Source organism: Tamandua tetradactyla, chromosome 18 (genome assembly GCF_023851605.1).
Source record: "Tamandua tetradactyla isolate mTamTet1 chromosome 18, mTamTet1.pri, whole genome shotgun sequence".
Classification (NCBI taxonomy): Eukaryota; Metazoa; Chordata; class Mammalia; order Pilosa; family Myrmecophagidae; genus Tamandua; species Tamandua tetradactyla.
In genome coordinates, this window is record NC_135344.1 from 24,460,413 (window position 1) to 24,748,770 (window position 288,358).

Sequence of the window (288,358 nt, forward strand, 5' to 3'; positions counted from 1 at the left end):
TCTCCAAGCTTGAGACCAAAAGATAAGATTGCCAGAGTCTAACCTGGCGGCTGAGGGCATTGACACGAGATGGGTATCAGTTCATGGATTGGAATCTTACTGTATTCATTCATAAGAGAGGAAATGAAAGAAAAGCATTTGTAACTTAAGGATCTTCTTTTATTGCTAATACGGACTATATAATTATTTATGGCATTTTCCCACATATTCAGAGTTGGTTTTCAGCCAGACTGTGAAGTGAGTAAAATTTCTCTTTTGTTCTTCTGTCCCTCATTCCCTACCATCACTTTTTTTTTTCTTTTGTTGGTTATAATCAGTTAGGTTACCAGGTCAGCTGCTATAACAGGGGTGGCCCCCCAAATATACTGGCTTCAGTAAGATGAAGGTTCAATTCTCCAAAACCTAAAAATCTAAGCTGGTATGGCATTTAAGATAATATTAGGGCCCCCAACTCCAATCTAGTTTTTCATCTCCTCATGATCCGACATGGCCAGTCCAGATCCTGCCAACTCATCTGTACTCTATCCTGCAGCAAGAATCAGAAAGGACAAGGAGCATGACTTGAAAGTCACACACACACACACACACACACACACACACACACATCCTTCTGCTCAAACGCCATTGGCCAGAGAGCAGTCACCCTGAATGGGAGGGTTGATTTAAAGCGCAAAACAGTGATTTGGGTTCTGAACAAAGACACCGAGTAATTTCGGAAAGGTTATATCTTGTTCACTATGTGGTAAGCTAGTGATGAACTCAAAGTTCTACTATGCAGGAGAACCAGAAGATGTGAATGCACCAGGAAGATGCTGAGAGACTCAGTGGAGACAGGAAATAACTCTCTGGCCTGGAAAAGAGAAGCCAAAAAATAAAGGAGAAAAATGCAGGAAGGACCAGGAAAAGAGGTTTGTGGTGTTGCTTTCCTCCCCCTTGACTCCAGTCATCCCTGAGCTATTGCAAGATTCACCATGTGCAGGACACTCCTGGGAGATACTGGGAAGCTTAAATTAGGAGTGAATTGTCTTGTCTAATCAGAGCCTGTCACTCCCCAGCTGAAAATCCACACTCTGGGCAAAAGCAAAGTTCTCACCTTTCTATAAAACTCAGTATTATCTGGCCCCTGCTTGCATCTCCCAGTTCCATCGCCTTTGACCTTGCCTCTCCTCGCTGTGCGCCAGCCCCACTGCGCTCCTTGCTGATTCTAAAGTGCACCAAACTTGTTTCTGCCTTGGGAACTTTGCACTCACTCTCCCCTCTGTCTGGATTTCTCTTCCCCCAAAGACGTGCGAGGCTGGCTCCCGTCATTCTTTTAAGTCTCTGTTCAGATGGCACCTCTTTAGAGAAGCAATCTGATCTCTGTTCAAAATGGTACAATGCCAAGTGAAGTAACAGACTGGTATGGATCTGTGAACTGCTGGTTAACATGTGCCATGAGTTGAGAACAAGTATTTTGAGGGTAGGACAATGGCATTGCTGCAACCTCCAAGACTGTCCTCAGAGGGGTTGTCTCATTGCCCAGGGTATAGGCGGGTTGGTGAACTTGAGAAGTGAGCTGCAGATGGTAGCTCACCAGATGGGGTGAGCTACCCGCCAGTCACACACAGTAGGGCCATGTTACATAGTGTGCACTTTAAGGCTAATTTGTCAACCAAAATATTAAAATAAGTTGTAGAAAATGTAAGCATATGTTTATTTTTATAATTTATTACCTTAAATCATTTAAATTCTTAATCCAGCTTGTTTTTTAACTCATGGCTTAGCATTATTAGGTGTATTAGGGGAGAAAATTTTGCATTGGTTTTTAACCCTAATTTATGATGGTGAAACAGCATCACTGGATTATTGTTTGTCAAGCAAAGACACTTTTTTTTTCCAAAAGGGCAACAGTAGGAAACTGAATGTTAGCAACAGAAGTTATTCCTGAAAAAATTGAAACCAAAATAATATATTCTAATTTTACTCAGACGTACGATCCCTCAAATATTGATCTTGGGTTTTTTATCCACCATTGATAACAGAGTGCTAAAACCATGATGTGTTATTTGTAGAGATGTACTGGCTAATGAAGCAATGAAACCACTAAAACTTTAGTAGCGTTTATATATCCTGAAAAAATTAAAACCAAAATAATATATTCTAATTTTACTCAGACATATGATCCCTCAAATATTGATCTTGGGCTTTTTATCCATTATTGATGACAGTGCTAAAACTATGATGTGTTACTGGCTAATGAAGCAATGAAACCACCAAAACTTTAGTAGCATTTATATAACCCAAACCAAAAGAATTCATTTAAAGGAACAGTACAGAATTAAAAAGCTGATGAAGCAGTTGTTCAATATTTCACTTATAATAAACATTATACTTTGATGGTATCTGTGCCAGTTTGAATCTGTCGTGTACCCCAGAAAAGCCAAGTTCTTTAATCTTCATTCAATATTGCTGGATGGGAGCTTTTTGATTGTTTCCATGGAGATGCGACCCACCCATTGTGGGTGGTGACTTTTGATTAGATGGTTCTCATGGAGATGCGTCTCCACCCCTTCAAAGTGGGATTGCTTACTGGAGTCCTTCAAGAGGGAATCATTTTGGAAAAACTTTAGAGCCACCAGAACCAACAGAGCCCACTCAGCCAGAGGTCATTGGATATGAAGAAAGAAAATACCCATGGGGGAGCCTTATGAAGTAAGAAGAGAAAGCTAGCAGACGTCATCATGTGGCCTCCCAGATGAGAGAGAAACCCCAAGCTTCATTGGCCTTTTCTTTGGAGTTAAGGTATCTTTCTCTGGATGCCTTAACTTGGACATTTTCACAACCTTAGAACTGTAAACTAGTAAATTCCCTTTTTAAAAGCTGTTCCATTTCTGATATACTGCATTCTGGCAGCTGAAAGCTAAAACGGTGTCTTATGAAGTAGCACTCTGAGTTGCTAAGATTAAAAAAGTAAAGTTGATGAGACAAGTAGAAGATGGAGTCAAAGATGTTTGGAAATGGGTGACTCTGTGGCTAAGAAGTTAGCTCAAGCACTACTTTTCTGTGACATCACAGCTCGATGTATTCAGGAACTGGCTAAAGATATGGAAGACCAAACAACTGAACAAATAAAGCTAATATTTTCATCGCAACTTGACAAATGTACAAATACTGCTAATGGCAATTTTTAAATTACATGTATGATTTGAATGTGATGTTACTATAAGGAAGAGTTATTTCCTTCACCTTCATTACCTACAAGCAACGGGCTCTGAACTGTTTACAACTCTAAGAGATCACATTGGCAATTAAATGTAGTTTGGAGTTTAAGTTTACGTAGAGGTGAATTCTGATGGAGTAGCTACAATGACAGGAAAACTTTTTCTAGTTACATGGATTGAGTGACGTATCCTAGAATATAAATCAATACACTGCTTTTCTCATTGAGCAAGTCTTTCTACAAAAAGCCTCTTTTGTTGCTCAGATGTGGCCTCTCTCTCCAGTCAACACAACAAGCAAACTCACCACCCTACCCCTGTCTATGTGGGACATGACTCCCAGGGGTGTGGACCTTCCTGGCAACATGGGACGGAAATCCTGAAATGAGCTGAGACTCAGCATCAAGGGTTTGAGAAAACCTTCTCAACCAAAATGGGGAAGAGTGAAATGAGACAAAGTGTCAATGGCTGAGCAATTCCAAAGAGTCTAGAGGTTATCCTGGAGGTTATTCTTATGCATTAAGTAGATATCACCTTGTTATTCAAGATGTAATGGAGAGGCTGGAGGGAACTGCCTGAAAATGTAGAGCTGTGTTCCAGTAGCCATGTTTCTTTTTTATTTTTTAATTTATTTATTAATTCAAAAAAAAATTAAGAGCAAACAAACAAAAACATTAAACATTAACATATAATTCTGTTCTACATATATATTCAGTAATTCTCAATATCATCACATAGTTGCATATTCATCAATTCAGAAAAAAAATAAAAAGACAACAGAAAAAGAAATAAAACAATAACAGAAAAAAAAGATTATACATACCATATCCCTTACCCCTCACTTTCATTTATCACTAGCATTTCAAACTAAATTTATTTTAACATTTGTTCCCTCTATTATTTATTTTTATTCCATATGTTCTACTCATTTCTTGACAAGGTAGATAAAAGGAGTAGCCATGTTTCTTGATGATGATTGAATAATGATATAGCTCTCACAATGTGACTGTGTGATTATGAAAACCTTGTGTCTGATGCTCCTTTTATCTACCTTGTCAATAGATGAGTAGAACATATGGAATAAAAATAAATAATAGGAACAAATGTTAAAATAAATTTAGTTTGAAATGCTAGTGATCAATGAAAGTGAGGGGTAAGGGGTAGGGTATGTATAATCTTTTTTTTTCTGTTATCATTTTATTTCTTTTTCTGTTGTCTTTTTATTTCTTTTTCTGAATTGATGCAAATGTTCTAAGAAATGATGAATATGCAACTATGTGATGATATTGAGAATTACTGATTATATATGTAGAATGGAATGATATGTTAATTTTTTGTTTGTTGTTAATTTTTTTAATGAATAAATACATAAATTTTTTAAAAATCAGCTGAACAAAACAGTGTGCCTAATGTCAGAGTAAAAAAAAAAGCAAATTAAATAAAAGCCAATGTGTTAAAATGGAGATTATTTGATAATATGAAAACCAATCATACACAACTGTTATTGCTTGCTCAAGTATGATGTTTGTCAACAGGAGTTGATAAACTCTGCCAAGAAAGTTTGAACTACAAAACAAACTCTATGCCTATACAAGGTAAGAAGTTAGGTGGTCCCAACTTTTAAAGATGGAATCTTTTTAAGGTTGGAAGGATAAACTTGTGTAATTGTCTGGTATCTTCAATGTTTTAAAAAATCTCAATATTTCCATGTAATGTCCTTTTCAACAGATTAAAGGGCAAAAGTGAAAGCTAGCAGCTTGCTGGAATAGAATTTCCACAAATGTTATGACCATACATTATCATGGCATGTTCCATAATTACCAATAAAACAGATCACGATCTTGCTATTGTACATCTATAAAAAATTATCACTAAATACCATACAAATTTGTAAAAAATAAAATAAAATAAAGTTCGTAAATTTTCTATCAAAAGAAGATACCCAGAAAGGAAATTCTTAGAACTAGAATCCATTTCTTTCATCAAAGATCATTAAATTGACCTATCACTTTGCAAGGTAAATTGTTGCAATGAATATTGACGAATGATCAAGGATAAATGTTGAAAATACAGCATCGCTTGCTTCCTTTTGGATGAAAGCTAAAATGTATATCTTAAGCTTGATGAAATTGATTTTTTTTTCTCATCAACATTCCATCTCTTTGACTGGAGTGTAGCTCGATGAAGAGAGAGGCTTTCTAATTCACCCTTCTTTGCCCAGATCCTCAATAGTGGGTTGGAACATGGTAGATGGTCCAGGTATTTTTTCCCTGGAGAAAGACTCACCTTGACAGGTAAGTCATGACAAGGGAAGCAAATGAATTTGGCAAAGTTGCCAGGATTTCTTCAATGAAGTCTCCTCATCTTACATCACACATCTGATCTCAAATATTTTCTAATTTGCACTATTAATACAGCTCTGTGAGGGCGGTACTTGTCCTGTTTTTCAAGTTCCAGGAGTCCTGACTATGGGAAAAACACCTCCCAGCAATACTGCATGAGACCTAAGCATACTCGCAAATAACGAACCATGGAACTACCATTTAAGAACTGGGGGACCATGAATGTGTTTTAGAAATATTTTCAACTGAATGATGACAATTTTAAATATTTTTTCTTGTCACTATTGGAGTAAGTTTCAGTTATCTAGGAAACTGAGCAATACAAAAATTTTCATACCCTGATGGTGGGTTTAACTAAATAAGAGGTCAAAAGTCTGTCTTGCATGAATTTAGGTTATGGCAAAAAAACCCCACAGCAAACAAACAAACCCCACCAACATTATGAGACTTTCAAAATAGAGCTTTGGAATATTCCATCCAGAACTATTTTCCCTGAAGACAAATGTGCAGCAAGATGAGAAAATCATGAAAATGCTGACGTGACACATTTTGCAAGAGAAGATACTGTTAATTGGTGGATCCCTACCTTGGCTGCAGATTCCAATCCCTGGCTAGCAGCTGAAACTCCTGCAGCTCTGGCTACACCCAACCAACAGGTGATTCCACTGTGTGTGCAAGGTTGCAGCTCATTGGTGTACAGTAGTGCTTCTCAAACTTTAACGTGCATATGCATCACCTGGGGCTCTTGTTAAATGCAAATTTCAATTCGGTGTGTTTGGATTGAGCCTGAGATTTTGCATTTTCTAACAAGCTTCCAGGTGAGGTGGTGATGATGGTGCAGAGACCACATTTTGAGTAACAGGGCACAGGCAGGTAAGTAAGTGGCATGCCACACAAAGCTACAATGAAAGCTATAATGACAGCAGGCAAGACATTAACACACACACACACACACACACACACACACACACACAAACACTGCAGGCATTATTTTTTTAGTACATTTTACCCCTGTAAAAGAAAATGGACTGGGAAGAAGTTTGGGGGAGGGGAGAAAAGCAGGTGCCAAAGCAGGGAAGGAAGCTCAAGTAAAGGGCATTTAAAAAGATATATGGACAGGGGACAGCAGTTTTGATTACTGAAGAACATTCCTAGAGTGTTTCAGAGCCAAAGGAATCTATCAAAAGTAGGGCAATAGTCACTCCTCCAGATGGCTGACTTTGCAATAGGAAAATGACCTACTGCCAGGGGGCTGAACTCGGATCATCCTTTCCCCACCTAGCATTAACTGAGAAATCCCGGGGTTAACAGTATTATTAATGCCATTATTCTATTAGCAAGTAGTCAGCCGCCCTCACTACGATGACGAAGCCCGAAACTGCTGGAGCGGGTCCAGGGGGTGAGGTCACCCGCGGGGGCGGGGCTGCTGTGCACGAGGCGGAAGGAGACGGCTTTATGCGGCAATGCCTGGGTGGCCACCATGCACAAGCTGCCAGCCCTTTGGTCACCGGTTTTTCCTGGTAAAAGTACTGCCGCCCTAAAAATAGAAAAATTCCCCAAAAGGAAATGAGCAGTGAGCTCTTTGCTGGAATGAAATGACAAGGTTGACACCTAAAAATAAAACAATGTAAGAAAATTCCAAAGGAAATACTCTGTCTTCATGCAGAAGCTTAAATAAGAACCACACTGAGAAACTTGTTTGAGCGTCTAATGTCGGGGAGCTTTCTCCCAAGGCCCAGATGGACCCAACCTGGCCCTGCTCTCTGCAACCCTCGGTTTATGCTTTCCCTGGAGTATCCATTGCTCTTTTCTGTGTCTAGTAGTCACTTGCAAGCAGGGGGCTTATCTAATAATTCTTGAATGGGAAGGATTTGTGTTCTCTATTCCACAAACTGGTGGTGTTAGTGGAAAGGTCTTATAACTGAGAATTCAGTAGGCCTGGGAAAGTCATCTTCCTCTGCCACTTACCCGTTTGGGGCAAGTTATTTATTTATACATTCTCAGCTTCATGGATCTCATGGGTAAAATGAAGGTAATAATACCTGCCACGTAGGATTATTGTGTATCTGGTTAGAGGAGATACTCCAAACCTTTCTCTATACATCCTTTGTGGACTGATAATCCAGGCACAGGAGAACCAATGGCCATTTCAGGCAGGTGAAATGAATGGCATGTGAACTGCGTCTCAATAACACTCTCACCAAAGAACCCAGCTCTGTAGGGAGAGGGGTGGAGGGAGAAGGCCCACAGTCATAGACACTGCTGCCTATGGCCAGAACAGTCCAAAGGGCATGGGCCCCAATTGGAGTTTCCTGGCCCAGGGTCTTTGGGGAAGGTGGGGAAGGTAAACCCTGGTCTCTGACTCCTTCCAGGTAATACTGTCTGCAGACTTCAAGGTATGGAAAAGAGAGGTTACTTTATGCTTCTAACCACATCGTCTCTACATATTTCACTCTGGATCTGAAATGAAAACTGTCACAATATGAGCATTCCAGGTGAGTAATGACTAAGGAGAGGACAGAAACACCTCCTCATCCTCCAGACCTCTATTTAGATATCATCTTGTCCAAGAAGCCCTCGGTGACTTGCCAAGAATGAGTCAGGGCCCCCTCCTCTGTCTTCCTCCAACAGCCATTGGGGGCGCTGATCATTCTCAGCTAATTTGCTGCTGAGCTGGCATCTCCTTCAGGGCAGAGGAGTGCTGTCCACCCGTTGCATCTACAACAGCTCTCCTACAGGGGTTTGTACACAGGATACGCTCAGTAAATCTTCGTTAAATAATGAAACAAACAGAAAAACAGCACAGATTCCATTCACAATGATGATGAAAATCCAGCTTTCCAAATGTGACTCACGAAGTCTTAGGCCAGAATATTTTAAAGCAGCTGAAACAGAGATGGATTAGTCTGAGAGTCAGATACTTTGAGAAGCAACGAAAACATGAATCAATGCCTTCAGATGACCTCATACTTCCCTATAGTAGGAATCACTTTTGCATTGCTCATGCTTTGGGAACCTCTCTTACTTCCAAAACAACTCCAGGTTTTATATAGAACTCTTGACTGACCAACTTCTCACCTTCTCGTTGGTAGAAGAATAACCCACCAATATTAACACAGAGGTGTTTTTATTTTTCCTTTTCCCTTTCAATACACAGTCTAAATTCATGAGATTTGCGGTTCAAATGAGTAGCTCTTTGAATGAGTCCCCATAAAACATTTATATATGATTTTATCTGGGAAAATGGATATAAACTGACATATTTTGGATTCCTTAAAGGGACAAATGTTTAAAATGCCCGCCATGTGCAACAAAGCACCTTCGGCATTATCAACAGCTAAAAGCATTTACACTTAATTGGGACAGGTTGCACTTATCTCTACTTTTAAAGAGCAAAGCAGCTGTGCTAGGGCCACTGGACCTGTTAGTTCTGCTCAGCTGTGCCACTCCCTCTTCTCGGGTACTCAGCTTCCTTCTGCACAAAATTGGGTGGTTGGTGAGAGTTTTCAGGTTGTTTCCATCTATCACAGACTATGATCTATTTTTATCTGCTAATTCCTTTCTTAAAAAGGTGGAAACTTACTCTTCTTACTTCAGTACCAACGAGGAATTGTATTAAGCGATGAGTGACAGGAAACCGAAAAATAGTGACTTAAACACACAAGATTTATTTGCTCACATAAAATAAGTCCAGAGGGAGGTGGTCTGGGATGATGGAATGGCACCAAGACGTCATCAAGGACACAGGTTTCTTTTTCTTTCTGCTCTGCCCTCTTCAGCCCAGGGCCTCCACCCTCAAGTTCCCTCAGGTCCGAGATGGTTCCCAGCTCCGCCCCCATCAGGACCACCAGCTACATTGCAGACCACAAGACAAGGGAAAGCAGAACGGACTGAAGAGCAACTTTCCTGACTTTCTGAGCCTTCCTGGAAGCCCCATCCAATATTCTCCCCATATCTCCTTGGCCAGAATTAATCACGTGACCACTTTTCCCTGGAGGAGACTGGGCTCTGTAAGCCCTTAGCTGGGCACACTGCACCCCAAAATAGGAACTGTGATGAGGGAGGAAGTAGAATAAGTTGGGAAACTCAGGACTCCACCACACTCTCCTACAACTGTGTTAATGCAAATGATAGTCCCAGGAGTTAATGTCCCCCCTGAGCCCAAGTTGGCAGCTCTCCTGTGCCCTTTGACCTGGCTCATTGCTTGCTTCTGGAATAACAGGCTGTGACCTCTTGTGACTTGACGGGTCCTGAAAGATGGTCTGCTCAAGAAGGGTCTCTTCTCTGCAGACTTGACCACAGCCACTGCCGAGAATTTCACCTCTGAAACTTATTCAACAAAGTTTATCAAAAAAAACAACAAATTTCTATTTAAAATGAAGGTGGCCTCGGAAGGGTGACTACATTTAGCTATACCCTGTCATTTCTTTTATTCCACTGACACGGAGGGGGAGGTTGTGGGGAGAGGAAAAGAGAACGCGGCCGTCACGGCCATCAGGTCAAGTCCTTGCTTTGACTGGCTGGGCCAGGGCAGAGCCAGGGCAGGGCCTGGGGTCAGAGGACAGTGCTAGGAGGTTCCAGCTCCTCGGTGAGGAAGAGCAAGCCTGGGTCTGGAAGCCATGGTAAGAGAATGTTGGAAGTGATCCCAGCGGACTTAGGGTCAAAGGCTTGTAGCTTCAAAAGGCCCCTTGGAGATCTTGGGACCACCCACCCCCATTTTACTGAGGCTGAAGAGAGTCCCACAAGGGTCAAGTGGCCTGACCCAGGCACAAGAGCAGCTCATAAGAGGCGTGGGCCTCAGGCCCCGATTCCTACTCCAGGAAATACCACTCTACATGGTTTTGCTTTTGTTCTTTAAACAGACTTTATTTTTTAGGGCAGTTGTAGGTTTAGGTTTCCTGAAAGTTATACTCTGTCAGTGGGTCCAGAGCCCTGACATGTGTCCTCCAGTACCTCACGGCATTTTTAGTGATATGGTTCTTCATTTGTAGCTTGTACTCCTCCTGCTACCCAGAACCCCAAAAAAGAATCCATAAGGAGAAGGATAGAGTTGATGAGAAGGAGAAGGACAGAGTTGATGAGAAGGTGAAGGATAGAGTTGATGAGAAGGTGAAGGATAGAGATGATGAGAAGGTGAAGGATAGAGTTGATGAGAAGGAGAAGGATAGAGTTGATGAGAAGGAGATGGATAGGGTTGATGAGAAGGTGAAGGATAGAGTTGATGAGAAGGAGAAGGATAGAGTTGATGAGAAGGAGATGGATAGGGTTGATGAGAAGGTGAAGGATAGAGTTGATGAGAAGGTGGAGGATAGAGTTGATGAGAAGATGAAGGATAGAGTTGATGAGAAGGAGAAGGATAGAGTTGATGAGAAGGTGGAGGATAGAGTTGATGAGAAGATGAAGGATGGAGTTGATGAGAAGGAGAAGGATAGAGTTGATGAGAAGGTGGAGGATAGAGTTGATGAGAAGATGAAGGATAGAGTTGATGAGAAGGTAAAGGATAGAGTTGATGAGAAGGTGGAGGATAGAGTCGATGAGAAGGTGGAGGATAGAGTCGATGAGAAGGAGAAGGATAGAGTCGATGAGAAGGTGAAGGATAGAGTTGATGAGAAGGAGAAGGATAGAGTCGATGAGAAGGAGAAGGATAGAGTTGATGAGAAGGAGAAGGATAGAGCTGATGAGAAGGAGAAGGATAGAGCTGATGAGAAGGAGAAGGATAGAGCTGATGAGAAGGTGAAGGATAGAGCTGATGAGAAGGATAGAGCTGATGAGAAGGAGAAGGATAGAGTTGATGAGAAGGAGAAGGATAGAGTTGATGAGAAGGAGAAGGATAGAGTTGATGAGAAGGAGAAGGATAGAGTTGATGAGAAGGAGAAGGATAGAGTTGATGAGAAGGAGATGGATAGAGTTGATGAGAAGGTGAAGGATAGAGTTGATGAGAAGGTGAAGGATAGCACTGATGAAACCCCACCCGGCACTCAGGCTGGCTGCACTTTCTGGATTATTCAGGATTCGATGATGGCCCACACTTGCTGCTCCAGTCTCCTTCTTTCCTTAGGATGAGCCCGTTCCCAAGAAGTTCCTCCTAGTCTCGTGCACGTTGCCTGTGAGCTGAACTTCTGTTCCCCATTCAAAACGGAAGTGAATTCCAGGATTTCAAATACACCCCCACCCCCACACAAATACTGACTTTATAATATATGCTTCATTTGAAAGCAAATTTAAAACCCACTTGTATTAAAATCTAAACAGTCTATGACATCTGATTGCAGAGCGCCCGAGCAAGAATTACTCAGATTCCATCTTGTAAGTCAAAGATTGCTGTGTTTCCCTGAGTCTTATACAAGTATATTTCCCATGACTCACATAAAATACTCTCATTTCTCAAAAATGTTGGCAATTAAATGCTGGCATGTGATTGTATCTGCTGCACTGGCCAGTCCTAGGGTATATTGAGTGACAATGAAATACAGAGCAGTGGAATTTTCAAACTATGAAAGTAGAATAAAGGCATTTTCAGATATGCAAGATGTCCAGACCAGCAGGTATTCCCTCAGTGTCTCCTTCTATCGCCAGAGCCCAGTTTCCACAGTCGATACTGAAAATGCCATATCTTCATTCTCCTAGCCTTCCCCGGAGCTGAGATCAATCAGATGACCTGGCATCTGGCTAATGAAATTACCAGTTCCTGCAGCCCACTGTGACCTTGAGGGGAAGCACCCCCAGCATCGTGATGAAGGGAGAGCCAATGTTAGAAAAGTGCCTGGGCCTCGATGACACCATTGAGTCATGGTGGTGATGAAAAAAATAATCATAATCCCTACAATTTAAGCCATTTGTATTCCAGATTCTGTTCTCTACAGTTGAAGGCGTCTTGACTGCCACAGCAGACCTGAAAAAATTGACTTCTCCTTTTTCTTGTTTCAGATGTACTCCACCGGAATCAGCAAGTACAACAAAAAATATATGGAGCAGAGAGTTAAAAGGAATTCAGGATGATGAAGGGAAGGCCTGGATATCAGCACTGTGTCCCTGCTGGAGTAAGAGGACAGAAAGCTACAGCAGGGAGTGTCTCAAGAAGCAAAAAATATAACAGATTTCCCAAGGTGTTTGACCATACTGAGAGGAAGTTTATGGTTATGTGAGAAGCTTGGGGACTGAATTAAGGATAAGAGTATGGAAAACAAAATAAATGGGGGTAGGGGAAGGCAATTGCTAATTGAAGAGAAAATAAAATACTTTATAGTAAGAGAAATGTAATCGTAGCATACTACATGGCTTCGTTAAGGACAGTATTTACACTGTGTACCCACTGAATACTGACATTGAAAAATTGAAATATAGTATGATAGGAAAAGGAGAGAGAGAGTGTGTATGTATGGGGGGGCCATCAGAAGTGGGGTGTATGAAGGAATTAAATCTTCCTCATCCATGATAGGAAGCCAATAGATAATGTCTAAACTTGAAAACCTCAAAAATTAGCAGAATCCATCCAGATGAATTGATAAACAAAATATCGTACATTCATACAGTAGAATATTATTCAGCTGTAAAAAAGGAATGAAATTCTGACATATTCTACAGTATGGATGAACCTGTAGAATTTGCCACATTTCATTATGCCAAGTGAAACAAGATAGACACAAAAAGACTAATATTATATGATTCCATTTATATGAAATATCTAGAAAAGCAAATTCATAGAGACAGAAAGTAAATTTGAGGTTACCAGGGGCTGGGAGGTAGGGGAAAATGGGGATATATTGCTTAGTGGATACAGAGTTTCTGTTTGGGGTGATGAAAATGTTTTGATGATAAATGGTGGAGATGATTGCACAATATTATAAATGTAATTAATGTCACTGAATGCACATTTAAAATTGGTTAAAATGTCAAGTTTTATGTTACATATATGTCACCACAATGATTTTTTGAAAAGCAATCTAAGCATATTAATAATATGAAAGTTAATATAAGAATCTACCAAAAGTTAAAAATGCTTGTCTCTGGGCAGCAGCATTTGAGCATGAGAAAGGATGTTTGGGGAATGGTTTCTCTCATTAGAAGCTTTGTAGTGCTACTTAGATTTTTAAGCTATATATATAGATATAGATCAAAAATAAAAATTAAGTTTAAAAATTATGCAAGAATATAGTAAAAAACTTTCAACTATACAAAGAATTAAGTGAAAAATTCATCTTCTTCCAAAGAGGTGAACAATGTTAGCAATTTCTTGTGTATTCTTCCAGTACATATTTATATATAAAATATATATGTCCCTATTTGTTACACAAAAGTCAACAACCTATACACACACACACACACACATACATACTTTATTTATATACTCTCTCTCTCTCTCTCTCTGGTTCCTGTACTTTGCATTTTCATATAACAATATATCTTTTGTTCCCGACATCACACAAGTAAATCACTTAATTCTTTTTAGTGGCTGGTTAGTATCTATTATATGTCTGTAACCTCTATTAAAGGATATTAAAACCACCTCTTGTCTTTGGCAGTGCTACAATGAATGTAGGTAAAATTTTATTTACTTTTGTATAAATGAGCAAGAAAGTCTCTAGGGTAAATTCCTAGACATGAATTCTTGGGTCACAAGGCATGTATATTTAACATTTTGATATATATTTCTGAATTTCTTTCCAAAGGAGTTGAATAATTTGCATGCCCATCAACTGTGTACAAGAATGTCATAAGTGAAAAATTGTTTCTCCTTGTTTTATTTTGCATTTAATTTGTTTTTCTTTAGTTGTGAAGGATAACCCCTCAAGAGAGCCAGTAGCCTAGGAAAATAAGGAAGGTATAATTTTAGGAAGAATTTGAATACCATTCTTTTTATTGCCCCAGTGGCAGCAACAAAGGCTTGCTCATGTCCCAGTTGTTCTAAGACAAAACTTTTCTCATACTGAAGGCACATTACTGTTTTTAGAATGAAGTAAAGAAGGGCAAATCACAACCTGCAAAGTAAGAGGAAGCAGAGAGAAAATGACTTTTAGAGCCCCTTAAAAAAGTGATGGGTTGTGATAGATCAGATATTTTGAGAAACTGCTATTTAACAATAGCAAATGATTAAATAAGCCATCTGCAGGAGAAAATACTGCAATTTATAATGATGAGTATGTAGTTGTTCATTCATTCTATAAGAATTAATAAGCACGGAGGGGGCCAGAGCAACACTTTGTACCAAGAAAGAAGACAAGAATAAGACTCAATCTGGGTCTCAAAGGCTCACAGTGCAGGGGGAGAACAAGACAGGTAAATGCTTAAAATACAATGGGATAAAGGCCTCCCTAGGTATTAAGTGCAGAATGTAATGTTAAGACAAGGCTTTCCCAGAAGTTGTTTTGGACCTAAGATGTGAAGGATAAAGAGGAGCTCAAGAAGATGAGGGAGGACATTCCAAGCAGTGGGAATAGCATATGCTACTCAGAAGTCAGTGAATTGCAAATAGCTTGGAATGGCAGGACATAAGGGTATGAGTTGGGGAGAATGAGGGATTAAATTTGAAAGAATAATATATTTTCATAAAACAATGAGCGTGAGATAATACACAAACTGTCTTACCTCTACAAAGGCATGACTGTATATATTAATTGGAAAATTGTTCATTAAATGTGTAAATTAATTATACTAACCAAGATTAACTACTGTTGTATTAATACCAATTCAAAGTAATGTTTATTTTATTTCCATGTAGATTAATACTTTATAAAAATCTCATCCTTGTAGAAAAGAAAATCTGTAGAAGAATCCTATAATTTACATACTCATGAATATGAAAGAAAGAGAAGTGAATTTTAATAGCATGCCCAGGAATAATACCTCCTCTAACATCTCTTGAATATCAAGGTGATTGTCAAAATTGCAGACACATGCTTAGTTACCTGATGTTTAATGTTCCTTTGTAATTCAATTTTGTTTTTGTTTTAAAAAGAAATCACTAAGTGGTAGAGGAGGTGGAAAGCCTAATAAATCAGAACAAATTCAGAAAATTATTTCTGCCAGAGAAAAAATAATTATCATCTGTATTGCCTATATTGTTTGAAGTACCATTTAAAAGTAAGTAGGGGAATACACATGGACTGACACTAGAAACAGGTGGAATTTGAAGGTCTGGGAAAGTATTTATATGACTATGAAATTAAGACTGTCTACAAAGGAATTAGTAGGAATTGTCAGGAATTACTCTGAGAGTAAGAACGCTTAGAGTTCTTTGACTCTAAGAGTCAAAGAGTTGATTGACTCATACCACCGACAAAGACACATTCAAATTCTAATCCTGGTCCTGTGGATCTGAACCCATTTGTAAATAGGATGTTTGAAGATGTTATTCATTAGGGAATGGATTAAAAGAACATGATAGGACTTCCAAGAAGATGGCAGAATGGAATAGGGAGAGTTCATCCCTACAACATGGAACAACTGGAAAAAAGACAGAAAATGACCGGGACAGCAGTTCCAGGATACAAGTGACCAGAAAGGGACTTCCTCATTACATAAGGAGGACCTGGATGAAAAAGCAGAGAGATTGTGATTGAGAATACAGACCTCTAACAGATCTTCAAATAGAATTGCATCTTCTGTATGAGGACATGGCTTTAGTTTGGCAGGGAATTACTGACAAACCAAGTGCAAAAGGAGACCCCCAATGCAAATCCAAGCAATACAAAATCATAGATGAATGAGGGAAGACTACCTTCAAAGTAACCTTATCAAAATAATCAAATGCTTAGAAATCAACAAAAAAATCACTAAGCATATGAAGATGCAAGAAGATATGGCCAAGACAAAAGACAAAATTAAAAAGCCAGAGGAGACACAGAATTTGGAACAACTAATCAAAGATGTTCAAACAAGTCTACTAAATAACTTTAATGGGTTGCTTAAGACATAAAGGATATCAAGAAGACACTAGAAGAGCATAAAGAAGATTTTGGAAGAATAAATAGAAAAACAGCAGATTTAACAAAAATGAAAGCTGCTGTAGACCAAATTAAAAATATACTAGAGACACACAACAGCAGATTTGAAGAGGCAGAAGAAAGAATATATGAATTAGTGGAGCAACTTAATTTGAATGCCCAAAAGAACAGATGGTGAAAAAGGTGGAGAAATTTAAATTGCATATCAGCAAAATGATGGACAACAGAAAATGCACAAACATAAGAATCACTGGTACCCAGAAGGAGAAGAGAAAAGTAAAGGGCTAGGAAGATTATTTGAGGAGATAATTGGGGAAAACTTCTCAACCCTGATAAAAGACATAAATATGCAAATCAAAGAAACCCAATGAACTACAAATAGAATAAATCAAAATAGACCCACTCCAAGACACATACTAATTAGACTTTCAAATGCTGAGGAGAAGGACAAAGTCCTAAAGCAGCAAGAGAAAAGTGATTAATCATAATCAAGGGAAGCCACATAGGACTAAGTTCTGACTACGCAACAGGTACATGGAAGTAAGAAGGCAGTGATATGATATATTTAAGATTCTGAAAGAAAAAAATTGCCAGCCAAGAATTCTTTATCCAGCAGAGTTGTCCTTCCAAAGTGAGGAAGAGTTTTAAATTTTCACAGAAAAAGAAATGTTTAGAGAATTTGTTAATAAGAGATGCGACCTGCAAGAAATACTAAAGGGAGTTCTATCAGCTGAAACAAAATACAAGAGAGAGAGGTTTGGAGGACAGCACAGAATTGAAGAGTATTAATAGGGGTAACTAAAAAGACAAAGAGAGAGGGAAAAAAAAATAGATCTGACAAATAAAAACCAAAGGATAAGATGGTAGATCCAAGAACTGCCTTTATAATAATAACCTTGAGTGTTAATTGACTAAACTCTCAAATTAAAAGATACAGATTGGCCGAATGGATTTAAAAATATGACTCATCTATCTTCTTTTTACGAGAGACTCATCTCAGATCCAAGGGTGCAAACAGACTGAAAATGAAAGGATGGAAAGAGATGTTCCACGTAATCTGTAACCAAAAGAAAGCAGGAATAGCTATACCAATACCAGACAAAAGAGACCAGGAAGGACACTACATATTAATAAAAGGGACAATTCACCAAGAAGAAGTAACAATCATAAATGTTTATGCACCCAATCAGAGTGCTCCAAAGTATATGAGGCAAACACTGGCAAAACTGCAGAGAGCAGTAGTTTTTCCACAGTAATAGTGAGAGACTTCAATACACCACTTTCTTTATAGATAGAACAACCTAAAGATAAATAAGGAAATAGAGAACCTAAACAATATGATAAATGGATTAGATCTAATAGACATATATAAATTGTTACACGCCAAAACATCAGGATACACATTCTTCTCTAGTGCTCATGGAATGTTTTCCAGGATAGATCATATGCTCAGGCACAAAACAGGTCTTAATACATTAAAAAAGATTGAAATTATTCAGAGAACTTTTTCTGATCACAATGGAATGAAGCTGGAAACCAAAGAACCAGAACTTTCACAAGTACATGGGGGTTAAATAACACACTCTTAAACAATAGCAGTAACAACTATAAAACATTAGCAACTAAAAGAATAAAAAACCAGGAATAAACTTAACCAAGAATGTAAAAGGCCTATATTCAGAAAACTACAAAACTTTGCTAAAGAAATCAAAGCAGACCTAAATGGGTGGAAAGACATTCCATTCTATCCATAGAAGATTCAACATGATACCAATAAAAATTCCAACAACCTACTTTGCAGACTTGGAAAAGCTAGTTATTAAATATATGTGGAAGGGAAAGGGCACTCAACCAAAAACATCCTAAAAAAAGAAGAATGATGTGGGAAGCCCTACACTTCCTGACTTTAAAGCTTATTATAAAGACACAGTGGTCAAAACAGCATGGCACTGGCACAAAGATAGACATACTGATCAATGGAATCAAATTGAGAAAACAGAAATAGTCTCCCCCAGATCTATGGTCAGCTGATTTTGACAAGACCCCCAAATCCATTGAATTTGAACAGAATAGTCTCTTCAGAAAATGGGGCTGGGAGAACTGGCTATCCATAGCAAAAGGAATGAGGGAGGACACCTACTTCACAACCTATACAAAAATTAACTCAAAGTGAACTAAACACCTAAATATAATAATCAGTACCATAATACTCCTAGAAGAAAATACAGGGAAAAAATCTTCCAGATTTTTCAACTCAGCAGCAAAGGGACAAACAACCTAACTATAAAATGGGCAAAAAAAATAAATAGACATTTTTCCAAAGAGGAAATACAGATGGCTAAAAGTACATGAAAAGATGCTCATCTTCATCAGCTTATATCTCACACCTATAAGAATGGCTGCTATTAAACAATTAGGAAACCATAAATGTTGGAGAGGATGTGGAGAAAATGGAACATTTATTCACTGCTGATGGGAATGTACAATTGTACAGATGCTATGGAATACAGTTTTGTAATTCCTTGAAAACTAAATATCCTGTGACCCAGCAATTCTGCTACTCGGTATATACCCAGAAGACCTGAAAGCAACGACATGAACAGACATTTGCACACTGGTGTTTATTGAGGCATTATGCACAATTGACAAAAGATGGGAACAATCCTAGTGTCCATCAACAGATAAGTGGACAAACAAAATGTTATATATGCACATAGTGCAATCTTACGCAGCAGTAAGAAGGAATGAGGTCCTGAAGTATATGACAACATTGGTGAACCTTAAAGACATAAATCTGAATGAAATAAGCCAGACACAAAAGGATAATATTGTATAATTTCACTAATATGAACCTCCTAGAAAATGTAAACAGTTTTAAAACTCAAGAATATAGGAGACCTAGAGATAGACAAAAGCTAGAAAAGGGGGAGCAGATACCTAAAATGTAAAGATTTGTTTATGAGGTTGATCTTAAATGTTTAGGAATGGAGATGATGGCAGTTCATTATTGAGATTATAAGTAATAATACCTATTGAAGATGAATATGATTGAAAGGGATTATCTGAAGTCAGGTAACTCACAGATTAACATGACAAATATAAATAAGTTATCGCATGAACTACTTCAGATGTTTGACAGTTGTACAAAGAGTTAATATAGAGGTGTATGGAGAAAATTATCTATTGCAAGCTATTGACTATATTTGACAGCAATACCTTACTAGTACTATACCAATACTAGGGAAAAATAATTGGGTAAATGGGGAGCGGATAAAAGATATGGGGTGTTTTATTTGTTTGTGTATATCTGTTATTTTTCTCTTTGGAGCAATGAAAATTGCCTTAAATTGAGAGTGAGGATCATTGTACAACCAAGTGAGGATGCTGTGAGACATTAATTGAATACTTTGGATAGGATATATGGTATGTGAATATATCTCAACAAAACTGAAGTTTCAATAAATAAACAAGTAAATAAATAAACAGAAGGAAACAAGAGTTAGAGAAGCTGTGGAGAGAGAGGTATACCTATTCAATGTTGGTAGGGGAGTAGAATGGTGCAGCCCCTCCAGAGGATAATGTAGCAGATCCAAGAGAGTCTAAATATAGGGCTGTCAAAGGATTAGGCAATCCTGTTACTAGGAATATACTCAGAAGAACTGAAAGCAGGGACATGAATAGACATTTTCACACTGATGTTTGTGGAGGCATTATTCATAATAGCCAATGGATGGAGGTAGCCCAAGGGCCCACCGACTGATGAGGGAAGGGTGAGCTGTGATGTATAGATACAATGGAATATTGTGCAGCTGCAGAAAGGAATGAAGTCACAGGCATGCAACAAGGTGAATGAACGTTAAGGACATTATGTTGTGCAAAATAAGCCATAAACAAGAGGACAAATATTTTACAGTCTCATTTAGAGAATGTTTATAAGAAAATTAGGACCTGGATTGTAAGCTCTTACAGGAGTCACATTTATTCTTGAGTTTTAAGAGTTATTTATAAATGCTGAGGTGCTCTTTATGTATAACTTGGTAGTTCCCTGGATTAGCCGGTACCTGTGTGACACCTAAGACTCAGAGTCAAAGTTCTACAGCTCTGAAAATCAGCATTACTCCATACAACAACTGTTAAAGAAGATGAAAAAGAGATCAGACTTTATATGAATGAAGCTTATCTGGTTAGGTCTACGGTAAATCAGAATACAGGGTAAAGGATGATATTGTCTGTATTTTAAAACTTCAACTTCTGTGTGAGACCAAAGGAAGAGATGTTTATTTTGTTCAAAATTTAGATTTTCTGTAGCATACTATCTAACTTAACCTGTCTTGCCAGTTTATTTAAACAACCTAAATACAAGAAGCCTAGAACAGAGAATAAGAGCTGATGATTCTGTATAGCTTAATGTAATACCATGTTATATTCCAAAATATTGGGGGCAGATGATAAAAAAAAAAGTATTTGCAAATTCCCTTGAGGGGTTGGAGAAAAAATATGAAACTATTAAACTTTCCCACCTGGGAAATTCCTGATATTCTCTGAAGCACTGTGGACTCCCAATTTAATAAGCCAAGCCCTCAATCTTGTGGCTGGTCCTTATAAAACTTATTTCTGTAATGGTGAGGCTAAGCCTACTTATAAACACACCTAAGAGTCACACCCAGAGAATCTCTTTTGTTGCTCAGATGTGGCCTCTCTCTCTCTAAAACCAACTTTGCAAGTAAATTCATTACCTTTCCCCGCTATGCATGACATGACGTTCAGGGTTGTAAGTCTCCCTGGCAATGTGGGACATGGCTCCCAGGGATGAGCCTGGCCCTGGCATTGTGGTATTGAGAATCCCTGCTGGACCAAAAGGGGAAAAAGAAATGTACCAAAATAAGGTCTCAGTGGCTAAGGGATTTCAAATAGAGTCAAGAGGTCATTCGAGGTTACTCTTATACAAGCTTCACCCAGATATTACAAATTGCCATGGTTTGTCAAGCCCCAGCCAACAGTGTTCCTCTAAACCCTAAAGAATACCCAGGGCTCTATCTCAGACACTATAAAAGTTTTACTTATTAAGTTTTATATTTCAGAAACTTAAAACCTGCAGATTGTTCCTATGCCAGATAATCCCTAAAACTTAGAGTTCCCAAAAGCTCCAAGAACATCAACCAGTTGCATTCTCTTATCCCATAATGTCAATACCCCTTTTTAACATGAAGAAGTGAGAATGGTCATTGTCCAAATATCCCTGAACACTGAGAGAATGATCAAATGAGAGGGAGGAGTTGTAACAGAGAAGTCAAGATTTAACAAATGATTATGACTACTGAATCATTATATAGATATTTATTTTTAGTTTCTAGTATATTAGACCAGCCAGAAGGAAGTAACTGAACCTGTAGAACCCATACTGTACTTTGAAATTTGCTCTATAACTACTTTCTAAACTATACTAAACTATGCTGAAATTAACACATTTTCGTACATATGTTATATTTCACAATAAAAAAAAATGTTTTAAAACAAGAAAATAGGTCAGGCCATTTGAAGCCCCTAAATTTCATTTATTGCAAAGACAGCTTCACATAAGAGCTCTTTTCTCATCATGTTTAAGATTCTGATGCTAGCCATTGGTCTAGACAATTGCTGTGAAGAATTTGCCTTCCAAATATTGCCAAACATGGTCACAAAAGGACCAAGCATCGCCTACACGCCTTCCAAGGACATTAAACCCTTTAGTTAAATAATCATTGGGCTTAGCAAAGAACTGAATACAGGCTCCCTTTAAGCATCTTTTATCCCTTAGCTCTTTTATCTTTTAGGGAAAAAAAAATTCTCAGAAATGAATTTTCAGTAAAACTGAGCTAATTCTCTTGGCAACCTCTCCGGCTCTTCTACACACATTATATAAATATGCATAGTAGTATTGCCAAGAACAGAAAAAAAAAAAAAAAAAAAAAAACAGTGCAGGAAATTACGAACTACAAAAGCTGCAAAATAGTTACCCTCTTTTAGAAACAGCTGTTTTCGCTTAAATTTAATTACTTTTTCCCAGCAGCTTTGAAGGTAAAGGTATTGGTTACTGGATGCAGGTGGTTCTAAATAAAACCAGAACGCTTATTCAATCCCATCTGGGAACACAGGGAAAGACTCGCCCAAGCTGGTGGTAGCAGGTCTGCTTTGAGACAAAGAAACCGTCTTTCAAGTGACTCATGTGAGACATATTTCGAAATCCTTGTTGCGTGCATGAGACACTTTCAGTGACCGACCTGACAAGGCACCCCGAAATTTGACACAGTCCTTTCAGGGAAGACAAGGGTCAAGACTCGCTGACACCTTCCAGGTGAGCCACGTCCTCTATCAGCAACACTCGATGACTTGCGAGAGTCTGCTTCCCAGGAGGGTGCAGAAAGCTTAGGGGAGGAGACCCACTGGAAAAGGTCTGAACATGTCCCAGTCTGGTGGGTTCCAGGCAAGATGAATAGCCAAAGGATTTTTCTCATCTAGGATGAAACTCCCTCTCCTTTTTCTAATGCAGCTTTTCATGAAGCCTACCCTGACCACACTATTTAAAATTGCAACTTATCCTCCTACTTCCCATCTCATAACCATGTTCTATTTTTATTATTTATTTTTTAATGTACAGATATTAAATGTACAAAGTCAATGAACTCTTACATATGCATATAGAATTTTTACAGCACCCCAGAAGGCTTCTTCAGTGGCCCTCACCCAGTCAGACCTAATCTAGTCTTTCCAAAGAATTATCACATTTTAACGTACAGTTTGCCTAACTGGTTCACTGATTTATCCCAAGCAACTAGGATGGTGCCTGGCACCTGGTAGGCACAGGATAAGTAATTGTTGAGTGAATGACTATAAAAAATACACACTGCACCCCTATTCTCCACCCCCACCCCCCACCCCCAGATGTGGTCTATAATCAGAGAAACCTAGGCTGGAATCCTTAGTGTCTACACAGGGAGGTTAAGTGCAGCCATAGGGATGGTGCTTCCCAAATCTGGATGTAGGTATGGATTAGGTAAGTCCTGGTGTCGTCTCTATCCATGCAACATTTTCTTGGACAGATTGAACACTTGATCATGGATCTGCAGGAAGGAGGGGATGCCTTCTTTCATCCAGAGTCATCTCTTGACTCCTAGGTTTTGCTGCCCTTTGCCCTGGTAGAGGCAGAGCCCTCTTAGAACAGCCTCCCTTCTTCTCACTTGGCTGTCGAGACTAATGCAATCGCCCAGTTTGGAGAACTTGGTTCCTCCTCTATACTCAGCTCTGCCAGTTGGTTGCCAGGTTCTGGCCACTTTGCACCCTGGCCATTTCTCCTCCATGCTGTTCCTTGAATCTCCTCCTTTTCCTTTCCTTTGGGCCCACCTTATGTTACTGCACTAGCCTCCTAAATGGTGCTTCCCCTCCACCCCATCTTCAAGCTTATCCTTTTCCATTATTTTTCCTAAAAATACAACTTTTGTTATGTCACTCCTGTAGTCACAGACTTTCAGTGGTTCTCCCATGCTACCAAAAACAAGTCCAAACTCCTTAGCCTTGCATGCCACGGCTTCCAGACCCATTTTCCTCACTGCTAGCAGATGGGTCTTCCCCATTGTCATTGTATTTTCTTGCCTCTATACCTTATCTCTGTTGTTGGGTTCAAAAAATAAGTGCTAGAAGGAACGATTTAAGATCAGCTGTTCAAACTCATTTTCCAAATGAGGAAACTGAGGCACAGACAGATGAAATGGCAGGTCAGCATTACACAAAGATCAAGTCTGACCAATGAGAAAGAAATGTGGGGCAGTCTTGGGTTTAACAATGTCAACTGGATCCTTTCATATGTGTGAAAACAGTGGACCACCTGCGCCTCTACTCTAATGCCTTCTCCAGACAACTCTACCTTACAAATGTGGACCTGAGTCCCACCTCAAGCACCACCTCCTCTATGCAGACTTCATGATCCTCCAGCTGAGAATCCGAATTCTCAGCGCACTGAATTTGTATATCAATCCTAGCTCCCAGGCTACATTTTGAAGAAACGGTTTGATCTCTCTTTGACTTCTCTCCATCCATATCCCTTGACTTGTCCACAATAGGAGCAACAAAAGTCCACTGCATGAAAAGTTATAGGTGTAAGGCATGGCAATGTACATACTGCCAGGGAGGCGCGGTTCACACTCCCTAATTCCAGCCAGCTACTATGCACCGAGTACAAAATTTCCAGCACACTGAGCGGTTCACATGCTGCACCTTAGTTCCTTTTGAACCCAAACCCATAAACGTGAGCAGAATGCCAGCTTGCTGCAATTACAGGATAAGTTTTCTCGACATCTTTTGGTACTGTCTCTGCCCCGGTCCTCCACGCCGCGAACCGCCACGCGCGCTCGGTGACCGGTCCGACACGTGACTTGGCACTGAGAGAGCACAGCTCCTCTTACAGAGGGAGCTGAGGTCCCCCGCGGGCGCGGGCCGTCAGCTTTCCGGGCCGGCGGGGTCACCGACCCCTCGAGGCAGCCAGTCCGGCCGAGGGCGGCGGGAAAGTGACGCGGGGCGGGTGGAGCAGAGAGGCGAGCGCGGCCCCGGGGGGAGGCGGGGAGGGCCAGGGAGCCGAGAGCCGCCGAAGCTGTCGGGCGCCGGGCCTGCAAATCAGGTGACACCCTCGGGGAACGCCGAGGGTGCCCACCTGCTGCCCGGGAGCGCCGAAAGCGCGGGGTTGGAGCTGGGCGCGCCTGCCCGCCCCGGGACTCCCGGCCCTGCCCCTCTCCGCCCCCAGGAGGGACCGAGGGAGGGCAGACGGCCGGGCCCGCCCTCAGCCCCAGCCCCAGCCCCAGCCCCAGCCGCGCGCAGCGGCCGCGGCCGCGGGAGGAAAACGGGAGGCACCACTTCGGAGCGGTGAAACCAGTTTGGCCGGTCCTGGGAAGCCCAGAGAAAAGGGCGGCCGCTGAGGAAGGGCGCGCGGACCCGGGGCGGAGGAAGGCGGGGAGCCACTGGCGGCAGAGCCGGAGGAGCTGCCTTAGCCGCGGTCAACCGGACACGCTTCCCGGGGCCCCGGGCCAGCCCCCGTGCGCCATGAAGCGCTAGCGCGGCGGCCGGGGCTGGGGCGGGCAGCGGCGGCCAGGTGCGCAGCGAGCGCTCGGACGGCGCGCACCCGGCGGATGCCCCAGCCGGGGCCCAGCGAGCGCCAGGTAAGAGAGGGGCGCGACACCCGAGCCCCCGGCCCCGCGGGCTTCCACAGGTCTCCCGGCCGCCCGCGGGCCGGCGAGCTCCGGGGATCCAGGATGCGGTGGCAGCAGCTGTCCGCGTCCTCAGGCTCGGGTGGATTTGCGTCGGGGCTCTGGGAGCCCCCACGGCCTGCCAGGGGTGAGGGAGGCAGAACTGGCCGGGGAGGCAGCGCTTGGTCAGGTTCTTGGGGGTTTTCATCTGCCGGGAGGAGAGGGGCCCGGGTGTGGGCGAGCGCGCGGGAGGCGTTTGCCTTCGCTGGTGGGCTGCGCACACGTCTAGGGCTAAGCTCCGAGGGTCCGGCCAGGCAGGGCGTGCGGCCCCTTGGGGAGTGCCCCGCGGTGGCCGATGCCCCTCTGGGAGTACCCCGTGGCCGGGCTCTGCCGGGAGCTCCCTTTGGGGATCGATGCCCTCGTGTCAGAAAGCGACCTGCGGATCGAATGCACCTGACGGTGGCCGCGCTGCGGGGAGGGGTGGGGTGAGACGCTTGCACCGCGCCAGCTGCGGGGCCAGGGCATCCGCCAGTCATTTCCCGTGCCCTTGTATGCGGATCCGGGGGGGGGGGGGGTGACGGGGAAAATGGACAGTGTTTTTCCGGTGATCGTAGGGTTGTGTGCCCAGCTTCCCACGGCCCTGGCACGGGCCATTTCGGTTCCCTCCCCAGTTTGATGCTCCGCGCTGTCACCTCGCTGTTTGCTTGCCGAGTGGCCTCTTGTTCCGGGTGGGGGTGGGGGGGGTGTTTGATGGAAAGGCGAGTGCTTTAACTCCCCACCTCTCTACCACCACCACCCCGCAAAGTGAAAGAGAAGCCTTTGTAGTGTAATCTCAACTTCTCCGCGGGGCTGTATAGGCGTGCCCGCCGGGGTTGGCCGGGAGCACAGACGGGTGACAGCTGTAGAGGGGCGAATTAGAGATGCAGAAGGGAAGCACAACAGGGGATGGGGGGAGAGCGGGCATGGGCAAGGACCGGGGATCTGGGCCTCCTTTTCGCCCAGTAAGTTCCCTCAACACCACCCGGACCCCATGGCTTGCCCGTGCCGCCTCTGGTTGGCCCCAAATGGGCTCTGGACGCTGAGTTCCCCTCCCGGAAGCTGCCCGCCCTGCTGGCTGGAGAAAAAGATTTGCTCCCATCTTCCTGGTTGTGTTGCAGCCAAAGTTCTGCCCCCCAACCCTTTAGGATTAAAGGAGACAGTACAGGCAGGTAGGTTATTGACAAGGATTAAGTGCTTTTAGGAACAGAAATTCAAAAAGATGTGTGCGACTTCAGCGATAAGTAGGTACAAACACATATAAAATGGGGAAACCACACAAGATGTAAAGTTGTAATTTTCACTTCTAAGGAGTTGTTTGGTATAACACCTAAAATGTCATTCATTAATTCTGGACCTATTGTTGAAGTCTTTATTAAAACTTTTATAGGTGCATATACTGTGCAAAAGAATAATGGTTATTAGCTGATTAATTTCAGAGGGAAAAATCATGCCTGCTTGCAGTTCGTCCTCCGAATTCTCTGAATGATTTTCGTTACATAGTGTAGAGTTCCTTGTTCTGATTTTAGGTAAGAAATCTTAACCACTTTCTTCATTTGCCATTTTCTAGTGCTTGTGCTTTGTTTTTAAATCGTTCGAGTAAACACTCAGCCTGGTCATTTTTAGCGATTCTTTGTGTACATAGTCGGGTGCCAAGAGTTCTGCCTGCAGCTGCCTGCTGGTGACGTGGTGCCGGCCAGGGCAGCGCCAGCCACTTTCCAGCTTTCCTTGTGGATTTTGTTTTAAGAAAAATAAAGTATACCTGTGTGCACTTTTTATTAATACATGTTAGTGGTAGAACTATAAGGTTGGTTGTTTGTTTTTAATGTTGACTCTGAAATAGCGACTAGATAAAGCAAATGGCTTAACAAAGGTAGGCCTTATGGTGTAAGGCAAGTTCAAGACCCTTTCCAGGACCAGGGAGGGATTTTGGTGTCTGGGACCTTAGCATTAGAACCTAGACCAGCTCCACCTGTAGCTTATTCCTTATTCTCTCTTTCAAAGCCGAAAGTAGTAGTAATACTTTATGGTGACAGAAACCTGTGGAAAGCCATGGTAGAATCAGGAACCTTTGGACCTTGGGGCTAAAACTCTGCCAACTGAGTTATTTTAGGTGCCTGGCAGCTTGAGGAGCCCATTGATTTTAGTTCTTTACCTTAGTAATTGTATCTTAGATGAGTTGTTATATTTTTTACACCTCAGTTTGTCCATCTGTTGAAAAAAAAAAGATGACTTGGGTTGTTGAGAGAATTAAATAAGAGAATATATGAAAGTTCTTTGTACATAGTAGGTGTTTTTTCCTTGTTAAACTTTTTTTTTTTTAAGAAATGAGGATGCCCAAGTATTTGGTGTAAAGTTTTAATATTTTGTTGCCTTACCAATTTAATTCCATTTTAGTTGTTCATAAGCTACATTCATGGAATACAATTCATTCTAGAGAGATTTTTATCTAGCTATCTTTGGTCTTTAGTTTCAATCATGTTTCTTATAAAAGAGAAATGCTGTTATGAATGCAGAGGAACTTGCTTTTTTAGGTACCAGAACAAGTTTTATGGGGTCCATCCATACCTCATATCTCTAAAGAGAGGTGACCAAAGTTTTTAAAGCATTCTATTTTAGGATTTGCTTCTAGATTAATCTTGGGCAGCTTTTCTTTGTGGTATCTTTAGGTATTCTGTGACTTTTTGGGTCCATTTGTGGGCATCGTTCAATTCGATTAATTGTGTTCATGCCTCTAGGACTTTTGTTACTTTTTAAGATAAGGAAAAAACTCATTTGCTGTCAAATGAGTTTTAAAAAAAGAAGAAAAGACCTTCTCTTTCTTCATTCTCTTAAATGAATCCCCATCCCTGTGCCCAGCTAAAAGCAATACCCATTCTGGAACCTTTTGAAGAGCTGGGATTTGGGAGGAAGATCTGGAAGTCTAATTAAATAGACAAAAAAACCCAGCCTTGTTTCTCATGCTTATTCCTGGAAAACAAAGGACTTTTTATCATCTGACCATTTAGGATGTGTTAGTGCTTTTACTGATACCTTTAGCATTGCATCGTCTAATAAATTGTTGCCCAAACCATCCACAACTCTGCTTGACAACTGGTACCAGTGAGCACTGAGCCCAGAGGCTGCGGCCAAGTCGAGGTTGGGAGCACTCACTTTGGAGTCTTCTGACCCAGGTTGGAGCCTGGGCTTCTCTGCCTCCTCGTTGTGTAACCTAGGGCAAGTGACTTGCTCTCTCCTAAGCTTCAGTCTCTTTGTCTGTAAAATGGAATAATAGTAGTACCGCCTCATAAAGTTGTGTGATGAGGGCCAAAGGAGATAATTTATGTAAAGTGCTTTGCACAGAGCTCAATGAAAGGTGGTCATTAATATTAGTGTGTTGTTGTTGATATCCTCATTAAATATTTATTGCTCCCCAGCAGTTGCCTTTCTCCCAGGTTCTGCAGGAAACAGGCACGACTCTGCATGTTAACGTTTGTTTGTTTTACGAACATTTAAGGAGTGCCTGTTTTGTGCCAGGCACTCGAAAGAAAGAGTCCCCCAGCTCAGGCCCCCCAGGCCCGGCGTTCAGGAGCATTGGCAGCTGGGGTGCATGATGCCCTCCTGTATTGCCCGAAGCCACAGCCATGGGGGCCCCACCCTCTCCCTCACCTGGCTGCTACTCTCCCTGCCCACACTGAACTCTGCTCTTGCCCCCTTTATTTCCCCCTCACCTCCTGTCCATCTCTCTACTCCCTCACCCTCCATATTCTTGTTTTCTTTTTTAATTATTACTTCCCATTCAGAACTCATTTAGGAGTTGCTGAACCTTGTGTCTATTTTTTAAAGGATCAGTGTTCTCTGCATGCTTTTCTTAGTTGTGGAGCCCAGGTAAGTGCTGCTAATGACAGACAGAGCATCTTGGTGCAATCCCATTTATCTGTTCATCGTTAAAAATGGTTTGAATCCCTACTCTAGGCTCTAGACTTGTGATTACCCCCTGTGTTCTAGTTGTATTTATTAGAAGGGAAAGAAAGTGGGGGGGGGGGGCCAGGGAGGGAAGGAGGGAGGGTGGGAAAGAAAGAAAGAGAAAAGGAAGTGAAAGCAAAGAGAATGGCCTGGAGGGAGGGGCGGGGAGGGAAGAGGAGGGGAGGGAGGAGACTCCTGGGGTGGGGTTCTCTTCCTTATTCTGGAGCAGCCCTTGGGCAGGGGTGGCAGCTCTCTGCATGGGTGACAGAGAAGCCTGGCTTCTGCTTTGAGTCGTGGAGCTTGACCTTTGGCTAGGAGCTCTGGTCTTTTTTTTTTTTTTTTTTTTTTTTTATAGGCCCTTTGTTTATGGCTTTGTCTCTTGGTTAAGTGGCTTTTGTTCCACTTGAGTTGAGGTTTGTTTGATTTAGGGCAGGCCATATTTGAAGTCAATTTTCTAACCTTTACTCAAAATGAGTTGAACCTGACAGTCCTCATGGGAACCACTCAGGCACCCAGCAGTGTCCTCACATGGTGTTTAATGCCCCAATTCTTGCTGTTTGGAAAAGTCCCAGGAGGTGGATACATTATTTTTTTTAAAGTGTGATGTGTCTTGCGGATGTACAAGAAACACGTAACATTTTCTTTAAGGAAATAGCCATTTGACATAGTCCCCATGTGGGGAGATGGGCCATGTTTTGCACAGTTCATGTTGGAAAACCTTGGCCGTACATTCACACTGGAAAATAAATGCATGGTTCCTATAGGTCGAGCATGAGCAGCTGCTACATAAACCTCCAGAATTTTTTATCAAACAAAGGAAGCTAAGGATGGTGGTTCACTAGACTACAGAGATTGTGAGTTATTTGAAAGGTTGTGCTCTGTTTTGGGGACTGAAACATCTCCTTTTTTGAGGTGGATGGCATTCCTTGTGATCTCACCTTCTTAACATGGAAATTTACTTCACTAGAGTATTCGAGATCTCATTCAGTTTGGTAAAGTTTTATCCATCATAGAGAGTGGTTTGTGGACAAGGATGTTTCACATTTAATATCACACTTTCCTCCAGAGCAGTTGAAGATAGGAGCACAGGGAACTCCTGCCATCGTGGAAGGAGGAGGGTTGTGGGGAAGCCTGGTGGCGCAGCCGCACACTTCCTTTCATCCCAGCAGCTCTCACTGACCTCCATTCGCTGTTCTATCACCCAGCTGGCCTGTGGTTGGTTAACACTGTACTCAGCACCAGGGCTGCTGTAAAAGTTCCTGAGTTATGACCCCCCAGACCCCCTGCTGGGCGGCTTCTGCAACCTTCCAGAGAGGACACTGGGTAGCAGAGAAAATAGTTCTTACTTCCCCCCAGAGCTTACATGGAGGAAGGGATGGGGAATGGACCAGGATAAAATGTGAGGAAAAACACACCTTGGGACCAAACCAAAATACCACCGTCCCTGAGCCTCATTCCACTTTCCTTTTCCAAGCCAATCATGGACCCCAAAAAGGATATTGGATCTTTCACTGCTAATCTCCAGAGGTTTGATATATTACTCGTACAGTTCAAATTGATTGAGAATATTTAGAATTTTCCCTTCGGTCACAAACACTCCCCTTCAATAAAGAAACACTGTGAAAATTCTCAAAGGTTCATGTGAACCCATCAGGCTGGGAGAGTGCCGACTTCATGGCATCTAAAGTGTTTTGGATCTTTGAGATATTCAAGGACTGGGATCAGTACTTAAAGATGGAGAAAACTCTGGCCTTGTACTCATTCCTGCATTCTAGCTCGAATGGCCAAAGCAGTCAACCAGGGGCTTCTCCTATAGTAGGATTTCCTGTCTGCTAAGTCATTCCCCAGAGGCCCCTCCATAACTGGCTACTTCCTAGAGCCTTACAAAGGCTGAATTTCACACCTAGGCCTCATCCATCCATCTGTCCAGCCAGGCTGGCCTTCGGCAGGTATTTATGGAGCACATCTTCTGTGCCAGCCACTCGGCCGATATCAGTGAACAAAGCAGAGCCTGCCCAAAAGGAACTTACATTCTAGAGATGGGAGACAGTGAATAGTAAATATAATAAATATGTACATTATGTAGTATGTTCGAGGGTGGTAAGTGCTACAGGGAATTAAAAAAGAAAGTTGAGGAGTGCACGGGTAGTTCAGTGGTTAGAATGCCCGCCTTTTCATGCGGGAGACCCGGATTCAATTCCCAGACTGTGTACACCCCCCCCCCCCCAAAAAAAAGAGAAAGTTGAGCAGGGTAAAGGAAAATGAGAGGGTAAGGGAGCGCTTACAGTTTTGCATAGAGTGGTCGATGTAGCCTTGTTGAGAGGTGACATTGTGAGTGATGAAGATGGGGTAGAATGTTCCAGTGAGGGCACAGGTCACTGGGTGCAAAGGCCTGAAGGCAGAGGCTGCTGTTCATCAGACATGGGAGGGGAGAGAGAGGGGAGGGAGGGGGAGGAGAGCGGAGAGGCAGATGAGGCCAGACGGCAGGTGCAGCCAGAGGGTCTCTTTGGCCTTGACTCTGGGAAGGGGTCACTAGCCCATGCAGCATGTTGCTAACTGCAGTGGGGTGATCCGATTTGGGTTTTAAAAGGAGCCTTCTGGTTGCCTTGTGGAGACTGGCCAGGAGTAAGGGCTCCTGGGCAGGGAGACCAGTTAGGAGGCTAAACACAGCAGATTCTGGAAGAGAAGGTGGGTTCGGAGTAGGAAAGGGTAAGGGAGGGAGAGAGAGGCATAGATGTAACAAAGTAATTTGATTGATTGTGGATATATTTGAAAGGCACAGCCAACAGGATTTCTGGGCAGATTGGATGTGGGGTGTGAGAGAATGGGAGGAGTCAAAGATAACCTTGCTAGTAGGGCTTGCAAAAAGAAATCCGAGTTTCTAAATGCTGTGAATTCAATGGACTGCACATTCTGATCAGTTATAAAAAGATTCTTGAGAATACGCATATGCAGTATTTAATCAGGTTGGCTAAAGGAATTTTAACTGTATTTATCATAAGAGCATTTCTTCCAACTTTGGTGTGGGATGAGGGCTGTTTGAAAAAGGAGGTGATTTGGAGGAAGCAGCACCCTCTCTTCCAACAGAGGTCTTTACGTCTACTGGAAGAGGTAGCTGGTCTGTAAGTACTCGGGGGTAGGCCGGGAGGCTTCTGCTGCAATAGAAGAATGGTGGCGGAGCTGCCGTTGGAGTCCATCTCCCTTCCATCCCTCACCCCACCCTCCACAGTCCTTTGTCTAACTGTGGTTGAGCTGTTTTAGGACTCTTCCCAACCTCTCTCAAATTCAGGCACCACCCTACCTCCATGTATACAGGTTATTAAAACAAAACAAAACAAAACAGCTTTATTGAGATGTAATCTTTGTACCTTACAATTCATTCTTTTAACAGTGGCTTTTAGTATATTCAGAGTTGTGTAAGCATCACCATAATCAATTTTAGAATTTTAGAAGCTTTTCATTACTCCAGAAAGAAGTCCTGAACCCTTTAACTGCCACTCTCCATTCCCTTCTCCTCCCGCCCCCTGGCAGCCTCTATTGTACTTTGTCTCTATGGATTTGTCTATTCTGGACAGTTCATATAAATGGAATCATACAATATGTGGTCTTTTGTATGTAGCATAAAGTTTTCATGGTTGATCCATGCTGTAGCTTGAATCAGTACTTCATTTTTCTTCATTGCTGAATATGCATGGTGCTTTTGCACTTGATGTATTCTTGAAAAAACACAAGATATCTAAATGTGTGTGGTAGTCAACAGTACACTGACTTGCTTGTTATAAAAAATTGTGCCCAGAGAGCTAAAAATTATCTATGTATTTGTCCTAATTTAATACATGCACATTAATTTCTTCCCTTTCACAACCGAATACAAAATCCTCGAAGTTTGTGAATGAATTGAAAGATTGATGGTTTTCTGATGACCTAATGATTTTCTTCCATTCAGTGATTCACCAATTACTTTTTAAATACCCACGACATTCCAGGCTCCGTGCCAGGCACGGGTAGTAAATACAGTGATGAATAAAACGAGCATGATCTTTCCCTAATGGCACTCACAGGGTTGCTGTTGGTGGGAGCAGATATTAAACAAAATATAAAATAAGATGTGAAATACATCCACATTAGAATTACACTCTGTGATGAGCGCCTGAAAGGAAAATAAGACATTACCAAGGACACAACAAGGGCCTCCTTTAAAGTGGTGGGTAGGTTCTCTTGAGGAGATTATACTTAAGCTGAGAACCTAAGGCTGAGAAGGCACCAGTCATAGGAAGAGCAGGTGAGGCAACGGGAGCAGCATGCGCAAAGACCCTGGGGTGGTGAGAGCTTGGTGCTGGGTTCTAGGAACTAAGGGAACTAGGTGAAGGCAGGGCATCTGGGGTGGAGTGATTGGGTAGCCGAGAGGCATGGGATGAGGTGCCAGTAGTCAAGCTGTAGGGAACCTGATAGGAAGATGTTGATGTAGTTTTTTTTAAATGTATTGTGCTTACCTATATGTAACATAAAATTTGCCATTTTAACCATTTTTAAGGGTACAATTGAGCAGCATTAATTGCATTTATAATGTTGTGCTGCCATCATGATCATCCATTCCCAAAACCTTTTCATTATACAACTAGAAACTCCATACCCATTAAGCAATAAGCCCCTATTTCTCCCTCTCCTCGGCCACAGGAAACCTCTAATCTAACCCCTGTGAATTTTCTTATTCTAGATATTTCATATATGTGAAGTCATACAATATTTATCCTTTTGCATCTGGTTTATTTCACTGACATAATGTCTTCAAGGTTCATCCATGTTGTAGCATGGATCAGAACTTCATTCCTTTTTATGGCTGAATACATCAACATATTAGTAGGCAGTTGGGCTGGTTTGGAGGTGTTGGGTACCCCAGAAAACCCATGTCTTTTAATCCTGATTCAGTATTGTAGGGTGGGAACCTTTGATTAGATTGTTTCCATGAAGGTTGACCCACTCAATTGTAGATCTGATCTTTTGATCAGATTACCTCCACGGAGATGTGACACACCCAACTGTGGGTTGTGGCCTTTTGAAGATGGAGATGTGACTCCACCCATTCAAGGTGGGTCTTGATTAGTTTACTGGAGTCTATAAAAGGGGAGACATTTTGGAGAAGACATAGTTGCTTCAGAGCCAAGAGAGATGCAGACATTTAGAGGTGCTTAGAGTGCCGACAGAGAGAGCAGATGCCTAGACAGGGATGTTTAGAGATGCAGAGTCCAGCAAATATCTCTATGTGCCTTTCAATGAGATGCTAAGCAAACCAAAACCCAGAGTTGTGACCCAGAGGAGTTAAGTGAAGGCCCACAGATGTTTAGAGAGGAAATCATTGGCATCAGAAGCCGGAAGCAACCAAACCAGGAACAATGACCAGTAGATGCCAATCATGTACCTTTTTATGTGACTGACTTCGGCCTTTCTTGAGTCAAGATATCTTTCCCTGGATGCCTTGGTTTGGACATTTTTATGGCCTTAGAACTGTAAACTTGTAGCTTAATAAATTCCCTTTTAAAAAGACATTCCACTTCTGGTATATTGCATTCCAATAGCATTAACAAACTGAAACAGCAGTGGAATGACAAGATTTGATTTCAGGTTTGAGTTAACTCAGGCTGCAATGTGGAGAATGGGTTTGGAAGGTGGGACAAAGACCAGTTGCAGGGAGGGCACCAGTTATGGGGCTACCATAGTGTCCATGAGAGACATGAGGTGGGCTTGGGCCAGGATGGTGTGCATGGAGATGAGCGGAAGTGGATGGTAGGAGCTACATTTCAGAACTGGAATCTTGATCTTGGTGATGGATTGGTTTTGAAGAGTAAAGAAGGAAAGTTTTGGGTGACCAAGGTTTCTAAAAGAAGTAACCAAAGATGATGGTATCACTTTCTGGGATAGAGAAGCAGGTTTGAAAGAGTAAGAATTTAGATTTGATCATGTTAAGTTTGAGATGCTGCAACACCCAGGAGTGAAGAGGTCAGCCTTTGGTAGATTAAGACATGTAGGCTAGAGACATAGGACTTTGAGAGTTTGGCAGTATAGAGTTGGCTTTAAGGAGATTCACAGGCTTCTCATCATTAGCATCAGCCTTTTCATTTTTGTGAAATGTATTTTTTGAGAGATAAAGCATTCAAATAATGGCATAAACCTGCTTTGGGACAAAGATGACAGTGGGCATCTATGGTACTATGACAGGGCTCAAAATGTTTATTAGCAAATGCAGGAAAGGGCTAGTTATAGTAAATGAAAACTCTCTAAAGTCAGGGAATTTCTCATTGAAAAAGGGATTTAAATTGGTTTGTGTGACCAAGCCTAAAAACGAAACCACTCTGCCAAATAATGTTGATATAACAAAATGGCATTGCCTCTGTTTATAAGGTACTTTACTTTCACATGTGGTACTTAGTCAGCCCTGTGATGGTGTATGTACTAGCTTATTTTGGCAAGCATAAGTATGACCCATATATTTGAATGTACGTATACTAAAAAGTATTTGTTGTTTATCTAATATTCAAATTTAACTGCGTGCCTAGTATATTATCTAGAACCACCCAGAAATGAACTTTTGGAACACAGAAGTGTTTGTAGTTTGGGGACTAGTTGTATATTCAAACTGTTTTTGCAACTCCTGTATCTTCAGTGCCTTGTAGTTTTTTGTTTTTATTTTGGTTTTTTGGTGGGAAGGTACAAGGAAGATTTTCCAAGGCTCTCAAAATGACTCTCTTGTGTTATTTTCACATGGCCAGCACCGAACGCCTGGTCTTTCTTCCAGACCTGCTGCTCCACCAGCCCTACCCTTTTCCAAGACAGGTCCTCTCAGGCTGGGCCTTGAGCCGCAATTCTGCATTCGGACCCTGACCCCCTTCACCTCCACGCTGCACCCCTCCCATCCCCATTTCCAGCCTGTCACCAAGATCTGCTGCTTCTGCCTTCAGAAGACCTTGAATCCACCTGATTTATCTCTGTTTCCACTGTCATTCCTCTCCTGGACTCTCCCTGTAGCCTCCTGACTGATGTCTCCATTTCCACCCTGCCCACTCCCAACTCAGAGCAGCAAATCACATACTGGACATGTTCACACCCAGCTGCAAAGCCTTGTGGTAGCTCCACGGTGACCGCCTGTCCTTCCCTTCCCGGGCTCACCAGGCCATCGATGTTCTCGCCCCCGCTTCCTCCCCACTAATTCCAGTCTTGTCCTCAGACCCTACTTCACCCATCTTTCTTCAGTTTCTGGAGCATGACAAGCTCTTTCCTGTCCTAGGACCTGTTTTTGTTGCTTTCCTTGCCTGAAAAGCTCTTCCCCTGAATGGCTTTTCCTTATCTTTTCCTTTTCCTCCTGTGTCATTTTTCAGAGTTTCTCTGACCACCCTTATTAAAATAGGTCCCTCCCAAGTTCTGCCTTCTGCTCCTTTGCTTGTAGCAGTTGTCAGAGTGTGACCTGTTATTTGCAAGGTTATTGGTGTGCCATCTCCACGAGTTTGGAAACTTGAGGACAGGGACCAAGTCCGTCTTCCCCGCTGCAGCTCAGTGGCTGACGCTGACTGAAACATGCTCTCTGATTAATGCTGGCGGATGTGGGGATGGGGGTAGTTGCCACATGGTTAGCTGAGTGGATGGATGGAGAGTAGCCTCAAGTGATGAGGGACAGAAATGTGAAATGCAAGGCTCCTGGTGCAGAGAGAAGGGAGTTACTCCTTTTAGAGGCATTCAGGAAGGTTCTCAAGAAGGGATTGCATTTGAGGGCAATCTTGAAGAATGATTTGAGGTTCCCTAGGGACAGGAAATAGTAACAAGTTGCAGTGGGGGTTGGTGGGGGGAATACTTGAAATTAAATGGATCCTAAAGAAAATCTGGTCTCAGGTGGTACCCACACATGGATGGGATGGAGCACCCAGAAAGAGTCCACTTCCACAGTATAGACCTAAGCCTTCCCAAACATCAGTGAGCATGTGAGTCTCCTGGGGATCTTGGTACAGTGCAGAGTCGGGATATACAGTCGGCGCTGAGATTCTGCATTTCTAACAAGCTCTAGCTGGTGCTAGACTCACTATTGGAAGCAAGGATGTAGGGCCGTAGACCAGTGATATTGCTGAAATGATAACAGTTCTGCCATCACGGGCTGCTTGATGTGGGACACAGGAACTGACTTCTGTGTTTTCTCCAATGCTTACTTTTCTTTTCAACATTTTTTCCCTGTGAATCATGTAAAGCGGTATCTTATGGCTTCATTGATCTACCAGGTGTTTTTGCTGTTGTAAAAGTTCTTACTCTCGACAGGCCTTTCCATATTATTAAAACAAATAGAAACACAAAAACCAATTGTTTGTTAAGCCAACCTGTTTCGTGCCTGCCTTGAGTTTCAGAGACCACACTAAGCATGTTGGTATTTCGGTTAAAGATCAATCCACCTAAATATTATCGTATCCATGGCTGCATTCCTTCAGGTGTAGTCTCTCCCGTGTTATCTACAGATTATCTATTTTATAGTCTCTTTGTAGGGCATTTTTTAGCCAGGACAGTCTGTTCTCTGTCACCTGTCATACTCCTGGGCACCCCCTACCCAATCCTATCCACTCCCCACCCCCTACCCTATCAACTGCTGTGTTATCATAAATACCCACAAGTATTAGCCCACACCAGTTATCGCTCAGAAGATAAATCTGTTTTCATAAAAGAACTATATTACAGATCAGAGTCAAACAAATGGTTTTGCATCATCTGGATCCTTCCTTATGATGCATAAACCAGAGGGGACTGAGGAATTTTCCGTATGCGTGAGTATGCAGCCCTTCCTGAGCTTTTCCATAAATGAGGCTGTCACACTTGGCTGCACATCTCGAGAGATTCTGATAAATCAACCTGGGGTGCGCCTGGGAAAATTCTAGTGCTCAGCCGAGGCAGAGGACTGTAGCTTGGAAGGCAAATGGTATAGGGTCTACTCTCTGTGGAATGTCATTCAGTGCATTAAAAATTCACTAGGGTTTATGGAAATGCCTAAGTAGAAACATATGGGAAAGCGATTGAGATATGAATGAATGGTGTAACTCCAGGACATTGGACTGGGTCAACTCAGTTAATCATTTCACAGCTCATATCTGTGTGTGGTGATTTGCTGGTTACAAAATACTTTCACATGCAATATCTTATTTTCGCAAGAATTCTAAACAGAGTGCAGGGTACCTTTACCCCTACCGACCGTTCTGCAGGACATACCACTTCTCATTTGTTAAGATTCAGCTTCAGCGTCCTTCTGGACTGAAGCCTCTCCCAAGCGCTTCCCAGGCTGGGGTAGGTACCACGTCTCCCAGCTCCGTGTCTTCTAGGTATCCGTATTCTCCTGGCACTTACCACACTGAACTGAAATGATCTGTGTTGTAGTTTCTCTCCCCTTGAGGGAGTGTGCCATACGGTGTTCTTCCCCATGTCTGCAGAAGCTGATGAGTAAAATGGACACAGTAACCCCTACTTTACAGAGAGGGACACTGAGGCACAGGGATACTAAAAGCAGGTCCAGCACTCCCACCTCCCATGACCTTCTGAGCCTGGAATACTCTTGTAAAAAAAAAGAAAAAGTACAGAGATTTTCTCTGTGGGCCCCTATAGCCCCAACATGGGAGGCTCTGGTTTTTTGTTTGTTTGTTTTTAATTTTGACTCCTGTGCAGGGCTGCAAAAATTCATCAAACCTCTCCAGACAGGTGTGAAGAAGTCTCGAGAATAAAGATGTGATCAAAGTAACCCATCCATAGGCAAGAACAGAAATTCAGATTTTTACTCAGCCTTGATCACTAATCCAATCCTGGCTGCTGTACATCAAAATTGCTTTGAGCCTTTTAAAAAGCAGACATCCTAGGTGCTAGACCCTCTTTTTCCGAAGTTTCCTAAGTGATTTTTAAGCAGACTGATCAGCATTCAAGGCCCCCTTTTGGCCCTGGAGATTACTCATGGTCTGACTGGCAGTTGTCGTGTGAATGTTTTATTTTTTTGCTGAGTTTTATGGCCCCTCGACAGCTGGCTGGTCCCATTTGAGCAAGAAGTATTGGACAGGCCAAGCACTTCATAGCTGCATAGCCGAGACCAGGAAGTTGTCATATGTACAAGGTGTGACCAATCTTAGGATTGAGACCACCGAAAACTCATCTGCTATTCAGTTAGGAAGAAACCGTCTCAGTTTGCCAGGGCTGCTATGACAAATACTGCACAAAACTGCTTGGTTGAAATAACAGGAATTTGTATCACTGTTTGGGGGGTTCCAAGTCCAATATCAAGGGGTTAGTAGGCCATGCTTGCTCCAAAATCTGTAGGATTCTGGTGCTGGCTTGCTGCCATCCTTGGGGTTCCTTGGCTTGGAGACGCATCTCTGCCTCTGTCACCTGGCCATCTGCCTTGCTGCCTGACTTCCTGGCGCATGGCCTCTACTTCCACCTCCAATTTCCTTTGCTTACATGACTTCACATTGGATTAAGGTTCACCCTCATTTAGTCTGGGCACACCGAAACTAATAGCATCTTCAAAGATCCTGTCTATGAATGGCCTCACAACCACAGGATCATGGGTTAAGACTTGAATATGTCTTTTGTGGGGGTATGATTCAACCCCAGCAGTTCAGGTGAGGAGGAGGGGCAGTTGTGCTGGAAAACAGGAGCAAGGGAAATGGGAAGCCACATCTATTAGGGCAAAACTGTTCATAGAAAAAAATAGTTTCTCATATATTGTGTGCATTATTATTTTCATTAGCCTATGGCTAAAATGAATTAAATTAAGCGATTCGAATGTATGTATTAGACAAGTGTTTATCTTGGAGTTTAAATAAAACCATCTCTCTGGCCTTGAGTAGAATTGGCAAACTCTTCAGAATCCTGATTCCCAAAGTAATTATGACTCTCTCACTCTCTTTTTTTCTTTTGGTCTTGAATCTAATGCCAGCCACCTTAGTTTAGCAGTATGATAAGATCTGACTTTTAATCTTTAAATTCCTGAAGTTGTTCATATATGTAAACACGCAACAGGATGTTCCTTACAGCTGCTTATAATGACTTGGGAGCCTGGCCAGAGGGCCTGTCTTCTCAAAATGCCTGAAGACTGCAAAACAGTTATATTTAAAGTAATTCATGAATTTATGCTTTTTCATTTTTGAAGGACTTAAAAAAATAGAAAAGTTGAATATTTTTAATCCTTCTAAGAATTTACTCAGATAAGTAAGAGATACGCATGTTTTCTTTACCTTTTCCAACTTTGGATTTTAAGAATTAGTTTTCAATTTTATTTGTGCCCCTCGTGGGAGCCTTCCAGCTTTGTGAGTGAGTGCTCAGTGTTCGTAGCATCTCCCCATGCTGGCAGGAGTGAAGCGATACCTACCCCTCTGGTGTTCCTAGACCACTCACGCTCAATCCATAAAAACCTTCTCAGACTATTTTTGGCCAAATCTTCTACCCTGTAAGTATGCTGCCTGCTGGGTGATCTTCTCCCCTTGAGTGTGGTCTGGGTCTAGGGGCTTGCTTCTAATGAGTAGAATAGAGCAAAAATAACATGGGAGTGTCATTTCTGAGTCTGGGTTACAAAATAGGCCCTCCTTTCCTGCTGCTTGCCCTCTCTCAAGCTCTCACCCATCCACCCTTAGGGAAGCTGACTGTCATGTTGTGAGGTGCCCTAGGAAGAGGCCCACAGAGCAGAAACCTGAGGGCCATCTTGACCAGCAACCAGCCACCTCACTCCACAGCCCACATGCATGGGCTTAAAAATGGCTCTTTCCTGGGGGGAAACCTGAACTTGCCAAAGCCCCCTTGCTGCCACCTTGGCTGCAGCCTTGAGAGAGACCCTGAGCTGGCCCAGATTCCTGAGCCACTGAAACTGAGATGATAAGTGCTTGTTTTAAGCTGCGAAATTTGGGGGTAATTTGTTAGGTAGCAATAGATAACTAACACAAGGACAAAGATTTAAGGTATAATTAAAGTGTCCCCTGTCTTTGGGGAGCTCACTGTGTATCTAAGGTCTTCAGTTATCCAGCATCCCTGGTAAATTAAGATGTGGAATCATTGTCCTTGTTATTTTCTGGTCAAGAGCTCCAACAAAAATAGCTTCCAAGCTTCAATTTTTGTCCCACATATTTTTTGTTTTTTAATTTAAGTGTTTGAATAGATAATACATGCAAATGGTACCCTCTTTAAAAGGCATGAAAGGGAATAGAATTAAAGTAATTCCTGCCTTCTTTCACCCCTATTCCCAGTTCCTTTCCTCAAAGGCAACTGCCATTACCAGTTTATTGGTCAACATTCTAGAGATAGTCTGTGTAATTACAAATGTGTACATACATATTTCTTATTTTCCCCCCAAGCAAATGGCAATGGAATTTGACTTATATCTACATGTTATGCATGTTACAGATACATAGCAGATTGTAAACTCACCTCATTTCTGCCATTGGATTCTGCTCTCAACTTGACAGATAAAAATAACTCGAGGAAACAGTTGAAAAACCTTTGAAAGAAAAAGGAAGGTAACTTGCTGAATGACGAAGATGAGCTCCTGTGGGATGAGGGGAACCATCTGGTCTACCCACGTGCCTTTGGGCAGGATGGTATTTCAAGCATCTAGATGGATATGACTTCAGCTTCTTTTGAAAGTCTTCCACAATGAAGTGTCTTGTTAAAAGGCTTCCACGATGAAGCATTTTGTTGACCTTTGGGGAGATGGGTTGGAAAATATTCCCCTTCTTACAAAATGTGCCAGACAGTTGTCCTAGCCTCCCCACACCCCCTTATTTTCTGGCCAACTTTTTCCTAAGAACCCATCATTTTCTGAAAAGCTAGATGTTTTTTTGCAGTTCGCTTCTAGTCACCTTTAAGAATCTAAGATGTGTCTGGGTTACATGTAGAATGAGTCCTGAGAACATGCATGGTGAGGAATGCGAAGGGCTCACTCCTACCAGTTTCAATCTCTATTTTTTTTTTGTCGCTCCAACAGTACAGACTCTGGGTGACTGTGTTGATTGTGTGGGCGGTACCCTAGGCGGCCAGACCAAGAGCTCACTCCTCCCCAGCTGGCTCTGTCCCTATCTGGGTTTCCTTTCTGAAGTAATTAAGCTATGACTTTCAAGAATGGTGGACGCATAATTAAATTGGAATATGAAGACTAATAAATGCCTTAGAAGAAAGGTGTCTTATGAATTTGAGGTAGCATTATTACAACCATAACCTTTAAAATTATGGGCAGCATGCCCAACAAGTGGTAATGGGAGGGAAGCATAATGGAAGGAACTCAGCTAACAGGTGTTTTTGTTTCCTTGATATGTAGTACATTGGCTCTACATTGAATTGAATCATGAAGTATTTAATGATTATTTGTATTCAAAGTATTCAATGAATATTTGTTATGCCAAATAACAAGATTGACCAGTGTTTTACGTTTATTATTCAGATGACCAGAGAAGAAAGCAATCTATGAATAATGAAGATGAATAGTATTCAATGGCCCATGTTCCTTTGATTGGAATCCACTGTCCTGCTACCCTTGTCCTACTACCATTACTAGATATTATTTTTTGTTTTCAGGGAGAGCAGTGAGGAGGCTACCCAGGTGCTGCTGGCAGAGGAGGTGATAGGAAGGTGTGGCCTCTGGAAATATTTAGAAGGTGGACTGAAGAGGGTTTGCAATAGATTGGGTCCAGGGTGTGAGGAAAGAGAAAAGTCAAGTATGACCCACATGTTTTTGGTGTGAGTAACTTTCAGAAGGGAAGAGTTGCCTTTTATGGAAATGAGGAAAGCTAGGAAGAGTGTGTTTTTAAAAAATTATATTGTATTAACATATAATTTGTCATTTTAATCATCTTTAAGTGTACAATTCCATGTCATTAATCACATTTACAGTGTTGTATGGCCTTCACCACTGTCCATTACAAAAACTTTTTCATCATCCCAAACAGAAACTCTTTTCCCATTAAGTAATAATTCCCCATTCTGCTCTCCCACCCGTAACCTCTTAATCTAATATCTATCTCTGAATTTGCCTAGTCTGAATATTTTGTGTCAGTGGGATCATACAATGTTTGTCCTCTTGTATCTGGGAAAGAGTGGTTTTAAGAAGGACCATCTGGGGTTTGTTGTTGGTCAAATTTAACTTTTTAGCTTCTATTTTCGTTTCCTGGCTGCTGATGCAATGCAATACATTGACTTAAACTACTGGAATTTATTGGCCCACGGTTTTGAGGCTAGGAGAAGTCCAAAATTAAGGTGACAGCAAGGCAATGCTTTCTCCCAGAAGTCTGTGGTGTTCTGTGGTTTTCTGTCACATGGCAGTGCACATGGCATCCTTGCCTCGCTTCTTGGTTCCATTGACTTCTGGCTTCTGTCTGCCCCCCATGTATCTTTCTCTTTGCCTGCTTTTTACTGTATTATAAAGGACTCCGGTAATCTAGATTAAAGCCCATTAAGTGAAGTAACATCTTGAAGAGATCTTATTTATACTAGGTCCACACCCACAGGAATGGATTAAGTTCAAGACCGTGTTTTTCTGGCGTACATAGCTCTAAGCCACCACGACTTCCTTTGAGACTGTAGAAACATTAGGGGAACCACCCTGTTCCCCACCAAATGCTAAGCCCATGGAAAATGCTGTTGCCAACATATATCTCCACAAGACAGTAACATTTCTACTTTTCTGAAATATCTTGGTCTTCTCCGTATTTTATTTTTCTTTTGGATCAAGTTATGGATAAAAATATTATTTGTGGGCAGTTCGACAGTGATGCAGAGGCAGAATTCTTGCCTGCCATGCTGGAGACCTGGATTTGATTCCTGGTGCCTGCCCATGCCAAAAAAAAAAAAGAAAAATATAGTTTGGCCTCATATTATGTGGTAAAGTATTCCTCAGAAATTACACTTAAATTTTTATTTTTTATCCATCGTGTTTCATGCTCAGTAAAGGAACAAAGAAAAGATGTAGTTAATATTTTTGCAGCCTGAACACTTTTGGTATTTGTTTTTGTAGATTGGACTTAATTTTTTTTTCATTCCAAAATTCATACATGTTAACAAGAGAGTGAAATTATAAAGGAGCAGAGAAAATGACCTATCTTCCCCATAACCAAATATCCGTGTTTGTTGTGTGTATCTTTCATGTAGAGTGTTTTAACTTAGTATTATACTATAAATAAAATTTTTGTTTTCTACTTTTTCTACGTAATGTCATCTTATTAATGTCCTTTACATAGGTTGGACTGTCATGATAGTGTTTTTTCTTTACATTAGAAATACCTGGAATTCTTTACTCAGAAACAGGCTTTTCTACTTAAGGATTGTGCAGTTTTGTCTTAAAAATTGAGTCTTTTGATATGTTCTTCCAGCTGTTTCTACTTGCAACCTCTTTCCCTAAGTGTCCTTTCAATTAAAAAGCCCTCGTCTCTTTGGGATAATAACGGCGGGTATGTCCTCTTGCAGTCAGCTTCCAGCATGGCTCACCAACCCCTGCTCTATGCATATATGGAAAGGTTCTTGTTTTGAACTATGACTGGATTTCCAAAGTATAATTATTACTTCTTAGGTTGAAAGCATGCTAGTTTGTGTTTTGAGCAGGTGCAGCATTATTCCTGTTGTGGAAATGACTTGCAAGGGCCTTACAAAAGAGTAGCCAGGCTTCTGGCTTGATCAAAGGGGCCCTTCGGGGTCATCACCTTTGGGGGAGGCCTCGGCTGCCCCTGGCAGAGCCTGTGGTGGTCTGAGGGGCCCCAGCAGTGCCTCACTCTTCCTCGCTGCCCTGGACAGCCCTGGCTTGGCCCACAGTCGTTGGAAAAGAGAACCTTTGGAGGTGCTGGATGGTCCCTTCTACTCCACCCAGCTGCGCCCAGCTGGACTTCCTCCTGAGTGCCGGGAAAGCCACTAGCCATCTTCTCCCCGCTGGTCACCACCCAGTCAGCCCCTTCCTGGCTCTCATTTTAACCCTTCCCTTGCTGAGTCCCTCTGACACTTTCTCCCATGTCCCTGGAGCTTCCATTCAGTTTCTTTAAAATGTCCCTCTCTTCGTTAACATTTTTCCTTCTTCTCCTTTAGTGGAATCTCAAAAACTTCTCAAGTAGACTTTACCTGTTTGTGCACCCATTCTGTTTCCTGGACATTCAAAATTCTCTGTCATCCTCGTTTCCTCTCCTTGCTTTTAGAATCCTGTTTTTCACAATGTATTTTTAAAAATACATTAACTTCATTGCCATATAATTTAATACAATAGAGTGTACCCATTTTGAATGTAGTTTGAATTTTGATGCATTACCACCCCGATCAAGATACAGAATATTTTAATCATCCTCAAAAGTTCCCTCGTGCCCCTTTCCAGTCAGTCCCTTCCTGCCCCAAGCAATCAATGATCTGACTTTTGTCACTTTGGTTCACATGTACCAGCTCTAGAATTTCATATAAATTGGTTTACCTGGTATGCATTATTTTGTATCTGTTTTTTTTCCCCTCTGTTTAATGTTTTCGAGATTCATCCATCCAGAAATTTGCTCCTTCTGTTGCTGAGTAGTATTCCACTGTATGAACCTACCACCATTTGTTTATCCACTTCACATACCCTTTTCAAGGGCAGCTCAAGGACCTCAAGAATAGCACACTTATTTCCAAAAAATCCCTGGTTGCCTTTTCCAATTAAACTTCCTGTTCTCACTGCCTTGGATAAGAGCAGGAGTTACCCAACCTAGAAACTGGGAATCTTTCTTGATATTTTTCCTTCTTGCCCCAACCAGATGAGTTGCAAATGCTCTTGATTTGACCTCTGAAATGTCTTTTCCAGCAGCCCCCCATCCCATCCTCTCTGTGAACCCCTCCTCCCATCCCTTTCTGCCCGTCTCTGCCCACAGTGTCTTAGTAGCCCATGCCTCATCTTTTCCAGGTCAGAGAACAGTAGGGACGGCCTGTGGTCTTGGCCACAGGTACACAGCATCTCTCCCTACAGTCTCCTACCAGGGTTGTCAGTGCACTCCCGCCCTCCTTCTACCCCACTTCTAACTCAGGGCCCACCTCACATGTTCTGGGATGGCCGCCTGCCCTTCTCCCTTGCCCCATGTCTTCGTTGCCCCTGTTTTTCTCCATCCAGCACTTCTAAAGTGTAAATACTCCCGTGGGCCAGATTTTTGTCTATCTGCCTTAGACTTAAGCTTCCTAAGGACAGGGATCATATTTTGCTCACCCACAGCTACCCTAGTATCAGTCAGATGGTCAGGAGACATTCATTAATGCAGGAGGAGTCTCTAAAGCCCTCTGTTTAGGGTCCCCTTAGCACACAAATTCCAAACGCCTCCAACATAAGAGGACACTTACAGCTTGTCTTTCCAGCTTTACCTTCTGATGTTCTTTGTTCATATCTGTGCCTTCCTACTCTTTAGTAAATCTGAATTGATCCTGTGTAACTTTTGTGCTTCTGAATGTTTGTTCCCTACGTTCCCTCTCCTAAAATGCTTTTCTCTTCTCACTTCCCTTCTCCCAAACTGGTGATGGCCCCACTTACTCATCGAGGCCCTACTCAAAGAACACTCTCTCCTCTACAACTTACCCTCCCCTGGCCATCCCTGCGTTGGGTGTAACTGACTATTTTCTCCTCTCTGCTTCTCCTCCAGAACACCTGTGCTGCTGAATTACGGATATTGGGTATCTGGCAGGATTCCTGCATAGACTGCAAGTGTGAGAGAATAGTGTCCCGATTTTATTTATATTGTTAGCATCTAGCACCTAATGAATACCTTGCCTATTGCATTGATTCTGGGGTTAGTAAAGGAGATAGTGGCATTTTATATTGTAAGAGGCTTGCTCCGTATGATCAAATCTAGCTCTTTGGTAAAGCCCTGAGGTAAGTAACAAAAGTATCTATCTGACCTCAGATAACGTAGGATTTTTTTTAAATGACCTTCAGCATCAATTTGGGGAGATTTTACAATATTTTGGAGGATCATTTGGGCCAATATAGCATACCTTTTAAAAACACAGTCTAGACATGATTACTGAATAATCACTATATTACTACTGTTTTTATCATGAAAATTGTGGTGGGACCAGAGCTCTTCTATTGGGCTTATTTGTCTCAGAGCTGAAAAATAGAGGCTGCTGCTTCCATGTCAGGTATTTAGCAGAGAGTTCCCTGGCCCTGGGCCTGCCTCCCTTAGTGTGTTTTTCCAGTTGTTCCAAGAGCAATGCTAAGTGTGTCCTTGTCTGACGTTACTGGAAAACTAACTTACCTTGCTTGGCACTACCTTTACCTTTGGAAACTGTGATCTGATCAGTTCACTGGTTCGAACATGAGAGATTACAGTAAAATTTAGACCGGAGGTCCCCCTCCGGCCCTGCTGTGGCTTGTTAGAATCAGGAGGCGGTGGACGGTGCGTCATTTATCACAAAGGAAACTCTGTGCTTGGCTTTTTAAAAATTTATTTATTTATTAGAGAAGTTGTGTGTTTATAGAAAAGTCATGTAAAAACTGCAGAGTGCAGATGGTTTTCCTTTAGGTACAAATGCCTTAAAAGCGCTCTCCCAGCCTTATTTTTGGACATTTGAGTACCTGGAACTGGATAATCTCAGCTCATTTAGGAATTAGATGAATTGCAGGATGAAAAATAAGGCATGGAAAGGAATTGTCTCCTATATGAAACACCAAGCCAAATGCTGAGAGATGAACTGTTTCATGCTTAATAAAACCACATGAATGTGTGAAGTTCTACTAACATATCCTCTAATGAAGGTATACCTCCACTAGAGATAAACTCTATTTTGATTTAGAAAGTAGTTGTGAAAAAAGACATATCTTAACTCTCCCATCAGTTGTAGCAGCACCAAACTCAAACTCCCTTCTGATAAAATCAAAGGTTATATCCCTGGTAGATAGGAGACACTAAATAGCCCTTGTCTGACTTTACCTTTTCTGTTCTTCTGTCTTTCCTTAACATTGGGGCATGCTTGATATCATGTTTTCGCTCACAGGTATATTGCCGTGAACTTGAATTAGCTCTGGGAGGCAGTCCTCAATATACCTGTCCCTTAGACAAGGGTTGCCCCTTGGATAAGCCACCTCATTAGCTAGCTTGCTATTGATCTTGAGGTCCCCATCTCAGCCTCGTACCACTGCTTTGGATCTGGGGGTGCTCTGCTTTCATGGTTTGACTGGCTGGAGGTAGTGGAAGGCACCTTGCACTTCATGCAGCTCTTGGAGATGGGAAGATGGGAAGGAGTGGAGAGTAGGCCCCTGGTATTCCAACCTGGACAAAAGCATTCTTGCACATGGTGACTGAGTTCTGGGCTTCCATTTTGTGCAGGATACAGGCCTTGCAAAGCAAAGGAACATTTTATGCACTGTTCTGGAAAGGTCCAGTCCGATTTTCAGACAACAAACTAAAATATGAATTTTTGGATTGCAATTCCTATCAGCCTCTTTGGGAAGAGAATCCCACCCAGGGAAGTCTGCTGGGCTGAGATGCTTTCACCTGGGCAGGTAAAGAGAGACTTGGCACGATGTCTGTATGAGCAGGATGTTAGAGCCAGACCGACTAGATTTGAATCAGTCTCCGCTGTGTACTGGTTGTGAAATCCTAGGCAAGTTTCTTTCGCTCAACATGATGCCTTCAGGGTTCATCCATATCATAGCACATATCAGAATTGCATTCCTTTTTATAGCTGCATAATATTCCATTGAGTATATGTACCACATTCTTTTTATCCATTCATCTTGTTGATGGGCACTGGTACCACATTGCTTTGATTATTATAGCTTTATAGTAAGTTTTGAAATCAGTAAATATGAGTCATCTAACATTGTTCTTTTTAAAATGTTTTTGGCTCTTCAGGACCCTTTGCCATTCCATATCAATTTTATTATAGCTAGGCAGGGCTCTTTATCTCAGTGTCTTCGTCTGTAAAATGGAAATAATAATCTGCCTCATTGGGTAATTGTGAGCTTTAAATGCATTAATATACATTATGTGTGCCTGGCATATAGTATTATCTCAATCAGAATTTAATTACAAATGAAAAGTGCCTGGATAACTTATGTCATTTGCTGTGCATATAAATGCGACAGGCTCTGATCAGTTATTCTTTTCCCTTTCCCATCTCCACTGTCTACTCTAGTACCCCTCTGTGACTTGAGATAATTTATGTACTCACTGCTTCTTGCTGAACACAAGAAGCCTTATACTGAGTTTCTTGCTGGCTTTTCCAGATTTTAACAATACCAGCAACTGGTAAATAAATCATCTTCCATTCATGGTTTTTTTGGGATAGAAGGGCCTACAGTCATCCATGGAAAAGATCTAGAGAAATTAGATTGATTTTAACCCAAGGAAAGGGAAGGCATAGATTTGATCTTGATTTCCATCTCCCAAGAGCAGACACAAGCTGGTCTGTACCACTGAGGAGTGAGGAGTTTCACTGCAGGCAAAATGCAGGGCTTAGAAAGGTGTGGCCAGCTCTCCAGGCAGGTCACTTGTTTTGACCCATGCAGACACCCTGGATCTAGTTTCTTTCTGAGATGCCCCTTGCCTGAACATGCCTGGACAAGAAGGCTTGTGGAACAAGGCGGCCACATCTGGCCTGCCTGAGAATGCCTCCAAAGCCACCTGACCCTGGGCACATGGGGGCGGGCCTGTCGCACTCCCTGGGAACCCCCACAGATTCCTGAGGGGAGTGGGCTCTTGGGGCTGCCTTTCTGCTTAGGTTGGTCAGATACTTCCTGAGCAGCTGGGAAAACAAGATCATTTCTGGACTTTCAGTTGTAGAAATTATCACCCACCTCTGGCTTCCTGGTTTTTTTTAACTGATTCAAAATAATTGCTAGTCCAAGGGTTAAATCTTTCTCCTGGGTGTGTATATTTAATTTGACAACATAATTCATTTCCTCCCTGCATCAGTTTCCACTTCTGTCCTTGGCTTGGCATGAAAGGGCTTATGCCTTATTTTTAGAACTTAGTGTAAGGATTTGCAGTATAATATGATGAATCCTGCACTTTGAATGAGGTAGGTAAAATACACAATAGAGAAAGCTTTAAAAGCTTAGATTTTTTTGGCACAAAAGTAGTAGATTTTAGAATTTTAATCTGGGGTGTATTTTTCTTCCTTGATTCCCTTGGTCAGTTATTTTTAGGATTTAGGGGTGGCTTTGGAGAATTAATGTGATTCTAGAATGCTTCTGGGTGGCTTGAAAAAAAGAAATGTTTACATCCTTTTAAAAGCAATATCTACGATATTTCTAGCCTGAGTATCTATTACAAGGAGTTGCTGGTGTCTAGCCTTATACTCTGTGGGTTTTTATCAATTTAGAGCTTACTATATCTTCTTTGCTTCATGAATGCAGGCCCAACCCGGTTGCTTTGCCTGGCACAGCTTAGATCCAATACTACTTGTATCCCCTGGACCAGTGCTGTACAATGGAACTTTCTGCAGTGATGAAAACTTTCATTATAGCCACATGTGACAGTTAAGCACTTGAAACGTGGCTACTGAGGAACTGGTTTTTAACTTAAGTTTTAATAAAGTTAAATTTGAGTAGTCCTCCAACGCCAGTGGCTACTGTGTTGGATGGGACAGTGGCCTGGGGTATTCTTACCTGAGACAGCTTGTCACACAGGCAGCAGAAGATTCTGTCTGCATCTGATGGGATGGACCTAGGATCAGATGGAGGTGTGCAGCCGCATCCTCACCCCCTCCTCAGGCAGTGACTCTAGTTCCTGGACCCTCCCTCGGAGGCCAAGTGGCTGGCCTTAGTTCCTAGAGCTTAAATCCCTTAATTCTGAAAACACTTCTGAGGCTTCCGTTTATCCTAAAGATGAAGTCTTGGCTCCTTAATGCCTTCACCTCTCAGCTTCCTTGTTCTTCATTTTCCCCGTCACCCTCCAACTTCCCATCTAATTGGAAGGATTTGCAATTCCAGGAACAGGTGTGTGCCTTCTCACCTCCACACCTTTACAAACACTGTGCCCGGTGCCCTCCATGCACTTTCCCCTCCCTTCACCTGGCTCACTCCTGATGTCCAGGTTTCACTTTAGAGGTCCATTCCTGTACCGCCTCCTCTGGGAAATGCTTTCTTGACCCCTCCTAAGACAGAGAGGTGCCCTTGCTGGTAGGTTTGCTAGATGGAGCCCCATTTTAGCACCTACCACTCTTTATTGAAATTGTTTTATTTAGATACAGGTCTCTTCTGCTACAGCACAGCTTTTCAAAGTATGATCCCTGGATCAGCGGTAGCACTTGGGAGTTTGCTAGAAGTGCAAATTCTCAGGTCCCAGACTGGACCTACTGAATGAGAAATTCTGAAGCAAAATGGTAAATGTTCATGTTTATGATATCTGGCCATATATACGAGTGTTCAGTGTAAATGTGTTTGATTTGTCCTTTCTTTAGGATCAGTGGGTATAAGCAATCTCTCTCTCTCCTAATGCCTTTCCCTGTGGATCCTATTCCTGAGAAGAAAATTTACTCAAGAGGATATTCTTTAAAACTAGAGACTAAAAAGTATAGAAAACAAGAAGAGAAAAGTTAAAAAAGAATCACTTAGACTTAGGAAATTTAGTGCCAGAAGAGACCTTGGACATCTTCTAGCAAAGCCCCAGGACAGTCTTGTCCCCTCCCCAGTCCAGTCCCAGTAGGTCTGCATCCAGTAGGAATCGTTCCTTGTTAGTATCCCATGGGATTCAGGGTTTAGGCTCTTGAACCTGGAGGAGGCTCTGAGCCCAGGTGTGAATAGAGACCATTACATTTTAACCTAAAAATTGCTTAAACTGGAGATGGCAAGATAGTTTCCTGGGAAATGCTAAAAACAAAAACCTAAAAAAACCCAACCCGGTCCTTTATGTTCTCTTGTTTGAAAACTGCTTTTTAGCAAGCTGCCCATCTGTGAAGGTGAAGATATTTTTATGACCTCTTCCACATCGAGTAATAAAGGTGTTCTAGGATTACTAATCCTAGAACGTGTTATTCCAGTTAGACACACTGATCCTTTTAAATGTGTTCTTTTGAACAAAGGCAAGTTTTAATTGTAGAGGAAAAATTAAATTAGAATCTATTAAGTACAGAATTTGATTGTGTGACTCCTATCTATTTCTGTTAGGTATACTTCCCTTGTTAGGACTGATGGGATTTTAAAAGCAAAAGCTGCAGGGGAGGAGAGACGGGAAACTTCTCTGGAGCTGGCTTCATCCAGGCCTGCCCTGTCTGTCCCCACGTCATGGGCTCTTGGGGCCAGACCTTCCCTCAGCTACACCTAAGACCCAGACTGAGGCAGGAGCTTCTCGATGTCTCATTAACCCGAGTTGGACCCCATGGCAATTGTATTTATGAAACAAATACAATTCCCTAAGGCTTTTTAAATATCATAATATTACTATAGTGACTTCATATGTGGCTTTCTTTCATTTGTATTTCCTTATGCAGTTCTTACCTTTTTCCCCTTAACGCTCACCCCTCAATTTATTAATTTACTTTTTTTCAATGACAGAACCTGTAGGTTTACAGAAAAATCATGCAGAAAATACAGACTTCCCATATGCCCCCCCACACACAGTTTTCTCGATTATTAACATTTTGCATTGTGTGATACCTTTGTTACAGTTGGTGAAACAATATAATACTATGAACTATAGTCTATAGTTCACATTAGAGTTCACTATATTTGTATATCCTATGTTTGTTTTTAAATTTTTCTTCTAGTAGCATGTATACCACCTAACATTTCTCCCGTTTAACCACATTCAAATATATAATTCACTGGTGTTAATTGCATTCACAGTGTTGTGCTGCCATCACCACTGTCCCTTACCAATACTTTTCCATCCCCCCCAACAGAAGTTCTGTGCTGATTAAACATTAACTCCCCATTCCCTACTGTCACCCCAGCACCTGGTAACCTGTATTCTAGTTTCTGACCCAATGAATTTGCTTATTTTAATTATTTGATATCAATGAGATCATAAAATATTTATTGTTGAATTTTATTCCATTGGTTTATATGTCTGTTCTTGTGCCAGTACCATGCTATTTTCATTACTATAGCTTTGCAATGAGTTTTTAAATTGGAAGTGTTAGTACTCCAAATTTGTTCTTTCTCAAGGTAGTTTTGGTTTTTTGTATCCCCTTACCCTTTCATATAATTTGATGATTGGCTTTTCCATTTCTGCAAAGAAAGTTTTGGGGCTTTTGATTGGGCTTGCATTGGATTTGTAAATCACTTTGGGTGGAATCACCATTTGAATGACATTCTTTGAATTCAAGAAAATGGAATATCTTTCCATTTATTTGGGTCTTCTTTGATTTCTTTTAGCAAAGTGTTGTAGCATTCCATGTATAAGTCCTTTACATCTTTGGTTAAATTTATTCCTAGAAAAAAAAAAAAGGAAACAATACAAAACAAACAAAAAATTTATTCCTAGATATTTGATTCTTTTAGTTGCTACTATAAGTGGAATTTTTTAGCTTGGTTTCCTCTTCATATTGTTCATTACTACTGTATACAAACAGTACTGATTTTTGCATGATGGTCTTGTAACCTGCCCCTTGCTGAATTCATTTATTAGTTGTAGTAGCTTTGTTGTGGATTTTCTATATATAGGGCCATGTCATCGGCTAATAGGAAGAGTTTTACTTCTTCCTTTCCAGTTTGAATGCCTTTTGTTTCTTTTTCTTGCCTAATTTGTTCCTGCTAGAACTGCCTATACAATGTTCAGTAAGAGTGGTAACGTTAGGCTTTGTTGTCTTATTCCTGATTTTAGAGGGAAAATATTGTCTTTCACTGTTGAGTGTGATGTTAGCTGTGGGTTTTTCATACATTATGTAATGTGGTGCATTACATTAATTGATTTTCTTATGTTGAACCATCCTTGCATACCTGAGATAAATCTCACTTGATCATGGTGTATAACTTTTAATGTGCTGTTGAATTGTTTGCTGGTATTTTACTGAGGATTTTTGTATCTATATGTATAAGGTATATTCGTATATAATTTTCTTTTCTTGTGGTATCATTATCTGGCTCTGGTATGAGGGTGATGGCCTCATAGAATGCATTAGGAAGTGTTCTTTCCTCTTCAGTTTTTTTTTTTTTTTTTTTTTTTTTGCACAGTTTGAACAGGATTGGGGTTAATTTTTCTTGGAATGTTTGGTTAAATTTACCAGCGAAGCCATCTGGTCCTGGTCTTTTCTTTGTTGGGAAGATTTCTATTACATATTCAATTTCTTTATTTGTCATTGGTCTGTTGAGATCTATATCTTCTTGAGTTAGTGGAGGTAATTTGTGTGTTTCAAAGAATTTGTTCATTTCGTCCAGGTTATTTGCTTTGGGGGGTGTACTAGATACACTTTTTTTTAAATTTTGTTTTTATTTTAATGCAATTTTATTGCTATGTACTAATATATCATGTAATCATCCAAAGTGTACAATCTGTGGTTCACAATATCATCGCATAGCTGTGCATTTGTCACAATTGATTTTGTGTTCATTTTTTGTGAAAAATAACATATATACAAAAAAGTAATGAATTTCATAGCACACCATGACAATTAGTTGTAGATTTCAGAGTTTGGCATAGGTTATAATTCCACAATTTTAGGTTTTTACTACTAGCTATCCCCTAGTAAAAACAGAGATTAAAAGAAATATCCGTTTAATGATTCAGCCATTATACTCATTTGTTATACACTACCTTCTCTGTATAACTCCACCATCTCCTTTGATCTTTGTCCTACTTTTTAGGGGTATTTGGGCTATGCCCATTCTAACTTTTTCATGTTGAAGGCGGTTGTTGATAGTATGAAATAGGCGGATGGAAGTAGTTGATGTTCTGAAGAAGCTGTCCCCTCTGTGTTTCAGGATTTACCTGTTTTAAGAACCCACCTTGAAATTGTAGTTTTCCAGAAAGTAATCCTAGTGCATGGAACCATTGTAAAATCGCATATAAAGCCCTAAGTGTTCTTTAGGGTTGGCAGGGAATGGTTTTCATTGGGGGTTGGCAAACTATGATAGATAGCAATGTCTAGTTGAAGCTTGAATAAAGGTGACCTGCAGAGTAGCCTCTCAACTCTATTTGAACTCTCTCAGCCACTGATGCCTAGTTTGTTATACTTCTTCTTCCTCTTTTTGGTCAGGATGGCATTGTTGATCCCACAGTGTCAGGGCCAGGCTCATCACTGGGAGTCCTCTCCCACATCGCCAGGGATGCTTTTACCTCTGGACGTAATGTCCCACATAGAGGGGAGGGCAGTGATTTCATTTACAGAGTTGGGCTTAGAGAGAGAGAGAGAGAGAGAAACTTTGAGTAACAAAAGATGTCTCTGGAAGTAACTCTTAGGCCTGCCTATAGGAAGGCTTAGCTTCTCCACTACATAAATAAGCTTCATAAGAGCAAGCCTCAAGATCAAGAGCTTGACCTATTGACTTGGATATCCCTAATGTTTGACACAGTATCAGGGGTTTCCCTGGTGGTAAAGTTGAATAATTCCATATTTTTTCTCCCTTCCCTCAAGGGACTTTGCCAATACTTTTTGATTATCTGCTTATTATACTCTGGGATATATCTGGACATTACATTAAGCTACACAGGATTACAGGCCCTCACTCCCATTCTGGGCTCCCAGGGTTGGGTTGTTTAAATGAGCTATACAGACAGGTTGAGTTAGATTATGTGCTATAGAAAATTTAGGTTCTGGAAAAAATAAACCTTTCTTCCTCTAGCCTCTTAGAGTAGGTGAAGTCCTAAAATACAGAAAATGTCTTCCTTATCCCTGTATTCTGAATTACTTTAATTCTGACCTGATTGACTTCATTCTTATCTCTAAATACCAGGTTATACATATATAGCACAGCTTCTCAAAATCTAGAAATCTGGACTAAATGTGACTGCTATAAGTGCTTACAATCTAGGCCCCAGTTTTCTGTAAGTATTTGCTAAATGAGATCAAACTATATTTGGTCTTTTGTTTCTGGCTTATTTTGCCTCCTAAAATGCCCCACAGGTTCATTCACAATGTTGCATGTCTTACAACTTTGTTCGTTTCTGTAGCAGCACGATATTCACTGCTCCACTGCTCGCTGTTCTACTTCTCAGTCAGAGTATCTTTCACCCACTTCCATCCATTGGGCATTATACATAATGTCCAAAGTCAACAGTCCATCAACACTCTCAACTTCAGACAATTTCATTGTTCCCAAGAGAAAAGCAACCAATAAACACACCCTCACCAAATAGAAAATCCAAACCTCCCCTTAACTCTTGTCCCTCTCCCGATTTTTAAATTTATCCCTGCTATTGCTATTATATTGTTGATGTTTTCCTGTTAAACAAGGCCCATCTCATATACAATAGCAGTTTTCTTCCTATACCCTGAAATTATATAATTTTTGTGCAAGATTCATACCACGTAAGTAATTCATGCAAGAACTTATTTTTATTTGTAGTGATGATCAGTGGGACACGTGGGTATATACAACCCCTTTCAATCATGTTCACCTTCAATATGGCAATTTTACTTATAGACCCACTAATGAACTGCCTTCACTTCTATCTATTCCCTTACATTTAAGTTCAACCTCATTAGCAAACTGTTCACCCATCTCTAGCTTCTGTGTATCTCTAGGTCCCCTATATTCTGTATTATAAGCCTCTGACTTTACCTTTACCATGGTCATAAAAGTGGAATCATACAGTATCTATCCTTTTGTGTCTGGCTTATTTCACTCAGCATTATGTCCTCAAGGTTCATCAACCTCATCATATGCTTCAGGACATCATTTCATCTTACTGTTGCACAATATTCCATCGTATGGTTATACCACATTTTGTTAATCCACTTATCCTTGGATGGACACTTGGATTGTTTCCATCTTTTGGTGATTGTGAATAGTGCTTCTATGAGCATTGGTGTACAAATGGCTGTTTGTGTCACTGCTTTCAGCTCTTCTGGGTACATATTGAGTAGTGGTATTGCCATGTCATAGGGCAACTCAATATTTAGTTTCTGAGGAACGGCCAGGCTGTCTTCCATAGAGGCTGCACCATTATATATTCCCACCAGCAGTGCATAAGTGTCCACCTGCTTTTCAACATTTGTAGTTTCCTGTTTGTTTAATTGCAGTCATCATTCTTAGAGGTATGCGGTGGTGTCTCGTTGTCGTCTTGATCTGCATTTCCCTTATAGGTGATGAAAATGACCATCTCTTCATGTACTTTTCAGCCATCCATCAGATTCACTTCTAGCCATTAGTTTTTCTTGAAATTTATATATTGGAGAAATAGACCAACTTGGAAAACCAGATACCACAGCACTAGCCTGCTTCTGTAACTGGCATAAGGAGTTTTAAGGCAATAGCTTCTCTCCAGTGTCTTGGACTTTGAGGGCTGGCAGCAAAGTGAGAGGAGGGAAGTGGGTTGTAAACTCTTAGCAGCTGTCCTGCGTGGTGGGAAGAGTGGGAGGGGCGTGGGGCAAGTGGCAACAACACTCCCCAGAGAAAATCAGTCTTGAGCTGAAGTCTGCATGCAAAGGTTAGGACTGGGTTAGGCTTGCCCAAGAGTGGTGATGGATTTGCTCTGAGTCCTCTAAATATCTTCTTTTTCCCTCTTGGTTCCCCTTGTAGCTACTTGACACAAGTTGCCAGATAGCTGTCAGATGGCAAAAGTTCACAATGTGGTCTTTCTTTTCTGTTCCCTAAGAGTCAATATTATCTTAGTGGCCACCAATAGGGACATCTCTTTAGATCAAAGTTTTGCCTAAGGAAGTTTCCTGGTAAGTTATAATCATCTTACCTGGATGTTAATAAATTTACATACACCTTGGTTGAGTCCCAAGGGAAAGCTAGAACTCAAGGAAATGAAAGGGTAGATGATAACTTCTATCTTGGAGAACAGAGAGAGGAAGAGAGCAAAGCAGGTGGGTTCTGAGGATTCGTTTTTAGTTTTCCAAGGAGTGATTTTTACACACATGTAAATATTTTTTTTGCTTGTGAACACTTGCCTTAAAAATGATTTCTAATAACTTCCAGGAGTTATTGTCAAGTGAAAAAAGTAAAATACAAAGGAGCATATGTGTTTACTTTTGTATAAGGCAGGGGAAGTAAGAAAAAAAATCACATATCTGCTTATCTTTATAAAAAGAAGCCCAGGAAGGATAAACAGAAAACAGTGAAACTGGATATCTACAAGGGGTAGATGGGTGGGAATAAGGAGAAAAGTACATGTGAGGGAAGGCCAGTTGTCTAGGTATTCCTTTTTTGCACACTTTTGACTTTAGAGAGCATGTTAATATTCTACATATTCAAAAAATACATTTAAATTAATGTTGTGAAGGGGGAATCCTCAAACTTAAGCAAAATGAATCAGATGAACCTAATTTTATTTCAAATGCATACCATAACCACACTGAAGACTAAAAAGAAAGAAAGAAAGAATCCAAAGAACCTGGGTACACGGTATTTTACCTTCTAGGCTTATTTTTGAGCAAGGTGGGGCGATGAGGAAGAATTGCAAAGAAAATCCTAAACTATTTTCATATGCTTGTTTATGGTGTAATGTTGGGAAAGCAATTGTGAAACAATGTTAGATGTATTTTAGTATTGAGCAAATGAGTAAATGTATTGTTTTGGAGGGGCCAGGGTTCTCACTGAGGAAGAAGAGACATACAAATATAAAACCTTAGAAGGCAAAAAATAACCTAGAAGGAATCAATTGGAATTGGAGGTATTGGTATGAATTCATTTCTGACATGTGCATGTGTAAGCATGTGTGTATAACAGGTGTGTGTGCATGCTTGTGTGTGTGTGTGTGTAAGTGCATCTATAGATACACGTATATTTAACTTTGTACACTAAAGGGCTGGGAAGCAAATGAGAACATCTAGCACCCAGATCTTGATCTCTAATGTACTGTTGTACCCTGGAGAAATGACTGATTAAGGGTTGGGGCAGGATAGGTATAAAGTAAGCCTGGAACATCTTGTTAACTGCCACAAAGTACAAAAGTGCTCCAAAAAAAAAATGGAGCCTGTCATGAGGATACATGTGCCAGCATCAAGGGGTTCTCACTGGCCAAACTTGGGACCATCTGAGTACAAAAATAACTGTGGACAGCAGTGAATTATAAACCATTGGAAAACAACAGGAATTCCTGAGTCCATGCTGATAACTAAGAGATCAATAGATAAATAGTGGGAAAGAAGGGAAACTCATTACTTACAGTGGAATGGCCAGGTCAATTGGTAAATGTGGACGGAGTGCTGAAGCTAGAAAAGCATCATTTTGTAGCCACTCTATAAAGATTGGACAAATTAAGAATGGCAAGACTCAACACCAGATGCCACATCTAGAAGGAAATTTTGATAACGAGCAGGGTATTTGCATTTTCTTAAAGTGTATCTTCATAGACAAAAGTTAAAAATATATATGGTGGAGATATCAGACAATACTTTGATGGAGTCATCAAAATTAAATCACCAGTGGAGACCAAAAGGACAGGATGTGGTTCCTGATGTGATAGCCCGAGAAAGACACAACATCCCCGATGCAGCGTCCCAGTAAGAAGGTAGAACCAGCATTTAATCACGAGGAAACATAAAACAAAGCCCAAATGAAGGATATTCTGTTAAAAAAAAAAAAAAAAGGGAGGTTGGAGAAAGGACTATTTTCTTCAAAAATGTCAGTGTTGTAAATGACAATAAAGGGTTGTAGAAATGTTCCTGATTAAACACATAGCAACAGAAGGTAGTGCCTGGATCCTCAACTGGAGAAAAAATTACTATAAAAGTCATTATTAGGTCAGTGACAAAATGAGACTATTAGATAACATGTTAATATTATTAATGTTAAATTGAGTAATGTTGACAAATACTATGGTTACATAAGATAGTAAACTATGTAAGAGAACACCCCTGAAATATTTAGTAAAGGGCCATGGTATAACTATGTAACTTATCTTCAAATGTGAAAAAAAAAATTGTCCTTCCCTAACCATTTGAGGGTACATAGCTACATATACATACACATGTGCGTATATACACATGAATGTACATACATATGAGAGAGTTAAAGATAAAGAAAATAGGAAAAATGTCAACAGTAGGTGAATCTGAATAAAGAATATATTTTTTAAAAATCCCAAACGTGGAAATTTTCTGCACTGACACATTGTTTTTTGGCTTTCTAAGAAGTGTATGGCAAATTTGTGTACATCTTATATATTCTAATTCAGAACAGTCTATATTGACTAACTTTAGAGAGCACCTTTCTTTTTGCAAATGTAGAATTTGAAGATTACCCTGATGTATCTATTCTGCCTTTCTATGTGCTAGTTCCCATGTTAAAAAGGGAGCAAACAAGTGTGATAGTTAAAAACACCAACTTTGGAGTGAACAGACCTCGACTGCCATGCCAGCTTGCCATTTATTAGTCGTAGGACTTTGAGGAAGTTACTTAACCTCCTCCAAGCCTCATTTCCTTACCTGTAAAATGGGAATGTAATGGTATTTGAGTGAGGAGCCCCAAGTTCAAATTCCTGCAAGGGCTGGTGAAGGGTACACGCTGGCATAGTGGGGATTGTGGCAACTGGGGATGTACTTGGCCACTCCAAAGGGAGCAGTTGCTACCCAGCTCCCAATGATGGCTGTCTTACCCGAGTGTTGCCAGACTTCCCGATTTAAAGAAACTTGGAAATATACATTTTAGGCAAAATCAACAGATTTTTACCAGCAACTAATTAAAATGTAAACAAACAAAACACCTCCACCCACCTCCTACCCCCACCTCTGGTTGATTTTAACTGCCAGTTTTTGATCCTTGTATAACTGCCACCATTGTTGGGAAGATCACAGGAGCAGGTACAGGCCAGGGCCAGGGCAGGTGGGGGCTGGGGCAGGTGTTGGCTGGGGCAGGTGTGGGCTGGAGCACGTGTTGGCCGGGGCAGATGGAGGCCGACGCAGGTGTGGGCTGGGGCAGGTGCGGGCTGGGACCAGAGCCTAGTGCCTGGGTGCTAAAAGTCAGCAGCTGCAGGCACTGCGGCCGTCTATTCTGAGCAGTGGGTATAATTAGAATAACATCGCTATGACTGTATAAAGAACGTGAGAAAATGTAGGATTCTATTTTCTTGAGGCCTGGAGATGATTATAATATTGACCACCTCCACCCACTTTTTAAACAGTTGAAAGTTAAAAACTCCCTTTGGGAGCTTGCCTGTGTAAACAGGTGAGGCAGAGCAGCTGACCATGGAGGGAGACTGGCCTGGGATCTGGAGATAATGAATAAATCAATCATTAAACTCTTAAATAATCAAGAGTTAACGTAATTCATCAGTTGGTATGAAGTTGCTAGAACCATAGAAAATTTTATCAAGAATTTTTCTCTTGGTGGGAAAAATAGATTTATTCTCTATTATAATCTTTCCTTCCTCAAACATGGATATGTTTATAGGACACATCTACTTTAACATTTAAATAGCATGATATCATAAGAAAAGTTTAATAAAGAAATGCGTAATATGTGAACATATGAACACATCCAGCTCTGGGTTCTCCAGCGTACACTGACGTATTGTTGATAAACAAGCTGGACTATTTTTGGCAGGTCCATATAGCGTGTCTCTTGTTGGCAAGACCAAACCGTATATTGTGGCAGAGATGTCAGGTGTAAAAACAGTTTATATTTCTGAAAAAATAACACTTTCTGTTTCTGAAAAAAAATTCTCACTTTTGTTGTCAGACAAAGATACCGACTCTAAGGTGCTTTGGTTATGTACAGTCTTAAAATTAGCGTCTGGGTTTTTGTGGCATGGCTCCCCTTTCTCAGGAGATCTGCAAAAGGAGGTAATGGATATACCCGGGCTGCTTTGTTCTGAGCTGCGGGCGGAGTAAGCTATCTAATGTCCCTCTCACTACTAGGGTGACATTTTCCTGCGGTCCCAGCGCAGGAGGTTAGACACTAGGTATTCCCCTCCCTATTAATGATTCAACAAGGGAAGGTAAATTTGAGCCCCGGCACGGGCCTGTAGTGGCTTCGCGGCTACTTGCCAAAGTGTCAGTTTGGACACCTCTTTCTTCCCCTCGTGTCTAATCCTGTCCCGTGAGAATAGCAGCGGCTGGCTGGATGGCGCCCTTCCCCCTGCTGGGCCTTATAGGGGAGCCTTCTAGATGTGGGGTCCTCTCATCCTCTCAGCAACTGTAAGAGGCAGGCACTGGGACTTTACCCATTGCACAGATGAGCTCCTCAACGGACTGGGGTGCTACCTGACGAGATTTCCTGAGGGCACACAGTGAGCAGCTGGCAGGGAGAGGCTCTGGAGTCCATATCTGTCCCTGCACAGGGATGGTGTCCTGACCACTGAAGAATGGGTGCTTGGTTCTGGTTGCAGCCCTGTGGCAGCCAGCACTCTGAGCCCGGGGCAATCCATGTAGCCTTTCTCATCCTGTTTGCTCATCCTTGAGATGGAGGTAATGACAACACTTCACTCACATTTTGGGGGAGAATTGAATGTGATAAAAAGTGGAGTAAGTAATTGAGCTAAAGATGATCCTTCAAAGAAAAATAATTATAATGCACACACAGAAAACGAAAAATGCTAAAGGCTCCTCATGCTCCAAAGAGAAAATATGCTTCCTCAGGGACTGTGCAGATAAATTAGGGGCAGCCCACGTTTATAAAGCATTGCAATTTTCTGTAACATTTTCAGTTTATGGAGCATTCAGGTATATTTCATTTTTATAAAGCATCTTCTTTAACTGCCTGTGAAACACTTGTTATTTAATATGTGAATTATTTAACATCTGTGTCCTGAAGATGGGCCAAAAACTGCAGAGAGCAGTGTCCCTGCAGAGCCTGCATCAAGAATTAGTACACAAATGTCACACACTTTGATGCCTTACATGCTGATGCATTCGTCCCTTTTAAGGCCGTTTTTCTATTTCATTTTTGCTTTTAATTAAGGAAGATTTCAAATATAGATAGAAGTGGAAAGAGTAGCAAAAGAACTCCCCATGTGCCTGTGGCCAATATTGCTTCGTCTCTACCTCGGTCCTGTCCCATCCCTGCCTGGATTATTTCAAAGCAGATCTCAGTCAGTGTATCTTTCCCTTAAAGCTGGTTACGAAATTTAACTTTGCTTCACTTGCTCATATAATGTAAAGGTTGTTTGCTAAGCCGACTTTGAGGAAAGCAAAAATCTGCTTTTAAATAGTTGGGTTCCTAATTATAACTCTTCCCTTGATAAAGCGAAAATAATAGTTTTTCCGTTTTGTTTTCTTCCATTGGAGTATGTAAGTGCATCACTTCTGTGGTCGTGAAGTTATCATCTGAAAAGCATTTGGTGCCGTCAATCATCCTGGATCTCTATACCCTTGTCCTGGGGACAGGAGACAGTGTGGTTCAAGGGAAAGAATGTAGGATTTGGATTCAAATGATAAGAGCTAGTCCTAGTTCTTCTACTCATTATGTGTTCTGAGAACCTGGACGTGACGTTGAACTCTGAGCTTGATTCTTCCTCTCTAAGTTCATTTTGTAGTCCTTTGTTAAAGCTCTTCTGTGTGCCAGGAACTGTTCTGCCTCATGGACCTAGAACAGAGAATAAAATGCAAATCTCCTTGTCAATGACATTGGAATGATCAAGTAGGTTAATGGTATGTGGAAATCTTTTGCATATTAAGTACAATGTAAAGATTACTATTAATTTTATTTTCTTGCTCTGTTTTTTACTTCAAAACTCCAGTTTCCAGTGGAAAAGTATCTGCAAGGCCCCCTTCGGGGAGTGGTGAGAACGGGGAGAAATTCAACTTCCCCAAGTTGAATTCTTGATATTCTCACAAGCAGTGTGGACAACCAAAGCTATAGGCAGAGCCCCCACTCTTGGGGTTTGTTCATATGAAATTTAACCCCGCAAAGGATGGGTCAAGTCTACTTAAAATTTAGGCCTAAGAGTCACCCCCAAGAGAGCCTCTTTTGTTGCTCAGATGTGGCCCCTCTCTCCAGCCAACACAACGAGCAGTCTCACCATCCTACCCCTCTCTACGTGGGACATGACTCCCAGGGGTGTGGACCTTCCTGGCAACGTGGGACAGAGATCTTGGAATGAACGGAGACTCAATATCAAGGGATTGAGAAAAACCCTAGAATGAGCTGAGACTTAGCATCAAGGGATTGAGAAAACCTTCTCTACCAAAAGGGGGAAGAGGGAAATGAGACAAAGTGTCAATGGCTGAGAGACTCCAAACAGAGTCGAGAGGTTATCCTGGAGGTTATTCTTATGTATCAAGTAGATATCACCTTGTTGTTCAAGATGTAGTGGAGAGGCTGGAGGGAACTGCCTGAAAATGTAGAGCTGTGTTCCAGTAGCCATGTTTCTTGAGGATGATTGAATAATGATACAGCTGTCACAATGTGACTGTGTGATTGTGAAAACCTTGTGTCTGATGCTCCTTTTATCTACCTTGTCAACAGATGAGTAGAACATATGGAATAAAAATAAATGATAGGAGGAACAAATGCTAAACTAAATTTAGTTTAAATGCTAGTGATCAATGAAAGCAAGGGGTAAGGGGTATGGTAGGTATAATCTTTTTTTTTCCTTTCCTGTGTTCGTTTTATTTCTTTTTTTCTGTTGTCTTTTTATTTCTTTTTCTGAATTAATGCAAATGTTCTAAGAAATGATGAATATGCAACTAAGTGATGATATTGTGAATTACTGATTATGTATGTTTTATTTTGTTTTTTTATTTTTTTAATAAATAAATTTTTAAAAAAACTCCAATTTCCAAATACTCTTGGCTTACAATAGTTTATAATAAACTATTTAAGTTTTATTGAGGGGAAAATACCACTCATCATATCGTTGACTATGTGTCTTGCTGCATTTCTGATGAAATGCCTCACCAGAATTCCTCATCCTGTGGATATTTGAGCCCCAAATGCTGTGTGCCCTCTAAGGGTGGCAGATAGGATGGAGGTTAAGCTTCATAAGGCTCCTATAAGGAGCTCTTACCCTCATTTTATAAATGAAGGGATGGGACATAGCAAGGATATTTTGCCCAAGGTCCTGCAGGTGTGGAGTGGTCGGGCTGGGATTTTAGTCCCCATAAATCTATCTGTCTTCAGACGGGAGCTCTTAGCCATTTCTTGATTCTTCCCTTCTGGGGTAAGAAGAGAAATTGGGCTTGGATCTGAGCCTTTGGCAAAAGGCAAAGGTTGGTTTAAACAGTAAGTTGGAGTACAAATGCATAGGTGGTTACATCGGGATTTGAGGATCTAGGAGAGGACTGAGAGTGCGTTTTTGCTCTTTTGGGGGTCCCAGTGGGTGGGCAGAGGTTGGCTCTGGGTGGGGCCGATGAAGGGCAGCTCATCGTGGACAGGTATAGCTTCTGTAAATTCTAATGCGGGTGGGGCCGACGATGGGCAGCTCATCGTGGACAGGTATAGCTTCTGTAAATTCTAATGCACATGAGAAACCCTAGAAATTTTCACAGTAGAGCAAGACAGATTATCTGTCAAAAGTGTTTGGAGAAAGCCTGAATGATTTCACAGATCTCTACCTTGCCTAGAACAGCCACTTCTTAAGGGTCATTGATCCTTATTTCAGAATACGTTGAATATAATAGTATTTTGCATTTGTTCTTAAAATGAAATTTAAGTCCCATTCACAATTACTTCTCTCTTCTTAATGGCCTAAATTACCAATGTTAAACTATGACTAGCATTCATGACATTTAACCCCTCACATGATAATGTGCATTCGTTCACTGTGCTGGCTGCATCAGGGTGAAGTGCAGCATCGTTTTGGTGCATCAAGTCTGGATTTTGTTTGGAAAACTAAGATGCAAATTCACAAGGGACAGATTTCTAGGATATATCACCAGGAACATCTATTTGCATGTGTCTTTTTTTTAAATTATTTATTCTGTTTAAGCTTTCTGACCTGAAATTATTAGGCTAACAGATTTTAATATGTTTATGGGTCAAAGGATGTGACTTTTTTAAAATGGCATTTGCAGTGTTTTGTCAAGTTGCTTTCTAGTGTAAATTGCCAACAATAATGAATGGGTTTCCCGGTTTCAACTTTTACCATATTAGGAAACGACTAGCAGCTATTCTGTCTATAAATACCTTGTATCAGCCCCGGGCCTCAGACTTTCAGAGACTACTGGGCTGAACCCTATGACCATAGACTAATAAAACCCGCTTCCTGAAACTTCGGAGCCTCGGTCCCAGTTCATTCTGTTTCTGTGTAACGTTCCTGGAGGCTTGTAGCCTTGTTCCTGGTTACGTGCCCCAGTCCTGTTGTGCATAACATTCCTGGAGACCCCTGCAAAGCCTTGCTCCTGGTTTCACCTGACACTTGAGCTCTCTTGGCCATTCTTTTTTTTTTTTTAATTTTTTAATTTTATTTTTTTAAATACCAAAAAACACTTTTGCCAGAACCTGGACAGTGTTGGATATTGGATATTGGTTTTTTAAAAAATGTTTGTACTTGATTCAATAAATATAGAATGTTATTAAAGGAGAAATCGAGGATGAAGGAGGAAAAGGGAGGGCATGTACACTGAGTATGGGGCGAGAGAAGAGCCAGCGATGCGCTCGGGGGCTGACTGGGTAGGCAGGCTTGGCCGAGCAGGAGGATTTGGAGGTGGCTTTTTGTGGCTGAAACACCACCTCTGGGTCATATGTGTAAGATGACTGTGACAAGAGCATGTGTGCGGCACAACCCTGGACTATTTAAAGGGACAGCATGTGAAAATCCAGAGCACGATCTTTTTTTTTTTTTCTTCAGTGTGTTTTTTAAAAGTGCTTTGAAAAGGTTTTCGTTAGCTCCAGCCATCTAAAGTAAAGTTCAAGTCCATGTGGCATTTAGAGGCTTTTAAGTAGTTTTTCTTGGGTTGTACAGTCTGTCCTGGCTGGGTTATGCTGTTTGAATTATTTAACTCCTCACTTATCTTGACACTCTTCTCTTTATTCGTGTGCTTTTTTTTCTTTCTTTCTTTTAAAGAGCACTGGGAGGTCAGGAGGATTCATGGGACAAAATAAAATTCAGACCACTTAGTTTTGCTCTTTGTTGGGCATTTATCAGCGGCATTGATTTATCCATGGGTGGCAGAACGTCTGCTCATGAGAGTGGGGTGGAGTGGGAGGCAGATGGATGGACAGGCAGGGAGTCCTCTGGGAGAGTTGACCCTGGGCCTACTCCCCTCTCCCCCAGATGCCACGGGGGACAAACAAAGGAATGGCCTCACTCAGAGTTCTTTATGTGTCTTCACCTAAATCAAGTTATTTCAGGATAAATTTCAGGTTAGTCATATGTTTAGCATTATGAAAGTTTGTAGTAGTATGACTAATAGTATGATAATTAACTAATATATCATCATATAATATTAGTTATTATCTAATATATTCTATGATCATTGTATATAAAATTATATAATTATTATATACGGTAGTATTAGTTAATAATCATACTATTATATGACAATATGATGACGAATATTATTCTAATGTAACTAATATTAGAGTAACAATAGGGTTAAAAACTTCCTTTTCTTTATTGTTAATAAAGTCCAGTTGCTGTCAGGGAAGTCATTTTCACTTTGCAGGAGATGAGGGTTGATGTCTGGAACTGCGAGAAGGGGGAATGTGGAGGGGCAAAACATATTGAAACATATTTTAGTCAGTTGTTTTAAATTTTATTTCACTTCAGAGTTAAAAAAAAAAAAATCCTCTCCATACCACATGCCTTTGTGGGGAAGGGAGGCGTGGAGGACAGGGTAGGTGTTGCTAAACCCATGTCCTGATCCCAAGAAAGTACACAGATTTTAAAAGAAAGCAAATATTGATTTTAGGAGAAAATATAGCAGAAGAAACCGTTCTAGAGTAAATGGGCCATGTTTTTAAAGTGATTAAGTAGAAAGCTTATTTAATTGGCACTTCATAAAAGTTCCCAAACCTTTTACCCAGTGTTTTAACACATGTTGGTTACTTTTATGGTTTTATTTTATTCCCTCACAGTGCAAATCAGAAGCCCCTGGGTGTTATGTGAGGCCTGTTTTGTCAGTGTCCCTGTTTGCTGCTGCCTGTCCTTATTTGCGTAAAATACTAGTTTTGGTTTCTTCAGGTTATTTATTCCCTGTAAATCACTCTTATAGCCTGGTTAGGACACACAAGCGTACACACACACAGCATGTTTTCCCTTGGGTTAATCAGAAGAGGGGAAGGAAAACTTGGTCATTTAGATCCTAATTACACAATTTATTACAAGGATTAGACGCATTTCCTTCTGTGTACACAGTCAGAGGGGAAAGGGGAATTCTGAATTTATAGACATAGAGTATCTGACTGTAACATCCTCTGTCGGAACTGAGGATTTAAAAGACCCCCTCAAATTTTAAAATGCCACATCGAGGCAGTGCCATGTGGGGCTCAGGGCTAAAGCCTGGGCATTGGAGACCAGCCAGCCAGCAGATCAGGCCTCGAATATCTGACGTCCAGTGTGGGCCATTTTTTGAACCCCTTCCCTCTACGTGACAAAGTTATCTTCTGAAGCTATCATTGGAATGCAATGAATAATAGTGATAACCAGAAACGCAAGTGACTTTTTCTTTTATTGAACTTGAGTTCATTTAGAATCTTTGGAATGAAGTAGGAACTCAGTGTATGTTTCACTGTTTTCAATTTTAAATACAAACAAAAACTCCAAGTGGTCGCACAGGCTGATGGAATTGAATTAAGCGTTCAGATTTTTGGTAGGTTGTTTCAAAGTTTTCCTCACTCTTCTGTTTCTCCTTGTTACTGTCACTCCATTTATTGTGGTTTATCAAACCTACTGAGTAATCGCAGAAATATGTAGTATCAGGGGGTCGGAGACACTGTGCTGGAAGCAAGCTTGAACAAATCCCATAAACTTACTCTGGCACTCAGCACGTGCAACCGAGCCTGTGCGGCAGGACTGTGTAACTGGGAGTTCTGGAAATTACCTTCCATAGAATTCAATGCTCATTAAAGGAGAGGTAATAAAAATGTGCTTATTTGAAGTATACTTTTGTATCATTAAAGCGGAACCATAACTAGAGCACAAAAATTTGGGGGAAAAGGACAGTGTCACTGACGATGTCCATTCATGATGGTAATAAAATAATAAAAAAATCATAAAACTTTACATCAGGTCTCTTTAATTCTCCACAGACAGTGCCCTTCCTTACTGCCTGCCAGCTGGGCCACCACCTTTACAGGTGTGGGAGCTTGGATAAGCCACGTGACCTCTCATTCTTGGTTTCCTGGTATGTAAAAATCAGGAGGGCGGCCTGGAGCAGTGGCTATTGGATCATATTTTTCTAAGACGTAACTCTTCAAATAAGGCATCTGTAGTGCTCTATACTGAGATTTAAAAGAGCTAGTAGCTCAGCTGCTCCATCCAACCGACCCGAGGACTCTGCTAAGGAGCTCTGCCTTGGGGCCCCCTTTTTTCCCCTAAGTAATCACTTTATTTTTATCTTTTTTTTTTAACGTTCTTTTATTGTGAAATATAACATATGCAAAAAAGCAATAAATTTCAAAGTACGTGTAACAAGTAGTTATAGAATAGATTTCAGTGTTTGGGGTGGGTTACAGTTGCACAATTTTAGGTTTTCCCTTCTAGCTGCTCTAAGACACTGGATACTAAAGGAAATATCAATATAATGATTCCATAGTCATACTAATTTGTGCAATCCTCTTTTCCCTGTTATAACTCTACCTTCTCCTTTGATCCTTCTCCCCATCTTTAGGGGTATTTGGGCTATGCCCATTCTAGCTTTTTCATGTTGAAAGGGGTTGTTGATAATATGGGATAGGGGGATGGAACTAGTTGATATTCTTGGAGAAGTCTCTCTGGGTTTCAGGACTTCTCTGACCTAGGGACCATCGGAGGTTGTAGGTTTCTGGAAAGTAATCTTAGTGCGTGAAACTTTTGTGGAATCTCAGAGCCCTAGGTGTTCTTTAGGGTTAACAGAAATGGCTTTGGTTGGAGTTTGGCAAACCGTAATAATTAGAAATAACTAGCTGAAGCTTGTGTAAGGGCAGCCTCGACCCTACTTGTGTAGCAAGTAAACTCCTGGCAGCAAGCAAGCCCCTTCCCGCATAACTGGTCTTTTGCAACCCTTCCTGTTCCTGGCCACCAGCAAGCGGCCAATCACCTCCCTCAAATGTAGCCAGTTACCATATTAGGAAACGCTGCCAGCGCCCAATCACTTCCCTCCAGTGTAACCAATTGCCATATTAGGAAGACTACTAGCAGCTATTCTGTCTATAATAAATACCTTGTATCAGCCCCTGATTCAGGGCCTCAGACTTTCAGAGGCTACTAGGCTGAACCCTATAGCCACAGACTAATAAAACCCGCTTCCTGAAACTTCGGAGCCTCGGTCCCAGTTCATTCTGTTTCTGCGTAACGTTCCTGGAGGCTTGTAGCCTCGTTCCTGGTTACGTGCCCCAGTCCTGTTTCGCATAACATTCCTGGAGACCCCTGCAAAGCCTTGCTCCTGGTTTCACCCGACACTTGAACTCTCTTGGCCATTCTTTTTTTTTTTTAATTTTATTTTTTTAAATACCAAAAAACACCTAACAAATGCAAACATTCCTATTTTGATCATTCCGTTCTACATATATAATCAGTAATTCACAATATCATCACATAGATGCATAGTCATCATCATGATCATTTCTTGGAACATTTGCATCTATTCAGAAAAAGAAATAAAACGAAAACAGAAAAAAGATTTATACATACCATACCCCTTACCCCTCCCTTTCATTGATCACTAGCATTTCAAACTAAATTTATTTTAACATTTGTTCCCCCTATTATTTATTTTTATTCCATATTTTCTACTCATCTGTTAATAAGGTAGATAAAAGGAGCATCAGACACAAGCTGTGTCATTATGCAATCATCTTCAAGAAACATGGCTACTGGAGCACAGCTCTACATTTTCAAGCAGTTGCTCCCAGCCTCTCCATTACATCTTGACTAACAAGGTGATATCTACTTAATGCGTTAAGAATAACCTCCAGGATAACCTCTCCATTCTGTTTGGAATCTCTCAGCCATTGACACTTTGTCTCATTTCACTCTTCCCCCTTTTAGTCGGAGAAGATTTTCTCAATCCCTTGATGCTGAGTCTCAGCTCATTCTAGAATTTCTGTCTTGGCCATTCTTGATACCTTATTTGGCATACATTTCTTTTCCCCCCTTTGGTTAGGAAGGCGTTGTTCATCCAACAGTGCCATGGCCAGGCTCATCCCTGGGAGTCATGTGCCACGCTGCCAGGGACTTTCACCCCTGGATGTTAAGTCCCACGTAGCAGGGGAAGGTAATGAATTTACTGGCAGATTTGGGCTTAACAAGAGGAAGGCCACATCTGAGCAGCAAAAGAGGTTTTCTGAAAGTAACTCTTAGGCATAACTGTAGGTAGTCTTAGCTTCTCTGCTACAGAAATAAGCTTCATAAGAGCAGACTTCAAGATCGAGGGCTTGGCCTATTGACTTGGGAGTCCCTAGTGTTTGAGAGAATCTCAGGGATTTCCGCTGTGGTAAAGCTTAACAGTTCCATATTTTTTCTCTGTTCCTTCAAAGAACTTTGCCAATACTTTTTAATTACCTGCCTAACATACTCTGGAATGTATCCTTGTATTATATTAAGCTATACAGAATTGGAAGACTTCATTCCTAATTCTAGGCTCCATATGTTGAGGTTGTTTGAACTGGCCAGACAGGTTAAGTTAGATTGTGTGCTACAGACAAATTTTGGACAAAATAAACCTCTCTTCCTTTGGTCTCATACAGTTGGTGAAGTTCTGTATCTTATCTTTAATTGAAGCCTAATTGATCTCTTTTTCGGTTTCTGTAAGAGTTGTTGTATGTAGCGATACTGACTTTCAGAACCGCAGAACTCCAGTCTGAGTCAGAGGTGTCACACAGGTAGCCAAGGTTCCTGCACCCCTTTTGAGAACCACAAGACAAGTCTGTGTTGGGACATAGTGGGGCGGGGGGGGGGGGGGGGGCAGGGCACAAGGGCCTGTTCACGAGAAACTGAAGCATGAAATCAGGCAGCTGTTGGGACTTTTTCCTTTTCAGTATAGACGGGGTAAAGGGCACTCCAGGTCAGAAACCTGGAGTCCAGGTGAGAGAGGAGAAAGTTCTCCCACAAGAGGGAACCCCTCTTGCTAGTGGTGGCTTCTGTTTTCTGCCCCTCCTCCCCACTCCTTCCCTCCCTCCTTCAGTTTCCTCAAAGATCAACCCTTTGAATGGAGAGGTCGGAGGGTGTGGGGCTGGCTGGGCCATCCACTCTGGCTCCATCTTAGATTTAACTGTATGCCACATGGTTATTTATTTCTGCAGCTGAAACCTGGAGTAAGAGTATCTTCTGCTGCCCCCACAGTGGTGTGATAAGGTACAATTAAGGCAGTAAGGGTGCTGATGGGCTTTCAATGAGGAATTTTATCCTGAGTACCACCCATTTATATATATATATATATATATATATATACACACACACATATTCTTGGGCAAAAACCTAACCTTCCTTAACGTCAGTTTCCTCATCTGCAAAATGGAGATAATAATTTGATCCTCCAGAGATGGAATAACATAACTCATGTCAGGTACTTAACACAGTGCCTGATGGATAGGGGGTGTGCTCAGCTATCTGTAAATGCTTACGGCCACCATCCCAGGAAAACCCATAAATATTGCTGCAAGCCTTAAACCTGTTAGATGTGGAGGAGAAACTTCGAGACTCTTGTTAATTGATCTGTTCAAGGCCTGAAAGCCAGAATGGATGGGTACACCGGTTTACTGCCCATTGGAAAGTCTGTATGTCTTTCAAGTCAAATGCAAGTATTTCCAAGGGACATGTAAAATATTAACCATGTGTTTGCAGCTTGATTGGGGCCTGAAACTTCAGGTTTGACCTCTGCTGTCCTGGAAGAGTTTGTAAACTAAGTTGAGTCCTCTAAGCTGACTTTAAATAGAGCAGAGGAGACAATGAGTATATGTCAGATGTGGCCCTTGTTCCTTAGATATCCAGGACCTGTGGAATTTGTGAAGGTGTTAACTTTCAGAATGAATGGGACCTAAGGCTGTGCTTGCTGGTTATAGATGTTCATGAAACCAGGGCAATGTCTAGGAAAGGTACCCAGTAGGTGTCCTAATCATGCGTTAGTTATACAGTGTCTGTTTAAACTTGGAAACATATTGACATATATATATACTTGGAAATATAAGAAGGTGCAATGAAAGAGTTTTAGGAGGATTTGTTCATATTTTCAGTTGAAGCAACAAAAGCTTTGGATACAGGTCACCAAGGAAAGTCTGGGTAGGGCAAGAAACTACTAGCTTTTTAAAAATCACCGTTGTCAAATATCTCTGCTCAGGGCCCAAGGGCTGTCATCCTTGGGGCACAAAGCACTGCAGTTGGGTATTGATGGGGGTTTGTGAGCTCGTCATTAGCACATAGCATAGATCAGTAAGGCCTCTGGGAGGGAAAGATGAACATGGGCTATGTTTCATGGCAGCTGGTGATCCCAAGAAGGCAGATGGGATCCTGTATTCACTAATGTGTGGACAGGTACAAAGGATAGAAAGTAGAGAGTTTCAGCTCTCCCACCCTGACACACTAACCATCCCTTCTCTGAGCTCAGAGGTCACTCCTGGATGAAACCAACTCACTGTCATGCTACCATTTTTGCTTTTGTTATCATTTGCAGAAGAGATAGAACAATAGTGATTAAAATGTGGGTAGGGTATTTTGAGCACAATCCAAATACCTTGATGCAACTTTTCCCCTCCCTTTGAACAAATCCTAAAAGATCTGAGGTCAAAAAACAGACCTGACCAAAACCTTGGCTCCACCACTTACTTACTCACTTTATCCCTAGATGAATCATCCAAACCTCCAAGCCTGCAGAGTAGGGGTGGTGACAGCTTCCTGAATGGCTCATTGAGAAGATTTCTAAAATAGGGTCTCTGCTTTCAGTGCAAAAGTTCTCTTTCAAAATGTACATAGGTATCATTTGCCATGCTGCAGTAAGAGGGCTCAATTCTGAATTCTGATTTTTCCCCATTCAATGTTGTATTTTAAACCTTTCCTATGATATTTTTAACAGTCACAGTAAAAATCATAACTTATGAAACATTATCCTGTCAGACTATTAGGCTATTTCTATTCTTGATTTTTTACTATCAATAATTAGGGGTTATACCTAAGCCTCAGAACTGAATTCTACATACAGCAACTGTTGAAGAAGCCAAAAAAGAATATAACCCCAAAACCTAGTTATACAGGCAATAAGAGTGGAGTAAAAATGGGGCCATTGTCCCTAACATAAGGATGAGGCTTGAATGTAACAATCGCAAAGTTTTTCTCCTAGAACTTTTGTTATTTATTATAAAAGTACATTGTGGTTTGAGGCCAAGTCTCCAAAATAAATATTTAGGGGAATTCTGGCATTATTCTCATCTGGGAACCAGTTCTATTCTTTTGTTTACTTTTTTTTCTTAGCTTTCCCGACAAAGGAATGATGACACACTCTGTCTTAATTTTAAACACATGTTTTCTATTTGCCACCACCCTAACTCAGCCTCTTATTCCTTGTTGCTTCAGCCAGATTCACACATCCAGGATTGCTGCTGAAGGTGGCTTCCAAAGTAAGACGGCACTTGGTTTTACAGATGAAAAATCTGTGCCCGGGAGATGCTCTGTGTGCGGATGGCCTCTGACTCGTCCCCCTGCCTGCCTGGCACTCCCGTTTGGGCCACCCTCAGTCCCCTGCCACTTTCATCTCCCTGAAGCACAGTGCAGCTCATATTCCCCTCCTATGCAGACACCTTCAGCGGTTCCTCCTGCTCCTGGGGAAAAAGTCTTAGGGCCAGGGAAAGATGCCTTCAACCAACCTTCCATCAGCTACTCTCTTGTACCCCTAAATCTTTCAGCTGGGTAGGGTACCTTGCCTTTCCATGTTGATGCCTCTGAGGCTATACTCGGGCTGTTCCTCATTCCTGAAAATCTGCAACACCTCCCCCCATCCACCCTGACTTCTTGCTCACCTGCTCACCTGCTCACCTTTGTGACTCCCATATCATGCAACTCAAATATACCTAGTTGTTCTCCATTTCAATTATATTGATCATTACTATTATAAGTGTACTCTTAAGTGACATTGACTGGGAAGCATTTAAAATTTTACAGCTCATCAGCGTAGGATCCATCTGCCTGTGTACCACAGAGCTTGATTTTTGATGGTTCAGTTCCTGTTTCCTTTGATCAGGTGGTTCTCATGACTGCTGATGTTCCAGGTGGGGTGTGGAAGGTGGAAAGCGGTCAAGGTGTGGAGGGGGTTGCAGGTGCCAGTGCTCCCCAAACAGGGGGACAGAGCTGGAATTCCAGTCTGAATTCACGTTGTCTTCACTGCACCACACCCAGCATGTGCCGAGAGGCCCTGAATCCAAGCTGGGTGTTACCATGTATGAGCTAACCCCGGACGGGGTACCGAACCACCTCAGTTTTCTTATTGGTAAAATGGTAAGGATAGTGTCTGGCTATACACTGCAAACGAATTTCATGACAATTGAGTGAGATAATGTATGTGAAAAATACTTTGTAAAGTGTAAGGGACTGCCTAATGGGAACCGTAGGCATTGCCATTTCTAGGGTCTGCTGGGGAGCCCATGGCAGAGTAAGGCCATATCATCAAGAAATCCTTTAAGCTTTGTCCAGGAAAATGGAAAGAAAAAAAAAAACCTGCCCTTCTCTGAAAAGTCAAGGTTTCCAGGTTTTCCTGCACCTTCTCAATGGTAGTCTTGAGGTTGTGCTGGAGGAAGTGGTAGCTGGACTTCCTGGTGCCAAAGGCTCCAGGCTAGACTTTCTTTATTTTGCAGGCAGTGGGGTGGGGGTGGGGTGGGCCGTGTATGAGCTGGGAGTCTCACAGGTGAGCGTCCTGCCCCCGGGCTAGGCTTTCGGGACAGGATAAGCTGGGGACCCAGAGAAGCATTTTCTACCACTAATAATTATTAAGGCCACAGCTAAATTGTTCCCACAGTGGTAGTATTAGTAGCCCCTCGTTTTTAGGGTAATTGTCCCCATTTCTAGGTTTTCTAGGTCTTAGTTTGGGAGGAAATAAAAAAATGTAACCTTGTCTGTGCTAGTTACTGTAATTATGTTGTTTCTATAACAGTATAAAGTCTGAATTTAATCTAGATCTTAGATATACTTTATTGCCATTGCCTCCTTAGATTCTTGGTGTAATTACAGCTGTCATCAGGCTTGTCAGATTTTACTTAAAAAACTATTGGGCGTATTCCAAACAGGGTGTGGTGTGTGTCTGGACTAGAGTACCAGAGAAGATTTCTGCTGCCTTTCAGTGGGGACTCTTCTTTGGAATAACTTGATAACAATAGTGGCCGTGTTCGGGACCTGCCAGCAGTTAGCCACACTGCAAAGCCAAGTGTCCTGTCCCCATGAGGCTGAGCAGGTTCAGGGGTCCCTAAGGCCGTCCTCACTTCTGATCATTGTTACACATTTGGGGATTCCCTGGAATTTAATAATTCCCTGGAACTACTCGTAAAACTCAGGGAAGCGCTATACTTATAATTATTGTTTTATTATAGCAAAATGGTACAAATCAGAACTAGCCAAAGGAAGAGACTCATAGGGCGAGGTTTGGGAGGGTCCCAAATGCAAAGCCTCCATTGTCCTGAGACACGTTACCCTCTCGACACACCAATATTTAGATGTTACTCAAAAAGTATGCCACCCAGGGACGCTCACCTGGGCTTTGGTGTCCATAACATTCGTTTGGGTTTCATTAGGTAAGCATGATGGATTGAGTCATTGCCCATGAAGTTGAACTCAATCTCCAGCCCTCCTTCCAGTGCCTTCATCAGGCTGATGTCACATGAGCCAACATCCCAACCCTCAGGCCATATGGTTGGTCTTTCCAGTGTGGCTTGTCCCCCTCCTGAGTCATCTCCTTAGCATAAAACTATCTAGGGCCAACCGTGACATTTCCTTAGCTTGATAGGGGTGATCAGGGGAGCCTGCCGTGAATCACAAAGATCATTTGAGAAATTCCAAAGACTTAGAGGTTACCTCCTAAGAACTGGTGACAAAGGCCTGACCTCACTAAGCTGAGGCCAAATTCTCTATTATACAATACCATAGCATAGAATTCTTATTATTTGTGATTAATGGTTTATGTATAGGTTGTCTATGACTGTGTAACAAATTATTCCCAAACGACCTAGCAGCTTAGTATTCACATTTATTATGTCACAGTTTCAGTAGACCAGGAAACTGAGTACAACTTAACCGAGCCTTTGCACCAGGGCCTCTCCTAAGTCTATAGTCAGTAGGTCAGCCGGGGCTGGTGTCCCATCTGAAAGCCGGACCAAGGAAGGATCTGCCTCCAAGTTCAGGTGGTTGTTAGCAAGATCCATTTCCTTGAGGGCTGTTGGACCGAGGGCCTGCTCAGTTTCTTGCCATAGCTTCTCCATAGGGCAGCTTGCTTCATCAAAACCAGGAAGGGGACAGAGTCTGCTAGCAAAAGGAAGTCACAATTTTAGGTAACCTCACCCTGGATTTGACATCCCATTACCTGTATCATATTCTTTTGGTTAGAAGCAAGGCTCTGTGTCTAGCCCCACCTCAAGGGGAGGGGATTAAGCAAAGGCTTGACTCCCAGGAGGTGGGGATCATTGAAGACCCTCTTAAACTCTGCCTGCCAGAGTAGCAATTTATTATATTTAGTATAGAACATAAAATAAAGAAACATTTAGTATGGAAACATGAAAACATACTGCACAAATGCATTAGATGTCATGATATCTAACAAGTTAAATTATTTTACAGCATTATCTTTAATGGTAATAATAAACAAAGGAAATGAGGAACAACACATTTCAGAAATAACCTTTCTTGAAATGTAACAAAATAAGGTATTAGCAGCTGAGAGAGTTCAAATAGAGTTGACAGGCTATTCTGGAGGCTACTCTTAGGCAAGCTTCAACTAGATATTGCTCTTTACCATGGTTTGCCAAACCCAAACCAGAACCATTCCCGTCAACCATATAGAACACCTAGGGCTCTAGCTGAGATTCTACCAAAGTTCCACACACTAAGATTACTTTTCAGAAACCTACAACCTCCAGATGGGTTCCTAGGCCAAGTAAATCCTGAAACCAAGAGGGGCCAGCCTCTCCAAGAGCATCAACTAGTTCCATCCCCCCTATTCCATGTTATTGACACTCCTTTCCAAGATGAAAAAGTTGGAATGGGCGTAGCCCAAATACCCCTAAAGAGTGGGAGAAGGATCAAAGGAAAAGGAGAAGTTATAACAGGGAACATAGGATTTGACAAATGAGTATGCCTGCTGAATCATTATATTAATATTTCTTTTTAGTCTGCAGTGTCTTAGAACAGATAGAAGGAAAAACCCGAAATTGTGGAGCTGTAACCCATAGCATACTCTGAAAACTGTTCTATAACGACTTGTTACAATAGACTTTGGAATTTATTGCTTTTTGTATATATTTCAACAGTAAAAAAAAAAAAAGTTAAAAAAAATAGTCTTTCTTATTTAAGACTTTAAAAGCCATACAAAAATGTTGAAGAATGAGCAGAGAGGAATATTGTGTATATTGCTTCCTGTCTAAGCTTAGATCACACTGGACTGGGAACATGTTATGCAACCAAGATATCATTGATTGCAAATGGTTGGGATATTTCAGCCTTTAGTTTCCATTGATGTGTTTGCAAAGGTATCAAACGCCAGTGATGGCAAGCTTCACTTTTTGGATCCCACTTTCCCTTCGTTTTAATCTAGAAGCCTTGTGATAGCAAGAGTTTTGCTTTCATTACTTCTGCCTCGAGAGCTTTATTGAGAAGGCAGCCAAGTAATCCTTTCTAGGCTTCATTTTGCTTTTTCTCTTCCCGTCATCCCCTCCCCTACCCCCAAAGGGGAATACAGGATTGCATACATTTATTCCCTTCACAGATATTTGGTAGCTGAGTATGCAAAGACGACAAATGGTTGATGTTAGAGGTTCGAGTTAGGCGAGCCTGCCACTTGCCCCTCTGGTCTTCTGGGGTTTGTGGTCGAGATGGCCACAGGCCCTCGAGTAGGCCAGATGGTAGATGAGGCACTGCTTTATTAAATGCTGCTAAGGCCCATACCCATTTCTGCTCTAAATGATGCCTGTTAGCTTCACTCCTTCCCCCTCTTTGGCTCCTTCTAGGCAGGACTGTAGACGAGTCTCGAGTCCACTAACCAGACAGTGGCTTGGTAGAGGAAGCTGACCTGGGAGGGAGGAGGCTGGTGAATCCGCTGCTGGAAGGCAGCCCCTGGCATGGTGTCCTGACCACGTGGAAATAGTGAGGACAGGAGCCACCAGGAAGGTGCTGGATATTCAGTGGGGCCTATACAGTAAGTAACCTGGCCCACTAGCAAAGCAGGGCTCTCTGCTCAGTGCCGCTGGCTCTGACCAATAAATTGATCAGTTCTTCCTTTCTTGGGGAGGAGCAAGTAAGGGGTGGAGGTGGAGGTGGGAGCTGGGGAATTCCCTCCCCCTATGGCAGATATAGTCTTTGAGTCTTTGTCTTGAGATGTGCCATTCTTTCAAGAAGCTGAGGAGGGAATGGAAGCTCACATTGGCACTGTATTAATTCTCAGTGAGTCAGTGAGACACTGCACTAGGGAGGGGCTTTTACGACCACTAGTTATCTAATGGAATCCTCACAGTCTTTGAAAACTAAACATTCGTTAACCCACCTGAGGTGTAAACTAATAGTCATTAGCCAGGGTTTGAATCCAGACCCATTCTCTCACCAATAAATCCTGCAGTCCAAGAGCCTGTGGGGAGCTGACTCTCCTTCATGTCTCGGTGTCTTGGTGGTGAGGGGGGCAGTCCAGAGCCAGGAGTGCCCTGAGGGTGGGAGGGCATCAGCGGAAGGGCCTTCCCCAGCCCCAGCTCCATTGCCTAGAAGCCTGCTGCATTTCCAGGTCACCTGGAACAGCTCCTGATCTTGTGTTTTTAATGTTTTCATTTCTTAAAAGGGGCCCCTCCATTACCCACAGTGCCATTGTTCCTTCGTAGGCCCACAGGCAGCCCATGGCTTAAATGCTCTGGAATTGTTGGAAGCGTTCCTTCCTTTGAGAAGCACATTTGCTGTCACCTCTGTTGTGTTAATATCTGAATAAGATTTATTTCCCTGAGGATTGTAAAGTGCGTGGACAAGGATGGGAGTGGATTTTATTTGAATTAAGTCCATTTTTATTACTAGTCAGGAATTTTTTCACTTTTTTTTCTCAATATAAAACTATATGCTGATTTGATAAAATCATAATATTCATCGTGACACTGAACTCAAACTAGGCTTCATTTTTAGGAAGTACACATTGTACATTTTAAACACTGATCTATTTGCACCTCAATTTGAAGCCTACACAAAAAAAGCTAAATGGCAATTTAGTTATTCTGTAAATCAAAGCTAATTAAGAATGTTAATTAAGTTAAAACAGATGCGTGATTACAATTTGTGGTAAGTACTAGGAAGGAAGCAGAATAGTAAGTGGCCAGATGGTAACAGGAAGAGGAGGGCAGATACTTATCAAAGCCATCAGTGGAAAGGGACATTGAAATTGAGAGCTTAAGAATAATGACAGGGGAGAGAGTATTTCAGGTAATTGGGATAAGATGTGCAAAGGCCTGGAGGCAGGAAAGAGCATTTCAGGTGGTGGGGACGGCATGTGCAAAGGCCCTGAGGCAGGAAAAGCTTTGCTTGCTTAATTTACTGAGGGCAGGCCCATGGGACTGAGGAATTATGAGTAAGAAGGAGATGGCAGCGGTGCAGAACTCGCACAGTCATGGTAGAGTTTTGATTTAATTTAAAGTATGGCAGGAAACTAACACGTCTAAGCAGGAGAATGACATGACTGTGTGGAAAATCATGGGAAGACCAGTGGGATAGAGGTCTCCCACAATCTTTCAGGGGAGAGATACTGGTGACCTGAGTTAGGGTGGTGGCCGTGGAGATGGAGAGAAGAGGATGGATTGGAAGTGGGTGTTTTGCAGAAGTGCCTGACTTGCTGTGTCTCCTGGCTGTCGCTGATCATACTTGTCTGTATCTCTCAGGATTCTGGGAGTCTCTGAGTGGCTCAGCCCCCCAGGACTAGTGCAGTTGTCTGCATGTGTAGATGCTCAGTGGCATTCAGTAAATGCGTATGTGTCTGCCAAGTGCTGGCAGGATGGTCTCTATAAGAGACATTATAAAGTTTCCAAATCCATACTGTGTATGGTGCCTGCGTTTAACTATCACAGTGTACATCTGGAAGGCTTCCTTATACCACCTAGAGCTTCAAATAAATGATTCTTTCCTAGTTTTTCTTTGGTTGTCTTAAAATGACAGAGCTAAACTCTTCTTCTGTGTGTCTTACTTCCAGCTGCCTACTTCTGCTTTCAAGCTCGCCATACACAGATCTCGTGTGTGGAACATGCTTGGGTGGCGGGTTGTTGGTTATGCAATGCCTTGCTTACTTTGGATCGCATACATGTAAGTGGTGGAATCAGTTCCTTTTAGTTTGCTTTTTCCTGCAACCTCAAAGGACTGGATACTGTTTTAATATGAGATATAAGCATCTAGGCACTCGGAAGTCTGGGAAGCAATGATGATAAAATGATTGCTTATGAAGTGTTTCTATATGAGCTTTCAGACTTTTTGCTATATTATATGCCCACATAACAGAGAGATTTGGTCCTAATTCTGGTACTGGCTACTTGCAGCTCCATCTCCTTATCTGTAAGAGGGAATAATAAGATCTACCCTGTATGATTGTCCTGCCTGTCACATAGTAGGTGCTCAATAAATGGTAACCCCTTCGTTTCTGGTTTTGAAAGATTTCTGGTGAAATTTTTGCCTTTAAGGGTTTGAGAATTTTGAAAAGAAATATTAGCTAAAGCATAGGTTCCACTATATTATAAAACCACAAATAAGTCTAATTAAACACGTGTAAATCCCATTAAATATTCCTTTACAAACTCACCAAGAATCTGGAAAGAGGGAAAGTGCTTATCTGAAATTGAAAAAAAAGCAAGTGCACATGTCTAGTGGTCATTTGCATTTACACCAAAGAAGTAATAGAAGTGAATAGAATGATACTTAGAGAGAAAAGGTTTTAGAGCTGAATGTGGTTGTGCTAAAGAATATTCACTCTTTTAAAGGAGATAATAGTCTAATATTTTACTTCCCAAGGAGGGGCAGATACATTTTAGAAGTTATTTTTGGAGATAGAAAAACTTAAAGGGATGGGTTTCCTTCCCTCTTCCATTTGTTATTATAAAGAGCATTTTTCTAATTATAAAATAATAGCTAATATTAATAATGGCTAATATTTAAGTGTTTACTGTATGCCGTATACTGAGTTGAGCACAATCTTATTTAAAATGATACCTGTTAATTGAAATTTTGGAAAAAATAGAAGATGTGTATGAATAATTGAGACAACTTTGTGCAAGCTGATTTATAACTTATCTTTGGGCTTCTGCGGTTTCATTAAATGCTCTTTCAATCATGCTCTAAACTGCTGTGTACTGTCCCCTAGTATAAATATGCTATGACTTATTTAAGCAATCGTCAATTTTTGGACATCCATGTTGCTTCTAGTCTTTTACTTTTTACTGGACAAAAATATTCATATAAATATTTGAAAATTTCCTAACTTGTGGTTGTGAAATTTAAGTTAGTTGTCCAAGATGCTAGATTTGGTACAAAACAGGCAGTCTGTTAAATAATTGCTCTCAGGGGAATTTAAAATACATAGCTAACTTTAAAGCCAGGGGATAGTCTAAAGGATTTCTCCTTGAAAAGCAATTATTCCAGCTATAAAATTTTAATAATTATTATGCAAGTTATTGAACTTCCTGGGATTTTAATTTCTCCCTCTGAACTGGGAATAACAATAATACTTTACCCATGGTGGTGTGTGAAATTACAAGCCAAGATATAAAAAGCATTACGCACAGATCCTGGCAATGCAGTAACACTAAATAAACGTCAGCTGCAGCTATTAACAATACCAGGTACCTGGCAGTGTGATGCTTAGGTAAATATTGCTGTCAGTTTGTCTGTCCTCAAATAACCGGAGGAATCTGTATAAATATTTTCCTAATATAAGTAGAACTAAGGTTGTACTTGTTGTGTGTGGAGATCCACTTCATACAGTGGTGTACACATAAGCACAACTTCTAGATACTGAGCAGGGGTGGTGGCGGTCAGGAAAGCAGATAACTCGGGAGTCCTCCCAGATAGTCATTAATAAAATTTGAGGAAGGAAGGTTGTATTTAAAATGTGTCACAGAATAAGGGCTCAGAATATCAGCATAAGCAGAAACCCGATATCTTAGGGCAGTGGTTTTCGAACCTTGGCAGCTATCCACAGTAAGAAATCCTATTCCATTAAGACCCAGATGGCAAACAAATGTGTGGATGTTTCAGTTTTGTAAGCTGTTTCACCAACGTTACCTTTCCTACGTACTGTACTCTGATTCATTTTCTTTCTTTTCTTTTCTTTTTAAACAACTTCATGGAATGTAATCCATATACCATACAGTTCACCCATTTGAAATGTACAATTCAGTGGATTTTAATGTATGCACATTGATGTGCAGCCATCACTAGAATCAACTTGAGAACATTTTCTCACTTCAAGAAGAAGCCCTGTACCCTTTAACTCTCACTTCCCTGTCTCCCCATGTGCCCCCTCCCTCCTGCATCCCTCCTTTCCCCCAGCCTCGGCAACCACTGCTACTTTCTGTCTCTATTAAAAATTTTACCTATTCTGGACTTTCATATGATTGGAATCATACAATATGTGGTCTTTTGTGACCAACTTCTTTCTCCCAGCATAATGTTTTCAAGGTTCATCTGTGCTGTCATGTGCATCAGAAAATCATTCCTGTTAATGGCTGACTAATATTCCATTGCATGGATATACCGCATTTTATTTACCCATTTATCTGTTGATGGTCATGGATTGTTTCCACCTTTCAGCTACTGTGAATCAATGCTATGAACATTACTGCAAACATATCAGCTCAAATCTCTGTTTTTAACTCTTTGGTGCACACACCTAGCAGTGCAATTCCTAGCTCATATGGTAGTTCTATGTTTCACTCTGAGGAACCACCAAACTGCCTACCATAGCGGTTGCACCATTTTACATTCTCACTAGCACTGTATGAAGGCTCCAGTTTCTCTGCGTCCTTGCCAATACTTCCTATTATTTGGCTCTTTTGATTCTAGTCTTCCTAATGGGTTTCATTTGATTTTAATGTTGGTTGTGACCCATTAAAGTGATTTCACTGAATAGAGGCTCACAATTTGAAACTCTGCCTTAAAATTTACTTGCCCTTCTTTAAAAACAGGTGGGGGAGAGCAGTTTACAGTCACATATTAGGTTTCCTTAGGCCTCACCCAAACACATAACCGATAATGAATGGTTTGGATCCTGTTTGCATGCTGATTTGAACTTTTAGGTCATTATTCAGAAACATTTGCATGTTCGCAAGATCATGTTCTGTCAGAGGGGCGGTGTAACAGAGCCTAAAACTGGGCAAGGGTGATGATTCTGTCTGGGTTCCCTTTCTTTTAAACCAGGTAGTTCCCGTGTGCCCGCAGGATGACTTCAGAAAGAGACTCAGAAACCACATTCGACGAGGACTCCCAGCCCAACGATGAAGTGGTTCCCTACAGCGATGACGAAACAGAGGACGAGCTCGAAGATCAGGGGCCTGTGGTCGAGCCGGAGCAGAACCGAATCAACCGAGAAGCCGAGGACAACCGCGAGCCGTTCAGAAAAGGTGAGCACCGCGAGGAGGGGCGGGCACCACCAGTGGGGCCCGGGACCTGCTCTTCTCCCCCGACCCTCACGGGGGTACTGGTGCCGTGTGCAGAGGGCGAGAGGCCCATTCCACAGCCAGCAGGGCACCTCCTTCTCTCCTATCCTCCTAGAAGGTAACGGTTGACTGGCCGGGACAAGTACACATCGTGCTCAGTGTGATTGGGCTGACAGGCTGCATCTGAGATTAAGATCCACAGGGAAAGTCATAGAACTTCTCAGTGTCTATGTTTTTAAAATGGAGGTACATGTGGAAGAATTTGTGTATTACTATACCCAGAAACTGCAAGAGTTTTGCATAACTAAAGAGTTTTGGGATGCTGATTATTTGCTTCGTTAAGCTGCTGGTATGAGTTATATGAATAAACCCGCATACAGATCTATTAACCAATGTGGAGGCATTGCTAAGAAATTATGCCTGTGTGTGTAAGTGTGCATGCACGTGTGTCCACAAATGGTATAACCAGGTTAACATACTGGCATAAGTCCTTAATCTTGCCCAACTAAATGTGTTTTCACAAATCAGCTAATCATAGATGCCACCTCTCTTTCTTTTTTCTCTTTGACCACCTGAAGTCTGGGGTGCACTCAGCAGGGGCCCTTCCCAGAGCCACCCTGCATCTCAGGAGAGTGGGCGCATCGACGGAGCTATGCTGGGCCTCACAAGGATTGTACCTTTTGCATGTCCAGGCCATGGGCATGACTTTCTGTTCCCTCAATCTGTTCCTTCCAGTGCTCACTGCTACCTTAGAGAGACCTTGGGGTCCCCATACCTTGTGTTCAATCATTTGTGAATATTAAATGGTCTTTGCTCCTTAGCAGGAATTTTTTCATCGGTCTCTTCTTGCCACTAGGGTTCTATTAGACAACAACCTGTGCCATCTTCACAGAAGCAGGGCAGCTTCAGGGGCAGGGTCTAGACTGGGGATCGGCAAACATTTCCCGTGAAGGGGCAGACCGTTGGTGTTTTAGCCTTTGAGCCCAACAGCAGACAACGGTGTATGATGCCAGTATTCGCCCCGCCTGCGTTGCGGGGAGCGGTCCGTGAGCGGGCATTACTCAGGTTTAAGGGACAGGTGCAGCTGACCTTCGTGATGTGCTTTCCACCCGTAGCTTCTCCATTTCATTTCCTACCGGTTCTCCCACCCTGGCAACCAAGCGTGGCCTTCTCTTTTAGCTCTTCTCGATGAGGGAGCTGGGCCTTCTCTATTTCGACCCCAGGTTCCCTCCAGGTGGCAGGTTGAAAGTGCTTCCTCCGTGGACCTGCAGATTCCAGCAGAAGAACGTTCGTTTCTCATCCCCAGAGCACACCATGGTGTTCTGTTCCCTACTCCGCAGACCCGCCTCTCTGCTCCCTCTGCCACACTCCCGCTGGTCACACCTGGTGTCCCCAAAGCCTCCCTCACTGCCATCTGCCCTGCCAGGTCTAGAAGCCTCTGTTTCCCCATGTCACTCCCTGCTGCCCAGTTAGGCTGTTTTTCCAATAGTTGGCAAACTAAGAAGTCTCATTTGTGTTATGATTTTCCTTCCCCAGGCCATGCCGTACCTCAGCCCCTCTGCTTGGGTAGATTCTCAGAGGGAGGGAGAGCTCCCGCCCCTGCTGGCCCCATCCCACCGCTGGGACCCAAACCTGGAGGCCCAGATCATGTCCACTGGCCACCATCAGGCCTGTCCCCCAGCAGCCATGCCCAGCCTTTAGACTTAGTAGACCTCACTGTAGGTCTCCGCTTGAAACTTTAAACTATTAAGTACTTAGCTTAAATGCTTTATGCCCCAAAGCAGAAGGTACTGAAATCCTAATAATTGTGCTAAATTAAAAAGGAAAGCACTAGCAATGTGAAAGGGAAGGCAGCATCCGTCCTGGCAGGTTCGGACTGGATACTAGTAGCACAGGAGTAAAGCTGAAGTCGCCTGACAAGTTAGCAAGGGAGTTCTAGTTGGCTGCCCAAATTGTGAATAACATGTTTCTTCCTCATTCTTTCTCCCGTTGCACCCCTGGGTTTCGTATCGTAATCTTGGAATCTCTGGCAGCTTGGCAGGAGAATTGGCTCACGGGGCTGGGGGTGCACCTTGCCATGGACGCCAGGCTATCCTGTGTGCCACCCAGCACCAGGGAAGGACTGGGCACGGGAACCCGCGGAAGTGTCGGTGAGGCACGCGGGGGCGGGGGTGCCCTCTCCCCACCTTGCCCCTCTGGGGTTTTCCAACTCTGCCTGCATGCTCTCCTGGCCCGGCTGCAGTCTTCGTAGATTTCCACCCTCATGATACAGGCATTGCAGGAGCTCACCTTGCCGCCTTGTGGACTTTCCCAAGGCTACCTTATATTTCCAGGGATTTGTGCTTGTTTATATTTCTCAAACCTTTGTCAAATGACTTCGCCTGTAACTTTATTACTATTATTATTATTCTAACACCTCCCTTGGCCTTTCCCAAGCACCCGGAGGTTATCGGGTAAGCATTAGGCCTCTCTCCCATCTCTCCTGCTGCCCTGCATCCTCTGCTCCCAAAACGCCCCTCTCCTTCCCTCCTCTCCATCCTTCCTCTCCTCTCTCTCTATTTTCTTTATCATATTGTCACTGGGGCATGTTCCTGACTGAGGTTGGTGTCACCTGTACTCTTCTTTATATCATCACTTGCCTTTCTTGACATTACAGCAAGGATCATTTTCTTCAAAGCATTCCGTTCTTTCGGTGGTCCTCGCTGTGAGGTGCTGCAGGGCTAGGGGGTACCAGGGACCCCCGCCCCTTAAGCAGAGCAGAGCCCGAAATACACCCACCGCATCTGTTTCTTCAACAGTGTCATCTGAGAGCAGAAAGTTGATTTCTGTTTTTAAACAAAGAAAATGCAGTGGTAAACTGAGCTTTGAACAAGTCTTTTGAGGGACCTATTACAAGTGCTTTTCAATTAAAGGTCCTTTATTGTGTGCTGGGAGAATCGAGAACAAGTGTAAACATGCAGTTAGAGGGAACCTTTGAGGAAGAGATAAGCACACAGATATCACAGAAGTTACTTAACCCTTAGTTTGCCTTGAGGAAGGATTGACAGACATGAATGGAGCTGTCCATGCTCTGGTATGAACTCTCCTGTTGCCTGATGGACCCATTAGCAGAGTATTTCCCAGTGTTCTAGGGACATTAGTTCTCTAAGATGCTCCAGGAGTGTCATGGTTAGGTTCATGTGTCAATTTGGTCAAGTGGTGGTTGGCCAAGTGCTGGCCTGCCTGTTGCGATGAGGACATTTCATAGAATTAAATCATGATCATGTCAGCTACATCCACAGCTGATTCCGTTTGTAATCAGCCCAAGGGGCGTGTCTTCTGCAATGAGTGATGCTTAATCTAATCACTGAAAGCCTTATAAGGAGGACTCAGAAGAGGCAGGCTCTTCCTGTTTTGACTGGTGAGCTCTCCTGTGGAGTTCATCCAGACCCTCCATCGGAATCATTGGCTTCACAGCCTACTCTGAGGACTTTGGACTCTGCGTTCCTGTGGTCACATGAGACACTTTTGTAAATTTTATATTTGTGAGTGTTCTCTGTTGATTCTGTTTCTCTGGAGAGCCCTAACTAATACAAGGAGGAAAAGACTCTGACCCCTTGAGACTGTGAAACTCATAATTCTTTATCCCCCTCTTGGAGCTTGAGGCTGTCCATTAGCATGAAAGGATCCAAGTCATTTTGACTTTGAAGAAATCAGTTTAACTTTGTGGAGCCAGAGGCTCCTAGAATTCTTTAACTATGAAATACTATTCTTTAAAGTTTATCACCCCATGATCCTGGTACCTGAAGGATAACTCCTGGAGTAATGCTGTTGCCAGCCAGAAACCAGCCTTGGAGATGAAGTCTTTGGGAAATAATAAGAGTGCCGGGAAATTTCTTTTGGTTTGTGCAGATTGCCTCTATCTGCTGAGGCTCGGGATGGAATGAGAAAACAGTCTACTGCCTCCCCTCCAACACTGCTTTTTCTGTCTGCTCTCTGGTATTCCAGCTCTGGTTCTGCTACAACTTCCCTACCCCACCCCAGATTCTTACCTGAATCCTGCCATCTCCCTCAGGCTGGCGGCCGAGTTCTTGGAAGGCTGTCTCTCTTCAATCGCATCCTCCTGATCCACTGGGTTATTCACCTCTGTCCTGGCATGGGTCCCTGCCACCCTACAGAGAGTGCTCTCTTATCACTAAGCCCGTGGGATTTTTATCAGCCATCCTCCATGCTGGCCTCCTCAGCAGGAGACGTGCTCTTGGGCTGAATTCCTTCTGTTTCTCTTTCCTGCTAGCTCTCTTCCCCCTTTTGCCCTTTAAGTGTAGGTCCGTAGGTTCCACTCCTGCTCTGGAGTTGTGCCTTTGACAAGCTTTCCCTCTTCAGTCAGTAACTCCACATATCACCTGTGGGTGTGACTGAGATGTACCATGTGTGGTGGTAAAGAGGGAGGACCCCAGAGTCAGGCTGTGTGGTGCTGAGGCCTGCACTCCATTTTAGCTGTGTGACCTTGAGGAGTGACGTCGTCTATGCCTCAGTTTCCCCATCTATAAAATGAAGATAATAATAGTACCTACTTTGTAGGGCGGTTGTGAAGATTAAATCAGGAAATACACATGAAGGGCTTGGAACAGTTTCAGGCATGTGGTAAGGACTCAACATATACTAGCTGTTGGGTACCGCCTCTAGCCCTATAGTCTTGACTGCCTCTCCTGACCCACATCACTGGATCTTTCATATCAACCCAGCATGTCTAAACTTCACTCCTCAACTCCTCTCCCTTCTTCCTATCATCACTTCTACTTCCTGACCCCTCTACTTCCCTTTGGAGTATTTGGAGTCTCCCAGTCCCTCAGGCTAAAGCTGCTGGGTGATTCTTTTTAACAGGTCCTTCCCTCCCTGAATCTAAGTACAATGAAAGAGGGGATAGATGGGTGGATGGATGTATAACAATTAATTTTTCCAGCAGTCAGTTTGCTCACATATTGAGGAGGTTTTCGGTGACTTAGTTTCATCCCTGCTTCTGCCAACTTACCAGGCTTTCTTTCCCTTGGACACAGTATCTGCCTGCTCTGGTTTTGTAGCCCATGGACCTCCTTGCACTAGCCCCACTCTCCTGCCTCTCTCGAACCCTGCAGCTCTCATCCAACGCCCAAGACTGGGTCTTAGGTCATTTCACATGCCTGCGTGAGGTCAGGGCATGAGCCTCTCCAAGTGTAGCAGGCAGAAGACTCCATGTATGGGAAAGTCCTTCCACACACATACAAAACAATAGGGACAAAGTTAAAGCTTACAAAAAATGAAGGGTCACCCACTCAGTGACCTGGTGTTTTGATGGATTGATAGTCTGAGTGTGGTGGCAAAGGAGTCTGCCCTCGACAGTGTTCAGGGAAGGCTTCCTTGTGACAAAGGCACGCCTGGGCTGCCAGCTGAAGGACAAGGAGGAGTGGTGAGGGGAAAGAGAGGAAAGAGGTTCAGGTTGAGAGCCACACAGATGCTCAGTGGCAGTTGGGAAGAGGCAAGCTAGAAGCTTGAAATTAATTCCAGAGGAATTGAAATGAAGCCCAGGAGGATGAGATGTTATGAGAAGAGAGAAGATTAGCTGTGCTCCATTTTCCTCCTTTTCAGCAGGAATCACAGTGTCATTAAGTCATTCACAAGTCCTGTTAGATATGAGGATTGAGGGGAAACAGAGGCATCATGAATGATTCCTGACTTGGGCAGCTCAGAGGATATTCCAATTATCTATTGCTGCATTAAAAAAAAAAAAACACTGCAAACTCACTGGTATAAGATAACAATTTCATGATGCTCACGGGTTCTGTGAGTCAGGATTTCAGAGGGGACATTAGGGATGGCTTGCCTCTCATGATGTCTGGGACCTTAGTTATGACAACTTGAACACTTAAGGTGGCTTGAATGATGTGTGTCTGCACATATCCAGAACTTCACTGCCTTGTCTGGGGTGGGAGTTGGATAATTCAAAGACTCAGCTGGCACTTTCAGTTGGAGCACCTCCATGTGGCTTGGGCTTCTCACAGCTCCAGTGGAGCTTCCTGAGAGGGACCACCTGTGAGAAGTAGTTCCAAGACATCAAAGTTGAAGCTGCTTGGCCTTTTCTCACCTGGTTGTAGAAGTCAAGCAGTATTTCTCTGCTACATTCTACTGTGAGCCACTAAGTCCTGCCCAGATTCAAGGGGAGGGAAATTAGATGCTGCTTATTGATGAGGAAGTAACACTGCCATACTACGAGGGAACATGTGGGATGGAGATACCATTACGGCCCCCTTTGGAGAATGCATTCTGCCTCAGGAGCTAACGGAACTATTTATGAGATGGGTCTTGGAGTGGGGAGAGACCCTTGTAGGGTCAAGGAGAGGACTGTTGTTTTGAGCCTGATGAGTTTGGGACACCTGTGGAATATCTACTTGTGAGGCTCTCTAACTGGCAATTAGAGATACAAGATAAAGTGTCAAGAAATGACCAAGAATGATTGCAACCTTATCTCTAGGAAGTGACAGGATTTTAAAATCTTAACCACCAGGCCTTGAGCTTTAATTCCCAGGCTTCTGTCCTCAGTAAGAGTGGTTGATTGTGTTTGGGTTTCACTGCAGCCATACAAGTGACATGTTCTTAGGAAAACGATGAGTCCAGATAATAGCCTTAGCAAAGAAGCCTTTTTAATCAGTACTAGAACCTGCTCTCTCCTTCTCCCATACGCATGCATGCACACACACACACACATACACACACACGCACACACACACACACACACACACAGACACACACAGCCATCCTCTAGCCCTGGGCTTCCTAGAATATATACTTGCCCAATTGCTATACTTTCTTATGCTGAAAGGTTAACAAAGAAGTGAGATTTTTGTGTATGGAATAATTCTGAATTCACAGCTTTGGAATTGGAGACCATTCAGACAGCAAGTTCAATGTCATTTATCTTTCTTTTTTTTTTTAAAGGCAAATAGTACTGTGACTGAATTTGTGCAGGGAATATTAAGTCACTTACAGAGCAGCTTCTAAGCATCTTGGAAGTTGTACACCCGAACAGCTGGTAGGGTAGTCGCGCACACCTATCTGTACTTTAGAGAAAGCCCCTGAAGATTCTTCTCCCTGAGTGATTTGGGTTGCTCGCTCTACTTGACAGTATAAAACTGCTATTCTGTGAGAATCTTTTCTGACTCAGGATTTTGAGGTCCTTTATCTGCATCTGGGGGAAATGATCATTGGTTGGCAGTATTTAAAGTGGAATCCTTAACAAGGGTATCACCCATTAGCATCAGGACAAAGAGAAGCTCTCTCCCCTTTTGGCATAATTTCACTTTGGCCATGGAACCAACAAAACAGTGCAGCAGGGCACTTCATGGAAATATTATCTTCATAGAATTCAGAATTAAGGATGTGGATCTTTGAATTAATTTTTATTTGGCACCAAAAAAAAACAGATAAAACCAGTTCATTGAAACATGTAAATCCTAGGCTATCCGCAAAACCTGCTGAGATGCTATACTCTACACTTAATTAGATATGCTTTAAATTTTTGACGCAGACCACAAGGGGAATTTCCTCTCTGGCGACTTATTTTCTTTCTCTGGTCAGCTGTAAACTGCCTTCCATAACTTCACTTTAATGACATTTATAAAACAGGTGTGCCTGGGCTGAGGGACAGGGATGAGACTGTGCCATCTCATTTTCTAGAACTTGCTTTTGAGTAATTGGTTTGTGACCAAATCTTGAGTGAGAAGCTCTTGTCCTCAGAGACTTGATGCCTGGTTTTCTTACTGCCATTCCAGAGCCTGAGGCTGTAAAGGAGGTTTTTAATGACAGAAGTCACCATTGGAAAACACCCACCCTCCGGCTAACCAGGGATTCTCAATCCTTTCTGTGCTTCTGAGTAACTGATGGAGCACTGAAAACTCTATATGCGCCTGGACCCACCCACTAGAGATGCTGTAGGTCTGGAGTGAACTTTTTAAAAGTTCCTAGGTATGGTGACATGACAGCCAATATTCCCGACTCTTCCCCAGCAGGCTTGCTACTCGGAGCCAGCACACCTCGGCGCTAGTTAGAAATACAGAACCTCCCCCTGGCCACCTTGCTTTCATTTCCTAATTGTGAAAGCAAATACCATGCATTGGGTTGCCTTAAATAATGGGGATTTATTGGCTCATGGCTTTGAGGCTAGGAGAAGTCCAAAGCAGCGCATCATCATGATGATGCTTTCTTCTGGAAAACCAGCACTCTGGGACTGGCTGCCTGCCATCCTAGGTCCTGGGCTTCTCTGTCACATGACAATGCATATGGCGGCCTCTCCCTTCCCTCCCACGTTCCATTGACTTTCAACCTCTTGCTGCTCCCTATGCGACTTTTTTCTTTCTCTCTGACCTTCCCTATAAGGCCTTTAGTACTAGATTGTGACCCATCCTGAGCCATGCCTTATCTGGAGTAACCTCACCAGAAGGTCCTATTTATGAGGGCTCATGCCCATAGGAATGGATTAAGTTAAAGGACGTGATTTTCTGGGTACATAATAGCTCTCAAACTTGCCTGTGCATTAGGGTCACTCAGGGACCTTATAAAAAACAGCTTTGCTGGGCCAACCCTAGATTAAACTAGAATCTCTGGGGTTGGAACCTGGGTATTGAAGGGTGTTGAAAACTCCTTAGGAGATGCTAATGGGGTCTAGAGCAGCTTAGCTCCAAGTCAGAGTACATAGGAATCTCTGGGAATTCCTCCAGATTCAGTGCTGGAGGTCTTGGTGGACCCGACATTCTCCATTTCTAACCAGAATCCGAGATGTGACATTGATTGTGGCAAGGGCCTAGAATAAGGAGTGAAATTATGTTTTTTTCCCTTTATTTCAGAGACACACAGCAGCATTTGTTTTTGCTTTTGTTTTCTTTGCTTTCTATCCACCATTTATTCAGTGGTATTTTGTTTTTTGTTGTTTTGCTTTTGCAACAGAGTCAAATGCTACACATACCACACAATCAAATCAATAGACACAACAAATTCTTGACTCCCACCTCGGTGTGGCCCTCAGCTTTCCCATTTTCTCAAAAGCTGTTCACACCTTCACCCCTTGCCCCACTTGGAGCCACCTCTTGCCTGCAATGCAAGTCAGGAGAACATCTGGCCCTACATACCCTCACCTAACCATCCTCCTCGCCCAGGTAGAAGGAGCTGGCCCCATCTCTCCTCTGCTGCACCCTCCTCCCATCAGCCACCCCCTCTCCTGGCTCATTCACCTCCCATAAACTTGAGTGTCTGATGCAGAGGTATCAGCAGAGTGGGCTGTGTTTCCCTATGGCTCTAGAGCTCTTTCTTTGCCTTGGGGCGAATGGCCTCCACCTTCCTTCACTGCTGACACTACTCCTGCTCAGGACACCATTGTGGGGCTCTGACGGCCAGACCACAGGCATCTCTGGTCCTTACCTCCCTTGGCACATCCACTCTTGCTGCCATTGCTCACCACCTCTCCTCCTACCATCACAGTCCTCCTGGTTTCTCCCTCAGCCCCTTGGACTCTTTCATGGGTTCCTCCTCCTCCAGCCACTACCTAAGTTTCCTGCCTGCTCTGGGCTCACTGTTCTCCCTCCATACCCACTTCCTAGGGGGTCTTTCCTCCCCCCTGGTTTCAACTAACGTCTGTTTACTGAGTACTTTTCACATTGGCATCCCCAGCCTCAACTTCAACCTGGCATTCCAGATTTGTTTGTACAACTCCCTAATGGACTTTCCTACCCTGATGTCCCAAAGGCAACCTCAGTTCAGCCAGTCCAAAATGCATTGTCCCCCAACTAAACTTTCCCTTCCAGTATTATTTGGCTCATCTGCTGTGCCTCTGTCCCTCTAGTCAGCCAAGTTAGAATCCTGAGGTCACTTTTTTCTTCATTTTCTTTCCATTGCCCCCTACCCACTTGCATTCAGCCAGCTTTACATGGTGTTTGGTGCTGTCTTTCTTTCCATTTCTGATACCTCTGTTCTGGGCAGGCTGTTACCAACTCTCCCCTCAATGACTGCAGTGGTCTACCCTTGCACTTGACCCCTTCCTGCCGTTAATGTGATCTATGCAAAGCACAAATTCAGCCATTTCCCTCTCTTCCCCCCAAAGCCCCATGGTGGCTCTCCCCTGTTCTTGGCATGGCTGCCAGGTTCCCACCATGTGGCCTGCTCTCTGCCCCTTTGCTGTCCTCGCCATGAGCCCCTTATAGTCCCGCAATGACCAGCTACTTAACGCTTGAACCTGGGCCAGACTGTTTCCTGCCCTCATGCCTTTGAAGCTGCCTGGAATTGTGCTGGGTTTGCCTGGAATGCCCTTTGACCTTTCTCCTTCCCCTTTATGAGCGTAATTTGGGAATAGCTTTGAAGGGTCAGCTCAGAGGGCATCTCCCCCCAAAAATGTTCCTGACAACCTGGCTGGATTTGTCGCCCCTCTTTAGAATTCACACCCTGCCAGGTGCTTATCTTTATCATCACAAGTGAGTCATCAACTTGGAATTATGTATTTAGATATCTCACTCTCCCTTTCTCCTCACTAGAGAGTGGGCCAAGCTTTTGACTGAAGGGCCTTATGGGTAAAATGCATTTTTTGCTGGCAAATTTATTGTTTCTTCTCTTTTCCTTGCCAATATTTCCATTCCCAAAATAGGCAAGGTTCCTACTTTTTCTAGAAATTAGCCTGATGATCCAAGTCTTGTAAAGTTCTCTGTTCCAAGTAAATGTTTGATCAAAAAGTACTTCCCAGTACTATTTCACTGCCTTTCCTAAAGGTATGTATGTGCTGCATTTCTCAAACCATGTTAATAGGTATTCTATGATTTAAAAAAAATAGTAGTAAAGTGGGTTTGTGGTCACATCAATTTTAAAAAGGTTGCATTAAACAAATGCATTACTGCAGGACTTCTCACGGCCTTTAATGCACCAGTGGCCCGTTAAGTATCCAATAGAGGGATGCAAATTGCTCTCTTTCAGGAATGTGTTTGACCACACAGACCTTTTTTTTTTCCAAAGGTTCCTGATTGAAATACTTGTCAGACAATTAGTTTAAAACTCAAAGTGGAAGTAGGAGACATCAATTTGTCTGCCCTTTGGTTTGTCTGAAGTAGGCCAAACAGGGAACCATCACTGGAAATAGGATTATTGATTACCTGACTAATCATAATTCTGAAATTAACTGAAAACCCTCCTCTGTAAGTTGCCGATGAAGACGTACGCTTACTCTCTCCAGGCTCCCCAAGGTCTTACCAAAATGTAAAGTCCAGACCAAGATCATTTCCAATAGACTCTGTTTGGAATCTCTCAGCCATTGACACTTTGTCTCATTTTACTCTTCCCCCTTTTGGTCGAGAAGTTTCTCTCAATCCCTTGATGTTAATTCTCAGCTCATTCTAGGGTTTTTCTCAGTCCCTTAATGCTGAATCTCAGCTCATTCCAGGATCTCTGTCCCACATTTCCAGGAAGGTCCACACCCCTGGGAGTCATGTCCCACGCTTAAACTGGCTTTTTAAGATGGTGCACTAGAAATCTTGACAGGTGTCTTGCTCAGAGGACTTCTGCAGATTCCGTGAAGATATAATCATGCTGAATCTGATTATATTGTTTAAATGGTTTGAAATTATAAAGGTTTAAGGGAAAAATTGTATATATATTTAAAATATCTGTTGCATGTAGAAATAAAAACTTGAGTGTGTTTTCAGGGGTTAGAATATCTTTGAAATCTGAGCTTAAAAAGATTTTATTTTTTTGACTGTTGCAGAAATGTCCTATGCACTCTTTGCAAGAATAATGTCCTATGCACTCTTTGCAAGAATACATAGATATCAGATATCAATTTTTGCAAATCAGATCTATTTAATCTTATTAGATGATTTTTATCTTACTCTTCTTATATAGCTATATCTAATCACACAGACTATTCAAACTTTGAAAATTGAAATTACCTATGAAGTGGTGAAGAAACAGAAGTATGTATGAATTGCAAAACTATTTTCACATTATCTGAATTTTTATATTTATAAAAAGATTACTAAGCAAAGGATTGCTAAATGTTATTTGTTAAACTATATAAAAGTTGATAAAATAATTTTCTGGTTTGGCTTATCAAAGAATAAAATTCATATTTAAATTTGATGTAGAGAGATACACATCTATTTCTCTATAAACATTTTAAGACCTTCTAGTATTTCAGACCACTGAAAGCAATCCACTTGTCCCTGTGCTAGATGGGAGCCAGTGACTTTTATACTAACGAAGTTTGCCCTTAATCTCCTAATTGTATTTTTTTCTGAAAATCAGATAAACCCTTAATTTCACTTTAAATTAAATTTGTGTGTGTTAATTTCCATTAAAGCTTAAAATGTAATTTAAAGGACTAAATGCCCATTTAATAATAAAATAAAATTAGTGTTTCTCTAATATCTCTGTTTGGAGAATTTTGGAGTATTAAGCATATACTGTACCCAACCAAGACATTTTAAACTGACTATTTGGCACTTTGAGCTCTAAAAATTTCCTTTAATCTACAACTATTAACAATAACAACAGTATAGATAGGACTGGCCAAGGTGGCTTAGCAGGCAGAGTTCTCACCTGTGATGCCGGAGACCCGGGTTCAATTTCCTGGTGCCTGCCCATACAAAAAAAAATAGTACAGATGTCAGTGAGGTGAGACCAAAGTGACTTTTCTTAGAGACTTTTCAGATGGCCATGGTATGGCATTATGTGAAATAGCACTATAATGAAATTTAAAGCTCCTCAGAAGAACTTTTGGGGCTTCTCATACAGCCATTGTCCCCAGGAATGCTCTGACCACATGTCTAGGAGGGCAGATGGGTTTGGAGTTCCCTTTCTTAGCTCAACAAGAGCTGCAGGGAAAGAGCCACCACTTTGCTTTAAAATAATGTTTTCTTTTAAGCAGTTTGAGTAACACTGGAATTGAGATTATAAATTACTAGTATTTAATAAGTTGGTTACTGAGAGAGAATTTATCAGAAATGGTAAGATGAATTAGTGGAAAAATACTTTCTAAAATTGGAATATGGGTATAATTTAATTATTGAATATAGGTAGAATTGCCTTTTGAATATAAGGAATGTTTTAAGTTTTCATTTATACTGTATACATTTTTAAAGTCTCCTGTTCTAACAGATATGAAAACTGTAAAAATCAACCGGTTTTGTGTAGTTCTAACGGATTTTGTTAAACAGAATTTGATTCAAAAATATTATGTTACAAGCTATAAGGTATTCTCAGCTAATTAGAACTGTCACCTTACTGATGAAAACCTAGCCTCTAAAGGACACAGGCCTAATCTATTTAATACAGAATTTTAAGTGTTTAAAATTATAAAACATCTTAAATCACTTTACTTGCTGGTAATTCCAAATTGGCACCAAGCAAACGTTCTGGGTGACAGACTTATAGTTTTTAATGATCACCAACTAGAGTACTTGTTTAATAACTTTTACCACATTTTGAGCTTGGTATTTTCAGACTATAACAAACTCAGACTTATATCTTATTACCTACTTCTATTTCATTGTAAAATCTAAATCCTACAAGTACATAGAATTCATGACTAAATATAAAGATTTACATTGAGCCACATTATACTACTGGTTGTATATAAATATATAAAATTATATATTAATTCAGTATAAATTGCCAATTAATTGTTAATTCAGGTTTAGTCTGTCCCTCATTTTAATACTTCAAAACATGAGACAAGTAAATTGTTGGATATTATACATGTTAGATACACTGATAAATAATACATTTTCAGGTGTCCGAAATAAAATTTTCAGAACTCCTAATAAAGTTTATAAAAATCAAGAGTTATGAGAAAGAATAAAGTATACAAAAGTATTAATTCATGAAAAAATAGCTGTATTTAGAAAGGTGGACCTGTGGCCTGGATCATGTTAAATATACAGATGATACCATTTGCTTATGTGTACAGTGTGTTTTAATGGCCTATTTGACTTCCAAAGAACTTACTGTATCAATCTCTAATAATGATGAATACTTCTTTAAATTACTATGCTTTTTACAAGTTTATCATCCAACAATTTTGTTCTTTGTGTAAATATGTTGAATGATTGTCTTAATAAAAATTAACATTGCTTTTCTGTATATATGTTATTTTTCACAAAATACAAAAAAGAAAGAAAAAAATTAAGAACATGGTATTTGGGAAGAAAATTTTGAAATGCAACGAGATGTTTCAACAGTAATACCAATTCTTTAATAATAATTTTAGAGAACTCATAGGCCATTTTAGGGTAGAAAATGGTGCTTAGAGATACAAAAGTTAAATGCTTACATCAATTTATTTTGAATGTCACAGAGATGCAAAAGTTAAATGCTTACATTGATTTATTTTGAATGTCACAGAATTTCATTGTAGGAAAGGTATTCAGATATTTAACCTAGACTCTAAGGAGTTAGAATCTGAAAGGAACTTTGACTTTGTCCTCATCAGTACACTTAGTGTGATCCTGACTATCTTAAGAATTGATATACTTTTCTTACATATCAAATTATTGAACTTTTAAAATACCTACCATGCGGAAGACCCAGGTTCCATTCCCCCTATCCCCGCCAAAAAAGAAAAAAAAAAAAAAAAGGGAAAATATCATTGTATTGTCATTTAACTGAGTTTTGCTTTTTAAACAGGGTTTGGTATCACTTACTTTATTGACACTTTCAATGTTAAAATACTGTTTAATTACACAGAGATGTATGCTTTATGAAAAAAAGATTTATAAAATTTATTTATTTTGCATTGAAAGTCATCTTAAGACTCTCCAGGATATGTAGCTTATTTAAAGTAATTATAGGACCAAAGAAAAAGCACCATTCTCAAAATCTGTTCCTATATGCCATGCTTCATTAAAACCCTAATTTTTCTGGAGGCTATTACTGTAACCCACAACTTTGGGCACATGGGCAAAATTAGGAAGTTTTAAGAATAACTATAATTCAATTTTGGGGTTTTCAAAATTTATTCTTTAAATCTATTATTTAACAGAAAATTAAAATAGGTATTTCATACAAGCAGTAATGAACAGTACATTTAAATAAAGTGTGGCACTGCTGCTCAATCATTGGGCTTTTTGAAACTTTATGTATCTAGTTTTTGTTTTGTTACAAAATATAGTTTCCTGTGATTAAAAATTTTTTCTTAATGATTTGGGCCTTGAATTCATCATTGCATTTGTATAGAAAAATTATTTGGGGTTTTAGAATATGATTTGTGTATTTAAAATGGTATGGACATCATTGAAAGGAACGTATAAGCTGGTCATTTGTTAAACGGCTTTTTAATTGGAAAGAAAAAAGGGGCTGAGGCTGCGGTGCAGTGCTATGACAGAGAGACCAGGGACCGCCTGGTGGGGACATCACTGAGAAGCTGATTTAAAGAGGCACAAGGGAGATCCAGGAGAGGAGAAAGCTCCTGGCCCTACAACAGGGCAGCGGCTTCTTGCCTCAGTATTGCTAGCATGGATTTGTATCCCTTCCTGTTGGCCTTTTCTCCTTTCATGAGGAATCTTGTCTGTTTTCTTCTCTGCCTTCCTGGAATTTAGAATGTCAGTTCTCAACGGTGTCCTAGAGTGCTAGTGCCGGGATCACGAGTGAGCCGTGTCACGTGCCATATGTTAGCAGAAGTAAGCTGCAGAAGACTGTAAGATAGAGTGGATTCAGGATGACCCTATACTAATGTCTTTTTTTAACCTACTTTCATTTAGATCTTCTTTTTTGAGTGGAAAGCAAGCACTCAGATTGCATACATTATTTTAGTGTTTATGGGTTGTTTTATAGTTCTGTTTTAATTTTCTTTTTTGTTAAGAAAATTACACCTCAGCTAGAAAGATGCTATATTGGGTGGGGTTCTTCAGAGAAACAGAATTGACAAGATGTATGTGTGCGCATGTAAAAATTATGAGATTTACCCTAGGGATTGGCTCACAAACTATGGCTATTGGCAAGTCCGAATAACATAGAGTCGCAAGTTGGAAACTCCAATAAAAGTTTTCAGTGAGTTCCCCAGGACAAGCCAGCTGGCTGATATAGAGATGGAAATTCTCCCTTCTGACTGCTGAAATCCTCAGTTCTCCCTTTAAGGCCTTCAGCTGTTTGGATGAGCTGCTCTCATTGCTGAAGGCAGTCTTCTTTGCTGATTGTAGATGTAATTGGCCATAGGTATAATCAACTTACTGATGATTTAAAATCCTAAAATGTCCTCACAGTAACACTCAGGCCAGTGCTTGCTTGATCAAACATCTGGACCCCATAACCCAGCCCAGACACGTGAATGGAGCCATCACAGATGCTCTGAACATTTCCATTTGTAATAACATGACATTTATGATTACCCAGCCAACGGCAGCCAAAATGATGCAAAAGGAAATTTCAATAACGGTCTTGTGGTTTTTTTAAAAATGAAATACAATTTCATTGTATTTCAAAAGTATGATATCTTTGTTTTTATAATTGTAATCATACAATGGATAAGTTTATAATTCTGTCCTTGTAAATGTTTTTAAATAAGTTCCTACCCCATGCCTCCAAAAGAGGCTGTGCCACACTACTTGTTAATTTCCCTTTCCGGCCAGGTTTGGGAGGAGGGGCAGTTTCATAAAAACATGGCTCACCCATGAGTGTGTGTCACACAAGGTAAGTTCGTACAGCATGCATATTTAAGCAGACAAATCATTGGAAAACCTAATTCCAAAGTGGTGCTTCCCCTAGTTCTCTTCCTACTGTATAGCATCCTCATCTTAAACTTTGAGTGGCCCTGCTTTGTGAAATGAGGTCCAGCACAGCCCGATACTGGGGAGCACTGGAAACTATGACTCTATACAATGACTCTGTGGAGTCAGCTCGTTGGCACTCGGTCCCACGGTGGTTTGCAACTTATGTCACAAAAGAAGGTGCAGTTAGTGTAGCACAGTGGTTGGAGAGGCTGGGTTTGAGGGGCCTGACTGCCTTGAGTATGAATTCCAATCCTCCCACCGCTGGTGAAGTCACTGTCCCTCTCTGTGCCCAGCTATAAAAAAGGAAATGCTGATTACTGGCTTGATGCCTGGCACACAGTGAGCCCTGAGCAAATGTTAGCTGCAGAGTTCTATGTCCTGGGACAGTAGGAGTCAAGAGTAGCAAAGACAAAAACAGGGGGTTGTAAATCTTGTTTCCCCAGTAGAGACAGCCTTACTGCCAGTTTAGTCATCTCTATGTTGGAAGGCCCCTTTGGCCTAAATCTCCATGAGGAGTTGGGCTTCACCAGTAGATCATCCATGGAGATAAGAAGGAACCGAGCCACAGAATGGTAGGTAAAATGAATTTAGCCTTTCCTGTTCCTTCAGGAGGTATTTTTGGTTGCCACTGTGTGTAAAATACATGGGGGGCTTGGGAAGATTATCAGGAGGAGCTAGACTTGCACCCAACATCCCTAAGAGCCAACCTGGGAAGGGGACTAGGACCTGGGCACCTGTGACAACAGTGTGGAGCAGCAGTGGTCATTGCTGTTCCTCTGGCATGGGCAGGATGTACAGTAAGTACAAGGGAGAGAGAGCTGATGTCTGTCCACACTCATGAGAACCAGTTCATTAAATATACCTCCAAGTGCACATGTGCCCCATCCCCACAGTCAGCCTGACCCCATGAAGGCAGTGAGTTTGGAGATAGACCACCACTGGTGACCCACCCTGCAGAGCAGCTGATAGAGTCAAGGACAGAAATGTGTGTGCATGTGCATGCAGATGTGTCTGCGTGTGCATAGTGGCTTGCCAAGGGTTGCAGAGGACAGTAGGGTTTAGGCTAAAGCAGCAATCCCTTAGGAGATGAGCAGTTGATATCACTTCCTTTCCTTGGGACTGCAGTTTTGTAGGGTCAAATGCCAAAGGGAGAGCCATCTTGACAAAGGGGTAGCTGAGAGCAGAGCAGTGCCTCTTGGGGACCTGCAGCAGCAGCTATCAAAGGGGAGTGAGATATAGTCAGGGATGCATGTGTGTTTGAGCAACTTGACCAGGTTAGCAGCTGAGCAGAGAGACTGCTATACACAGCCCAGGCTGTAAGGTGTCTGCAGGCTTAACACTCAGGAGCAGGACCCCTAGTCTCAGTTTTGCAGACTAAAAGCTACATGAGTGGACATGATGGAAACCAGTGCTTCTCTGAGCCCAGTGCTGAAGGCTTGAGGGCAAGAAGGGGAAAGGCAGACAGAGTTCACAGTGGAAAGGGTTCCCATTACTGCCACAGGATGGGAGAAAATTGCTGCAGGATGGAAGGAGGGGATCAAACCAACCTAAATATCCTCCTCTTGCTGGTCCTTAGCCAGCCATAGAAGCTTTAGAGATGACAAAAATAAAGAAGGCTCGAGAAGCCTAATGAACAATGGAAGGCAGCTCCTCCCCTTACAAAAATACCAGCCCTAAACAAAAGGAATCCAGGACTCCTCACAAATCTAGGACCAGCTAAATCAGCTCTGCAAGGAAAAGACCCAACAGGATTGGCTCTTTCTTGAGGAACTTCATAACCAGCCTGGCTACAAAAACAGTGGTCCACTGGGAGACTGAGAGGTGGGTGCTGTGTCCAAGGCCATGGAGGGCTCAACATTGGGTTATAGTGGTGATAGCAGAGAGTGTCCAGGGGCTGAGATGATGGTGCTGTCATATCCAAAGCCACGGGAGCACCAACCTTGGATTCCCATTAAATAGGAACCAGAGTAAGAAGCAGAGTGGGCCAAGGCTCAGGAAAGTATCTTTGAGAGGCCTTCCAGTTTTCCTTCCTGCAGCTTAAATAAAGAAACTATCTTGGGATGAAATGCTTTCTTCTGTTGGATTCCAGTACCCACCTATTATGGACACTGTGCTGCAGCCTGGGTCTCCAGTCAAGGGGAGCCCCACCTTACAGCCATGCCCCACAGAGCCCCTATGAGGATTCTGCCTCGTTTCAGCTCCCTCCTGGTTTTCATTCCTCAAGCTGTGGCTACAATCACTCCATCTCTGTCTCTCTCTCCTCTTCCCCCAAGTACCCTTGAGTGAATGTAGATTGGACTTAAATCCCCTCAGGATGTATGCAGAAGAGGGAGCAGGGATGCAACATTATGGGCAACCCGCGGAGGAAATTCTATCATTTAGACATAGCAATTCCACTCCTAGGTATACTCCTGAAGAAAATCTTACTTACGTGTTCCAGGAGACAACTATGAGAGTGTTCACAGCAAAACACCAGGAACAGTCCAAATGTTCATCACCTGAAGAACTGATAAATTGTGATGAATACATACAAAAGGATACTGTGGAACAGTGAAAGTAAATAGCAGTTAGTCACCTTAGTGTAGATGCAGTGCACATTTGTTAAACCTGTACAAAAAACAGGGGGATGTGGCCTCTTTCTCTCTAAGCCCAACTCTGCAAGTGAAATCATTGCACTCCCTCTGCATGGGACATGACATCCAGGAGTGAAAGTTTTCCTGGCAGCATGGGAGATGACTCCGGCCCTAGCACCATCAGATCAACAATTCCATCCTGACCAAAATGGGGGAAAGAATTGTAAAAGAAAAAAAGAATCAGTGGATGAGAGTTCAAATAGAGTCGAGAGGCTACTCTGGAGGTTACTTTTATGCAAGCTTCAGTTAGATGTTGCTACTATCACAACTTGCCAACCCCCAACCAATACCATTGCTGCCAATCCTAAAGAACACCTAGGGTTATATAAGATTCTACAGAGGTTCCATGCACTAGGGTAACTTTCCAGAAACCTACACCCTCCAGATGGGTTCCTAGACCAGATAAGCCCTAAAGTTCAGAGGGGCCAGCCTTTCCAGAACATCAACTGATTTCTTCCCCCTATTCCATATTATTGTAGAATGGGCATAGTCCAAATACCTTATATTCCAATAAATGAGTATGAGTGCTGAATCATTATATTTCTTTTAGTATCCAATAATTTAAAGCTGCTAGAAATAAAAACTTAACATTGTAGAATTGTAACCCATATCAAACTCTGAATCTGTTCTGCAACTAAGTGTTGCCATGTGCTTTGAAATTTATTGCTTTTTTGTATATATGTTATTTTTCACAAAAGAAGAAAAAGTCGATTGTGATGATAAATGCACAGCTATATGATGATATTGTGAACCACTAATTGTACACTTTGGGTGATTATATGGTATGTGAATATATAATACATATCAATTAAAAATAATAATCATCAGAAAGCAAACAAACAAGGGGATGATAAACACAGAAGTTAAGAGTGAGATTGTCAGTAGGGTGGGGAAGAAGGAGATATGATCAGGGCAGTGCACAATTGACCTATTAAATCAGGAAACCTGTCCTTGACTGTGGGAAAGCTCCCCCCAGGGAGAATCTATTTGGAAAGTGTTGGGGGAGGGCTGGTAGGGAGAAATGTTTTATGTGACACCCGTTGGGCAGTGTTTTAGTTTCCTTAGCTGCTCAGACAAATACCATGCAATGGATTGGTTTAGGCAATAGGAATTTGTTAGCTCGCGGTTTTGAGGCTGCGAAAGTTCAAATCAAGGCGTCTTCAAGGCGATGCTTTCTTCCCGAAGTCTGTGGCTCTCTGGGGCTGTCTGCTGGGCATCCTTGGCCCTGGGCTCCTCTGCCACGTGGCAATGCTCATGGCAGCCTCTCCTGGTCTCTCCCTTCTCTTCGGGGTTCTGTTAAATTTCTGCTTCTTGCTTCCATAGCAGTCTCTGTCTCTCTCTTAATTTCATTCCACTTATAAAGGACTCCAGTAAGAGGATTAACATCCATCCTGTCTGAGCTGGGCCAGACCTTCACTGAAATGCCGTCATCAGAATGTCCTCCTCACAGAGGGCTCACACCCACAGGGATGGATTAAGTTTAAGGACATGCTTTTCTGGGGAGCACACAGCCCCAACCACCACAGGTGGGAACCGATTCCCCAGCCGCAGAGAAGTGGAGGACTTCCTAATGCTACCTGGAATTTAGATATGATAATTGAGTGAACTGGTGAATGTGGTGTGAAGTACATGAGATGAATTTAGACAACAGATTTTGGCAATCCAAGTAAAACAGTGCACAATGCTGGTTCATGGTCAGGACTCTGAAGTGTTGAATTACTCTGTGATGCCTTTTTTCTTTGATTGTCATTCTGTAAATATCTTCTACATTATAAATTTTGCAAACCAAGTAAATGAATTTGAAAAAAAATAACTTAGCTCTTCATTTAGCTGTGAATTTCTGAGGCTCTAGAATTTTTATTCCATGTTTATATGAGTATCAATTTTTCTTTTAGAGTTCTTATGTTCTATAAACAATTGGTCAAGTTCCAGCACAGGCTAATATTCAACTTCTTGGACTTTTTTTCCTCTTTCTTTTGTAGATTGTACGTGGCAAGTCAAAGCAAATGATAGAAGCTTCCACGAACAACCTCATTTTATGAATACAAAGTTCTTATGTATCAAGGAAAGCAAATATGCGGTAAGGTGATTTTAAATTCTAAAATGATCTGTATTAGAAGCTAACTTTTTCCCCAGCATCTAGTATCCTCACTAGCTTCATGCTAAACCTGCCTTCTAGGTAACCACTAACCTAGGGACCATTAACAATCATTGTTAATTGTGTAGAATGTCATTTTTATCCTTCATTTAAATCTAACCACACTGAGGGTGGGTAGGTAGGCCTTGAACCAAAAAAATTATGTAGATTGAAAATTTTCCTAAATGCAAAGCTCTCTTAAAGTGTCTTATGAAAGAATATGCAATATTGTAACAAAAGCCTTAAGTTTGAAAATAACGGGATTTCTAAAGTTATCTTAGTTACCTCCCCTTTGTCTGTCTGTGATGGATTTTGAAACTTTGAAGATATGTTTTCACTTCAAAAATGCTTATTACCTTTAGAATATGATAAAGAGCTCCTCTTAAGTTTGGCTTCATGTTTCAATTAGTCCTGGGAAAGGTGTTTTTTGCTCTTTCTTACACAGTAGCTCCAGATTCCTTATGAAAAGAGAGTGGTCCTTTCCCTGCTTTGCGCAAGTCCAGCCTGGTCGCCCTTCAGCGTGCACAGAGCGGGACTGAGCCTGCCCATGTTGAGATAACTTTGCCCCATTTTCTAAGAGACTCTAATGAGTCAAGGGATCTGACAGCAGGATCCACGTGGTCTGGTTTGCCACAGAGACATTTGGGGTGAAATGTCTGTATCTTGTTACTCTTTCTGACAGAAGCTTCCAGGTAGTCATTTGAAGTTTAGTTCGAAATTAAGAGCTTATAGGAGACATGTTTCTAACAGACAAATGATGTCCCTGTGTCACTGAGGAATGGGGCTTTGTGATTTTTGCAGATGTCTCTACATTTTTATAACTGTGTGGCATCATTTAAAGTGACTTTTTTTTCCCAACAGAATAATGCCATCAAAACATACAAGTATAATGCATTTACCTTTCTACCACTGAATTTGTTTGAGCAGTTTAAGAGAGCAGCCAATTTCTATTTCATGGTCCTTCTTATCTTACAGGTAATGACCTTTGATATCTTAATTCTGTTTTGAATTATGGTGACTGAATAATGTTTAAATTGTGGATGCATATAATATGAATAGTCTTGAAAATTTTTTATATTAACATCATGGTCCTATAGGTAAGGGACCAACACCTCAAATCAGCTCAATAAATATTAAATGGGCAAAGAAAAGGAAACAAATGGAAATATTCTAATTTTATATATAGTTTTAAAATTCTGTTTCATACCGATGTGAATGGTTTTCCTGAAGTGAATAAAATTAAAATCTTCACTTTGGAAAATTATTTGTACCTTAAATTTAAATTTTTTGGCTCTTCCCCTTATTTTTATATTTGGATGCTTAATTTCCCAAAGGATATAACTAAGACTTAAAATATTTTGGTCATAAATCTCAAATTGTTTTTGTGAACTGGTTTTACATTGGAAAAGGCCTACTTTTTGTCTGAAATACTTTCCTTAATTGTGACAAGTGATTCACATATCTGAAGAGCATTAATTTTATTCTCCACAATAGGTCACCATCTGTTTAGCAACTGTTGCTGTCACCAAGGGGACTCTGTATTCTTTTGTTAACACTCAGAAAGTCAAGCTTTAACCCCTGATATGCAGGTTAAAGCCAGAATATCTACTTTTTTATCAGCTCTTTTATGTTGAGCACTGGATTTGGAAAACAGTTCCATCTGCTGGGATTCACCCACTAAAGTTTAATGAAAATGGTAGACTGAACATCTGGGTGGGGATGGGGTCATGAAGTGGAGAGGAGAGAAGCAGGAAGGACACGAGAGCGAAATGGAAGCTCAACAGATTTAGTAGAATATAAAATCTTGCTGACTTGATAAGCAGGTATTCAAGGGAGATGTTTTAAACAGACTTGTGTAGAGACATACGCTACATTTTATCAGATGCTCCTGCCTGGTAAGCGGGCTACTTTCCCCTTACTTCTTTCAAGTGGGGAAGAGAGGATTTCCCCTTAGGTGCCGTATCATGGGAAATGGCCTTCCTGTTCCCCAACCATACCCTAATCATCCTCTCTCAAGGTGCAGCAGTCCCCATTTGGGTAGACTGGGAATGTACAGCCCTTTCTGTGCATTATTGCTTTGCTCGGTTCTTGTACTCTCTGAGTAAGCACCCTTTTGGAGAGAAGAACTGAGGCCCAGCAAGGTGAATTGGGTTGCTCAGAGTCATACAGCCCATAAGTGGAGAACTGCGATCCAGGAGCTTGACTTCAAAGCCTGTCATTTTAACCACCATATTAAATGGCCTGATGAGCGATAGAATGGCTGCCAGAGATCTTTGTAAAACTTGATTCCCAAACATCCAGCTAAACTTGGAGGAAGAAGGGGCTTCCTGCCAGACCAGCCCCTTTAGCCGCCGGAGCAATAGCAGTGACCACGAAGGAAGCATTTTCTTCCAGTGCCCCAAATGGTGCACCACACAGCTACAGGCTCTCGGAGGCAGCTGCCACCAATTGCCATCTTTGCCACACCATGGAACCTCAGAGGCACCAGTGCCTACTGCATACATCCCTAAAAGTTAAAGGACTATTTCTCTCACCCCTACCCACTGTGATAATTATGATTTTCACAAAAAATGCTGAGATGTTCCCTGAGGGATCCTGTTACAAAGCCTCGCTGGTGTCCAGTGAAGGTCACAGTGAGAAAGTTCAGAAGCTGCCCTCCTCTAGGCTCTGTTCCAGTAAGCTGGAGAGAGCTACCTGCGGGAGGCTAGCTGGATGCTCAGACAGCTCTCCCTACCTGCCTTGAGGATGTAGACTTGTGTTGTGTTGGAGATTGGATTTAGAATTAGCAATCATTTACCTGTAAGTTAGATGTGCCTCCATGTACATATTTATATGTCTTTTATCTTTTTTAAGACAATTCCTCAAATCACTACCCTGGCATGGTACACCACCCTTTTGCCTTTGCTTTTGGTGCTGGGCATCACTGCAATCAAAGACCTGGTAGACGACGTGGTAAGGGTTTTGTAATTCAACCTTCCTTTTCATGGTTTTGAGCTTGTTTCAGTTTGGCATTTATACCTTACAATTTGAAGTTGTGCGAGTAATGTTTTCCCCATCTCCCTCTTAAAGGCTCGCCATAAGATGGATAATGAAATAAACAACAGAACATGTGACGTCATCAAGGATGGCAGGTACTGTGTCTTCTTTAACACCAGCCCCGTTAAGGACAGAACGTGGAGTCTGTCTCTGGGCGGTTGCCTGACACGTGTGTTCACACCACCCCTTCCGCCCCCCGTGTGCTGCTCTAGCGCACCTCCACACCTTTCCCAGACAGCCAGACTGATTTCGCCTTCACTGTTCTTCAGAGCATTTTCTTTTTGTCTTTCTTATTATAATCAGAATTGTATTAGAATTATGTATGGAGGTCGCTCATCTTCTCTCCTGGGACCCTAAGCTTCTCAAACATCCCATCCTGGTAGTATGTTTTTTGTGTGTCCGCCAGAGAGTCCAACACTCAGAAAGTGCTCAGTAGATGCTTGTTAAATTCACGGAGTGAACTGTGACCCAAGTACCAGGTCAGCCATCAGTAATGAGTTGTTTTTTTGAGAAAAAGCCTCGAGGCAGAACTTCAATTCCTAGTGTTAAAAATGGCTTCTACAGCACTGTCAACACTGAGGAAAATAGCCTGATTTACAGTCTTATTTAACCATGTTTATTTTGAATGTAGACTGTGCCAACCCATAAATGTGTTTTTGCAATTTATTTATTTATTTATTTATTTATTTTTGCATGGGCAGGCTCCGGGAATCGAACCCGGGTCTCCAGCATGGCAGGCGAGAACTCTGCCACTGAGCCACCATTACACCACTGCATAAATGGGTTTTGACAGCTTTTTTCCCTTACAAACAAAGGGATCATGTTCCAAAAGTTACCCTTCAATTCACTTAGAAGTAATGTTGTGAGTGGTAGGGAGAGCCGAGCTGTACCCCGAGTCGGTTAGCTTGCAGCGTGGCTGAAATGTGCTGAGAAATAGCCTTTAACTGGGGCTAGGGGAACATCTCTGGTAGGCTGTGGCCCGGCACCCCCCATGGGTGGAGGGGGGCAGCCTGTGTGGAGTCTTGGGCACCCCGGTCCAGTAGCAGGAGTCTTGTTGGGGGACACCTGTGCATGACAGCATTGCACAAAAGCTCCAAAAGAACTGCGACAAGAAAGTGCCAATTTGTTCATTTGTAACTTGAGACCCGCTTGCAAATTCCTAATTTACCATTTCAGGTTTTCAAATGTGAAGTAACTATAATTTCATGTATTGAAAGATAAGCCAAGTTAAAAAAAAAAAAGTCCTTGTTCTAAATTATAGTAAAATTGGCAAAACTGTTGCATAAGTATTTATTTTAAATGTGCTTCAAATCTCCAGGTTTCTTTTACCCATAAATGAATGGGAGGAAAAACATAGTAATTGGATCTCTATCTCCAACAAATTTTAAGTTTATCTGTTGTATTAAGTTCATAATGTCTGTTAGGTGTATCTTTTCTATACATGAAAAATTTTAAGACCAAGTACTTTATTTTAAAACATTTTACAAAGTTGATTTGTTAGAAATTTAAATAGGTAATTCCATGAAATTTAATACTGAAGACAGTCATCTTTTTATTTTAGTTTATATTTATCAACATCTTTATTAAATTTACTCTAAAAGCGATACATACTCATTAAAAGGATAATGTAAACAATAGGAAAAAAAAAAAAAGAAAGGATGAAAGTTCCCACTTTTACCCCATATTCCCAAACTCACTCTCCAAAGATAACACTAACAGACTAATTTATAGTCTTCCAAAGTTTTTTCTGTATGCACAAATATTTGTTTTTACATATTAAAAAATGAAATCATGATGTGCATACTGTTCTGTCCTCACTTGTTTGACCTGAAAAGGCATCATGGTTAATGCCTACCCAAAGGCAATGAATTTTGACTTGCATTTTGATCGAAGTATCTCTCCCCTATCTTTTCCTATCCAGCAAAATATCCCTCTTCCAAGAAGCCTGATGTAATAGTCATCAGGAGGAAGTGTGTATAAAAAGCAAGGAATCCTACCCTAAAGCACCTTGTTTTTGCCTGGAGGCATCCAGGTGCCCTGGGTTGTAACAGCATCCCTCCTCGATGAGCGAGTCTACAAGACATTGCCAGGACCTGCTGCATTGGGGACGAGCAAGCTTTGCAGGGCAGAATATTACAAACTATCAGCAGTCTACACCCCAGTCCAGGCCCTAAGCAGGCATGTCCAGTGAAGTCAGGCTTTCTTTAAATCCCAAGGATCAGAGCATCGGTAGGTTCTTGCAGAACCCTGGGTGGCGAATAAACATTGCCCAAGAGTGAAGGGGAGAAGCCATAGGCTCTGGGAAGGTCCTTATTCAGATCATTTTGTTGTAACTAGAGGGAACTTGGAGGAGAGACTGGCTCTAAAAGAACTCTGTGAGGTCTCGTGGGGACCACATGGGTTTCTGTCCTGGGATCAGCACTGAGCAAGTGACGGTTAACCAGGAGGGAGTTGAAGGGGAGAAGGAAAGTGGGGGGCATGAACAAGAGCAAAGGAGGTGGCATGTCTCCCTGACACACCATGGAGTGCCCAGCGATTCATCCTTCATTACGCTGGTGGAGGGTGGAAAGATCCCCGGGATGGGACAGGCTAGGAGGGTGCTTCATACCTCTTTTGAATAAATAAGCAGAGTGTTACTGAACGGTTCTATGATCTCAAAACTCCATGACATTGACAAAGGAAATCATGAGATGACATTGCCCCACTCATGTCTGTTAGGATCTTGGCAGGAGACAGAATCAACTGGAACTTTAGAATGAAGGGACTGTAAGGCAGGGACAGTGCACAGAGGTGTAGGCAGGTGAGGCCGCCCACACAGGACGCCGCAGCACTCAGAAGCTAGCAGCAGCAGGAAGCCCTTACAACCCGCAGGGCATTACAGCCTGCAAGGGCACGGGAAAGAGTGGAAGGAAGAATATCATGAGTCCTGAAGAAAAGGCTGGCAGGAAACCGGCTCGTGGATAGGTGCAAGGTACAGCCAGAAATGCAGCCCCAAGAGCGGAGAGAGTGGAAGGACATTGCACCTTCTTCTCTGGCCTTCCATCCTCCTGCCAGTGCTTCCCTTGAGCCAAATCTGACCGGACTCAGCTGGGATCTCCAGATGGAGATGCAGTCCCAGGGCAAGCCTCTCAGAGAGCGGGCAACAGATAGAGGAAGGGGGCCAGTGGATCTGGGGAGGGGCACGCAGCTCCCCTTGCCTGTTAGCGTGATGACCATTAAGTGTGCCTTGTAAATGGGAAAGCTCCATTTTCCTAAAGTGCTGGTATTCTTGTCAACAGCCAAGTGGGCCCACCATCTCTTCATTCTCTAGAGAATAATACGATTCTCATGACTTCCTAATGTGGTTACATCATTACATGGCTGATTTTTAGTAAACTTTTTCTCTGTTGTTTACATGTTTTCCAGAATCTTTGGCTTCCAAAGAGAATAATTCTAAATCCTTTGCTAGCGTTTTAGTTTTATGGCTGCTTAAGCAAATACCGTGAAATGGGTCGGGTTCAATAAAGGGAATTTATTTGCTCATTTTGAACCTAAAAGAAAGTCCAAATCAAGGCATCATTAAGGCGATGCTTTCTCCCCAAACACAGGGGTGTTCTGGGGCTGGCTGCCAGCCAACCTTGGTCCTTAGTTTGTCACATGCGTGGCAAGGCACATGATACCTCTTCTGGCTCTCCCTTCTCTTCCAGTTTCTATTGATTTCAGTTTCTGGCTGCTCTCTTTGTGGCTTTCTCTCTTTGTTTGAATTTCATTCTGCTTATAAAGGATTCCAGTAATAGGTTTTAAGGCCCATTCTGATTGGGCCAGGTCACACTTTAACTGAAGAACCCTAATTGAAAATTCCCACCTACAATGGGTTCACACACGCAGGAATGGATTAGATTTAAGGACATGTTTTTCTGGGGGTATATACAGCTTCAAATTACTACAGCCAATATATATGTTACTAGAATAAAAATTTTAAAAAAACATAAGACTTTATAATACAAACAGTGAACTCTATTAACAGACTATAGTTGATAGCACAGTTTTTAAAATGTTCTTTCATCAGTTGTAACAAATGTACCACACTAATGCAAGGTGTTGATACTAGGGTGGTTTATAGGAACTCTGTAGTTTATGCATGGTTTTTCTGTAAACCTAAACTTATCTGAGAAAAAAAGAAAAGAAAAAGAAATAATAAGCCATTGTTATTTTTAATGCTTAGGTTCAAAAGTGCCAAGTGGAAAGAAATTCAAGTCGGAGATGTTGTTCGTCTGAAAAAAAATGATTTTATTCCAGTAAGTAAACAGCTGTCCTCCTCTCATCCCTTGCTTTCCTGCCTGCCTGGGGCTTGGCCTTGCCTTGGGGCTCTGCGTCATTGGTCTGTTTTGTTTTGAACAGGCTGACATTCTGCTGCTGTCCAGCTCGGAACCTAACAGCCTGTGCTACGTGGAAACGGCGGAGCTGGATGGGTAAGCTTGGCCCCGTAAAGCTGAGACCTTTAAAGGCCTGTTCCTCGCTGCACTGTGATCTCTGCAATCTGGACAAGAAGCCCTGAGTCCTGGGCTTGCCTCGGCTACTTGCTGGCCATCTGACGGTATTCCTTGTAGACCGATGTCTTTTTTGTTTCCATCTGTAAAGTGGAGCTCTCGAAACCTGCCTTTCTCCACTTTTCGGGAAATGTAAAAGGATCAAATGGAAGGATGAATGCCTGAGTCCTTGGAAACTGCTGAGCAGTGTCTGGACAAACAAAAATGACTTAATATTATCATGTTTCAGAACAAAGAACAGATTTTTTTTTAAACCTTCGTCAATAGGCAATATTGAACTCCTTTCCCTGGTTTTGGTTATTGTACTACCACTTGTTTCTTGTACCACCACTTGGTTCTTGTTACCCCCAGAATAAAGTTCTGGGTGGACCAGTTTTCAAGCATTTTATTGAGTGTTTACTGAGTCAGAGACTCTTCCTGAGTCTTAGCTTATTTAATCATCTCAACAACCTTCTGAGACGAGCAGTATTATTACTTCTACTTTACAGATGAGGAAACTGAGACATAGGGAAGGGGACTCACCCAGCAGGCAGCAGAGCTGGGAGATGCTCTCCTGGCTGCCTCTCAAGGGCAGCGTCTGTATTTGTGGCTCGAACAGTAAGTCCAGTCCCTCACCCCCTAGGTATGCATCACCTCCTCTTAACTGTGAGAGTTGACATTATGTTGATAAAAACTAGGTCTCTTTGCTCTCTAAACAGCAGTCGATTGTTCCATCTTAAATGTAAAATGGCTGCTGTTCTCACAAGAGAAAGAGATTCTGAAGCTTCACAGAAATATAAAATCCTAACGTGCCCTGTCAGAATTGAGAGGGAGAATTCAGAACCACACTGTGTGTGAACTCAGGAGTCAGTGTGTACGAAGCCTTTAAAAGGACCGTCTGGGGCAGGCAGCACTGGGCTGCAGAGCCTGTATCCCCAGCCCGCCCCTACCTGGCACACACGTTCACCTGCCCTCACCCTGGACAAAGGGCTACCCCTACTTTCTGGACAAAATTATCTTTCAAAAACATGTGATCTAGTTATTCATTCTGGAAAATAATAAGTTGACAGAGTCTAAATGGAATTCTTAGAACCAATATGTTCTTATAAAAACTTCTTAGTTTGAATAAACATTAAAAATGGTGTTTTTAAATGGCCGTTGGGGAGTGTAGGCTGGTAGTAAGGAGTTAATGAGAAGGAGGTAGGGAAGCCTGTGGATGCCTCTGTCTCAATTGGTTTGGCTCACAACAACAAACAGCAAAAGAGGACCATCTTTTCCCAGCTCAGGAATTTTTCTCTGGTTCAGGAACCACCTCATCCAAAGCCAGAGTGCTAAGATAAACAGAGAGCTTAAATAGAAATAGAAATGGAAAAAAGCCATCATTTTTTAGCTTTCACTTCCAGATATGCCTAATCTTCCTTTGTGCAATTTTCTTCATATTCCCTTTCTAACTCCAAAATATTTTTCATTTACTAATTTTATTTTCCCCCCTCCCTTTAGAGAAACCAATTTAAAGTTCAAAATGGCACTTGAAATAACAGACCAATATCTCCAAAGAGAGAGTGCACTGGCAACCTTTGATGGTTTGTACAAAACACCTTTTATTTTGTTTTAAATTTTTGTTGCTTCATCTTTCAAGTGTGATTAATTATGCAAATCATATCTTTTTTTAAAAGGTTTTATTGAATGTGAAGAACCCAATAACCGACTCGATAAGTTTACAGGAACACTATTTTGGAGAAACTCGAGCTTTCCCCTGGATGCTGATAAAATTTTGTTACGTGGCTGTGTAATTAGGAACACTGATATCTGCCATGGATTGGTCATTTTTGCAGGTATATTCAGAGTTTCTTGGGGGAATTGACCTGAAATGAGCTTTAAAGATTAAAGTTTCTATGCTCTCTCCATTGAAACCAAAGAAAAAAAATTTTATTGACCTGCTTGTGAATTGATTTCTCTAATTGTTGATTGCATTGAATTTTCCGTTTTTAGGTGCTGACACTAAAATAATGAAGAATAGTGGCAAAACCAGATTTAAAAGAACTAAAATTGATTACTTGATGAACTACATGGTGTACACGGTATTTATCTTCCATATTGGTTGATGAGAAGCTAGACTGCAGCTTTTGCTCTCATTTTGTTTTATGATTTTTTAATGCAAAGAAATCTCACCTTCTTTTTAGGCCAAATGGAAAAATGCTTGGGAGCACAAAGCTGTGATGGGGGTGAGAGTGGGGGTGGGGGGAGATTCCCTCAATTTTCTCAGAAATGCCACACCTCTAAGAGAAGCATTTCTTAGAAAGGGAAATTTCAATTGTAGGGTTCTCTGTGTGGTTAGGTATTTTGGTGATTGGGGTGACCAGTTGGAAAATCAAGAAACCATAGGGAATGTAGTGAGCTGGCTTCGGACCTCAGTGATTGGTTGATTTTACTACTGTTAGTTTCTCACAGAGGTAATTCTCTTAAAAGCAAACTTAAAAACAAAACAAAACATATGCCTTATAAGTCTGAGTATAAGGCAACCCTAATATAAGGTGTGTCATGGGTCCCCAAGACCACTCCCAGGCCCGATGATTCACCAGGAGGCCTCACAGGACAGAGCATATAGTCATGCTCACAGCTATGATTTATTACAGTGAAAAGATACAAAGAAAAATCAGCAAAGGCACATTGGGGCAAAGTCCAGAGGAAACCAGACTCAAGCTTCCGAGAGGTCTCGCTCAGCGGGGTCGCACAAGATATGCTTCAGGTCTCCAGCAATGAGTTGGGACTGCACAAAGGGAGATGATGTGTACCAGGGAAGTCCTTAGAAACTCAGTGCCCAGGGTTTTTATGGGGGCATAGTCACAGAGGCACCCTCTGCCTGGTATGTGCTAAAATCCCAGTTGACCAGAAGGAGAGCTGGTGGTCACCGTAAACCACATTGTTTATACAGTTTAGAAACAACAAGCCATTCTTATCAGGGTATGGTGCGAAACTTCCTGAAATCTTAAGTTCCCAGATGTCAGCTGAAGACCTTCTAAAGAGAACAGAGTTAGAACTGCCATGTTAACACTTTTCTGCATATAGGTGACCCTTCTAAATTAAGGAGAGATGAGAATTATATCTTTATAAGTGTTTATTTCAACTTGAATATATAAACTTTTATGGACATGGAGGAAAATTCAAATGTCTTTATAATACTTTATATGCCTATTTAGAATCTAGAAAAGTACTATATTAGTTTAAGAAACAATTATCATTTCTCTGCTCTCACATGTCATGAAAAATTTATTTGAAATTTTCCGGCATCTTAGGTGTCATTGTCCTAATTTTGACTAGAGCACATTAAGAATCTTTGTCCAGACATTTAATTCTGCCCCTGGGAAATTTTATTTTTACACACAAATATCTAAATACTGTTTGGGCAATTGACTTTTTTATTCAGCTCATAAATATATATAGTCATGATTTCTATAACTTAATCTTGACTACTGCTTCTTAAGTATGGTGTTTACAAATGACGCACCAGTTGCAATATTATACTTTCAGGAATAATAACCCAAATCTGGGTAAAATTTCCTTGCTTTCCTTTTTTAAAAAAATCATTTCTATCAAGCATTTCCTATAAACATCCCAAATCAGCATTGTTTGAAGTTGTTTCCGAGTAAGGTATCCTCCCCAAAAGTTTACTTTATTGTTCAAAGTAAGAGTAATTGAGAGAATGCTCTATAATGTAAGTCTTTATAAATAAGGATTTCAATATAAGATACCACCTTCTCTTTTGAAAGATAATCTTGGGACCATAACGTCACCTTTTGTGTGAGACATCAGATCAATCAATCATAGAAATCAAAGATACTCTCTTTTTCGCATGGGCAGGCACCAGGAATTGAACCTGGGTCTCCAGCATGGCAGGCAAGAACTCTGCCTGCTGAGCCACCATGGCCCACCCTGTATTTATTTATTTATTTATTTATTTTAAAATTTTTTATTTTTTACTTTTTGGATGCATGGTCCGGGAATCAAACCCAGGTCTCCCACATGAAAGGCAGGAATCTACCCTGTATTTATTTATTTTTCTCCCCCAAAATAACTTTTTATTTATAGATTACACACATGTATTACTGCCATTCTGGGCCTCATGTGTTATTAGCAAGCCAGCTTTCTTATTCATTAGACAATAAATATCTATTAGGAAAAGTGATTTTGTCTTACCACATTAAGAGTTGCAGAATTTCGCAAATATAAATACAAGAATACCCAGTTAAATTAAAATTTATACATTCTAATAAATGATGGATAATTTCTAGTTTAGTCAGCTTAGGTATTAAAAAAACCTCTTTGTTGTTTATCTGAAATTCAGATTTAACTAGAAGTCCTGTATTTTACCTGGCAATTTTATCCCAGCTCACAAGCTGCTGTAGAAACACTCTGGGAAATCTCTCCCTAGGAAATCAAGACAGCTGCCTACGCCTCCAAATTTACATTCTCAGACTCAAATTTCCTGGCTTCCAGCCTGAGATTTTTCTCCCTTCCCCCAAGGCAGTAGATAAGGTTTCAGGACCTTAGACCCTACTCCTATTTACATTGTAATCTCCCTGGGTCTAGATCCAATGTTCTCTATTTATTTATTTATTTATTTATTTTTGCATGCGCAGGCACCGGGAATCGAACCCGGGTCTCCGGCATGGCAGGCGAGAACTCTGTCTGCTGAGCCACCGTGGCCCACCCACCGTATTTATTTTTAAGGCATAGTTTTTGAAACTTCTAAAGATCATAAACCTATAAAATGCTGAGTCAAGTTGATGAGCATCTATGAAATGCATGGAGTTGGAAACCTATCTTTGGGATACATTTTAGCATTTTATGTCTTCTAGATCTTTGTTCTTCTCATCCTGCTTTCTTCCGGTCTTGCCATTGGCCATGCGTACTGGGAAGCACAAGTTGGCAATTATTCTTGGTACCTCTATGACGGAGAAGACTACACACCCTCCTACCGGGGGTTCCTGAATTTCTGGGGCTACATCATTGTCCTTAACACCATGGTGCCCATCTCCCTCTATGTCAGGTAGGGGGGCCCTTCTTTGGCTTTTGCTTTAGGGGAGGCAGGTAGTACAGTGTCCCAGTTCAGTGCCTTTGCTTCTAGCACTAATTGTCTCAAAGGTCATAAGGAACAAGGAAGAAGATAACTTTCATTTCAGAAAGCAAGTACTATAAAGAAAGGAAATGAACGTTTGAGTGTCTCCTCCGTACCAGGCACAGCATCTGTATCTCGTTCCCCTTACTGATAACGCTATTGAAGGTCAGAGACCCATGCTGCTTCCATAGTCATTGGGTTGCTAAGATTCTTTCTTGGGTGGGGCTCCAAAGCTTATGCTTCAGAAGAGTCTGGGAGGTGAAGGCTTCCAACATCATGGAAAAACTTAACTCTTTTTCTCTGCAGGAACTTTCCTGACTTCTTCTCTGTATCTTTCTTGTTACCATCAGCTGTACCCATTGCTTGTAAAACTCCCTGGGCTTCCTGGCCAGGATCTCCTCATGGGAATGAAGCCCTCCCTGCCCCCGTTCAACCTCTCAAAATGTCCTGCTTCTCATCTGAACACACATACACACACACACACCCCATAGCAATGAAGTCAGTGTCAAGTCTGTGAGAAACAGTAATTGCCTTGTTCGGTGATCTATCTTTCTTTTTCCTGTTTCTTTAACATCATAGTTCCCTGCCACTGGTCAACTGCAATTTAGACCTCTGGGGAAGAATTGTGCCTTCGATTTATACTCAGCAGCTGGAGTCTTTTCTTAGTTTCAATAAATAGTAGTCTAGAGGCTTAGGAGACCACATGCATGCCTTTAATTGGAAGCATTTATTTTATTTTAATTTTATTACATATGCATTTGTGTACAAGCAATTGTGTATAATTGTTATTCTTTTGACATGAATTAAAGCTCTGGGGCAGCTGTTTGTAGCTACTTTCAGAATAACTGAGACAAGCATTACCTTTTTTAAGGGAACTGTTACTACAGATTATTTTGTCTGAAACTATATGTTATAATATAAAATGTGTACATAGGTTTGGGTTTAAAATAAAATTGTCACATGACTAACATGGGTCTTTTAAAAGCATAAACCAGATCAGGTCACTCCAGATAGTGCCACTGCTTTGTCCCTCCACACTGTAACAGTTTTCCATCATGTTCCAAATAAACTCACCCACACCACACTGGTGCTCTGTCCTTGCCTGCCCCTCTGACCCCACCTCCTGCTGTTCCACCCACTTCCCTAAGCTTCAGCCACTCTACAGACTCCTCAGTAGTGCCAGTGCCAGCCACAGGGCCTTTGTGTCTGCTTTTATCTCTGTCTGGAACATTTCTCCCTAGATATCTGCATGGTCACACTTTCTTTTCCTTCCAGGCTGTGCTCAAATATCACTCTATCAGGGTGGCCTTTCCTGACCCACCCTATCTTACATGTCACTTCCCTTCCTTGTAGGTCTCCTCCCCTCCCCTCCTTCTTACCCTGCTTTGCTTTTCTTCAGCAAACTTTCATCACCTGCTCTGGATATATTCTCTTCCCTACTAGAAGGTTACCTCCATAAGAGCAGGGATTTTTGTCTGTTTTGTGTCCCCAGCATGTAGAACAGTGTCTGGTATATAGTTGGTGCTCAGGAAATACTAATGGGAGGGAGGGAGGGCTGGCTTTTTCCATCTGTTCAGCTGGTCATAAAGACATCCTTTGCCCACTTGACGGTTACTGGATATGTAAATGACTTCCTTGTAACTAAGATATTTAATCCCTTATCATTCTTAAATTGAGATTGTCTTCTTTGAATGTCTTATTTTGCACATCCTCTAACCTAATGAGAATTTAGAAAAGATAATGTTCTATTTTACAATGTAGAATCAGGACGTAGGCGATATCTGCCCAGAGCCCTACTTATCGGCCCACCTCTGGCAGAGAGGCCCCTCATCTCCTGTGCCCTACACTTTGGGGTCAGAGGTGCACACGGGCCATTCCACCTGCCCTGTGGTGGTGAGAATGAAGGAACCGCATCAGGATGGCTACTTCTGCAGCTCTAATGTGCAGTGCTCCGTGCCCCCCTCCCACCCGGCTGCAGGGACTTGCAATGGGGCTCTGCATCTGGGGGCTGTTGTGCTCAGGGCCAAGGGGGAAGTCCCAGCAGGGGAGGCACCCTTAGACAGAACTAGTGTAGAATCAGCCTGACCCCAAAGCCAGAGAAGACACGTCTGGTCGGAAGCACCCTGGAGACTGGGTGCCACATGGCTTGTCTCCGTAGATAATTCCTGTAGGCCGGGAATAAAACCCACCACCTGCCCTTGGTATCTGTGAACTCTGTCGAAAGCAATCTTCTGTCTTCCAGCGTGGAAGTGATTCGCCTTGGACAGAGTTACTTCATCAACTGGGACCTGCAGATGTACTATCCTGAGAAGGACACGCCCGCGAAGGCTAGGACCACCACGCTCAACGAGCAGCTCGGGCAGATCCACTACATTTTCTCTGATAAGACGGGAACATTGACGCAGAATATCATGACCTTCAAAAAATGCTGCATCAATGGGCAGATATACGGTGAGTGTACGCCGCACTCAGTCCCAGCGAGCCCGGGGCTGCCTTCTGCGTGCAGCCCTCGTGGCTGTGGCCTCCGTGCACCGCCCACCTACCGCGGTCATTCCGTGGCCGAGGACCTCTTTGGAGAGGCACGCATGTGTTTTTCCCTTGTAGGAAACTGTACTAGGAAAAAATTTTCACAAAATGACCATCATCTGCGGGCGGTATGAAAAGCAGGTGCCCACGGCTTGTATCACCGGGAAGGTGGGGCACAGTTTGAGGAAGTGGTGTACGCATGCGCGGTGCCACCACTTCCGGCCGGGAGGGGAGGGCGGGGCAGAGGGGCTTCTGCCTTCCGGGCCAGCGTTGGGCCAGATCTTTCTGTAGAGAACCACGTAGTGAAGATTTTGTCTCTGCAAGCTGGAGACGGTTTCTGTGAAATCTTCTTTGTTTTGTTTTGTTTATAACTCTTGAAAAATATAAAAACCATTCTTAGCATGAGGGCTGTACAAAAGCAGTCTATGAAACCCGTGTCCCCACCAACACTTAACGAAGCAGGTGGGGAAGACTCAATTTGTTCTGCCCTGTTTGTTTCTCAGGTGACCACCGAGATGCTGCCCAGCACACCCATAGCAAAATAGAGGTGAGCATTGGAACTGCGGGATTGTGGGGGACACCATTTTGCTCTAAGACAGGTGTGAGCCTCTTGACTCTTAAGCCAAGAATGTGCTGAAATCCTCAAGTGATTTTTACATCATTAAAAACTTGGCTTCTGAGGAAATATATATCATATAAACAATTTCAAAGCAAATTCAGGCAAAGCCAGAATTGTTTTGATCACATTGTCTTCTCCTTCTTCATTTCTTTCAGCAAGTTGATTTTAGCTGGAATACATTCGCTGATGAAACGTTTGCATTTTATGACCATTATCTTATTGAGCAAATCCAGTTAGGGAAAAAGTCTGAAGTACGACAGTTCTTCTTCTTGCTTGCAGTTTGTCACACAGTCATGGTGGAAAGAACTGATGGTGAGTGTTTCTCTGGCACCCCAGACACTAGAGACCTTTTCTAGTTTACAGGTAACTCAGACTTACAAAGTGGTACACGTGATTGTACCTGTCAGGTATAGGCTTGTCTCACATTCTCTCAAGCAATGAATATTTTTGAGCATCTGCTACTAGATGGTATATAAGATAAAGTAGGACACAAGCTCCTTCCCTCTGAAAATTTGCATCATATTCATAGTTATAACTCCAGATGTGTTTATCACTTTGCAAATGAAATCTTAGCATAGAAGAAATGGTTGACTCTTGAATTACAATAGGAGTCAAAGTCTTCCCTTCATATTATTATTTAATATTTATTGGGAGTGAAATATCAAACCTTATCTAGATCATAAGTGGACTTTAACTTAGACAGTCTTTTCTACCAGATAATCTTGGAGAGATATACTTTTATTTTCTAGATAGTGATATGTTTGGGGGTTGAAATTTTATCAGCTAAAACCTGGGCCTCCTTAAGGTTCCATTTTTATTTGAAGGAATATAATTAATGTACATTTGCATAGGAGCAAGCCAAGCTACCTTTGAAGAATTCTTGAATATGGTTTGTGCTGGTTTGTTACAGCAAGTTTGTCCAGTATCAATGAAAGCTAGTCATTTTATCACTTGCAGAAATAATACTAAATTATATAGATATAGTGACTCAGCAGGCAGAGTTCTTACCTGCCATGCTGGAGACCTGGGTTCGATTCCCGGTGCCTGCCCATGCAAAAATAATAATAAATTATATAGATATAGATGTTCATCATAGAAAGAACAAATGGAATGATGTAGTCAGGTCTGTAACGGAGCACGGTCTGCTCATTCTCTACTTTTTGCTTCAATCAGTACAGCATACAGAGGTCCCTCTCTGTTTCTCAACCCTGCTGGTTCATATGTAGCAGGTATGCAATCTCCAGAGAAGAAATATGCATAAAAACTCAATGTGTAAAGGCTGCATGTGATATTATCAAAGAAACCCACTCTCCAAGGATGAATCTAATAGTACAAAAAAGCAGAATAACAGCAGAGTTCAAATTTGGGGTGAATACATGGGTCGGGCCATTAGCAGGCAGAGTGGGAAGAGGATAGAGAGGGACGATACTGGATCATGAATCACCAAAGCAAAGGTCAAAGACAATTTGACTAGTCAAGCAAATTTTACTTTTACAATAAGAATAAAGTATGGTATTTTTAAGCGACTGGGTTCTTTTAGATTCTAACTCATTAGTAAAATTATTTTACTTTTTTATGTATGGTGTTGTTATTTTGAAAGCTAACTGACCAACTTATGCAAATGTACATTCATCTGTGAGCTCTGTTTTATTTTTTGTTCCCAGTGTGTTAATTATGGGAAGAGCTCTGGACTATTAGCTAGAAGTAGGCTGTCCCAGTTTTGATTTTTGCTGTAACTCATGATTTGGGCAAGCTCCTTCCCTTCTCTGAACACAGGCTTCCATCAGTGTTGCGGGAAGAAGGTTGGATGTTCAGAATACCTCCCAACCTAACATTTTCTAGGTCTCTGTGCCACTATCAGTTGAGGAAAAGGTTCCTGGGGAACCTGTCCTCAATGCAGTATATGATGGGTAATTGCTCCAGCCACTTAGGGTGGAGACGAATTGGATGTCTAGGAGCAGGAAGTCAAATGTGAAGTTGGTTTTTGCTTTGATGCAATTAGTATGTTGAAAGGGTTCTTTGGAAAGGGCCTTGGAGACCACACCTCCAAATTTTATAGATAAGGAAATCGAGACCCAGAAAGGACAAATGACCGCTTGAAGTTACACAGCAAGTTAAAACTCATGTCTAGTCCAGTGCTCCTTTCATTCCACCATGCCCCTTTGTTCTTTTGCTATCATTGTCACTCTTTTATCAGAAGAATGGAGATTGGCAAGTCTTTTATCAATGCGTAACATCAGCAAGAAGAGGCGGAAACCCTTTTATATGTGTTGCCATAAATATCTGACTAGTTCAACAGACAGTGTGTGGTCTGAGTGTTCAGTACACGTGGGTTACAATGGATACTTAGATGGGAGAAGCTGCATTTGTTTTCTTTGGCTCTGTGATGAATTGCCACAACTCAGCAGCTTAAAACAACTCCTTTACTAGCTCACGGCCTGTTGTTTTGAAGTCTTAGCATGGCATGACTGAGTTCTCTGCTCAGGATCTTACTAGGTGAGGCTGCATTCTTATCTAGAGCTGGATGTCCTCTTCCAAGCTCAAGTGGTTAGGGCTGCTTCAGTTCCCTGTGGTTGTAGGACCAAGGTTTCTTTGGTGGCTCTCAGCTGAAGGCTGCTTTTAGATCCTAGAGGCCAACTGCATTCCCTGCCAAGTGGCTCCCTCTATCCTCACAGCCAGTCATGGAGTCTCTCCCTGGCATCATACCCTGTGGCGGTTTGGAGCTGTATGTACACCCCAAAAAAACTTAAGTTCTTAAACTTAATCCACTCCTGTGGGTGTGAACCAATGGTAATAGGTAAACCTTTTGATGAGTTTTCTTCAGTTAAGGTGTGGCCTGCCTCAATTAAGATAGATCTTTATCTTATTACTGGATACCTTTATAAGCAGAATGAAATCCAGAAAGATAGAAAGAAAGCCACAAGGGAACAGCCAAAAGCTAAAATCAACAGAACCTAGAAGAAAAGGGACAGGCCAGAAGAGGCCACCATGTGTCTTGCAATGTGACTAAGGACGAAGGATGGCTGGCAGCCAGTCTCAGAATGCCTCAGTGTTTGAGGAGAAAGCATCACCTTGATTTGGACGTACTCTTAGCTTCAAAACCATGAGCTAATAAATTCCAATTGCTGACCCATTGCATGGTATTTGCTTGAGCAGCAAAAGGAAACTAAAACACAACCCTCTCATGCTTCAAATCACTCTCACTAGGAAGAGCCCTGTTCCTTTTAAGGGTTCACTTAAGTAGGTCAGGCACTCCCAGATAATCTCCCTATCTTAAAGTCAGCTGATTTGGGATCTTAATTTTATCTGCAAAATTTTTGCACATCCATACCTAGATTAGTGCCTGAGTGAATTGGCCGGCAGGGGCAGGAATCATAGGAGCCACCTCAGACTCCTGGCTCTCACAGAAGCCATGTGAAATCCGAGGGTGAAAGACTTGGAGACCTTTCGTAGCCTAAAAGTCTTTAGATAGGTATGTGCCAAGATCGAAGAGCAGCACTGCTGTGTGTGACAGCCAGGAGCAGGGAGACACTGGTGGTCCTTGCAGCAGTGTAGGACCTGAACTAGGATGGGCTCTTTGCAAAGAGTGAGAAAGCCAGGGACGTTGGAAATTATTCTTCAAATCAGGAATGATTTGAAGAGGATGAGGCTATCAAAGGAAAAGAGAAATCTGAAAGGTAAATGAGTTGTTTTGTGGTGGGACCTGAAAGGTTGTTATCACATGGAGGAAACTAAGAGATCAGGGTAATGAGAGAAGAGAGGTAGGTGGGGATTTGTGGTTTGAGGACACTGCCTTTGAGTGTTCTGACAGCCAAATCTCGAGCAGAGGTTGGGAATGTGAATCTAAAACCTATGGGAATTATCAAGGTACAAAATATAGATTTATAGTTATCTGCCGAGAAGTAGAAGTGAATGTGATCAAAAAGAGAATGGAAGTTCTCAGCATATATTCCAGTCCCATATCATTCACGCTTACCTCTCCTCATTAGCACAATGGAGCCACACCGCCTGTGTTGGAATCCTAGCTCTGTTGCTATAGTGGTAACTAGCTGTTGACCTTGGACAAGTTACTTAGCCTCTCTATGCCTTCCTTCCATGTGGAGCATGGTAATAATCAAGTTCCTTCTTTATAAGGTTGCTCTGAGGATTAAAGAGAATGGTATATGTAAAGCTCAGGGAGTTGAGTCTGGCATACATGAGCACCATATAGGTATTGGCTGGTCTCTGTAATATTTCCTGAGATCCCCAAAGATTCTTATTCTCAGGGAGGATGTCTGGACATGAAAGAGGGAATGGGGATGTATGAACAGTTACCCCTTCCACATTGCAACTCTTCCTGTTTGTAGTTTTGATATATCTTGGGTTTGGCTTAAGAAGTTCAGTGGTAATTTTTTGGGGTGTGTGTGGAGGGCACAAAACAGCTGCTGTGGTTGGCTGCCCTTATGGTGTTAATGAGTCAACCATAAGGCATGTCAAGAGAAATGAAAAAATAAAAATTCATGAAGCTGTTGCTGCAGTTACACCAAAAACTGCAAAGCATTTGCATAAGCCACAAGATCCACATCTCTCATGCATAGAAAGTGCAACATTCTTTTGGGTGCAGGATTGTTATTTTAAAAAGGCATTCCAGTAGACTCTGGCATCATACAAGAAAAAGCTAAGTTCTTATATGATTTCCAAAGGAAAATGAGGATGAAGGGTCTACCCCCACAGGTTTTCAGGCCAGTAAAGGCTGATTTGAAATTTTTTTAAAAAGATTAAAATTATGCAATGTAAAAGTAATGGGAGAGGCAGTGTCTGCCAATCAAGAGGCCCCTAAACCCTACAATGTGGAAGGTATAACTGTAATCTGAAGAAAGTGTCTTCCTGTTCCAGGATGTTGCTATGTGGGCTGCCTGCCCATTCTATTACAGAACTGCTAGGGTAGAAAAGAGAATGATGCTCAGAACCAGAAATTTGTGGCCTCCCCAGATGTACAAACACAGTGGAACAAAGAAAACCCATGGAGGAGATTTACTGGTCAATGAAGTAGACCAGTGTGTACTGCAGCCAGGAAGCCACCGAGTCCTGTCAGCTGCCTTCCAAAGATGGGGACACATGAGAATTGAGGAGGTGGTGATCCTCAAAAAGTCATGGTGCCCTTAAGCAAAGCATTTTCAGTAGAATGAAACGGGCAATCTCAATAGCTAACACTTTTGTTGTGTTTATTGTGCCAGACTCTATTCTAAGACCTGTATGTACATGATTGTTAGCATTTTACACAGGGGAAAAAATGAGGTACAGATAAGTTAAGTAACTTGCCCTAGATAACATAGCTAGTAAATAACCTCTGGCTCCAGAATCTGAATGTTTAACCACTGTCCCAGGCAGACATCAAGATGCAAAATGGAGAGAGGAAGTTAAGGAGCATGGAACAAAGAATTAGTTGAGAGAAAGTTCAGCCTATGCCTGTGAAGGCAAGAGTTATCTGTGGGTGGGGATAATGGAGTCATTTTGAGATCAGAACTAAGGGGAGGATTTTGTTGACATCAATTTCATGTTCTACAGAGTTGTCTACATAAGAAAAGAAGGTCTCTGATTGCCTCAAAATGTGGGATTGAATGATGAATTTTCTTCAGGAATAGTTTCAGAATCCAGGTTTCTTTTTGTAAACATAAAGTTTGAGTTTGGCCCAGGTGCCGGAAGTTCTTCCTATCTCTATTATCCTGCAATTCTTTGATTCCATTGCCAGAGTAGAATTGAAAGACTGTCTTTTTCCTTCAATTGTCTTACTCTCAGAATCTTTCTTTTGTCATCTTTGGTCCTTTTTTGCTGTTGGAAATAAGTTTGCCATTGATGTTGTACAATTCATCTTTGTGCCAGCTAAAATTGAAGGGATGGAGTTGTATTCTTGCTGTTGCTTACTTAGCTGTGGTTTAATATTTTGCCTGCTGGCATCTGTGTATGTTTGTAGAATGGCTGGAGTTAGAAAGCACATTGATAACTTCTGATGTATGACTTTGTGAGTGATGAATAGAGAGAGCATAAAGTATCATCCTTAATTACCAAGTAGGAAACAATTAATACTGACTTAGAGAAACCATCTGAGCAGGTATGTGAAGGCAGAAGGGAAGGAGGGAGTGTTTATTTCTTCCTATAGCCATTCACCCTGGCGCATCATGTCCTGTGTGGTACATCCAAGAAAATGATGGTATATAAAGCTGTCCATGCATTCATGCCCCACCTCCTGGTCAAATACGATGGAAAAACTTGAGTGTTCTTTTCTGTAAGAACTCATCTGACCATAGAAAAATTTTACCTTCTGTTTTGACACAGAATAACTAGAATGGAAAAATGGAAAATCTTAAATATGCAAGGGTTTTTTTTTCTTCTTATTGAAGTATAATATGTATACAGAGACATATATATATCACAAGTACAGAGCTCGTGAATTTTCACAAACTGAACATACCCATGTAATAAGCATCCAGATTTTAAAAATCAGAACATTATCAATCCCCCAGAAACCTCTTTAATGGTCCCTTCTATCATTAACTACTCTCTGGCTTTGAATAGCACAAGTTAGCTTTGTTGGCCTTGTGGTTTGTATAAATGGGATTATTTATAATGTGTTCTTTCATGTCTGGCTTCTTTCATTCAACATTGTGAATTTTCTTCAATGAAGTGTAGTGGTGAATAGAGGGCAGTTTTACATTATTTGACTTTTAAACATCAAGATAGTGTTCATATTGACAGATTTTTTTAATGAAAATATACCTATGGTAAAGTAAACACACACTCCTCTAAAGGAAAGATGAACTGCTACAAACTTTCAGCAGACAAATTAGTAATATATATCAAGAGGCTTAAAAATTATTGATATTGTCTAGCATAGTATTTTCACTGCTAGGAATCAATTATTAGAAATTAGAGTCAGGGAAAAAACCATTAAATGCAAGATGTTTTATTATAATGTTATTTTTTTTTTTTTTTTTTTTTTTTTTTTTAAAGAGAGAGGAAGGAAAGGAAGGAAAGAAAGACAGAGAAGGAAGGAAGGATGGAAGGAAGGAAGGGAGGAAGAAAGGGAAACATCTTTATTTTTATTATATTTTGTTTGTTTGTTCGTTTCTCACATGGGCTGGGGCCGGGAATCGAACCGGGGTCCTCCGGCATGGCAGGCAAGCACTCTTGCCCGCTGAGCCACCGCGGCCCGCCCCAATGTTATTTTTAATAGCAAACAAATTTGGAAATAAACTAAATGGCCTATAACAGGAAAATGGTTAAGTAAATTATGATACAAAGTAAATTATGATACATCCATATGGTGGCATGTTTACATTGCTTCAAATAAAACATGCTCAAAATATAATGTCAACAGCATGGGAGATGACTCTCAGGAATGAGTCTGGCTCTGGCACCCTGAGATCAACAATTCCATCCTGACCAAAAGAGGGAAAAGATGTGTAACTAATAAAGTAGCAGTGGCTGAGAGAGTTCAAATAGAGTTGAGAGATTACCCTTGAGGTTGCTCTTACGCAAGCTTCAGTTAGACCTTGCTGCTTATCATAACTTGCTAAACCCCAACCAAAACCAGTCGAGCCAATCCTAGAGAACACCTAGGGCAATATATAAGATTCTACAAAGTTTCCATGCATTAGGGTAACTTCCTAGAAACCTACAACCTCCAGATCGTCCCTGGACCAGATAAGTCCTGAATCCTAGAGGGTCCAGCCTCTCCAGAACATCAGATAGTTCCATGTACCTAGATGCTGCCTTTCATGTGTTTTTTTTTAAGTGATGCAGGATAAAGCAGGCAATGGATTAACTACTTGGATAGTGGAAAGTTTTATCAGACTCATCAAAGCAGGTGTTTTTTTCCTTCTTTCTGTACAATGTCTGTTACTCAAAATGACCGTGGCAATATATCTGAATCTTGCAAATTCTGTTGACATTCTTCAAGAAGAACAAATAAAGGGTGTTAGCACTTTTTATATTATTGACAGCCCCTTCCAACATGAAAAAGTTAGAATGGTCATAGCCCAAATACCCCTTAAGAGTGGGATAGTAAGATCAAAGATGATGGTGGAGTTATACAGAGAAGGTAGGGTTTGATAAATGAATATGATTGCTGAATCATTAAATTGATGTTTCTTTTGGTCTCCAGTATCTTGGAGCAGCTAGAAGTAAAAACCTGAAATTGTGGAATTATAACCCATTCCAAACTCTGAAATCTGTTCTACAACTAATTGTTGTGCTGTGCGTTGAAATTTATTGCTTTTTTCTGTATGTTACTTTTTACAAACAAGAAAAAAAAAGTTGATTGTGATGATAAAGAAATGTTTATTCCTTCTAGCTGCTCCAGAATATAAGAGGCTAGAAGAAAAAATCTGAGATGATGGTATGGTAGCCTGTGACAAACTCTCAGATCTGTCCTGTAACTACTTGTTGAAGAGTGCTTTGAAAACTATTGCTTTTTTCTTTCTTTGCTTTATATAAATATTACACAATTAAAAAGTTAAAGAAAAAATAAATATATAATAGCAGGTAAAATCAGGATATAAATGTGTATCCAGCAGTATAGAAACTACATAAGAAATAGGCATTTAAGAAAAGATTTAAAGGAATTATGACAAAATGTCAATAGTGGCTTTTTTGTTTATTTTTTTTCTCTGGATGGAGGGGTTATGGGAATTTTTTTTCTGTTCTTCCAATTTTTTAACTTCTGGTATTACTGTTTACAATTAGAATTAGAACTGTAAAGTGTTAAAAGCTTTAACTTGGCATAACCTGACTTGTTTTCTTGCGGATTGCATTCATTTCCTATGGCTGCCATAACAAAGTGCTACAAAGTAAATTATTTCAAACAGCAGAAATTTCTTGTCTCACAGTTCTGGAGGCTAGAAGTCCGAAATCAAGGTGGCAGTGAGACTGAACTTCTGAAACGTTTACAAGGGAAGAATGCTTCCTTTCATCTTCCTTACTTCTGGCTGTTACCAGCAGTCCTTGGCTTGTGGAATTATCACTCTGATCTCTGCCCCTGTCTTCACATGACATTCTCCCCTTTGTGCATCTTTACCTCACGTGGTGGTCTCCTCAATTTGCATCTTTATCTCATGTGGCATCCTCCCCTCTGTGTGTCTTTACCTCACACGCCATTCTCCCCTCCATGCGTCTTTACCTTACATGGTGTTTTCCTGACTGTGTGTCTTTACCTCACATGGTATTCTTCCTCTCTATCTATGTCTCTTCTTATAAGGGCACCATCATCTCAGATTTAGGGCCCATCCTACTCCAAAATGACCTCATCTTAACTAATTACATCTACAAAGACCCTAATTTCAAGGAAGATCACTTTCTGAAGTACTGGGGGGCAGGACTTTACATTTCTTTTGGGGGCACCATCACAGGGATGTTTTGGGCCTTGCGGTACAGTCTGACTCTTGCATGAACCTCAGCAGTGACCTCGAGTTTCACCTTTGCCTGGTTGTCTCTCCTGCCCTCTCTGTCAGGTCAGCTCAACTACCAGGCAGCCTCTCCCGATGAAGGCGCTCTGGTGAGTGCTGCCAGGAACTTTGGCTTTGTCTTCCTCGCAAGGACCCAGAACACGATCACCATCAGTGAGTTGGGAACAGAAAGGACCTACCATGTTCTTGCCCTTTTAGACTTTAACAGCGAGCGGAAGCGAATGTCCGTCATTGGTAGGTCTTTCTCAGAGTATGTCTGTTTGTCTATTAATTGTTCATTTAAATGCTGCCTTTCACGTGTTTTTTTTTTAAGTGATGCAGGATAAAGCAGGCAATGGATTAACTACTTGGATAGTGGAAAGTTTTATCAGACTCATCGGAGCAGGTGTTTTTTTCCTTCTTTCTGTACAATGTCTGTTACTCAAAATGACCGTGGCAATATATCTGAATCTTGCAAATTCTGTTGACATTCTTCAAGAAGGACAAATAAAGGGTGTTAGCAGTGCATCTAAGATAGCCGATGTAAGACACACAGAGCAACAGCTGGACAACCTGTTTGATTTTGCCTGCCCTTTTGAGCACCTCTGTTCTACATGTGATGTCAGGAAGGAAGAGAAGCTCTAAGATAGCAGGGCTGTGCTAATGAGTCAAGATCATACCTCCAGTCCAGACACATTATTCCAAGCCACCAAGGGAGGATGATGATCACCCTCATATTGATTTCTTTTTAACTTCATATTTTTGAAATAATTACAAACTTACAGAAAAGTTGCAAGAATTGTTTTTAAAAGCTCCTGTTTATCTTACCGTATCCACCATCTGTTAATACTTTGCCACATTTGCTTTGTCATTTTCATTACATATACAGGTGACTACTTCCTGAACCATTTGCAAGTAAATTGCAAACATAATCTCCCTTTACCCCTAAATGCTTCAAGGATAAGAACATTCACTTATATGTAGATATATACAGTATAATGATCAAAATCAGAAAATTTAACATGATACCGATTATCAAAATCTAATCTACAGACATTTTTCACCAGATGTCCAATAATGCTTGTTTGCTTGCTTCCTATATCTTTCTTGCCTTTCTTCCTTTCTTTCCTTTTATTTTTCTGGTTTAGTATCCAACCCAACATCATGCCTTGCATTAATTCATCATAATTATGGTCTCCTTTAATCTGAAACAATTTCTCAACCTTTTTATCTTACACGGACATTTTTTAAAAGTTCAGGCCAGTTATTTTGTAGAGTATTCCTCAATTTGGGCTGTCTGATGATCCTTCATGATGGGATTCAAGTTACACATGGTTGGTAGAAAGTGATATATTTTTCTCGGAGTATCACATCAGAAGGCACTTAAAGTTGTTTGTTCCATTAATGGTGATATTAACTTTGATCTCTGGTTAAAGTGGTGTCCACAAGGTTTCTAAACTATAATACTGAATTTTTAACCAATAAAAATATATAGGTTTAGGGCGGGCCGCGGTGGCTCAGCGGGCAAGAGTGCTTGCCTGCCATGCCGGAGGACCCCGGTTCGATTCCCGGCCCCAGCCCATGTAAAAAACAAACAAACAAACAAAATATAATAAAAATAAAGATGTTTCCCTTTCTTCCTCCCTTCCTTCCTTCCATCCTTCCTTCCTTCTCTGTCTTTCTTTCCTTCCTTTCCTCCCTCTCTCTTTAAAAAAAAAAAAAAAAAAAAAAAAATATATATATATATATATAGGTTTAGCTGTCAACTGCACTCTTACAGACACATTTTTACTGGGTGCTTTCAGTGTGCCTGCCATTATTCAAACCTTATCATACCTGGACTCTACATTGGCGAACTGAAAATCCAGTTAGTGATGTAACAAATACTACAATTAAAATTATTGCACAGATAAAAAAAAAATACAAGAAAATTATCTCAAGAAGTCATTTTTGGTCTAAGTATTAAAAGGAGTAAGTGGTGTGAATTTATAGGTGTTTTAGTTCGTTCAAGTTGCCAAAATACAATATACCAGCAGTGGACTGGTTTTTAACAGTAGAGATTTATTAGCTTACAAGTGTACGGTTCTGAGGCTGTGGAAATGTGCAATTCAGAGAATCAACAGGATGATAACTTTTTCCTGGAAAAAGCTGCTGGTGATCTGGGAATCCTCTGTCACATGGGAAGGCACATGATGGGGTCTTCTGGTTCCTCTCTCCTGGATGGCATTGCTTTCAGCTTCTGGCTGTTCTATCTGTGGCTTTTTTCTGTACGTTCCTCTCTTTTAACTTCTGTCTCTCTTAGCTTCTCTCTTTGAGCTTCGCTGAATTTCATCTCTTATAAAGGACTCCAGTAAAAGGATTAAGACCTGCCTGGAGCACACCTCAACTGAGATAACCTAATCAAAAGATCCCATCAACAATAGGTCTATACCCAAGGAATGAATGGATTAACTTTAAGAACATGATCTTTTTTGGGGTCCATAACCTCCAAACTATCACAATAGGTAAGAAAGATTCTTGTTGGTTGTCATAGGCAAACAAGGTTCTATGGAAGAAAGTAGCTAGCATAGGGTGTGGCATATAGTAGAAAGTTACTAAATAAGGATATGGAGAATTGAGCTGACTATGAAGGAATCTTTTCCTATTTATTTCACTATTACACTGTGAAAAATACCTTGCCAACTTTATTGAGGATAACACTTTTCTAGGTGCATTGTGATTTTTAAACCAATAAATGAATGCTTCATGTTACCTTTACAAATGTAGTGTTCTATTAAGAAATCAAACTTAAGTCTGTTAATGTGCTTTTCTTTCCCTTGCTTCTAGTAAGAACTCCAGAAGGCAACATCAGGCTTTACTGTAAAGGGGCTGACACTGTGATTTATGAACGACTATATCGGATAAATCCTACTAAACAAGAGACCCAAGAGGCCCTGGATGTAAGTGTCACTTTCATTCTTTGTGCCACAGGCTCTGAACTTACTTCTGTTACTGTCTCTTAACCTTGAGTGAAAGTTCAATATTAGCCATTGACCCTCCCTTGCCTTGGTTTTTTTGGGTAGAATGAACACCAAAGTAGGAATATGCAGACTAGATTCCAATTCTGCCCCTTTTGCTGAAAATGAGCACGGTGGCCTTTGCCTGCCTACGAGTCCGGGTCTGTAGGTCTGACCTAGAAGAATGATTTATCTCTCTTCCGGTTACTTCGGACAAGCTATGCCTCCCTCCTAAGTTGTAGTCTTGATATCTATATGGCCCCCAACAACTCAGCCAACTTCTTAGCATAAAGTGAAGGAAAGAAAGCATTTGTATGTGATGTGTCATGACAGAGCAATGTGTTGAACAACTGAGTTCTGATATCTCTCTTGGTAAATCAGTTTGATCTCCATTGTTTCAAACTAGTTATCTTAGGAGGCTATATACTTAGTCCAGTGGTGTTTCAATTACTTAGCATATTTCTGGAACTTTCACATTTGGAATTGCTTTCCCATCTTTATATACTTTGGTTCTACCTAACAATGCCAATGAGGTATGGTGGAGATCAGTCAGACCCGGAAGGCTGGTTCTTCATCTTTACTAGTTTGTGTCCTTGGGAAATGCAATTGATGTGCCATATGAATTTCTCATGGGAAAAGGTGGTGAATCATTCTGACCATGGGGGTTCGTGGTAAGGGAACATACCTTTAAGGTATGCCTGAGTTTTTGAACCAGCCAAAGGTTCTTCAGAAAGAAGCCTGATGAATATGTTGTTTAATCAAGTGGGGTCACATTTTTAAGGCTATATACTAACACCAAAGCAGTTAAAATGGCTGCGTTCTTGTGAGGATGTAAACAATGCAAGCTAATCAAATAAACACAGAACTTTCCAAAGAATCTTTGAAAGCAAACCCTCAGTTGGGTGAACCAGTTCTGCTGGCTTGGCTAGGCAAGATGTGACTATGAATGGATGAAAAACTCCACTGGTTCATATTTAAGCTGTTTTAAATAGCTTAAATTTGTTTTCCAGGGGATATTTTCCAGGTACTGTTATTTATTGAAATGTTTTATCTCAGTTTCAAAAGTGCCTCATGTAGTTCAAAATTGGTTTGAGGGACTTGGTTGAGATTCCAGTCGATCAGACTTGTAACATAGTTTGTAGGGGAAAATTTATAAAGTTGTCAAGTCTATTTATTGCACCCCAGACAGCTCCCTTCATCTGTTATTTTCTTAGTCATAAAGAGAACAAGATTTTCTTTACACCAGTGACTTGACTTAGAAAAAAGGTATACTAATTTGGAAATAGAAGTACTGTTCAAAGAACCTGAGGATACATAATAAAACAAAGTCTACTATGAAAGTGAAGTTTCATCTCCTGTATAGAATGTATTTGCACAGTACCCATCATCTTTCACAGTCTCTTTCTAAATTCTCTGAGTTTATTACTTCAAGGTAAAATGTCAAACATGACCTTGAATTACATAAAATTAACTGTTTTGGGGGCATGCGGGTTGTCTTTTAAATAAAACAGATCTTTGCAAGTGAAACTCTGAGAACCCTGTGCCTTTGCTACAAGGAAATTGAAGAAAAAGAATTTGCAGAATGGAATAAAAAGTTTATGGCTGCCAGTGTGGCCTCAAGCAACCGTGACGAAGCTCTGGATAAAGTCTATGAGGAGATTGAAAAAGACTTAATTGTGAGTTTCAGCCTTTAACTTTCTCTTCAATATTCTAAACAGAATTGGAAATTTTATTCAGTCTTATTACATTTTTTTTATCTCAGGCTTGAAAGACAATCTAATTTCAACATTTGAAATTGGTACAATGTAATTAGATCATATGAATTTCTTTTGTTCAGCAAGCAAAAGAGAAGTATTGCCAGTGTATGAAACCAAAACTAGAAAATATTAGGAGATGTTCTGATCTGATTAATTATTTTTAAATCACTAATATTGACTCACCATGATTGTTACATAGTAGCAAAACAGCATATACTAATTACATTATGGGAATTACTGAAATGATTTACATTTATATTTTGCAAATAACAAAGAAACTCGACCATTTCTCAGTGAAATTTTTCAAAATTTAGTACTTAAGGCGGGCCACAGTGGCTCAGCAGATAGAGTTCTTGCCTGCCATGCAGGAGACCCAGGTTCAATTCCTGGTGCCTGCCCATGGGAAAAAAAAAAAAATTTAGTACTTGCTACATACAGAATTTGGATTAATGAGAAATGTTCAGCAAATAGCTAGTATTGACTATTAACAAGGGGAACTGGCTTATGTCTTTGGAAACTAGCACAAACACAGTGAAAGTATATTTTTAATGCCTTTGATTTTGTACTTACATTTTTGTCTCAGTAAATTAAATAGTTCATACTTTAAGGAAAAGTTCCAGCCATTTTGGTTTGGTTTACAGTGACTGTCAAACAAACACAACAGCCTTCCCTGTTAAGGCTGACTGTTGGCCCCAGTAAAGCACTCGCTAGGGTGTATAATTCTTTTTACAGGTTGGCAAACTGCAATTACAGGAAATTTTTTACTTATTTGTCAATTATTTTTTTAAATGTGCATTCCAGCTATTAGGAGCTACAGCCATTGAAGACAAGCTACAGGATGGAGTCCCAGAAACCATTTCAAAACTTGCAAAAGCAGACATTAAGATCTGGGTGCTTACTGGAGACAAAAAGGGTAAACTTACTGTGAGGGAAGCATATCTGCTGATTCACAGATCTTCAGGGTTGTTCTTTCCCATGCCTCAGATGATCTTCCATCCTATTCAAACCCTACCCATTTCCCTAAGAGACCATCCTCCACTATTCTAGCCCATCTTGACTGTGTCCTTCCTTAACCTCCCCCAGGAGGAGAGTTTACTCCTTCTAATTTAACTCCTGGTCATTTCTTGCTGATTATAACCCATCTTATCCCTCCAGCCAGATGTGGGCACCTGACCTGAGAGGGCCGTCCATCCCTCTCATCCCTTCTGTCTTCTCCTGCGCTTTGTCATTTGTGGGGCACAGACTGGAGCAATACAAAGTGCTGAACTACAACAATTTTTGTTTTCTTGCCCTTTTTCTTGCCCAAAAAATCATGACTAAAACTTTATACCCAAAGAAAGATTTTAATTTTTAAATTTTGAGCTAAACAAATAGTTGTTTGCCATTGATGATTCACTCCACAAACTCCCTCAGGAAAAGAAATTATTTCTTTCTCTCTGACATCATCAATGGGTTAAACATTCTGATAAGCTAAGGGAAACAGCTCTGACTTTAAATAAACACCAAGTGGGTGGTAATGGAAAAAGGGAAAAAAATATCTTCACTAGGAGTCACATGTGAGGGTTGATGGAAATTATCCTTTCTTTTTTTTAAATAACAGAATTGTTTTATTTTTCATTAACGAGTGATTAAACCACATGAATTGAGTATGTTTAGTACATTAACGAACAATGATTTATGAAATAATCAGTTGATACAATAGTATACTTTATTATTGAAACATCTCAAACTATACTTTGATTTTCACTGAGTTTTTCACAGAGAAAGTTTTTTTCCTTTTTGTGATTTCTGTATATTGCCACAGAAAAACATGTTTGGTTGAATTTGGTTATGTTCTTTAATTGAAGAAAGCATTATTACTATATAAAGTCAATTCTTAAATTCAATAGTGGGAATATTTGACTTGGTTTTATTCTGCTATAGAAACCGCTGAAAATATAGGATTTGCTTGTGAACTTCTAACTGAAGACACCACTATCTGCTATGGGGAAGATATAAAGTAAGTAAACAGCCTCCTGCCTGCAGTATTAGGACATGTAACATCACATTTTTACAAGGGCAGTTATGGAGAAACATGAGTTAGAATATGTCCTATAGATCAGTTCCCTTACATTTAAAGGAAGCAAGAGAACAGTAGGCAATTCCAAGATACAATCATTTGTCCTTACTTTCCGCAGATTTCAGGTTTTGGGAAACCTGGCCTTGGAGCCTTTATTTGTCCTTTGAGGGACCATTTTTCTCCATTCCTTAGAAGTCCTCAGTGCTTACCTGGTAAAAAAGGAAATGGGTTGTGTGACCTCACTAATAATATGAATTAATATTCATGTATTGCATTTTTCAGAAATTACACCTTTAGAACGTAAAATAAGGAAAAAAAAAAAACTACCTGGAAGGAAGTATTTTGGTGGGTTATATCTTGTAGGTTATTTGTAATCTGTTTAGACAGGGCCAGCCTTGTAGTTCAAATCTTAGCTTAAACTGAAACATTAGTTAGCCCTGTATCAGAATCACCACCGACCTGGAAACAGGTAGTGAGAAAGCCCTGCCATGTTAGGAAGGTCCCAGTGTGCCTACACAGTTAGCTTGATGGGTTTGCTAATGGATCAGTAATTACTCTGGCCTTACAACCCCTCCCTTGACCTGTTGCTACAAATCCAAATGAAGCTGTTAACACACAGCAATTGCCTGATCTTATAAAATGATGGGGAAATTGATGGTCATTATTAGTCTTCTTTCTAATGATGATAATGTTAAAGCTTTTACAAGTTGTATTAGGCTCTCTGCTAAATTAAACATACAGAATCAGTGGCCTTATAATATAAATAGATCAGTTCTGTTTCAATAAAGGCACATACATCCTGCCTCTTCATGCTTTTGTTTTACAAAGTGACAATAGACAAATAAATGCCTAGTATGTTTACTTAAGAAACTTCTTGGTATCAAGTTATTTGATTTTATTTATTTCTCATAGATGGGGACATTAATAAAATTCCAGTCTCTCTTTGAGAGTGTTTTGGGTCTTAAGATAAAATTTATGCAATAGCAAATTTTATGATAATATTCTCAGCTAAGTTTACCTTTACAAGATATGTGAATCATCTTTCTGGATGATTCCTGAAGAATGGTTTGAAAAGGTAACTTTGTATTTTTTTTCCTTCTGACCTTTTAATGAATTGTCTTAGCCACTCTTTATTTTCAGTTTGAGAATGAAAATTATATAGTTAAAAAAAGGATAAATGATATTGTGTTAGTCAGGGTTCTCTAGAGAAACAGCACCAACAAGAGACATATGCAAATATGATATTTATATAGGTGTCTCACACAACCTTGGGAATGGAAGAGTCCAAAATCTGTAGGGCAGGTTGTCTGAAGTTAGCAGCTCTAATGACGGGTCCGGACGAACTTCACAGGAAAGGCTCACAGGCTGAAGAAGCAATGAGTCTCTTTTCTCCCTTAAAAGCCTTAGCTGATTGGATTATCTCAATGGTAGACACACTTTAGCTGATGGCAGACATAATCAGCCACACATACAATCAACTGACTGATGATTTAATACACCAACCTTCCAGTCTATCAACCAGCCACAAAATATCATTGTAGCAATGGTCAAGCCAGTGCTTGCCTGACCAGACAACTGGGCATAATCACTTGGCCAAGTTGACACCAGAACCTAACCATCACAGATACATGATCTAGTACAGTGGTTCTCAGTGGGAAGAAATTTTGCCTTCCAGGGAACGTTTGGCAATGTCTGGAGACATTTTTGATTGTCACAGTGGAGGAGGGAAGTTCTGCTGGCACTGAGCAGGTAGAGTCCAGGGGTGTTGCTAAGCATCCTATAACACATGGGACAGCCCCTCACAACAAAGAATTAACTGGTCTAAAATGTCAGTAGTGCCCAGGTTGAGACTCCTACTCCTGAAGATAAAAATAATGGCTCTTGAGTGATGTTAAGCCCTGAAGGGAAGCCCTGGGCCAGGAGTTAGGAGACCTGAGTCCTCAATCCAGTTTTCCCATCATCTTGCTGCAGCCAAGTCACATCCCCTCTTTGGACTTGGTTTCTTTATTTGTACCATGAAGAGATTTGACAAGATAGTTATGGTCCTCTCCGCTCCAAAAGTTCCTCAGCTCATTTCTTTTTCACGTGGATATGTGGTCTTCTCGGTCATTTGTTGATATAAAGCACTGAGAATTTCCCAAGAATAGAAAGAACTTTTTGTTTATGTCCAAATAAGCTTCTTTCTACCAAATAGTAGCCAATAAAGTAGGGTTTGTCCCCATATATTATAACTCAGATCAGGATTGCCTTTCTTCTGTTGCTTGGGATGTATTTCCAACTACATCCTTCTTTGGATGGCAAAGGCAGTGGCCCCTGATGGAATTGCCAGGAGCAGGGTGCTTGCTTGGTAGAGGAATCAAGACTTTGTAAGAGCATTTGTCAAAATTATCTCTTAGACAAGAGCCTCTTTATGTGCAAACACTAAACACTTTTTAAAATTTATTTGCCCCCAGTTCTCTCCTTCAAACAAGGATGGAAAACCAGAGGAATAGAGGAGGAGTCTATGCAAAATTTGCACCCCCAGTGTATGAACCTTTCTTCCCACCTGGTGGAAACCGTGCTTTAATAATCACTGGTTCTTGGTTGGTACGTATCTTTTGCATATCTGCACCATTGAATCAAACTAAAACTATTTATTATAGACCAGTTTTAGATGCTTTCACATATTAACTGCCAACTTAAAAATCTCTTAGCCTATAATGAAAGTGCAATTTCCCAAGTTTAAAACTTAATATTGTGTACACATAAGAGGAATTATACCAAACTGGTAACACTGGTTACCCTTGGTTTATCAATTAATGGATAATTTTAATTTTCTTCTTTGTGCATTTTGTGCATTCTAAATTTTTATAGTAAACATGTTTTATATTTAGGACAAACTAAGTAGTGAAATAGCCCAAGAATTACCCTTCTCATAATTAAAAGTTTCATAATAAATTATATACATGCAAGCTTTGAGAATGGTCCTCTTGGTATAAAAACTCAAATGACTGTCACCCTTTCCCTCTCCAATTTCACAGAATGAAATCCTTCTAGAGAAGAAGACCAAGAGAAGTAAGATTCTGAAACTGAAGTTCCCAAGGACAGAAGAGGAAAGACGAATGCGGACCCAAAGTAAAAGGAGGCTTGATGCTAAAAAGGAGCAGCAGCAGAAGAACTTTGTTGACCTGGCTTGTGAGTGCAGCGCAGTCATCTGCTGCCGCGTCACACCCAAGCAGAAGGCCATGGTGGTAGACCTGGTGAAGAGGTACAAGAAAGCCATCACGTTGGCCATCGGAGACGGGGCCAATGACGTAAATATGATCAAAAGTGAGTCTCACCCAGATGGTCAGCGAGGCCAAACTCGCTAAAGCAAAGAAATAAGGGCACACAATATCTGGGTAGTTTTTCCAGATTTCATTGCTTAGGTTTCACATAGCAAACATTTAATAAGAGGCATTTAACCTTGATGACTAAGCTCATGGCACTGTCCTTGGAAAGCAGCCGCACTCATAGAATATCAACTAGAAGACCTTATGTGTGGGAAAATGATTCTTGGAAAGAAATATGGCTACATTTTACATCTCTGAGTTTTTCCCTCCTTGTTCCATATTTCCTTAGGGCTTATTAAACACCCTGATATTTAATACATTTTGCCAAAAATTCTGCTGAGCTCAGCATACATCACTGAACTACCTGGGTATTTGTTTTTAGACTACTCTTCTCCCTCCCCTAAGCAGCTCTGCCTGGAGCTTTCTTCTTGCCTCTGATAAATCTATTGGAATTTCACCATTCCAATAGTGTGAGTTGGGTGAGCTGGTATGAGTTCACAGTAACTCATCTGATGTTGATGCAAAGCCCTGCCATGATCTCACCATTCCCTAACCTCTCTGCAAGACAGCCAAGGAACATTTTGCTGGTCAGAAGACCTGATGTACCCACAGATTAAAAGATTGAGTCTGATTGTGCCAAAATACACTTGTGCTGCTATTAAATTATGCTGAACCATGCCTGTGGCTTGTCTACATGCCTGGGTCCAGGTCTTTCTCTCCCCTAAATTATCTAAAGGGTGTATCTTGAATTGAAAATGCCTAAACTTATCCTCTGACGCCTCAGCGCCCCATCTGAAAATAGGAAAATTATCTCTGATGTCACCTTTAGCTCTGTGATATTATTAAGAGGAAATACTGCTTAAATGTACATATATATATATGTATGCCCTTTTGTGCTTGCCAGCTTAAATGCATTATGTATTACTATACTTTTAATTCAGTCTACTTTATGACTCATTCTCTATCTCTTTCTTTTCTTACAGTCTCCCCCTCCTCCTCTTCTTGATATATACTAAGAATATTCCAACTTTATCTTCCTCAGCAGGAGTAAGCTACTTAATGTATGTGTTCTTACTTTTTCATCAGTGCATGTGTCTGTCTCCACTTTCATTTACATTCCTCTTCATTGTTTTTTGTACCTGTTTGTCCTGCCATACGAATGACATTTGTTCCCCTGAGTTAGATCCATGTATTTCCTCTGTAGCCAGCTACAGTTTATTTTCCATTATGTATCATTAACATAGCTAGCTGTGCCAACAGGACAAGTAACTCAAATATTATTTTTGTTCATCTATACATAATATTATTTTGTGTGCTTCTATATGTTGGGGGAGGTTTGCAGATTTATCACCTGATTATTTGACTTAGAGGTTTTTTCCCTCTGAGTTCACCAACTGATAGTGATAGGGATCAAAAAAAGTCAACACAGCTAACTGTTTAGAAACTTGTTTTAAGTTATTTAAAATTTTGTATTAAGCTCTGTTGTATGCCAGGTGCTTTTACATATAATTTATGGCGCATCCATTTTTGGATGAAAATGAAGAAAATTCTGAGGTCTCTTTGGAAGTTAGTAGCTTTATCTAAGTACTGTTAGCGCCTTTTTATACTTTATAACAACTATATTCTCTTTCAACTGCATCCAGAGCAATATACAGAAATACACTTGTTTATAAGTAAGTAAAGTGAAATTTAGTTGTCACAAACAGCATGACCATTTGCTAATAGGCTCCATGCTTGGAAGTATAGTTGCACCTGTTTCCATAACGTTGTTTAAAAGTGGAAGGAATTGCAGCCTCTCACACAGTTGCCCCTAGCAAAGATCCAAGGAATCTCATGAGCTGCCTTCTCCTTCTCATGTCTAAGGAGGTCTCTGGGCTGGGTGGATAGACAGGTGTCTCTTCTTTGCCTGAGACTTCAGCATGTACATGCAGCAAGGGAGAAAGGAACTTGAGGAAATAATCAGTTTGTTACACAATGATGAAGTGTCTAGCAGTGAGGCATTAAAATCACATTTGGAACTTCAAAAAAAACTAGGTGCCTATATTTAGATTTTAAAAGAAACAGAGTAGCCTTAAAGCACATCTGTTCAATTGCCTTTAATAACCCAGTGAACTGCAACAGTGTTCATTGAACATATCCTCCTGGGTCTGCTCAATGGGAAGGTTGGACGGTGCCAGTTCCGATGGCAGGGGTTCCTCTCTTTCAGCCCTGACAGCCAAGACAGAATCTCAACATTTCCCTCTGTTGCTTGTTCAGAAAAACAGAAGGCCACAGTTCAGTAGAGAAGAGCAGTTCGGCAACCACAAATGGTCATAACAGCTATTTGTATGTTTTTAAAAAGTTCATAAATATTGAATGAGATATAATTCATTCTATTTTTTAGACCTATAGAGTATTTTCTGAAAACAATTAGATTTAGATAAGTCACTACAGTTATGTTTTGAATTGGTCAGACCTTACATTCTGCAGCTGGGAAAGGATTTCAAAGCTTCTTTTAGTTGGTAACTCTGCTGAATTGGTGATCACTTCTCAGAGTCTGGGAAGTTTTGCTTTTGAAGATATTTTTTCTAATTCATCTTAATACGTCTTCAACTCCATGCTTTGAAGATGTACATGAAGTTTATAATTTACTAATTTGAAAATATTATTTAATGATATTGGAAGAATGAATAAATTTGTGACTTTCACTTTTAAACACTCTGGAAACCTTTCCAACCTCAAATTGTGCATCTGAAGGTCATGGTGCCCAGGGGTAAGCTCTTGAAAGTTGAAGAGTGTCTTACTTAAAACTCTGGTGAGCACAGTACCAGAGAACAAATAATGCTAGTTGAAGAGAAAAAAGAATTTATAAAAAAAGACTCAAAGATGTCTCATTGTACCTAAGATACCACCAGGAAGCTACACCAGGAACCTGTTGTCTGTTTGGCTGTCTTTTCTCTTTCTCTCTTTCCATACTACTTTATTTCTCTACCCCTCAGGACCCCTCAAAAAGAAAGGTATCTATCTCACACCTCAAGAACTTACTTAAGATAGACATACACACACACACACACATTGACTTACTGCTTGAATTCCAAAATGTTAAGAGAAAGACTGATTAGTTTTCCTGTCAGTTGTGGTTTAGTACAGGAAAGAGACCACTCTAGGCATTTAATAAGGGAGTGATTTAATACAGGGAATTTGGTACTTGTAAAAGCTCTAGATGGACTGGAGAAACAGGTTTTAGGCTGAGCCTCTTACCTCTGGGTCACCAACCAAAGGAACTCTTCTCCCTTTGAGAGTGTTCAGAAGAGCCCTTCAGTTGAGAAGCCTTTGCAGTTGCCCATGGACATCCAGGAAGGTGGAGAATGGATATAAAGTCTGCTGCAGGAACCACAAAAAAGGGATTCACTTTCACTTCCAAATCACTTGCAAGTATTTATAATTAGTGGAAACTAATGCAAGAAGAGCACCTAACTGCAAGGGAGTCTGGGGGAAATGTAGGGTTTTTATTTGGTTTCCATTTTTTCTGATTAGAACAGTATGGAATGATGGTCAGGAGAGTCAGTTCGTAGTATCTACCACAGAAGATATCTGCCGTGGCTGACTTAGCTGTGGCCAGGGAGGCAGAGTCACATGGGGTAAACATGGGCCCCTGGGGCTCACCGTGTGGATTGGAGGGAAGATGTATGGGCTTTGCAGAAAACCCAAATGGAATTCACCACCCACATGAAATCCTTTTGCAAATATTGATGGAGTCCCTACCATGCGCCCTGTTTAGCAACTTGTACCTCTGACTTTGAATAGAATTCAGAGGCCTGGGGTGGTGGGTAGTGAGCAAGGGCATTTCTTTTTATTGATCCATGAATATCTTTGTTTTCAATTTGCTATTGAAACATTTTTTTTATCCTTTCAATGTTTTACCTTAAAATAGGCTTGTGGTTCATATTACTTTCTCTCTCTGCCCAATAGCTGCCCACATTGGTGTTGGAATAAGTGGACAAGAAGGCATGCAAGCCGTCATGTCAAGTGATTATTCCTTCGCTCAATTCAGATACCTGCAGAGACTGTTGCTGGTGCATGGGCGGTGGTCTTACATAAGGATGTGCAAATTTCTGCGATACTTCTTTTATAAAAACTTTGCATTTACTTTGGTTCATTTCTGGTACTCCTTCTTCAATGGGTACTCTGCACAGGTAATGTAACTTATTATTCCTAATGAGAAGAGCTCTTTTCTTAAATGAATAAAAACTCTACTTCTTAAAGAACATATTTGTTTCTTCCCCTTCATATTTGCAGTCTTGATACCATCTCCCTATAGTTGGGGCATAGATTAATTAAGATTGTGGATTACTTTTCTGAATGTTTCCAGTGCCTTAAAAACATTTTATCTTACCTTTTAAAAAAGGAAAATTGTCATGGTCTATTGGCTTTTAGTTATATGTCTTTGTCCTCACCTTAGATTTTTTTTCTAAGTTAAACTGACATTAAGAATAGTGATAAAAAATTGTTCAAATTTGAAATTATGGAAATTGTATTTGACCAAGGCTAATGGGTTTTATAGATTTTGGAGGATCATAGATCTCTTATCACATCTCTCTAGCTTTTTTCGTTTTGTTTTGGGGGTCTTTTCTGAAATAGGAGTGAAGAACAAATCTAATGTGTTAAATGGTGATATAACAGAAACATATCTTTAATTAAAAATGAACCTAAGTCAGTGCTTTTGATTGCCCAAACTTCTCTGGTGCCATGCCATCGACCAATGATGTCAGGAGCATCAGAAACTGACTGCCAGAAGAGACCTCTTGCAGGGTCAAGGACGTAACTGCTCCTGAGCAGGCCCATGGCCTCGTATTCCACCCCAGGAAATATGTCTTGTGTATTCAGTCAAATTCTGCTTTACAAAATGCCTTAAAGGCAATGCCAGGCTTCCAAAATAAAAGGAAAGAAAAATTTAGTGGTACTTCAAGGGATTTTTACCCCCTTTTTAAATTTTATGTATTCTAATTCATTATTAAAGAAATAAAAGGAGGTGGATACTGAATCATTTTCCAGCACTATTCAAATAGAATAGCCCTTTTACCCACACCTTTTGGAGTATGTTCTTGACTTATTTGGGGGGAGAAATTTGTTTTTGTGGCCTGGTCTTTGATTCTACCCATTCCATAAAAACGGACTCATCTTTACTCCAGCAGGAGACGTCCCTACTCAGGCTGGGGATGTCCCTGGATCCACCCTCCTCTTGGAGATAGCAAATGAACATAACTATCAGCTTTCCTTATAAGTGACATAGAGACTGTGTCATCTCCTCACAGACGGCGTACGAGGACTGGTTCATCACCCTGTACAACGTGCTCTACTCCAGCCTGCCCGTCCTCCTCATGGGACTGCTGGACCAGGTAGGAGCCTCTCCCCAGAGTCTCGCTTATGGCCACATGGCTGACTGTTAAGAAGGTAGAAGTGAATATTTCCATGCACTCCTTTGGTTTCTGCTTCTTACTGTGTATCTCCCATTATAATTCCGTTGCCAAACAAGAAGGATAGCAGCTGTGCTTTTGTTTTATAGTGAGAAAAGAGGGTTTCTTGTGACAGGGTTGAATTCATTGACAGAAGGATTTACCATCCTTCCTTATGACATCACACACCTGGCAGCATGGCATGTCTCTACAAGCACTTAACTCACTTTTAAAATAAATCATCCACTACTTTCCAAAACATTTGTTTAATTCCCAAATTAGTCTACATTTTGTCTAATAGCAACTCTTAGAGAAAGTGCTTTAATGAGTAAAAAGAATAATTACAAGGAACTCATCAGCTGGTTTGTGAGAATGTTTGCCAGAAGACTCTGAATCAGTATCTTCTCTCAGGAGGTAAAAAGAGCCCTTCTACACTTTATGTGATCTGATTAATTTGTTCTTTTCCCATCAAGAGCAAAGTAGTAAACTTCCACCTGGACCCTCTCTGAATTAAATATCAAGTACTTGTAAAGTTATGAGATTGATCTCTGCACATAAAAAAAAAAGCTATTGCTTTTTTCTCATCTTGTGCAGTTGTTGTTTTCCTAAAATTTAACAGCAAGTCGAAGCTATTTGGGAAATAAAGGTGAAAATATATATCTGAGTTCTTTGATCCTGATGGATGCTATGCAAGTCTAACTTTGTTTTCCCTTAAGGATGTGAGCGACAAACTGAGCCTCCGATTCCCTGGATTATATGTTGTGGGACAGAGAGACTTACTGTTTAACTACAAGAGGTTCTTCGTCAGCTTGCTGCACGGCGTCTTAACATCGATGATTCTCTTCTTTGTGCCTTTCGGAGCTTACCTGCAAACCATGGGCCAGGACGGTGAGGCACCTTCCGACTACCAGTCTTTCGCTGTCACCATCGCCTCTGCTCTCATAATCACAGTCAATTTCCAGGTACGTGGCTCTAGGCAACTGTATTGATGATCTGTTCGTGCCTCTATTTCTAAACATAGACTTCGTGCACTCTTCCCTGCTCCATTCTCCTTCCTGTAGAGCCTCTCACACTTTACAAAGACAATGGCTGTTTTCATCCCTGTGCCGAGCCCATTGCCTTTTTCTTACCTGATCCAACGATAGTTTCTGAGTTTTCTGTATTCAAGCCAAATCATACCTAATTTGCTGAATTCTGTTTTCAGAATTCTAAATCCTTCATTTCTTGCTAACTCCTCAAAATGAGTGCTCTTTTTCTCTGGTTTCCCAACAGATTGGCTTGGATACTTCTTATTGGACATTTGTGAATGCTTTTTCAATTTTTGGAAGCATTGCACTTTATTTTGGCATCATGTTTGACTTTCATAGCGCTGGAATACATGTTCTCTTTCCGTCTGCATTTCAATTTACAGGTTGGTATTTTCTGAATTCCAAAAATGTACAGGAAAATATCATTGGTTTAGATTATGACATAACTTCTGAGTAAATAAAAGTACCAAAAGCATAAATTATTGCTAGTGAAACTTAATGTTCTGATTGGAAATTGAGTGGTGGTGGTGGGTTAGAAAGATAATAATGTGGTAGAAGGAAAGTAAATTCAAATAACTTTAAGATATCATTGTACATCTGTTAAATTAGACAAAAAAGTTCCTGCCCCCCCTCGTAAAATCTAATATTGGGAAATTAAGTACTTGTGTATTGCTGGTAGCGCTATAACATAGTTAAATCTTTCCAAGACACAATCTGGAAATATATAATGAACTATATAAAGCTTTTCATACATTTTGACCCATTTATCCACTTGGGGAAAATACACTAAGAAAAAACACACTGGGCGGGGCACGGTGGCTCAGCAGGCAAGAATGCTCGCCTACCATGCCAGAGGACCTGGGTTCGATTCCTGGTGCCTGCCCATGTAAAAAAAAAAAAGAAAAAAAAAACACCAAATTTTTGAAGCGTAATTTGTGCAATGATTTTACCACCACAATATTTATAACTGTAAAAAGAAAAAAAAATAAGAGTAAATAACCTAAGAATATTAAATTAGCTAATCAAACTATGAAATACCAATATGATGGAATTCTAGAACTCGAAAGTGGACTACATCATTGGAAATAGGTATGCGAAATACTAAGTGAACTCTCAGAGAACAAAATAGTTATGTGACCAATGATCACAGCAGTGTAAAATATTTAACAAATGCCAGAATGAATTTGAACTGATATAAATATTTTGAATTAATGTGCTTCTTATTTTTGGATAGAGTAGCTTGGATTCAATATGAAAAACTCCCCATAAACTAGTTTCCTCATAAAAGATTAGTTTATTTAATGACCTGATGTTGGAATATAAAAGAAAGTTGCCATGGTAACCCTTTCCTTTTAAGGATAGAGCTAATATTTTTATGATTGTCATTTCTTTACTGACTCTGTGTTTTCAAATTTAGTACCCAGGTATTTAGAATATTCTCATATGCAGGCTTTTAAAACTTGCACATTTAAAAAAATTAAAAAATAAATAAATAAAACTCCCACATTTAACTATATGAGCCACTTTTAAAAATAAAGGCTATTATTTCAATAAACTTACAGTTTAAGTACAGAAAACAATGTGATAAATCTGCTGTAGAACATGTTGATTATAGTTTTAAAATTGTATACTTATCTGTTAATCTAATTGTATAGTAGAATTGCATTGTTACTTCCTCTGACATAAAAAAAAAAAAACAACCAAGAAGCCAAATTGCAGTGGAAAAAGCAGCTCTTGTCAGACAGACATGAGTTTTGGTTCAAGGGTTGCCATGATTGGCTCTGCTATCGTGGGCAAAATTTCTTAAGTTCTCTAAAACTAAATTTCCTTATGTGGCAAAAAGGATAACTCCCACCTGTCAGAGTTGATTAAATGGCATGATCTGAATAAAACACTTAGTATAAGGCCTATTATTGCACAAATGGTGGTATGATGTGTTACAAACATTTGAAGTATCAGAGCAAAACTATAAATTGGATAGTGCTTTTTTTAATTCTTGAGAAAAAAAAAAACAGGAGTATAGAGTTGCTTAACTTTGCATTTGTAATCAATGTAATATTAACAAACTCAGTTTCTTTTTCGGTCTTGTATCAAGGAATTTACCTTCCTAATTGTACTTAGCCTGATTTTAAAATGTTCGTTCCTGGAGTAGGGATGGGATGTCTTAGGAAGGCCAGTCTGGTTTTCAAATGTTACCGTAGGTAAATCCACTTATGGGTTATAGAACATTAACTCTGCCTCAGGACAAATGGGCCTCTGTTGGTCATTCTCCGTGTTCTTTGCAGGCACAGCTTCAAATGCTCTGAGACAGCCCTATCTCTGGTTGACCATCATTTTAACTGTGGCAGTGTGCTTATTGCCGGTCGTCGCCATACGTTTCTTGTCAATGACCATTTGGCCATCAGAAAGTGATAAGGTACATAAAATATAGTCCTCCCCTAACTCTGAGTGTCTTACAGGGAAGTCAAAGCATTTCCCAAAGGGAGCCTTCCTGCAGACTTCTAAGTTCATGGGAAGTTTGGTATGAGTGTGTTCTGTTTTTGTTGTTGTTGTTGTTTTTAAATCCCTACTTCTCTTTCTTTAACTCCATCTTGCAAACTAATCTTTTGGGATTGGGATTTTTATTTGCTTTTTATTGTGGAAATTATCAAACATAAATAAAAAGAAAGAATGGAATAACAAACACATATCTGTTCCCTCAATTTAACAATTAAGATATTAATATTTTGCCATGCATAGGTTGGCTTTTTTTTTTTTTTAATTTAAAGATAATTGTCACCTCCTATAACAGGATCCTTTCAGCTACATGTAAAAAGCCAGGACTTAAACTGGCACAACAATAAGGACAGCTGTCATTTCAATTTTCATAATAACTAGCAGGCTTCAGCTTGGTTGACTGAGCAACTTAATGTCCAGAAAACAAAGGATTCTGGTTCTTTCCATCACTCCTTCTGCCATTTTCTCATTAGCTTTATCTTACACTGGAAGCAAGATGATTAATTGTAGGCATCACATAACCGACTTGACAATAACGGGGCAGATAAGAGACTGAGGATTCTGTGGCTTTCCTCAGGAGCTGCGAACTTCTTCAGGGAATGTTCCCGAGCACACTTCCTCAGGGCTCATTCCCACGCTGCTGAGCCTAGTCAGTCCCCCTACATGCTGTGTGCAGGAATACCTGAATAGGAACAGTCTGCGGCAGAAAGGAGAGAGTAGGTGCTAGGCAGGCAGCCTTCCCATCCTCTCCCTTCCAGGGACCAGACTGGGCAGTGGCAACAAGGAAGAGAGCCCCAGAGTTCTCTCTCTTAAACCTTGCCCTAGTCTGCTTTGTGAACTGGAAAGAGCACTAGCTTAGAAAGAGTGGGACTTCTGGCTTGTCATTTCCTAGCTCCGTGACCTGGGAAAAGTTACTCTGCCTCTCTGTCTCTTCGTTTCCTCATCTACCAAGTGAGGATGGGGTGGAGGCCTGCAGAGGAGACAGGCGAGGGGAGAGCAGGACCCGGAGCTCCGCCAGACCTGGTTGCGCTCCCCGCCTTTGGGCAGACCTCCCCGGTGTCCTGGGCTTTTCTTCTCATTTGATCAGCCCCTTCCCGTCTTACCCCTTTCCCAGATTCAGAAGCATCGCAAGCGGCTGAAGGCCGAGGAGCAGTGGAAGCGCCGGCAGCGCGTGTTCCGCCGCGGCGCGTCGTCCCGCCGCTCGGCCTACGCGTTCTCGCACCAGCGCGGCTACGCGGACCTCATCTCCTCCGGGCGCAGCATCCGCAAAAAGCGCGCCCCCCTGGATGCCATCATAGCCGACGGGACTGCAGAGTACCGGCGGACTCCAGCCAGCTGATGGGCTTGCCCAGCGGGACCTTTCGTGAAACCGTCACACCAAGGAAATGTGTGTATTTTTTTATGAAAGACTCAGGATTTTTAAAAAATTGAATATATTGCAAGGATACCGAAGACATTAACCTTTATGACAAACTGCTTGGGCTGGACTATTACGCAGTAGCAAGGCCAATACCTTTTCAGAAGTCCTGTTATTCAACCATGTTCATTATGACTCAAAGGGAATATTTTAACCTAGTCTCAGTCCTGGATTACAGAATCAGAAAAGTCTGATTTTTCAATTCAAGTGGTATTACACTATAAAATTATAATTACATTTTCCATCTATGATCTTCAGTATGAATTTCTCAAAGGTTCCTTTTTTTATGCTACCTTTATTAAAGTTTTTATTTATAATGGTAATGATGAAAGATTCATGAATGTTTTTCATCTGCAATCTAAGTGGTCCAATGACTTTTTCAAAGTTGGTAAAGGGCTGGGTGGTTTCATGTCCTCCTCATATTGGTTCAATAATCCAGTCAAGGGAAATTACTTCAGATTTGTTCCATGTAAGGGTGCAATCTGTTTCCATTTATAACCGGTAAAAATAGCACATTACATACTTTAACGTTTACTATTGCATATTATGTTAGCAACTTCCTGCAGTACCAAGTGATTTTATTCCCTTCTTTCCTTAAAAAAAAAAAAATTAAAATATTTAGGGGCTTTTTAAAAACAGTTTTTTAAAAACTGAGGATATCAATGATACGTTGCAGAATATTTTACAAAGCTTTCTTTTGAAAAGCAAACTTTTGTGCCTGCCTATATGTATAGTATTTGATAAGGAAACTGAAGAGAGACTTCACTCTTTTTCACTTGTTTTATGTCTTGAGAGAAGAGGCTGTTGGTAACCACTGAGTAACAGTGTATCCTTTTAAAAGTGAAGATAACTTTAGGTAATTGTGGAAACCATCCTGACCGAGGTAAAAGTTGTTTGATTTTTTTCTCCCAGAGGCTTTTCTCATTCTGTATCTCTCACATACTACTTTCCATACTGTAGTGAAGATGTAGAAGTCTTTTCAGTAATTCTGTTCTTTACCTTCAGGCTGCACATGTTCACAACTATCTGTCTCTTTTGAATTCCTATGAGGAAAACATCATGTATATAGTTCATTTTCTAGGTATGATAAAGTATGGCTCTTTATTCTGTGGAAATAAATTTCTGAAAGTTTACAACTTTATCTTATAAATGTAAGAAACTGTAAGTTTCTTTTTCCTTTTTTTTTTTTTTAAGAAAATTAGCTTCTGTAATTCTGTCAGTTTCAGATTTCTATCTGTTTTTCAAATCGTGGGAAAGGCTGACAATACAAATGTGTCAAAGACTTATACTGTTGGGTGCAATATTAAGAATTTTAAAGTGCAAATTGCTGTGCATAAATTATTTCTGTATCCTGTACATCTGAAATTTAATGTATATTTTTGTTTAAAAAAATAAATGCTTTAGTAAAATCTTGGGAAAGCATAATCTTTTAAAATGTTCTTTTAAGTTTAAGTTAAGTTACTTTTTTTAGAGAGTAGGGTATATGACAGAAGAATCTAGGCCTGCACGGTTACTGAAGGAACTTAGGACTCCTGTGGTGGTGAGAAGTAAAGTTAGGGACTGGACACCAGGTGTTAGGGGAGAAATGACTGAGAGAAGGTGATCAAACTTTGGAGGCAGAGGCTATGGATTTATATTTGGGGAGAATGATTCTGCTCCAAGGAGGGTTCACTTTAGTAAACTTAGACAAAGAATGACTATTCCAAATGACCTCAATTTTTTGGAATCGGAATACAAGCAATCAGAAGGGGGTAACTGTTGAGCAAAAGTAGGGACTGGCAATTGAGCAGATAGTCCATAAGTAGTGGACAAATAGTTGGCAGAAAAATGAGCCAAGGGGAGCTAGTGAGGAAGCTGAAGGGAAGGCGGGGTAAGGAGGAAGTAGGAGACCAGAGGTTTGAGGCTGGGTGGAGGGCTCAGTCTGTAGGACAAGTAATGAGCTCCTCAATAACAACTATCTGTCTCTTTTGGATAATAACATGGTTTGTAATCATCCAAATATAAATATTGATTTTATATTTAAGGGTCTCAACCACTACTTCTTCCTTAGACATTCTTCATTTTCTTTTCAATATTTTGACAGGCTTTCTTGTTTTCATAACCCAAGAGCTCCTCGATAACAAGGGAAGCCATAACCCCACTTGGGAAATGGGATCTCACTACGGAGAAGGAGGAGGACAGAGACGGGGGACTTCCTTGTAGGGGGCATAATTAGCAGCAGGTGATGAGTCTACCCGTTGGGGCGCTACCAGGATTGGCATCACCCTGCCTGCTCTCCCACAGCTGGGGGAATGGCCTGCTTTGGGAGCAGAATTTCATGTGCACATCAGGAAGACCCTTTGGACGCGGGACAGGAGGAGGTTGGGGCAAATGATTTGCCTCTATAATAAACGTGGTATAAACAAAAGTTCTGAGAAGACTTGGGAGATAGTCCCTAAAAGAAATGGAAGGCAAATTTTTCCTCAGGATACACTACTGTATTTAAATTGAGGAATAAATGTTTTTAACCAAAGAGCACCACCTAAAGGTTCTTACTGATGGTGCCAGAAACCGTCTGCTCAGTAATGACATCTGATGGGGAGGAGATAATTCTTCAGAGACTCCAGTGTGATACCAAAATGTACCCTAATGGAATCTAAATATATTTTAACAGTTGCTGTCTTTGTGTGATGTGAGTAACGCTTAGGAAGATTACAAGACTGCTGCTAAAAGCCCTGTCGGAAATTGAGAATCTGCCGGAAAGTTATAGCTGCAATAAAACTTCTGACATATTTATGAAAACAAGAAAGCCTGTCAAAATATTGAAAAGAAAATAAGGAATGTCTAAGGAAGAAGTAGAGGTTGAGACCTTTATATATAAAACTGCAAAAATGACTTGCCTTAACTAGACATTTCTCCAAAGGAGGTGTACAGATGGCCAACAAAGACACAAAATGATGCTCAAAATGTAAGTCAAACCATAATGAGCTACTCCTTCATATCCACCAGGATGGTTATAATGAAAAATATGGAAAAGAATTGTTGGCAAAGATGTGGAGAATTTGGAACTCTTGTACATTGTCAGTGGGAATTTAAAATGGTAAAACCGCTGTGGAAAAGTTTGGCAGTGCCTCAGAAAGTTAAAATTACCATATGACTCAGCAATTCTATTCCTAGGTATATTGCCCTAAATAAGTGAAAACAGGCACTTAACAAAATATTTGTACATCATTGTTCACTGTGGCATTATTCACAATAGCCAAAAGATGGAAACAAATGCCCAGCAATGGATGAGTGGGTAAATGAAATGTAGTTTGTACCGACAATGGTATATTATTCAGCCGTAAAAAGGAATTAAGTACTGCAGCATGCTATTGTGCATGAACATTACACTTATAAACATTACACTAAATTAAAGAAGCCAGACACATCAGGTGACATATTGTATGACTCCATTTATATGAAATACCGGAAAGCAGACTAGTGGTTGCAATGAGCTGGAGGAGTGGTGAATGCAGTGTGACTGCTTAATAAGTACAGGTTTTCTTTGGAGGTGATAAAAATGTTTTGGTACTTAAGGTGGTAGTTGCCCAACATTGTGAATGTACTAAATGCCACTGAACTGCACACTTTAAAATGGTCACTTTAATGTTAGGTGAACTTCTAAAAGTATATTAGAAAAAGCAAAAATCACCCTAGCCTTCCATACCATAGTCAATTCAATAGTCTTGCTTTCTCCCCTGTAGGAATATGAAGAAGTAATAATGTTGCCTGGCTAACTCACCACCCGTGTACAACCCACTTCTTCCATGCCCACCTCTACTACAAAGGTTGGAAATCTAAAAACTTGCTTTCCCAATTTCCCTTGCAGTTAGGTGGCAATGACCTACTTACTGCCACTGAAACATAAGGAGAATCTGCTAGGAAGACTTTTCTTTCCTGATGTGTCTATCGCTGCCTCTCCCTGCATCTCACCTCACCCCACTACTTCCTATCTTAAATATGAATGTGATGCCCGGAGCTTGGGCAGCCATGTTGTGCCTGTGAGGCACAGTTGCTATGTTAAAGAGATTGGAAAATTGAAAAGAGTCTCAGTTACTGACATGGTTGAACAGCTAACTGCCTGACTACCTCCAGATTACTTCTTATATGAGAAAAATAAATCCTTATTTGTTTAAGCTATGTTAGGGTTTCTGTTATTTGTGCCCAACAAAAATTCTTAATGTTACAATGCATGATTTAACAGCAAACCCATGAAAAGAAAGAGGTTTGAAGGGGGAGGATAATTTGAATTCAGTTAGACAAAATAAATAAATTAGAGGTATGATAGTTGCAAGAAAGTACATAAATCTATGACTCTTTGAGCATGATATGATTATATTCTTGGAAAACCCAGAAGATTCAACAAAAAAAAAGATAATATGAATTCGACTCATAATATACAGATTTTTTACTATTTATATAAACTTTCACTTTTACAAACAACAACCAGTTAGATGATATAATAAGGGAAAAGTCCTATTTGCAATTGCAACAAAAATAAAGTAAAATACCTAGAAATAAACTTTACAAGTAAGGTCTATTGAACACTAGTGAATTCAAAAGAAAATCTGATCAAATGAAAGGCTTGGATAAGAAGACATAACAGGAATCAATCCTCCCTAAAATTATTAATAAATAACATGTGATCTCTGTAAAAATGCCAACAGTTTTTTTTATATATATATAAATAGGCTGATTCTAAAGATCACAGGGAAAAATTGAGTCAGAAAACTTTAAAAGCAATAAGGGGAGCCTATCTCTACCTGATATTAAACCAAAGTAATTTTAACAGAGTGGTTCTGAAGCATGGTTTTAAATCTAATTCATTACTGTGGGTATGAACGCACTGGAAGTATGACCTTTTCATGAAGTTACTTCCATTAACGTATGGCCCAGCCCAGTCAGGACAGGTCTTTTTTTTTTTTAATGCAATTTTATTGAGATATATTTACATACCATGTTATCATCCAAAGTATATAATCAATGTTTCATAGTATCATCATATAGTTGTGCATTCATCATCACAATTTTTGATCATTTTCATTACTACATAAACAATAAAAATAAGAATAAAAATAAAAGGAAAAAAGGACATCCAAAACATCCCATACCCACTATTCCCCCTATTATTTATTTTTTTATTTTTACTCATCTGTCTATACACTGGATAAAGGGAGTGTCAGTCACAAGGTTTTCACAATCACACAGTCATACCATAAAAGCTGTATAGTTATACAATCCTCTTCAAGAATCAAGGCTATTGGATTATCAGGCATTTACCCTCTACTCCAATACATCGAAAACTGAAAAGGAATATTCATATACTACATAAGAATATCCTCCAGAATGACCTCTCAATTCTGTTTGAAGTCTTTCAGCCACTAAAACTTTATTTCATTTATCTTCCTCCTTTTGGTCAAGAAGGCTTTTTCAGTCCCATGATGCCAGGGCAGGCTCATCCCCGGGAGTCATGTTCCACGTTACCAGTGAGATTTACTTCCCTGGGAGTCATGTTCCATGTAGCGGGGAAGGCAGTGAGTCCATCTGTGGAGTTAGCTTGGAGAGAGAGGCCACATCCGAGCAACAAGAGGTGAGTCTCTGGGGGTGACTCTTAGGCATAATTCTAAGTAAGCTTAGCCTCTCCTTTACAAGAATAAGTTTCATAAGGGCAAATCCCAAGTTTGAGGACTTGACCTATTAAATTGGTTGTCCACACTGCTTGTGAGAATATCAGGTCTTCCCCAGGTGGGGAAGTTTAATATTTCCACATTTTTTCTGAGTCCTTCAAGGGGACTTTGCAAATACTTTTTAACAGGATGGGTCTTAATCCTATTACTGGAGACCTTGATAAGCAGAATGAAACTCAGACAGAAAAAAAAAAAAACCACAGGAGCAAGAGGCTAAGATTCAATAGAACCAGGAGGAGAAAGGAAAGACCAGGAGACATCGCCATGTGCTTTGCCATGTGACAGAGGAGCCAAGGGCGGCTGGCAGCCAGCCTCAGAACCCTCGTCTTCTGGGAGAAAGCATTCCCTTGACGATGTCTAGATTTGGACTTTTCCCTGATCTCAAAATCATAAGCTAACAAATTCCCATAGTTTAAGCCAACCCATTTCATGGTATTTACTTGAGCAACCAAGGAAAATAAAACAATGGGCATTGCATGGAACAAAACTGAAAATCCAGAAATGGACTCAAACATCTGGAAGTTTATTATATATAATGGTGGCATCATAGATCAGCAGGGGAAAGATGGACTATTTTATAAATGATGCTGAACCAAAGGGAAACAGATTGGATACTTCACAGTGTGTTAGAATAAACTCCAAATAAATAAAAGAATTAAATGTGAGGAAAAAAAATCATAAAGGTACTAGAAAAGAAAAAAAAACCATGAGATAATTCAAACACTAAAAGCCTTGGATAAGGGAAAATATTTCTAATTAAGCCAAAAAAATCCAAAGCCTCAAAGGAATAGCTAATAAATTGAAATAAATAGATATGAAAACCTTCCTTATGGAAAAAACAGTCACATGCAATGACAAATGACAAACTGGGGAAAATATCTGTGATTCATATTAGACAAAGGGCTAATCTTCCTAATATATAAAGACTACCTTTGAACTGAGAAGGTCTGACAATACATCAGGAAAAAAAATGAGCATAAGATAGGAAAAAGAAGTAATAGGAAAAGAAATACAAATTATTCTTAAAAAGATGAAAAGATGTTTAAAGAAATACAAATCAAAATGATTTTGATAGATCATCTTCACTGATCAATTTGGCAAAAAAAAAAAAGGAAAAATTTGGTAACTCCTGTGGCTGTGGCAAACTAGACCCTGTCTATTTTTTTTTTCCCCTCTCCTTTCCTTCCTTTATTTTTGTGAGTTTACAAAACTATCATACATAGCATACAGGATTCTCATATTCCACCCCACCACTAACACTTTACACTGGTAGGGAACATTTTTTACAATCCATGCACTTTTTTGATAATTGTACTAATTTTTTTAAAGTAGTTACCTTTGTTACAGTTGATAAAAGATTATTAAAATTGTTCTTTCTATTTTCATTAGGTGTATTTTTCTCCATATACAGGCTATTATTACCATTTTGCATTAGTAGCATACATTTGTTATGAATCATGAAAGAACCTTCTTACATTTGTACTATTAACTATAGTCCATCATCTACAGTAGGGTTCCCTGTGTTGTACAGTCCTATGTTTTAGCTTTGAATTTTTATTCAAGTAATATATATAAACTGAAGTTTCCTCTTTTAACCAATTCACTTATATCTTTCAGTGCTGTTGATTACACTCGCAGCTATGTGCTACCATGACCTCTATCCACTTCCAAATTTTCCCATCAGTCTAAATAGAAATCCTGTACAAGTTGAGCATCAGTTGCTCATTCTCTAACCCCAGTCAGTTTCCTGGTGGTCTATATTCAGGATTCTAACACAATGAGTCTGCTTATTATAATTAGTTCACAACAGTGGAATCATGCAATATTTGTTCTTTTGGTCTGACTTGTTTTCCTCAACATATGGTCCCCAAGATTATCCATGTTGTCACGTGCATCAGGACTTCATTACTCTTTACAGCTGAATAATATTCTGTTGTATGCACATACCATATTTTGTTTATCCATTCATCAGTTGATGGATACTTGGGTTGCTTCCATCTTTTGGCAATTGTGGATAAAGCTGCTATGAACAAAGGTGTGCAAATACCTGTTCCTATCCTTGTTTTCAGTTCTTCTAGGTATATACCTAGGATTGCCACATCATATGGTAGTTCTTTATTTAGCTTGCTCAGGAACTGCTAAACTCTCTTCCACAGTGGCTGTACCATTTTACATCCCATTAGCAGTGAGTGAGTGTTCCTAATTCTCCAGCACTTACAGTTTTCTGTTTTTTTAAACAGTGACCATTTTAGTAGGTATGGTTTAGTAGGTATGCATTTCCCTGATGACTAATGATGTTGAACATCTTTTCATGTGCCATTTAGCCATTTGTATTTCCTTTTTGGAAAAATGTCTATTCAAGTTGTTTACCCATTTTTTTAATAGGGTTGTTTGTCTGTTTACTGTTGAGCTGTGGGACTTCTTTATATATTCTGGATTTTAAGCCCTTATCAGATATATGATTTCCAAATATTTTTTCCCATTGAATAGATTGTCTTTTTGCTTTCTTGGCAAAATCCTTTGCATGAAAGTTTTTAATTTGAGGAAGTCCCATATATCTATTATTTCTTCTGTTGCTTATGCTTTGGATGTAAAGTCTGAGTAACCATTTCTTACCACAGGATCTTGAAAATGCTTCCCTACATTTTCTTCTAAGAGTTTTATAGTCCTGGGTCTTACATTTAAGTCTTTGATTGATTTAGAGTTAATTTTTGTATAGGGTGTGAGATAGGGGTCCTCTTTTATTCTTTTACATGTGGATATCCAGTTTTCCCAGCACTATTTGTTGAAGAGATTATTCTTTCCCAGTTCTGTGGTCTTGGCAGTCTTGTCAAAAATTGGTTGGGCATAGATGAGGGGTCTATTCCTGAACTTCCAGTTCTATCCATTGGTCAATATATCTATCCTTTTATCAGTACCATACAGTTTTTACCACTGTAGCTTTGTAATATGCTTTAAAATTAGGAAGTGTGGGCCTCCAACTTTGGGTTTGTATTTTTTTTTTTCCCAAGATGTTTTTGGCTATTTGGGGCCCATTAAGCTTCCAAATAAATCTGATAATTGGCTTTTCCATTTCTGAAAACAGAATTTTGGTTGGGAGTGCATTGAATCTGTTTCTCGATTTGGGTAGAATTGATATCTTAATGATATTTAGTCTTCTGATCTGTGAACATGGAATGCCCTTCCACTTGTTTGGTCTCCTTTGATTTCTTTTATCAGTATTTTGTAGTTTTCCGTGTACAAGTCCTTTACATCCTTGGTTAGATTTATTCCTAGATATTTGATTTTTTTTGGTTCCTATTGTAAATGGAATTTTTTTCTTGATTTCCTCCTCAGATAGCTCATTACTAGTTTATAGAAACACTTCTGATTTTTGCATGTTGATCTTGTATCTTGCCACTTTGTTGAACTTGTTCATTAACTCTAGTAATTTTATTGTAGCTTTTCTGGGACTTTCTATATTTAGGATCGTGTCATCTGCAAATAGTGAAAGTTTTACTTCTTCCTTTCCAATTTAGATGCCTTTTATTTCTTTTCCTTGCCTAATTGCTCTGGTTAGAACTTCTAGCACAATTTTGAATATCAGTGGTAACAGTGGACATCCTTGTCTTGTACCAGATCTTAGAGGGAAAGCTTTCAGTCTCTCACCATGGAGTACTCTATTAGCTGTGGGTTTTCATGTATGCCCTTTACTGTGTTGAGGAAGTTTCCTTCTGTTCCTATTTTCTGAAGTATTTTTTATCAAGAAAGGATGCTGAATTTTGTCAAATGCCATTTTTGTAACCAACAAGATGTTCACATGGTCTTTCCCCTCAGTTTTGTTAATGTGGCATATTATATTAGTTGATTTTCTCATGTTGACGCATTCTTGCATACCTTGGATGAAATCCACTTGATCATGTTCTATAATTCTTTTAATGTGCCATTGGATTCCATTTGCAGATATTTTGTTGAATTTTTTGCATCTATATTCATAAAAGAAATTGGTCTGTAATTTTCTTTTCTTTTCTTAGTAATATCTTTATCTGGCTTTTGTATTAGGGTGATGTTGATCTCCTAGAATGATTTAGGTAGTGTTCTCTTCTCTTCAGTTTTTTGGAAGAGTTTGAGCAGGACTGGTATTAAATCTTCTAAGAATGATTAGTAGAATTCACGTGTGCAGCTGTCTGATCGTGGCTTTTCTTTGCTGGGAGGTTTTTGATTACTCAGTTTCTTGTAATTGAGTACTGAGGTCTACTGTTTCTTCTAGAGTCAGTGTAGGTTGCTTGTGCATTTCTAGGAAGTTGTATATTTCATCTAGGTTGTCTACCCTGTCTATTTTTGTTGGTAGGAATATAAGTTGATGAAACCCTAAGGAGGGAAACACAGCAATAGCTGCTAAATATTTAAATGTACATACCCTTTGACCTAGCAATCACATTTCTCAAATGTATCCAGCAGATATGATTGTCCACTACGAAAGTAACATGTACAATGATTATACTTCAGTACCTTTTGTAATGGCAAAAGACTGACAGAAAGCTGGAATTCCATCAGGCGTCTGGTCAACTGAAGTATGTACATTGTGATGACACAATTCAATGAAACTAATGGAGACTAAGGGAAGATAAGGAAAGTTCCCCATGATTTGTTGTGAAACAAGATGCATCAGCTGCAGAACTGTGTATGGGGGCTACCTTTTGTGTAAAAAAAAAAAAGTGTTTGTGTGTGAAGTTGATCTATAGATTCAATGCAATTCCAATCAAAATTCCACAGATTTCTTTTTTTCTAAAACTTGACATGCTGATTCTAAAGTTCACATGGAAACTTTGCCAAAGCCCCAGGATAGCCAAAATGACTCTGTAAAAGAAAAACAAAGTTGGAGGGCTCCTACGACTTGATTTCAAGAATTATTATAAAGCTACAGTAATCAAAAAAGCATGCATGGTATTGCCCTAAACATGTACAAATAGCTCAGTTGAGCAGAATAAAGAGTCCAGAAATAAATCCATGCATATATGAACAACTGACTTTTTTTTTTTTTAAAGGAAAGACAGAGAGAAGGAAGGAAGGAAGGAAGAAAGGGAAACATCTTTAAACATTTTCTTGTTTTATTGTATTCTGTTTCTCCGTTTTTGTTACATGGTCTGGGGCCGGGAATCGAACCGAGGTCCTCCGGCATAGCAGGCAAGCACTTTGCCCGCTGAGCCACCGCGGCCCGCCCTGAACAACTGACTTTTGACAAAGGTACAAAGGTAACGCCTTTTCAACAAATGTACTAGAAATTTTAGCTCCAAAATTTTAATGGAGATATTTATAGTAAATATAAGAGGAAGGATAATTCTAACATTGAGAGAAATTCAAACTCCTTACGTAGTATATATGATGGTTAAAAACCCAGGACATGGGTGGGCCACGTTGGTTCAGTGGCATAGTTCTCACCTGCCATGCCACAGACCCAGGTTCGATTCCTGCTGCCTGCCCGTGCAAATAAATAAAACAAACTCAGGGCACTCATGTTTCTTGAAGATGACTGTATAATGATATAGTTTTTACAATGTGTCTGTGTGACTGTGAAAACCTTGTGTCTGATGCTCCTTTTGTCTACAGTATGGATAGATGAGTAAAAAATATGGATAAAAAATAAACAAATAATAGGGAGATCAAAGTTTAAAATAAATTGAGTAGATTGAAATATTAGTGGTCAATGAGAGGGAGAGGTAAGGAGTATGGTATGTATGAGTTTTTTCTTTTTTCTTTCTTTGGCTGGAGTGATGCAAATGTTCAAAAAAATGATCATAGTGACGAATGCACAACTATGTGGTGATATTGTAAGCCATTGATTGTATACCATGTATGGAATGTTTGTATGTTAAGAATGTTTGTATATTGTTTTTACAATAAAAATATTAAATAAAGAAAAAAAACAGGCACTTACGCCAAATTCAGGATATAGGCTACCTCACTCCAGATAACCTGTCTGTGATCTCCAGTTGGAGAGATTAATAATGTTCCTTTGGCCCCAGAGACTTCGAAATAACAGCCATTTTTCTCTGTGACTGTCATAAACCCTGGAATAGACATCTCTTTGTTTCTCTTCCATGAGAGAATTTAAAATATTGGATCTGGCTTCTGAAGCTAGCCTAGGAGGGTTTTTTAGTCTAGTATTTCTCATCAGGAATCAATTCCCCAAGGTGATAAGAATCACCCTCTCCAATAGAGGCTGATTTGCCAACAGGGTGTCATCTTGCAGTTTCATTATAAAATGGCTCTGCTGAGCCAAGCTGTGTAATAAATAAGCCAGTCTATGGAAATCTGATAGGAGGTGTCCAGTTACCGTTCATTTTGGGATTCCCACCTACCTTCAGCTTCCTTATTTTAATGTTGTGTGGCCAACATAAAAACTTCATGCTCACTGAGGAGTTTAATACAGGTAGCACTAAGGACTATTTCCGGAAGTACAACTTTGATTCAAGTTTCTGAATTAAAAAGAGAGAGAGACTCAGAAGGGCTCTTTTAAATGTACTGCATTTGTCAGATGTTTGGGATGTTTCTTAGGATTTTGTGGCTTGGGATTGAAGCCGGACAGCCCCGGGAGTTCTTGAAGAAATAGAGACCTCAGCCAAAGGCTGGTGCCATGAGGGTTCTTGACTCAGTCACAGGAAAGAATTCAAAGAGCAGTCAGTGTGCACAGCCAAATAGTGTAATAAGCTCCACACCGAAGAGCCCTGGGAGTACTCGGCTGGATGCTGGAGAGTCCCAGGAATTCTCCATGAAGTCGAGACCTCAACCGGGGGCTGACGCTGTGAAGGTTCTTGACTCAGCTGCGGGAAAGAACTCACGGACTAGCCAGTGTGTACAGCCGGAGAATCCAAGGACTAGCCAGTGTGTACAGCTCAAAACTTTCAATGCGTAGCAAAAGTACATGTTCAAAGGAAGATGAGTGCGTACACACTCTCCAAAGGAGAGGATGGGGAACTTGCATTATAAGGATTTGGAGGGGCCCTTCCCCCTCGGGTTATGCTAACAAGGGACTGTTGAGCTGCACTTTTCATTGGGTCTTTTTCAGGTGCCCAGCTGAGTGAGGACTAGGTGTGCAGGGGCTGGGTGTGTGCGCCCAAGGAAACTTTTTATTATGGGGTTTAGGGTCACTGCCCCCTCCCTCCTTCCCTATCTAACAAACCTCAGAGTGAAGTACTTTTATAACTCATCCCAATAGCGAAAAACAATAAAGAGACCATCAGTTTTACCTCCAAACCCACTGAGAGCCCCTAGAAGCCTCAGCGTCCACTAAACTAATTCAATGATTGCTCCTCAAACTAACTAGAGGACTCCATACTCACTGCTTTCAGAAGACAAATTCACTGTGCTTTGCAATTTTTCCCTCCTCCTCCACCTGACTCTCTTTTCACCTATCTTAAAGGCTAGCCCAAATCTCACAAGGTGCCTGAGACAATTCACTGAAGAAAGGAGCCCAGGCATAAGTTAACTGTGCCTCCAGAAAGCAGCCCCAGCCAGAGTGAACAAAGCCAGATATGCCCACAGGGACTCCGGGGTGGGTCCTGAGAGCAAAAGGAAGCTGTTTTGGTTTGTTAAAGCTGCCAGAATGCAATATACAGGTGATGGGTTGACTTTTGCAATGGAGATTTATCAGTTTAGAAATTTACAGTTCTAAGGCCATGAAAATGTCCAAATTATGGCATCAAGAGGAAGATACCTTCTCTGAGGAATTGCTTCTGGCATCCAGAGTTCCTCTGTCACATGGGATGGCACATGGCAGCATCTGCTGGTCCTTCTCTCCTGGGTTCTGGTTTCAATGGCTCTCTCATCTTCTATGGGGCTTCTTGCTTCTCTGGAGACACCTCTCTAAGCTATCTGGGTATTCTGTCTTTTATCCTCTCATAAAGGGCTTCAGTAAAGGATTAAGACCCACCTTGTGTGGGCTGGGTCACATCACAATTGAAACAACCTAATCAAAAGGTCTCACCCACAATAGGCCCCCACAAGAAATAGATTTTTAAAACATGGACTTTTCTGGGATACATAACAGCTCCAAACTAACACAGAAACCTTGGAAGGTTGCAAACCTGGAGAAAGAAATGACTGAGTTTATGTGTGGAGATCAATTGGAGAGAAAGGGGGAGATGAAGGGAACAGGTAAGGAGGTTGGGCAGGAGGAAGGAACACTCCTTGCATTGTACTGGGAGGAAAGAGCAGATGTGGAAGTAGGAAAATGTGTATGCTTCAAGAGTGGGTAGTCAGAGCGCTCCCATTTAATGACTCGAAGCAAGAGGCAGGTGAGAGCTCAGGGCAGTGGGCAGGATCTGTAAGAGTCTCATACATTCTGAAATAGCCACCGCAAGCCATGAACTTGGCCAGGTGGGGATGTTCCACCAAAAGCCCTCTGCAATTTGGTCAAAGGCTTGAAGAATGTTTGAAGAAGGTTTGAGTCATTCAGGATAAAAGGAGCAAAAGAATAGCAACAATTAACTATTAATACCATTTATATCCAAATAAGAAGTGCCCACTGGATGCCAAGCACACACTAAGCATTTTTGTATACTTGATCTGCTATCATCCTCACAGCAACCTTTCCAGAGAAGGGTTATTATCGTTCTACAATAGAAAAATCTGTGACTCAAAGAGGTTAAGGAAGTTGACTGTGGTCACCCAGCCAGACAATGAAGAGTCCTGAGCCCTATCGGTATTGTGATTGGCTTCAGTGCCCTAGCCACACAAGAGTTATCATTATTCACCTTCCTTGAAGAGTGAGCATCCGGCAAGATTTTTCACGTTTTTAATTGTACTTTCATTTCTTCAGGGAGAGATACAGACAAGGTGCTTAAAAGCAAGCAGTTCACAATTATGAAGGAGCCTGGGAATTGCTGAAGTAAAGGCTCTGCAGGGGGAAATTAAGGAGGAACCCTAAACTCTCCAATTATAACTCTACAACGAAACGAAATTAATAGTTACAAGGATAATTCACACACGTTTTGTTTGCAGTTACAAGCCAACTTAAAATATTACTGTAAACGTTTTACTGTTTAATCGAGTCGTTAATCAAGTGAATATTGTTTGGTCCCCGCCCGTGGGACCTGGCCCTGAGCAGGGAAAGGAGCCCTGAGGCTCTAGCAAGGATTTAGGCTCATCTCCCTTGGCAGACTGATTTGAGGAGCAAATAGCTGAATGCAAAAGAAAGCTCTTTAAACACTGTGGGTTTGCTTAGAGACAGTGCCCAGAAGGCAGCACTCCGGCGACTAGGACAAGTCCCCAGTCTCCTTCTACACCTGGTGGTGCCACCGCGCCAGGGACCGAACTCGCAGAAAAACCTAGCGACTGGAAACGCGGAAGTCGCCCAGAGAAAACACGGCGGCCCCGGCTTCGCGTGCCCTTAAAGCCGGGCCTGCGTCTGACTACGGCGGCCGGTGGGGACCGCCACAATAGAAGGAAAGCGACGCCGACGTCCGGCGCGGGGTGGAGAGCCAAGGGGGTGCCAGCCGAGAGACCCGGACAGCCTTGAGCCAGAGCGGAATATCAAGGATTGCGAGAGGAGGCCGCCCGCAGCTGGCCAGAGCCGACAAAGAGACGGAGGAACACTGCTATTCCTTCCATCCCTTCTTCTCTGACGGATCAGATAAAACTAAATTCGTGAAGGGCAGTTCAGATGGCAGGGGCTCTTGGCGTACCTGAAAGGAGCTGTGGCCTTCAGCCGAGGGATGCAGTCAGCCTGCAGTGAGGGAGCTGGGGAATAAGTCTCCGGACCTCACTGCCCTCCCTCTATACTCCTGTTGATGCCCCAGGTTGGCTGATGCTGACCAGAAGCCGGAGTCCCAGGGAGTCCATTGGTGCGCTCCATGTTAAGTCAGCTTCTCCTGGCTCAGTGCAAGATGGATAAGGGAGACTCGGCCTGGGCGGGCTGTGATGGGCAGCCTCTACGATGTGCCCTCCATCTCTGCCTCTCCTGGTGTTCCCACCCTCTCCTGTTGTACCAGGATTGGTCTGTAACCAAAAGAATATGGTAGAAGGGATGGAATGTCATTTAAGAAATAAGGCTATAAAAGGCACCGCAGCTTCTGTTTTGGTTGCTGTGGTAAGCAACCTTCTAAGATGGCCCCCAGCATTCCAGACTGCTATAGTCATGCCCTGGTGTAAAACACTCCCTCTGAATGTGGCTTGGATGAAGTGACTTGATTCTAATGAATAGAACATGGCAAAAGTGATGAGCTATCACCTTTGAGATTAGGTTGTAAAAGACTGACTTCAATCTTTCATGCACTCTCTCTTGCTTGCTCCCCTGGTAAAGCAAGCTGCCTTAAGGAGAGGCCCCCTGGCAAGGAACTGAGAGGGGGCTTTGGCCAACAGCAAAAGTAAGAATTGAGGCTCTCAGCCCAGCAGCCACTTGGTGAGCTTGGAGGTGGATCAGCTCACAGGTGAAACTTAAGAACCCCAAGTTGAAATGACTACACCCCCAGCCAGTACCCGGACTGATGCTTGTGAGAGACCCAGAGTTAAGAGACTCCAGCTAAGCTATCCCCAGATTCCTGGCCCACAGAAATTGTGAGATAGCAAATGTCGTTTTAACTTTGGGGGTGATTTGTTACAACGCAGATAACTAATACAGCCTCTCTGCTCTTGGATCACTTGCTTTGGGGAAAGTCAGCTGCTGTGTCATTAGCAGCCCCATAAAGAGGTCCACCTGGCAAGGAGCTGAAGCTGCTGTCAGCAGTCAGAGCGGGCCTGGAATCACTTTCTTAACCCACTCAAGCCTTCAGACAACAGCAGCTCTGCAGTCAACTCAATTCATGAAAGACTGTAGCCGAGAAATTAAGAATTAACAGCGGATTCTATATTGTAGAATAAGCAGATGCTAATACCTGAAATTACTGAAACTCAACTAGTCTCACCCCTGTTTATGGTTACTTCACCCTTCTTTATACTTTTTTGCTTTAGTTCTTTTTTAAAATGTTTTTTATTGTGAAAAATAACATACAAAAAAAGCAATGAATTTCCAAGTTGTTTTTTTTTTTTTTTTAACATGGGCAGGCACTGGGAATCGAACCCAGGTCTTCGGCATGGCAAGTGAGAGCTCTGCCAGTGAGCCACCATGGCTTGCCCTCCAAGTACATTTTAACAAGTAGATATACAACAGATTTTAAAGTCTGGTATGGGCTACAGTTTCATGAGTTTTCATTTTTTCTTCTAGCTGCTCCAAGACACTGGAGACCAAAAGAAATATGAATATATTGATTCAGCAATCATATTTACTTGTTAAATCCTATCTTCTCTATTATACTCTTTTCTTTTTTTCTTACTTGTGAAAAATAACATATATACAAAAAAGCAATAAATTTCAAAGTACCTTGCAACAATTAGTTGTAGAGCAGATCTCAGAGTTTGGTATGGGTTACAATTCCACAATATTGAATTTTTATTTCTAGCAGATGTAAGGTCCTGGATACTAAAAAAATAACAATATGATTCAGCACTCATACTCATTTGTTGAACCCGATCTTCTCTGTATAACTCCACCATCACCTTTGATCTATCGCTCTCTCTTTAGGGGTATTTGGACTATGCCCATTCTAACTTATTCATGTGGGAAGGGGCTGTCAATAATTGAAATAGGGGAATGAAATTAGTTGATGTTCTGGAAAGGCTGGCCCCTTTGCATTTCAGGACTTATGTGGTCCAGGGACGCATCTGGAGGTTGTAGGTTTCTGGAAAGTTACCCTAGTGCATGGAACCTTTATGGAATTTTATATAATGCCCTAGGTATTCTCTAGGATTGGCAGGAATGGTTTTGGTTGGGGGTTGGCAAGTTATGATAATAGCAATGTCTGATTGAAGCTTGCGTTAGAGCAACTCCTCCAGAGTAGCCTCTCGACTCTAACTGAACTCTCTCAGCCACTGGTACCTTATTTCTTACACTTTCTCCCCCTTTTGGTCAGGATGGCATTGTAGATCCCATGGTGCCAGGGCCAGACTCATTCCTAGGGGTCAACTACCAAGCTGCCAGGGAGACTTTCATCCCTGGATGGCATGTCCCGCGTAGGGGATAAGGCAGTGTTTCACTTGCAGAATTGGGCTTAGAGAGAGAAAGGCCACATCTGAACAACAAAATGGGTCCTCCAGAGATGACTCTTAGGCATACATATAGGTAGGCTAAACTTCTCTGCTACATGCATAAGCTTCACAAGAGCAAGTCTCAAGATTAAGGGCTTGGTCTGTTGATTTGGATGTCCCTAATGTTTGACACATTGTCCAGGGTTTCCCTGGTGGTAAAGTGTAATAGTTCCATATTGTTTCTCCCATCCCTCAGGGCTTTGCCAATACTTTTGATTATCTGCTTAACATACTCTGGGATGTATCCAGGCATTACATTAAGCTATACGGGATTAAAGGCCCTCATTCTTATTCCAGGCCCCCTGTGTTTATACTTACTATGATAATGGTCATTGTGGCCTAGTCTCAGTCCTGTGTGTATTTACTATTGTAATGTAACAACTCCATCCTCCCTTGTTTGAATCCCTAAAAACTCTGAACTCCTTAGATATGGGGAGACAGATTTTCAGACTGATAGGCCGCCTGATTTTCTGCTTTGCACATGGCATTAAACTCTTTCTTTCTTCGAAACCCTAGTATCATGTATTGACCGTTATGCACATCAGGTCATGCTTTTGTTCAGTGTCAATTTGGTGGCCTGAGAAGGAATAAAGATTCCTAAGAAAGAAGAATTCTGATGGCCCCAAGTTCTGGAGCCCCACCAACAGATAAATGCAGTAATTAAGCCTTTTGTGGCCACTAGACTCTTTTAGTCTAAAAGCTCTGTGTTCTACTTTGCTAGCTGCTGGAATGCAATATACCAGAAACAGAATGGCTTTTTCTATTTTTTTTCCGTTCTACATATATAATCAGTAATTATCAATATCATCACATGGTTGCATATTCATCATTACAGAATGGCTTTTAAAAAGGGGAATTTAATAAGTTGCTAGTTTACAGTTCTAAGGCCGAGATAATATCCCAATTAAAGCAAGTCTATTGAAATGTCCAATCAAAGGCATCCGGGGAAAGATACCTTGGTTCAAGAAGGCCGATGAAGTTCAGGGTTTTTCTCTCAAGTGGAAAGGCATGTGGCGAACACAGTCAGAGCTTCTCTCTCATCTGGAAAGGCACATGGTGAACACAGCAGGGTTTCTCCCTCATCTGGAAGGGCACATGGCGAACACGGCATCATCTGCTAGCTTCCTGTTTCATGAAGCTCCACAGGAGATGTTTTGCTTCATTTCCAAAGGTCGCTGGCTGGTAAACTCTGCTTCTCGTGGCTATGTCGTTCTGCTCTGCTCTCTCTGAACCTCTCATTCTCCAAAATATTTCCTCTTTTATAGGACTCCAGAAGCTAATCAAGACCCACCCTAATGGGAGACACGCCTCCACCTAATCCAGTTTAACAATTACTTTTGATCAAATCAAATCACATAGGGAGGTGATCTAATTACATTCTCAAATATACAATGCTGAATAGGGATGAGAAGCAGCAGCTGCCTTTATAAAATGGGATTAGGATTAAAACATGGCTCTTCTTGGGTACATACATCATTTCAAACCAACACACTCTGCAACGGGGTTTTTCTTGATTCTGCCAGCACCCCAGACCCTTGCTATATTAAAAAATTTCAAAGAGAGAACAGTTTCCAGTACCAAGTCCAGACATCTGACTGGGTGAGTGGGTCATCAAGGCAAAAGTGAATTCAGAGGTTAGTACGGAGGTTGGAGTCCTCTGATCCTGCTTGAGGCTCTGGGTCCTGCTTCCAGAATGACCCCCTTTGCTCTGACCTCTACAGCTTTCTGCTTTCTGGGTACCATTCTGTGTGGGGCTGGAGGCCCTGACCTCGTTTATCTGTACCGGCTCAAGGCTCTGACCTGTGTCTGTTGAATATTCTGGAAAATAAGCAGTCCAACAAATAATGGGTATTTAATGAAACTAAGTATTCCTGTTTAACTGTTAATTGGTGTTATTTAAATATAGTGTTTTAACAGCTGTTTATTTGTTAATTGGTGTATTCAGTCTAGTCTAGTTATTTACTGGTATTTATTATTTAAATTTAAATTTAAATTATTATTTAAATTTATTAGTAGGTGTGTTACTGCATTTGTCTTGTTCAAGTATTCCTAGTTGGTTACTGGTTATGGAAATTCTTTAAAATGTGAAATTCGAATTCTAATAGCATTCCTAAATATAGCCCTTTGGGCTGTATTTTGAAAAATTGGAAAGATTTTAATTATGAGCCTATGAAAAAAACAGTTTATTTCTGTAACATAGTCTGGCCTTGATATGACTTGGAATCAGGTGAAAAATGGCCTAAGAATGGCTCTATAGAAAAGAACACCATATTAAAGTCAGAGTTGTTCTGCAAGAGGGAGCAGAAATGGGTTGAGATATTTGTTGTTCTAGTTAGCTAGCTGCTGGAACACAATACACCAGAATTAGAATGGCTTTGAAAAGGGGAAATTTATTAAGTTGCAAGTCCACAGTTCTAAGGCCATGAAAATGTCCCAGCTAAAGCAAGGCTATAGAAATGTCCAACCTAAGGCATCCAGGGAAAGATACCTTGGTTCAAGGAGGCAGATGACGTTCAGAATTTCTCTCACAACTGGAAAGGCACATGGTGAGCATGGCAGTATCTGCTAGCTTTTTCTCCCAGCTTCTTGTTTCATGAAGCTCCCCTGGGGCCATTTTCCTTCTATATCTCTAAAGGTTTCTGGCTACATGGGTTCTGTAGCTCTTTCCAAAATGATTCTCTCTTAAAGGGCTCCAGTGAGCAACCCCACCTTGAATGGGTGGAGACACACCTCCATGGAAACCATCTAATCAAAAGTTACCACCTACATAGCATTTCCATGTAGGGGGTCACATTTCCATGGATACTTTAAAAACTCTCACCCAGAAATACTGAATGAGGATTAACAGACATGGCTTTACTGGGGTCCACAAATTCAAACCAGCACATATGTTCAGTCCTTTATTTGTCTCTCCTGGCAATCAACGTTGATAAGAAAATGTAAAATTTTACCTGTAAAGATTAGCAAAGAAAAGAAAAATGTCCTCCCTGATTCAAATTCAGAGGATCTAATAGAAACTTTATTAACACCTTCATTTGTCCCACCAACACCCTGTAACTGAGGGGCCAATATATCAGGAAAGGAGGAAGCCCAAATTGGGCTAATATTCAAGCATACCAGTTAAGACTGAAAAAGTAGGTTTCAAACTAGTGATTTTGGTATTTCTGTGTTTCGGGATTTTTGTATGTGTCCAACTTTATGTTTGTGTCTGCTTGTGCAATATATATTTTCTTCCTTCCCTTTGGCAAACAAAAATTCTTAAAAGAGATCTATTTTTAAATTAAGGATAAATAATATATATTATATGTTATTATATATATTAGTATACATGGATTCCCCCCCCCCCAAAAAAAAGAGAAGAAAAAAAACCCTTCTTAGTACTTGTAATCACTGTAAACAAACCTGTACATTAAAAAGAAACCCAGAATTTCCCTAAGGCAGCAGAGGGCTCCCTCAGGAAAAGACAGACTTTTCCAATTGTCTGGGTCACAGCTTTAGATGAAATACAGCTAATAATTGGAAACAGTTAAAAGAAGGTGTTCTAGGTAGCTAGCTGCCGGAATGCAATATACCAGAAACAGAATGGCTTTTAAAAAGGGGAATTTAATAAATTGCTAGTTTACAGTTCTAAGGCCGACAATATGTCCCAATTACAACAAGTCATAGAGATGTCCAATCAAAGGCATCCAGGGAAAGATACCTTGGTTCAAGAAGGCCGATGAAGTTCAGGGTTTCTCTCTCAAGTGAAAAGGCACATGGCAAACAGTCACAGTTTCTCTCTCATCTCAGAAAGGCACATGGTGAACATGGTCAGGGTTCCTCTCTCATCTGAAAGGGCACATGGTGAACACAGCGTCATCTGCTAGCTTCTTCTCCTGGCCTCCTGTTTCATGAAGCTCCCCGGGAGACATTTTCCTTCTTCATCTCCAAAGGTGGCTGGCTCATGGACTCTCTGCTTTGTGGTGCTGCAGCATTCTCTGCTCTCTCCGAATCTCTTTCATTCTCCAAAATGTTTCCTCTTTTATAGGACTCCAGAAACTAATCAAGACCCACCTGAATGGGTGGAGACATGTTGTCACTTAATCCCGTTTAACAACCACTCTCGATTACATCACATCTCCAGGGAGATGATCTAATTACAGTTTCAAACATACAATGCTGAATAGGGATTAGAAGAAACGGCTGCCTTTACAAAATGGGATTAGGATTAAAGCATGGCTTTTCTAGGGGACATACATCCTTTCAAACCAGCACAGAAGGGCATAGGTAATATTCTAAAAATGATCATGGTGATGAATACACAACTATGTGATGATATTGTGATGACATATACTGTGGATGGACTGTACATGTGAAGATTTCTCTAAAAATATTTTTTAAAATAAAAAAATCAGATTTTCAATTTTAATGTTATCTACACAATAGGAAATAGAACTGTGTTAATATATGAGAAATTGGGAAAATGACAAGAATGAAGAATTTTTCTATCATTTTCATTTTGTAAATTGCCCCCTTTGAAAATGGTTTTTGCACTTTGTATTTTTCTTTGTAGATGAAATGACTTTTTATACATTGTAAAATATGGAGCCCATTGTATCTTTAGCTATTTGAGATTATACACAGTGCTTATTTTGTAACTGGATTCTTTTAACTTTCATGAAGGTATTACGAGCCTTATATTCACTAACCACCTTGAATTAAATTTATTTCTTAAGAATAAAATATAAAGGAGAGCATAGGAACTCTCATCATTACTAAGTGCTCCTCAGGGGTCTTATATCCTACCATCCTCATTTAAAATTTTTAAAACCAGGCCTCATTCTTTCTGTCTCTCCTATCCCTGCCTGCAGGGTCTAACCAGCTATAGGGAAGGGTTGGGTGCAGCAGCATGGAGGAAGATAGGCTTGGTTTAGAATTCTTTCTACTGGGCCTAGAAATTAGAAATGGTAGTCACAGAGGAAATGTGGAATAGGCCATGTTGTTCTGAAGGAATTCCCCAAATAAAAATTTTTTTCCAATAATAACTTTGCAATGGTAACTGCAATAAACAAATCATTATTAAAAAATATAAATAGCCTTGGGATAGGGGTAATTGAATAAGATCTAGTTGTAACTGAGAAGTTAGGATTTAAGGAATGATTATGATTACTAAATTAATATATTGATATTCCTTTTTACTTTCTGGTATATTAGGGGAGACAGAGGGAAATATCTGAGATCTCTGAATTGTAATCCAGCTGCCTTGATCTCTGATAATGACTGTACAGCCTTTATCTGCTGTTTATGATTGTAAAAACTTGTAACTAACCTTCACTTGTACCCATTTATCCAGTTTTTCAACTTTAGAGTCTTGTGATCACTAAAGACAGTCTCTAATGTTTATTAATGAAAGGTCCTGGGTCATCCAAGAACTAAAGTTTTCATTCTTTTTTTTTTTTTTTTTGCATGGGCAGGCATTGGGAATGGCACCAGGGTGTCCGCCATGGCAGGTGAGAACTCTACCTGCTGAGCCACCATGTCCCACCCCAAAGTTATCTTAATAACTGAAACTGGATCTAAACAAAATAGGCCCGCCTGACGTGTAATAGCTTAGACTTTAACCTATAAGTCATCTATACTGCATTAGAATAGTAAAAATCACACCCATCATCATAATAAGGCCATTTTCTTACATACATTCTGTATCTAATCAGATGTGATCAATGTAATCAATTTGTGCATGCTCAAAACTTAAATCGCCTCTCTAATTGTATCATCTGGGGCCATTGTGCTGTAACTTTACCTGTAATGGTAATATCTTTCCATAGAGCCATTCTCAGGCCTCTTCTCAGACTACATTACAGAAATAAACCTTTTTCTCATAGATTCATAACTAAAATCTTTAGAATTTTCAATACAACCTACAGCTTCCCTTTTAAAAGTAATTTCATAATCAGAATTATTCTGATTTAATTATTCTGAATTATGATTATTATTCTACAGTTCAAGAGACAGATTTTGGGGCCAGTAGGCCATCTGATCTTCTGCTACAACAGAAGTAATGAACTTTTTCTCTCTTTGAAACCGTGGTGTCTCAAGAATCAGTCATTTGAGCACAAGGGCAAAAGAATTCATTGCCTTTTTCTGGTAGCAATTGGTACCCCAGTTGGGATGAAAAGGTCCCAAGGAGCAAGAGAACCCAAAGGTTCTGGGGCCCTGGTAGAACAAGTAAGCATAGAAACCAAGCCTTTCGTGGCCTCTAGACATTCTTTAGTCTAGAGGCTCAGCAACTGGGGTTTCTTTGTTCTGCTGGCATTCCACACCCTTTGGTTCCTTAAGAGGTTTTAAAGAGAGAAAACATTTCCCCTTCCAAGTTGGGCATTGACTAGGTGAGTAGTTCATCAGGGAAGGTTGATCAGGGAGTTAATATAGCAGTTCAAGTCTCCTTAGACTTGACTTTAAAGCTTGGTCTTGCTTCCAGAACAATCCCCTTTACTCTGACCTCTACACCTTTCTGTTTTCTGGGTATAGAGTATCAAGCCCTGACCTAAATTTGTCTGTTGAGTATACTTCTGAAAAATAAATGATCCAACAATTAATTGGTATTTAATGAAATTAAGTAGGTCTGATTAAGTGCTAGCTGGTGTGTTAGCTAGGTATAGTAAGTGCTTTACGCTTGTTTAATTCCTAATTGGTGCGTTAAGCATTTAATGCCTGCTTAATAGTTAGTTGGTGTATTTAGTTTAGCTATTAATTGGCATGTTACTTAAATAAAATAAGTATTAAGTGTCTGTTTTAATTTCATAGTTGGTGTCTTACTGCATTTGTATTGGTCAAGTGTTCCTAATTAGTTACTGATTACGGAATTACTTTAAAAAGGGAACCTGTAGGCTGTATTGAAAATTGGAAAGAATTTAGTTATAAGTCTATGAGAAAAAGTTTATTTATGTGATGTAGTCTGAGAAGTGGCCTGAGAATGGCTCTAGAAAAAGATACCACCATTACAGTTAATTTAAAATATTATAGTTAAAATTGTTCTGCAAAAAGACAGAAATGGGATGAGATCATGTAGATTCAATCCTTTATTTGTCTCTGTCAAAAGTGTTTGTTTCTTGTGTAACTAACTTTCTGTTTGGGTCTATCTGCCTCTTCAATGTATTCTCATACCTCCAGATGGTAATAGCAAATTAACAACAAATTCTTAAAGAGCTGTATTTGAAATGCTTAAAAATAAATAGGTGCCTTTATATAAACATATAAATTAGAACTTTTGAAGTAGAAAAGAAAAAATTCTCTAGGCAGCAAGGTTCAAAGCCTTAGTTTTGTAATTTCTGTAAACAAACCTGGCCATTACTAAGAAACCACCCTGGAATTTCCCTAAAGCCACAAAAGCGTGCTAGAAGATTGCCTCTGGAAGAAGCAAAGAACTTTTCCAATTGTCTCATTACAGCTTTTAGTGAAATAGATCTGATAATTGGAAATAAGTAAAAAAAAAAAAAAAGGGCATAAGAACTCTTAAGTCACATCTGCCCTCAACTAAAACTTTCAAGTCCAAGATCAACCAGCCTGGCTTGCTTCATTCTTCACTTCATCTATCACTGCCCCAAGGCCTAACCACTAAAGCAGTTATGAGGGAAGGGCGAGGCACAGAAATATGGGGAGGTGTGTCTTAGAATTCCTTTTACTGGGCCTGGAGATTAGAGATTTTAAACATAGAAGACACTGCAGAATAGGCCATATTTTTTTAAATTATTTTTTCAGCAATACTGTTGCAAAGGTAACCATAGTAAACAGATCATTATTAAAATATGAATAGCTGTGGAATAGGAATAACTGAATAAAATCTAATTACCAAGTTTCAGTAAGTAAAATGAAAGGTCTTTGAGAGCTATGAAAAAGTTTTCCTGGATTTAGGCTTAGGACAAATTAAACACTTGTAGTATATTCTTTAGAACTTGATAGTCAATGTACTTTTTTTTTTTTTTTTGTGATCTTTACTCTTTTTTTTTTATTAATTAAAAAAAGAATTAACAAAACAATTAGAAATCATTCCAATCTACATGTACAATCAGTAATTCTTAATAACATCACATAGTTGCATATTCATCATTTCTTAGTACATTTGCATCGATTTAGAAAAAGAAATAAAAAGACAACAGAATAAGAATTAAAACAATAATAGAAAGAAAAAAAAACAAAAAAAACAAAAACAAAAAACCTATACCTCACATGCAGCTTCATTCAGTGTTTTAACATAATTGCATTACAATTGGGTAGTATTGTGCTGTCCATTTCTGAGTTTTTATATCCAACCCGTTGTACAGTCTGTATCCTTTCATCTCCAATTATCCCTTCTCTTTTTTTTTTTTTTAATTAACGGAAAAAAAGAAATTAACCCAACATTTAAAGATCATACCATTCTACACATGCAATCATTAATTCTTAACATCATCACATAGATGCATGATCATCATTTCTTAGTACATTTGCATTGGTTTAGAAGAACTAGCAACATAACCGAAAAAGATATAGAATGTTAATATAGAGAAAAAAATAAAAGTAATAATAGTAAAATCAAAACAAAACAAAACAAAACAAAACAAAAACCTATAGCTCAGATGCAGCTTCATTCAGTGTTTTAACATGATTACTTTACAATTAGGTATTATTGTGCTGTCCATTTTTGAGTTTTTGTATCTAGTCCTGTTGCACAGTCTGTATCCCTTCAGCTTCAATTACCCATTGTCTTACCCTGTTTCTAACTCCTGCTGAACTCTGTTACCAATGACATATTTCAAGTTTATTCTCGAATGTCCGTTCACATCAGTGGGACCATACAGTATTTGTCCTTTAGTTTTTGGCTGGATTCACTCAGCATAATATTCTCTAGGTCCATCCATGTTATTACATGGTTCATAAGTTTATCTTGTCTTAAAGCTGCATAATATTCCATCGTATGTATATACCACAGTTTGTTTAGCCACTCTTCTGTTGATGGAGATTTTGGCTGTTTCCATCTCTTTGCAATTGTAAATAACGCTGCTATAAACATTGGTGTGCAAATGTCCGTTTGTGTCTTTGCCCTTAAGTCCTTTGAGTAGATACCTAGCAATGGTATTGCTGGGTCGTATGGCAATTCTATATTCAGCTTTTTGAGGAACCGCCAAACTGCCTTCCACAGTGGTTGCACCCTTTGACATTCCCACCAACAGTGGATAAGTGTGCCTCTTTCTCCGCATCCTCTCCAGCACTTGTCATTTTCTGTTTTGTTGATAATGGCCATTCTGGTGGGTGTGAGATGATATCTCATTGTGGTTTTGATTTGCATTTCTCTAATGGCCAGGGACATTGAGCATCTCTTCATGTGCCTCTTGGCCATCCGTATTTCCTCTTCTGAGAGGTGTCTGTTCAAGTCTTTTTCCCATTTTGTAATTGGGTTGGCTGTCTTTTTGTTGTTGAGATGAACAATCTCTTTATAAATTCTGGATACTAGACCTTTATCTGATATATCATTTCCAAATATTGTCTCCCATTGTGATGGCTGTCTTTCTACTTTCTTGATGAAGTTCTTTGATGCACAAAAGTGTTTAATTTTGAGGAGTTCCCATTTATTTATTTCCTTCTTCAGTGCTCTTGCTTTAGGTTTAAGGTCCATAAAACCGCCTCCAGTTGTAAGATCCATAAGATATCTCCCTACATTTTCCTCTAACTGTTTTATGGTCTTAGACCTAATGTTTAGATCTTTGATCCATTTTGAGTTAACTTTTGTATAGGGTGTGAGAGATGGGTCTTCTTTCATTCTTTTGCATATGGATATCCAGTTCTCTAGGCACCATTTATTGAAGAGACTGCTCTGTCCCAGGTGAGTTGGCTTGACTGCCTTATCAAAGATCAAATGTCCATAGATGAGAGGGTCTATATCTGAGCACTCTATTCGATTCCATTGGTCGATATATCTATCTTTATGCCAATACCATGCTGTTTTGACCACTGTGGCTTCATAATATGCCTTAAAGTCAGGCAGCGCGAGACCTCCAGCTTCGTTTTTTTTCCTCAAGATGTTTTTAGCAATTCGGGGCACTCTGCCCTTCCAGATAAATTTGCTTATTGGTTTTTCTATTTCTGAAAAATAAGTTGTTGGGATTTTGATTGGTATTGCATTGAATCTGTAAATCAATTTAGGTAGGATTGACATCTTAACTATATTTAGTCTTCCAATCCATGAACACGGTATGCCCTTCCATCTATTTAGGTCTTCTGTGATTTCTTTTAGCAGTTTTTTGTAGTTTTCTTTATATAGGTTTTTTGTCTCTTTAGTTAAATTTATTCCTAGGTATTTTATTCTTTTAGTTGCAATTGTAAATGGGATTCGTTTCTTGATTTCCCCCTCCGCTTGTTCATTACTAGTGTATAGAAATGCTACAGATTTTTGAATGTTGATCTTGTAACCTGCTACTTTGCTGTACTCATTTATTAGCTCTAGTAGTTTTGTTGTGGATTTTTCCGGGTTTTCGACGTATCGTATCATATCGTCTGCAAACAGTGATAGTTTTACTTCTTCCTTTCCAATTTTGATGCCTTGTATTTCTTTTTCTTGTCTAATTGCTCTGGCTAGAACCTCCAACACAATGTTGAATAATAGTGGTGATAGTGGACATCCTTGTCTTGTTCCTGATCTTAGGGGGAAAGTTTTCAATTTTTCCCCATTGAGGATGATATTAGCTGTGGGTTTTTCATATATTCCCTCTATCATTTTAAGGAAGTTCCCTTGTATTCCTATCTTTTGAAGTGTTTTCAACAGGAAAGGATGTTGAATCTTGTCGAATGCCTTCTCTGCATCAATTGAGATGATCATGTGATTTTTCTGCTTTGATTTGTTGATATGGTGTATTACATTAATTGATTTTCTTATGTTGAACCATCCTTGCATACCTGGGATGAATCCTACTTGGTCATGATGTATAATTCTTTTAATGTGTTGTTGGATACGATTTGCTAGAATTTTATTGAGGATTTTTGCATCTGTATTCATTAGAGAGATTGGTCTGTAGTTTTCTTTTTTTGTAATATCTTTGCCTGGTTTTGGTATGAGGGTGATGTTGGCTTCATAGAATGAATTAGGTAGTTTTCCCTCCACTTCGATTTTTTTGAAGAGTTTGAAGAGAATTGGTACTAATTCTTTCTGGAACGTTTGGTAGAATTCACATGTGAAGCCATCTGGTCCTGGACTTTTCTTTTTAGGAAGCTTTTGAATGACTAATTCAATTTCTTTACTTGTGATTGGTTTGTTGAGGTCATCTATGTCTTCTTGAGTCAAAGTTGGTTGTTCATGTCTTTCCAGGAACCCGTCCATTTCCTCTAAATTGTTGTATTTATTAGCGTAAAGTTGTTCATAGTATCCTGTTATTACCTCCTTTATTTCTGTGAGGTCAGTAGTTATGTCTCCTCTTCCATTTCTGATCTTATTTATTTGCATCCTCTCTCTTCTTCTTTTTGTTAATCTTGCTAAGGGCCCATCAATCTTATTGATTTTCTCATAGAACCAACTTCTGGCCTTATTGATTTTCTCTATTGTTTTCATGTTTTCAATTTCATTTATTTGTGCTCTAATCTTTGTTATTTCTTTCCTTTTGCTTGCTTTGGGGTTAGCTTGCTGTTCTTTCTCCAGTTCTTCCAAATGGATAGTTAATTCCTGAATTTTTGCCTTTTCTTCTTTTCTGATATAGGCATTTAGAGCAATAAATTTCCCTCTTAGCACTGCCTTTGCTGCGTCCCATAAGTTTTGATATGTTGTGTTTTCATTTTCATTCGCCTCGAGGTATTTGCTAATTTCTCTTGCAATTTCTTCTTTGACCCAGTCGTTGTTTAGGAGTGTGTTGTTGAGCCTCCACGTATTTGTGAATTTTCTGGCACTCTGCCTATTATTGATTTCCAACATCATTCCTTTATGATCCGAGAAAGTGTTGTGTAAGATTTCAATCTTTTTAAATTTGTTGAGACTTGCTTTGTGACCCAGCATATGGTCTATCTTTGAGAATGATCCATGAGCACTTGAGAAAAAGGTGTATCCTGCTGTTGTGGGATGTAATGTCCTATAAATGTCTATTAAGTCTAGTTCATTTATAGTAATATTCAGATTCTCTATTTCTTTGTTGATCCTCTGTCTAGATGTTCTGTCCCTTGATGAGAGTGGTGAGTTGAAGTCTCCAACTATTATGGTATATGAATCTATTTCCCTTTTCTGTGTTTGCAGTATATTCCTCACGTATTTTGGGGCATTCTGATTCGGTGCGTAAATATTTATGATTGTTATGTCTTCTTGTTTAATTGTTCCTTTTATTAGTATATAGTGTCCTTCTTTGTCTCTTTTAACTGTTTTACATTTGAAGTCTAATTTGTTGGATATTAGTATAGCCACTCCTGCTCTTTTCTGGTTGTTATTTGCATGAAATATCTTTTCCCAACCTTTCACTTTCAACCTATGTTTATCTTTGCGTCTAAGATGTGTTTCCTGTAGACAGCATATAGAAGGATCCTGTTTTTTAATCCATTCTGCCAATCTATGTCTTTTGATTGGGGAATTCAGTCCATTGACATTTAGTGTTATTACTGTTTGGATAATATTTTCCTCTAACATTTTGCCTTTTGTATTATATATATCATATCTGATTTTCCTTCTTTCTACACTCTTTTCCATATCTCTCTCTTCTGTCTTTTTGTATCTGACTCTAGTGCTCCCTTTAGTATTTCTTGCAGAGCTGGTCTCTTGGTCACAAATTCTCTCAGTGACTTTTTGTCTGAGAATGTTTTAATTTCTCCCTCATTTTTGAAGGATAATTTTGCTGGATATAGGAGTCTTGGTTGGCAGTTTTTCTCTTTTAGTATTTTAAATATATCATCCCACTGTCTTCTAGCTTCCATGGTTTCTGCTGAGAAATCTACACAAAGTCTTATTGGGTTTCCCTTGTATGTAATGGATTGTTTTTCTCTTGCTGCTTTCAAGATCTTCTCTTTCTCTTTGACCTCTGACATTCTAACTAGTAAGTGTCTTGGAGAACGCCTATTTGGGTCTAATCTCTTTGGGGTGCGCTGCAGTTCTTGGATCTGTAATTTTAGGTCTTTCATAAGAGTTGGGAAATTTTCAGTGATAATTTCTTCCATTAGTTTTTCTCCTCCTTTTCCCTTCTCTTCTCCTTCTGGGACACCCACAACACGTATATTTGTGCGGTTCATATTGTCCTTGAGTTCCCTGATACCCTGTTCAAATTTTTCCATTCTTTTCCCTATAGTTTCTGTTTCTTTTTGGAATTCAGATGTTCCATCCTCCAAATCACTAATTCTATCTTCTGTCTCTTTAAATCTATCATTGTAGCTATCCATTATTTTTTCTATGTTTGCTACTTTATCCTTCACTTCCATAAGTTCTGCGATTTGTTTTTTCAGTTTTTCTATTTCTTCTTTATGTTCAGCCCATGTCCTCTTCATGTCCTCCCTCAATTTATCGATTTCATTTTTGAAGAGGTTTTCCATTTCTGTTCGTATATTCAGCATTAGTTGTCTCAGCTCTTGTGTCTCATTTGAGCTATTGGTTTGTTCCTTTGACTGAGCCATATTCTCAATCTTTTGAGCGTGGACAGTTATCTTCTGCTGCTGGCGTCTGGGCATTTATTCAGATTTCTCTTGGTGTTGGACCCAGCAAGGTTGTAATATTTTTCTGTGAAATCTCTGGGTTCTGTTTTTCTTATCCTGCCCAGTAGGTGGCGCTCGTGGCACACGTTTGTCTGCGGGTCCCACCAGCAAAAGGTGCTGTGGGACCTCAAACCTTGGAAAACTCTCACCGTCCCGGGGGTTCGCTAGCCGAAGCGGCTTGAGCCGGCCCGGGGTCCGAACGCAGGGAGGGTGTCCGAACGCAGGGAGGGTGTCCGAACGCAGGGAGGGTTGCTGGTCGCCGCAGCCAGGGAAAGAGCCCGTCCGAATTTCCTAGTCGGCCCTGGGCAACAAGCATTGCGGGAGGGCGCCAGCGGCAGCGGCCCACCCGAGAGAGTGCACGTTCCCCGGGAGTCACGGGGTCACCGTTCTCCGCGGCCTGGGGGTTTCCGATCCAATTCTCTCAGTTGGTCCGGGGGCTGCGCGTGGTGTGGGCGCCAGTCGCCTTGGTTTCAGGGGACCACCTCTCCAATTCTCCCAGCCGGCCCGGGAAGGGGGAAGGGAGTAACTCCCCGCTTGCCACCCCGCCCGGTAAGGCCCGCGCGCCTCGGCGATCTCACCCGAGCTGCTTCTCTCAGCCAGCCAGCCGTTCCAGGATGGGGTACGCTGTCTTTTTTATCTCTGTTGTGGCTTTGGGCGCTTTCTGTATCGTTTCTACTCCCCTAGTAGGTGTCCTGGAGAAGAAACTAAGATCCGCGCGTCTTACTAAGCCGCCATCTTCCAGGAAGTCCTGATCTTTACTCTTTATCCCCGTAATTGTTCAGTAATGGCTCCTGCCTCGGGCCTCACCACCCCAACCAGATTTCAGGAACCTCTGTATTCAGTCAATGTACTTTCAAAATCGTTTGTAATTTTAAGATATTATGAAAACAGACTTTTTTCAACCTCCAATAAAAGAAATTTTGTGGTAAATATTTGAATTGAACAAATGTGATTTTATTCTTCTTAGGTATGTTATCCCTAAATTTATGAAGCTTACTGATAAAATAAGCTAATATTATAACTACATTCTCAAAATTCTTCTTAAAATAGCATTACTAGGTAGGTTAAATTATATAAACTGAGCCATGTACCTGGTAATTCCCTGGAACTTTAAGAATCTGTGTGACACTTGAGACTCGGAGTTAGTTTTCCAGCTCTGCAAGTCAAAATCACTTCAAAAAGTAACTGTTGGGTGGGCCACGGTGGCTCAGCAGGTAAGAGTGCTTGCCTGCCATGCCCAAGGACCCGGGTTCGATTCCCGGTGCCTGCCCATGTAAAAGAAAAAAAAAGTAACTGTTAAAAACTGAAAAAGATCAGGTTTCAGTTAGAGATGTGACTGAAACTGATCTGGTTAAAACTAAGGTAAATCAAAATACAAGGTAACACAATTATGTGATGATATTGTGAGCTATTGATTGTTCACCATGTATGGACTATATGTGTGTGAAGATTTGTCAATAAAAATTTTTTTAAAAAGAGAGGCCTAGGTCACTTCCATTTTGGAGACTCTAGTTGTATTAAAAAAATGAGTAAAATCAAAAATAATTCTCAAAATGTTGTTATATATTTTAAGACTATTAAACCCATTACTACTAAAGTATTATAATTGTTCTCCTTACAAAAGAATTATAGTACTTGTTTTATAGAGTGAATCATAGTTTACTACAGGTTATAAGATCTTGAAATGGCACAGAAGTTGAAAATTTTATGATGGGCATATTGCAATCTTGTCAAGGCAGCTCTTTTGGATATAGCATCAAATATTAAATATGAGACCCTTTTGAAAAATGAGGCCTGCCTTCAATCCCTGTCACAGGCCCTGTAAGTTACTAATAAGTGCTTACCGAACACAAGATCTTATGGGAAAACACTGGCAGACAAAACCTGAGGATGAAACATTGACTACCAAATGACCAAAGGATACCAAATCAGCAAAATATTAGCAAGGGCAAAAAAGTGAAGACTAAAACCCTCTTAAAATGGTTTGGACCCATAGATGAATTTGGTTAAAAGGAGAAACTTTAAATCACATATGTTACTTGAATAAACATTAAAAAGATAAACGGGACTGTATAATGCATGAACCCTATTGTTGAAAATGGACAATAGTTAATGGTACAAGTATAAGAATTTCTTTCATGAATTATAACAAATGTATGATACCGATACCAAGTGTTAATAATAGGGTAGCATATGGGGAAGAAATATACCTAGTATAAACGATGGATGATAGTTAAAAGAACTATTTCAATATTCTTTCATCATTGTAACAAAGGTAACTACTGTTTTTAAAAAAAGTACAATTATAAGAAAGTGCTGTCATCAATTGTAACAAATGTTGCACACCAAAGCAAGGTATTGATGATGGAATGTGTATGGGTATCTTGTATTTTATGCCTACTTGTTTTCTAAACTCACAACTTCTCTAATAAAAATGTTTTTTAAATACAAGGTAAAAGATAATATTCTCTGTATTTAAAAACTTTAACTTTTGCATGAGATTAAAAGGAAAAATATTTATTTTTTCCAAAATTTAAATTTTCTGTAGCATACTATTTAATTTAACCTGAGGCATCAGTTTATTTAAACAACCTAATTCAGCTTTATTTGATATGAAACCTAGAATAAGGAATAAATTCTTAATATTCTGTAGAAGTTAATGATATACCCCGATGCATTTCAGACTATTCTGGGCAGAAAATGAAAAAGTATTTTCAGGGTCCCGTAAGGGACTTGAGAAAAGTGCAACTACTAAATTTCCCCACCTAGGGAATTCCTGATATTCTCTTAAGCAATAAGGCTCCCAATTTAATAAGCCAAGGCCTTAATATTAAGGCTTGTCCTTATGAAATTTATTTCTGAAATGGAGTGCTGTGTCTACTTATAACTAAAGCCTAAGAGTCATGCCCAGAGAACCTCTGCTGTTGCTCAAATATGGTCTCTCTCTAGGCCAAACTCTGACTTTACCCTGTACATGGGACATGATTTCCAGGGGTGTGAACCTGGCCCTTGCATCATGGGACATGACTCTCGGGGATGAACCTGGCCCTGGTATCATGAGACTAATTGACCAAAAGGAGGAAAAGAAATTTTAATGGCTAAGAGATTTCAAATAGAGTCAAGAGGTCATCTGGAGTTTACTCTCATGTAAGTTTCAGCCAAACACTGCAAATTGCCACATTATGGCAAGCCCCAACCAACGGTGTCCTGGAAACCCTAAGGGATACCTTGGCTCTATAAACGTTTTACTTGTTAGGTTTGCTTTTCAGGGACTTAAAGCCTTTGGATTGTTCCAATGCCAGACAAGCTCTGAAACCCAGAAATACCAGACTTTCTGAGAACAAGAACTAGTTTCATCCTTCTCTCCCATAATGATGACACCCCTTTTCACCCTTGAAGAAGTTAGAAGAATTGTTGCCCATATATCCCTCAAGATTGAGAGAAAATTATCAAATAAGAGGGAGAAGTTGTAACTAAGAAATTAGGATTTAAGGGATAATTATGTTTACTAAATTGTTTATATAGATATTCCTTTTTACTTTCTGGTATATTAGGGTAGACAGAGGGAAATACCTGAAATCTCTGAACTGTAATCCAGCTGCCTTGATCTCTGATACTGATTGTACAGCCTTTAACTGCTGCCTTGTGATTGTAAAAACCTTAGGACTAACCTTCACTTGTATCCATTTATCCAGTTTTTCAACTTTAGAGTCTTGTGATCACTAAAGACAGTCTCTAATGTTTATTAATGAAGGGTCCTGGGTCAGCCAAGAATTTACCCACCTCAAGTCCAAAGTTATCTTGATAACTGAAACTGAATCTAACCAAAATACATATGTAATAGCTTAGACTTTAACCTATAAGTCACTTATACCTCATTATAATACTAAAAAATCACACCCATCATCATATTAAGGCCATTTTCTTACATATATTCTGTATCTAAGCATGTAATCAATTTGTGCATGCTCAATATTTAAATCACCTCTAATTACATCATCTGGGCCCATTGTACTCATTACCCTAAAATCTGCCCATCTTTTAATCCTGTAAAACTATCAGAATTACTGCATTTTGGGGAGACATATTTTTGGGCCAATAGACCTTCTGATCTCCTGCTACATGCCTAGTAATAAACTTTTTCTCTCTTTGAGACCCTGGTATCTCAAGAATTGCTTATTTGAACATATGGGCAAAAGAATCCACTGCTTTTGTCTGGTAACATAATTGCCAAATTTCAGTAAGTTAAGAGAAAATGTTCTTGAGATGTATGGAAAAGTTTTCCTGGAGTTATGCCTGGGATAAATTAAACAACTGTATATTTTCCAGAGTTTGATGCTTTTGAGGTTGTTCATAATTTTAGGATATTATGAAAGCAAAAAATATTTTTTAACCTCCAATAGAAAAAGGAACATTATATCTATGTGATCTTTAAGATAGTGAAAAATATGTTTGTGTTTAATGAAATTAAATTATTAATTTGACAAATGATTTGTAAAATAATTATGCTTTGTAGGATGTTTAAAGACAGTATCAAAGATTTTTTGGTAACTTAAGGTATACAGGTAAGTAAAGTATACAACAGGATATGCTTTGTTAAAAAAAGTCATATAGTTTCATCCTCGAGAATGTATGTATGACAAAGCCTGGATGAATATGGAAATTTTTACAGCTATCCCTTCCACAATGTAGGGTCATTGCCTCCTCGCAATCTGGAAGGTTCATGTAAAGTTTTTTGGCCCCCCCTTTGTGGTACCAGAAAAAGAATTCTTTGTCAGGGTTTTCTCTAATAGTCTCTATGAGCCTCTCCATTGAGTAGCAAGTGTACTGTGCCTTAAATATCTGTATTACCCCCGATGAAGAGGCTGAATAAAAGACATTGTGTTAGGTGGCATGTAGATCACTTCAACACCTTCAATTTGGAATTTGTGGGGTTCTGGGGGGCCAGGGGCATTGTCCAGAAGCAAAAGCCCCTTAAAGAGTAATCCCTTGCCGGGGCACAAAACACTGATGGAACCAGTCAAGGAAAAGTGCTTTGATCATCTGTGCTTTCTTATTAAATATCCAGGAGATAAGCCGCTAGTACTTGTCCTTTTCTTTCAATGCTTGAGGGTTAGCAGCTCTATATATCAAGGCTGGCTTTATTATGAACCCTATGACATTGGCTGAAAAGAGCAGGGTTGCCCTATCCCTTGTGGCTTTAAAACCTGGGGCTCTTTCTCTTCTTGGCTGACATGTTCTCTGAGCATTTTTCCCCCCCAATACAGAATAGTTTTGTTAGCATTGAATATCTCTATTCTGGCTTGTAGCCTTTGTCTTTAATCAGTTTCTTCAGGGTTTCAGGAATCCCTAGCTGTCTCTAGATTGGCAAACACTGCCTCTCCCATTACTTTTACATTGCCTAGGCTAAGCTTTTTTAAAAAGTTTCAAACCAGCCTTTACTAGTAGGGGTCAACCCTTCACCTTCATTTTCCTTTAGGGAATCATATAAGGATTGTTTTAGTTTGTTAAGCTTCTGGAATACAATATACCAGAAATAGAATGGCTTTTACAAAGGGAATTTATAGCTCTAAGGCCATAAATATGTCCTCCGAAGAACATCCGTTTCTCTGTCAGCTCTGAAGCAACTGTTCTCTGAGTGTCTGCATCTCCAAATGTCTCTGTCATTTCTGAAGTTTCTCCAAAATGTTTCCTCTTTTAAAGACTCTAGTAAACTAATCAAGATCCATCCTGAATGTGCAGAGTTACATCTCCATCTAATCAAAGTCTACACCCACAATTGGGCATGTCACATCTTAAATGAGATAATCTCATCAAAGATCACACCCACAACTGAGAGCACCAATCTCTGTGGAGATAACTTAATCAAAAGGTTTCTACCCTATAATATTGAATCAGGAATAAAGGATATGGCTTTTCTGGGGTATACAACACTTTCAAACAAGCAGAAGGACTTAGCCCTTTCTCAAATGGTGTAAGCATCTCCCATAAAAAGTGACTTTTTTTATAACAATCCTGCACCCAAAAGAATGCCATACTTTCAATGCACAAGATGCAGATCTTGTTGTTTATGCAAACCCTTTGCAGTTGTTGGTGTAGCTGCAGCCTTCATGTGTCATCTGCAGCTTCTGCAAAATTCCTCCAAAATTCCCATTTAATTTCTTATGCCAATCCATGATATATCAAAACCATGATAGGAAAAGGTGCAATATGGAAGGGATAACTATGGAAGTGTTGTGAAAGTGAATTCTCTTTATCGTAATCAATGCTGACTAAAAATTCGATGGGCTTGTTTATAATATTTTGTAAAAACTTTTTGCATCAAACTGTATTGATACAAAACTGGTGTTTAGTTTTCTCTCTGTTAAAATAACGCAGATTATTGGTCTGCTCTTAATGAAAGATTATAAAACCTTTTTTCTTAAGCATCTGTGTATTCTGTCTAGAAGGTAAAGATTCTGTGTCATATCAGAATAATACCTTCATTGATGTTTATGATGATCTTATCCTTTATTTTAGAAGATGTCTTTTAGCTTTTAAGGACCTAAGTGTTTTCATACAATCATATTAACTCCTATTTTACTTTTTTGTTGTCATTTTGTGTAAATAAGTCCCTTAGTTTGTTAAAGCTGCTGGAATGCAATATACTAGAAATGGAACATCTTTGAAAAAGGCAATTTACTAAGTTGCAAGTTTACAGTTTTAACACCACAGAAGTGTCCAAACTAAGGTATCCAGAGAAAGACAAACTTTAACTCCAAAGAAAGGGGTGATGAAGTTCAGGGTTTCTCTCTTGGCTGGAAGGGCACATGGCAATGTCTGCTGGTTTTCTCTACAGCTTCTTCAAACGGCTTCCCCAGGGGTGCTTCCCTTCTGCATCTCCAAAGATCTCTGGCTGTGTTGGCTTTGTTGGTTCTGGAGCTTTTTCCAAAATGGTTCCTTCTTAAAGGGCTCCAGTAAGCAACCCCACCTTGAATGGGTGGAGACACATCTCCTTGGAAACTACTTAGGCAAATGTTACCACCCATAATTGGGTGGGTCACATCTCTGTGGAAACAATAAGAAATTCCCACCCAGCAATATTGAGGGGATGAAATAATATGGCTTTTCTGAGGGTACACAACATTTTCAAACTGGCACAATAAGGAATCAAATATTGTTTTCACAGTAAACCATTTAGCAAAGTGTTCAAACTTGACAACTTTCGACATTTTGCCCTACCAAAATTGAACCCTAAAGAATGTCTTCTCTTTTATTTCAAGCTGTTGCAAAAGATTTGTTCTTTTGCCTGGTAAACGTGAGGTGCTAAAATCGTTTTGGAGGTATTACAATATTAAAAGGGATTTTCTATCCTTTTAATATTGTAAAAGGATATGTTATCATATATTTAGAGACTGTAGAAATTCCTAAAGACTTGACAATGTTTTCATTGTCCATATTGTATCCTGATACTGCTTTGCATGATGTTAAACAATAATATGATGCTGTTAGTCATGGTTTTAGTTATTCTCAGAAGGTTACAGGTCATGGAAACAACAGAAATTACGTGTCAGTTATTCTACCTTGCTCTAAATGCAAGGTAAAAGTACATGTGGGGTGGGCAATGGTGGCTCAGTGGCAGAGTTCTCACTTGCCATACCAGACACCCAGGTTCGATTCCCAGTGCCTGCCCACGTGAAAAAAAAAAAAGTACATGTGGTCAACAAAAAGGGACTTTAAAAGAGAAGCAAGGTGTACCCCCAGTATGTAAATTATGTTTTACCTGTTAATTAAAATAATCCCGGTAACTGTGTTAAGGTGAGACAGGACAACTCTTCTGTCATGGTTGGTGATTAATGACCCCAATATAAGCCAATTGTCAAATGTTTTTATTCCTGGAAATAGCTTCATGTAGAAAATGCTTATACGAAATAAGATTGTTAACTCTTACAGAAGTCACACTTATTTCTGAACTCTATTATTCCTAAATTCCGGGATGCTTTGCATAATCTGGCAGCCCAGATTATATACAAACTTTGGTCATCTATGTGATAACTAAGACTCAGACTTGGGGTTCTCCAGCTCTAGAATTACTAAAGAAGCAACATTACCCCATACAGCAACTGTTAAAGAAGTTGAAAAAGAATAAACTTCAATTAGTGGATGTAAATGAGGCCAATCTGGTAGGAATAAAGTTAGTCAGAATGCAGGTAAAAGATGATATTGTCTGTATTTTAAAACTTTTAATTTCTGTGTGAAACTAAATGAAGATTTATTTTGTACAAATTTTAAATTTTGTGTGACACACTAATTTAACTTGTCTGATCAGTTTATTTAAATAACCTAATTCAGCTTTATGTGGCATGGAATCTAGAATAGGGACTGTCATTTTAGTATTCTGTAAAAGTTAATGTAATACCCTGATGCATCTGAGTGTTTTGGGCACAAAATGAAAAACTATTTGCATGGTCCCTTGAGGGACTGGGAAAATAAAGGGTGGAACTTTTAAACTTTCCCACCTGAGGAATTCCTGCTGTTCTTTTAAGCTATAGGGGCTCCCAATTTAATAAGCCAAGCTCTCAATCTTGAGGCTTGCCCTTATGAAACTTATTTCTGTAATGGTAAAGCTAAGCCTGCTTATAATTAATGCCCGAGTCACCCCCAGAGAACCTGTTTTGTTGCTCAGATGTGGTCGCTCTCTCCCGTTAAGCCAAACTCAGCAAACTCACTTCCTCCCCCCAAAAAAGTAAAGTTTCAGTGGCTAAGATATTTCAAGTAGAGTCGAGAGATCATTCTGGAGATTAGTCTTATGCAAGTTTCAGCCAGATATTACATAATGCCACAATATGCCAAGCTCCAAGCAACACCATTCCTGAAAAACCTAAAAATTACCCTGGCTTCTAACTAAGATTCTATAAAAGTTTTACTTATTTAGTTTATTTTTCAAAGACTTAAAACCTCCTCATTCTTCCTGTGCCAGATAAACCCTGAAACCTAGAGGTACCAGTCTCTTTGAGAACAGCAATCAGTTTCACTCCTTTACCCCATAATGTCAATGCCCTTTTTCAGCATGAAGAAGGTAGAATGGTCATTACCCAGATATTCCTCAAGATTAAGGAATGAACAAAAATAAAAGGGAGAAATTGTAACCGAGAAAGTAAGGATTAACAAATGATTCTATATTGGGGAATAGGCAGACATTAATACCTGACATCCCTGAAACTCAACTCGGTCTCACCCCTGTTTACAGTTACCTCACCCTTGTCTTTACTTGCTACTATAATGGTCATTCTAGCTTGGTCTCAGCCTTGTGTATACCTACTATAGCAATAGCTATCCTAGTCTAGTCTCAGCCCTGTTTCCCATTATAATAGTAAACTCCATTTCCTTCCTTGTAACCTGAACTCCTTAGACTTGGGGAGACAGATTTTAGGCCACCTGATCTCTTGCTTCACAGGTAGCATTAACTTCTTTCTGTCTTTGACACCCAGGTGTCATGGGCTGGCTGTTTGGCACATCAGATAGAAACCCACCGCTTTTGTTCAGTATCAAGACTTTGAGCCCAAACCCCCATTTAAGCAGCTCTGGAATTCCTGACCCTGGGAAACCCGACAAGATAGTGTTTATTGTTTCAAGCTGCTAAGATTTGGGATAATTTGCTTTGTAGCTATAGACAACCAATACGTGGGCAAACAAAAAATATTCAGCAAAGAGGGAAAGGAAAAGGCCAGATAATTGGGTGAAATAGTCTTCAAGAAAATTATTTGGTTCATTTTTCTCGATAGGTTCTGAATCTATGTACAGGTCATTTTTTAATTCCTTTCTTACCCTTAGCTTTCTCAACAACCTTATTATGGCTAATAGTAATCCTTTTACCTAAGTGAAAATAAACCTTAGACAAAGTTACGCAAATACAGAAGTACGTTCATTCATTGAAGTTATAAAAGTGAAGGCATCTTCATATTTCAAAGGAGGATTGCATGTGAGACAGGACTTGTCTTATCTACCTCCCCTACTGCCTACCCCATGCGTTCCCGGCGCTTAATACATTTGATGATGACACGAATTCAATAAGCATTTCATCATCTGGGACCGGGAACGAAATCCTTGGTTCAGTTCCCGGCGCGCCTAGGGCTGGGGGCGAGAACTAGAAGATTCAGGAAGAAAAGTTTGGGAAATGGAGAACCAAAGGAGAGAGATCAAAGCCCTGCCGAGTCGCAGGGAATCTCCACGAGGTGGCGCCCACGCACAGCAGCGCAGCGTGCGCGAGGGGCGGGGCTCAGGCTCGTCTCTGGACCACTAAAAAGATGACTCTCACTAAAAATGGCGGCTCCGGCGTCACTTGCCCACCTCCTGTAACCAATGGCACTCCAACGCCCTGGTGACTCAACTGGGGCGACGGCGGCAAGGGCGTTCGTTACATGATGCAACTCTCAAGTCGGGGAAGGTGCCGGTGAACGCTGGGCTGACGAGGCGGCGGCAGCGTTGCACACGATGTCTTTGGAGGTGACCAGGGCTACCGCGGGGATGGTGCTAGGTGAGTGAGACTTGGGGACCCGGGTGTTTGAATGTGGCGCCGTGCTCCTTGCCTGGGTCGGGAACCTTGTGCGGCGTGTTCCCCGCCGAGGGCCGACGCCTGCTTTAGTGCCTGGTAGGGAGTGCGCTCCCTGTGAGTATTTGCAGGATGAATTAAGGCAGGAGGAGGGCCTGGACCCGCCGTGGGCCCGGGACTCTGCGGCCTGGCCGGGGCTCTCCTCGGCCCTGTGATTCCGCCGCGGGAATGGCGACCGCTCTGGACTTAACCCTACTGCGAAAAATACGGTGATTCAGCTGAGACCTAGGCCTTGGGAAGTTGTTGAGAGATCAGTTTACCGCCCACATTTTAAAGAGTGGTCTTAAGAAGGGGCTTTAGAGATTTGCTTATTCTCTTTCACACCTTGTCAGTTTTATTGAGATTTCCAGGAAGACCTTATGGTGCAGTAGAGAAAGAAAAAGATTTAGCAGGCTGATTGATGTCATTGTTCAGACGTAGTAATTGTTAGGCCTTCTGTCATTTAACACTGGTTTCCTTTAAAAATCAGAGGAAACTGGTGTTTATTTGACCGGGATATCTGATTTATATGTGTCACTTTATTTCATCCTCCCTACTGCCCTTCAAAATATATGTGTCTCCTTTTCCTCTTTTCCAGATGAGGAACTAAGTTTGGCGAGATTAAGTAAATTGCCCAGAGTCAGTTAGGCTTTTAAGATACCACATCCAAGATTCTAACTTGGCTGGCTAATTCCAAAGTCCTTGGTTTATTTTTTGAGAAGCAGTATCACCAATTGAAATTATTAAAGTTCATTCTGAAAAGCCACGTTTGTAATAAATAAGCTTTTATGAGATGGATATCATTGGAATGAGAGGAGGAAATAATTATAATTTCCTTTGGATGATGGTAGTTTTTACTGCACAGATATTGCTAAGTTTACAAAAGAATGGATAAAGTAGTTGCAGTACAGTTATTAGCCAAACAAGCGACTTATTCTCATTCTTTAAAACAGGAGAACTATATGTCTCGGATCGAGAAGGAAATGATGCTACTGGTGATGGAACCAAGGAGAAACCTTTTAAAACAGGTCTAAAGGTAGTGCCTTTTCTCTTTAAGAAAAAGACTTTTGTTTACTAACAACAAATATCTATTATTGTGTCACTTGTCAACAATTTTATCTCAAGCACTTGGTTTTGAAGAGAATTTTCAGAGAAGGAAAAGTATTTGGTGCATACAGATATGTACCTTTTAGGGTATTAAATGATCCAAGTCTAAACTTATTTGCACTTTTAAAAAGGGTACTTCTTTCCTTCCTTACCGTATAGCATTGTATCTTGGAATTTATTTTTCTGCAGAGTCAAAATATGTTTTTTCAATTTGTATAGAAATAAAAGTCACCTTCCTTCAGTCACATAGAGCTCTTTCCCAGGTTTTTCCAAACCGATCCTTAATGGGCTTTTTGGTAAATTTACCCTAGTTCAGACTATAGCCCTAAGCCTTCAGACTCAAAGACCTTATTTATATTAGTACACCAAGAGTGGTCCCACATCTCAGAGACTGACTCTCTTGTGAGTCTGGAGCTTGAAATCAGAATGCCACTCTATTAATTTACTTTTCTTTCTCAGGACCTAGAACCCTGGAATATGTTTAGTGCATTCTCTCTCAGCAGACTTACATGGGAAGCCAAATACAGAGCAGAAGGTTTCTTTGAGAGCCCAGACTCAGAACATGAGTGTTCGGTGAGACGGTGATAATGGGATCAGGGCCATTAATGGCCCAAGACACTCATCTTACATTAGCCGTGGGCTTGCTGTTTGAGCTGGAAGGCTAGCATCCATTGACCACAGCCCTCCACGTGGACAACCACAAAAGGAAGACAGTTAGAACTCCTTTCTTGGAGAGTGCTAGGAAATGCACTGTTCCCTGACACACCTTTCTGTGCATCCATGCCTGGCTAATCCTTTTTGTTACCTGTGTTAGGATATTTATTTAGCTTATTATCAAGTCTCCTGTTGGAGTATTTCCTCCGCTTTTGAGTGGGTCTATATAGTTAAGCTTTAGTGGGTCTTTTTAACTCTTGGAAATCATATTCTCTCATTTCTGTGTCATTGGGATGTGTCCTTGGGGCTTTCCAAAATTGACAACTCAGGATAAGGTAACATTTGCAGTATGTCACTGATAGCAAAAGTGTGCGGTTCTTGCTTAGGAAATTATAGCTTGGCTCTTTCACTTTCAGCAATTAAAGAGGGAACAGGTCAGATTGTCAGGATTTACAAATCGATTATTTACAAACAGTACTACAAAGTCTAATTGTTAAAATGATGAACTCTCATGGGTGTTTTTAAAATATCCAGATTTCCTCTTCTGCAGCAGTCATTGAGTTGGGATCAATGTTGTATCAAGATGAGAAGTATATTTTAGGTCTGGAAATTAGACCTTTAGAAAGTCACTTTAGATCCTACTACTGAAAAGAGTAATTTAGCATTTATTGGTTGAGTTCATACCTTTGGAGAAATTTTAAGATAATATTTGAGGCAGTTAATAAAACATCTTTTATACTTTCAACTGTCTACTTTTAAAAAGAAACACAGTAAAATGTAAAATGAGGTAGAATACAGCAGTAGCTCCTGTGTCCTAGTACGGGTCTAAGGCGGTATTACACATGGGGGAGTTTTTCAGCTGAAGCGAAGCTTAGCCTTTGGTGTATGTAGCGGTTATTGTTTTGAAAGAGTTTAAAACACATCTTACACACTTCTCTGATTACTAACACAGGAGTAACCTTTCAGATGTGACCCAGGATTATTCTCTTGGTCCTTACAACTATTTAAAAAGTGTTGCTTCTAATCTACTTATACTGGACAACTGAGCTAGCTAGAATTGTTTGTGAAAGAATCTGTGGGTTCTACTGTAAGCAAACTTGCAGTAGTAAGTAAAATTAATATTAATTTTTTGCTGTTGGGATCTTTACATTTTCTTCTTGGCTCTTGATTATGTTCTAGATTGTTAAAGTTATCCCATAAATGGGTGTTATATTGATTTTAAATACTGTGCCATGTTAAGGAAATTTTCTTTGTTTCTATCCTACCCAAGGCTCTCATGACAGTAGGAAAAGAACCGTTTCCTACCATTTATGTGGATTCACAAAAAGAAAATGAGGTAGAGTGAACCACAGTTTTACAGAATTAAATTTTCTGAATAAATTTTTCATTAGACTGTAGGAATTTTGAAAAAAATTAAATATCTTGTTTTGTCTCAAGAGGTGGGATATTATTTCCAAATCACAGATGAAGAACATTAAAAAAATGTGGCATAGGGAACAAATGAAGAGTGAATCCCGGGAAAAAAAAGAGGTGAGCAGTGAATTTGTCCCTGTAAATATTTTTTAAAGTTAGAACATTGGAAACCCATTTAACAAATCGCTTGATCATTAAAATCAGGCAGAAGACAATTTGCGAAGAGAAAAGAACCTGGAGGAAGCAAAGAAGATTACCATTAAAAATGATCCAAGTCTTCCAGAGCCAAAATGTGTAAGTGAAGCACAATATGTATTGTTTCAAATATCGTACCTGTAGCTACATCAAACATTTTTATTTGCAAGGGGCGTGTCATGTAGTTTTTTTCCTCTGTATTGTCTTCACTTTCCTTTTCAGAAGAAATAGAGAGGAGTAACTTTATTTAGAGTTATGAAGCTCGTTCTTTTGGGGCTAATTTTATTATAACGTTACATTTAAAAAGTCTGCATTTTTTAATGTAACTGCGTGTTGAACAAATTCTGCCCCAACTACAAGCCACCACTGGCTGTGCTGTGTGGTGTTGGTGAAGTGATTTTACTCTTTATAAGTGTTTCCTCATTATAACATGAAATACTTGAAATCCATGCTTTTCATGATTTTTAAAAGTTGGATTCACTCTTCTTCCTTATGTATTTTTCCTGGAACCCAAACAGAGTGCTAGACTATGACTAGACATGGTTTGATTTAAAATAATTCTTGTTGTTGATGAATTAATCATGTTTTCCCCCTTTCTTAGCGATGGAGCTGCTTCCTAGGTTGCTTTCACCATTCCCTTCTGCTTCACGTTTCCTTTCTCCTTCATCCCCCAAACAAAAGTCTAGCCTTCCTTAGCTTCTAAGTCTCACAGTATACTGTGGGGACAAGGAAAAGCTTCTGTTGTGGACTAGGATTGGTGGTATCATGGGGAGCACATTTACACTCGTGACTAATTGGATTAATTTGTTACTTGTTTTTATATGGCAGTATCTGAAAAGAATTGGCTGTGCTTTGAGAACCAGAGAATTTGTGGTTGATATTTGGATATTCTTCTGGGTGTTTCTCATTGCCAGTTTTGCACTAAGAGTGAGGAGAGTTGGAGATATTTTTAACTGCTTCAGTATGGTTAAATTTTTTGGCTCTTACCTACAGTTTGTGACTCTCTTCATTTTACACATTTGTGAATTTTTTTATTCATCTGTACAATATTTGTGAAAAAGTTGGTAGGTGATATGTTAAATGACATGATTGTCAACTATTATTCATTTTAACTTGACAGGTGAAGATTCATGCATTAGAAGCCCACAGAGGCCAAAGAGTAAAGGTGTTTGGCTGGGTCCATAGGCTGCGTAGGCAAGGTAAGCAGTAGAACTTTTCTCTCTTTTTAATTTTAAACATCTCTGGTTTTATACGAATAAAAACATAAACATACTTAGTTAAGGGCTTTTATTTGGGGTATGTTGGCTATTTAAAAGATATGCAATGAATGATTCATACTCTCAATTTTTTTTTTAATTTAACAACTAGTGAGAATTTGAAAAATTATTTAAATGCCATTTTAAATGGAAGCATCCACAGTGATTCCGAGGTACCCAGTAAATATTTGACAAATTGAATTTAGTGATGTAATGAAAAATGGAATGTATTATAGGAAGTTCAGAGCCAAGTCTGAAACTTGATGTTAGTAGCTTTGACTTTTATAATTCATATATTTGCATTAGTCCTTAGCCCTGACATTTTTTTTCTCTTTTTATTATTTGTCACGTTTTTATTGTAAGGGCAATCAAATCCTTTGTAAAAAGAGATGAGACCTACATAAGAAAAGGTGATTCTGTTCACGCTATTTATGCACCTCCCACCAAATGCACAGTTGCACAGATTTCAAAGGGAAATAAAACAGGATCCCTCAACTCCAGTGGCTTCCATTCTTGCTTTTGCACTCAATTTATGAGGATCAGGAGGAATTTGAAAGTACAGTGAAGATAAAAATACAGTGTGGATACTGAGTAGTACCATTTTTGAAGAAATGGGCAGTCTGAAGAAAGGGGACCACATGGGAGGGTCGAACTTCTTTAGTTTACAACCTTGGTGTTTCCATTGTATAAGATAAGATTATGAACAAATATTTTTTTTAAGTGCCTTGCAAACAGTCTAGCCCAAATTTCTTTTTCTCATTTTTAGGAAAGAATTTAATGTTTTTGGTGTTGCGGGATGGTACCGGTTATCTGCAGTGTGTCTTGTCGGATGAGCTGGTAATTTTCTTTTATTTATGGACAAGATAAGATTTGTTTCAGTAGGCTTCTGTTTTGTTAGTTTTGGAAATTTTGCTTATTTAAAACTTCCTATTAATGAAAATATTGTAACACATAAAAAATAGAGTAGTATGAAGGATCCCCATGTGCCGTTGCCCAGCTCCAGTCATCACCAAATACGGCCACTCCTGGTTTACATCTCCCCATCACCCAAGACAGCATGACATTGCATCTGAGTGCATCTGCATGTATGCATCTCTGAGAAAAAAGATATTTTAAATGTTGTCACACTACCCTTATCACACCCCCACAAATTAACGATAACTCCTAATATCTAATACACTGTCAGATTCTCCCAGCTGAGTCGTAATGCCTTTTTCAATTGGTTGATTTGAAGGAGGAACCAAATAAGATCAGCTGCATCTAGCCGATAATCTCTGACGTCTCTGTGAATCTATAATAGCTCTCTCTTTTCACTCTTCTTTCCCCACCCCCTTGCCATTTGTTGTTGTTTGCCCTGTGGGATTTTTCACATTTAGGGTTTGGTTCCTTGCATCGCCTTTGAACTTGTTCTTACAGCCTTTGTATTTCTTGCAAGCTAGAAGTTAGGTCCAATGAAAATCAGATTCCATTTTTTTGGGTTTTGTTTTTGGCAAGGCTACTTCATGGGTGAGGTGCTATGCTTCCAGTTTAATCACAGCAAGAAGCACATACTGTTCATTTGTCTTGATATATGATTAGTGGGTTAAGGTGTTGACAGCTTGGTTCCCTCCTTTAAAAAGTTGCTTATCACTTTTCTCCTATTGGTTTTAGCAAATATCGAAGATTGTCCAATAGATGCTGTTTGTTAATTTAATAGTCTGGATTAAAAAAGAATAGGCTGCCTGGATACTTTTAAGCAATGTGGGCTAGTGTCATTTAAGCATGTGTATATGTAAAGTGTAGCCTTACATATATATGCCTCTATATAAGTAAATTTCCCACAAAGAATAGCTATTCTTTTTTTTAATTTATTTATTAAAAAAATTTAACAAACGAACTAAAACATTAATATGTGATCATTCCGTTCTACATATATAATCAATAATTCACAATATGATCACTTAGTTGCATATTCATCATTTCTTAGAACATTTGCATCAGTTCAGAAAAAGAAATAAAAAACAACAGGAAGTGATCAATAAAAGGGAGGGGTAAGGGTATGGTATGTAAAATTCTTTTTTTCTGTTTTTGTTTTATTTTTCTGTTGTCTTTTAATTTCTTTTTCTGAATTGATGCAAATATTCTGGGAAATGATCATGATGATGACCATGCAACTATGTGATGATATTGTGAAATGCTGAGTGTATGTGTTGGGAATGTTTGTGTTTCTTTCTTGTAATTTTTTTTTAATTAATAAAAAATTTTAAAGAAAAGACAACAGAAAAAGAAATAAAACGAGAACAGAAAAAAAAAAAGATTATGCATACCATACCCCTTACCCCTCGCCTTCATTGATCACTAGCATTTCAAACTAAATTTATTTTAACATTTGAAGAATAGCTATTCTTAATTAACATTAAAGATTGATGACTATCTCACTCCTTATTTGACGGGTATAGGACCAAATAACTTATTTGAATAATCCCCTTAGCTCTCTGTATGTTAGAATATTTCAGTGCAACTGTGATTAGCTGAGTTTGCCCTTCCATCTTTTCTAGTGTCAGTGTTACAACGGGGTGGTTCTGTCCACCGAGAGCAGTGTCGCAGTGTATGGTACTCTAAATCTCATGCCAAAGGGGAAACAGGTGAGTGGGTTGAGTTCCTTACTAGGTGAGTAGAGTATGTGTGTGTGTTTGTTTTCTCGCTGTATCTTCCATATGTTCTTTCTTTTTGGTATTTGACATATAAATACAAAAGTGTGTTGCACTTGTTAAATTTTTACTGTATCTTTTCCTTTGCAGTGAAACAACGTACATGTTGAAATATATACAAGACATATAAAAGTCAGAATTCGGGGATTTCCAACTTTGTAGAATTTCTGAATAAATCTCATAAGTTATAATATATCCACTGTGCTTTGGATGTGTGAATAATTTTCATCTAGGAAGAGTAAAAAAATAGTCCTTAACTCCTCCAAAAATTTTTTAGTATAGAGCAGTGAACTAAATCTGAAACTTTCTGAATTGGAGTTTGAAAGCCTCTTTCAACAAACGTAAATATCACTCTGATTTTCAGAGAATTGTATGTTCTCTAGTCAGCAAGAACCTCAACTATAACAGTTCCAGTTACTTCTTAGTAATTATAGTTCAAATGATTGCTGTGGTTATAGTTGTGGTTAGGAAAGAAAACAAACAAATGTGGCATATCAGCCACCAGAGGGAGCTCCAAGGTCCCACTAATAGCAGACTAGAAATGGTGAAAAAGATCTCAGAGTGTTCATGTAAAAGAATCTGTATTAAGAATATGTATTTCATAGAAGTTGACTGACTTTTCCTGGAAATAATGTAATTACAAAATAGAGTGATTGTCATGACATTATTTGTTGTCTAGTGTTTACCATCAAGTCAGTTACATATTCCAGGATATGTGTCTTTTGATTGCTTTTAATGGACATATTAGGGAGAATTTGTAACTTTACGATATATGGGTTTCAAAGGGAAATAACTTTAAGTAAAACCTTTGCATTTAAGTAGTTTTTCAATGTGGATAAATAGCTTATTTTAAATTACAAGCCGAAGGCTAGAACCTTTATCAAAATGTTAACAGTAGTTAGTTACTCCAGGTTGTGGGATTCCAGACTGTTTTCTAGTTTTGTTTTTCTGTCTTTTTATAATGTATGTGTACATGTGTGCATTTGCTCTGAAATAGTAAATATAACAATATTAATATAAAATTGGATTGTTGCCTCTTTGCTTTTAGAGTGCTAGAAATGATGAGGGTCTTCATAATATCAGCTTGCCAAAAATTTTGACATACATTTAAATCTTCAATACTATTAATTTTATTGTTGCTCCCTTCTCCCTCCCTTTCTTCCCTTCCCCTGCTTTTGTAAAATTTAGGCTCCAGGGGGCCATGAGCTGAATTGTGACTTCTGGGAACTAATTGGGTTGGCCCCTGCTGGAGGAGCTGATAACCTGATCAACGAAGAGTCTGATGTTGACGTCCAGCTTAACAACAGGCACATGATGATCCGAGGAGAAAACATGTCCAAAATCTTAAAAGCACGGTCAATGGTTACCAGGTGCTTTAGAGACCATTTCTTTGATAGAGGATACTATGAAGTAAGTGTGTATTCTTCATCTTTTGCAAATAATACTTTTTTTGCCAGTTAATAACCTTGGATGGGGGTGCTCACAGTCGGTGTTTATGTACTCCTTCTCTGCATCTGAACAGATCACTCCTCCGACATTAGTACAAACACAAGTGGAAGGTGGCGCTACACTCTTCAAGCTTGACTACTTCGGGGAGGAGGCATTTTTGACTCAGTCCTCTCAGTTGTACCTGGAGACCTGCATCCCGGCTCTGGGTGATGTGTTCTGCATTGCGCAGTCCTACAGGGCAGAACAGTCTAGGACACGCAGGCACCTGGCAGAGTATGGAATTGCCTTTTTCTTTTCCTTTTCTTTCTTAGAAAATGTCTTTATAGAAGGAATCTTTATATAGGCAAATGATGTTTGTAGGTAAGAAAATTTGATAACTTACGACAAATGAAGGGCAGTTAAATAAATTAATGGATGAAAATGTGAAGCAGTTTTGTCTCTTAGGTCACCACTAGGGTCTGTTCTCACTGAGCCTTGACTCTTGATGTGAAGAAGAAATCACTACTCAAGGGAGAAGAAGTTTAAAACTAATTTGCAGAATTGGTTAGCAGTGTTGGCGTTTTGCCTTTTGGGGAATTTCCTGTGATTAAAATCCTTGTCTGAGAGAAGCTTAGCTTAAGAGAAGAGCAGCTCTGAGACAGTGTCTTGTTCTTCAGATACGCTCATGTTGAAGCAGAGTGCCCTTTCCTGACCTTTGAGGACCTTCTGAACCGCCTGGAGGACCTGGTTTGTGATGTGGTAGATAGAGTCTTGAAATCATCCGCAGCAAGCATAGTATATGAACTCAACCCGGTAGGTGGTGTGCTGTATGGAAATGAACAACTGCAGATCTTTCTAAGAAAACAGTAAAGCCTTCCCTCTCAATTTGTGTACGTTAAATAGGTTGTAAGCTAAAAAAGTTGACTAATAGGTGAAGGCAAAAATTGGATAGTCATTGCCAATAATTTCGTAGTATTTTAACTTATATAAAAGGAGGTAAATATTTATTTCCCACTTTGAGGAATGTTACCCTGTTTTGTAGTCTGACATGATAATTTATATTAGGGGCAAATAGTTTTTAATAACAGAAATCTTAATGCTAATGGTTTCTTTTTATACACTGTAATTTTCCTTTCTCCTACAGAACTTCAAGCCTCCTAAACGGCCTTTCAAACGGATGAACTATTCAGATGCCATTGTGTGGCTAAAAGAACACAATATAAAGAAAGAAGATGGAACTTTCTATGAATTTGGAGAAGTATGTATTTCTTAATCATTGTTTGAAAGGTGGCCTTAGGTTTACATGGATTGCTACTTATGCATAATAAATCAGTTTATGCAAGAGGCATCTGCTGGTCTTCAGATAAATGTAATAATAGAAAGAACCTACTTGGGGTTATTTGAAAATTTGTTAAGAGATAACCTTAAAACAGTACCTTTTCTGTAATGTTCAGTGAGTATTAGCAGTATTTTAGCAAACCTCATCCGTTGTCATTTACCTCTTTCCTCTTCTTTCATTGTTAATCCATGGCTTCAATTCATAAGCTCTACCCATAATTCACTAGGATAGCAGAGATGCTTTAGAAGGTTGTAAACTCTTTGAAATTAAGTGCAAAATGTTGTTGTATGTATATACTTGTTCTATTAGAGAAAAGAACGGGAGCTTTAAAAAGGGATTCCTATCCCTAAAATAGTAATTGAAAATTCTTTCTTATGGAAGGAGATTCAAAGAAAAAAACAGCTTTAGGTTAAAATGCAAAACTGAAAGAGAAGGAGGGGCCTTAAATGGGGAAGGTGGCCTATTATCTTAGATAAACTTAGTTTGTTTGTGTTGCCTTGACCACCCTCCCAGTGTGTATTGGGGGTGTAGACAACCTCTTAACCATTACTTTCATAATATTTGCAAATCTCATTGTTGTATAGATGAAGTGGGAGTAGCTACTGCTAACTACAGCTTTGTTGTTTTTTCCAGGAAGGAATTTGTGGAGAAGACAGTATAGTAGGCCTATATAAATTATTTTCATTGTTTCATATTTGAATTTATGATAATTAATAATACAATTTAGTACTGAAAACTTGAGTAATATTAGTACTTAAAATGCAGCAGAATAGTGTAATTGAATGGAAGGCAGACTTGGAGTCACAGGATTTAGGTCCCACTTCTGTCCTTACCAGCTGTGTAACTGAAGGCTTGTAGCCTTGCCTCTCTGATTCCTACTCTCTATCTTGAAGTTAGCATCCAGTTTGCAAGCTTGTTAGAATTAAATGAACTAAGCTCCTTTCAGGGTCCATGGCACAGGAAGGCTTCAATGCATGTCAGCATTTAACACTCACTGATAACAACATGTTCACATGAAGATGCTGGATTAGATAAATGGTCTTCAGACCTTTTGGGGGTTATGTAATAAGACCCCTTTTCCCCTATTTAAATCTTACACAGAGCTCCAGTATATAAAGCAGATAAAAGCTGAGAGACCAGAGCCTCTCCCACTTCATCTCCCATTTCCCCTCCACACCTCAGAGGGCTCAAGGCTCCAGGGACCAGAGCTTGAAAACTGCTGTGCCAGGTGATTGCCAAGGTCCACTTCAGTTTTTACATTAAACAAGGCAGCGTGTCTGTCAGTCTCCTTAATCAGTTTTTACTGGGACAAGAATTTTCAGTTTTAACTTGAGTTTTTGTATGGTTTACTTAAGGCTGTTTTGAGAGAGGAACTGATTAGCTTGATTTGTCACCATCTAACATTTCTTGGCTAACTGTTCCACATGTGGCTACTTTTGGAAATTTGACATTGGTTGTCTTGTGACTGTGTCTTACTACTGAAGGCATAACTATTACATGTTAACAGAAAATAAGTACAATTAACAGGAGAGTTTAAAGATTAGCATCATTAATAGCATGCTCTGTGTGGAGATCAGTGATGTTCTGAAGTGTTCACTGATTATCTTCTGCCTTATGGGACTAGCTGGACAACTTTCCCTTCAGAGGTAGATAAAACTAGCCACTGAGCAGCGTCTCATCACATTGATAATGTCTTGAGTTTTGTTTTTTCATTCCTCAAGCTGCTTGGTGCTTGAGATAACCTTATAGAAGGAGGCAATTTTTTTTACAGTTCATTTAATACTTGCATTTTTAAATATGTTTGTTCTCTGAAAGAAATGGCCCCTTAGGTAAGTGTGTATGTGTGGGTTATGTGCATTCTCCACTGTCTTGCTTGACTAGGACAAAGGGCGCACACTTGGTGAAAGAACTGCTTATGTCTTGTTGCATTCTGAGTAGTAAATGTTAATGAAGTCTCATTTAACCTCAGGATATCCCAGAAGCTCCTGAGAGATTGATGACAGACACCATTAATGAACCAATCTTGCTGTGTCGGTTTCCTGTAGAGATCAAATCCTTCTATATGCAGCGATGTCCTGAGGATTCCCGCCTCACTGAGTCTGTGAGTTTGTGACTCAAATAGTATCAGTAGTTTTGTTTGTTAAGTGGATGGAAACTGTCATTTGAAGTAAGGTCTAGCTCATGGCAAATATTTCATTATACATCTAGATGAATAATATTTAAAGTAATGTTTTTTTCTTCCCTGATGGGGGTAACATGCTCTGTTAATGATAGCATTTGAGTATCAGTAGTTATAGGAGCTTAACTATGTTTTCATTTAAACTTTAGAGCAATACTGTGTCTGATAGCCTAGTGGTAATTGCACAATTTATTTTTACTTTTATTTGAAGGTTGATGTATTGATGCCTAATGTTGGTGAGATTGTGGGAGGCTCAATGCGTATCTGGGATAGTGAAGAAATCCTGGCCGGCTATAAAAGGGAAGGGATTGACCCCACACCCTATTACTGGTATACAGATCAGGTAAAAACAACTATTTTTTAACATTGTTTAAAATTTTTTCATTGTAAAGTTCTGTATAAATTACAGTTTTTAAAAGGAGAATTCAAGGTGGTACTTGGGTGTTTGAGTGAGGTGTATTCTGTTTCATGCTTATAATAATGTGGCTTATGAGTATTGCCAGTTTTGTCTTTGGCCAAATTATATGTTGACTTCTATTGCTCATTGCTACTGAGTTTTTAAAAATATGTTATTTCAAGTCATTAGATCCTGTCAATACTTATAATTTTTCCTCTCATAAACAGAGACACTTACACTGAGTTTGAAATTTCTTCTTTGCAGGGTAGTACTTAATCCATGGTTTATTTTTCACCACCATATTATTTCTTCACACTTGATCTATGAAGGTTTATAGATTAAAGGTTGAATTCCTAATCATGATGAACTAATTCGTACCACAGTAGAAATGAACTGTTTTAGAAATTTTAAAGTAATTATGTGTTCCTCCCTCTCTCTCCTTTTCTTAAAACAGAGAAAATATGGAACATGCCCTCATGGAGGATATGGCTTGGGCTTGGAACGATTCTTAACTTGGATTCTGAATAGGTATCATATCCGAGATGTATGCTTATACCCTCGATTTGTCCAGCGCTGCAAGCCATAACCCATTTCTCCTACGCATTAGGAAAGAATACCGTTTATTAAAGGAGCAGACCTCGCCTCTTCAAAAAAAAAGTCAAAATCTTCCCCTTTTTTGTTTATTGGGATGTAACTTTCTGTTTTTTATCCCTACTACCATAAAAATAATCCAAATTACTTGAACATCAAGTGACACTGATGTTGTCATTTTAAGAAAACAAAATCCATTACAAAATTTTGGTGTATAACCCTGTAGATATGGATTCATTTCAGCACTTTGGTATACAGATACACCATGTTTTCAATTAAATAGTTTGTAATGATGTTCCAAGGCATCTTATAGTAAATTAATCTTTCTGTCCTTTTAAGTATAACTGGAATTTAATTTATATCATTTTATTCTATCAAGGAATTAAAAATCTTGGAGAAAAATTGACAACATGGGTGTGAAAATTTGCTAATTTTAGAACTGGATGTAATTCGGCAATAAATCCTGGGATCAAATTAATAGTCTTTTGCATCCATTATTAATCTTTTCTTAACATGTATAGCTCCTTATAATTCTGAGGCATATGAGTGGTACAGAAGAATTTGTAAAAATGGCATTGTCTTAAAGAAATTAAAGTAAGCATGATTCTCTTTTAGTAGTTAAATGATTCACATCTCTCCTAGCAGTGGTTTATGCTAAAGACACAGGCTGATCTTCCTAAGTAATTAAGAAGAAATGAGTTCTAAGAATTTATACCTGGAATCTTAATAACAACTGTAAGTGGCTGTTTGAGTTGTCCCCACCCTGTCCTCAGATCTAATCTATGTTAGCTTATTAACTCACAGCAGGCTTATTGAATGATTTCTTTTCAGATTTAGTTAATTTCCCCCAAAAAATGCATGTCATGTATTCTCAATAGGCTGTATTTCCAGCAATCAATAAATGGACACACATAAAATTACTGGCTTAATTTTTTAAAGCTAAACATTTCTGTCTCTCATTACTTCATGTTTTTTGCATTTTTTATTTTTTTGGTGTGTGTATATGTGACATTAGATATTGCTAAATTTAATAGATGTTATTAAAATTATATAATTTTAAGATAAGGAAAAGAAACTACTTTTTAAAAATTAAATACATGGGCCCTAGGTACGTCTTTTTTGTAATCTTTTGTGCATTATTTGTGGGCACATTCAATTTTATCCAATTCTGCAGCTGAGTTAAATGACAAATGGAAATGGGGCACTTATAATATATTTGGCCACACCTCCTTTGGATCTTCCTCTCTAGTTTAACCAAAGCAGCAGTCCCCAGAATCCCTTGTTGTTGAATGATGTGCTGCTTTCTTGACCTGTGATGCCTGTTCTTCCTCTACCTCCACTTCCCTGCTCAGCCTGGGAAGCATTCATCCTCAGCAGCTGTAGCCTCTCCTTTGGGAGAACTTTCTAACAACCTTTCCCCTTGTCTCATGCTGCTTTTTCTGGAACCCAGAACAGAACTGTACATTATATTTCTCTTATTTGGTTTATATAGTTGTTTCTCTATATTTGTATACAAGCTTTTTGTGGGTAGGGATGGGTTTTTATACTTTTTAGAATTCCCATCCTCAGGGCCTAACAAATTGTGGCACATAGCACTGCAAAAAGTGACGAGTGAATGAATGATTAGTTTCAGTCATTATTTCTAAGTAGATGACCATGCAGACTTCCTTTTGGAAAGCTCTCTATTTGTCCTTTGCACAACTTAAAAATACTTGGCGAAAACACAATACAAAGTGAAAACAACAGCAATGGAAAAGGTACACCCATGTTCGTCTAAAACCAACTCTTCTGACTAATGCATTTCTCTTGTTTGGCCTCACCAGGGCTGGAAACCTTGAGTTACTTGAGTTGCCCTTTCTCTGACCTCCAGTATATCAACCACCTGTGCCCATCCTCTCTATTTCTATCTTATCTCCCATTATTTCGCTTTCTTCACTTCCTCTTTGCCATTCCTCTCAATATTTCTCCCATAAACTGTGGCAACTGCCTGCTATTTGGTCTCCCTGCCTTCCCTCTCATGTGCACTCTAGCCCACACACTGCTCAGTTATTTTCCTCAAAACACAGCTCTGAATGGGCTACTCTTCTCAATGACTGTCATGACCATCAGTGACTACCTTCAGCCTGCACAAATAAGGTCCCAAGTCTTAAGCAGTTTGAGGGCTAGTCCAGCCTTATCTTGGAGACTCTCCCATGCCGGGTGGTGACCTCGTGAATGCCTTACTCTTGCTTCTCTGCCTGCACGCCGGGTCCCCAAGTTCAGTCTGATCCAATTCTACTCGTAAGTTCTAATAGCACCTTGGTGGAAAGGCATCCATCCCTTCATCCTCTCAGCCTGAAATAGTCTCACTTTTAATGGGAAGACTTCTCATCTTTTGATCCCATTCTATAAACATAGATTTCCTGGATGGACATAATACTTTTTTTTTCCCCCTTCCAAACTTACCTGAATTGAAAGGAACATCTAGGCATCAGAATTGGGGGAGGGAGGAAACCTCAAAGGCTAGAGCTGTTTGGTTAGGAGAGAGGGTAGGGGGAGAAGCGAATTGGATCCACATGAAGGCACCAGGGGCTTTTTAAAAAAAGTTGTATTAAAGTACAGAGAAAGGATATATACCATAAACATGAAGCTCCATGAGTTTTCACCTAGCCCCCAGCATGCTTGTGTGGAGACAGGAAGGTAGGTTTGGGGGCAGACCCCTGCAATAAGTGGAGGCATCAGAGTGCTGCCCTTCCGTGAAAAGAAATCTAGAAAACTGGTCCAATAGCCCAGAAACTGGAGGAAAGCTTACCTTCTTGGGAATAACGTGTGTTTAAATTTAGACATTTTGTAAGACACAGGAATGCCAAGCTGTGAAATTAACCCAGAACTCCCTTGGATCGTGGCAGAAACAAACCCGAATGACTCTGCAGGGACCCTTCTTCCACCACCCAGGGAACAGAACCCTGGAAAGAAAACCACTCTTGTGGAATATGAGCACCAATATAAAAAACCACAACCCATAGGAGGAGATGAGGGCGTTTAGTCATGCAGTATGTGCCTTTGTACTAGATTAGGAGCTCCAGTTTATTCTCCACATGGCAAATAAAATTTAAGAGTATCACTCTGCTAGATAGGGATAACTCTAAAGCACAATTTTTTATTACATACAAAATTCTACAGAAATCAGCTTGGATTTCCTTCCACTCCTGCCACGTACTCTGCTCAAGCCATATTGACTCTGCTATTCCTTAAATACCTATAATGTGTTCCTGCACTTAGTCCCTCTGTTGGCAAAACCCTTCCGCCAAGAGGCCTCCCGCACTCCCCTCGCTTCTCTGTAATGTCACCTCTGCAGAGGGGCTGTGTCTGACCGCTCTACTAAAAATAGCAGTCCTGCCCCTCCATTCTTTGCCCGAAGTTATATATCTTTTGTTTTTGTTTGCCTTGCCTCCCAGAATGTAAGTTCCATGAGGGCATACCCAGTTCACTGCTGGACGTCCAGTGCCTGCCACATGGCTGATGTGAGTGGGTTCTCGTATATATTTGTTTAATAAATAAATGAGCTACTAGAGTTGTTTCTCATTTACTTCCTAAGGTCCACGTTGCCTATGGCATATTGCTTTGCTTATAGAAGTTCAGTACATACATGTGAATGGATTAATAAGCCCCTGTGTGAGTAAGTAGGGTAAGCCAAAATACCCGTCTGCTGGCCTGGATTTGGTGGCCTCTTTGTTATAAAAGGATTGTGGGAACAATTGATCAGATTTCAGTGAGTGATCCTGACAGCTCATCATTTGTTCTACCACCCGCAGCCCCCCCCCCTTTTTTTTTTCTGATTAAGGAGACATAGTTGAGTAATCTACATTTAGTTTGTGTAGCTCAGAGGTGCCAATCATGGCAAATAACAAATTAGGGGATTCTCTCCCACCCTCCTTCCCCAAATCATTGAGCTGAAACCGACAAATTCATTTTACTCAGGCCCACAGGCTGAACTCAGTGTTATCTGTGACAGACTAATTAAGTCACCCAAGCTCAGGCAAACCCTGCCCAAGTGGCTGAGCCCAGGCTTATCTGAGTTGGCCCAGTGATTGCCTTTATACTTCTGTTCACTAAGGAGATTGGTATATATTTGTGTGAGAAATGTATTTACATATAAATGAAAATATATAAATATTTGGAAAGGACCCTAATAAATTTAGCATATGTCAGCTTTATTTCATAAGAACATGAAAATTTACTCATTGAGAAGCTGTTAAGTTTGATATTTGTAAGTTATAAGCCATGGGTTAGAAATAACAATTGTTATGGTACTTTCTGTTGGGGAAAAATAATGAAATGCTGTTTTCAATGATAATTTATGAGTCATAATCTGTGTTTCAGAAGATTTTATAGAGGAATTTTGAATGAGACTTTAAAGTAGCAATAAAAATGGAAGTAGTTTGTTTTGTTTTGTTTTTTTTACTATTATTATTACTTTTATTTCTTTTCTCTATATTAACATTCTATATCTTTTTCTGTTGTGTTGCTAGTTCCTCTAAACCGATGCAAATGTATTAAGAAACGATGATCATGCATCTATGTGATGATGTTAAGAATTACTGATTGCATATGTAGAATGGTATGATTTCTAAATGTTGGGTTAATTTCTTTTTTTTCCGTTAATTAATAAAAAAAAATGGAAGTATAAGATGAGAATAAACTGAATGAAATGGCACTAATTCATTTTTTAAAACTATTATTTTGATATATTTAGCAGCATATTTGCTAGCTCCTTTCTCCTTTCTGGTCAGATCCAAGTGTAACCTGTCCCAACAGCTGATCTTTGTCCCTGTGACATTTGGCTCTTTTATGCCTCGTCACTAATCATCAGCATTTCCTTGGGAGGGCCAGCAGACCCTTGTTATCTCCACTTAACAAGAAGGGTGCAGCACTGCAGACCAGAGGGGACAGCTCATCTAGGGCCTCCCAGAGGTGGTCGACAGGAGCACACACAGTTCAGATATCTAAAACCCTTGGCCTTTTCTAACTCTCTGGGCTTGTCTACATTTCTTCCAAAATGTGGAGCCTTTCTATGTGGTTCAGGTATTAGGTAGAAGAGTATATTATCCATAAAGGTCACCTCTTTAAGAGGGTGACTTAAAACTAGCATACTTTTCGTTGTAAGATTAGAATATTAGTAAGAGGTATTAGTAAGAGAATATTAGTAAGAGGACGACAGTATAATATTTGGAACACATTTTTCTGTCTCTTTCTCATGGGACATCTACTTGGACTTGGAAGATCATATAGTAAGACAAAACGTAATCCACTGAATTTGACACTGGGCATTTAATTATAAGGAGGACTAACTTTAATAATAAACTAATTCAACTCAGCACGGTTTTTAGCAACAGAAAACTGGTTTTCAACTCAATCTAGACTCCAGTTGCTGGCAGTGTTTCTCATGGCGTGCCCCTGCTACAGCGAGGACTTCCCTGACTGGTCCTTTCAGTTGCATTTGTGCCCCCTTTCACATTCTCCCTCGCCTTGTGTCATTCTTTTCCTCTAACACTCATCATCATCCAGAACACTGCACATTTTTATTATTTCCTATGTCTCCATTAACCCCATGTAAGCCCCTAGTCTTTGTCTACTACTGTTTTCCAAGGGCCCACAGTAGGTGCTCAATATTTGTTCAATGAATGATGGATGCCTGAGACATTTCTGTACCAAGCGCTAGTGTTGCATTCCGCGATGCATCACGCACTGAACTAACTGCTGGGCGAGCCGGCGGAGGGTGGCAGTGCGGAAATGCCCCGAACCAGGCCTGTGCCGGTGCCCCCTGCTGCCGCCGGGCGGACGCGCTGTCAGGACGCTCCGAAACGATACTGGCAAACCCCATCATCGCTTCCAAAAAGGCATTTGCCGGCCTGCACTTTTCTTAAGACTTTCCTGTTAACAGTATAATGTTTGTTTTTTTTTTTGGTCCCACCTGTAAAATTCTGCTACTTAAGAGCTGCTACGGAGAAAGTGAATAAATATGAGTGTCTAATAGAAAAAATTTCTTTTCCTATTTTGAAAATAACAAAAAAAGTCGGCACATTGGGTTGCAACTTCACAGGCAAACGGAAGAATTGAGGTCAAAGCACTCTCTAATCTAGCTAATCATGACGGAAATGTCCGGGAAGTCCCGCGCGGAGTGGTAGTTCCAGCCCTCCCATCCCAGGGCTCGAGCCGGGCTTCAGCGCGCGGACCTCGCGGCGGTGACAGCCCAGGCGGCACCAGTGGAGCTCTGGTCCCTTCTCCGGCAGGGGCGGGCTCTCCGCAGGGGCGTGGCCTCTCCCGGCCCCGCCCCGCGGCCTTACCCGGCAGGGCAACGAATAATCCCGTGTGCTGCGTGGGCGCCGGGTCTGCCGCGCGAGATAAGGAGGCCGGGGTGGGCGTGGGGAGGCGCTCCCAGCTCGGCGGTGGTGGGGGCCGGCACCTGAGCGCGCCGCCGCAGGAGGAACCCAGCTCCCGTCCGAGGCTGCCCCGGGAATGCTCTCAGTCTGCGCAAACATGGCTGCGGCCCTGCGAGCCGCGGGCGCCCTGCTCGGCCATCGGCGTAAGTGGGGCTGTCGCGGCCGCCGCCGAGGCCGGGTCCCCGGCGAACCCCGGGGTCAGTGGGCAGCTCGACCCGAGCAGCGGGCCTGGGGACTTCGAGAGCGGCGGCGGGATGCGCGGGAAGCTGCGCGCCGCGGGGCGAGGGGCGTCGCGGAGACCCGCCAGGGGTCCTCCTCTGGGAGGGGCGGGGAGGAGCCGCGGTTCACCTGAGGACACCGGAGGCCCGGGGGCGGGCGCGCGAGGCCTACGGGGCAGCTGGGTGGCGGTGGAGCAGTGGCTGACTTACTCAGAGTCTTAGTTTTTCTTATTTGTAAGATCGGGATAACGATGGCACCCATCTAGTCAGTCACAGGGTTGTTGCGAAGATTGCGGGAAGAAAGGGGGGTTAGGCGCCTGCCACAGAGAGGACCGTAACGTGGGCATCATCATCATCCCCGTGGGCTCTGCCCTGCTACCCTTCAAGGGTGTCGTAGGCCCACGGGGAGGTTCCCTCTGGTGATGGAGGTCATCGTGTACCCGCTGCTGCTCTGACCTAGCCCCTGGCGTCACCAGGTGCTCACAGCTCCTGGGCAGTGGGTCCCATTGCGGGAAAGACTGAGCACGTGTATTCTAGAGACACTTGAAGAACAAGTGAGACCCATTAACAGCCTCACACACTTCTGATGCAAACCGTGAATGTGTGAGTGTCCACAGGATGAGCTGATGGACTCTGGCTCAGACATGCTTGGGTTGGGATACTAGATCTGCCCTATTCCTGAGCCCTTAAACAAGGCACCCAGCTAATCTTGAACTTCACTAAATGTAAAAGTGGAAAGGTAATGCTTCATAGGATTGCCGTAAAGATTAGCAGTATACAGGTAAAGCCTGGCACAGTTTCTGGAACGCACAGACCCTCAGAATGTTTGTTGTTATTATTATACAAAAGGCTGCCACTTACCAAGGTGCTTAATGCATTTGACGGGTGACTGGACTCAGATTCTCCACTTCATCAGTTTGGCACCTACTTGAGAGGGAGTGGAGAGAATCCACTCTGAGCTTCCCTATTCTCTTACAGGTGCCCTTGTTAGGAAAATAAAAAGGTTGCAGTTGCAATGAAGATCAGCTCACTCAAGGGCACGGGGAAACAAAAGACCTTATCTTTTAAGAAGAGACAGCAGCCCTCTTTGTCAGTAATAGGGCTGGGAAAAAGTATTGAATTTTTTCTTTTATCAGTCCTTACTGTGGCAAATGAAGTCTGACCGTCTCTAGATTTGAGGTCATGAAACAATTATTAAATTATTATTTAAATCATTTTTAGTCCAGGTTATTAGTTACTAAGTGGAAGGATTAAAAAACCATAGCAGAAGTAGATTTCAAGTCCATTTATGTTACCAACTCTGGTTTTAAAGTGTAATTGTAATGCTTTAATCATTTTAGTCTATAAGGATTAACATTATCTGAGTTAGAAAAAATTTAGTACTTCTGAAAATGAATTCTGAAAGTAAAGGTGGAAAAGCAAAGTTTTACAGTCCAAGTGTTTAGCGTAATTCAGAATTAATAAGAAGCTTCCTGGGAGAGGCCATATTTATATATATTTTATTAGAAAATTGATGGAATAATGGATTACTATTTTTCTTTGTGCTTTTTGCTTTCCATATCTTTTTTACAATGAGTATATGTCTTTTGTAATCAGAAAAAAGTTTTTTCTTACAGAACAAAAAAAATCAGTTAAAAACAGTTAAAAAAACAAGAGTTTATTAATAGCTACAATATAGAACCTTATTTCTATTGTTAATTTTTAAGATGATGTATATTTCTGTAAGTAGTTTTTGAAATAAACCTCATCTCCCTTGTAACAGAAAAGGACTGTATTATGTAGTCAAGCAGTTGTATACCCTGCCTCACTGCCACGCATCCAAAATATTTAAATAATTTGGTTTTGAAGAACCAGTTGATTCCCATGAACTTCTTAGGACATGGGTGTATTTTTGAATGATTCACCTTCTGTTACACACTTTTGTTTTTTCAGATTGTTTCTCTTCTGCATATCCCACAGGTTTATGACTTTTATTGTCTATAAGTCTTCTAAAGGTAGACCAGATGTCCATGTGAAGAGTAGTCTCAGAATTATCAGAATTATGTGGTCTAAGTCCACATTATTGCACATTCTTAACCTCTTTGCTTAACCACATGCAGTGTGCTGAGCCCTGATCTTGGGCTGGAGATATGTATTTTTTCCTAATCATCATAACAGCCCTGCAAGGTTGGCCTTATCACTATTTTACAGATGAGAAAAGTGAGGCTTGGCTGTTCACTGAGTTGTCACACATGAGATTTCTGCTCAGATCCGTCTGTCTTCAGAACATGAACTCTGCACCACACAGTGCTGTCTGTGCCTTCTCATTTCCCTTCTGCTGTGAGCCTGGTAGATTCAGGAGTCTCAGTTGGTCCTTTGTTTGAATGATTTCTTTAAACTCTAGGAGGGAAACACCAGTCTTTGGTAGGGAACACTCTTTGTTTTCCTGGAGCCTTCAGGTCATTAGAGGAAGGGAGTATTTTGAAGTCCTTGAGGGGTGGCTGTTTTAACCCTAAGTCCTGAGTAGAAGGGATCCCTTACTGGCAGTGGCAGTCACCTCTCTCAAAATTTGGTCAAATGTGAAAAAGAATTTAGCAGGTAGAGAGCATGGCAGATAGTACTAGGAAATCCTAATATAACAACTAATCACGTTTCTGTCACACACACACACACACACACACACACACCCCTGCCCCCTGTCCCCTGCCCCCTGCCCCCCTGCCCTCTCCTTTTTAGGTCAGCAGGAAGAAATCTCATTTTATTTCCAGCAGTCAGATTATGGCAGTCACCTCTCTCAAAATTTGGTCACCTGTGAAAAAGAATTTAGCAGGTAGAGAGCATGGCAGATAGTACTAGGAAATCCTAATATAACAACTAGTCAGGTTTCTGTCTCACACACACACACACACACACACACACACACACCTGCCCCCTGCCCCCCTGCCCTCTCCTTTTTAGGTCAGCAGGAAGAAATCTCATTTTATTTCCAGCAGTCAGATTATGGAATGTCAAAGTTATATTTTCAAACCCATGGAATATGATACAGTCTCATTCATATAAGGAACTGTGTGAAATTGTGGCTTGATTGAGAACTGGTTAAATCTCATTGTGCAGTTTAGAATTGAACTTGTGTAAAATAAGGAGATGCAAGTTGGCTTGAGACTTCATTTGAATGTAATTGAACTTCTTTAAGTCAATCTTTACGCTTCCACTTTGAGTTAATAAGGATTACTCAACGCAACCTCACGTAATTGGCTCTGTTGGGAATGTGCACAGTCTAGACAGATGGAAATCTAAGCAGCCTGGAGATGCCATTTTCCTATACTTTATAGACATGCTGGGTTGTAAAGCCAAATCAGATCAAGTATAGTCCCTGCTCTCCAGAAACTTACAAATGGCTCTAATGCTGGCACTGATATTACATGACAGAAGTTTTGCAAAGTGCTTCACTTGTCTTGCTGCTTTAATCCTCACAAGAATCCTGATAGCAGGGTGTCATCATCCCCATTTTACAGCTGGGGGAACTGAGGCTTAAAAAAATTATAATCTGGCCCTAGGTCACACTGCTAGTAAGCAACAGAGATGGCTTCAGAGTTCTTGCAAAAATATGGCCCTGAGAGTTGCCTCTGGTCTGCAGACTTCCCTGCCTCTCTCCCACCGCGGGCTGTGTCCTGTGCTGGGGACATTCTCGTGTCTCCAGGCATGTAGACATCCCAGCCTGCAAGACTCCGTTCCTGCCCTTGCACACAGCCACCCCTTGGCCACCCTTCAGGTCGAGAGTGCTTACACTGATGTAAGATATGCCCTCAGGATGGACCCAGGAAAAAGGCCTTCTGGGAACCTGGAGGGAATTCTGCGACTGGGAGCCTGGTCTGCAAGGAGGGGTATGGACTCTGGGTGGGAGACGCTCTTTGGCCTTGTAGCCTCCACATCACGTGGGTCAGGGTGCATCAGGGGAGGGCCAGAGGGAGCCATCTAAAGCCAAATCCTTGTCAAGAACCAAGGATCACACTGGGGTTATCAGAGCTGGTGCTTTATTGGGGAAGGCTTGTGGGCATAAATGAGATCCTGTGCAATTAGTTGAAAGCACGTCCCAATTTTCATGCCTTAAATCAATGGTTCTTAACCTTTTCTGCAGACCCCTTAGCCTTTCCCTTGAGCAGCATGCCATCATCTGTAACTTTCTTAGCTTTTATAACATGCAGAGATTCTCATAAGAATCGTGCCAAAGTCTGCAGCTAAGGCGGCGAGAGGAGGTGTGTGTAGTCTCTAAAAAGCCTCCCTGAAGATTCTGATAAGCTATCCCAGGGGAGCAAACTTCCACTCCACCCCCTTGGAGATTTACTGCCTTAAGTGCCTTTACCCGCCTGCAGAGAAATGCTGAGAAAATCATCTCTGGTATAGCATTTCTTTAAATTTGAAATCCTGGAATTATGTTCTGAGTACCTTTTCAAAATAAAGTACTTTTCAACTAGATTTCATGCTAACATTTTCATTTTGTCACAGTGGGGCACAGTTGCTCGGGGACCTGTCAGCAGTGGAGGTGCTGGTCGGTTGTGGCAGTGTCAGCAGCGGCCCCAGGAACATCCCAGCGTGTCAAAAGTACAAAACTTCAAGTTCAACCAGATAAGAGGTATGAAACTAATTTTAGGTGGAAATAAGGATTTATCTTTATTGATGCAAACACCAGTGGATTTAAGCTACCTGGGAGGAAAGTGCTGGGAAAACCTAATACATAAAGAGCAGTATATTATTTTCTTGGCTTCCTGTCACTGGCTGTTAAGCTACAGATTTAATTCCCATGGGGCTTTTGTTAAAGGACACATAGTTGAGTACAAAGAGTCTGCAAGTCATATAGGGATGCTGCACAGAACGCAAATTATTTGTATGCTGGAAAGATATTTACAAGCCCAACAATTATAACCATGAAATGTATGTTCTTTACAGGGTGAAGAGTATCTAATATACCAGGAATTTCTGTAGTAGCCGCCACCATTGTTTTTCATTTGTTAGCACAGTGAACGTAATTTTAATGATATAGTATAGTTTATAATTTATGAAAGAAATAAAGTACCTTGTCCCATCTCATCTCTTCTCTTTGCTGACATCTGTTGGTAGGCCTGGCACTGCTGCAGAGTAGCCTCTTCAATGACAGAAGCCACCACTGTTCTCAGGTCCCCCTCTGGTACAGAGGTAGCAGATGTCTTTATAAAGGGAAGTTGCTCAGGGATAAGAAACTATGCTCTTAGCATCAGGATGAGTGAATGGAAGAAAGCCTGCTGGGTCAGGTATTGTTCTATGGAAGTTAAGCAGCAATGGAAATCAGATGTTCTTAGTTTGCATGTGTCATTTTTCACTGTGTGATCATGGGTACGTGTTTTAATACTAAGCACACTCAGGTTAGCCTGGGGGAGTGGGATGGAGGGTGTTAGGAGTAGGACTCCAGTCATCTCATCTACAACTTTCTGCCCTCTCAGTGATGGATGGACCTTAGTGAGCGAGACAGGAAACAGCCTCCACCTCCATTCTGGTGGGGTGCCAAGCAGGCCCCTTCCTTCCCTCACCTCACTGCCCCCTCCCCACCCCACTTTTCTCACCTCGGCCACAATATAAAGTATCTTACTACTTCGGGTTTAGAACACGTATTTGAAGTAAAGTGCATAACTGATTTGATGTCGAACCCTGAAAGAAAAATTTTTTTCATTTCCATTTTATCCCAGTGATAAAAAGTTAGTGATATAAATAGCCTTAATGTGACATTATTAAAATTAAATAAAAATTTAAAAAATTAAATGAAAATTTTGTAAGTAACTTTAGATCATATTTATACAAAGGAAATGGGTTCATTATATAAAGTCTAAACAAATATAGACAGGCAAGAAAATGAAAAGATTTTTTGAATCACCAATAATCTCACCTCCCAGTATTTTGTCTCTATATCTACCAGTATCTACTCAATACATACTTACCAGAATGTGATCATCTTGTACCTAGTTTTTATAACTTCGTATTTTTGTTGGCCATCATATAAATATAAATATTCTTCTATAGTATTTTAATAACTTAAGAGTGTAAGGTATTAATAATAGGATGGTACATGGGAGTGTCTTATCTTTTATGCATGATTGTTCTGTAAACCCACATCTTCTCTAATAAAGAAAAGAAAAAAGAGTACTAAGGGGGAAAAAAGAGTATTTAATGAAATTGTGATTTATTCATCCAGCCCTGGAGTGTGGAACATGTGGGTTAGTTCTAGTTTCTAGATATTAGAAATGAGGATGGCAGACATCATGAAAGCGTTGTGCTGCTTGGTGCTTATATCAGACCAGACTGAACAACGCTAGGCTGAGAGCTGTATCAGAGCTGTGGTCGGCAGACTTTTTCTGCAAAGGGCCATAGAGCAAATGTTTTAGGCTTTGTAGGCCAGGTGGTCTCGGCTGTAGCTACTCAACTCTGGAGTTGAGGGGAAAGCAACCGTGGAGAATGCGCACATGAACACACGAGGCTGTGGCCCAGTAAACCTCATTCCCAGAAAGAGATGGCAGGGTGTGTGTGTGTGAGCAGATTTGTCCACAGATCCTCGTTGGCCACCCCTTTTCAGAGGCAGCGTGGAGCCACAGGCCAGTTAGGTCTTTTAGGTTTAATGAAGATCTGGGGTTTTTGTTTCTTTTTCTTGATGCTGACTACATACAGCAGAAAAGAATTATTCTGTTTCTTTATTAATTGATCAGCTATGTACATTTAATAGTTCAAAGGGAGATCCTCATATTTTAAGCGTCCCAGAATATAAAAATGGCAGAAGTTGAAACCTGAAAAGCTAAGAAGCTTCGACTATGTTTTCTTCTGTACACTTTCACATTTAAACAGAGGGGACTCGACTGTTCAGACCTCGGTCTCAGATGGTCTTTGTCTAGAGAGGAGGCGAGACGGAGACCCTTGACTAAAGCTTTGCGCTGCGCATTCTGGCATGGAGGGTGTCGGCTAGAGCACAACTAACGTGCCATTTGTCACGCGCAGCACAGTTTTGAATTAACTGATGTGTATTTAGGTATTTTCCGATCATGTGCTTGTCTTTCATGTATAATATGAACATGAGTTGGCAAAACAGTGGGCAGGGCTGTGTAGTGTCCCATTTAGTGCTGCTGTGGCTCTGAGCTCAGGTGTTAGAGATGAAAAGCAGAATTCTAAATCCTGTCTGAACACTGCACCCTCTGTGGCTTAGGTAGGTTTCCTAGCCGGGGGTTTCTTAACCAGTAATCTGTTAACTGGCAGTCATCCATGGAAAAATGCACTTATTGTGAGTCACAGATTTTGAGGGTGAAAGACAGGATCTCAGGAGAGCCCTGGTGGACTAAGTAGAAAGATTAATGAATGTTATAATTTCACAAAATAATGAATCTGGAATTTCCAGGTGTCAAGAAAAAAAAAAAATGAAACACCAGTTAATTTAGTGATAGTTCTGGTCAGGGTGAAAAAGTTCTAAAGCAATAACATTTTTATTGTAGTTGCTTGGTTTAGCAAAGAGGGCTTAAAGACTGGTTCTCAGTAGGGACTGGACTGTTCCCTCCCCATCCCCCGTGAGCTGTTTTGCAATGTCTGGAGACATTTTTGGTTTTCACAACTTGCGGGGGTAGTGGGGAGGTTACTGGCATCTAGAGGGTAGAGACCAGAGAAGCTTCTAAACGTCCTGCACACAGGCTAGCTTACAGAACAAAGGGTTGTCCTGCCCAGAATGGCCTTAGTGCCGAGGCTGGAAACCCTAGTCTAGCACAACGATGTGAAAAGTGATCTTAGTTTATGTTTATTTAGAAAATCCCTGACATTGTAATGCAGTGTTTCCCTCTCCCCAAGAATTGGTTCTTTTTTTTTTTTTTTTAACTTTTTTTATTAATTAAAAAAAATTAACAAACAAAACATTTAGAAATCATTCCATTCTACATATATAATCAGTAATTCTTAATATCATCACATAGTTGCATATTCATCATTTCTTAGTACATTTGCATCGATTTAGAAAAAGAAATAAAAAGACAACAGAAAAAGAAATAAAATGATAATAGAGAAAAAAAAAGACTATACATACCATACCCCTTACCCCTCGCTTTCATTTACCACTATTTCAAACTGAATTTATTTTAACATTTGTTCCCCCTATTATTTATTTTTATTCCATATGTTCTACTCTTCTGTTGATACAGTAGCTAAAAGGAGCATCAGACATAAGGTTTTCACATTCACAGAGTCTCATTGTGAAAGCTATATCATTGTTCAATCATCATCAAGAAACATGGCTACTGGAACACAGCACTACATTTTCAGGCAATTCCCTCCAGCCTCTCCACTACATCTTGAACAGCAAGGTGGTATCTACTTAATGCGTAAGAATAACCTCCAGGATAACCTCTCGACTCTGTTTGGAATCTCTCAGCCATTGACACTTTGTCTCATTTTACTCTTCCCCCTTTTGGTTGAGAAGTTTCTCTCAATCCCTTGATGTTAATTCTCAGCTCATTCTAGGGTTTTTCTCAGTCCTTTGATGCTGAGTCTCACCTCATTCCAGGATTTCTGTCCCACATTGCCAGGAAGATCCACACCCCTGGGAGTCATGTCCCATGCAGAGAGGGGGAGGGTGGTGAGACTGCTCATCATATTGGCTGGAGAGAGAGGCCACATCTGAGCAACAAAAGAGGCTCTCTTGGGGGTGACTCTTAGGCCTAAATTTTAAGTAGACTTGATCTATCTTTTGTGGGGTTAAGTTTCATGTGAACAAACTCCAAGACTGGGGGCTCAGCCTATAGCTTTGGTTGTCCACACTGCTTGTGAGAATATCAAGAATTCAACTTGGGAAAGTTGAATTTCTCCCCACTCTCACCATTCCCCAAAGGGGGCTTGCAAATACTTTTCCAGTCACTGATCAAATCATTCTGGGATTCATCGGGGGATCACTCTGGACAAACCAACAAAATCTCATGTGCTACCTGAGATTCCAAGTACTTATGACATTCAATCAAACTATCTACATGAGTTATATTAGGAAATGCTCTAGTCAAAATCTAAATTTTGTAACAAATGAACATTTTTTGCTTTAGTCTCACACATAAGGTGACATTTAAAGTATTGGTTATCTATTTTCAGCACCCTGCAATAATGACAATCTTTGTTCTTCCTCATGCAAAAACATTTTTAAAATTTGTACATTGTACATTTCACTATTGTTATACACTCTAGGCATTCCTAGATTATACCATCTCAATCTTTAACATCTATCTTTCTTTCTGATTTCAATATGTCCCCAGCCCTCCTCCCTTTATCATTCTCACATGCAGCTTCATTCAGTGTTTTAACATAATTACATTAGAGTTAGGTAGTATTGTGTTGTCCATTTCTGAGTTTTTGTATCCAGTCCTGTTGCACAGTCCATATCTCTTCAGCTCCAATTACCCACTATCTTACCCTATTTCTATCTCTTGATGGTCTCTGTTACCAATGACATATTCCAAGTTTATTCACTAATGTCGGTTCATATCAGTGAGACCATACAGTATTTGTCCTTTAGTTTTTGGCTAATCTCACTCAGCATAATGTTCTATAGGTCCATCCATGTTGTTACATACTTCATAAGTTTATCCTGTCTTAGAGCTGCATAATATTCCATCGTATGTATATACCACAGTTTGTTTAGCCACTCGTCTGTTGATGGACATTTTGGCTGTTTCCATCTCCTTGCAATTGTAAATAATGCTGCTATAAACATTGGTGTGCAAATGTCCGTTTGTGTCTTTGCCCTTAAGTCCTCTGAGTAGATACCTAGCAATGGTATTGCTGGGTCGTATGGCAATTCTATATTCAACTTTTTGAGGAACCGCCAAACTGCCTTCCACAGTGGTTGCACCATTTGACATTCCCACCAACAGTGGATAAGTGTGCCTCTTTCTCCACATCCTCTCCAGCACTTGTCATTTTCTGTTTTATTGATAATGGCCATTCTGGTGGGTGTGAGATGATATCTCATTGTGGTTTTCATTTGCATTTCTCTAATGGCCAGGGACATTGAGCATCTCTTCATGTGCCTTTTGGCCATTTGTGTTTCCTCTTCTGAGAAGTGTCTGTTCAAGTCTTTTTCCCATTTTGTAATTGGATTGGCTGTCTTTTTGTTGTTGAGTTGAACAATCTCTTTATAAATTCTGGATACTAGACATTTATCTGATATGTCATTTCCAAATATTGTCTCCCATTGTGTAGGCTGTCTTTTTACTTTCTTGATGAAGTTCTTTGATGCACAAAAGTATTTAATTTTGAGGCGCTCGCATTTATTTATTTATTTCTTCAGTACTCTTGCTTTAGGTGTAAGGTCCATAAACCCACCTCCAATTATAAGATTCATAAGATATCTCCCTACATTTTCCTCTAACTGTTTTATGGTCTTAGACATAATGTTTAGATCTTTGATCCATTTTGAGTTAACTTTTGTATAGGGTGTGAGATACGGGTCCTCTTTCATTCTTTTGCATATGGATATCCAGTTCTCTAGGTACCATTTATTGAAGAGACTGTTCTGTCCCAGGTGGGTTGGCTTGACTGCCTTATCAAAGATCAAATGTCCATAGATGAGAGGGTCTATATCTGAGCACTCTATTCGATTCCATTGGTCAATATATCTATCTTTATGCCAGTACCATGCTGTTTTGACCACTGTGGCTTCATAATATGCCTTAAAGTCAGGCAGTGTGAGACCTCCAGCTTCGTTTTTTTTCCTCAAGATACTTTTAGCAATTCGGGGCACCCTGCCCTTCCAGATAAATTTGCTTATTGGTTTTTCTATTTCTGAAAAATAAGTTGTTGGGATTTTGATTGGTGTTGCGTTGAATCTGTGAATCAATTTAGGTAGAATTGACATCTTAACTATATTTAGTCTTCCAATCCATGAACATGGTATGCCCTTCCATCTATTTAGGTCTTCAGTGATTTCTTTTAACAGTTTCTTGTAGTTTTCTTTGTATAGGTCTTTTGTCTCTTTAGTTAAATTTATTCCTAAGTATTTTATTCTTTCAGTTGCAATTGTAAATGGAATTCGTTTCTTAATTTCCCCCTCAGCTTGTTCATTGCTAGTGTATAGAAACACTACAGATTTTTGAATGTTGATCTTGTAACCTGCTACCTTGCTGTACTCATTTATTAGCTCTAGTAGTTTTGCTGTGGATTTTTCAGGGTTTTCGACATATAGTATCATATCATCTGCAAACAGTAATAGTTTTACTTCTTCCTTTCCAATTTTGATGCCTTGTATTTCTTTTTCTTGTCTAATTGCTCTGGCTAGAACTTCCAACATGATGTTGAATAACAGTGGTGATAGTGGACATCCTTGTCTTGTTCCTGATCTTAGGGGGAAAGTTTTCAATTTTTCCCCATTGAGGATGATATTAGCTGTGGGTTTTTCATATATTCCCTCTATCATTTTAAGGAAGTTCCCTTGTATTCCTATCCTTTGAAGTGTTTTCAACAGGAAAGGATGTTGAATCTTGTCAAATGCCTTCTCTGCATCAATTGAGATGATCATGTGATTTTTCTGCTTTGATTTGTTGATATGGTGTATTACATTACTTGATTTTCTTATGTTGAACCATCCTTGCATACCTGGGATGAATCCTACTTGGTCATGATGTATAATTCCTTTAATGTGTTGCTGGATTCGATTTGCTAGAATTTTGTTGAGGATTTTTGCATCTATATTCATTAGAGAGATTGGTCTGTAGTTTTCTTTTTTTGTAATATCTTTGCCTGGTTTTGGTATGAGGGTGATGTTGGCTTCATAGAATGAATTAGGTAGCTTTCCCTCCACTTCAATTTTTTTGAAGAGTTTGAGCAGGGTTGGTACTAATTCTTTCTGAAATGTTTGGTAGAATTCACATGTGAAGCCGTCTGGTCCTGGACTTTTCTTTTTAGGAAGCTTTTGAATGACTGATTCAATTTCTTTACTTGTGATTGGTTTGTTGAGGTCGTCTATTTCTTCTTGAGTCAAAGTTGGTTGTTCATGCCTTTCTAGGAACTTGTCCATTTCATCTACATTGTTGTATTTATTAGCATAAAGTTGTTCATAGTATCCTGTTATTATCTCCTTTATTTCTGTGAGGTCAGTGGTTATGTCTCCTCTTCCATTTCTGATCTTATTTATTTGCGTCCTCTCTCTTCTTCTTTTTATCAATCTTGCTAAGGGCCCATCAATCTTATTGATTTTCTCATAGAATCAATTTCTGGTCTTATTGATTTTCTTTATTGTTTTCATGTTCTCAATTTCATTTATTTCTGCTCTAATCTTTGTTATTTCTTTCCTTTTGCTTACTTTGGGGTTAGTTTGCTGTTCTTTCTCCAGTTCTTCCAAGTGGACAGTTAATTCCCGAATTTTTGCCCTTTCTTCTTTTTTGATACAGGCATTTAGGGCAATAAATTTCCCTCTTAACACTGCCTTTGCTGCTTCCCATAGATTTTGATATGTTGTGTTTTCATTTTCATTCGCCTCGAGATATTTACTAATTTCTCTTGTAATTTCTTCCTTGACCCACTGGTTGTTTAAGAGTGTGTTGTTGAGCCTCCACGTATTTGTGAATTTTCTGGCATTCTGCCTATTATTGATTTCCAACTTCATTCCTTTATGATCCGAGAAAGTGTTGTGTATGATTTCAATCTTTTTAAATTTGTTGAGACTTGCTTTGTGACCCAGCATATGGTCTATCTTTGAGAATGATCCATGAGCACTTGAGAAAAAGATGTATCCTGCTGTTGTGGGGTGTAATGTCCTATAAATGTCTGTTAAGTCTAGTTCATTTATTGTAATATTCAAATTCTCAGTTTCTTTATTGATCCTCTGTCTAGATGTTCTGTCCATTGATGAGAGTCGGGAATTGAAGTCTCCAACTGTTATGGTAGATGTGTCTATTTCCCTTTTCAGTATTTGCAGTGTATACCTCATGTATTTTGGGGCATTCTGGTTCAGTGCATAAATATTTATGATATGTCTTCTTGTTGAATTGTTCCTTTTATTAGTAGGTAGTATCCTCCCTGTCTCTTTTAACTGTTTTACATTTGAAGTCTAATTTGTTGGATATTAGTATAGCTACTCCTGCTCTTTTCTGGTTGTTATTTGCATGAAATCTCTTTTCCCAACCTTTCACTTTCAGCCTATGTTTATCTTTGGGTCTAAGATGTGTTTCCTGTAGACAGCATATAGAAGGATCCTGTTTTTTAATCCATTCTGCCAGTCTATGTCTTTTGATTGGGAATTCAGTCCCTTAACATTTAGTGTTATTACTGTTTGGATAATATTTTCCTCTACCATTTTGCCTTTTGTATTTTATATATCGTATCTAATTTTCCTTCTTTCTACACTCTTCTCCACACCTCTCTCTTCTGTTTTTCGTATCTGTCTCTAGTGCTCCATTTAGTATTTCTTGCAGAGCTGGTCTCTTGGTCACAAATTCTCTATTACTTTTTGTCTGAAAATGTTTTAATTTCTCCCTCATTTTTGAAGGACAGTTTTGCTGGATATAGAATTCTTGGTTGGCAGTTTTTCTCTTTTGGTAATTTAAATATATTATCCCACTGTCTTCTTGCCTCCATGGTTTCTGCTGAGAAATCTACACATAGTCTTATTGGGTTTCCCTTGTATGTGATGGATTGCTTTTCTCTTGCTGCTTTCAAGATCCTCTCTTTCTCTTTGAACTCTGACATTCTAACTAGTAAGTGTCTTGGAGAACGTCTATTTGGATCTTTTCTCTTTGGGGTGCGCTGCACTTCTTGGATCTGTAATTTTAAGTCTTTCATAAGAGTTGGGAAATTTTCAGTGATAATTTCTTCCATTAGTTTTTCTCCTCCATTTCTCTTCTCTTCTCCTTCCGGGACACCCACAACACGTATATTTTTGTGCTTCATATTATCATTCAATTCCCTGAGCCCCTGCTCATATTTTTCCATTCTTTTCCCTATAGTTTGTTTCTTTTTGGATTTCAGATATTCCTTCCTCCAGTTCACTAATTCTAACCTCTGTCTCTTGAAATCTACCATTGTAGGTTTCCATTGTTTTTTTCATCTCTTCTACTGTATCTTTCATTCCCATAAGTTCTATGATTTGTTTTTTCAGACTTTCCATTTCTTCTTTTTGTTCATCCCTTGCCTTCTTCATGTCCTCCCTCAATTCATTGATTTGGTTTTTGATGAGGTTTTCCATTTCTGTTCGTATATTCAGAATTAGTTGTCTCAGCTCCTGTATCTCATTTGAACTATTGGTTTGTTCCTTTGACTGGGCCATATCTTCAATTTTCCTTGTGTGATTTGTTATTTTTTGCTGGTGTCTGGACATTTAATTACCTTAATTAGTTTATTCTGGAGATTGCTTTCACTTATCTTACCTAGGGTTTTCTTGCTAGATGAGTTTGTTGTCTATCTGTTCATTGACCTTCGGTTCAGCTTTTTCTGGGCCTCTAGCTTAAGTTTTGTTTAACGGAGGGTAATTTTTCAGTTCTTCTTTTCTTGTTTCTTGTCCTGCTTGTAAGGTGCCTTTTCCCTCCCCACCCTTAGGAGGATCTACATAGGTATTACAGACTCCAGCCGGGTTTTCCCGGACTAAGCTGGCCTCCTTTTAGGGGGAAGGAATAACCTGCATCAGTTTCCCCTGAGTGTGAGACCCAGCAGGTTGAAAGACTTTCCTGTGAAGTCTCTGGACTCTGTTTTTCTCATCCTGCCCAGTATGTGGCCCTTCTCTGTCTGTGGGTCCCACCAGCAAAAGATGTTGTGGCTCCTTTAACTTTGGAAGGCTCTCCTTGCTGTGGGTGTGCTGGAGACAGAGGAAAGCACTGGTTTTAATGGCTTCAAATTGCGAAGCCCTGGGGACTGAATTCCTTGAGAGAGGGATTCCACCTGAGTTGCGTTTCACCCCTCCCGTGGGGAAGGTTCAGGCGGGAGACAGCCCTGAAAGCAGCCTGTTTCTGCGTATGCTTGGGGCCGCTGCAGCCTGTGTAATCCCGCCGCTGAATCCAGAGGCAGCTAAGCCTCTGTAGAAACAGCCACAGAAGGCTCCTTTTCGTCCCCTTTCCTCTCCTTCGATTAGCCCAATAGGCGACCTCCGCCTTGACCAGTTTCGCCTGAGCTGGAGGCCTATTTTTAGTAGTCAGAATTTGTTTATTAATGCCACTATTGGTGTTTGGTTGGACTCAGTCTCTGCTACTATTAGAGTTTCTTTCCTTTCCCTCCGGGAAGCCACCTGTGGGGGAGGGGCACCGGGCGCCGGGCGCTGCGGCTTGGGGAACTGCGCGCGGCTTGGGGAACTCACTATTCCAGGGACTCGCAGCCGGTCCATCTGGTCCAGACTTGGGTACGCTGTGTGTCCGGTCACTGTCGTGGCTCTGGGAGCTGTTCTGCACTGTTTCTGGTTATCTAGTAGTTGCTCTGGAGGACGAACTAAAACGCGTGCACACCACTAAGCCGCCATCTTGGCCCCCTAAGAATTGGTTCTTAACTCTGAAAATTTAGGCAGAGAATTAAGATTTCTACCTCATTCATCTACAGTGTGTTTGATCAAAAACGGTTCCCACCTGTGTAAATTTGACACTCTGTTGCCTGATGTTATTAACAGATGTTGTTAACATTTGTCAAAAACTTGCCAATTAAAATGTCATCATAATATCATTAGTTTTAGAACATGTTAAGAACAGTCTTCCAAACAAGTGCACCTCAGCAGGTTTGGTTTAGTCTCTGCAGTAGCTAGAGGAGGTCTGATGTAGATTTAGAAAGTGGACCCCCAGCATTTGTAATAATAGTGTTTGGGGTAAACCTCAGGCTGATATTTCTCAGATGCTCTATTAAGAATGAATGGAGAGTATATCCATCCAATGGAATGTTATTCAGCTACAAAAACGAATGAACTTCTGAACTTGCTGTGACATGCATGAACCTTGAAAATGTTGTGCTAAGTGAAAGAAGCCATATATAAAACGCTCCCTATTATATGATTCCTTTTATATGAAATGTCTAGAACAGGCAAATCCTTAGAGACAGAAGGCAGATGAGTGACTGCCTGAGGCTGAGGAGAGGGGCAAATGAGAAGTGGCTCTAATGGGTATGGGGTTTCTTTTTGGGGTGATGAAAATATTCTGGAATTAGTGGTGGTGGTTGCACAATCTTGTGGCTATACTAAAAACCAATTAATCATCTTAAAATGGTGAATTTTATGGTATGCATATTATACCTTAATTTTTTTAAATGCCACACACACACAAAAAACAACAGAATAAAAAACTAATGAATGGAAGAAATACTGCTTCTCCTTTAGTTCCCCCACCCACCACGTGGTTGGTGCTTGGAGTCCTGTCATCTCACAGCTCTGGGAAGCCTCCCAGCAGGCATTTGGTCAGGCCAGGGGTAGGTTCAGGAGTAGAGAACTCTTCCTGGTCTGGCTCTCTGTGGGCGGCGGAGGCTCCAGAGTTGCTCTGGATTTTAGCAGTTTACATTTTTGGCGTAGTTTTTTTTTTTTTTTTTTTTTTAATTTACCAGATTGCTTAATTTCAAAATTTTCTTATGGAGTTTTACTTTCTTTTTATAACTTCTTCTTTCTCATTCAGTACATGATTCTTTACCCTTGGAACTAATTTGAATGAATTAGAACAATTTCTTGCAGGAATTATCTAAGAAGTGGGTTTAGATAAAGAATGAAGAGACAAATATCAAGTGAGAAATGTAGTCTATCATAGCAAGAAACAGTGAGGAGGAAATAAACGCAGGGACTGGAGAAGGAAGCAGAATAGCAAGAAATAATTTAATAATTGACCAGAGAGAAGGAAGCTAGTAAACAAATGAGAGATGGGGTGGTATTATACTTGGGAGGTTTTGAAAGCATGGTATCTTTGTTCAGGGCTGAAAGTTTAATAGGGACTCATTTTGAACCAGGTGAAAACCAGCATCACCAATGAATCTAAGAGGAGGGCCTGTGTGATGGCAGTTTCGAGATCTGTAGGCCTTGACCTTGCATAATTGATTAGATGAGTGTTTGCTAGCTTAACCAAAGTTCTACCTTAGAGAAAAATAACATGTGTTACATTTTATTTTGTGTAGGAAGCCCAAAACTGGAATATTAATGTTAAACATGGGAGGCCCCGAAACCCTGGGAGAAGTTCATGATTTCCTCCTGAGGCTCTTCTTAGACCGAGATCTCATGACGCTTCCCATTCAAGAGTAAGATGTGTATGCATATAACAGCTACTCGTTTTTTATAACTTATACTGTGTATTTTGCCTTCCATGTATTCTCAATTCTAGTTTCATAAAAAATAAATGATTTCAATGGATATCTGGTAGAGGTTAGAGCAGCATTCTTATTTTCTGTTAGGTATCAGAAGGAAATGATATTGGAAGAGTTACAGAGGAGGCAGAAAGCTATGTAGCCAGATTTCTCCTTGAACCCTTTTCTCCTCATAGCCCTAGAAATTGCAGTTGTCTTGGTATAGCCAGAGTGCCTTTGAAGATATATTTGTACTGTACATTTAGCAGCTGAAAAACCTTCAGTGAAGCAATGATTATTATTCATTTGTCCTGTGAATGTGGACTGTGGCTGTCCTTCCTCCATTCCTCTCATCCTTTTTTTCTCTTCTTTGTATTTTTTTTTTCACATAAGGAAGCATTTATTTGAGGTTCAACATGAAATCATGCAAATAAAATTGATATAAACACAAATCCACACCAAGGTATAACACAGATAGCAAAGGACAAAGTAAAAACAAAAAAAACTAAATGGCAGCTACATTTAGCAGGACAGTTGTGTCTTGTACACCAGAAAGTCTTTTGTAAATAGTCATCTTAGATCAACAGAAGACCAGTCTTCAACATCGTCTTGCAGGATGGGTTTCTTTAGCATTTCCTCCAACATCTTCCTTTGGTATGGCTGGTAATTGTTTTGGTGATTGCCCCCTCAAGATGCCTTGCCATATGTGCTCTGTTGCCTGCTGTAGTCTGCATATCCCTGTCCGTATCCATAGTTCCTGTAGTTATACGCAGTATAATCATATAATCAATATAACCATAGCCACTAAAGATAGTTCTGTCACCACCATAGGCACTATTTAATTTCCATATCCTTGATCATAATAGATATTAAATCTTTGGTTCCAGTTTTGGCCCTGATCGTCCTCGACCCCTAGTCCCACCTCGTTCAGTAGCTGCAGCTCTTCTTCCCCCTTTCTGTTGTTGCTCTTGCTGCCAAATAACTCTTTGAGTTGTGCAACTTTGATTTCACACTTCCCAGAACCAGTTTGATAATATCTGCTTTCTAATAATTTCTTTACTGGTTCCTCATCTGTATGTGATAAAACAAAATCCTCTTCTTTCATTTGCTTTCGTATCTATGGGAAGTTCATCCTTTTTCTTTTAAAATAGTTTTTGTAATGAAAAATTAATAACATATGTATGATAAAAATACAAATTGTATACAGGTTTTTAGAGGAAGTGGCAAGTGTGTCTTTTACCTTGGACTCCAGCCTCTCAGTTACTCTGTGAGAGACAAGCACTGTTGTGTTTAGAATGGTCCATGCACATTTAAATGTACACATACACACATACTCGTATCCTCCTTCCCATCCCTGCCCTTTTTTTGCACAAATATGAATGCACTAAGAATATACTTGGCATTTTGCTATTTATTTGTTTATTTTTAAATTAGCAGTGTATCTTGGAGATTATTTGGATTTGCTTTTACATGATTGTGTAGAATTGCATCATATGATTGCACCTTAATTTATTTTGCCAGTGCTTCACTGATGGACATTTAGTTTGTAGCATTGCAGTGAATAGAGTTGTATATACATCTTTGCTAACATATGCAAGTATGCATTTTTTTGCATTTTTAATAGTATTAATGTACATTTTTTTAAATTCAGAGAAATGTGTGCTTCCTATGCTTTATATCCTAGTTCCTGCCAGGTGCAGAATCAAAAGTAATAGCTGGCAGTCAAACAGGTCTTTGCATGGATGTTTGGTGTCCTGAATCTTCAGGGCATGCTGCTACTATAAATTGTGGTGTGGAGGGGGGTACGCCTCAGAGATACTCGCTTTTTCTCTCTGATCTAGCCCAAAAGAGCTGGGTGTTGTCAATGACCTCAAGTTTCTGTTTGTAAAGCCCTGATCTTGTTAGGCTCTTCTTAAAATTTGGCTCATCTGTTTTTATTTAGAAAATGTTTTTCACATTACTAAGGTGGAATAAAATCAACTTACCTTTTTGTTAAACGATTTAGTAAGCTGGCACCAATCATTGCCAAACGTAGAACCTCCAAAATTCAAGAGCAGTACCGCAAAATTGGAGGCGGCTCCCCCATCAAGATGTGGACTTCCAAGCAAGGGGAAGGCATGGTGAAGCTGCTGGATGAGCTGTCCCCTCACACAGGTACAGTGTTTCCTTATTAACATCTCACTAGGTTGTTCTTCCAAAGCAGTTATGATATTGAAAACCATAATGATGCCAGATGCTGTTTTGTGTACTGGTAGCTCTTGGTTTGTGAGAATTCTTATATCATGTATGGCCACGTAACTCAGCTCTTGAGGCGTTATACTATGCCCTGGACTGGATAGTATTTTCCTTTACTGCCCTCTGTTAACAAATAAAAAAGCTAAAAATTTGGGGTATCTGTTTCCAAAGAAAGTTCACAGTTTGGTTTTTATTGAGCTAGATTATAAGGCAGAAAAACTACATACAAGATGCATAAATCATCACACTGGAGAAAAAGTCTATAGGAAATGGATTGAGGCTGCTACTATTACCTCTTCATTCTGGGTGGATAGCTACTTTGATCCCCATTTAGAGTAGAGGTAGCTAGCTGTCGCTGAAGCCATGAGACACTAAGCACCTGTTAGCAACTGCTTTCAGCACTCAGCAGTACCACCACTGTACACTATTTAAGTGCCTCTTTGGTCTGACAATAAAAAGAGGAGTGAATGAACTAGTAACTGCCTCCTGAGAAGCTCTACCACACAAATGCACATGTGCAAACTGAAAACGCTAAATCTATGAATTGACTAGAATCGCCATATTTAATTGCATCTAATATGCCATTGGTTGGAGGACATATCATTATTTTTTATATAATATTGAGAGCCAAAAAACACTACCAGTTAATTTTTTAAAAATATTTTTTATTGAGATATCTTCACACACATACAGTCCATCCAGAATATATAATCAGTGGCTCACAGTATCATCACATAGTTGTGCATTCATCACCATGATCATTTTTTGAACATTTTTCATCACTCCTGAAAAAGAAATAAAAAGAAAAAAGAAAAAACTCATACATCCCATACCTCTTATCCCTCCCTCTCATTGACCATTAGTATTTCAATCTACTCAATATTTTTTTTACCTGTTATCACCCCCCATTATTTATTTAGTGTCTTTATTTTTTACTCATCTGTCCATACCCTGAATAAAAGGAGCATTAGGGCGGGCCACGGTGGCTCAGCAGGTAAGAATGCTTGCCTGCCATGCCTGAGGACCTGGGTTCGATTCCCGGTGCCTGCCCATGTAAAAGAAAAATAAATAAATAAAAATAAATAAAAGGAACATTAGACACAAGGTTTCACAATTACATGGTCACATTATAAAAGCTATATAGTTATACAGTCATCTTCAGGAATCAAGGCTACTGGAATACAGTTCAGCAGTTTCAGGTACTTCCCTCTAGCCACTCCAATACCCCACAAATTAAGAAGGGATTTCTATATAATGCATAAGAATAACCTCCAGGATAACCTCTCGACTCTGTTTGAAATCTCTCAGCCACTGAAACTTTATTTTGTCTCATTTTTCTCTTCCCCCTTTTGGTCAAGAAGGCTTTCTCAATCCCATGATGCTCTATCTCTTCCCCAGGAGTCCTGTCTCACGTTGCCAGGGAGATTTATACCCCTGGAGTCATGTTGCACCTAGTGGGGAGGGCAGTAAATTCACCTGCTGAGTTGGCTGAGGGAGAGAGGCCACATCTGAGCAACAAAAGAGGTTCTCTTGGGGTGACTCTTAGGCATAATTATAAGTAGGCTTAGCGTCTCCTTTGCAGGAATAAGTTTCATAGGGGCAAACCCCACGATCAAGAGCTCAGCCTATTGAATGGGTTGTTCCTACTGCTTGCAAGAATGTCAGAAATTCCCTAGATGGGGAAATTTAACATTTCCTCCTTTCTTCCCACTCCCCCAAGGGGGCTCTGCAAACACCCTTTTATTCTCTGCCCAAATCACTCTGTGATGCATCAGGGAATCATACCAGCCTGTACAAACGAACAAAATCTGCCCTATTCAAGATTCTATATATTTACAGTGTTCAGATACACTAACCATACAAGTTAAATTAGACAGTGCTCTACTCAGAATATAAATTTTGGACCAAATAAACATCTCTTCCTTTGGTCTCACTCAGAAGTTGAAGTTTTAAATTTGTACCATATCATCCTTTCTGCTGTACTCTGATTTACCTTAGTCTTAGTTTCCTAGGGCTGCCATAACACAGTACCACAAACTGGGTGTCTTAAAACAACAGAAATTTGTTCTGCCACAGTTCAGGAGGCCTGAAGTCCAAAATCAAAGTATAAGCTGAGCCACGTTCCTTCTGAAGGCCGCAGGGGAGACTCCTTCTTGGCCTCTTCCAGCTTCTGGTGGCTCCAGGTGTTTTTTGGCATGTGGCTGCATCATTCTAGTCTCTGCTTCTGTCTTCACATGGCCTCTTCCCTCTATCTCTTTGTGTCCTTTTCTGTTTCATTTAAAGACTCTGTCATTGAATTTAGAGCCCACGCTAATCCAGGATTATTTCATGTTCAGAATCTTACCTTAATTACATCTGCAAAGACCCTTTTTCCAGATATGGTCACATTAAAAAAATTTTGTTAGAGAAGTTGTGGGTTTACAGTACAATTGTGCATAGAATATAGGATTCCCCTATACCACCGCCACCACCAACACTTGCATTGGTGTGGAAGACTTGTTACAGTTGATAATAATTCTTTTTTTCTAATTCTGTTTTTAACAGTAGTTTCATTTGTTACAATTGATGGAAGATTATTGAACTAGTGCTATAATTATTCACAGGGATAGTTTATCCCCATATTCCTAATTTATCATTTTTTTTTCATGTGTGTCTTTATTCTATTACTCATCTACTCATACACTAGATAAAGGGAATGACTGTCACAAGGTGTTTACAAACACATGATCACCTGATAAAAGCTATTGAGTTATATAATCATTGTCAAAGATCAAGGCTACTGGATTACAGTTAAACAATGTCATGTCATTTGCTAAATCCTAATTTTTCAGTTACACCTCCTCCCTCTCATTTGATCATTCTCTCAATCTTCAGGGATATCTGTACAATGACCATTTTAACTTCTTCATGCAGGAAAGGGTTATTGACCTTATGTAGTAGAGAAATGAACCTGGGTCAGTATTCTTGGAGAGACTGGTACCTCTGGGTTCAGGGCTTAACTGGCATAGGAACTCTCTGGAGGCCTTAAGTTTCTGAAAAAAATAAATGTACTGAGTAATCTTTTATAAAGTCTTAGAAGGAGCCCAGGGTATTCTTTAGGGTTTTCAGGAATACTGTTGGTTGGGGCTCAGCATACTGTGGCAATTTGCAATATCTGGGTGAAGCTTGCATAACAGTAACCTCCAGAATGACCTGTTAACCTATTTGAAATCTCTTAGCCACAGAAACTTTATTTCATTTAATTTCTTTTCCCTCTTTTGATCAAGAAGACATTGTCAATCCCATGATGCTGTTCTCTGGGACTTATGTCCCACATTGCCAAGGAGACCTTACACCCCTGAGAGCCAGATATGGTCATATTTTGAAGCTCTTGGTGAACATGAAGTTTGGGGTGATACTGTCCAACCCAGTTGTGGACACTGATCAGATAGATGTGTTAAAATTGGAAAAATAATGCATTTTAGACCATGTGAAATACATGTAGTACACTTCAGGGCTTCAGGATCAGGACAGGAATGTGACACAGCAGGGACCTTGGAGGGGACCGGCCTGTCTAGACAGGACCAAAGGTATCACTAAGTGTCAGCCTGATTGCTCTCAGAATCACTGTGGGCTAGAGCACACAGGGACAAAGGGCTCTAGCCCCTTAGGCAAAGCATCCCATGTGGAAAATTGTTCAACTGAATTTCTGAATAGCAGATTAGCTTCCTCCGCTTATTTGGGGCACAAGGGCATTTCTTATACAGTTCAGTCACAACTGCTGTGGTGTATCTTTTGAAGTGTTGGGAGAGGGCAGCGTGGCTGACCTCTACTCATACCTACATCCCAGAGAATGGACCACCTGTTAGCCGTTAGGCACCAATAAAGGGTTAGTGTGAATGAGCTCTGCAGTTGGTGTGCTTCTTTAGTGAAAGGAGGAAGCACAGAGATGCCATGCATACACCCCACCCCCTGTTGTCTTTGGTACTATAGTTCCACCACCACTGTAGTACCCTGGTAGAGTTGTCAATTGGAAAATGAAGCACAGAGGGAGGGGGCATCCTTCCTTCCTCCTGTCCCTATGCTGGGTTGTCCATACCAGGCAGGCCAGCAGTGCCCTTAGCCACCCAGGATGGCCTAGAAAGCATCTCACGTGATGACCTGGGTTTAACCAGCATCCCACTTAATATGAAATGTCTCTTCATTTTAATATGTGGCCATGTTAGCACAAAGAGGAAGTTACAGGCTTGTAGATTCCAGAGTTAATTATTCTTTGCTTTGTTGGGAATCAGAATGTAATACCACTTCATTTTTACATGCTAAAGATTATTATGATAGTGACATTAAAAAAAAACAAAACAGTTATTACACATTCTATCCTGAAAAGACTTATTTTAAAAGTTCATCATTCTCTGTTATTATAATGGGGATGAGTTTAGGATATCCATGAAGCATAAATCATCTCAAGCTCAATGGCTCACCTGTCTATTCATTAAAACACCTCTATTGTAGCAGAAAGATGTCTGTGGTGGTTTGGAGCTATGTACTCTAATAAAGCATGTTCTTAAACTTAATCCACTCCTGTGGGTGTGTCCATTGTAAATAGGACCTTTTGATGACCATACTTCAGTTAAGGTGTGGCCCAGCTGAATCACGGTACATCTTAATTCTCTCATTGGAGTCCTTCATAAAAAGAATAAAATATAGATACACAGAGAGTGAAAGCCACAGGAGTTTTGCTGGTTTGAAAGTATTATGCATTCCAGAAAAACTATGTTTTAATCTTGATCCAGTCTTGTGGGAGCAGCTGTTTCTTTTAATCCTGAATCAGTACTGTAGGTTGGAAACTTTCAATTAGATTATCTCCAAGGAGATGTGATACACCCACTTGTGGGTGTGATCTTTTGATTAGATGGAGATGTGAGTCCACACATTCCAAGTGGGTCTTGATTAGTTTACTGGAATCCTTTAAAAGAGCCAACATTTTGGAGAAAGTCAGAAAGACAGAAGCCTCAGAGCCGACAGAGAGAGCAAATGCTTGGAGAACAGTTGTCACAGAGAACAGAAACAGGGATGTTTGGAGATGCTTGGAGCCCAGCAGACATTACCATGAGATCTTAGGCAAGCCAGAACCTGGAGAGAGCCAAGTGAAGCCAAGAGATGAAAGCTAGCCCCAGAGAAGCAAAGTGAGGAACCCCTACAAAGGCTGAAAGCAACGGAGCCCAGGAGCAAGGGACCAGCAGATGCCAGCCACGTGGCTACCCAGCTGACAGAGGTGTTCCTGACTCATTGGCCTCCTTTGAATTAAGATATCTTTCCCTGGATGCCTTATATAGGCTTAGAACTGTACACCCGTGACTTAATAAATCCCCCCCCCTTTTTTAAACTTTTTTTATTAATAAAAAAATTAACAAACAAAACATTTAGATATCATTCCATTCTACATATACGATCAGTAATTCTTAATATCATCACATAGTTGCATATTCATCATTTCTTAGTACATTTGCATCGATTTAGAAAAATAAATAAAAAGACAACAGAAAAAGAAATAAAATGATAATAGAGAAAAAAAAGACTATACATACCATACCCCTTACCCCTCGCTTTCATTTACCACTATTTCAAACTGAATTTATTTTAACATTTGTTCCCCCTATTATTTATTTTTATTCCATATGTTCTACTCTTCTGTTGATACAGTAGCTAAAAGGAGCATCAGACATAAGGTTTTCACATTCACAGAGTCTCATTGTGAAAGCTATATCATTGTTCAATCATCATCAAGAAACATGGCTACTGGAACACAGCACTACATTTTCAGGCAATTCCCTCCAGCCTCTCCACTACATCTTGAACAACAAGGTGATATCTACTTAATGCGTAAAAATAACCTCCAGGATAACCTCTCGACTCTGTTTGGAATTGCTCAGCCATTGACACTTTGTCTCATTTTACTCTTCCCCCTTTTGGTTGAGAAGTTTCTCTCAATCCCTTGATGTTAATTCTCAGCTCATTCTAGGGTTTTTCTCAGTCCTTTGATGCTGAGTCTCAGCTCATTCCAGGATCTTTGTCCCACATTGCCAGGAAGGTCCACACCCCTGGGAGTCATGTCCCATGCAGAGAGGGGGAGGGTGGTGAGACTGCTCATCATATTGGCTGGAGAGAGAGGCCACATCTGAGCAACAAAAGAGGCTCTCTTGGGGGTGACTCTTAGGCCTAAATTTTAAGTAGACTTGACCTATCCTTTGTGGGGTTAAGTTTCATGTGAACAAACCCCAAGACTGGGGGCTCAGCCTATAGCTTTGGTTGTCCTCACTGCTTGTGAGAATATCAAGAATTCAACTTGGGGAAGTTGAATTTCTCCCCACTCTCACCATTCCCCGAAGGGGGCTTACAAATACTTCTCGGGTCACTGATCAAATCATTCTGGGTAAATCCTCCTTTTTAAAAGCCGTTCCATTTCTGGTATATCACATTCCGGCAGCTTACAAACTAAAACAGGAGTCAACAGAACCCAGAGAGGCACCATGTGCTTTACCATGTGACAGAAAAGCCAAGGACCAAGTATCTCTGGTAGCCAGCCCCAGAACAAAAGCATTGCTTTTGGACTTCTCCTGTTCTCAAAACCATGAGCCAATTAATTCCTGTTGTTTAAGCCAACCCATTGCGTGGTATTTGTGTTAGCAGCCAAGAAACTAAAGCATCATCTTTCCTCCTGTTCTTGTTCTGTTCACTTGCTCACCCACCTATTCTTTCAACCATTAATTCACGCATCTATCTAGACATCCATTCATCCTTCATCCTTCTACCCACTGAGGTGGATATTTATAAGCACAGACCCTGTGATAGGTGCCGTGATGAGGCTAAAGTCAGGCAACCCTTACCTTCGTGGAGCAGTGCATTTACTGGTAGTTTCCATTCAGGTAGGGAGTGAGTTCTCTTGGGGGCTACTTTTAGCTCCCTTGAAGGAGTTTGTTCACGTTGCTGTTCATAGGACGTTAGTGCTGACAGTGCTTTGGTGTGCTACCGGCCCAACTTGGGTCCCTCTGAGGCAGGCAGGATAAACTTTTGCTCTCTCTTGCATGGTGGAGGACCACTGTTGTGGTTATGTTCATGTGCCAGCATGGCCTGGTTGTGGTATCCAGTTGTTGGTCAAGCAAGCACTGTCCTGATATTACTGTGAGGATATCTCATGGACTTGAATCATCAGTAAGTTGATTGCTTCTGTGGCTGATTACATCCTCAGTCAACTGGGGAGATTGCCTTCAACAATGAAGAAAGTTTCATCCAGTCAGTTGAGATGAGATGTGATGATTTCTGCAGTCAGAAGAATTTCTGTCTTACTCTAGCCAACTAGCTTCTCCTGGTGCTGCAATAACGGAATACTCAAATGGAAAAAGAATGAAATATGGCTCCACCATATAGCATACAAAAAAAATATTACAGTGTAACTATTTGGACTGTGGCTACTTTTTTTTTTTTAACTTTTTTTTTTGTATAGTATAACATATATGCGAAGCAAAGAAATAAAAAAGCAATAGTTTTCAAAGCACTCTTCAACAAGTAGTTACAGGATAGATGCCAGAGTTTGTCACGGGCTACCGTATGATCCTCTCATATTTTTCCTTCTAGCTGCTCCAGAATATAGGAGGCTAGGGGGCTTAAATACTTTTTTATCATCACAATCGACATTTTTTTCTTTCTTTCTTTGTGAACAATAACATATATACACAAAAAAGCTGTAAATTTTGAAGCACAGCACCACAATTACTTGTAGAACATATTTCAGACCTTGACATGGGTTACAATTTCACAATTTTAGGTTTTTACTTCTAGCTGCTCTAAAATACTGGAGAATAAAAGAGATATCAATTTAATGATTCAGCATTCATATTCATTTGTTAAGTCCTGTCTTCTATGTATAACTCCACCATCACCTTTGATCTTTCCATATCTCTCATTGGGGTTGTTTGGGCTATGGCCCAAATATTGATACTGGAAGGGGCTGTCACTAATATGGGGTAGGAAGATGGAACTACCTCATGTTCTGGAGAGGCTGGTCTAGGTTTCAGGGACTTATCTGGACCAGGGACCCATCTGGAGGTTGTAGGTTTCTGGAAAGTTACTCTAGTGCATAGAACCCTTGTGGAATCTTATATATTGCCCTAGGTGTTCTTTAGGATTGACTGAAATAGTCCAGGTTGGGGGTTGGCAGGTTATGATGGGTAGCAGGGTCTACCTGAAGCTTGCATAAGAGCAACCTCCAGAGTAGCCTCTCGACTCCATTTGAACTCTCTCTGCCACTGATACTTTATTAATTACACTTCTTTTCCCCCATTTGGTCAGGATGGAATTGTTGATCCCACAGTGCCAGGTCTGAATTCATCCCTGGGAGTCCTCTCCCATGTCACCGGGGAGACTTTCACCCCTGGATGTCATGTCCCAAGTAGGGGAATGATTTCACTTGCAGAGTTGGGCTTAGAGAGACTGATGCCACAACTGAGCAATAACAGAGGTCCTCTAGAAGTAACTCTTAGGCATGCCTATATAGTTTAAGCTTCTGTGCTACCTACATAAGCTTCACAAGAGTAAGCCTCATGGTTGAGAGCATGGCCTATTGATTTAGGTGTCCCTAAAGTTTGACACAGTATCAGGGGATTCCCTGATGGTAAGGTTTAATAGTTCCATGGAGTGTGGCTACTTTTAGCAAAGTTGAGTGTGGGCTACTCAGTAAATCATTCAGTTGTTCACAGGATGCCTCATGGGTAAGAGCCTGCGTTCTTGTTTGGGTAGACCCCGCTTCGCCTCCATGTCTGATGGTAGGCAGATTACTAACCTCACTGAAATTAGGGGTGAATATAGGGAACAAGTCCTAGGATCATTGTAAAAACTAAATAGCCCTGAAAGGGATTAGCATGGTGCTCCTCATGTGGCAAAAATCCAGCCAGTGTAAGCTTTTGTTTGTATTCCTTAGCACAGAGTGCATAATCCAATGCCAATGAAACAATGTTGTGCTTCATATTTCAGACCTCATGGAATCAGGAACCCCACATTTCGACTGTTGCTCGTGCTACATGAATGAGCTGTAAATTAGTGATGCTTTACTCTTTAAAAATCCAGTTTCTCGGCTTGTTCCTCTTTTCCCTTTTCGTAGTTCTTGCCAAATAGCATCCATGGGGCAGCCACGCAGTGGTGGACCAGGCTAGGCCAATTAGTGATATGTTTGGGGTGCAGGGAGCCTCTGGAGGCCCCCCACTCCTTGCCCTGGTGCTGCTCATTCCCCACTGCACTCAGCTCTGGGACAGCCTGTCACTTACACCCACCTAGACCAGCAGGGATCCTTAGTGAACACTGCTGGTTATGGCCTTGGGATGGCCCAGTGAGAGAGAGAGAACATGTCATTACTTTTTCTAAAAACAGATAGTTTAAATTATCTGTTCTTTGCAGAGTATTTTACTCTCTCATTTCAAAATGTTGTTATCCACCCTCCCTTTATCTGTCAGGGCAGCCTCTCCTCCTGTCCGGGTCCCTGATATTTGAGGAACTCCTGGCCGCCAGGCATTTAGATGGCAACTTTTAAATGCCAGTGAAAAGAAAATGTGAGAAGCTGGTTGACCTGCAGCATTGGGGGATTTTGCTATGTCAATCTGATCATTTTATTGTCTCAAAATAGAATAGAAAGCAAATTACACTTAAACCTCAGCTCAGATCACCAAGAATTACTTAAAAATGGACTTACTGATATAGCTGGCAGTTTTAGCATGGACCACAAAATATTTGAACAGTCATCTGGAACTTGCTTATGGGTGATGCCTTCTGGTTTAACTGTAATTCACTATATTTTATTAAAGAGGGCATAAAAGTTGTGGCCTAAAAGGTACAAACTACTGCAAAATACGCAGTTTATACCCTTTCCTTCCTCTTTTCAGCCCCCAGCCAAAGGATACTGAATCTACCCACCCATCTCATGCACATACTTGCTTCTCTCTCCTAACCATTCTCTCCTTCTGTCCTTAGTGACACGCTCCATTGTTTTACAGATCTCTGGGTCAAGTTATTGAGGAATGTTATCCATGTATATATATTATACATTTGTTAATCTTTTCCTTCACTTTGACCTAAATATTTCTAGTGGCAGTGTAGTGTTGCATTGTTAGTTGCAGCACCTGCTACTACTTTGGACAGTAACACCATCTTGGTTTTATTAGTGCTAAAAGTTTATGTGCTATTGTCTCAGTATCATCCTTGAGTATGATTTATGTGTAATTCTATGAAAAGTCAAGGAGATATACCATATAACTCTAGGAAACTTGCAGTTCTTTGTTTTAATAAAGCCTGGGAAACTACTGTGAGGTTAGGGATCCTTTTGAAATTCAGGAAAAAAAGATGCAAGAGGATAAAGAAGAGAAAGTTGGGAGAGCAACACAAAGATATACAGCTGGTTTGGCCACTTAGGTGCCAAAACAATGGCTTTAAATCCCACTTGGGGCCTCCAATTTAAGCATTGTTGTTGTTTCCCATACATTAGTGGAGAGAATCATTTTCTGTATTTGTTACCAATGAAATTTAATATTGCATATGTGAAATGGTGCTTTTGTTATTTATTTCTATAAACCAGGTGACGTGGGGTCTAAGGTGACAGGAGGAGAACCTTATGCGCAGACTGGGGGTGCAGAGCAGTTGTGGGCTCGGGAGGAGATCAGGTTATAATTCCAGCTCAGCTACCTGCTAAGTGTGACTTTGGGAAGGTTAATGACCCTCTCAGAGCCTCCATTTCCTTAGCTGAAAAATGGGGTTTAGATGAGACAGAGAAAAAAAAGCAAAGTGTCTAGCATGGTGCCTGGTACTTAAGAGGAATTTGTGCTTAAAGATTAAGTGTTGGTTTTCCCTTCTCCATATTCTCTCTCTTATTCCATCTAAGTGTAGAGGAGGAGGAACAGGGGCTTGCATTTGAAAACCATTGTTCTGAATAAAGGGGGGTTAATCCCAGAAAATTAAAGGTCCTTCTACCAGCTGAAAATTGGATAAAGTCCGAGGAATATTCTAAAATTGTCTACATTCTCAGCATCGTAGGAAATTAGGTTAACTGTTCTTTGTTCTGGGCATTGCGTTCTGTTCAGTGACTCCAAGAAATCTATATATAGATTAATACTTTCTCCTTTCCACACATGCTTCCTAATAGCCCCTCACAAATACTATATTGGATTTCGGTATGTCCATCCTTTAACGGAAGAAGCAATTGAAGAGATGGAGAGGGATGGACTTGAAAGGGCGATTGCTTTCACCCAGTATCCACAGTACAGCTGCTCCACCACAGGTAAGGGTGTCGCCCCGAACATGGGAGGGTGGGTGCAACCCTGCAAAATAATCAGGAAGCCCGAGGTCTGAAGGAAAGGGTAAATCATTTGAGATTTGAATGGCAAATCCATTCTGTCTTCTATAAATACAAGCGTTCAGGTCCGTCTATTTGAAATCTCATGGTTCACCTGTCCCTTGAGTTATTGGCCAGTCTTCTGAGAATTACAGGTGGTGGATAGAAGACAGTAGCTGCGAGTGTTCGAGGTTTAATGCGTTGTATAATGGATCAGTAATGACCCTGAAGCCATTTTCTAGATTTTTGTAATAAACCTTATTTTTACTGCTGCTCGAATATTCTTATTTACATAGCAAAGGTGACAGCTGAGTCCGTTTTGAAAACAAGTATGGAGGCGCCCACATAACATATGCCATTGATAATACAGATTTTTTTGTTGTTGCTGTTATGCTTCAGATATGTTAGTTGCTGGTTAAACTAAAGCTCAGATTGGGGTTCCCTTTGCAAACTTCTCTCAGTGTTCTTGATTTTGGAAAATGTTACTGCTTGCTGTTTCCTATGCATTTAACTACACCTGGAGAATAAAAAATGTTTGGCAGTCTTTGTATCGTTAATTGTAGGTAAAGCTTCTACTGTCACCTACAGATGCATCGTTTGCATCCTAATTCTGGAATTGGGATTAGCATATTTTTACTTCCAAATTGCTTTTAGATATGAGTGTATATTATTTCTATATTTTTAAGGGGAAAAAGGCTGATGGAAGAAATATTCAATTCCTATTGTATGCCTTAAAGTGCCTAAGTTCCCAGACACCGTCAAGAGTTTGAATTGTCATCTCTTTGGATGTATACTTTTACAACTTTGAAATACCTGGAAATATTTTATTGGAGAATGAATTAGATCTTATAAAATTTTAAACTATGCCTTGCTTTAAAAAAATATTAAAGTCTTCTCTTAAAATTAGATAAAAGGGTGATTATATGACAGAAAGATTAACTACTGGTTTCGTTTCACATCTGGCTCTAACAGTGTGGTTCAGATTTATACATCTCTTGTATAGGGCCAGGTACAACTTAATTTCAGAGATGTGAAAACCTTTGGGAAGCTAGAGTGCCCTTTAGTATAGTATCTTTTAGACATTTGTTTTTTAGTATAGTATCTTTTAGACATTCGTTTTAGACATTCGAACCATAATATGTTGATTCCTAACGTATCAGTCACAAGCAGTTTTCCTGGTTATATTTGCCCCTTCTTAAATGCTAATCGTTCAGTGAATGTTTTCAAGTGACCCAAAAGAACCAGTGCAGGTTCCAGGAGTCTTTTGTACATACTGAAAATGATTTTCACCTGTGAAGTTTGGGTTGCAAGGTGCAGGTGATAGCGACTAATTTCTGATATCTGGAGAGATTGTTTTTGAAACTGGAATGGAATCAGTTTGGATTCTTCTGATTCACTGTTCTCCACTCTCCAAAATTTAACTGTTTTTCTGTTGTTGAAAGTTGAGTCTTAGCCCAAGAGTATGGTTAATATAAAATATGACTCTAAATTAGAAGCCTAATTTACTAACATTTTTATAGTTAGAGAAATCAGTCGGTTGTTTTAGGAAGTGTGGAAGTGTTTGGGGTCTTGCCCTACCTTGGGTTTAAGGAAAAGGCCTTGTGTTAGGATTAGTTTTAACGGGTTAAGGCCTGGTCCAACTGCCAGCTCCCACAGGCCAAGAAAAAGCGGCATTGGGTTGGCTTCATCTGCATTCTTTAAGTTTTGAATTTTCATCATCTCCATCTCTTGCTCAGCAACACATATTTTATGAGTTTGCCTGTAAGGATTGGGTGTCCATTTAACTTATTCTAAGGAATGACAATCATTTTGTAGAAGCAGATACAAATAGAAAACTCAAAAAGCTGCTCTTCTTGTCATGATGCATTAAAAAGGTTGGTCGTAAGGATTTTATAGTAATGTGGAAAATATTTATCTCATACTGTTAAGTAAAAAACCCTCAAATATACTTAGGATACAGAATTACAACTTTGTAAAAAAAATATCCGGGAATAACTATGCCAGAACAGAACAGTGTATTAGCATGCTGACATTATGGCCGATTTCTTTTTTCCTTTCTTCCCCATCCATGCCCTTCATTTTCTCAACAGGATTGATTTACCTTCATAGTGAAAGAAAAATTTAAAATGCTTGGTCCTTGCAAATAACAACTGCTTATATTTCATACATCCATGGCCATTGTGTTTCTCACCAGAAATGACCTCAGTAATCCTGGAAAGCCTGCCAAAATCAATTGCTTTTTAGTGCTCTTCATTTGCAGAGTAGTTAGATCTATACTAGTACCTCAGGGTACTCCTCAGTGGCTATTGCAGTAGTATACCCAAACACTACCAACATCCCACCCAAATACACCAAAAACACTATCAACCCTAAAAAAGACCCACCAAAACTTAAAACCAACCCACAACCCACACCACCACTAACTACCAACCCCAGCCCCCCATAAATAGGAGATGGTTTAGATGAAAAACTCACAAAACCAATGACAAAGTATTGAAATGATTGTAATTAGACTGATTCAGTATAGACGCAGCTACCTACTTTGAACTTCTAATTACTCTTTTACTAGTCCTTTTTTAATTTTCATCATAGTCAGAATGCATTCTCTAAGTAGGTCTCTTATATTTCAGGCAGCAGCTTAAATGCCATTTACAGATACTATAATGAGACGGGAAAGAAGCCTTCAATGAGGTGGAGCACTATCGACAGGTGGCCCACACATCCCCTCCTCATCCAGGTGAGCCGGTGACACCACAGCCACTGTTGCCCTTGCTGCTGGTGGGACTGAGCCTGGTTCCTGTTTGGTTTGTGTGTGTCCTTCTGAACCTTGACCTGCTCTCACTTCAACTGTGTGCTGTGGATTAGAAAGTAAAGTATTAGATTCTTGAATTATGAAAAGAGAAAACATTAAAGATTAAAATGGTTTTCTTTCTTCACACACCATAGCAGAGTAATATGTGAACTCGGTGTTCCCAGAGATCAGAAGCATGTGAAAGGCCATGCGTGGGGTTTCAGCTAGAGGGAATAATATCCTTATTTCCATTTGTAGTGTGTGACCAACAAAGAAATTAAATCCTGCTTCCTAAATCCTTTAAAATTTCAAAACATTAAAAAAATTGAAAGGTAATTTCTGTATGGTGTCTGAGATATGAGAATAAATTTAATATTCCAATGGAAAGTATCATCTGTTGAAAGTTTTGTGGCATTTATATATCCCCAGTTTCTTCTATCTACTTAACATTTATAATACTTATATTAATAGTTACTTGATCTTAGAGGAATTATTTTAAAAATTCTAGAGCCAATGCCTTTGGATTGGTTTTATTGTATAATTTTCTGCCTATCAGATACGAGGGTGTAGTTGGTAATTGCCCCAAATCATACAAATAGATTGTTTTGTTCTATTGGTAGAAGTTTCTGCCTTTGAGATATTTTAGGCAGGAGAAATATTAAGTGATTTAGATTTTATCCAGTCCAGTTTTTGTTCCTTGAAGTATTCCCAGGCTTCTGGCAAAACACCAGGTTAAAAACTTGTTAAAAGCCTAATGTCACTTAAAATCTGTAACCACTAGGTGGTGCTAGATGTCATTAAAATCAGACCAGCTCTTCTCAGAGCAGACTTTGCTCCTTAAGCAGGAAGAGGACGTCAGGGGTTAATGCTTGCATTGTAATCCAATGTTTGCGTTGTAAAAAGTGAAAAGAAGGAGCTCTTGCCTGGGAATGGGTGTAGTTTGGGACTGTGTGTTCCCGCCTTTTTCTGTGTTAGCCCAATACTGCCTGAAGCGTCCTGTCCCCCTGCTGTTTTGCTCTTGAGAAGCCCAGGATGGAAACTAGGGGTGTCTCAGGTCAGCACTGACATGTGGTAGTGGAGGTGAACGGAGGAATCTGCACAGCATCTGCCAGCCCCGATTGAGCAATTAGATTTTCATTAAAATTCAGTCCTTTGAAAAGGGAGGAAGTGGAAGGATGGAAAGGTCTCTTAACTGCGGAAGTCTCTCAGTTAAAATGAAATAAAATGAAAGACAGTCTTAGAGGCATTTATCTGCCCTCCGTGATGGTATGATTGAAGGCTCGAGTGCCTTCAATGGAGGCTGGGTGCCTCTTTTCACTGTGCAGGGGGAGTGCACATCGAAAATGCCGCAGATGGTGTTTGGGGGTGTAAGTAGCACTTCTGCGTGCACACTGCTCCTCAGTTTTGAAGGTGGCTTAGAGGCTGTTTGCAGGCTAAAATGAATTTTGTTTTGATTTGCAGTTTTTGAGATGAGAAAAGAATAATGCAAAATTTTTTGGAAACAGAAGTTTGTAGATTTTACTCTTACTGTTATGTAGATTACATGAGCAAAGATTTGTATCTAGCAGAAATTTAAAAAGGTCTAAAACCCTTTAATGTTTTTTAATCCATGTCTCTATTTGTTATAGGTAGTAGTTACTCAAAATTGCATTTGCTTATATTACTGTTATCTCTAATACTGCTATTTATCTAGCTGTTGGAGTCATCGGAGTAAATTTAAATTTCAGGTTCTTATAGAAACTTTGCAGAGGACCTCCTTCTAGGCTGTTGTCCCAAATAATACTTTCTGAGTAACCTTAGTTTGTAAGCACTGCAAAGACCACCAGAAAAAAAAACAATGTTTTTATTTGTATCTGGTACTATCACATTTACTCTGTAGGTAAATTATACATTTTGAAAAGGGAACTACCTCTCTAGGCAGCATTTTATGCCTTTGAGCATTTATTTACCCAATTCTGAGGGTCTGGAAAAATGAATAATATCCCAATATTTATTAGGAAATAGTTTGCTCTTCCTATAATATTGATTACTGACATATCAAAATACTGCCACGTGCAAATTTGCATGGTTCTGGTAAATTTTCTTTTATAATTTTTAAAAAGATGTTTTCTTTAAAAATAATTTCAAACATGCAGAAAAGGTGCCAGACCAAGAATAGTCTAAGGTACTCTCGTCTACTCTTTACCTAAATTTACCCGTTATTACCATTTATTCTATTTCTTGTTTGCCTACTTTCTCTGTATGTATATATGTATGTGTCTGTATAGACATAATTATTTTTCTGAACCTTTTGAGAGTAAGTTATAGATATCATTGCTTATTATACATATATTCAAGTATATATTTCCTAAGACCAGGGATATTCTCTTACACAATCACAATGCAGTATTCAACTTCAGAAAATTGACCATTGATACTTACTTTTACCTAATCTGTATTCCTTTACCAGTTATGTCTGTTGACCCATGAATGTCCTTTGTAGCATTTCTCTTAACGATTTAAATGACAAAGAATGATTAAGTGTAAGATAAAAGAAAACCTCTCCAGACCTGATATTTCAGCACCTATCGATGTGAACCGAAAAGTGCCAACTGGAGGAAGGCAGTGAACTGGTCTGGTGGACAGAGATTTGGGGGAGGAGGCAGTGGGACCTGCGTTGCAGCCGAAGTCCCACAGATGGGCCCCAAATCTGCTGCATCTTTCCCTGCTATGTGAAATTAGTGGGAGTGGTACCAACCTCTCCTCTGTCATGGTGAAGGTCATTAGAAAGAGTGATTCAAGTGAGGATACTGGTCTTAGAAGGAAAGTGTCATAAAAATAGAATAGTATCTTCTTATTTCTTTCCTATTTCTGTCTGATGTATTTTAATGTGATATGCCTCAAAGCCGAACTAAAGAAGATTTAGAAAGACCCTGTAAGCGGTTTTCCTGCTAACCGAGCAAATGAGAGGTCTTAAAACAGCCTCTCCTGCCTGTCTGTGCTTCCTTTCCATCTGGAAGTGTGCCCTCTTCCTCCCAGGGGAAGCAGGTCCAGAGCGTTCATTTTCAATGAGCCATTAGCGAGCTTTAGAAGTTTCCCATCAGATTCCCTCGGCCCCTGAAACCGTTATGATCCATTTTGCTGATGATCCGAAGCAAGAGAGACTGTACTGTCTGCACTTTTTTTTTAAAAAAAGAGAGTTCCTTTTTGTGAGGATTGCTCTGAAGTTTTTGGTATAGCTCCCATTTAAAATATATTTTCTCTTCCTTCTATTTCTTTCTTGCCACTTCCTCCTTATCCTCCTTTCTTGGTTTCCCTGCAGTGCTTTGCAGACCACATTCTGAAAGAACTGGACCATTTTCCGCTTGAGAAGAGAAGCGAGGTCGTCATTCTTTTTTCTGCTCACTCACTGCCAATGTCTGTAAGTAAGAACATTTTGTTGGATGACTTAGTGGTAGGGGAGTGAGTTGTTTCATTTTCTAAATGTGTGAAATGGACCCAACTTGCGTAACATCCCAGCACAAGGCACAGATGAATTATAAAATCTCAGCCTTAACTTGGTGCTAATTTAACTAGATTAATCTCTTGAAACCTAATAACAATCAATTCATATTATAATGTTGTTCATAGATGTTAACTTAGTAAATCCATTAAAAATGATAACATAAAGGGATATTCATATGCATGAAATTCTTTCACTTGGTTAAAAGGGTTTGACTACCCTGGTGAAAGATCTCAGCCTGATGTTTCAGTGTGTTGAACTACAGGGCCTCAATTCAGACTAAGCACTCTCAATCCCATGTATTTGTCCTCAAAAGACCTGAAAGGGGCTCTCTGAATTCCAGGAAGTGATGATAGGTTTTAATTTGCTAAGACAAGGAACCACATTTTGGCCGTATAAATGTAGAGTGTGTCAAGTTTTGATCTGGCTGCTCCTTATTTATGATATTACATTGGGTTGTGCATTTAAATATTGCAGTCTGTGCCCATAGCTGTTGAATTTTGGGGAATAAGAATGATCAAGCCAGCGTGCTGTCTGATCTATTGAAGTGCTTGGAATATGTGGCCACTATCATCAACTCAGAATTCACATTGTGCTTAAAAGCACAGCTTCAGAACCTGAGTTGGGGGTGGGGTTGGGGGTGGTGGTGAGAATTATATTTTCTTAGGTGCTTTTAAGGTTTTAGTTGCAGGTTCATGAAATCAACCTGAGAGTCTGGGGTGACTCTTCTGAGTGGTCTCTACTGCCATCTGGTGGCTGCTGGTGTCTAGCCCTGGCAGCCAAGTGGTTGCTGTTTGGGCAGTAGGTGGCCCTGGAGATCAAATGTGCAGGCTTCCAGAAGGGAGAAATTTATTTTAACAGGTACATATCCTCTTCTCTGATATGTAAATCCTTTTCACAAGCCTGTGCCCCTACCCTCACCTTAAAATCTTTTGATAACTGCCATGTGTTGTGTGATAAGACTGTCTGAAGCTCCAGAAAGAAAACTCTTTAACTAGGAAGGGGGAAACACATTTTTATTCACTTTTAAGCTGCTTGCCCTATCTCACCCTCCACTGCACTTCCGTTTTCTTCCCTCAGGTACCCAGCATCTCTGCCAACTGTTTTTGTTGCCCAAGGGCCCTGTGTGGGGTTGAGAGAGATGCCATCAGGTCATGAGGATGAGGAAGGGGTAGGGAAGACAGGGCACTTGTCGAGCAGGAAAACTGAACTGGCATGCTCTTCTTTCCAGTAATTTGCTTTTAATGGCTTTTTTGGGGGGTTGGGGTGGGGTGCATGGTTCGGGAATCAAAGAGTTTTTTTTAACTTTTTATTATGAAATAATTTTAGGCTTACAGAAAAATTGCAGAAATAGTAAAGTATTCTCATATACCCTTCATCCAACATCTCCAAATGTGAACCTTTTACATAACCAATGTATAATTACCAAAACTAAGAAATGAACACAGGTATAATGCCATCAACTCAATGCCAACCTTCATTCAGATTTCACTGTTTTTTTCTGCTAATGTTCTTTTTCTGTTCCAGGATCCATTTAAGGTGTCCCAGCTTCTTAACCTCCTCCAATCTGTGGTAGTTCCTCATACTTCATTTGTCTTTCAAGACCCTGACAGTTCTGAAGTGTTACTTGGTAGAACGTCACTCCACTTGGGTTTGTGTGATGCTTCCTCCTGATGGGTTGAGGGTTGGCGTGACGGGAAGGGGTACACAGAGACACCGCACCCTGCTCCGTGCCTCGTATCGGGGCCACCTGGAATCTACCTGACTTATAATGCATGATGTGATCCCAGACTACTTGGTGAAGGTGGTGTCCACCAGGCTTGTCCATAGTAAGGTTTCTGTTTTCCCCTTTGGAACTAAGAATATCTTGAGGGAGATCCTTTAGATCATGCAGATACCTTGTCCCTTAGGCTCTTGCTGGCTTATTGAGCTTCTCTTGAGCGATCTTGCCTGCAGTAGTCCTGACTGGGCCGTTCTAGTTCCCACATTTCTTCTACAGTGAGGCTTCTGATGGCCTTTTAAATAACTTTCAGGAATATCACAAAATAGTTTCCCTGTATTGTAGTTCAACAATATTTGTTGAGCACCTACTCTATGGTACCAGGCACAGTTCTAAGGGCTTAGGATAAGGGAAAGAACAAAACAGACAAAAGTCTTTGCCCCAGAGACTCGGGTGGGGAGACAGATGATGACATAATAATTAAGAATTTGGTCTGGTATATTAGAAGGCAATAGATAGTGTGGAAAGAAAGAAAGCAGGGTAAGGGAGATAAGGAGTCAGTACATGTCTGAATTTTAAAGCAGTTAAATAAAATTTGTATTGAACATTTTCAAAGGTATGAACAAGCGGTTGTGACTGTCACAGCCTTTGCCAGACATTTGCTGTGCCCAGGTCATTTGTCCACAGGCCATTGTGGTAGGAAAAGTGGAAAGAGAAAAAGAATTGGAAAGTACAGGTCATTTTCTTGGAGAGCCTGTAGTCTGAATCCACATGCTTCTACTTTCCCCCTCCCTTACTCTGTTGGCACTTGCCCCTCTTGTTTACCTGGTCCTCATAAACCCAGAGGTTCTATACATCGTCCATACACCACTATTTTAAGTCCTGTTTTAAAATCAATCACTTGTATGATTATATTGACTCTTCCTGCTTGACTTTTCTTGTGTCATTTCCCTATTTCAGAGAAGGGAGAAGAAAGAGAACCATCATCTATAGTTACAAATTGTCAGTCTCCCTTGCCTACTTTGGAGCATAGAATTTTTTCTCTCCTTAGGAACCTTAGAGATGCTTGTGTGCAGTGTCCTCCTTTTGCCGACGGAGAAAAGCATCCAAGGACTTTGAGCGGTTGAGCTCAGGCCCAGGGCGCACACCGCCTCACCACATGGGCCGAGGGTCTTGGAGCCCTTCCCAGGGTGGAAGACTGAGGCCTGTTGTGTCCCCGCTGCAGGTGGTCAACCGAGGGGACCCCTATCCTCAGGAGGTGGGAGCCACAGTTCAGAGAGTCATGGATCGGCTGGGTTTCTCGAACCCTTACCGGCTGGTTTGGCAGTCCAAGGTAGGCAGCCTCCGCACGACTGTGGGCAGTCAGCTTTTTTGACAAAGCCTGTTTTAGGACTTAATTATAAAATGATTAGATTTGGCCCTTTCACATAGACAGATCATTCTGTAACCTGATTTCTCACATGGGCAGAAAGAACTCTGCAAAGCAAATAAGATGGAAGGAGAAATCGAGTGTCTACTTGGCTTCCATTAATTTAATATATTGTTTTTAGTTGTAATGATAGAAACTGTTATTTATTTATATCTGCTATTGTGTAGAAGGACTCAACCTTAGATCTGGAAATACCAAAACCCTTTACAGAGGGTGACCCTAGCCCTTTGGGGAGATGGGGGCGGGGGGGGGAGGTCAGACCCAGCAGGGGGAGTGGCCTCGTGATTGCATTCATCCTCCTTTCTCCTAGGTTGGCCCGATGCCCTGGTTGGGGCCTCAGACAGATGAGACAATCAAAGGGCTTTGTGAGAGAGGAAGGAGGAACCTCCTTTTGGTTCCCATAGCATTTACCAGCGATCACATTGAGACGCTGTACGAACTGGATATCGAATACTCTCAAGTTTTAGCAAATGAGGTAATTGCTGCTCTGGTTTCTGGTCTCACTGTGACTTGTTTTCACAGGAAACCTCTGAGGTTATTTAATGGTATTCTTCAAAGATATTGTACAGTATACTGTTTGCATGTAAAGTGTCCAGTAATCTTCATTGTTCCAAATAACGCTGATCTGAGTAATAATCTGAGCACATGAGGTTAATTCGGTGGCAGCAGAAGGAACATGCTTTTATGGCTTCATTGAACCGGGTAGCCCCAGGATCACAGAGGCACCACAAGTTTGTTTAGTGTGAATTTCTGTACTACTTAAAAGTAATGAAAATTACATTTCTTTAAGAAAAAAAAATTGTATTTCTCACTAATTCTGAGAATTCTGGGCATAACATTTTATGGTCCCATAATTCCTTTTCTTCCCCTGATGGTGTCATTTATTTGGGGCTGCTACACTCTTACTCTTTGGGTTTCGTGGCATATAGTAGTCATTGTCATTTAGGAAGAGAGCCTGGAACAAATACTGAAGCACCCTAGGTTGTAATTTCCTTGACCTCTTTTATGCACTTACGTAATTAGCTGTTTGCTACTGTGTTGTCATCAACCTGATTATTGAAACAGCAAAACCATCCTTTGTGTCTTGTAATGTACGATGAATGTGAACTGTCATTCAGGGTGGAGAAAAACGATTGCTCACTTCATGGCTTCTGAGGGCTGGCCTGAACTCTGAGTCCGATTTGTAGTCCTGTGCCTGTGGCAGTTGTGGCAGCGCTGAGGCCCAATAGGCCCTTTCCCCACCTCAGCCTCTGCCGGAACTCCTGGCACGTTGTCCCAGGGTGACAGATGGAGGCCTGGCCTGGGAGAACACTTGGTCCTCTCTGGGACATGGGGGGCAGGCGCAGGGCAGCAGGGAGGTGGGGCAGAGGGGAGAACCTCAGCCAGTGCCCAGCACCCAGATCTTTGTACGTACAGCTGATCATCAGTCATATGTCGATGAAGGTAGGGAGTACCTAAGTTACCTGTCAGTAGTTCTGATAAAGGATTTGTGGGAAAGTTGTAATTGGCTAAAATGAGGTTTCAGGGCTGTCTATGGGTTTCATTTAATGATGCGATTCTGTGTCCCTCCTATGACCTTGGCTAATTGTGAGCTTGCTAAAAAGACAAGTGAAAATGTAGTTCATGCCAGTTCAGAAACAAGTTTTTGTCTCCTTCAATGACAGTTCACAGTCATTCATATTACTAAGCTGAGGTTATGTCTTAATAATCAAATTTATTATTAATGGTCAGTAAAATTTGTCAAAATAGAGGGTAAAAAACCTATCTAGTTACAATTTATTTCATTATTTTTTGATAATAAAAATAATAGAGTTCAGACAGGTGTAATGTAGAGAACAGAGCTCATGCATAATCTTTTCCCTCAGATTAATAACATCTTTTCATATTTTGATAAAAATAAATACTCATTTTCTTCTAAATGTTTGTGTATGTCTTTTAAATAATAATAATATTTTTCCCACACATTTCATAAAACTGGTATTTTATTGATGCTATTTTTTAGCCTGTTGTTTTTTTCTTTCTTTAAAGTATATCATGACCCAAATCAATAAATATAATTAGATCTATATGATTTTTTAAAACAATTTCCTGATTAGTATATGTTTAAGATGTTTTTATGTTCACTATCATAAACTAACCTGTTAGATATACTTATTTGCACTCTTCTAATAATTTTCTTAGGATAAGTTCCTAGAAATGGAACCTCTGGATGAAGGGTGTGCATGCTTTTCTGGACTGCCCTTCACAAGGGTGTCTGTTCACTCTCCCCCATGTCTGAGCTAGCCGTTGGCTGCTTATCCTGATCTTACTGACTTTCACATGCAGTTTTAGAATATATCCTCTTTTTAAGTTGAGAAGAACATGTTTGCTGAATCTCAGCTTCTTTTCCCCTTGCTAGTCTCTTGATGTTAATGCTGATTTAAAAATAAAGCAGCTGAAAACTGTCAGCAGGAAAGGAACAAGGAGCACCTACCTGCTTCAGTAAATCATAATTAGATACTTCTCAGTTATTTTGGGGATAATTACCTGGATATTTTTGGAGAAGGGAGCAAGGGTGGTATAGTAAAACTGTCCTCAGTTTTGTTTTATTTTGTCTTTAAAGACAAAGATTAAAAAATATATTAAAAAACCTAGCTCTATATTAGATCCAATCTAGGTTCAGTATGCATTATATAGTCCATAGATTAATTTGCTTCATTTTGGTACTTGAAACAAAAGATGTATGAAAATTTATGTAAAAAAAAGCAACTTTTTGCTTGGGTAGAACCTCTAAAAGTTGTGTATTAGAAAGTAGATTAAAAAAAAAATGGTGGGTGAGGGCGGGCCACAGTGGCTCAGTGGCAAAGTTCTCGCCTGCCATGCTGGAGGCCCAGGTTCAATTCCCAGTGCCTGCCCATGTTAAAAAAAAAAAAAAAATGGTGGGTGTAAAAGGATTTTGGAAATAGTGGCAATGGGTTGCACAACATTGTGAAGGTAATTAATGCCACTAATTCCACTAATTGTATACCTAAAAGTGGTTAAAATGGCTGGCTTTATGTTATATATATTTTTTACCACAATTTAAAAAAAGAAAAAAAAGAATGATAAGCAGATTTAAATTACTTGAAAATTCCATCAAGTATAACATCAAAAGTGATTTGGGTAGAGTCGGAATCTAGAATATATAGGTTACCAGGGTCCGGGGGGTAAGGAATAGCTTAAAATGTAAAGCGTTTCTATTTGGGGCAAGGTAAAAAAAAAAAAAGAAAGTGATTTGAAAATAAATCCCAGGTGGAAAGATAATGGGATAGGGGAGGACGCAGAGAACTGAGATGAAAATCCACAGATGTACTGGGGACTCCTGTGACTATTTTTGTTTCTGATCAGTCTGTGAATGCTTTTGAAGTTAGACTTTGAGTTGTGTGTTAATCTGTGTGTTTATATTTATTATCCTAACAGTCTTCTTTAAAAAAAAAAATAAAGAAATAAAATGTGCCTGTGATTTTTCTCCTTTTCTTATTTGATTCAGTGTGGAGTTGAAAACATCAGAAGAGCGGAGTCTCTTAATGGAAATCCATTGTTCTCTAAGGTATCTGTAGTGTTACAACCATTTTAGTAGAACATACCGGAGAGTAATCCTCTGAGAAACTCTTACAGAATATTGGTTTTCTCACATATTAGAACATTTGGAGTTCCAATTAATTACAAAAACAAAATCGAATTCCTTATGCTCACTTTTTTTTTTCTCTTTAGATAGCCCCAATTTTCTTACCTCTACCTACCTATAACTCTGTCTTCCTTAAATCTGAGAAGGATTTCATTTTCTAAAATCCCTGTTTGAACTTTCTCTAAGCTGAGGATTCTCAGGGGAGGAAGCTTTTGTAAAATTTGTTGCAAAGGCTTGACAGTTTAGGTGGAGAGAAACACTGCCCCACAGTGGGTCAGTGGAAGGGGCCCCTCAGGTGCCCAGGGACTTTGCCCTAACGGATCCCTGCCTCTTGCTGTTTTCCAGGCCCTGGCCGACCTGGTGCTCGCGCATCTCCAGTCCAACGAGCGCTGCTCCAAGCAGTTGACGCTGAGCTGTCCGCTCTGTGTAAATCCTGTCTGCAGAGAGACGAAGTCCTTCTTCACCAGCCAGCAGCTGTGACCCCCGCTCCCCAGCCTTGGGATACCTCGGAGCGGGAAGAAGCCATCGCTTAGAGATCAAGGGCTGAAGCGACATTATTATATGGACAGCCTTTGGATACAGATTATTTACCTTCTCGAGGAATGGACTCTGAAATCTTTATCAACGGATTTATATTTTTATATTCCTAGACCTTAAACATTTATAGTCCCTCTCTGGGTAAAGTTACTAGTTTGGAATGTCTATTAAGCTGTTTAAAACTGTGGGGTTTAAACATCTTTTTATGAGACACACATGTATTTTAAGTAGAGATTTTGGTTTATTGCCCCCAAAACCTCCTGCAAGGATGCAGAGAGTGTGCTCTGGGGGGCTGTCACGAAACATGAGATTTGCTTTCAGTCTCGTGCATATATAATTGTTTTAAAAATGAATAAATTCAAAGATATGAGATATAATTTGAAAAAGGAAAATTGCCTAATCCTTCCCTAAGCCCATGGGCTTCACAGTGCCCGTGAGGCGGTGTGGTTGCCTCCAGTGGCTGCTTATCCAGGAAAGTCGCCATGAATTGGTTGCTTTGGTACTTTTATGTGAGCCTCACTTTTCTCACCATAAACCAGACCAAGTACAGATTCCAAAAGTGCTTTGAGATTCCCTGGGCACACAAGGCTCGTAAATGTGTATAAATCCATTGCCTGCCATACATGCCGTGCTGGGAGCCTGTGAAGCCCCAGGAAAGGAGGCTCCCGTGCTTCTGGTCTCCCAGGACAGCCATGCCGGGAAACACTAATGAGGAGCTTCATCCTGAAATCTCCCGGAACCCTACTAGGCCTTCCATCCAGCTTCTTTGTCTGCAGATGAATGCCTCTTCCTTTATTATTTGTTTGAGTTGTTTCCTAGAGTGAATTATGCCTTATAATCTTAATGTCTTTCTTTTTTTTTTTTTTTTTTTTTTTAAAGGAAAGACAGAGAGAAGGAAGGAAGGAAGGAAGAAAGGGAAACATAGACAGATAGAAGGAAGGAAGGATAGAAGGAAGGAAGGAAGGAAGAAAGGGAAACATCTTTAAACATTTTCTTGTTTTATTGTATTTTGTTTTTCCGTTTTTTGTTACATGGGCTGGGGCCGGGAATCGAACCGAGGTCCTCCGGCATAGCAGGCAAGCACTTTGCCCGCTGAGCCACCGCGGCCCGCCCTTAATGTCTTTCTTAATATTTTTTTGTGACAGAAATTATATAGCCATATCATAAAAAATTTGAGAAATAGAGAAAAGAAAAATAACCACTTGAGTATGCCATCATATTATTGTGTTTACCGGTCTCTTCCTGTGGATATTTTAAAGGCCATTGTAACTTTGAATCTGTGAGTGAGGAGCTGTTCTTAAACTGTAGAAGTAATGTCCAATCAGAATCTTATCTAACATATTTGGATTTAAATGGATTAAAAAATCTCTGATGGATCCATAAAGAATTTGTAATGATCACTTTCTCTGTTCTCCAAGCCTTAAGACTTTGTTCTTCAAAAAGGCATTTCTTTGATTTTTTTTTTTTAAAGCCAGTTCAGAAAGTTGAAGTGTTAAAGAATGTATTGGCTTTCCCTGTCAGGATTTACTGTGTTAGTAAATATTATGATGTCCTGAAGGTTTTACCTAGTTTAATTCTTGCTGTCTGTTACTAGTCAAAATTAGTTAATGATCAACACTATCATATATAGTTCATAGTGAAGCCAGACAGCCCAGAGCATTCTTGGAGAAATCGAGACCTCAACCAAGGGCTGGTGCTGTGAAGGTTCTTGACTCAGTCACAGGAAAGAATTCAAGGATAGTCAGTGTGTAGAGCCAAATAGTTCAATAAGCTCCATGCCAGAGTGCCCCAGGAATTCTCAGCTGGATGCTGGCGAGTCCCAGGAATTTTTCTCCAAGAATTGGAGAAGACAGCGTGAAGGTTCTTGACTCAGATGCAATCACATTATTATATTTCTTGCCAGTCTTGAGAGAACTTGAGGACAAGTCAGTGTTTACAGCCACAGAATTCAAAGACTAGCTAGTGTGTACAGCTCAACAGCTCAAAATTTTAACTCGTAGTGAAAGTACACACTCGAAGGAAGATGAGCATGTGCACTCTCCAAAGGAGGAAAAGCCCTCTGAGGTCGGGGAACTTGCATTATAAGGACTTGGAGGAGCCCTTCCTCCTCCAGTTATGCTATTAAAGGACAAACGAGCTGCACTTTTCATTGGGTCTTTTAAGGTGCCGACCTGAGTGAGGACTAGGTGTGTGCGCCAAAAGGAACTTTTTGTTCTGTGGTTCAGGGTCACTTCCCCCTCCCTCCTTCCTCAGCTACCCGCCTCATTAATTTTCCTACACTGGTAAGGGCCCTGCAATTTGAGTAGCATCTAAATTTTTTTTTCCAAATTGGCTTTTCTATTAGTGATTGCGTTTCCCAAGAAAGATACAAGGCATAGTTGGTTTTTAAGAGTTTTCCTCTATCCTTTTCCTTCAGCTCTTTGGGGATTGCTGTCAAAGTAGACTGGGTGTCCCACAAGGAAGTGAATTCCCTGGGCAACTGACAGGACTTTAGAAGGCAGGTTATGTTCACAGGCATTCTCCTTCCTTAAGAAATCGTCTGCTTCACTTCACCAGCTGTAGGGTATGAAGCTATATTCTGAGAGAGATATAGAAAACTCCAATTCGGGAGCCCTTGCTAGGGTGTCTGAAGCCCTGCATTTGCAAAGGACACTAAAGAATCAAAAGTGACAGGCTGTTCTTGATGATGATTGAACAATGATAGAGCTTTCACAATGAGACTGTGAATGTGAAAACCTTATGTCTGATGCTCCTTTTAGCTACTATATCAACAGAAGAGTAGAACATATGGAATAAAAATAAATAATAGGGGGAACAAATGTTAAAATAAATTCAGTTTGAAATAGTGGTAAATGAAAGCGTGGGGTAAGGGGTATGGTACGTATAGTTTTTTTTTTCTCTATTATCATTTTATTTCTTTTCCCATTGTCTTTTTATTTCTTTTTCTAAATCGATGTAAATGTACTAAGAAATGATAAATATGCAACTATGTGATGATATTAAGAATTACTGATTATATATGTAGAATGGAATGATTTCTAAATGTGTTTGTTAATTTGTTTTAATTAATAAAAAAAACAAAGTAGAAATATAAACTTTGTAAATTTCTAGAAGGGGGACTGAATAAAAAGATATAAACCAAAAAAAAAAAAAAAGTGACAGGCTGGGCCGACTGGAGTAATACTATTGCCACTGAGTTGGGACCAGACCAGCCTTTGTTGTGAAAGCAAATGAGAATTTTTTGGGATCCCTGCCGATGGCATTTGGTGCTCTAAGAAGTGTTACCTTTGACTGTTAAAGCTAGTGGTTGAGACTCATATGCAAGGGTAGCACTTGGTAGGACAAAATCACTGCCCTTTTTTAGAGTTGAGAGTCTTTGAGACTATCCTATTTGTCAAATTTAGAAATAAAAATGTCTGCCCTGGCAATTAGCAATGAACCGCTGACAGTTTCTTCAAGCTGTGCTCATGTTCAGACCTGGCTTTAAATCAATTCCTCACACAGTAAACTTGCAGCACCCATGGTGATTAGGCAGTTTAGCTTGCAAGGTTATTACCAGGTCCTTGTACGTATAGCCCGGCAGGAAGGAGCCCTTTATAAGAATATACGTTAGTGGACACTCTACCTTTTTAAAATTAAAAGAAATTTCACACGCAAAGAATTGGCTTCATATCTGGAGAAATGAAGTGATTGTTCAGTCCTTTGAGTGGTTATTTTCGACTTGGTCGGGGTGACTAAAAAATGGCAAATAACCATGACTTTTCCTGACAACACCTCCGAGTACACATCCCTGCTCAAGTAAATCACATCAGCAGATTATGTAACAATTCTCTAGGATTTCGTTAAATTTTTCTTTATAGCTCAAATTATTTAGCAATGACAATGAGGCAAGTATGGAAGAAAGTGAATTTTTAGGCTCCAAGTTGCCCAAAGTAAGCCTGTCAGAAGGTACATTGTATTAACAATCCTAAAGAATATCAAGTCATTGATAATTTCAGCTGATCTTAAAAGCAGATTTTTATTTTTCTTCTTTTTTTCTTTCCTTTTGTAGAAAATACACTGGTTTCGTGGGATAGGCTGCTTAGAAAAATGTCACTGCGTATTTTTCCTTCAGCTATTCTGTTCTCATAAATTGCCTGTTTAACTCAAGGAGTCTTCATCCGTCTCCGCCTTTTGGCTAAGATCAATTGTAATTCAAGGAGCCCTAATTTAAGGCATGTAAGAGAGAGCCAGTGCTCAATCTGATGCCATTGTTTTTATCCAAAATTTGTTATTAGACCAGGAGGATGAGATCAGGCTCCCGCCCGGCCATGAGCTGAGGCAGCAGTAAGACCTCCCCTCCCCAGAGCAAAAACAACCACGTGATCCTGCCTTCCCAGCAGCTCTGCGGGGCTTTGGGGCTCCAATCTGGGGGTGGGAGGGGTTATGGGGTCCGCTGAAGCTGGAGGGCAGAATTTAAAGCTGGTGGCCTTAGGAAGGAACTAACAGCCGTGTGTGTGTGTGTGTGTGTGTGTGTGTGTGTGTGTGTGTGTGTGAGAGAGAGAGAGAGAGAGAGAGAGAGAGAGAGAGAGAGGTGATCACATCCCTAGTACCTGTGCCTCTAAATTCTTCACCAAGCTTTAAAACCCCCTCTGCCAGAATCCTAAAGGTGGGCAGGAACATGCTTCCCAACATTAGGTAGAAATGGAAAATTTGTTGGAATGCCACAAGGTGGGAAAGGGAAATTCTGAATTAACACTGAAACGAGTGCCCTAAATTAAGATTTCTTTAGTTTCTCAGTTCTTAATAGCAAGATGGTTGTCGTAGGTTTAATGAGGTACCCCAAATTAGGTTCTTATCCACATCCATCCTCTTGAAAGTGTTAGTTGCAGTTAAGGCGTGGTCCGACTAAAGGAGGATGGATCTTAACGGAGATCACTGGAGGATTTATAAAGAGAAAGCCACCGGGAGGAACCGGAAGTTGGAGGTCAGTGGACCCCGGAAGAAAAAGGAGAAGGGCGAGGCCAACTCTGTGCCCCGTGACGGGAAAGCAGAGGAACCCCAAGGATGGCTTGCTGCCTGCGCCAGAACCCTGCAGTCTTGAGGCAGAAAGCGAGCCTTGCCGATACCTAGATTTGGATATCTAGCCTCAAAACCGTGAGCCAATAAATTCCTATTGATGAAGCCAAACTCATTGTGCTGTATTTGTGATAGCAGACAAAGGGGGTCTCCAGAGGAAGACAAGAGCTAATCGTTTCTTTAATCATTTTTAAAAGTTATAAAATTAAAATCACTTAATCAGGGCCATGCCCCAGAAAGGCTTTATAAATACCGTCCACAGGAGTTTTGCTTTGGCTGCCTAATAACTGAGACTTCTTTGTAACGAGTCGCTTTAGTAACTTCTCGCAGGCCAGAGGGCTTTCCATGACACTCAAACTGTACTTTATAGAAACTAGCACCATAAGATTTCAGGGTGTATATGGCAAATGCATTAAGTAAAACGGAACATTAGGGTCACTTAGGAAACTTTTTTCTGCTTGAATCATTGCCAGTTACTATATTTAATCATGTCCTAATTGTGTCCAAGTTTCACGTGTGCTTTCCTTCGTCCATTCCTGGTTAATTCAAACAGTGGCACCTGAGACTTACAAAATTTTTTACCAGAAAGCTTTCAGCTGACCAGTTCTGTAGTTTGGTCGTCCTCTGATCTTTGTCTAACCAGTCACGCTGCTTCTCAAAATGCACTTATTTTGAAAAGCACAAAGTGTGCAGAGCTATATAGCACCAAGCTGAGTGGTGGGTGCCCATCGGTGCTCAAGAGAAAAAAATTGATGCTGCTGGTATTTGTTGAATGGAACTGATGTGATGAGCCATAGGTGGTGCCTGGCAGCCTGACCAGCACCTCGTTGTGTGATGAGTTTTGGAGAAGCTCTCTGCAGTGGGCACTCTGGACACATGGATGATATTCTTGGGTCCCAGGAGAGGAAGAAATGCTTTCAGTTGTGGGAGTCTTATGCCTCTCTGCAGGGAGAAGGAGGTGTAAAACAAATGCATTCCGTGATAATCAGCATCTTATAATATATTTGCATAGTATTGGCCTAGTTGTTTTTAGCTGAAAATATTAGTTTGCATTTTTAGTATAGCAAGGACTATCGGCTAGATTAAAATACAGTATGCCATTAAGATGGATGTTGGAACTAAAAACACTTTTGGAAAAAATGCCTTGTTTGAGTGTTTATCAGCAGCTGGGCAGAAATCTGGGTCCGGTTTCTGGTGATTTGCTAGGTGTCACTCTGAGGGTTTTGTTTCCAGGCCCCCACCTTTAGCAAGCCTGCTCCTGAAATGGGGATGCGCAGACCAACTCTTCTTCCAGTCTTGCCCACTGTGGAAGTTGAAGCTTTATTTTCCTGATGTATTAAGAAATGCTAGGAAGAGTTTACCGTGGGAATTCGTAAAATAGTCTATATCATATTTGCACACAAGCAGGAGTATGCTAGCTTATGGGCTGATTGTTAAATATTATGGTAGTTAAACATATTGATCACTAAAAATTAGATAACACAGTTAAATGCTATTTTCTAAAAGGTAACATATTCAAAGCTCATAACTTCCTGTAAAATCATTTACTGTATTTTATTATCTGGATTCTAGAGGTTATGTGTTTCATATCTCTGTTGGAAAAGCCATATGATGCTGTGCTACTGTGTCTGTTCAACTTTGTATTTGTTGACATCTCATCGGTGGCTTGAAATCAGCTGTAGTAGAAGTATTTATGCCATGGAAATCAAACAACACAAATCAGGACTTGATTGATTATTTTGTTGATTGTCTAGACTTAAGAAAGTGATGGAAAAATGTTAATAATGCAGATTAAAAGTTTTTGTGCATGTACCCAATTATATTGTGACTGGCGCAAAAATCTGAAGAAATACCTTCCATTACTTCAAAACTATTATCCGATTTAAGTGAAGTTTCGATAAAAAACATTTCATATTCGTTTTGGTTATTAATGTATACAAAAGCATCAGCCAACATTCATGTCAGACTACACTTGTTTATTTGCAACCATAGGTTGGCTATCAATATAGCACTTTAGCAAAAAGCAACGAAAGCATTCTCTGAAAATCAAGTAACTATGAATTTATAATAAGTATTGTGTATTTTGTTATTATTTGTAAACTGTATGTGCCACATCTTAAATCAGTAAAATTTAACGTAAATATGTATTCATACATATATGTATAGATTATTTTTTTCTGAGAAACGGTTGGTGAACACTACTGCCTGAAAGAGAACTTTCTGGGATGATGGAAATGATATCTATGAATTGTGTATTTGTATTGTGCTCCAGATTCCTTATGTAGGTGCATGCATGTGTGTGTGTTTCACTACCTATTTAGAGTGAAAACTATCCAAGATAAGGGATCTTTATCCTGCAATGACTAGGTGTTTTAAATAGTTCTTAGTAAGACTCCAGTGATCACCAACAAAATCCTGTGTGCCTGCTGTATTAAAAGAATTCCTGAGAAGTGTGTGCAACTTTCCTGGGCTGACAGTCCCAGCCAGAGGACTGGATGGAAGACTTTTTCTACAAAAAGATCTGAAAAGTGGGACTTAATTCTATTTCTCATCTCACTTATCCCTAAAAAGCTGTCATGAGTGAGGAGCATGCGCAGAAGTTGGCCCTTACTAAGGGTAGTGTGAACTTTTTCTTCCTCTGCCGCAGTGTTCCCCAAACACCTGCTTTTGTTTCACGGGAGCCATTTCTTCCCGTCCTTTCGTCTGGCCGGCCCAAACCTTAGGCTGGGGAGAGAGTGAGGTCGGGCTCTGCGGCCAGCGCTGCTGTGGAATGCCACGCGCTGTCCTCACTGCCCCCTCCATGCTCTCCCCGCCGTGGCCTACTGCCTCCAGGCTCATGCTATCTATTTAGCCGGGCAAGTGGTTTCTTTTATTTGTGCCTTTCTCATATCAATGAACGAAAAGAAAAAGAATGTGTCAGTGAATCCCAACTCCTTCCCTTGCCCCAGAACATGACCAAAATAAAGACAAGTTCTCTGGGCAGCCACTTCACACCCTCACCTCCCTCAGACCTCTTCCCCTGCCGCCTCTTGGCTCCCCTTCAGACCTGCGTTGCTATCAGGCTTTCTTTTGTTTCCAGCCACTGTGTTATGCTTTGCTGCAATCCCTTGATCCTCGGGAGCTAGGAATATCTTCAGGGTTTTGTGCCTGATCCCTACCGAATTCCCCAAAGGCCAAGTACCATGTTGAGCCGTGGTGGTACCCAATAGAAAAGATTAACCTAGTATTACCTTCCTGAGAGCTGAATGCCTCTTGCAGAGCATGATCCGACACTTCACAGCAGCTGTGTAACAGGAGGTAGCATTTTGAGGGTAGGTGGTAGCTTGGTTACCGTTGCTTCGCAAAAAAATTTAAATGGATTCCCCCAGACTAAGGATATGCACAGCGAATGTGTCTGCCTGTTATTTCTGTCTGCATTAGCACCATCTGGACCGAATTATCTCCTGATCGTGTTTCACTCCCAGCTGAGTCACCCTCAAGTGCAGAAAGCAGAGAGTAGTTGATGAAGCTCCAGTGGAGATGGCCCAAGGACCAGGGATCTGGAGGATGGAGGCCAAGAAGCCACTGAGCTTTCACCCGAGAGTTGTCTCATTGAAGGGACAAGACCACTGAGCTGTTTGAGAAGGGCATGGGCACTTATGTGACAAGCAGGCCACTCTTCTGCCCCTGCCTGGAGCTCAGTTGTCTTATTTTAATCATCATTTAGACCCATCAAGTTCAGAAATTAAAGTATATTAGATGGTCTTTCTTTGCCTCTGAAGAGGACACAGCAAAAGGAAACAAATTAAAGTGGCTTCAAGAAGGGTGGAGAGTACACAAATTGAAAAGGTATAAATACTGCAACAGTTTTCTGAATAATATTCTATCATATAAAAAGAACATTCGCAGCGTGCCTAAGTCTATAAGTCTATGCAGGTATAATCTTACCTGAAGCAGGGATTTAGATAGATTGACCTTCATTTCTATATATGGATTTCTATTTCTGAGTCTGTCCTGTGGTGTGCTGGTAAATGTTTAATAGCTGGCTCTCTGTGGGCAAAAAGGGCCCTGATTTGTAGCTTTTCTGACTTCCATGATGCAAATACTCTCACCATAGCCAATTCCAAGCTACCAACATGAAATCACTGAAAGTACAGTTGAGAAGAGATGCCAACAGGCAGCTTTCATGCACTAGCACAGTCAGCTCTAGCACAGTGCTGACTCTGTTCCTTATCTGAGACTTGCTTACCAGGTATTTTTGGAATGTACTCCCTGCCTCCTCCTCCCTGTCAAGAGAAGAGCCAAATCCAGGAGATCCTAAGCACTAATGGGGGAATACCAGAGGAGCAGGGAGGCAAATTGCTTTCAGGTCTTTGGTTGCAGCCGTTGGATCTACATCCTCCAGCAATGGACAAAAAACACTTGGAGCATGCATCGTTGAGCCAAGGCCAAGGGCAGCCCTTCTCCAGAGAGACTTGTACACTGCCCATGGGGGCAGGCTCTGTTAAATAAATAATAGATCTCATAATTTAATATTTTTCATCTCAAATGGAACCACCCATCTGGGCATGAGACAAGGGGCTTCTCAGCACCCCACCACTTGGGGTCTCCTTCAGAGCTTTCTTCCTTGAATTGTGAGATAGTTAGGAGTGTGTTAAGAGGGAGACACTCTGTCAGAGAATGAAAGGGGCCCTTGGACAAGAGGCATCAGCTGTCACAGCCCTAGCTTACTTGAGAGAGGCAAGGCCATACAGAATGACTTTTTTTTTTTTTTTTTGAGTTTCAGTGAACTTATCCTTCCTATAGCTCATTTCTCTTGGTTTCTCAGAAAGTAGGATCCAGAAGTTAGGAAGGTGCTAATGGGAGCTGTTTTACAATGGGTAACATCTATCATCTACCACCCCACCCCTTTCTTCTACCTCTGTTCCATCAGGGAGTGTTTATCAAGGTCCTGCAATGTACCAGGTTCTAAGTAACTGAGAAGAATACCCAAAACCATCTCAGTCTCTATTTCAGGGCCTCACCTGTAGATTCACACCCACAAGATTCCCTCCCCAAATATGGGTAAATCTGATGCCTTAATTGTTTGAACCAGTGGTACTTAAAGAAGTCCTCCTAGGAGGACCAAAAACTAAGCGGTGATCTCTTTGGCACAGGAGCCTGGGTGCTTGACATCTGCTGTGGAAGGGGATAAGGTGCTGGTAAGATGGGTTGGTGCTCTTTGGGACCCATCCAAGGGAATTTAGTTCCTGGAAGAATCTGAAAGAAGAATTAATCTCATGCTCTCACCTCTATGGTGGGCCCAGTGAGTCCTAAGGAAGCTTTCTAGATACTTGGTTCCTCATAGCCTCTACTGAAGCTTCTGTACTCATCCTTCCTGTCTCCCAAGAGTGTTAAGCAGTTGATCACTCACTATGTGCTGGAGGGAGCCTCAAAGCAAGGATTGCTTCTTCAAACCTTGGGCAGCCCATTAGGTGGGTAGGAGTGGATCAGTGACACATGTTCCTCTATAGGTCCCACCTCATTTTACATGGAGATGCCACTACCAGCCTCCTATGGTTCTGAGGACAATTTGAGGTTTTTCTGTGTGAAAATAAAGTATTATAGATAGAACTCTGAGCTCAGGGGACTAATCCCAGCTCTGATCTCAGGCAAATCACCTAGAATTCAGTGTCCTCATCAACAAATTGGATTTAAAAATATCATTTTTTAGAGGCATGCTGATGTATGTAGCAGCGAAATGACATGGTGTCTAGAATTTGCTTTAAGCTAATTTTAAAAAAGAACTAAGAGGGAAAGAAAAGAGAGAAATTATACAAGCATAGCAAAATCTTACACTATGTTCTCTAACTTTTTATACTTTTGAAAATCTTTGGAGTTATGAAATCTCTGCTCTGCCTACCAAAAAGGGCTGTCATGAGGGGCAGCTGAGTCTGAGTGTAAAGCCATTCTGTGGACCTGAGAAGGCATTATGCTGTGTAATGCATGTGTCTTTATTCAGTTGTTTCACATATGTGAATACTTGGATATTGTATCTAGGTCATAATTTTAAAGATATTTTTTCTTATACAAATTTTAAAAATTAAGAAAGTAAAGTAAGTTTAAAAAGAAAAAGGGGTAAAATTACCTGTAACCTTATAAGACGTTGATGAGTCTCAGCACACACATTTTTTAAATATACACAATACACTTTAGATTTATAAAAATAGATCCCCTTGTTCCTACTTTTCTGTACTCTGCATTGATCACTTATAATATCTCACGGGCAGGTTTCCTTTTTCATTAAAAATTCTTTTACAGTGTAATTTTAAATGGTTGCCGAATATTATATCAAATGGATATATATTGCAATTTAACTATCAAATATTGGAACTTTATATTGATTTCATTTTTTTGCCTATTAATATACAATAATTTGACTGATATCCTTATAAAGCAAAAATCTTTGGGCCTATCCTTGATCATTTCTATAGGAAAAAATTCCTGGAAGTGGATTTGCTGGATTGAAGGATATTCTACAGTGTTTTTTAATTTTAAAGGATTTAAGGAGCTCCCATGTATAATGTATTTAGCATAGTGCTTGATGTCGTGTGTGTCTATATCACACACACATATAAAGATACTAGTAAAGACCCAGTAAATGGTGGCTGTTATTTTGCCATTAATTTGGTCAGCAGATTGTGCCGTACTGTTCTCAGCAGAGACTTCATTCTAGGATTGGGATTGCCGTGTATTATGTTTCCTGGAGGTATCACGAAGAGCATGATGACAAAAAGGGTTTCATACGAGGAGCTCACAGAACCCCAAGAGCCAGGGACCATTTCTCTGGTCCAGCTCTGTGTGTTCCTCCATGCCATAAACTTTGCTTATGAGCTGTTGATCCTTCATCATCAATAACTGTAGAGAGTTTGAATGCTGGAAGAAAGTTGAGTTGCAGATTAGAAGAACTCAGGGGCTTCTGTGTGGTTGCACTTAGCCTTTCCGTGTCTGCAGGTACCTGAGCTTTGCCTGTGTCTGTCCAGCAGGCCCCCCTCTCCCAGCTCTGGGCGGCTTCCAGAAGGTAGGGCCGTCCATCTGAGACAGGCAGTCCTCCAGCTCAGGTGACCACTGCACTTGCACAGTTGTCCCTTTAAGAAAGGTCAGCGGGGGACGTGTTCCTTCCTGTTCCTGCGCTCCTGAAGGTTTTCATGTCCACACTAACCCACTGCGGCCTGGGCCAAGGCCAAGCTGCCCATCAATATTTTAAAGTAGCGGTGTTAGAAAATTTATGAAAGACACACAAAGGACAATTCCCTGAAGTGATGTGCCTGCTGAGAAGGGATATTGGCTAAAAGGAGATTTCCCATTTTGCAACAGTGTGAAATCAAGTGCCAAGCTGGAGAGGCCCTTTGTTCGCTTGAGGCTCTGAGCTTGGCGGAAAGAGAAAGTTGACCTGGTTTCAGATCCCACCTACAACTGTATATTTATTTGGTTATCTATTAACAGTCTCCTGGCAGCTTACTTTTATGTTTAAAATTAAGTGCTTGATTGATTATTTTCTAGAACAGTGATGGGATGTTGTTCTATACTTAAGCCAATCCATTAGTGGGCTCTCATTGCTGATCTTTTTCCTTGGTTCATTTATGCACGTGTGTGTGTGTGTGTGTGTGTATGTGTACATGCATGTACCTGAAGGCCGGGGGAAGTTAGAGGACAGAAGAAAGGAGTCTTTAATCTGAATGTGGACTTTTGTAGTTCCCAAATTACGTATCCATAAGGATTTTCTCACTTCTGAGGGAAAAACTGGTTATTTTTCAGCATGATTCACAAGTGGAAGCAGTGTTCCAGGGAGTTTTTTATATGGTAATTACATTTTAGAAAAAAACAGCATAAACTTCTATATTTAAAAATCTCTACTTTCCTTTTATCTGCTTTGTAGGCATCTGCCTACAAAGCACTGCCCAGGGATTCCATTACTTTTATTTTAAAATGATTACTTTTTAATAATTTTAAAAATTATTTTTATTTTAAATTTTCTTTTAGTAAGAACACTCTATTACTTTTTTTCTTTGGGTGCATGGTCCAGGAATTGAACCCAGGTCTCCCGCATGGAAGGTGAGCATTCTCCCACTGAACCACCCGTGCACACCACCCTATTACTTTTAAAAAATGTTGTTTTCTTAAATACCGAATAGTTACAAAAGAATATAATACATAGGCTGGGCTCCCAGCTCTTATGCTTTGGCAGGTTTCTGGCTATGCTTGGGGCTTACTGATCCCTTCAGCCCTTTATCTGGCCATGTGTGGCCGAAGATGGCCAAGCTCCCAGGCAGGCCACCTCTGCTCCCTCAGGACAGCACAGCCTCAGGGTCCTTGGAGCCGCACAAGCAAAGCGAACTGTGACCCATGTTCTACCTGAAAAAGATTGGAAGAGGCTGGAATAAAGTGTCAAGGATGACATCAACACACATTTATGGTCCCCACACACAGTTTAAGAAACAGACTGTGCTGTTCCTTTTTAAACTTGCCTTCACGGGAATAGGTCATCCTTCCGCCTCATGGATGAGAAAAGCAGGTTCGGGGAGGGATGGCTCAGCCCACCGTGGGTGCAGGGAGGAGGGGCGCCCCAGGCCCCTGCCTGCCTGCTGGAAGGTTCTGCAATGAAGGGAAACTAGTGCCCCCTTCTTGCATCTAAAACCCGAAGGCTTATCATGAACAGGCCACCGGACCAGCAACCGTGCTTTACATAAGCCTGTCCTAAGCAGGTGTGTGGAAATGGAAGTTTTGCAGATCTAATTTATTTAACATTTATTTGGGAAGGATAGGGGTTCAGAAGAAATCTTTACTGGAATAAAGAATCTTTCTTCAACACCCTCCTAATTTGGCTTCTTAGTAAATTTAGATCTTTGATGCATCTAGAATATGTCTTGACTTCGTTGCCAAGTCTCACTAAAAGAAAGAAATGGGGTTTCTAGGCAAAAGGCAGATGGAACAATAGTCCAAAAAATCATTATGGAAGGCTTTATGATGGTAAAGAGCAGGAGGGTGGTTGGTTGGGACTGAAATTGGGCTTCCTGCTAATTTCCCCTGGGGCCGTTCTTGCAGCTCTCCTCCTCACAGGAAGGTCAGAGATTACAGTTCTATAGAATCTACGGCTTTGGCCTCAGAAGTCTAAGTAAAGCCAGTCCTTGGGCCTGGGGAGAAGAGCTGTAACACAGCAGGGAGATGGGGGGGCCTTGGGGATTAAGCTTCTGGAACATTTATTTGGCTTTTCTTGAGGGGTGCCCTTGTCCCAGCCTGTCTTGGTTTCCCAGGGCAGGGTAGGGGCTTAAAACAACAGAAATGTATTGGCTCACCATCCAGGAGACCAGAAGCCCCAAATCAAGGTGTGGGTAGGGCTGCACCCCTCCCGGGGCTCTAGGGGAGACTTTTGTCTCCCCAACCTTTGGTGGCCCCAGGAGTTCCTTGGCTTGGGGCTGCATCACTCCAATCTCTGCCTCCTTTTCTGCTGCTTATAAAGATACTCGCATTGTATTTAGGGCACACTCTAATCCAGGATGACTTCATCTTGCGAACTTTACCTTCATTACGACTGCAAAGACCCTTTTTCTAAATAGTCACGCTCATTGAGTTCTTTGTGACTTAAGACTTCACTATACATATCCTTCTTGCCTTCCCCAGAATGAGCCCCCCCCCCAACACACACGCTTCTCAGGGTCTGGCAGACTCACATCTCTTGCCTAGAAGGCAACATAGTCTGGTTAAAGCGTAGAAGTGGGGTCTCTGGCCGAGCCAGGCGGTTACATGCCCAGGCCTGGAATCCAGCCAAACTTGGAACTGGCTCCTGGCTCCTTCATGAATCAGCTGTGAAATCTGGACATGCAATCTAAGCTCTCAGGTCTCCAGCATAAATTGTGGAGGTTAATACCTGCCCATATTTGTGCCAAGAGAGCAAGGAAGCACACACCCTGGACTAGAGCACTCACCCACTGCAGGAGCCCTTATTATTGGAATGAAGCAAATGGTGCTTTAACCCTGACTGTTTCTAATTAGCCACCTGTCCTCTGGGGACTTGCCCCTCCCTCTCTGGGCAGTTGTGGAAAATATAGAGGAGGTGGTTGAACAGGGTGGTTTCCTAGGTCTCTGCAGCCTCCACAGCCTTTCATGCCAAGTCCTGAGACTGGCAAATAGTATCCAGGAACACTCTGAGACTCTGGCAGCTCGCATTGTTATTTATTTATTTATTTATTTATTTACTGTTTTACCAGCTTTAGCACAGTCCTACATATTTATTAGACTGAACTTCCATAATAGCATGAGGAGTTTTGCCATACATTTCAAACAATATTTGCTGCTCAGATATCATTTGGAGAATAGTCCTTCTTTCAGTAGGTTGTATTTCACATCTGTTGAATCCCTGAGTTAAAGAAAAGGGTTAGCAAAGGAGGTATTTAGTCTGTTCTACTACTTCTTGAAAAGATCGTCCAGAAACAAGAAATCATGCAGAGTTAAATCTGACAGGTAGAGGCTGTCCCAGAGCCTGTGCAGAGCAGACAGACCCTCAGAAAAGAATTGAATTTATATATAGGTGAAGAAATCGAGTAGGTGAAGTGACTTGTCCAAGGTCACACAGAATTGATCTTCCAACTCTAAGGTCAAGAAAATATCTTTCTAGAGTTCTTATTTCATCTGAAATTGCTTAGGGCTTCCACTATTCAGGATATATTTTATTTGTCACACTTCAGACATAGTTCAAAATATATTCACTGCTCCCACTGAAGCTATAATGTGATGTGAAGTTAAAAGGGAGGGAGGAGGGTAGTGCCCTGGTGGCTCAGCGGCAGAATTCTCGCCTGCTGTGCGGAGACCTGGGAGACCTGAGCTCGCCGCCTCCCGGAGGGCTGCCAACGCCAGGAGGAACCCAGATGAGAGTGAGAAGAGAGTGGTTATTCCGAACGTGAGGTCTGCCATGAGGATTCGGCTGCACCTGAACAATTTTTCAGTTTCAATGCAGAAGACACAGATTTTATTTGCAAACTCAATCTCGGTTTAAAACGGTGAGGCACATCTATTTTTGCCTCATCCACAATCCTGTGTCTGACCTGAACTCGTGCATAAAATCTTCTCTGGCAAATTTCTCAAGGTCTATTTCCCAGCATCAGCATCTTATCTAACTGAGATACACATGCAGGTTTTTTTTTTTTTTTAAATCTTCAGTCATCATGAAAAATAAGAGCACATCCTGTTCAGCTCCCTAACTACTTAAATAGTATTTTTCATCAATTCAGAAATTGGTCTGACCTTTGCCCAGGGCATGCGTGCCAGATATTAAGAGCTGTTGAGTGACAGTCTGTGTGGTATGGGAAGTGACATCTGTTCTGTAGAATATGACCTTCTTTGAGAGCCACGATTCACCTCTATGACAAGTCCTTGTCTTTCTTATTGGTGGCCTCCTCTACTGACCTTCAGCCTCTCTCTGAGGATGATTTTAGTGCCAAAGAGAGAAAGTAACTGGCTTTTGATGGGTCTTTACCATTTGTCCATGCCAGGCTTAGTACTGGGAAGGAAAAGGCTTGATCTTCAAATGTTGACGTATTGACCATGCTGTGTGTGTGTGTGTGTGTGTGTGTGTGTGTGTGTGTGTGTGTGTGTGTGTGTGAACAACGGATGGGAGGAGGGGAGGAAACCAATTTATAAATCACATCTTGCAAATCCTACCCTTCTGAGTGGGTTGTAAACTCATTTCTTTGCTTTCCTCAAGCTTTGATTTATGGATTGGGATCATGGGGTTTGTGGCCCTTCTTCTGGCTGTTAAGTTTGGATTTAGCAGGGCGCGCCATAAAAATGTTAGGTGATTTGCATGCTCTGAGCTGATTGAGTTGCATTCTTTATATGACCATTTTTAGACAGATTGCCTCTGTGAGCCTCTGGCCTTTTGTTTTCTGGGGTTCAGAGGTTACATCAAAAACCTCCCTGCCTGCTGCCTGATGTGACTTTTGAACTCCAAAGGGCAAAAGATCATGAGGCCATAAAATAAGGCACAGACACTAAAGGTGTCATTCTTATTGTCCTCAAAGGACAGGAGTTTAAGGCTTGATCATGTGCTTCGTGCTTCGTAGTGGAGGAAGTACTGAGAGAGCAAAAGGCAGGGAGGGCCATTTATCCAAATCTCAATCTGTAGCCAGCAAGGATGTGCAAGAGCTTCTGGGTGTGGACACGATGCAAATTGCTAGGAATACTAAAATGCTAAATGTGCCTACATCTTTCAACAACCATTTCTGTTAAGGCAGCCCTGAGAATGCACAAGCATGCCACATGTGCAGACTGCTAGGTGTAAAATGTTATTTTTTATTGAATGTCCCCCCCAAATTTTTGTCTTTTTTAATATTTGTATTGAGAAGTCTTTACACACATGTAATTGGTTCATTTTTCTGAATATTGTGTGCCATGACTGGCTCGAAGATACCAGGGATTTAACTGCAGGATCTGTCTGCTGGCATGCAGAAGTCTCTCTGGAAGGACACCTCAGCACAGGTGAAACTTGAAAGCAGTAGCCGGGTGCAGCCTGGGAGGAAGAGCTCTGTATTGGTTGTTGGTTTTTTAATAGGGAAAGAAACACTGGCTCAGAGTCAAACCTCCCAACTATTTGTCATTAGAAAGGGAAAAATATATTTGGAATAATGATAAAGGTCTTGTGGCTGGCTAGCATTTCAGGGCAAACCAAAACAAACATGCAAGGAAAATGCAGCTGAGCTCTGCAGGGCCCAGGTTGAGCTGTGAAGGCTCGAGCTCAGGATCTTGACACCAAATAAATTATCCAGGATATTCTAAAACCATAAATGAACTTCTTCTGATTTATGCAGAGGTTTCCATGGTCTTTCAAAAATGCATGTGAGGAGCATTTACACTCCCTAGTGAGATGGAAAATATTCCACAGCAGCAGAAAAGAGCAAGCCTAGTGCAGCTGAAAGCCTACGACTACAAGTAAGCTGCCATCGTGGAAAAAAGCCCATAAACAGGGTGGGGTGGGGCAGTGTCCTTGGAGAGAGGTCAGAGTCCACTCCATACCTCAAGGAGGGGAAACCAAGCCCCGTGGGGGGGAGGGCGTGATGTGGAGATTTCTGTCCTCTGATGTTATTCTCATGCCCAAGGCGAGCAGAGGGAAGGGATTTTTTTAAAGCTTGTTTTTATACTGAAATGCTTTCAGACATAAAGAACAGGTACAAAAATAGCACAAACCCCCCACGCAGAGAACTCCAACTTATCCCCATCCCCTCAGATTCCCAGATCCACAAATTTTAACATTTTGCCACATTTGGGAAGGGACATATTTTTTCAAAAAAAGAAGTGACTGTGTAGAAATCTGAGCCACCACTTGCGCCTTCCCCTCTCCAAGGTCAAGGAAAGGAGAACTCACACTGTGGGTCTGAAAGTCTTAGCAGGGTCTGGCAGATACCTGAGAATTTTAGGCTAAATCCTTGGGAGCAGACTGCAGCTGAGGGGTGTGTGGGGAGGGTGCGGGAACTGGGCAGCAGAGAGAAATGAGCATGCGCCTCAGAGGACAGACTACTCACAGGAATGGAGGAGTTTTCTCAAGCAATGGAGGGATTTGCAAATGAGGAAGTAGAATAGAGAAAGGAATTTTTCTTTGGCTTGCCTAGGATTGATCCTTCCTCCAGGACCTGGGGACTCAGGGATTAGGGCCTGGGAGGATCTGCTTGGCCTTCCAGCAGCTGTGTTGAAGGTGGGGCAAGATGTGATGATGAATTGACTCCTGGTTTCCAGTGTTGGATGCGCTTGTGTCTCTGGAAGGCGACCTCGCACAGGGTGGGGCCCTGCCTGGTTTCTCTAATCACTCTCCTGGCCTCCTGACACCTGCTGCCTGAGAGGTCAGACGGTACCCCCCACTCCCCTGACCCCTGCCTGGGTCCTTGCCCTTGCTGGGATTTGGGCCATTGGTGATTTAGGCGTCTGGTTTGTTTGATGGGAAGGAAATCATCTGGTTGGGAGTGGGGAAAAACTTTGGTCTTTCTTCTCATGCATCCCCTTCTCTCAAAATGTTTCTTGGTTAATTGATGTGTTGATTCCTTGCATCAGCTTTCCTTTTTCTTTTTTCTTTCCATGGGCATTCATTTTGTTAGAAGCTTGGAGAGAGGACATTGATCAGAGCTTCCTGACTTCTTAGGGCTGTACTTGCTGAGTCTATAGATATGTGGAATTGCCTCACAAATATGGCACAGTCCATCCCAGCAAGATGGGACAGAGCTCCAAGATGGTACTCTTGGATGGCCTGGGACACAGGAGGGTCCAGGCTGTTTTTTTTCAACCTACAGATTTTATTGAGATATATTCACATACCATATATTCCATCAAAAGTATACAGTCAAGGTGTATCATCACTTGGTTATTCAATCATCATCACACTCAATTTTAGACAATTTTCATTGCTCCAGAGAAAGAAATAACAGACACACAAAAAAGGAAAACCCAAAACAACCCATATCCCTTATCAGCCCCTATGTTGACTCCTAGTATTGGTGTGGTACATCTGTTACTGTTGATGAAAGAATATTAAGGTATTATTGCTAAATATAGTCTGTAGCTTTCAGTAGGTAATTTCCCTCAAATACCACGCTATTATTAATTCATTGTACAAATGTTATACATATGTAGTTATATTTGTAGTGTTAGTTGGTGACATACATGACTTTAAACAACCCCTTTCAATCAAATTCACCTACACTATGGGACTATTACTTACCATCCCAATAAGAAGCTACCATCACCTCTATCCATTCCCAAACACTAGAGTTCAACTTCATTTACAGTTCTGTACATATCAGGTAACCATTCCCCCTTTTTTAACTTCTGTCTTTCTAGATAATCTATATTCTACATTTTAAGGCTCTTGAGTTTACATGTTATATTTAGTTTATAGTAGTGAAATCATACAGTATCTTTTGTTTTTTCTTCTGGCTTATTTCACTCAGCACTGTGTCCTCAAGGTTCATCCATATTGTCACATGCTTCAGGAGCTCTTGCCTTTTTAACTTCTGCAAAATCCACATTTTGTTTATCTCCTCATTTGTCAATGAACTCTTGAATTGTTCCATCTTTTTGTGAATGAAGCTGCTGTGAACATTGGTATGCAAGTGTCTGTCCATGTGCCTGCTTTCAGATCTTCTGGGTATATGCTGAGTAGTGGAGTTGCTGGGAAATTTTTAGTTTCTGGGGAACTGCCAAACTGTCTTCCACAGTGGTTGTACCATTTTATATTTCCAACAGCAGTGAATAAATGTTCCTGTTTCTCCTCATCCTCTCCAACATTTGTAGTTTCCTGTTTGTTTAATAGTGATCATTCTCATAGGTATGAGATGATATCTCATTATGGTTTTGGTTTGCATTTCTAATAGCTAATGAAGATGAACATCTCTTCTTGTGCTTTTTAGCCATTTTTATTTCCTCTTTGGAAAAATATCTATTCATATATTTTGTCCATTTTATAATTGTGATGTTTGTCCTAAGTTGCATTGTAGGACTTCTGTATATATACTGGATATCAAACCCTTATCAGATATGGTTGTTAAATATTCTCTCCCATTGAATTGGCTGCCTTTTCACCTTTTTGACACAGTCCTTTGGTACAAAGTGTTCAGCCTTGAGGAGTATCCATTTATCTATGTTTTATTTGCTTGTGCTTTGGGTGTAAGGTCTAGGAAGCTACTTCCTCTTTCTAGGTCTTGAAGATGTTTCTCTATATCTTCTTCTAGGAGTTTTATGGTACTGGCTCTTATATTTAAGTTTTTAATCTATTTTGAGTTAATTTTGTATAGGGTGTGAGTTAGAGATCCTCTTTCATTCCTTTGGATATAGATACACAGTTCTTCCAGTCCCATTTGTTGAGATTACTCTGACAGTCCAGTGAATTTGGGAGCCTTGTCAAAAGTCAATTGACTTTAGATTTGAGAGTCTTTTTCTGAACTCTCAATTCAATTCCATTGATCAATATGTCTGTCTTTGTACCAATACCATCCTATGTTGACCACTGTGGACTTATACTAAGCTCTAAAGTCAGGAAGTGTAAGACCTCCTACTTTGTTCTTTTTTTTTTTTTTTTTTTTTTTTTTTTAGGATTTTTTGGATATTCAAGGCCATTTTCCCTTCTAAATAAATTTAGTAACTAAGTTTTCCAAGTCTGCAAAGTAGGTTGTTGGAATTTTGATTGGTATTGCATTGAATCTGTAGATCAATTTGGGTATAACTGACATCTTAATGACATTTATCCTTCCTATCCATGAACACAGAATGTCTTTTCATCTATTTAGGTCTTCTTTGATTCCTTTAGCAATGTTTTATAGTTTTCTGTGTATAGGTCCTTCACATCCTTGGTTAAGTTTAAATGATACCTGATTCTTTTAGTTGCTATTGTGAATGAAATTTGTTTTCTTAATAGCCTCCCTCATTAGAGCATCACTAGTGTATAGAAGCACCACTAGTTTTCGTGCATTAATCTTGTATCCCGCCACTTTGATGAATTTTTGTATCAAAAAGCTCAAGTAGCTTTGTCACAGATTTCTGGGGATTTTCCAAATATGGGATCATGTCGTCTGCAAATAATGAGAGTTTTACTTCTTCCTTTCCAATTTGGATGCCTTTTAATTCTTTTTCTTGCTTGATTGCTCTAGCTAGAACTTCTAGCACAATGTTGAATAATGATGGTGACAGTGGACATCTGTTTTGTCTTGCTAAAGCTGCCAGAATGCAATATATCAGAAATGGATTGGCTTTTATAAAGGGGACTTACTAAGTTACAAATGTACTCTTCTAAGGTCATAAAAATGTCCAAATTAAGTTATCAATAAAAGTATACCTTCACTGTAGAAAGGCCGATCACTTCTGGGGTTTCTATGTCACATGGGAAAGCACATGGTGATGTCTTCTGGCCCTTTCCTCCTATGTTTTGTTGCCTTCAGCTCCTGGTTCCAGTAGCCTCCTTTCTGAGCTTCTGGGGGCCCTCATACTTTTCTCCAGGGAGAACTCTGGATTCATCTCATAGCTTTGTGTCTCCAAATGTCTGTGACTCAGTTTCATTTCTCTGCTCTCCATGTCAGTTCTTAACTCTCTCTCTCTGTAAGTTCTTTTAAGGACTGTAGTAAACTAATCAAGACCTACCCTGAATAGACAGGACACAGCTCCATGGAAACAACCTAATGAAAATGTTCCACCGAACAGTATGTGTGCTCCCACAGATTGGATTAGGATTAAAAGGACATGGTTTTTCTGGGGTACATAACAGTTTCAAAAAAGTTTAGCATCTTTGTCTCATTCCTGATCTGAGGGGGAAGGCTTTCCCCAAACACCATTAAATTTGATGTTGACTGTGGGTTTTTTATGTATATCCTTTATCGTATTGAGGAAGTTTCCTTCAATTCCTACCTTTTAGAGTGTTTTTCTCAAGAAAGAATATTGAATTTTGTCAAATGCCTTTTCAGCATCAATTGAGATGATCATGTGATTTTTCCCTTTCAACTTGCTAATGTGTTGTATTACATTGATTGATTTTCTTATGTTGAACCAACCACCCTTGCGTGCCTGCAATAAACTCCCACTCAGTCATCGTATATAATTCTTTTGATGTGCGGTTGGATTAGATTTACAAATATTTTGTTGAGAGTTTTTGCATCTATAGCCATCAGAGAGTTTGGCCTACAGTCTCCTTTCTTATAGTACCTTTATCTGATTTTGGTATTAGAGTGATGTTAGCTTTATGAAATAAGTAGTGTTCCCTTTTCTTCAAGTTTTTGGAAGACTTTGAGTAGGAATGGTGTTAATTTTTCTTGGAATCTTTGATAAAATTCCCCTGTGAAGCCATGGGGCCCTGGGCTTGTATTTGTAGGGAGGTTTTTTGATGACTGATTGATTTTCTCTTTACTTGTGATTGGTGTGTTGAGGTCTTCTATTTCTTGAGTCAGTATAGGTTATTTGTGGGTTTCTAGGAAGCTGTCAATTTCATCTAAGTTGTCTAATTTTTTTTAAAATTCAGTTCATAGAATCCTCTTAGGATTTTTTTTTATTTCATTAGGTTCAGTGGTAATGACCCCCCCCCCCCCATTTCTGGTTTTATTTATTTGCATCTTCTCTCCTTTTGACTTTGCCAGTCTAGCTAAGGGTTTGTCAATCTTGTTGATCTCCTCAAAGAACCAAATTTTGGTTTTATTGATTTTCTCTATTGTTTTTTTTTTTTTTGTCCTCCAATTCATTTCTTTCTGCTTTAATCTTTGTTATTTCTTTTCTTCTACTTACTTTTGGGTTAATTTGCTTCTCTTCCTATAGTTTTTCAGTTCAGTTAGGTCTTTGTTTTTAACTCTTTCTTCCTTTTTAATGTAGGCATTTAGAGCTATAAATTTTCCTCTCAGCTTTACCTTCACTGCATCTCATAGGTTTTGATATGTTGTAGTCTCATTTTCATTTGTCTTCAGATATAAATGATTTCTCTTGTAATTTCTTCTTTGACTCACAGATTAAGAGTGTATTGTTTAACATCCATATATTTGTAAAGTTCCAATTCTTTGGTGGTTACTGATTTCCAGCTTCATTCCATTATTATCGGAGAAGATACTTTGAATAATTTCAATCCTTTAAAAATTAAGACCTGTTTTGTGTTGCAGCATATGACCTATCCTCGAGAACATTCTTTGAGCACTTGAGAAGAATGTATATCCTGGGAGCAACAATCTATATATATCTGTTAGGTCTAATTCATTAATCATGTTATTTAGATTCTCTATTTCCTTATTGATCCTCTGTCTGGTTGTTCTATTTTTAAAAGACAGTGGTGTGTTGAAGTCTCCCACTATTTTATTGTAGAAAATCTATTGTTCTCTTCAGTTTTGCTAGTGTTTGTCTAATGTACTTTGGAGTTTTTGATTGGTTGCATAAACATTTATGATTGTTATTTCTTCTTGGTGAATTTCCCCTTTCATTAATGTATAGTGTCCCCTCTTGTCTTTCTTATGACATCTTTACATTTTAAAGCCTCTTTTGTATGATATTGGTATAGCTACTCCTGCTTTCGTTTGGTTGAGATTGTGTGGAATATCTTTTTCCATCCTTTCATTTTCAGTCTATTTGTACTCTTGGGTCTGAGAAGAGTCTCTTGTAAACAGTATATAGATGAATCATATTTTAAAATCCATTCTTCCAGTCTGTATCTTAATTGGAGAGTTCAGTCCATTAAACTCAATGTTATTACTATAAAGGCAGTTCTTGAATCTGCCATCTTATCCTTTGGTTTTTATTTGTCAGGTCTTTTTCCCCTCCTCTGTCTTTTTATCCTGTTAGTTAGTGTTCTAGTTTGCTACCTGCCAGAAGGCAATATACCAGAAATGGGACAGCTTTTTAAAAAGGGGAATTTATTAAGTTGCTAGTTTACAGTTCTAAGGCCATGAAATGTCCCAATTAAAGCAAGTCCATAAACATGTCCAAATTAATGCACCTACAAGAGATTACCTTCACTCGAGAAAGGTCGATGAAGTTCAGTGTTTCTCTCTCTACTAGAAAGGCACATGGCAAACATGGTGACATCTGCTAGCTTTCTCATTTCAGGAAGCTTCCCATGGGAGCATTTTCCTTCTTCATCTCCAAAGGTCTCTGGCTGCATGGGCTCGGCAGTTTTCATGGCTCTCATGGATCTAATCATTCTGAAACTTTCTACAAAATGCTTCCTCTTTTAAAGGATTCCAGCAAACTACCAAGACCCACTGGTCTTGCTGGAATTGGTGGAGTCACATCTCCCTCTATTGAAATATTAATGCCCACAATTGGGTGAGTCACATTTCCATGGAGATAACCTAATTAGAAGATTCCAGCCCACGTTATTGAATAGGGATTAAAAGTAACTGTTGCTTCCACAGGATTGGATCAGGATTAAAACAGGATTTTCTAGGGTACCTAATACTTTCGAACCAGCACAGTTATCCCTACTAATACTGTTTAATTCTGTACCCTCCTCCAGACCTCTCTCTCCTGTCTTTTTGTTTCAGCTGACATAACTCTTTAATATTTCATGCAGGCATGTCTCTTATTAACAAATTCTCTCAGCATTTATTTTTCTGTGAAAATTTTAAACTCTCCCTCCCTCACTTTTTAAAAAATTTTTTTTATTAATCAAAAAAAAAGAAAAGAAATTAACACAACATTTAGAAATCATTCCATTCTACACATGCACTCAGTAATTCTTAGTATCATCACATAGATGTATGATCATCATTTCTTAGTATATTTGCATCGATTTAGGAAAAGAACTAGCAAAACAGCAGAAAAAGATATAGAATGTTAATATAGAGAAGAGAATTAAAATAATAATACTAATAAGAATATATATATATATATATAAAAAAAGGAAAAAGAAAAAACAAAAACAAAAGATACAAACAAACAAACAAACAAAAAACTGTATTTCAGGTACAGCTTCATTCAGTGTTCCAACATAGTTACATTACACTTAGGTATTATTGTGCTGTCCATTTTTGAGTTTTTGTATCTAGTCCTGTTGCACAGTCTGTATCCCTTCAGCTCCAATTACCCATTATCTTACCCTGTTTCTAACTCCTGCTGGTCTCTGTTACCAATGATATATTCCAAGCTGATTCTCGAATGTCAGTTCACATCAGTGGGACCATACAGTATTTGTCCTTTAGTTTTTGGCTAGACTCACTCAGCATGATGTTCTCTAGGTCCATCCATGTTATTACATGCTTCATAAGTTTAGTCTGTCTTAAAGCTGCATAATATTCCATTGTAGGTATACGCCACAGTTTGTTTAGCCACTCTTCTGTTGATGGACATTTTGGCTGTTTCCATCTCTTTGCAATTGTAAATAATGCTGCTATAAACACTGGTGTGCAAATGTCCGTCTGTGTCTTTGCCCTTAAGTCCTTTGAGTAGATACCTAGCAGTGGTATTGCTGGGTCGTAATCCATTCTGCCAGTCTATGTCTTTTGATTGGGAAATTCAGTCCATTAACTTTTAGTGTTATTACTGTTTGGATAATATTTTCCTCTAACATTTTGGCTTTTGTATTATATATATCATATCTGATTTTCCTTCTTTCTACACTTTACTCCATACCTCTCTCTTCTGTCTTTTCGTATCTGACTCTAGTGCTTCCTTTAGTATTTCTTGCAGAGCTGGTCTCTTGGTCACAAATTCTCTCAGTGACTTTTTGTCATAAATGTTTTAATTTCTCCTTCATTTTTGAAGGACAATTTTGCTGGATATAGAAGTCTTGGTTGGCAGTTTTTCTCTTTTAGTAATTTAAATATACCATCCCACTGTCTTCTAGCTTCCATGGTTTCTGCTGAGAAATCTACACATAGTCTTATTGGGTTTCCCTTGTATGTGACAGATTGTTTTTCTCTTGCTGCTTTCAAGATCCTCTCTTTCTCTTTGACCTCTGACATTCTAACTAGTAAGTGTCTTGGAGAACGCCTATTTGGGTCTATTCTCTTTGGGGTGCGCTGCACTTCTTGAATCTGTAAATTTAGGTCTTTCATAAGAGTTGGGAAATTTTCAGTGATAATTTCTTCTGTTAGTTTTTCTCCTCCTTTTCCCTTCTCTTCTCCTTCTGGGACAGCCACAACACGTATATTTGTGCGCTTCATATTGTCATTCAGTTCCCTGATCCCCTGCTCAAGTTTTTCCATTCTTTTCCCTATAGTTTCTGTTTCTTTTTGGAATTCAGATGCTCCATCCTCCAGTTCACTAATTGTAGCTTCTGTCTCTTTAGATCTACCATTGTAGGTATCCATTGTTTTTTCCATTTTTTTCTTCTTTGTCCTTCACTCCCATAAGTTCTGTGATTTGTTTTTTCAGATTTTCTATTTCTTCTTTTTGTTCAGCCCATGTCTTCTTCATGTCCTCCCTCAATTTATTGATTTGGTTTTTGAAGAGGTTTTCCATTTCTGTTCGTATATTCAGCATTAGTTGTCACAGCTCCTGTATCTCATTTGAACTATTGGTTTGTTCCTTTGACTGGGCCATATCTTCAATTTTCCGAGCATCATCCATTATTTTCTGCTGGAGTCTGGGCATTTGATCAGATTTCCCTGGGTGTGGGACCCGGCTGGTTGAAAGGTTTTTCTGTGAAATCTCTGGGCTCTGTTTTTCTTTTCCTTCCCAGTAGGTGCGCTCGTGGCGCTCGTCTGTCTGCGAGTCCCACCAGTAAAAGATGCTGTGGCTCCTTTAACTTGCCAATCCGAATCTTGCAGTTGGCCCGGGAAACCGCGCATGGAGAGGGGGGTCGCCGGCCGCCACGGCTTGGGGGAGTGTCGGTCCAAATTGCCCAGCTGGCCCGAGACGCCAAGCGTGGCGGGAGGGCCCCGCTATCCAACATTCCCAGTCAGACCAGGGAGCCACGTGCGTGGAGGGGACCCCAGTCGCCAGCCACCCTGGCCGGGAAAACGCGCGCCCCTCAGGTATCTCACCGCAGCGGATTCTCCCTGCCCGTTCAGCCGTTCCAGAATGGGGTACGCTGTCTTTTTGGTCTCTGTCATGGCTCCGGGAGCTGTTTCGTATTGTTTCTGTTTCTTTAGTTGCTGTTCTGGAGGAGGAACTAAGACCCGCGCATCTTACTAAGCCGCCATCTTCTCCGGAAGTCTCCCTCCCTCACTTTTTTTTTTTTTTTTAAAGGAAAGACAGAGAGAAGGAAGGAAGGATAGAAGGAAGGAAGGAAGGAAGAAAGGGAAACATCTTTAAACATTTTCTGGTTTTATTGTATTCTGTTTCTCCGTTTTTGTTACATGGGCTGGGGCCGGGAATCGAACCGAGGTCCTCCGGCATAGCAGGCAAGCACTTTGCCCGCTGAGCCACCGCGGCCTGCCCTCCCTCCCTCACTTTTGAAGAACAACTTCGTTGGATAAAGAATTCTTGTCTGGCAATTTTTCTTTTTCAGAATCTTAAATATATCGTACCATTGCCTTCTTACCTCCATGGTGCCTGTTCAGTAGTCAGAACTTAGTCCTATGTGGCTTCTCTTGTATGTGGTCAGTCACTTTTCTCTTGCTGCTTTCAGGACTTTCTGCTTCTCTTCATCATTTGACAGTCTGATTAGTATGTGTCTTGGAATTGGGTCTATTTTGATTTATTGTATTTGGAGTTCATTGAGATTCTTTAATTTGAATATTTATGTCTTTTGTAAGGGTCAGGAAGTTTTCCCCAATTATCTCCTCAAATAATCTTCCTAACCCTTACTCTTCTCTCCTCCTTCTGGGATACCAGTGGTTCTTATATTTGTGCATTTTGTGTTGTCCATCATTTCCCTGAGATCCAATTTAAATGTTTCCATCTTTTTCACCATTTGTTCTTTTGTGCATTCAAATTCAGTTGCTCCTCTAATTCACATATTCTTTCTTCTCCCTCTTCAAATCTGCCATGTGTGCCTCTAGTATATTTTTAATTTGGTCTACAGTATCTTCCATTTTTGTTAAATATTCTATTTTTCTACTTATTCTTCCTAATTCTTCTGTATACTCTTCTAGTGTTTTCTTGATATCCTTTATCTCTTTAGCCAGCTTATTGAAGTTATTTAGGAGATTTGTATGAATATCTTTGATTAGTTGTTCCAAATTCTGTATCTCCACTGGCTTTTTAATTTGGTCATTTGGCTGGGTCATATCTTCTTGCTTCTTCAAGTGCATTGTGGTTTTTTGCTGATTTCTTGGTATTTGATTATCTTGATAAGGTTATTTTGAAAGTTGACTTTCCTCACTCATCTAAGATTTTGTAATTGCTGAGATTTGTGATTAGAGTCTCCTTTAGCACTTGGTTTGTCAATAATTCTCAGGCAGACCATGGCTTGGATCTCATACAGGAGATGTAACCGTTTTTGGAAGTCTGTTAGGGCTGGGCAAAAAGGCAGTTTGCCAGACTATACTTTCTCTGTCTTCCCAGAAGATGGTGTCCTTAGGCCACCTCTTCCCCCAACCCTGCCCCTTCCCATCTGCAGCAGCCCTTTGTGCAGGACCCAACCAGGCAACAATCCAATCAAGGCCACAAGTGAATAAGTATGCTGAAAGCCGCTGACTCTGAGAGTAGAGGGTGGGCAACTTGCACCTTAGATGAGACCCCACTCATGGGCAAAGTGTG

The 288,358-nt window shown here is 40.4% G+C and overlaps 3 protein-coding genes and 2 long non-coding RNA genes across 6 annotated transcripts; 4 read left to right on the plus strand and 1 right to left on the minus strand.

Annotated features, from left to right (window-relative positions):
* Positions 1 to 6,312: 6,312 nt before the first annotated feature.
* On the plus strand, positions 6,313 to 12,760 carry LOC143662560 (uncharacterized). Its single transcript, XR_013165411.1, has 3 exons — positions 6,313 to 6,412; positions 7,912 to 8,034; positions 12,467 to 12,760. It is a non-coding gene; the product is annotated as an uncharacterized LOC143662560 (long non-coding RNA).
* Positions 12,761 to 25,591: 12,831 nt separating this feature from the next.
* On the plus strand, positions 25,592 to 153,148 carry ATP8B1 (ATPase phospholipid transporting 8B1). Its single transcript, XM_077135377.1, has 28 exons — positions 25,592 to 25,667; positions 85,340 to 85,542; positions 106,942 to 107,039; positions 107,958 to 108,071; positions 109,950 to 110,048; positions 110,166 to 110,227; positions 114,337 to 114,409; positions 114,513 to 114,583; positions 116,141 to 116,223; positions 116,317 to 116,475; positions 116,633 to 116,721; positions 119,500 to 119,690; positions 122,002 to 122,210; positions 122,789 to 122,832; positions 123,060 to 123,216; positions 132,393 to 132,581; positions 135,153 to 135,265; positions 136,834 to 136,998; positions 137,881 to 137,992; positions 139,003 to 139,078; positions 141,592 to 141,724; positions 142,159 to 142,447; positions 146,401 to 146,624; positions 147,744 to 147,827; positions 148,601 to 148,846; positions 149,157 to 149,295; positions 151,198 to 151,328; positions 152,523 to 153,148. Exons 2-28 carry the CDS (start codon positions 85,362 to 85,364, stop codon positions 152,745 to 152,747), a joined length of 3,756 nt encoding a protein of 1,251 aa, XP_076991492.1. The 5' UTR covers positions 25,592 to 25,667; positions 85,340 to 85,361; the 3' UTR covers positions 152,748 to 153,148.
* On the minus strand, positions 138,646 to 168,584 carry LOC143662031 (uncharacterized). Of its 2 annotated transcripts, none has more exons than XR_013165104.1 (3): positions 168,199 to 168,584; positions 145,690 to 145,812; positions 138,646 to 139,347 (listed from the first exon to the last, which is right to left on the minus strand). It is a non-coding gene; the product is annotated as an uncharacterized LOC143662031 (long non-coding RNA). The 2 variants fall into 2 exon arrangements; XR_013165105.1 differs by lacking the exon at positions 138,646 to 139,347 and adding an exon at positions 144,469 to 144,696.
* Positions 168,585 to 194,605: 26,021 nt separating this feature from the next.
* NARS1 (asparaginyl-tRNA synthetase 1) lies at positions 194,606 to 209,066 on the plus strand. The gene is made up of 15 exons (XM_077135378.1): positions 194,606 to 194,819; positions 195,827 to 195,909; positions 197,905 to 197,970; positions 198,072 to 198,164; positions 198,252 to 198,341; positions 199,363 to 199,441; positions 200,265 to 200,335; positions 202,036 to 202,122; positions 203,377 to 203,598; positions 203,711 to 203,910; positions 204,294 to 204,429; positions 204,761 to 204,874; positions 206,925 to 207,056; positions 207,346 to 207,477; positions 207,986 to 209,066. Exons 1-15 carry the CDS (start codon positions 194,777 to 194,779, stop codon positions 208,115 to 208,117), a joined length of 1,680 nt encoding a protein of 559 aa, XP_076991493.1. The 5' UTR covers positions 194,606 to 194,776; the 3' UTR covers positions 208,118 to 209,066.
* A 5,360-nt stretch (positions 209,067 to 214,426) lies between these two features.
* Positions 214,427 to 259,260, plus strand: FECH (ferrochelatase). The gene is made up of 11 exons (XM_077135379.1): positions 214,427 to 214,687; positions 219,248 to 219,374; positions 231,842 to 231,961; positions 234,012 to 234,160; positions 245,406 to 245,540; positions 248,225 to 248,331; positions 251,687 to 251,785; positions 254,812 to 254,919; positions 255,326 to 255,490; positions 258,524 to 258,583; positions 259,007 to 259,260. The coding sequence occupies exons 1-11, from the start codon at positions 214,621 to 214,623 to the stop codon at positions 259,139 to 259,141; spliced, it is 1,272 nt and encodes a 423-aa protein (XP_076991494.1). The 5' UTR covers positions 214,427 to 214,620; the 3' UTR covers positions 259,142 to 259,260.
* The last annotated feature ends 29,098 nt before the right edge of the window (positions 259,261 to 288,358 follow it).

Excerpts from the sequence above, each read along its gene's own strand:
- NARS1 (XM_077135378.1), top strand. The coding sequence starts at position 194,777 with ATGTCTTTGGAGGTGACCAGGGCTACCGCGGGGATGGTGCTAG. Across the intron at positions 194,820-195,826 it reads TACCGCGGGGATGGTGCTAG|GAGAACTATATGTCTCGGAT; the intron begins GTGAGTGAGACT and ends TCTTTAAAACAG. Across the intron at positions 198,165-198,251 it reads AATCCCGGGAAAAAAAAGAG|GCAGAAGACAATTTGCGAAG; the intron begins GTGAGCAGTGAA and ends CATTAAAATCAG.
- FECH (XM_077135379.1), top strand. The coding sequence starts at position 214,621 with ATGCTCTCAGTCTGCGCAAACATGGCTGCGGCCCTGCGAGCCGCGGGC. Across the intron at positions 214,688-219,247 it reads CGCCCTGCTCGGCCATCGGC|TGGGGCACAGTTGCTCGGGG; the intron begins GTAAGTGGGGCT and ends ATTTTGTCACAG. Across the intron at positions 258,584-259,006 it reads GAAATCCATTGTTCTCTAAG|GCCCTGGCCGACCTGGTGCT; the intron begins GTATCTGTAGTG and ends GCTGTTTTCCAG.
- ATP8B1 (XM_077135377.1), top strand. The coding sequence starts at position 85,362 with ATGACTTCAGAAAGAGACTCAGAAACCACATTCGACGAGGACTCCCAG. Across the intron at positions 119,691-122,001 it reads CCCATCTCCCTCTATGTCAG|CGTGGAAGTGATTCGCCTTG; the intron begins GTAGGGGGGCCC and ends TCTGTCTTCCAG. Across the intron at positions 137,993-139,002 it reads GCTTACTGGAGACAAAAAGG|AAACCGCTGAAAATATAGGA; the intron begins GTAAACTTACTG and ends ATTCTGCTATAG.